Raw genomic sequence first — 288,358 nt, 5'->3', positions numbered from 1 at the left:
GCTAATTACATTTTCCCTCACATCTTTCTCACATCCACGAGGTTTTTTAGTTCTTAACACCTTTTCCTGTAATACCAACAATGTAGAAGAAATTACACGATTTTATAAAATTTTAAAATTTGTTTACCTTTTGTCTGGACGGAGAATCGAACCGCGGACCATGCACTTTGTAAGCCAACACACTAACCACTGAGCAATGTACCTGTCATGGTCATCAATAGATATAGCATAGCTTGCGGCGCCCACGAACCGAATAAACAAAGTTTATTTAACAGAAACAAACATTTAGTTTGGCACCGTGGAGCAGTAGTTGCTACGTCCGACTTGCATGACAAGGGTCGTTCGATCCCTGCTTCGAACAAAGTTTTTTTTACATATATTCCAGGTATGTTCGGAAGATTCCGAAAAAATGTTCAACATTATATTGTACTATATTAAATTTTGAACTGTAAAATGTGTCTTATTAAAGACCTAAAGTCAGAAAAGAACAGTGTTTGATATAAACGAAATGGACTGTGTTGTTGTTTCAAAAATAACTTTTTTTATTGAAAAAATAAAAATTTTGTAACAAACGAATTTTTTGGTGATAAAAGTTTAAAATTTTGGAAGCAATTCAAAAAACTCTAACAAAAGAAAAACGTTTTCGGTACACGTTTTCCAAACGTTTTTTTTTCTTTGCGTGTAGAAATAAAATTTTTGACACAATTGAAATTTTCTATAGAAATAAAATTTTCCAAAAATTTTCTGTAGAAATAAAATTTTGCAAAGAAATTTCTATAAAAATAAAATTATCTATAGAAATACAATATTTAACAAAACTATCTATAGAAATAAAAAGTTTAGTAAAATTTTCTATAGAAATAAAATATTGACAAAAGTTTCTTTAGAAATAAAATTTTGCAAAAATTTTCTATAAAAATAATATTTTGCAAAAAATTTATATAAAAATAAAATCTTGGCAAAATTTTCTATAGGAATAAAATTTTTACAAAATCTTCTATAAATTCTATATACAGCATTTCTTTCGAAAGAAATACAGTTTTTTTATTCTAACCATAAAATTTTTATCAACAACTTCAAAATAAGTTTTTTTTTTTAATTTGGTAGATTTTTTGGCACGAGTGATTACCGTGGTCACCAGTGTTGCCAGTATTGAGGATTCCCTAACCAAAGTGTGGATATGTTTTCGTGATGGGGACGGAACCTTTTGAGTTGAGGACTTGGGAATTTGGTTGAAAATGTAAACAAATTTTGAGATTTTTCAAAATCTGCTCAGTACAAAATATTCTTAGCAAAAGGGCCTAAAAAAGAGCACCAATTCCTCAAAAAATATAAGACTGCCATCCATAATGGAGTCTGTGTTAGAAAAAAAAAACGAATATGCCAAAGAGGTTAACTGAAATTTTATTCATTCAATATGCCATCAGAAATCAAGCGCCCCCGATGGTAATGGTGTGGGCCACCGTAACGGCCTATGGCGCTCTAATGGGATCAAAATAATTGCCGAATATTATAGTAGGCTAGGTTAGGACAAGGGACCTCCTTTTTATAGCCGAGTCCGAACGGCGTTCCACATTGCAGTGAAACCACTTAGAGAAGCTTTGAAAACTCTCAGAAATGTCACCAGCATTTCTGAGGAGGGATAATCCACCGCTGAAAAACTCTTTGGTGTTAGGTCGAAGCAGGAATCGAACCCACGACCTTGTGTATGCAAGGCGGGCATGCTATCCATTGCATCACGGTGGCTACCCGAATATTATAGTAAAAATCTCCTAAACACAAAATTGAAGTCCTTGGCTGACAAACATTTCGGCCACGGACATGCCAACAGATTTTAGCACACGTCAACCAAGAATGACTTAAACAGAAGGTTTCTCACTTCATTGCATTACATACCAGCCACCATGTAATGCTTCATGTTGATTTTTTTTTTACTTGCTCCATCCAATTTGGTTTTGGTTTGCTTTCAATTCCGATCACAAAACTTAACTTTTCATCTCGACTATAAAAAATTCCAAGCACATTCGTAAAAGAAAAAAAATACCAAATATTCATAATTGCCTATAATCATTGCAATTTGTTTAACAAAAAAAAACAGAAACGAAACCAGTGATCATTTGCCATAAAATTTTACACACTCTAACCAATTGAAGTCATAAAACAAATTGTTATGATACCAAATAGACTGACCAACAAAAACTGATGGAGTATGGTTTGGGACAAGACGAGGGTAAAAAGGATTGAAGTTAATAAAAATCCACAATAATATCACAAGAAAAAAAATGAAAATCTACCCCATATAGTGATACGCGACGAATTGGTCAAAAGCAAATATGCGGGGGGAAAAATATTGAAAATTTATTTTGCACTAAATGACCTAAATTGCTGAAAATCACATAAAAGTCCTTAAGACCTATCATAAAAATTTGAAAAATAAATGAAAAACACTTTGCACGCATATTGGCTACAAATTCACAAACAAAAAACCCAATTCCAAAGTGGTCATTCGTTTATGGATGATGGCATATGGACGTGTAGCAATGTTATCCTTGGTAATCCTTTTGGTGCTCTGTCAAGGATATTCTCTTGTTTGGTGTGTGTGTGTATGAGGTGGTGTATGAACGTTATAGGCAATTTTCTATGGTCCGTTTGAATAGTAATAGCAAAAGTCTAGTGTTGGTGATAACAACTGCTTGATTTTATTTGCAGGATTTTCTAAAGGCTTGATGATGCATAGACAACGAATAAGGACATATACTACAATAGTATTTTGCCCCATTACCAAGATCCAAAAACAGAAGTGTGGTTAGAAATGCAAGGAAAATGTTATTATACCCACCACCATAGAATGGTGACGGGGGTATAATAAGTTTGTCATTCCGTTTGTAACACATCGAAATATCGATTTCCGACTATATAAAGTATATATTCTTGATCAGGGAGAAATTCTAAGACGAAATAATGTCCGTCTGTCCGTCTGTCTGTTGTAATCACGCTACAGTCTTCAATAATGAAACAATCGTGCTGAAATTTTGCACAAACTCGTATTTTGTCTGCAGGCAGGTCAAGTTCGAAGATGGGCTATATCGGTTCAGGTTTTGATATAGTCCCCATATAAACAGACCTCCCGATTTGGGGTCTTGGGCTTATAGAAATCGTAGTTTTTATTCAATTTGCCTGAAATTTGAAATCTAGAGGTATTTTATGACCATAAAGAAATGTGCCAAAAATTGTGAGTATCGGTCCATGTTTTGGTATAGCCCCCATATAGGCCGATCTCTCGATTTTACTTCTTTACCTGAAATTGGAAATCTAGAGGTACTGTAGGACCACAAATACGTGTGCCAAAAATTGTGAGTATCGGTCCATGCTTTGGTATGATCCCCATATAAAACGACCTCCCGATTTGGGGTCTTGGGCTTATAGAAACCATAGTTTTTATCCAATTTGTCTGAAATTGGTATAGCCCCCATATAGGCCGATCTCCCGATTTTACTTCTTTACCTGAAATTGGAAATCTAGAGGTACTGTAGGACCACAAATACGTGTGCCAAAAATTGTGAGTATCGGTCCATGCTTTGGTATGATCCCCATATAAAACGACCTCCCGATTTGGGGTCTTGGGCTTATAGAAACCATAGTTTTTATCCAATTTGTCTGAAATTGGAACTCTAGAGGTATTTTAGGACCATAAAGAGGTGTGCCGAAAATGGTGAGCATCGGTCCATATTTTGGTATAGCCCCCATATAGAACGATTTCCCGATTTTACTTCTTGGGCTTCTAGAATCCGAAGTTTTTATCCTATTTGATATTTGAAATTGGAAATCAAGAGGTATTTTGGGGTCATAAAGAGATGTGCCGAGAACGGTGAGTATCGGTCCATATTTTAGTATAGCCCCCATAAGAACGATCTCCGGATTTAACTCCTTGCGTTTCTAGAAACCGTAGTATTTATCCGATTTGCCTGAAATTGTAAATATTCTGGTATTTTAGGCTCACAAAAACGTGTATCGGATTAAGTTTTTATCGGTCCATTTGGTAATGCCTCCATATAGACCGACTTTACTTCTTGAGGGTGTAGTAGGCGCACTGATCATGAAAATTGCTTGAAACTTAATGTAAAATTTCCAGATTTTACTTCTACAGATGTAAGATTTCAAATCAAAACGTTGTTTTATAATTTTCTTGCACACTTACAAGAGATGTTAATGATTCCTCTAAAACTCAAACAAAAATGGTTCTTATAAATCCAGAATCTGATATAGTCCTCATAGGTGAAATCTTTAAATTTATCTTCGGGAAGTGTCCTCAAGTCCTCAAGCCCTACTGAAATTTCAAAGGAAACCCTAATATTTGGTTCATGGTGGTGGGTATTTAAGATTCGGCCCGGTCAAACTTAGTGCAGTATATACTTGTTTTTTGGATCCGGTTACTTACATAATTTCGTTGGGAGCCACCGTGGTGCAATGGTTAGCATGCCCGCCTTGCATACACAAGGTTGTGGGTTCGATTCCTGCTACGACCGAACACCAAAAAGTTTTTCAGCGGTGGATTATGCCATCTCAGTAATGCTGGTGACATTTCTGAGGGTTTCAAAGCTTCTCTAAGTGGTTTCACTGCAATGTGGAACGTCTTTCGGACTCGGATATAAAAAGGAGGTCCGTTGTCATTGAGCTTAACATGGAATCGGGCAGCAGTGATAAGAGAAAAGTTCACCACTGTGGTATCACAATGGACTGAATAGTCTAAGTGAGCCTGATACATCGGGCTGCCACCTAACCTACTAATTTTCTAAATAAACGCCTATGCATCCGACTGTGCCTGTAGACATTTTCGCATATCCCCTTGTATAGGGTGCATGAAGCTCCCTCAGGCAAAAAAGGATTCATTGTTGATTGTGTGAAAATGTTGTTGGGCACTTTTTCAATAAATACTAATCATCATAAAATGTATATTCGATTTTGGCACTTTCAAGTCAATGACTATACCAGAAGGGCCGTGGAATAAACAAATACGTTTTTATTTGCTCTTTTGCCTTTTTTTTCGATTATAACCTATAATTTTCGATTTTGTTTGTGCATATTAACTGGTCCACATGAATTTTGTGGCAAAACGAAAATAGTTATAGAACAATAAACGAAAACAAGGACATTAAATTCGTTTTGGTTAATAAATGTGGGCTTATTGTTATGGTCAGTTATGATGATTAAGGGGAGGGATTATGATTATGGATATCACTATCAATTGCAGTAAATAATATGTGTAAAATAATTTCCAATACAAAAGGCTTAGATGTTGAAAATTTGATAATATTCATTTGACTTGGCCGTTTATGTTTATATTGTGAATGATAATATGCTAATCATTACTTTGGAAATAGGGGTTGAGAAAAGACTTTGGGTTTGGGTCTAACTCGGATAAAGGATACGTTGTAGTATCAAGAATCTAGGATATTTTAAGAATATGAAAATGATCCAATTGATAAAAGAACATTGAGAATCGCCAGAACAACTTTGTGTCAGGTAGCCACCGTGGTGCAATGGTTAGCATGCCCGCCTTGCATACACAAGGTCGTGGGTTCGATTCCTGCTACGACCGAACACCAAAAAGTTTTTCAGCGGTGGATTATCCCACCTCAGTAATGCTGGTGACATTTCTGAGGGTTTCAAAGCTTCTCTAAGTGGATTCACTGCAATGTGGAACGCCGTTCGGACTCGGCTATAAAAAGGAGGTCCCTTGTCATTGAGCTTAACATGGAATCGGGCAGCACTCAGTGATAAGAGAGAAGTTCACCACTGTGGTATCACAATGGACTGAATAGTCTAAGTGAGCTTGATACATCGGACTGCCACATAACCTAACCTAACCTAACCTCAGGTAGTATATTCTCGTGATAGACTGCTTCCGAAATTTCAAAGCGAAGATGTATCGCCCAACAAAATCATAGATCGACTGGCCCCAAGAACTCAAGACTAGGTTTTAAATACCCGCACATATTTTCAAAACCGGTGGACGGTATTTGTTGAAACAAATAACTGGCATAACCAGTTCAACCGGTTTGCCAATTTTTTTTAATTTTTAAAGGAAAATCTTATTTTAATGTCACACAAACATAAAAGTTGGACACAATTTCTTTAAATTCAAATGTACCTTGTATCTATTTAGAAATGTTTTCGTTGCAGTTTTTTAAAATACCCACATGCATTTGCCTAAATTTGGCATTTACTTGGCAATTTTACAAGGAAAATATAAAACAAGTATATACAGCACAAGTTCGGCCGGGCCGAATCTTAAATACCCACCACCATGAACCAAATATTAGGGTCTCCTTTGAAATTTCAGGAGGGTTTGAGGACACTTCCCGAAGATAAATTTAAAGATTTCACCTATGAGGACTATATCAGATTCTGGATTTGTAAGAACCATTTTTGTTTGAGTTTTAGAGGAATAATTAACATCTCTTGTAAGTTTGCAAGAAAATTATAAAATAACGTCTTGATTTGAAATCTTAAATCTGTAGAAGTAAAATCTGGAAATTTTACATTGAGTTTCAAGCAATTTTCATGATCAGTACGCTTTCTACACCCTCAAGAAGTAAAGTCGGTCTATATGGAGGCATTACCAAATGGACCGATAAAAACTTAATCCGATACACGTTTTTGTGAGCCTAAAATACCAGAATATTTACAATTTCAGGCAAATCAGATAAAAACTACGGTTTCTAGAAACCCAAGGAGTTAAATCGGGAGATCGTTCTTATGGGGGCTATACTAAAATATGGACCGATACTCACCGTTTTCGGCACACCTCTTTATGACCCGAAAATACCTCTAGATTTCAAATTTCAGGCAAATTGGATAAAAACTACGATTTCTATAAGCCCAAGACCCCAAATCGGGAGGTCGGTTTATATGGAGACTATATCAAAACCTGGACCGATATAGCCCATCTTCGAACTTGGCCTGTCTGCAGACAAAAGACGAGTTTGTGCAAAATTTCAGCACGATTGCTTCATTATTGAAGACTGTAGCGTGATTACAACAGGCAGACAGACAGACGGATGGACAGACGGACATCGTTATATCGTCTTAGAATTTCTCCCTGATCAAGAGTATATATACTTTATATAGTCGGAAATCGATATTTCGATGTGTTACAAACGGAATGACAAAGTTAACATACCCCCATCCTATGGTGGAGGGTATAAAAACCGTAAGCCGGTTGTTGAGGCATTAAAAACACCGGTCCACCGAAAATGGGATTTTCACTAAAACCGTCAACCGGTGTAGGAAGATAAACTGGTCCATCGGTTTTGATCACTCTACTCAAGAGGTAATGATGTGGCTCGCTGTATCGGGCGATAGTCGCACACCGCTTGTATTCGTCGACCGTGGGGTCAAAGAAATGCTGAATATTTTGGGACAAATGTGGTAAAGACAGTATTGAAGCCCTGGGGATCCAAACATTTCGTCCGAAGGTCATACACCCAAAGAACAAAATTGTTTCCTTCGGAACGAAATTTTAAACAAAGAAATCCTCTTTTCTATACAAAATTGTCGTTTAAACGCGAATTTATAATAAGAGATAATTTTTAAAGAAATTTTCTTACAACCATTTTCATGTAGCTCTATTTATTAGGATTTAAATGCCAATTAACAGAAAGTAAATTGCAAATATCTTCTCTCCGTTTAACTGAAATATTTTCAGCAGTTAAATTTCTATCTAGCACATGGAATATATATGGTCAAGATTATATGTCCATAATACGGTTTAAAAGTCTGTTAGCTAACGTAGCACTAACGGAGCTTCATGAAAATGGGGGTTAGGGTCAAATGAAAACTTTACTTGTTATGCCCTCCACAATAGGATGGGGGTATATTAACTTTGTCATTCCGTTTGTAACACATCGAAATATTGCTCTAGGACCCCATAAAGTATATATATTCTGGGTCGTGGCGAAATTCTGAGTCGATCTGAGCATGTCCGTCCGTCTGTTAAAATCACGCTAACTTCCGAACAAAACAAGCTATCGGCTTGAAACATGGCACAAGTAGTTGTTATTGATGTAAGTCGGATGGTATATAGGTCCACTTTTACGTATAGCCCCCATATAAACGGACCCCCAAACTTGGCTTGCCGATCCTCTAACAGTAGCAAATTTCATCCGATCCGGCTGAAATTTGGTACATGGTTTTGGTATATGGTCTCTAACAACCATGCAAAAATTGGTCCACATCGGTCAATAATTATATATAGCCCCCATATAAACCGATCCCCCGATTTGGCTTGCCGAGCCTCTAAGACAAGCAAATTTCATCCGATCCGGCTGAAATTTGGTACATAGTGTTAGTATATGGTCTCCAACAACCATGCAAAAATTGGTTCACATCGGTTCATAATTATATATAGCCCCCATATAAACCGATCCCCAGATTTGGCTTGCGGAGCCTCTAAGAGAAGCAAATTTCATCCGATCCGCTGAAATTTGGTACATGGTGTTAGTATATGGTCTCTAACAACCATGCAAAAACTGGTCCACATCGGCCCATAATTATATATAGCCCCCATATAAACCGATCCCCAGATTTGATCTCCGGAGCCCCTTGGAAGAGCAAAATTCCACTGATTCGGTTGAAATTTGGTATGAGGTGTTAATATATGGCCTCAAACACCCATGCAAAAATTGGTCGAAATCGGTCTATAATTATATATAGCCCCCGTATAAACCGATCCCCAGATTTGTCCTCCGGAGCCCCTTTGAAGAGCAAAATTCATCCGATTCGGTTGAAATTTGGTACGTGATGTTAGTACATGATATTTAAGAACCATGCCAAAAGTGGCCCATATCAGTCCATAATCATATATAGCGCCCATATAAACCGATCCCGAGATTTGGTTTTGGGGCCACTTGGAGGAGCAAATTTCATCCGAGTCAGTTGAAATTTGGTACATTGTGCTAGTATATGGCCGTTAACAACCATGCCTAACTAGGTCCATATTGGTCTATAGTTAAATATAGCCCTCAGAAAAATCGATCCCCAATAACACAAAAATTGGTCCATATCAAGTTCATAATTGTTTATAACCCCCATATTTCAATTCTGGCTCCCTACGTACCGTGCAAAAGTCCATATCGATTCGTAATTATTTGTAGACTTACCTATACATACCTTTTTTGTCTAATATATACCACGTATGGACTAACTCACAATTTAGAAAACGATGTTAAGAAGTTTTAAGATACCACAACCCAATTAATTCGATGGTGGATGACAGTCTTTCGTAGAAGTTTCTACGCAATCCATGGTGGAGGGTACATAAGATTCGGCCTGGCCGAACTTACGGCCTTGTCTAAAAATTCGTTCTTCGGAAAAGAAAACACTTCTTACAGTGTAGACATTCCAAGAGACCTCAGAACCATCGAACTCAGCACGTTTCAACAAAAAAGTGTTTAAAAAGCACACTGGCCACCAAAATCTCCTGATTTCAATCCGTTGGACTTTTAGACCTGGAACATTTTGGAGAGTAAGGTTGGCACTAAAAATACCAAAATGTCAATAATCTCAAGACGGAGCTTCGCCAAGATTGGTCCAAAACACAGTAGAGCCACATTTGTGCAGCGTGTGATGGCTTTGTCGTGCCAAAGGTAGGCAATTTCAAAAAATCTTAACTGACTCTAAAATTTTATGTTATTTTCGACACTTTTTGCTTTTGAACAATAAAATTAAATAAATATCGTGTTTTAATTTGTTGCATCACATATCAGCCACCCTTTATATGTTTTCTCATATGTGTTTAATTTCTATCAGTTGCAATTTTTCTAGTATATCATGCATTTAGGGTAAGCTAAAGCAGACTCCTCTAGTGGTTGTCTCTCTCTCTCTCTCTCTCAGAAATTCGGACAAATCTAATTTGCTTTTTGAACAATAAAATTAAATTATAGCTCTTTATTTTGTTGCATTACATATCAACCATCCTGTTCAGCCAGAAAAATCTGAACACACCGTGGTAAAAAATGTAGGTTTATTTTGGAAAATTTTAAGTAAAATATTTTACTAGTTGCAACATGATACAAATAAGTTAATACTCTTTTCAAATTGGAAAAAAGTTTATACATATTTTTCTGTTGTTTCAGAAAAATTGACAGACAGACATACACAATTTAAGTACATTTTTTAAAAAATAGGTAGACAATCTAAGTAGTGTTCACAATTTAGGAAAATTTTAATTATTTTATTTGAATTTCGAAGTCCAACGGTGTATTTCATTGAAAAAAATATAAAAAAAATAATTTACAATAAATAAAACAACATTTTCCACACTTGGAAGAGTTTAACTAAAATCAAGTAATTTTCATGAACTGAAATAAAGCTAAATTCGTTATAAAAATTCTTGTTGGCTTTTTTGTGAAGGTAGTTTTTTTTGCTGTCAACTCATGAAAAAGTAGAATTTTCAATAATTGCAAAAGTTGAACTTTGCCATTACATAAGTAGGTTAGGTTAGGTTAAAGTGGCAGCCCGATTAAATTTCAGGCTCACTTAGACTATTCAGTCCATTGTGATACCACATTTAACTAAAAGTACCTATTACATATGGGCACTTCTAGTCTTAACCACTGAACCTTCTCTATTATTTACTTTTGTGGAACCAACCAGATTGCTCCAAAAACATTAACAAACTGCTTAAGTTAACGTTTTCCAGGTCAGCCAGTAATCTAAAGCTATATGCTCCTAAAATTCGCTTACGCCTTACACAAAAAGCAGGACACTCACACAAGAGGTGTTTAATTGATTCCTTTTCCTCCACGTCATGACAGCTTATACAATAGTCATTACACTTCGCACCTATAGTTTTTGCAAATTCGCCGATCAGGCAGCGACCCGTTATAGCAGATATTAGGAGTGCTATCTGACGCCTTGAGAACACTAGCATATCTAGTGTGCGGTTTAAGTTTAAATGGGCCATATTTGCTTGGTGTCGTTACGACCCTTGCAATTTTCCCATCGAATATTGGCCATCATAACAGCCTTCTCACGCAGTAAGAGCTTGCAGGTGGCCATAGGCATACCAACAGATTCTAGTTCCCCTGGAATATGTAAGGTAGTTCCTAGCCTTGCTAACACATCTGCTTCACAGTTCCCCGGTATGTTCCTATGACCAGGCACCCATATTAGGTGAATATTGTACTGCTCAGCCATCTCGTTGAGAGATTTGCGGCAGTCTATGGCCGTTTTTGAATTAAGGAACACAGAGTCCAAGGATTTTATTGCAGGTTGACTGTCTGAGTATATATTAATGCCAATATTTGTTGGAACATTACTTCTCAGCCAATTCACCACCTCTCTTATTGCCAATATTTCTGCCAGAAAAACACTACAGTGATTAGGTAATATTTTCGCTATTCGAATTTCCAGATCTTTAGAATATACACACAAAAAAAATTTTCTCTGATTCAATCACCAAATTAATTGATCCAATTAATTTTTTAATTGAAATGTCTTCAATCACGAAAATGATAGTATCAATCACAGTTTTAATTGGGCATAGAAAAAATTCTTGATTAAAAAATTAATTGATTTTTTCAGCAAAATTCAATTAATTTTTTAATTGATTCAATTAAAAATTTAATTGATGTTGATTGCAAAACGCAATTAATTTATTAATTAAAAAAGGTAACTATTTTTAATTACTTAGTTAGATTGGCTTAGAGTTTTTATTTGGATTAACAAATGATTGTTTGAAATACATTTTTAATTAAAAAAGTAAAAAAAAAATCAGCACTTTTTTTAACTGAATTAGTCTTCCGAATTTGATTAAAAAGTTAATTGTATCAATTAATTTTTTAATTAAACATTTTAAAAATTTCAATTATTGACTTAATTAACTTAATGTTTCTATCATGATTAAAAAGTTAATTGTATCAATTAATTTATTAATTGAAAAAATTTTCAACTTCAATTAACTTTTTAATTGGAAATATTTTGGTGATATTTTTTTCTGTGTACTCCGAACCCCACTTGTCCATTCAATTTGGAGCCATCAGTATAGAAATCTATATATCTTTTATTCCCCGGGGTCTGTGTACACCACGCCTCACTGTTGGGAATTAGAGTTTCAAACTTTTTATCGAAAAGTGGTTTTGCCAGGGTGTAATCCACTACGTTAGGCACATCTGGCATTACTTTGAGGACCGAACTATGACCGTACATTTTTTCCGACCACAGCGATAGCTCGCGCAACCGCACAGCCGTTGTTGCAGCTGACTGTTTGGCCAAAATGTCTAAAGGCAATAGATGTAGCATGACATTAAGGGAGTCTGTTCCTGTCTTACTAAATGCGCCTGAGATACATAAGCTCGCCATACGCTGAACTTTATCTAAACAAGTCGGTTTCTGAAGTGCCGGCCACCAGACTACAACACCATATAGCATTATAGGTCTAACCACTGCCGTGTATAGCCAATGCACAATTTTTGGTCTTAGTCCCCACTTTTTCCCTATTGCCTTTTTGCACGAGTACAAAGCTACCGTGGCTTTTCTCGCCCTCTCTTCAATATTAAGCCTAAAATTCAGCTTCCTGTCCAAAATAACGCCAAGGTATTTTGCACACTCACCAAGGGGAATTTCAGTACCCCCTAAGGAAATGGGCCTAACCGTGGGAGTTTTGCGATCTTTGCGGTACATGACTATTTCTGTCTTTGCTGGATTTACACCAAGACCATTATCTTTCGCCCATTTCTCAGTCATCCGGAGAGCTCTCTGTATAATATCTCTGATTGTGGATGGGAATTTTCCCCTGACTGCTAGCGCCACATTATCTGCGTATGCCACCACTTTTATCCTTTCTTTTTCTAGAGAAACCAGAAGGTTGTTTATAGCAACATTCCAAAGAAGAGGTGATAGAACTCCTCCTTGGGGAGTGCCTCTGTTGACATACCTTTGTATGTTTGCTTGCCCTAGTGTGGCTGAAATACGTCTCTTTATTAGAAGTTCGTCTAACAGCCTAAGTATACCTGGATCAACATTCAGAGTTGTCAGTCCATTTAATATCGAGCTCGGATGGACATTATTGAACGCCCCTTCGATGTCTAGAAACGCCACGATTGTGTATTCTTTGACAGATAGTGAGCTTTCAATAAAGCTGACCAGTTCATGCAATGCGGTCTCAGTAGACCTGCCCTTCGAGTATGCATGCTGTCGTTTCGAGAGCAAACTTGAATCCACGCTAGTTCTAAGATACATGTCTATCATCCTCTCCAGGGTCTTAAGTAGGAATGAGGATAAGCTGATTGGTCGGAAATCCTTCGCACTCGAGTGAGAGGCTTTTCCTGCTTTAGGTATGAAGACGACTTTTGTTTCCCTCCACTTTTCTGGAATATATGCTAAGTTTACACATCGTTTATATATCACCGTCAACCAGGGGATAATTCTTTCAGCCACTGCCTGTAATTCCGCCGGAGTAATTCCATCAGGTCCGGGGGATTTCCTCGATAGGAAGTGATCTCCGAGCCTCTGTTACACCGCCGGAACATGGTTCAACCGTCTGATTTCCAGGGAAGTGTGTGTCCAAAAGTACCTCCAACGTCTCCTCACTGGACGTTGTCCAATTTCCCTCCGATGTTTTAATGAAACCTGGAGCGGTGTTAGTGGATGCTAGTACCTTCCGTAGTCTGGAAGCCTCTGACGTATTCTCAATTACATAAGTAAGTTTATTAAAAAATTGGAAAAGTCGATTTTTTCATTCTTATTACTTTTCCATATAAAATCTATAATTATATTTAGAACAGAGAATTTTTTAACAAGGAATCTTGAACTTACTCTCTATATAATTAATTTCAAATTTCGTGTTAAAGTTGCTTACTTTCCAAAGCGTTATGGAAATTATATCAACTGGACAAACGAAATTATATGGTAGTTTTTTTTTCATTCAAAAGCATGTCCTATAAACCTTCTATTTAAAACCACTATGCCAAAACCCCAAAACCTTTTTATGTATAATTATATTTGATTGGCACCAGTTCAGTTCACCTCCCCCAACCGACTATTTATAAGATAAACAAAGTGACAATTTATAGACAATTATGTGTGAAATTATCGATGGTAGGACGACAACCATTATGTCAACGCCATCGAAGCTAAGACATTGAGGTGGCCGAAGTATTTAAAATACTCTTAACCACAAGGAGGCATAGTTAAATGCACGAAATGTGGTTAGGTTTCGAGCGTGTGCCCAAAAATCCAAAACCACTAAGGAGCTGTTGTCCAATTGGTTAGAAGGCAATGAATTAAGCGTAACCCCTAAAACGAGAATCTCTACAATATCCTTCGTTTATATTTGTTATGCTTTAAGAATATTGGAGGGTCTAAGCGCATTACATAGTTTTTTTTTCGGAGGAGGGGTATTACGGCAGAATTGATTGTGCATACGTACTACACGCAATTTTGATACTTCAATCGAAATCAGTTGACATTCCCTAGGATTTCCAATTCTACGACACCCTATTATCTACCCCTATTTATTTGAAATATAATGCTGGAATTAATTTGCTATTGACTGCATAAGTAAGCATAATTGGATTGATAGATTTTCTCAAAATTTTTGTCAGAAGAAAATTTTGTCAAAATTTAATTTCTATAAAAAATTTTGTCAAAATTTTATTCCTATGGAAAATTTTGTCAAAATTTAATTTCTATAAAAAATGTTGTCAAAATTTTATTTCTATTTCTTTCGTTTTTGTTTTTTATTGTTGGTTTGTACTTCAATCATATTTGTTGTTTTGATCTCAGCTTTAAAACCATTGTGTTGACTAAACTACAAGAGTAGCTTAACCAACAGAGGAAAATAATGTTTGTCAAATTTATTTGGGCAAAGCCCTACAGACTGCAAGATGGTTGGATGGACGCACGTTTCGGAATTACCACATTCCTCATTGCAGCAAAAATATCAACCAATTATCAGTATAAATTCGGGTAGTTAACTAAATCCAGAGGCCAACTATCATAAACCTTTTTTCGGAAGGTTTGAGTGTGGTTCACTTTGGGTTTAGTGAACTACCCGAATTTATTCTAATAATTTGTTGATAGTTTTGCTGCAAATAGAGGATGCTGAAGACGAATGTGGTAATTCCGAAACTTGCGTCCATCGAACCATCTTGCAGTCTGTAGGGCTTTGTCCAAATAAATTTGACAAACATTCTTTTCCCCTGTTGGTTAAGCTACTCTTGTAGTTTAGTCAACGCAATGATTTTAAAGCTGAGATCAAAACAACAAAAATTTATTTCTATAGAAACTTTTGTTAAAATGTTATCTAAATTCTATTTCTATAGAAAATATTATCAACATTTTATTTCTATATAACATTTTAGTTCTAAAAAAAATTTGTCAAAATTTTATTTCTATAGGAAATTTTGTCAAAATTTTATTTCTATAGAAAATTTTGTAAAAATTTTATTTCTGTAGAAAATTTTGTCCAAAATTTTAATTCTTTAGAAAATTTTATTTCTATAGAAAATTTTGTCAAAATTTTATTTTTATAGAAAATTTTGTCAAAATTTTATTTCTATAGAAAATTTTGTCAGAATTTTATTTCTATAGAAAATTTTGTCAAAATGTTATTCCTATAGAAAATGTTATCAAAATTTTATTCCTATAGAAAATTTTTTCAAAATTTTATTTCTATCGAAACTTTTGTCAAAATTGTATTTCTATAGCAAAATTTTGTCAAATTTTTATTTCTATAGAAAATTTTGTTAAAATTTTAGTTCCATAATAAAATTTGTCAAAATATTATTTCTATAGAAAATTTTGTCAAAATTTTATTTCTATAGAAAATTTTGTCAAAATTTTATGTCTATGGAAAATTTTGTCAAAATTATGTTTCTTTAGAAAATTTTGTCACATTTTTATTTCTATAGAAAATGTTGTCAAAATTTTATTTCTATCGAAACTTTTGCCAAAATTTTCTTTCTATAGAAAATTTTGTCAAAATTTTATTTCTATAGAAAATTTTGTCAAAATTTTATTTCTATAGAAAATATTGTCAAAATTTAATTTCTATAGAAAATATTGTCAAAATTTTTTTTCTATAGAAAATTTTGTCAAAACTTTATTTCTATACAAAATTTTGTCAAAATTTTATTTCTATAGAAAATATTGTCAAAATCTTATTTCTTTAGAAAATTTTGTCAAAATTTTATTTCTATAGAAAATTTTGTCAAAATTTTATTTCTATAGAAACTTTTGTCAAAATTTTATTTCTATAGAAAAGTTCGTCAACATTTTATTTCTAGAGAAAATGTTGTCAAAAATTTTATTTTTATAAAAAATTTTTTCAGAGTTTTATTCCTATAGAAAATATTGTCAAAATTTTATTTCTATAGAAAATTTTGTCAAAATTTTTTTCTATAAAAAATTTTGTCAAAATTTTATTTCTATAGAAAATTTTGTTAAAATTTTATTTCTATAGAAAATATTGTCAAATTTTTATTTCTATAGAAGATTTTGTCAAAATTTTATTTCTATAGAAAATTTTGTCAAAATTTTATTTCTATAGAAAATTATGTCAAAATTATACTTCTATAAAAAAATTTGTCAAAATTTTATTTTTATAGAAAATTTTGTCAACATTTTATTTCTAGAGAAAATGTTGTCAAAATTTTATTTCTATAGAAAATTTTGTCAACATTTTATTTCTATTGAAAATTTTGTTAAAATTTTATTTCTATAGAAAATTTTGTCAAAATTTTATTTCTATAGAAAATTTTGTCAAAATTTTATTTCTAGAGAAAATTTTGTCAACATTTTATTTCTATAGAAAATTTTGTCAAAATTATATTTCTATAAAAAATTTTGTCAAAATTTTATTTCTAGAGAAAATTTTGTCAACATTTTATTTCTAGAGAAAATGTCAAAAATTTTATTTTTATAAAAAAATTTTTAAGAGTTTTATTTCTATAGAAAATATTGTCAAAATTTTATTTCTATAGAAAATGTTGTCAAAATTTTTTTCTATAAAAAATTTTGTCAAAATTTTATTTCTATAGAAAATTTTGTTAAAATTTTATTTCTATAGAAAATATTGTCAAATTTTTAGTTCTATAGAAGATTTTGTCAAAATTTTATTTCTATAGAAAATTTTGTCAAAATTTTATTTCTATAGAAAATTTTGTCAAAATTATATTTCTATAAAAAAATTTGTCAAAATTTTATTTCTATAGAAAATTTTGTCAACATTTTATTTCTAGAGAAAATGTTGTCAAAATTTTATTTTTATAAAAAATTTTGTCAAAGTTTTATTTCTATAGAAAATTTTATCAACATTTTATTTCTAGAGAAAATTTTGTCAAAATTTTATTTCTATAGAAAATTTTTATTTCTATAGAAAATTTTGTCAAAATTTTCTTTCTATAGAAAATTTTGTCAAAATTTTATTTCTATAGAAAATTTTGTCAAAATTTTATTTCTATAGAAAATTTTGTCAAAATTTTATTTCTATAGATAATATTGTCAAAATTTTATTTCTATAGAAAATTTTGTCAAAATTTTATTTCTATAGAAAATTTTGTCAAAATTTTATTTTTATAAAAAATTTTGTCAGATTTTTATTTCTATATAAAATCTTGTCAACATTTTATTTCTAGAGAAAATTTTGTCAAAATTTTATTTTTATAAAAAATTTTGTCCAAATTTTATTTCTATAGAAAATTGTGTCAAAATGTTATGTCTATAGAAATTTTTGTCAAAATTCTATTTCTATAGAAAATTTTGTCAAAATTGTTTTTCTATTGAAAATTTTGTCAAAATTTTATTTCTATAGAAAATTTTGTTAAAATTTTAGTTCTATAAAAAAATTTTGTCAAAATATTATTTCTATAGAAAATTTAGTGAAAATTATATTTCTATAGAAAATTTTGTCAAAATTTTATTTCAATAGAAAATTTTGTCACAATTAAATTAAATTAAGATTTTAGTTCTATAAAAAATTTTGTCAAAATATTATTTCTATAGAAAAATTTGTCAAAATCATGTTTGTATAGAAAATTTTGTCAAAATTTTATTTCTATAGAAACTTTTGTCGAAAGTTTATGTCTTTGAAAATTTTTTCAAAATTCTGTTTCTTTAAAAAATGTTGTCAAAATTTTATTTCTATAGAAAATTTTGTTAAAAACCCAACAATAACAAAACAAAACGAATAGAAAAAAGAGGAAGCACGCTCAAAAGGAAAAGAGATATGGTGGCAAAGGAAAAGAGATATGTTTGTTCGAATTTATTTCGACATAAGGCGGCTATCATGTAAAACCTTTTTTCGGAAGGTTCAAGTGTGGTTTACTTTTGGGTTTAGTGAACTACCTGAAGTTATTCTGATAATTGGTTGATAGTTTTGCTGCAAGTAGAGGATGATGATGAGGAATGTGGTAATTCCGAAACGTACGTCCATCCAACCATCTTGCAGTCTATAGGGCTTTGCCCAAATAAATTTGACAAACATTCTTTTCCTTTTTTTTCATTCCTAAGCTACACTTGTAGTTTAGTCAATGCATGGTTTTAAGCTGAAATCAAAAAAAACAACAACAATGATTAAAATATTATTTCTATAGGAAATGAAATTAAACGTTCGCGGTATAATATATTCATCCGCCCCGCCTGTCTCTAGACTTTTCTTCCTGGTTTAATTTAAAATAGGACAAGGACTAGATGTCCTTTATAGCGAATTTTTCATCGATTATAATTTCTCATAAAAGATTGAATATTCATAGACCTGAAGATAAACCTAATTTTCTATCAAACCAAATAAATAAAAATTCCCCCTTTCATTATTCTACATTTACTTTGGAATTACGAAAAAAAGCTGTTTAATAATGCATAACACTTAATCGATATATGTACGTATATGAAGCATAGGACTTTACAATAACACATTCAGACTGCGTGATGTTTATTTCCATTGTCTTTCGGTCAAGGTGTCTTCATTGAATATTCTGCGTGCTACCAATCACCAAGTTTTTTTCGACCACACTTTCCTTTTCGTATGGCAGTTTTTAGACCTATTTTTTGGGGGGAGAGGGAACTCCTACCATTTCTAACTTAGTTTCTTTGGAGGACCACCCACCTTACCGCTATCACTAGCTCCATACTGGTTACCACCTGCCTTTGTGGAGCCAATCATAATGGAGAAATGTACGAATAATGATGATAATTTGATGAATATTTAAGAAGTCCATTCGATTTGGGTTGGGGTCGTTTTTGTTTTTGGCTAAAATCTATAAAGCCGAGGGTTGTGAAGGTAGTTGAAAGTGCCAAGTGCCTTGAGTGGCACACGCACTTTGTTGCATAGTTAAAAAGATAGACCCTCCCATTTGTGGAGTAGTCATTGTATGGTTATAGACAACTGAGCTTATTTAAATGGAAATAGTTTGGGGTATATGCCACGAGCCGTCGATATATTGGAGTAGGGGTTCACAATGTAGTACATTTCATTGCAATTGATGCAAACACATCAAATAGAAGTTTGCCAGGAGCTCTGTTAGTTGTTTGAAGGTAATTTACTACACTGAAAATATTATTTTGCATTTCTCAGGAATGAAATTTTAAAATAAGAATTATAAAGTAAATTTTTTCTTTCTTGGTGTAACGCGTAGGCGAACTTTGTGAGTTTGTGGCACAATTGGGCCAGTGTTAGCGTTTTCCCATATTAGAGGCAAATTTGCCACTGTTTGGAAGCTTTGGCAATTTTGTGCCATTAAATGCCATACTTTTATACATTTTTTGTGCCACCTTATTGCCACCTTATTGCCATGTTGTGCCACTTTGTAATTAATTTCTGTTTAAGCGCGCTATTTCCTTCTCAAACCATAGAATTGATTTTCTATAAAATGAATACAAAATAAGTCTATTGGGCCTTATGTTAGGCCCGGCCGAATGTTACCAAATACCCACCACCATGAGTTAAATATAATTATTTCCTTTGAAAACTTTTCGCAGTAGCGGGTTATATATTGAATTTCAGGTGGATTTGATGACAGATACTCTCTTAAACATGGACCGATACACCATATTCGACACACCTATTTATGGATCTAAAAAACAAACAAAAAAGATTTTGATTTCCAGGCAAATCGGTAAAAAATTGAGGTGTCTAGACGCTGCTTAGGTAAAATTGAGAGATCGGGAGACTGAGCTATATGCGGGCTATACAGAAACATGGACAGATTTAATAAAATACCTCTAGATTTCCAATTTCAGACAAAAGGTGTAAAATTTACGGTGTCTCGAACCCCAAAAAGTCAAACCGGAAGATCGGTCTATATAGGAGCTATACCAAAATATGGACCGATACACGTCATATAAGGCACGCCTATATGTAGACCAAAAATACCTCTAGATTTCCAATTTCAGAGAAATCTGACAAAAACTATGGGAAGAAAACATATCGGGTGATCGGGGTATATGGGGGTCATACAAAAGCACGGGCCGATACACACCACCTAACCTAACCTTACCACAATGGACTGGATAGTCTAAGTGAGCCTGATACATCGGGCTGCCACCTAACCTACACACCATACGGTTTCTAGAAAACCAAGAAGTCAAATCTAGAAAACAGTCTTTATTGGGCAAAGCTGACTATGAACAAAAAAACTTTTTCGGGAGCTTCAAGTATAATTCACTTTGGGTTTAGTGAATTACCCGAATTTATTCTAATAATTGGTTGATAGTTTTGCTGAAAGTAGAGGATGCTGATGAGCAATGTGGTAATTCCGAAACGGCTGTCCATCCAACTATCTTGCAGTCTACAGGGATTTGCCGAAATAAATTTGACAAGCATACGTTTCCTCCTTTGGTTAAGCTAAGCTAAGTAGTTTAGTCAATGCATGGTATTAAGCTGAAATGAAAACAACAATAAATAAAATTTTCACAAAATTTTCTATAGAAAAAAAATTTGACAAAATTTTCTATAGAAATCAAATTATGTCAAAATTTTCTATAGCAATAATGAGGAATGTGGTAATTCGGAAATGGCCGTCCATCCAACCAGTCTATAGGGCTTTGCCCAAATAAATTTGACAAACATAATTTTCCTCTGTTGGTTAAGCTACTCTTGTAGTTTAGTCAATGCAACGGTTTTAAGCTGAAATAAAAACAATTTTGACAAAATTTTCAATAGAAACAGATTTTGACAAAATTTTCTATAGAAATAAAATAAAATATTGACAAAATATGCCTTAGAAATAAAATTTTGCCAACATTTTCTATAGAAATAAAATTTTGACAAGATTTTCTATAGAAATAAAATAAAATATTGACAAAATATGCCTTAGAAATAAAATTTTGCCAACATTTTCTATAGAAATAAAATTTTGACAACATTTTCTATAGAAATAAAATTTTCACAAAATTTTCTATACAAATAACATTTTGACATAATTTTCTATAGCAATAAAATTTTTTGACAAAATTTTCTATATAAATAGAAATAAAATAAAATATTGACAAATTATGCTATAGAAATAAAATTATGAAAAACATTTCTATAGAAATTAAATTTTGAGAAAATTTCCTATGGAAATAAACTTTTGACAAAATTTTCTATAAGAATAAAAAATTTTTACAAAATAAAATTGTTGAATCAATTGATTTGAAAGAATGTTCCATAAAAATAAAATGTTTGCAAAATTTTCTATAGAAATAAAATTTTAACACAATTTTCTTTAGAAATAAAATTTTGACAAAATTTTCTATAGAAATATAATTTTGAAAAAAATTTCTATAGAAATTATATTTTGAGAAAATTTCCTATGAAAATAAACTTTTGACAAAATTTTCTATAGAAATAAAAATTTTTGAGAAAATTTTCTATATAAATAATAATTTCCTATAGAAATATAATTTTGAAAAAAATTCTATAGAAATTAAATTTTGAGAAAATTTCCTATGGAAATAAACTTTTGACAAAATTTTCGATAGCAATAAAAATTGTTGACAAAATTTTCTATATAAGTAATAATTTTCTAATATAAATAAATACAATTTTGACAAGATTTTCTATAGAAATACAATTTTGACAAAATTACCTATAGACATAAAATTTTGAGAAAATTTTCTATGGAAATAAAATTTTGAGAAAATTTCCTATGGAAATAAACTTTTGACAAAAATTTCTATAGAAATCAAATTTTTGACAAAATTTTCTATTGAAATAAAATTTTGACAAAATTTCCTATAGACATACAATTTTTGACAAAATTTTCTATAAAAATATAGTTTTGACAAAATTTTCTATAGAAATAAAATATTGACCAGATTTTCTATAGAAATAAAATTTTGACAAACTTTTCTATAGAAATAACATATTGACCAAATATAGAAATAAAATTTTGACAAATTTTCCTATAGAAAAAAATGTTTGACAAAATTTTCTTTTGAAATAAAATTTTGGCAAATTTTTCTATAGAAATGAAATATTGACCAAATTTTCTATAGAAATAAAATTTTGACAAAATTTTCTATAGAAATAAAATTTTGACAAACTTTTCTTTAGGAATCAATACATTTTTTAAATTTTGCAAAATACATTTTTTTAGTTTATTGGTAAAATTTTCTCCAAATCTTAGTAGATTATTTATGGCGAGTGGCAACCCTGTTGGCAACACGATCCGATCTACATCAGTAATAGCTTCAAGACAATAGCTTCCCCATGGTACATTGGTGCAAATTGCCACTAATGGATCGCAGGATCGGTACTGATGCTCAAGTTTCTCGCAATTTTTAATTTCATTATATTTTATTAATTTCTAAATTATTTTAATATTAAAGTGTCATTGGATCTACGAACTTACTAAATTGTAATTATTTGAATAATCCTTTGTTCAACAATTCCAAAAGTTTCCACTTTCTTATGCGATTCGGATGCTTAAAATGACGCATGTTCTTAAGAGGTTCATAGCCATGGCTCGTTGGATGGTATGGTCCAACTAAACTGTTCCAGGATATGTCATTTGGAATGAGTCTAAAACGTGTCCTAAAGTCCAAATTTAACCCGCCAATAACAATTCCATGTTAAAGTGACCGGTGCCATCCATACCTTTTGACCAGAACTGAGACTGGTTCATACACACCAGAGTTTATTAAAAATGAGAAGGAAAATTCCAAGCAGTTAATAGTTTGTTGGTTTAATCTTCACAAGATTCGTGATGAAATGTAGGCATAAAATGTTTTATATAAATATGTGGTATACCGTTGTAAAAATGTGGCACAAATATGTAAAACTATGACAATTTGCCACTAAGTGATATAGTGGTATACACTATACACGATACTCCTGTAATAAATTAAGGAATTTAATTTGTCTAAAATTTAGCTTGAAGACAAAGTATTTTTTTCTTTGCGTGTATTGTAGTGGTTGGCTGAAGTTTTCTCTATATTTTATTTATGTACAAAATCATTTGCCTATTAACATAAATGCCGAAATAAGCTCAACTTCGAATTGATATCAGCACAAATAGATCAGAAATTTGTCTCTTATAATTTTTGTTTAGTTTGCCAAGTCATTTATTAAGGAATTTGAGTATGGGTAACATGACCATTCTAGTTGATCGATTATGTGAAATTAAACAAATGGTCGAACGATTAATTTTAGGTCTTCAAAATAATTAAAAATAAAATCTTTTTTTTTGTTTATAATTTATTTTATAATTTGATGGGCTAATTGTTTAAGATTATTTTTTTATACTGTTCTTTTCCTTCTTGTATTTACTATTTACATTTTGGAAATCACGCATTTAAACTTTCTAAGGTATTCATAAACTATTTTTAATTGCTATATATATTAATTAGAAATAATTGTAATTAGGAATAATGAAATAATTACAAAATTATAGTAACATTAAAATTTAAATAACATAAAATGTCATTGCAGCAATTATAGTCCTTTTAAAAATTTATTGATGTATAATGAAAATTTCTTGCAATCACAAATCATGGAAGCAGCAATAGTTTTTCATTCCAACATAATAAATAAATAGCCTATGTCAGGTGGTTTGTTTTTTTATTCCCCAGAAAAATAGTTAATCGTATTCTCCTGGGGAATTAAAAAAATATATTGAATATATAAAATATATTAAATAAAAATAAAAATATAAATTATAATTATAAATATAAATTATAAATATAAAAATATATTAACAGTATAATATTATATAATTTAATATATACAGTTAAACCCGATTTTTAATTTAAATCGATAAGCCAATTGCCGTGGTTGCTACCGTTTTAATTTTTTTGTTATAGTTTTTAAAATTGTTATTACAATAAAAATAATATATAAATAACAAATAAATAAAATAATTTAAATGGAATTTTTAATTTAAAATACATTGAATTTAACTGCATATATTAAATTTTATAATATTATAGTAGTAACAGATTTTAATTATACCCTCCACCATAGGATGGGGGTACATTAACTTTGTCATTCCGTATGTAACACATCAAAATATTGCTCAAAGGCCTCTTAAAACATATATTCTGGGTCGTGGTGAAATTCTGAGTCGATCTAAGCATGCATGTCCGTCCGTCTGTTCCGAGTCGGAACGGCGTTCCACATTGCAGTGAAAGCAGTTAGAGAAGCTTTGAAACCTTCAGAAATGTCACCAGCATTACTGAAGTGGGATAATCCACCGCTGAAAAACTTTTTGGTGTTCGGTCGAAGCAGGAATCGTGCCCACGACCTTGTGTATGCAAGGCGGGCATGCTAACCATTGCACCACGGTGGCTCCCGAACGAAACAAGCTATCGACTTGAAACTTGGCACAAGTAGTTGTTATTGATGTAGTTCGAATGGTATTGCAAATGAGCCATATCTGTCCACTTTTACGTATAGCCCCCATATAAATGGACCACCAAATTTGGTTTGCGGACCCTCTAAGAGAAGCAAATTTCATACGATCCGGCTGAAATTTGGTAAGTATATGGTCTCTAACAACCATGCAAAAATTGGTCCACATAGGTCCATAATTATATATAGCCCCCATATAAACCGAACCCCCATAGAGAAGCAAATTTCATCCGATCCGGCTAAAATTTGGTACATGGTGTTAGTATATGGTCTCTAAGGACCATGCAAAAATTGGTCCACATCGGTCCATATATATAGCCCCCATATAAACCGATCCCCAGATTTGGCTTGCGGAGCCTTTAAGAGAAGAACATTTCATCCGATCCGGCTGAAATTTGGTACATGGTGTTAGTATACGTTCTCTAACAATTATGCAAAAATTGGTCCACATCGGTGCATAATTATATATAGCCCCATATAAACCGATCACCAGATTTGACCTCCGGAGCCTCTTGGAACACCAAAATTCATCTGATTCAGTTGAAATTTGATACCTGGTGTTAATATATGGCCTCAAACACCCATGCTAAAATTGGTCGAAATCGGTCCATAATTATATACAGCCCCCATATAAATCGATCCCCAGATTTGACCTCCGGAGCCCCTTGGAAGAGCAAAATTCATCCGATTCAGTTGAAATTTGGTACGTAATGTTAGTATATGGTATCCAACACCCATGCAAAAATTGGTCGAAATCGGTCCATAATTATATACAGCCCCCATATAAACCGATCCCTCGATTTGGCTTGCGGAGCCTCTAAGAGAAGCAAATTTTATCCGATCCGGCTGAAATTTGGTACATGGTGTTAGTATATGTTCTCTAACAATTATGCAAAAATTGGTCCACATCGGTCAATAATTATATGTCGTCCCCGATTTGGCTTGCGGAGCCTCTAAGAGAAGCAAATTTCATCCGATCCGGCTGAAATTTTGTACATGGTGTTAGTATATGGTCCCTAATGACCGTGCAAAAATTTGTCCACATCGGTGCATAATTATATATAGCCCCCATGTATATATGTTAATATATGGCCTTAAACACCCATGCTAAAATTGGTCGAAATCGGTCCATAATTATATACAGCCCCCATATAAACTGATCCCCAGATTTGACCTCCGCAGCCCCTTGGAAGAGCAAAATTCATCTGATTTGGTTGAAATTAAGTACAAGGTGTTAGTATATGGTCTCTAACAACCACGCAGGAATTGGTCCATATCGGTCCATAATTATATATAGCCCCCATATAAACCGATCCCCAGATTTGACCTCCGGAGCCTTTTGGAGAAGCAAAATTCATGTGATCTGGTTGAAATTTGGTACGTTGTGGTAGTATATGATATTTAACAACCATGCCAAAAGTGGTCCATATCAGTCCATAATCATATATAGCCCCCATATAAACCTATCCCGAGATTTGATTTTGGATCCTCTTGGAGGAGCAAATTTCATCCGAGTCAGTTGAAATTTGGTACATTGTGCTACTATATGGCCGTAAACAACCATGTCCGTATCGGTCTATAGTTATATATAGCCCTCAGATAAATCGATCCCCAATCACACAAAAATTGGTCCATATCAAGTTCATAATTGTATATAGCCCCCATATAAGCGACCCCCATATTTCAATTCTGGCTCTCTACGTACCGTGCAAAAGTCCATTTCGATTCGTAATTATTTGTAGACTTACCTACACATACCTTTTTTGTCTAATATATACCACGTATGAACTAACTCACAATTTAGAAAACGATGTTAAGAAGTTTTAAGATACCACAACCCAAGTAATTCGATTGTGGATGACAGTCTTTCGTAGAAGTTTCTATGCAATCCATGGTGGAGGGTACATAAGATTGGGTCTGGGCGAACTTACGGTCGTATATACTTGTTAAAATTTTTATTACAATAATAACAGTACACACTGTTAGATAAATATGTTTTTCATATGTTCCGATATAAACAAAATGTGTTTCGGGCGCAATTTTAGAACACAATATATTTTAGTGCAAACATGTAATGTTCCTAAACTAATACTAAATGTTTGGGACATCTATGTTAATATGCTAGAATATATTATGTTTGGGGCATGAATGTTTCATAAAAATCATATGTGCGAATGCAAACATATATAAATTTACAAATTTCGACTAAACATACATATGTTGTGATATTTTATTCAAAGCGACAGAGAGAGTATAGCGAAAGAAATAGAGATGGAAACCGGGAGTGTTGACGAAATGTATCAACATAACACAGCGAAAGAATCAAAAGAGAACAATTTCTGTGAAACCGCTTGTATGTTGTTTCGAAAAACTGTTTTATGATAAGGCCAAAAATTTGATATGCTTAAGTCTAAATATTATTTAATTTGAATAAAGAGAATAGACATTCGGAACCAAGAGAATAGACATTTGAAAAACAAACAGCATATGTTTTCGCCTTGAGAGCAGCATTTTATGTATGTGTGGACATGTGTTTTGTTTATCATTTTGGCATTATGGGCACAATTTTTTTCTTGGTTCGTTAAAAGAAATCAGGGGTCTTCATAAAAATAACGAAAGGGCACTATACTCTTTTTAGAGTTGGGACAGTAAAATGAAATAAGGAGGAAATAGTGAAAAATTATACAGTAAAATGTGTAAAAACAAAGTTTAGTTCCTCTTTATTAATAAGTAGTCCACGAGGAGTTGACGGACAGCTTCAAATATAAAAGCGGGCATTAAGTTCGAGTTTTACAGCTAAAACAATTTAAAAAGTTTTTTTCTTTAAAATGAATTATTAAAGAAAAATAAAAGGCATTTTAGAGCGATGGTGTTAAATGCTAGTAAAAAACTGTTCACGCCTAAATAAATTAATGTTTATATTATAAACTTATTTATGTATGTTTATACTCGACTACACGTTCTTCTTTTGTTAGAGTTTTTGAATTCCTTCCAAATTTTAAAGTTTTGTACCAAAAACAGTTTTGTGTTACAAAATTGTTATTTTTGCAATAAAAAAATAATATTTTATCCAAAAATCAATCAATTTCGTTTATGTCAAGCACTGTTACTGAATATAAATCTTTAATAACCCACATTTCGAAGTTTCATTATAAAAATTTAATATAGTATAAATATAAATGTGTAAATTAAAAAAAAATGTTCGGTCGGAGCAGGGATTGAACCCACGACCCTTTGCATGCAAGGCAGACATGCTAACCACTGCTCCACGTGGCCAACAAATGTATGCTTGCATGGGCTCGTGGGCGCTGCAAACTATGCTATATAAATGTAACATATAACGATAATTTTCTACTGGTGTCTATAACAGCTACGTAGCCCAGTGGATAGTGTGTTAGCTTACAAACTGTACGGTTCGATTCTCCGATTCTATAAAATTGAATAATATCTTCAACATTATTTGTATTACAGAAAAACGTACCGAGAACTAAAAAATTTCGTGGAAGTGAAAATTATGTGAGGGAATGAGCACAATGTTCTTTGGGGAAAATTCTTCCAAGCATATAATATTTTTGGGTTCAAAACGCTTCCAAACATATAATATGTTCACATAAAACAAACATATTAATGTTTCGGCAGTATCCACTAATATATGTCCTTCCTGCAAAATATGTTTGGAACATATGTTAGAGAAGCAATTTTTTTTGAGGGTGTATAAATAACAAATAAATAATAATAGTTTAAATGGAAATAGTCATTCAATTAAATTGAATTTTGCTTCATATATTATTAACATTATTAACATATTAATATTATTAATATATTATTAACATATTTTAATTTAATATTGATTTGTTTTAAATTAATTTATATTTAAATTTATACCATTTTATTTAATATATAAGTTTATTTAGTTTAATTCGACTTTATTTAATTTATTAAATTATACAATTTTCGAATAAAATATAAAAATATATTCTAGATGAATGTGATTGGCATTTTCACATATTGAATCGTTTACACTGAACGTTCGAACATTTTTTTCATGTTTTGCCCAAAACCATTTTGGTTACAAAGATATGAGCATGTTCTTCATTTTTTTTCTAATGAGGCACTAAAATGTTGTCATCAACTTAACATAATTACCTTGATTGACAGACCAGTAGACTTGGGGTCATTAATTACATGGGTAAATATTTGAGAAGAATGTTCCAATAATTAGATAAAAAACACATTAGTTGTCCTTATTGTAGGTGAAAAATTGCAGAATAAAGGTAAAATATTGGAGTGACAGATTTTTAAACTAATGTACACTCAAAAAACAGTGATCACACCAGGAAGGAACATTTTGGTTAATTTAAAAAAAAATTAGGTTGATTTTAGAAAATTTTAACAAACTGTATTACAAACGCAGATTTTACGCCGATCTCACAAAAATAAGTAAATAATTTTCGATATATTCTAGAAATTTTATTAGACATAATTATTTTTTTATACCCTCCACCATAGGATGGGGGTATATTAACTTTGTCATTCCGTTTGTACGACATCGAAATATTGCTCTAAGACCCCATAGAGTATAAATATTCTGGGTCATGGTGAAATTTTGAGTCGATCTAAGCATGTCCGTCCGTCCATCTGTTGAAATCACGCTAACTTCCGAACGAAACAAGCTATCGACTTGAAACTTGGCACAAGTATATACCGCCGTAAGTTCGGCCAGACCGAATCTTATGTACCCTCAACCATAGATTGCATAGAAATTTGTACTAAAGACTGTCATCCCCAATCGAATTACTTGGGCTGCGGTAACACTTGCCGATGGCAAGGTATCTTAAAATTTCCAAACACCGTCTTCTCAATTGTAAATTAGTCCACACGGGGTATATATTAAACAAAAATAAAAAAGGCCTATTAAATACGTATATAGTTCAGTTTGACAAAATTTTCTATAGAAATAAAATTTTGACAAAATTTTCTATAGAAATAAAATTTTGACAAAATTTTCTACAGCTATAAAATTTTGACAAAATTTTCTATAGAAATAAATCCTTGACAAAATTTTGTATAGTAGTAACATTTTGATAAAATTTTCTATAGAAATAAAATGTTGATAAAATTATTTTTGGGGATCGGCTATATATAACTATAGACCGATATGAACCAATTTTGGCATGGTTGTTAGCAGCCATATACTAGCACAATGTATCAAATTTCCCCACGTACCAAATTTCAACCGGATCGGATGAATTTTGGTCCTCCAAGAGCTCCGAATGTCAAATCTGGGGATCGGTTTAAATGGGGGCTACATATAATTATGGACCGATATGGACCAATTTTTGCATGGTTGTTAGAGACCATATACTAATACCACGTACCAAATTTCTACCGGATCGGGTGAATTGTGGTCTTCCAAGGGGCTCCGGAGGTCAAATCTGGGGACCGGTTTATATGGGGGCTACATATAATTATGGACCAATGTGGACCAGTTCCTGCGTGGTTGTTAGAGACCATATACTAACACCATGTACCAAATTTCAGCCGGATCGGATGAAATGTGCTTCTCTTAGAGGATCCGCAAGACAAATCGGGGGATCGGTTTATATGGGGGCTATATATAATTATGGACCGATGTGGACCAATTTTTGCGTAGTTGTTAGAGACCATATACTAACACCATGTACCAAATTTCAGCCGGATCGGATGAAATTTGCTTCGCTTAGAGGGTCCGCAAGCTAAATTTGGGGGTCCGTTTATATGGGGGCTATATAAATTTATGGACCGATGAGGACAAATTTTTGCATGGTTGTTAAACACCATATACTAACACCATGTACCAAATTTTAGCCGGATCGAATGAAATTTTCTTCTCTTAGAGGCTCCGAAAGCCAAATCGGAGGATCGGTTTATATGGGGGCTATATATAATTATGGACCAATGTGGATCAATTTTTGAATGGTTGTTAGAGATCATATGCTAACACCATGTACCAAATTTCAACCGGATCGGATGAAATTCGCTTCCAGATCGGATGAAATTCGCTTCTGTTAGAGGCTCCGTAATCCAAATCTGGGGATCGGTTTATATGGGGGCTATATATAATTATGGACCGATATGGATCAATTTTTGCATGATTATTAGATCCATATACTAACACCATGTACCAAATTTCAACCGGATCGGATGAAATTCGCTTCTCTTAGAGGCTCCGTAATCCAAATCTGGGGATCGTTTTATATGGGGGCTATATATAATTATGGACCGATGTGGATCAATTTTTGCATGGTTGTTAGAGACCATATACTAACACCATGTACTAAATTTCAAACGGATCGGATGAATTTTGCTCCTTCAAGAGGCTCCGCAAGCCAAATCTGAGCGTCGGTTTATATGCGGGCTATACGTAAAAGTGGTCCGATATGGCCGATTTGCAATACCATCGGACCTACATCAATAATAGACATAATTATTTTTTTTCACTTGTTTTCACTTCTTAATGTGCCTTACGAAGTTGGCATTTTTAGTAAAATTTACAAATTTAAAGAAATAATGAACTATTTTGTGAGAAGTACGAACTTCGTAAATCGTTATGTTTTTTTGTGTATAATTTTTCCGTAGAAAAATTAATGAACATACAAATAAATTCAATGTAAACTATAGCAGAAGAAACTCTTCGTAAATTTTCTAAAAATATTAATAATGATCTACGGCCAGCCTTTTTTTGCCAGCCTTTTTTATTCAATTTTAATGTAGTTAATTTTTTTCTTTTATGAGAAGAAATATTTCCATAAGTGGTAGATAAATTTTCTGGTTTTAAGAATGCATTGTACAAGTCTTTCTAAATTTAACTCATTCGTTGTCAGGAATCCCTTTCCTCAAGTCTATATTCATTTGTATCTTTTTATAATGAATTGACATTAACAACAAAATTGATGGCGTTAATGGTTTCTTTTCTTATATAGGTTGTCTTGTGGACAAGCAATGCTAACAAAATTTACATGAAAAACAAAAAAGATGTCTGCCAATCATATGTAATGCATTCAATTCCAATTCCAATTCATATGTTTATTCCGTCATTTATTACCCCTATGATGAACCTGCGTGTGAAAGGGAAATGATTCTACTTACAGAACGGAAGGGTAAATAGAGCACGTGTTTACTTCCTAATTACAATCTTAAATTTATTAACAATTAATTGTTAGACTTAATAAAGAGGACATGCAAGAGACCAACACTAAAAGATTGGAGATTCACAAGGAATAAAGAAATAGGAAGTAGGAAATAATCCATATATGGCCATACATTTTTTTTTTCAAATTCACTGAAGTTAAACTATTTTAATTTAATTGCATGTGATTTATTTAAAAAAATATTTTATACAATTTGATAAAATAAATTTTTATATAATTTATTTAATTTCTTTTTAAAAAAGTTTGAAATGTTTTAATTAATAAAGTATTAATTAAAATAATTTTAAATTCAATGAAAGTAATGTGGTTTTATTGGACGTCCTTGACGCGAATTTTAAGCTGATCGTATGAAAACTAAGGGCGTTTTCGTTTCGCAAAAAATATGTTGCCTTGGTGTTACACTACTTTTTCCCTCATTGTATTTTCGCCCAAATGATAGTGTCATTCCAAACTTATTATTAATTCATAACATTTTGAGGGATACAGGATCCAAAATCTATGACAGTGTCCTTCATATGTGGCAATCAATTTCGAGAATGTTGCACCTTTTTTCCCAATCGAAATCGCCATAACACTCAAGAAATCATATCTGGGGAGAGATCTATAAGTGATGCCATATGTTACTATAGATCGAATTGAATCAAATTTATTTTCATTTTCTTTTTGAAGTAAAATCGACATCAGGTCCCGAATTCCTAGAGGATTGGATGAAAAATAAGCTTCAAAATAATCAAGAAGACAAATCTACACGCAAAAAAATAATTCTTTCCTCCCAAACGAAATTTTAGACAAACAATGTTCGTTTCTCATTTGCTTTTCGTTGAAAGGAAGCGTATTTGGAAGAAAAGTTTATACTTTTTGTGATAAACGTTTATTCTTTTCCAGGATGTAAAAACAATTTCATAAAGACTAACTCAAAAAAAAATTTTTTCTGGCTAATTGCATTTTCCCTCACATCTTTCTCACTTCCACGAAGTTTTTTAGTTCTTAGCACCTTTTCTGTAATTCAAACAATGTAGAAGAAATTATACGATTTTATAAATTTTTAAAATTTTTTTTTACCTTTCGCCTGGACGGAGAATCGAACCGCGGACCATGCAATTTGTAAGCCAACACACTATCCACTGAGCTATGTAGCCGTTATTGTCATCAATTGACAATTACCTATATAAGTTATATTTATATAGCATAGCTTGCGGCGCCCACGAGCCGATTAAACAAAGTTTATTTCACAGAAAAATACATTTAGTTGGGCACCATGGAGCAGTGGTTGCTACGTCTGACTTGCATGCCAAGGGTCGTGGGTTCGATCCCTGCTTCGACCAAAGTTTTTTTTTTTTTTTTTGTTTTTTTTTTTTTGTTTTTTTTTTTACATATATTCCAGATATGTTAGGAAGATTCCGAAAAAATGTTCAACATTACATTGTAGTATATTAAATTTTGAACTGTAAAATGTGTCTTATTAAAAACCTAAAGTAAGAAAAGAACAGTGTTTGATATAAACGAAATGGACTGTGTTGTTGGTTCAAAAATAATTTTTTTTATTAAAAAAAAATTAACACTTTGTAACAAACGAATTTTTTTGATGATAAAATTGTATACTTTTCGAAGCAATTCAAAAAACTCTAACAAAAGAAAAACGTTTTCGGTACACGTTTTCCAAACTTTTTTTTTCTTTGTGTGTAGGGATCGATCTATATGGCGGCTATATCTAATTATGGACAAATATGGACTATTTTGGGTGGTTTCTTAGGGATGAATACCGCCATCACGGACAGAATTTCAGGCGTAACGGATGCAAACTAAATCTACAGGACACACAAGAAGTGAAATGTGGGCTTTGGTTATTATGAGGGCTCTGTTAAATTATGGTCCGATTTGATTTGAAATTTTCTGGCTGATTGAGGGGAAAATAATCTCTCAGAATGCTTGAGAATCGAAACTGGGGATTGATCTATAGGGTGGCTGGTATTTATTGCAACCAATTTCAGGTTGCTATCATTTCTAGACCGCAGATTTATTCAGCGAAGATACAAACCACTAAAGTAATTTTGAAATTTTCATGTTTTGTTGTAATAACAAAAAAATGGGATGATAGATTTTTATTTTCATGGGACTTTTTTCGGGCATTTGCAAGGCAAGTTAAAATGCAAAAGTGGATGTTGGACATTAGCTCCAAAAATCCCCCGCAAAAACGGAGAGGCGTAGGTCATCTAGATAATGATATAAAGCGGGCCACACGTTTGGAAAAAGTGTAGAATTCTCTTCTGAAGATATCATGGACGTATCTGGGTTTTACGCCCTGGGGGATACGTAATATTTAAACCCTGTTGTAGGTCGATTTTCGGTCATTTCTAAGAAGAGTTAAAAGGCAAAAGTGGATAAAAAATAATAGCCTTAAGGTAAAATAATGCGCTCATAAAAACTCCAGAGGCGTCAGCCATTATACTGCCCAACAAATGACTGGAGGGGGCATTTCTAAACCACATTCATTTAAACATGAATACCCCTGCTTACTCCATCAACTAGATGACCAATGGCTCTAGCATTAAGAAAGGGGATAGACCCCCATTGTCAAAATTTACATTCTATAGAGTTTTTGCAAAATTTAATTTCTATAGAAAATAAAATATTTCTCTAGAAAAAATTTTTTCTATAGGAGATTTTGTCAAAACTTTATTTTTATAGAAAATCTTATCAAAATTTTATTTCTGTCAAAATTTTATTTCTATAGAAAATTTTGTCAAAATTTCATTTCTATAGGAAATTTTTACAAAATTTTATTTCTATAGAAAATTTTGTCAAAATTTTATTTCTATAGAAAATTTTGTCAAAATGTTATTTCTATAGAATATTTTGTCATCACTTTATTTCTATAGAAAATTTTGTCAAAATTTTATTTTTATTAAAATTTTTGTCAAAATTTTAGTTCTATAAAAAAAATTATCAAAATTTTATTTCTATAGAAAATTTTGTCAACATTTTATTTCTATAGAAAATGTTGGCAAAATTTTATTTCTATAGAAAATTTTGTCAAAATTTTATTTTTATTGAAAATTTTGTCAAAATTTTATTTTTATTGAACATTTTGTCAAATTTTGTTTCTATAGAATATTTTGCCAAATTTTATTTCTATAGAAAATGTTGTCAAAATTTTATTTCTTTATAAAATTTTTCCAAAAGTTTATTTCTATAGAAAATTTTGTCGCAAGTTTATTTCTATACAAAATTTTGTCAAAATTTTATTTTTATAGAAAATTTTGTCAAATTTTATTTCTATAGAAAATTTTGTTAAAATATTATTTCTATAGAAAATTTTGTCAAAATGTTATTTCTATAGAAAATTTTTACAAAATTTTAATTGTATAGAAAATTTTTACAAAATTTTCTTTCTATAGAAAATTTTGTCAAAATTTTATTACTATAGAAAATTTTGTCAAAATTTTATTTCTATAGAAAATTTTGTCAAAATTTTATTTCTATAGAAATTTTTGTCAAAATTTTATTTCTATAAAAAAAATTGTCAAAATTTTATTTCTATAGAAAATTTTGTCATAATTTTTTCTTTAGAAAATTTTGTCAAAATTTTACTTCTATAGACAATTTTGTCAAAATTTTGTTTCTATAGAAAATTTTGTCAAAATTTTACTTCTATAGACAATTTTGTTAAAATTTTGTTTCTATAGAAAATTTTGTCAAAATTTTATTTCTATAGAAAATTATGGCAAAATTTTATTTCTGTAGAAAATTTTGTCAAAATTTTATTTTTATTGAAAATTTAAAGTCTACCAATCTACCAAACATTAAAAAATCTACCTTTTTAGATAGAATTGTACCAGCTGTGGCAACCGTGATCACATACCGAATTTCAGGCAAATCGGATTACAAATACGCCTTTAAGACTCAAGTTCTTAAGAAGTATGCCCCATTTGACATACCCGAAGTCCCACAGCAATGCCAATTCTTTGTATCAAGCAGATATCTCAATTCGTTCAAATTTTGGTTATGGTTATTGTTATGACAAAGTTAGTATACCCCCATTCAATGGCAGAGTTGGTATAAACAAGTATATATAGCAGCAAATTCGGCCGGGCCGAATTTTAAATACCCACCACCATGAATCAAGTATAATAGTTTACTATGAAAACTCTTCGTCGTAGTGGGTTACTTGATAATATATAGAATTGTAGGGGGTTTGATGACAAATCTTCTCCCAAACGAGCCAGCTCCCGAAGACGAACTTTAAATATTCTACCTATGAAGACCAGATAAGATTCTGGATTTATGAGAACCAATTTTGTTAAGAGTTTTAGAGAAAATATAAACATATCGTGTATATGTTGAAATTACGCCTGGATTTAAAAGCTTAAATCTGTAGATTTTTCCGCATTTATTTAAATACGATGAGTAAAATCTGGAACTTTTACTTTCAGTTTGAAGCAATTGTCATGATCAGTGCGCCTGCTATACCCTGAAAGAAATGTTTTCTTTTTTGAGAAACGTAATTTTAGACAAGCAAAGTTTTCTTTTGACACAAATTTTAGATACAATCGTTGAATAAACGAAACCACTTTATAAGAAAAAGAAATTTCGTTTGTCTAAAACTTTATTATAGATTACTAATTTCCAGCAAATCGGATAAAAACTACGGATTCTAGAAGCCCAAGAAATAAAGCCGGGAGATCGGTGTATATGGGGGCTATACCAAAACATGGGCCGATAGGTACCATTTGCTACTCACATATTTGTGATCTTAAAATATCTCCAGATTTTCCATTTTAAACAAATCGACCAGAAAATATAGTCTCTAGACGCCCAAGAAGTAAAAATCGAGAGATCAGTCTATATGGGGGTTATACCAAAATATGGACCGATATACCTCAATTTCGACACTATTATTTGTAATCTAAAAATACCTCTAGATTTCGAATTTCAGGCAAATCATGTAATAAATACAGTTTATTATAGCTCAAGAATTCCAGGCAAAGCGGATGGTAAATATAGTTTCTAGAAGCCCAAGAAGCAAAATAGGGAAGTCAGTCTCTATGGGGGCTATATCAACACATGGACCGATGAGCACCATTTTCGGCACACCTTTTTATGGTCCTCAAATACCTCTAGATTTCCAATTTCAGGCAAATCGGATGGTAAATATAGTTTATAGAAGCCCTAAAAGCAAAATCGGGATATCGGTCTATATGGGGGCTATACCAAAACATGGACCGATGAGCACCATTTTCGGCACACCTTTTTATGGTCCTCAAATACCTTTATATTTCCAATTTCAGGCAAATTGGATAAAAACTACGGTTTTTATAGGCCCAAGACTCCAAATCGGGAGGTTGGTTTATATGGGGGCTATATCAAAACATGGACCGATGCGAACCATTTTCGACACACCTCTTTATGGTCCCAAAATACCTTTAGATTTTCAATTTTATACAAATCGGATAGAAAATACTGTTTCTAGACGCGTAAGAAGCAAAATCGGGAGATCGGTCTATATGGGGGCTATACCAAAACATGGACCGATATGGACCATTTTCGACACACCGCTTTATAGTCCCACAATACCTCTAGATTTCCAATTTCAGGCAAATCTGATAAAAACTACGGTTTTTATAGGCCCAAGACCCCAAATCGGGAGGTCGGTTTATATGGGGACTATATCAAAACTTGGACCGATATAGCCCATCTTCGAACTTGACCTGCCTGCAAACAAAAAACTAATCTGTGCCAAATTTCGGGACGATATCGCCATTATTGAAGGCTGTAGCGTGATTACAACAGACAGACAGATAGACAGACAGACAGACAGACGGACAGACGGACATGCTTATATCGTCTTAGAATTTCTCCCTGATCAAGAATATATATACTTTATATAGTCGGAAATCGATATTTCGATGTGTTACAAACGGAATGACAAACTTATTATACCCCCGTTACCATTTTATGGTGGTGGGTATAAAAATAGAGGAGATATCCCCTTATGCAAAAGTTATAATTTTTACACCGAATAATTCGGTTTGTAATACTTTGTTTTCAAAGTATCGGCAATAAAGACACGACTTTTTTCTTAAAAAATTTACATATATAAATTATTATAAAATAAATTTGTAATTTTATTTTGATTTTATTTTATTTGTTATTTTATTTGTTAGTTTTTTTATGAAAAAGTGTGTAATTTTTTTTTTTTTTTTTGGGTTTTTTTAAATTTTCGGCGGTAGGGATAAATACCGCCGAATATAATATAGTCGACTCCGCCGACTATATCTCTTTCATACTTGTTTTAATTAATTCAAATTTAATTTAATTGCATTTAATCTGATACAATTAAATTTATTTATTACTAAATTGTTCAATATTTACTTTCATGCTTATAATTTCACCCCACACATAATATTTTTGTATAACAGTTCAATCTTCTCCTTTTAATTCCAGATAATGTGGAAAATTCCAATATAGAGCATGCGCTCTCTTTAAGGGGTAAATGTTTGAGAATTTTTATTGACTCAGATAAGAGCGTTAAGAGTACCAAATATATTTATTTCTGTTTTCTATGCGAATCTCTGCCATCTCAAAAAGGTTTATCATTTTTGAGGGTTTGAGTTTGTTTACAAACAACCAAGCTATGAATTTAATTTTCCAGACTAATTACTAAAAACTTTACCCTCACAACACTTTAAAGAGTTGGGAAAGTTATTGGAGCACAAAACAAAAACACTTGTTGATCTCTGTGGTGATGAGATGAAGGCAAGGGTTTGTGCTATTATCACAATGTAGCAGGTGGACCAGTAAAATGGAATTTTTAAGGGCGAAAGAATTTTGAGGTTGTGATAGATGTATCTTCACTTATGTTGTTTTATGGACTACCAGAATAAGCGAGATTCTGCCTATACTCAAAAAAAGTGAAGCCATCAAGAATGAAAATGTAGGTTATTTTTTATTAAACTACACTGAGAACAAATATTGTTCTAATATGAAATTTAGGACACAAAAATTACCCAATAGTAAATAAAAATATATTGAAACTAAAGAAATTTTAATTGAAATAAAGCTCATGATCTTCGCTTTAAAATGTTTTCTTTTTAAAATTTAGGACAGAAATTTGCGACCCCCCCTTAAAGTCGTATGTCTTTGAAGTGTATTATAAAATCTATCTTGAGATTTTAGCATCTTTGTTTGAAAGTTTTTTTTTTTGCTAAATTAAGAAAATATTTATTACTTTGAAGCATTTTTCATAATTTGTTTTTTTTTATATCCTCCACCATAGGGGAGGATATAAAAAACTTTGTCATTCCGTTTGTAACACATCGAAATATTGATCTAAGACCCCATAAAGTATATATATTCTGCGTCGTGGTGACATTCTGAGTTGATGTAAACATGTCCGTCCGTCTGTTGAAATCACGCATGTCCGCCTTGCATATACAAGGTCGTGGGTTCGATTCCTGCTTCGACCGAACACCAAAAAGTTTTTCAGCGGTGGATTATCCCACCTCAGTAATGCTGCTGACATTTCTGAGGGTTTCAAAGCTTCTCTAAGTGGTTTCACTGCAATGTGGAACGCCGTTCGGACTCGGCTATAAAAAGGTCCCTTGTCATTGAGCTTAACATGGAATCGGGCAGCACTCAGGGATAAGAGAGAAGTTCACCAATGTGGTATCACAATAGACTGAATAGTCTAAGCGAGCCTGGTACATCGGGCTGCCACCTAACCTAAACCTGAACTTCCGAACGAAATAAGCTATCAACTTCAAACTTGGCACAGGTAGTTGCTAATGATGTAGATCGGATGGTATTGCAAATGGGCCATATCGGTCCACTTTTACGTATAGCCCCCATATAAACCGACCCCCAGATTTGGTTTGCGGCGCCTATAAAAATAGCATATTTCATCCGATCTGGCTGAAATTTGGTACGTATATGGTCTCTAACAACCATGCAAAAATAGGTCCATATCGCTCAATAATTATATATAGCCCCCATATAAACCGATCCCCAGATTTGACCTCCGGAGCCTCTTAGAGGAGCAATATTCATCCGATCCGGTTGAAATTTAGTGCGTGGTGTTAATATATGGTCTCTAACAACCATGCAAGAATTGGTCCATATCGGTCCATAATTATATATAAACCCCATATAAACCGATCCCCAGATTTGTCCTCCGGAGACTCTTGGAGGAGCAAAATTCATCCGATCGGGTTGAAATTTGGAACGTGGTGTTAGAATGTGGTCTCTAACAAACACGCAAGAATTGATCCATATCGGTCCATAGTTATATATAGCCCCCATATAAATCGATCCCCAGATTTGACCTCCGGAACGTTTTGGAAGAGCAAAATTCATCCGATCCGGTTGAAATTGGTTAAGTGGTGTTATATGGTATCTAACAACCATGCACTAAATGGTCCATATCGGTCCATAATTATATATAGCCCCCATATAAACCGTTCCCCAGATTTGATCTCCGGTGCCTCTTGGAGGAGCAAAATTCATCCGATCCGGTTGAAATTTGCAACGTGGTGTTAGTAATGGCCGCTAATAACCATGCAATATATGGTCTCTAACAACCATGCAAGAATTGGTCCATATCGGTCCATAATTATATATAGCCCCCATATAAACCGATCCCCAGATTTGTCCTCCGGAGCCACTTGGAGGAGCAAAATTCATCCGATCCGGTTAAAATTTGGAACGTGGTGTTAGAATGTGGGCTCTAACAAACACGCAAGAATTGGTCCATATCGGTCCATAATTATATATAGCCCCCATATAAATCGATCCCCAGATTTGACCTCCGAACATTTGCAACGTGGTGTTAGTACATGGCCGCTAATAACCATGCCATAATTGGTCCATATCGGTCTATAGTTATATATAGCCAATCCCCAATCATACAAAAATTGGTCCATATCGGTTCATAATCATGGTTGTCACTCGAGCCAAAAATAATCTACCAAAATTTTATTTCTATAGAAAATTTTGTCAAAATTTTATTTCTAGAGTAAATTTTGTCAAAATGTTATTTCTATAGAAAATTTTGTCAAAATTTTATTTCTATAGAAAATTTTGCTAAAATTTTAGTTCTGTAGAAAATTTTGTCCAAATTTTACTTCTATAGAAAATGTTGTCAAAATTTTACTTTTTCAAAATTTTATTTTGTCAAAATTTTATTTCTATAGAAAATTTTTGCCAAACTTAATTATATACCTATTTAATCGAATGGACTATGTGGTATATATTACGGTGTTAGGAAGTTTTAAGATACCTTGCCAATAGCAAGTGTTACCGCAACCCAAGTTATTCGATTATGGATGACAGTCTTCAGTAGAAGTTTCTACGCAATCCATGGTGGAGGGTACATAAGCATCGGCCTGGCCGCATTTACGGCCGTATATACTTGTTTTTTTTTTTTTTTTTTGACAGGCATTTATTAATACACGAATAAATTTTGTAATATATCGCAAACAGAAAATGAAAATTCGATAAATGAAATCGGTATGCTAATTTTAATATTATGGAGCCAATAATTAAAGTTAGAAAGCTCCCTAAAAAATGTCTTTATTTTAAAGAAGCATCATTGGCTCGCAATCAATGCCAAAATCCTTAATGGAATGTCAAAACGTTAGTTTCTAAGAATATTTGTTCTGAAAATATGTATTATAAACGCCATTATGACAAAAATATTTTTTTTTCAAGATAATTTGTTAGGCATAATAATTTTTTAATTTTTTTTTCAGTGTATATTAGCTTTATTCCATAAATTGCCTTTATTAAGTTTTAACCACAATTTTCGATTGCATGTGTGTCAAACATTCATGTTTATTGAAGAATAGTGGTCACCAAATTATAAATCTGCACAAAATTGCACAAACACGAAAGTGAAAACATGTCCTGATTCCGAAATATCCCAATAAAATGCCAAAGAATATTGTGCACCACAAACCAATGGTCATAAAGATGGACAGTAATATGACATACGAGGGATACCATTAAAATTTAATGCACTGTTATAAGTCGTGTCATAAATAACGAATCAAGGGAAATAAAAACCAAAAACGATTGTCACGGGAAGGTTATAATAAAAGAAGTACATATTGGTCATATAAGACAAATATAGTTTGTTAGTTGATAGAATAGTCTTTTCTCTTCGAGATCATAATATTTTTGGTAAAACAATGTTTTGCTATAAGTGAAAAAGAACTCTCTTCTCTCATCCAACTAAAACAAGTTCGAAGTGACATTTAAGCAGATTTATTTCAACATTCTATGAAGTTCTTTTCGACAATTGAATTGAATATCGCAAAACGAAAAAAGAATAGAAAATTAATAAAATAATAGACCTAAAGTGGTCTGACATGGTTCAATACCATCTGACCTACTTCAATAATAACTACTTGTGTCAAATTTCAAGTCAATAGCTTGTTTCGTTTGGAAATTAGCGTGATTTGAACAGAATGCAGAAAACTTGTAGATTTTATAAGATTTGCATGCCCCATTCCAATAAAATACTACAAATCCTTACATTATTCTCTATGTTTAGCAGGAATTCATTGACAATAGAAAACATAATTGTCCATTTATCTTTATCTACAGATAGAACAACAGACATTTCCCTACAACGACTTATGTTATATCAGAGCAAATGAAAATCTACACAGAGAATACAGATTGGTTGTGATAACCAAATTTATTGGCAGTCTCCCTTTGACAGTTGCACCAATTATCTGTTGTCAGTTGTGTCACCCGACAAATTCGGTGGACTCAATCGAATTATGGGAAATCCAACTAATACTATATATGGAATTGGTTGTATCAGACGATGAAATTGGTCGTTGCTCCCTTCTTCATTAGGTTGTGTCACCCAACTTAAATAGCACTATAACCGAATAAAAAAATTAATTTCATTTAAATTTTATTTTATTTTTATATTTGGTTTAAGTACATTTAAATATACGTATTAATGATGTATAGCTAAATACAATGTATGATAACAAATTGATGTCCTTAAAATGTTTTAGCGGTTGAAACTTAAAATTTAATACACTCCCCATTATGACCTTCAGTTGATAGTGATTTTTTTTATACCCTCCACCATTAACTTTGTCATTCCATTTTTAACACATCGAAATATTGCTCTAAGACCCCGTAAAGTATATATATTCTGGGTCGTGGTTAAATTCTGAGCCGATCTGAGCATGTCCGTCCATCCGTCCATCTGTTGAAATCACGCTAGCTTCCGAACGAAACAAGTTATCGACTTGAAACTTGGCACAGGTAGTTATTATTGATGTAGGTCTGATGATATTGCAAATGGGCCATATCGGTCCACTTTTACTTATAGCCCCCATATAAACGGACCCCCAAATTTGGCTTGCGGATCCTCTAAGAGAAGCAAATTTCATTCGATCCGGCTGAAATATGGTACGTGGTGTTGGTACATGGTCTCTAACAACCATGCAAAAATTGGCCCACATCGGTCCATAATTATATATAGCCGCCATATAAACCGATCCCCCGATTTGGCTTGCGGAGCCTCTAAGAGAAACAAATTTCATCCGATCCGACTGAAATTTGGTACATAGTGTTATGATATGGTCTCTAATGATCATGCAAAAATTGGTCCACATCGGTCAATAATTATATGTAACCCCCATATAAACCGATCACCAAATTTGACCTCCGTAGCCTCTTGGAAGACCAAAATTCATCTGATTCAGTTGAAATTTGGTACGTGGTGTTAATATATGGCCTCAAACACCCATGCAAGAATTGGTCAATAATTATATATAGGCCCCATATAAATCGATCCCCAGATTTGATCGCCGGAGCCCCTTGGAAGAGCAAAATTCATCCGATTTGGTTGATATTTGGTACGTAATGTTAGTATATGGTATCTAACAAACATGCAGGAATTGGTTCATATCAGTCCATAATTATATATAGCTCCCATATAAACCGATCCCCTGGTTTGACCTCCGGTGCCTTTTGGAGAAGCAAAATTCATCCGATCTGGTTAAAATTTGGTACGTGTTGGTAGTATATGATATTTAACAACCATGACAAAAGTGGTCCATATCAGTCAATAATCATATATAGCCCCCGTATAAACCGATCCGAGATTTGGTTTTGGAGCCTCTTGGCCTTGGAGCAAATTTCATACGAGTCAGTTGAAATTTGGTACATTGTGCTAGTATATGGACGTTAACAACCATGCCTAACTAGGTCCATATCGGTCTATAGTTATATATAGCCTTCAAATAAATCGATCCCCAATCACACAAAAATTGGCCCATATCAAGTTCATAATTGTATATAGCCCCCATATAAGCGACCCCCATATTTCAATTCTGGCTCTCTACGTATCGTGCAAAAAGTCCTGTCGATTCGTAACTATTTGTAGACTTACCTATACATAACGTTTTTGTCTAATATATACCACGTATGGACTAACTCACAATTTAGAAAACGATGTTAAGAAGTTTTAAGATACCACAACCCAAGTAATTCGATTGTGGATGACAGTCTTTCGTAGAAGTTTCTAGCAATCCATGGCGGAGGGTACATACGATTCGGCCTGGCGGAACTTACGGCCCTATATACTTGTTAAATATTAAAAGGCATAAAAATTGACCCGTATTACTAGTTAGTGCATATAAGTTATTTTTGGTCGCTATCTGTTCCTACAGACACGTTTAGACAAGCAAGCCAATTTTGAAACCACAAGTGATGAACTTCTTTTTATTGCTGAGTGCGTCCCGATAGTCCGCTGTACATCGTTGGCATATTGGATTATTGTTTAAAATAAAACAAATAAAATTAGTTAGATTTTGGTGCATTCATGTTTATAAAAACAGTTCAGAACCTACCACTTTACTAACTGCGACCTCTCTGTGAGGTTCCAAGTAGATTTAATGATATATCCTGGAGATATATCATTAAATCCGATTGGTTGCCCTATAATATACCCAAAATAAAAGATCGACTTCATTATCGTGACGTATCCTTTACTTACGTCTATTAGTTACAGTCGTTCATCATCAAAAGAACACCTTGGACTGCATTTTGGATGCCAATAAAACTGGCAGCGGCTTTAAAATCGTCCGTTGTGATGTTTAATTTGAAAGAAAAAAATATATTCTTTGAGCACCAAATAATTAACAAAAATTGAAGTGACATTTAGAAACAATTCAACTAGGATTCGGTTGTGAATACTGTATATCAGTGCTGATTACTAAATGGCAGTTACGAAATTTATTTAAAGTTGGTCGCGTCAACAGAATTTAAAAAAAAAAATCTTAAAAATCTATATATTTTGTTGCTTCAACCATTTGTCTTGTATCACAAACGAAATTCTATTGAAATGATTGCCAAATGATAGTAAGCATGAAAAAATGATTGCATTAAAGGAAATAGATTCACACAACTAATACATAATTCTAAATGTAGAATTTTCATTATCAGAACCGATTTCCAACCAAATAGTTCTCTGTGTGTACACTGCAAAAATATAAGTTGAATTCGAATACTTACATTTATATTCTCTGTAAAAAAGAACAGCCAAACAAAAGTGATTTGTGGACATAGGACAGTAAATTTATGCTTCAGTTATTCAAAATCTCATGAAATTTTATAGTCCTTTTTAATCGTGATGTGATTTTTCTTATTATTAAGGGAATATTTTCCACGTTATTATCATTTGTCTCAAAAAATTAAATTTTCCTTTTATTAACAAAACAACATCTCTTATTGGAAACTTCTTAATATAACAATTATATATTCCACCAAAATTATTTTCAGTGTAACTTAAAAGTACTTCTGTTTTTGTTTTTTTTTTTTTTTTATTTTGCCTTTTTCAAATGTCACACATAATTGCACGATTGCATAAACTTTTTTTGTATAAATTATTTGGCCATGCACTTTACTCTATTTTTTTTTTTTGCAAATTGGCATTCCATCATATATGGATTCAAAGGAAAATATTCGTGTAATTTCATTGAAAGCTAACAATTTGCATGAGTTACATGTGCGGTTTGCAATTTAATCGCAATTCGCTATATGGAAAAAAAAATAACGTAGGAAAGGATATTAGATATATTATAAGCAATTGGAACAGTGGTTCTTGATACATAACTTTGCACATTTAAATTCCAGTATTATATTTTCTTGAAAAATTTAATACCATCAACTTATTGGCAAAGCCGTCGAATAAGACATATTTGGAAATTCGAAATTTACCCAGCAACTGGGTAACTACTTGTGATCCCTCCAGAATATTGACAAAATTTCTTATTGAAATGAAATTTCAGAAAAAAATTTCTAGAGAAATTGGTAACATTTTCTGAAGAGCCGAAATGTTAAGAAAATTTCCTATAGAACTGAAATGTTTTCTATCGAAATAAAATGTTCAGATATTTGCTCTATGGAAATGAAATTATTGAAATGAAATTTTGAGAAAATTTCCTATAGATATGAAAATTTGAGATAATTTCCTACAGAAATTAAATTTTAACAAAATTTCTTATTGCATTGAAATTTTGACAAAAATTTCCTATAGAATTGAAATTTCCTATAGAAATGAAATATTAAAAAAATGAGATGTTGAGAAAACTTCCTATAGAAATTATTTTTGACAAAATTTCCTATAGAAATTAAATTTGAAAAAAATTTCTTTAGAAATGAAATTTGACAAAATTTCCTATAGAAATGAAACTTTGACAGAATTTCCAGTAGAAAAAAAATTTTAGAAAATTTCTTATTGAAATGAACATTTTTGGAAAATTTCCTATAGAAATTAAATTTTGAAAGATGTTCCTATAACATAGAAATTCTGGAAAAATTGCTTATGGAAATGAAATTTGTACAAAATTTTCTATAAGAAATGGAATTTTTAGAAAATTTCCTCGAGAAATGGAGTTTTGCCATAACTTTCTATAAAAATGATTTTTTCAGAATTTATAATTGAATTAAAAATTTCACAAAATTTCCTATAGAAATGAAATCTTGACAAAATTCCTGTAGGAATGAAATCTAGACAATATTTCCTTAGAAGTGCAATTTTGGCAAAATTTCTTATAGAAATTAAATTTTGACAAAATGAAGTGAAATTTTGACAAAAATTTCCTATACAAATGAAATCTTGGCAAAAATTCCTATAAAAATAAAATTTTGACAAAATTTTCTATAAAAATAGAAGTTTGATAAAAATTCCTATATAAACGAAACTTTGAGAAATTTTCCTATAGAAATGAAATCTTGAAAGTGAAATTTGGACAAAATTTCTTATAGAAATTTAATTTCGACAAAATTTCCTATAAAAATGAAAATTTGACAAAAATTCTTTAAAAATAAAAATTTCCTATAGAAATGAAATCTTGACAAAATTTGCCGTAGGAACAAAATCTTGACAATATTCCCTTGGAAGTGAAATTTTGATAAAAATTCTTATAGAAATGAAATTTTGACAAAATTTCTTATATAATCGAAATGTTGGCAAAATAAAAAAAAAATTGACAAAATTTCTTATAAAAATTAAATTTCGACAAAAATTCCTATAAAAATGAAATTTTGACAAAAATTTTTATAAAAATAAAAGTTTGACAAAACTTCCTATAGAAATTAAATTTTGACTAAATTTCCTATAGAAATGAAATTTTGACAAAACTTCCCATAGGAATGAAATCTTGACAAAAATCCCTATAAAAATAGAAGTTTGATAAAAATGCCTATAGAAATGAAATTTTGAGAAAATTTCCTATACAAATGAAATCTTGAAAAACTTTCACGTACACGGACGACTGTTTCTCATATGTTTGGGTGTAAAAATTATATGTTTGGAACTCAAATTTTGTTACACAATATTTTTCTATAGAAATGAAATGTTAATAAAGTTTCCTCTAAAAATAAAATTTTGACAAAATTCTCTATACAAATGAAATTTTGAAAAAAAATCTCTAAAAAAAGTTTGACAAAATTACCTATAGAAATGAAATCGTGACAAAATTTCCTATAGAAATGAAATTTTGACAAAACTTCTTACATAAATGAAATTTTGAGAAAATTTCATATAGAAATGAAATATTGACAACGTTTCGTCTAGAAATAAAATTTCGACAAAATATCCTATACAAATGGAACTTTGACAAAAATTCCTTTCAAAATGAAATTTTGACAAAAATTTCTATAAAAATAAAAGTTTGACAAAACTTCCTATAGGAATGAAATCTTGACAAAAATTCATATAAAAATAGAAGTTTGATAAAAATTCCTATAGAAATGAAATTTTGAGAAAATTTCCTATAGAAATGAAATCTTGAAAAACTTTCACGTACACGGACGAAAAAGACTGTTTCTCATATGATTCGGTGTAAAAATTATATGTTTGGAACTCAAATTTTTTTACACAATATTTTTCTATAGAAATGAAATGTTAACAAAAAGAAAATAAACTTTTTAAATTGTTTTAGCTACAAAACTCGAACTTAATGCCCGCTTTTATATTTGAAGGTGTCCGTCAACTCCTCGTGGACTACTTATTAATAAAGAGGAACTAAACTTTGTTTTTATACATTTTACTGTGTAATTTTTCACTATTTCCTCCTTATTTCATTTTACTGTCCCAACTCTAAAAAGAGTATAGTGCCCTTACGTTATTTTTATGAAGACCCCTGATTTATTTTAACGAACCAAGAAAAAAATTGTGTCTATAATGCCAAAATGATAAACAAAACACATGTCCACACATACATAAAATGCTTCTCTCAAGGCGAAAACATATGCTGTTTGTTTTTCAAATGTCTATTCTCTTGGTTCCGAATGTCTATTCTCTTTATTCAAATTAAATAATATTTAGACTTAAGCATATCAAATTTTTGGCCTTATCATAAAACAGTTTTCCAAAACAACATACAAGCGGTTTCACAGAAATTGTTCTCTTTTGATTCTTTCGCTGTGTTATGTTGATATCTTTCGTCAACTCTCCCGGTTTCCATCTCTATTTCTTTCTCTATACTCTCTCTGACGCTTTGAATAAAATATCACAACATATGTATGTTTAATTGAAATTTGTAAATTTATATATGTTTGCATTCACACATATGATTTTTATGAAACATTCATGCCCCAAACATAATATATTCTAACATATTAATATAGATGTCTCAAACATTTAGTGTTAGTTTAGGAACATTACATGTTTGCACTTAAATATATTGTGTTTTAAAATTGTGCGCGAAACACATTTTGTTTATATCGGAACATATGAAAAACATATTTTTCTAACAGTGTATAGAAAAGAAATTTTGAGCAAACTTCTTACATAAATGAAATTTTGAGAAAATTTCATATAGAAATGAAATATTGACAACGTTTCGTCTAGAAATAAAATTTCGACAAAATTTACTATACAAATGAAACATTGACAAAAATTCCTATAACAATGAAATTTTGACAAAATTTTCTATTAAAAATAAAAGCTTGTAGAATTGAAATTTTGATAAAATATCATATAGAAATAAAATTTTGACAAATCTTGAAATTTGAAATTTTGACAAAATTTCTTATAGAAATTAACTTTTGACAAAATTTTCTATAGAACTAAAATATTGGCAAAATTTTCTTTAAAAATAAAATTTTGACAAAATTTCTTAGAGAAATGAAATTTTGACTAAATTTCTTACAGAAATGAAATTTTGACAAAATTTCCTAGAGAAATGAAATTTTAAGAAAATTTCGTATTGAACTGAAATTTGTATTGAATTGAAATATTAACAAATTTTCCTATAGAAATAAAAATTTTTGCAAAATTGCCTGTTAAATAAAATTTTAGCAAAATTTCCTAGAGAAATAACATTTGACAAAAAGTCCTATAGAAATTTCATTTTTAAAAAATTTTCTATAGAAATGAAATTTTTGGAAACTTTCCTAAAGAAGTTTGTATTTAACAAAATTTCCTATAGAAATGAATTTTTGGGAAATACGTTTTTAAAAAAATTCCTATAAAATCAAATTTTTTAGAAAATTTGCTATAGAATTCAAATTGTGGAAAAATTTGTATAAAAATTTAATTTTTAATAAATTTCTTATAGAAATCGAATTTTGACAACCACTGTACCCTACAATTGCATGCAATTTACATGAATTGCACTTTTCTTAAAATGCAATACATTAACTGGCCTACCATGGTCGATTTGGATGGAATTTCATGATTGTCGTCCAGGGACACAAGTCATGCATGAATATCCTGTCGATAATGAAATAAGGAAAACATTGCAGAACTGCCAACTTGCATTATTTCATACAATGGGTGGATGGAGGTTAACAGGTAAAAGTTGTTGTTTAACTTCTGCTATAAGAGCAAAAAGGTATATTCATTTGATAGGAATCAAAAACACTTTTCGCTATAGCTTCTGTTGATTTGAAAATAGCCGTGGAGTTTGTATAAGAAGAAGAAAGCTAAAAATGTTGGAAATAACATCACATTTTTGAATCAGTTTAGATTTGTTGGAATTGAGTACATTTGTTACGATTTATGGCCTTCAAAGAACCGTCGAAACCATAACACTGTGCATGAAAGTGGCTATGCAATAAGTTAGTAGAGTCGCAAGGAAGCTTCTTGTCTTGAGATGATCGACAATTTGGTATTTTTTAGAGCCAACCTTACTCTCTAAAATAGCCGAAGCGTAAACGTCCAAAGGATTGAGAACCACAGATTTTGGTGGCCATAGTTCGGTAGAAATGAAGCGAAAATCTCCTATCTATGTTACGCCATTCGCGGTTGGCTCGTACAGAGTGCGATGGTGCTGAGTCCTGTTGGAATGTCCATGGTCTACGTCCGAAATGTTCGTATACCCAGGGACCCTGTCTTTAAGAGATTTTCCCGATGATATTCGGCATTTAATTTGAAAATTTTGTAAAAATGTTATTTCTATAGGAAATTTTGTCAAATTTTTATTTCTATAGAAAATTTTTTCAAAATTTTGTTTTTAGAAAATTTTGTCAACATTTTATTTTTATAGAAAATTTTGTCACAATTTTATTTCTATAGAATATTTGCCAAAATTATATTTCTATAGAAAATTTTGTCAACATTTTATTTCTATAGAAAATGTTGTCAAAATTTTATTTCTATAAAAAATGTTGTCAAAATTTTATTTCTATAGAACATTTTGGCAAAGTTATATTTCTATAGAAAATTTTGCCAAACTTTTATTTCTATAGAAAATTTTGTCAACATTTGAGTTTTATAGAAAACTTTGTTAAAATTTTATTTCTATAAAAAATTTTGTAAAAATTTTATTTCTATAAAAAATTTTGTAAAAATTTTATTTCTATAGAAAATGTTGCCAAAATTTTGTCAAAATTTTATTTCTATAGAAAATTTTGTCAAAATTATATTTCTATGGAAAAATTAGTCAACATTTTATTTCTATAGAAAATTTTGCCAAAATTTTATTTCTATAGAAAAGTTTGTCAAAATTTGAGTTTTATAGAAAACTTTGTTAAAATTTTATTTCTATAAAAAATTTTGTCAAAATTTGATTTTTATAGAAAATTTTGTTAAAATTTTATTTCTATAAAAATTTTTGTAAACATTTTATTTCTATAGAAAATTTTGTAAAAATTTTATTTCTATAGAAAATTTTGTAAAAATTTTATTTCTATAGAAAATTTTGTCAAAATTTTATTTCTATAGAAAATTTTCCCAAAATTTTATTTCTATAAAAAATTTTGTCAAAATTTTATTTCTATAGAAAATTTTGGCAAAATTGTATTTCTATAGAAAATTTTACCAAAATTTTATTTCTATAGAAAATTTTGTCAAAATGTTATTTCTATAAAAAAAAATTTTCAAAATTTTATTTCTATAGAAAATTTTGTCAAAATTATATCTATATAGAAAAATTTGTCAAGATTTCATTTCTATAGAAAATTTTGTCAAAATTATATCTATATAGAAAAATTTGTCAAGATTTCATTTCTATAGAAAATTTTGCCAAAATTATATTTCTATAGAAAATTTTGTCAAAACGTTATTTCTATAGAAAGTTTTGTCAAAATTTTATTTCTATAGAAAATTTTGTCAATTTCTATAAAAAATTTATAAAGTACCTTTTTTAGAGAGGAATATTTTACAAAAATCTACCAAAACATCAAGAATTTTAGCAATCTATTAAAGTGTACAAAATCGACCATTTTTAGTAGAAACCCGTAGTTTTGGTACCCTATCAGCTGACCTCTTTGGAAAGCAAACAAACACAGATTTTGGTGGCCATAGTTCGGTAGAAATGAAGCAAAAATATCCTATTTACGCCATTCGCGCGTCCTGCTGGAATGTCCATAGTCTGCGCCCGAAATGTACGTATACCCAGGGACCCTGTTTTTAAGAGATTTTCCGGATGATATTCGGCATTTATTTTGACCCCACGGACGAGAAGTACAAGCGGGAACAGGCGGCGCTGGACGTTGCCATCCGAACCGAAAATAATCTACCCAAATGTGGATAAAATAATACCAAAAACTACCAAACAAAATATACTTATTTTGTAAAAATTTTATTTCTATAAAAAATTTTGTCAAAATTGCATTTCTATAGAAAATGTTGCCAAAATTTTATTTCTACAGAAAAGTTTGTCGAAATTTGATTTGTATAGAAAATTTTGCCAAAATTATATTTCTATAGAAAACTTTGTCAAAATTTTATGTCTATAGAAAATTTTGTCAAAATTGTATTTCTATAGAAAATTTTGCCAAAATTTTATTTAAAAAAAAAATTTGTCAAAATTTTATGTCTATAGAAAATTTTGTCAAAATTTTATTTGTATAGAAAATTTTGCCAATTTTGTATTTTTACAGAAAAGTTTGTCAAAATTTGATTTTTATAGAAAATTTTGTTAAAATTTTATTTCTATAGAAAATTTTGCCAATATTATATTTCTATAGAAAATTTTGCCAAAATTTTATTTCTATAGAAAATTTTGTCAAAATTTTATTTCTATGGAAAATTTTGTCCAAAATGTATTTCTATAACAAATGTTGTCAAGTTTTTTTTTTTTTTTATAAAAAATTTTGTCAAAATTATATTTCTATAGAAAATTTTGCCAAAATTTTATTTCTATAAAAAATTTTGTAAAAATTTTATTCTTATAGAAAATTTTGTAAAAATTTTATTCCTATAAAAAATTTTGTCAAAATTTTATTCTTATAAAAAATTTTGTCAAAATTTTATTTCTATAGAAAATTTTGCCAAAATTTTATTTCTATAGAAAATTTTGTCAAAATTTTATTTCTATAGGAAATTTTGCCAAAAAGTTATTTATATATAAAATTTTGCCAAAAATTTTTCCCTATAGAAAATTTTGCCAAAATTTTATTTTTATAGAAAATTTTGCCAAATATTTTTTCCAATAGAAAATTTTGCCAACATTTTATTTCTATAGAGAATTTATAAAGAGAATTATTTTGCAAAAATCTATCAAAACATCAAGAATTCTACCACTCCAGCATGTAAACTGTATAAAATCTAAAATTTTTGGTGGAATTCTACCGACTGTGGCAACCGAAGTTCTGGTACCCGATCGCATTTTCAGCTGACCTCTTTGGCATGCAAACCAGATGATTTTGTTTGTTCACAAACTGCTCAGCTTCTTATCGGAGAAAACTAAATTTGGTAACTGACCACTTTCATTGAAGCGAAGCAACTCCTTTGCTCCTTGTAGTCAAACTTTTTTTTGTGCATCAGTAAGCTGTTGCACTTTTTGGAACATCAAGGGCTTTAGTCGAAGCAAAGTTTTTAATAAGAACCCATTTTATTCTCTTTTAAATGCTGGAAGGCTCTAACGATAGTCATTTGTGGTAGTCATGCAATAGATCCAAATGCTTTTGTAATTCTGTAAACAATAAAATGAACTGTCACTGGAATAAATCCGTCAGCGGTCAGATGAGCGATTTAGAAATGCGAGCAACCTGAATTCGATTGGAATACATATCAGCCACGCATATATAGCATAGCCTTGTTGACTTCGAGTGTCTTTAGCCCTTTAGCCCAATGGGTCTTCATGTGGCCTTCCCTTACTATGTCCACATTTTCTAATGCATTATAACTAAATGCATATCCTGTTGCTAGTTCAGAGGTAACATTTATTCAACTTGGCCAGTCACTATTATTAATTATTAAAAACGATGAACACTTTAGTTAATATGCCCTCTCATGTAAAGGACAATGTGGGGTGGGGGAGAAATAAAACCAAAAACCAGGACATTACACAATTTAGCCCAAACGGCACTTTGCAATAATTTTTGCTAATGGATGATACTTACAATAGTCGTACTATATATGCAAGTGTGACATATGCGGCATTCAGGGAATTAATGGACATGGCTGGAGAAGTCAGAGTAGTGCCGTTGGCATAATAACCATCAGCTGGACATTAATAGACCAGCCCAGAAAGAAGTTCAATGAAATCCTCTCATACAAAAAGTGAGACCCGATTTTACTTTCAGATTACTAATAAGTTTGGTTTACACAGAAAAGCTTATGAATTAAGAATGGAAATGTTTAATAGGTGATATACATAGATAGGTCCAGTTTTGAACCTTTTACTGTACTCGACAATGAATAGATTTTCCCCGTGGTATGAAAATGGGCCCCAGGAAAATGAGCCCCAAAACCTCAAATGAAGGTGGGCCCCAAAAGAAGGGCGTTGCTTCTTGAAAATAACCCCCAACAAAATGTAACTGAAGCATGAAAATAAGGCCCAAAGCCAAATTAGAGCTGATTTTAACTTTTGAATAAAACGATTGTGTGAAAATGAACCCCAAAAATATCACAAAATTTCCTAGAGTAATTAAGTTTTCAGAAAATTTCTTATTGAATTGAAATTGGCAAAAAAATGTACATTGAATTGAAATATTGACAAAATGAGACTTTGGGAAAACTTCCTATAGAATTGAAATTTTGGCAAAATTTTCTATAGAAATGGAATTTTGAGAAAAAAAATTTCCAATAGAAAGTAAATTTTGGCAAAATTTTATTCCTAAAGAAACGCAACTTTGACAAAATTTCCTATAGAAATAAAATTTTGACAAAATTTCCTATAGAAATAAAATTTTGACAAAATTTCCTATAGAAATAAAATTTTGACAAAATTTCCAATAGAAATAAAATTTTGACAAAATTTCCTATAGAAATGTAAGGTTGACTGTGCCCCAAAAGTATATATATATATATAAGCCCAATGAAAATAACCCCCAACAAAATGTAACTGAAGCATGAAAATCGGTCCCAAAGCAAAATTAGAGCTCATTTTAACTTTTGATTTAAACGATTGTGTGAAAATGAACCCAAGCTATTGGAAAAATATCACAAAATTTCCTAGAGTAATTATGTTTTCAGAAAATTTCTTACTGAATTGAAATTGGCAAAAAAAATCACATTGAATTGAAATATTGACATTTTCTAAAGAAATGAGATTTTGAGAAAACTTCCTATAGAATTGAAATTTTGACAAAATTTTCTATAGAAATGGAATTTTGAGAAAAAATCCTATAGAAATGAATTTGTGGCAAATTTTCCAATAGAAATTAAAATTTGGCAAAATTTCATTCCTAAAAAACGCAATTTTGACCAAATTTCTTATAGAAATGTAAGGTTGACTGTGCCCCAAAAGTAGGGCGTTGCTTCATAATGAATAGAAGCCACATGAAAATAATCCCAAAAAAAAAAAATGTAACTGAAGCATGAAATTCGGCCCCAAAGCAAAATTAGAGCTCATTTTAAGTTTTGATTTAAACGATTGTTTCAATATGAACCCGAACTATTGGAAAACTATCACAAAATTTCATAGAGTAATTAAATTTTCAGAAAATTTTTTATTGAATTGAAATTGACAGAAAATAATTCACATTGAATTGAAATATTGACAAAATTTTCTAAAGAAATGAGATTTTGAGAAAACTTCCTATAGAATTGAAATTTTGGCCAAATTTTCTATAGAAATAGAATTTTGAGAAAAAAATCCTATAGAAATGAAATTGTTGCAAAATTGCATTCCTATGGAAACGCAATTTTGGAGAAATTTCCTATAGAAATGAAATGTTGGCAGCGCCCCAAAAGTAGGGCGATGCTTCATAATGGTCCCATGAAAATAACCACCAACAAAATGTAACTGAAGCATGAAAATCGACCCCAAAGAAAATTATAGCTCATTTTAACTTTTGATTTTAAAAATTGTGTCAAAATGAACCGGAACTATCACTCGCGTTAGCCCACTTTGGAATCTGTCCATAGGTAATGTTTAAAAACCCACTTATGCTAGTTATAACTTGGGAGTCGGATTTGGGACTCTCTCCAAAGGGACTCTCTCCACTTATTTCACTTTGAACTCGCGTTAGCCCACTTTGGATTCTTTCCATAGGAGAAAGGCTTAAATACCGGTCTAAAGCCTGCCACTTATATCACTTTTGAATCGCTTGGGTCACTTTGGACCCAGTCCATAGCGAACAGCTTAAACTCTGCCACTTATTTCACTTTGGAATCGCGTTAACTCACTTTGGACTCTTTCTAAATGAGAGAGGCTTAACCCCGGCCGAAGGCAGCCATTTCTGACACTTTGGAATCTGACCATAGAGATTAAGTTATTCTCCTATGGTCAGATTCCAAAGTGTCAGAAATGGCTGCCTTCGGTCGACTCCGTTCTAAGAGAAAGGCTTAAATCCCTGTCTAAGGCCTGCGACATATATCATATCGCCCACTTTGGATCCTGTCCATATGAGAACAGCTTAAACCCTGCCCGAAGATTGGTCACTTATTTTACTTTGGAATCACTTCAACTCACTTTGGGCTCTGTCCTTAGGAGAGAGGCTTAACCCTGACCGAAGGCAGCCATTTATGTCACTTTAGTATCCGACCATAGGAGAATAGCTTAAATGCCGGTCGAAGGCCTGTCACTTATATCACTTATGAATTGCATAGCCCACTTTGGAATCGTGTTAGCCCACATAGGACTCTGTCCAGAGGAGAAAGGCCTAGGTTAGGTTAGGTTAGGTGGCAGCCCGTTGCATCAGACTCACTTAGACTATTCAGTCCATTGTGATACCACATTGGTGAACATCTCTCTTATCACTGAGTGCTGCCCGATTCAATGTTAAGCTCAATGACAAGGGACCTCCTTTTTATAGCCGAGTCCGAACGGCGTTGCACAGTGAGTGAAACCACTTAGAGAAGCTTTGAAACCCTCAGAAATGTCACCAGCATTACTGAGGTGGGATAATCCACCGCTGAAAAAACTTTTTTGGTGTTCGGTCGAAGCAGGAATCGAACCCACGACCTTGTGTATGCAAGGCGGGCATGCTAACCATTGCACCACGGTGGCTCCGAACAAGGTGTACAGTACAGCCACCATTGTCAATTCCCAGAAAGCGAATATAGGCTCCACTTAAAAACAAAGCAAACTTCCAAAAAAAGAAATTTGGGGTATATATTCACAATGCAAACCGACCCAAAAATAAAATAAAGTTACACTCCAAAAATGTAACAATTAGGTGTTGTTTTTTTTTCATAAAATTTTTTTTGGCACCTAATTCACGCATAGCGCGGTCCATAAAAGAATATCTGAATCCCTGACAGAAGGCCAGTCAAGCAATAAACTAGTCGGTTACAAAAAGGGGAAATAGGGCCCACTAGATCGATTCCCTGCCATCTGTCAAATCTCAGAAAGCGAAAATAGGCCCCACTTGAAAACTAAGCACCACTCCTAGAAAGAAATTCAGGCTCATGAAATATTGGTGTTTATTTTCATAATGCAAACGGGACCCAAAAATAAAATAAATTTCAAAAAATTTATTTAGGCTTTTAAGTTCATTCTCATGGGACCTATATTCATAGCGCCGATTTTCCTCATATAGACCGATCCTCCGATTTGATTTCTTGAACGTTCTAAAGGATTAAATTGTATCCGATCTATCTAAAACTCGGTAAATGATGTCGGTATGTCACCCCTTAGCACGGACGGATCAAAGATGGAAGAAGGAACGGTCAGCGGTATTTATTGCAGCAACTGAGAATAAGGGAGTCTTACACGCTGGATAGTGATTGCAGTATTTTTCAGGCTGAGATTTCTGCGATCACAAAAGCTGCTGGCCGTTATTCAGAAGCGATATAAGCTTCTTCATCGACAGTCAAGCAGCTATAAAAGCAGTGCTGATATAAGGTCTAAGTTAGTCAGCCGCTGTCGTAGAGAACTCAAGGTTCTCCATTCTGTGCTGGGTACCTGAGCATTGTGGGATAATAGAAAATTAGGAAGCGGATGTGGTTGCTAAAAAGGGCGCTCGTGGAACGAATAATGTCCTAGCGAACGTTTTTCCTCCACTAGCTTCTTATCATTACAGAATAGAGGTCAAATATGCGAAGACGCTGGGTCTCTTCGGATGGTTGCGAGCAAACCAAGTTGATATGGGACGAAAAGAACCGATGGAACTGCGAAATTTTAATGTCGATGAACAGAGAGGATTTGCGGCCTGTGATTTGCATCATAACAGGACATAACACACTTGGGAAACACATGGTAAGAATAGGCCTTACAGATGATGATATATGTAGATGGTGTCTGGACCCGGAAGTTACGGAAGACTCGTACCACTTCCTGTGTCAGTGTCCACCATTATCCTATAGAAGAAACCAGATACTGGGCTCCTTTTTCTTTCAGGCTCTCACTGATCTGCGGGAGTGCAGCTTAAGGAAAATACTTACCTTCATCAGGGTCTCTGGTTGGTTGTTCTAAAATTTCTTTTAAAGAAAACGGACATGTGGAAGTTCTGGGACTATTCCAAAGGTGACGGCGTCGGAAGGAAAAATATGGAAAGATCAAATCAAGGAATCACAATGAATCTATATTGGTCTAAGTAGACATCAATTCAACACAACATTGATGTCATTCTCTACAACCTAAGCACTCACACAAATTGGTCCATATCGGGCAAAAATTAGATGTATGTTAGCCTCCATATAGGCCATAGGCCAATCCTCAGATTTGACGTCTTGCTCGTTTTGAAGGCTTAATTTTCTCCCCATCAGCGTGAAATTCGATATGAAATGTAGCTATTCACTCCTAAGGATCGAAAAACGATCCATATCAGTCAAAAATTATGTAGATATCTCCATATAGACCGATCCTCAGATTTGACTTCTTGAACGACCTAAAAGTCTAATTTTCTCCCAATCATCAGACTAAAATTCTCTATCTAATGGCGGTATTCACCCTGGTCCATATCGGTCAAAAATAGATATAGGGGAGCTATATAGACCGATCATCAGATTTGATTTAATTTTCTCCCGATTAGCCTGAAGATCCCTACCTAAAACAATCCGGAAGCTATTTTTTTCTGAATGTACCTCAGGATGGATATCGACTCATCTTAATGAATGCCTAGAAAAAGTGCATTCCGAACCGTTTTATTTCTGCAGGATATGATTCTCGTTGAGGTACACGCAGATAAAAAGCGCCGGACCGTTTTATCTCTCGAGGAGGTGTTCAAAATTGTAGACCGAGATCTTGTTATTTAAAACCTTAGGACTTCGTGCTTTGCAGCCTCATTAAAAAGAGCTTACGCCAACAGCCTAACTTGGATTCAAGACCACAAATATAAAATGTCCAGTACATGCAATTTGAGTACATTTTTTAAACACCTAAAAAAAGTCCCTCTTATTGAAGAAACCAAAATTTCTTAAAATTTCAAAGAAAACAACTTTCGTAAGTGTCAAATTGAACTCTGAAAGCTTCATATACCATTGTAATGGTCATTTTAGTTAAGAACTTTCTATTTTTTGCTTCTATTTCTAGTTTCTAGTTTTTTGTTTCTCTATCGATGGCTAATGGAAATTGCACATTGCATGTTTGGAAAATATGGCCGTCTTTTTATGGTGGTTTTTGTTTTAGTTTTGAATTGTGACATCGACAACGTGCAATTTTAATGAAATGTTAATGCCATTGCAAATGGTGACGGTTTTATTGCGGTTATTGTCATGCATATTTCAAAAGTATTTGAAATTTTAATGCAAAAACAATGAACTTTTTTCCCATTGGGGTAGCCAAGACACATTTTTTTAATTTACACTTAAAGATAAGAAAATTTTATTTTATGGGTAAAGTTTTTCTCTCACCTCCATAGATTTTAGATTTTATTAGCATTTGCAAGTTGTAAAATTTCTTTGTAAATTATATAGTTTTTATACTCTCCACCCTAGGATAGGGGGTATATTAACTTTGTCATTCCGTTTGTAACACATCGAAATATTGCTCGTGTTGAAATTCTGAGTCGATCTGAGCATGTCCGTCCGTCCGTCCTTCCGTCTGTTGAAATCACGCTAACAAGCTATCGACTTGAAACTTGGCACAAGTAGTTGTTATTGATGTAGGTCGGATGGTATTGCAAATGGGCCATATCGGTCCACTTTTACGTATAGCCCCCATATAAACGGACCCCAAAATTTGGCTTGCGAGGCCCCTAAGAGAAGCAAATTTCATCCGATCCAGCTGAAATTTGGTACATGGTGTTAGTATATGGTCTCTAACAACCATGCAAAAATTGGTCCACATCGGTCCATAATTATATATAGCCCCCATATAAACCGATCCCCCGATTTGGCTTGCGAGGCCTCTAAGAGAAGCAAATTTCATCCGATCCGGCTGAAATTTGGTACATGGTGTTAGTATATGGTCTCTAACAACCATGCAAAATGGTCCACATCGGTCCATAATTATATATAGCCCCCATATAAACCGATCCCCCGATTTGGTATTGCGAGGCCTCTAAGAGAAGCAAATTTCATCCGATCCGGCTGAAATTTGGTACATGGTGTCAGTATATGGTATCTCACAACCATGCAAAAATTGGTCCACATCGGTCCATAATTATATATAGCCCCCATATAAACCGATCACCAGATTTGACCTCCGGAACCTCTTGGAAGACCAAAATTCATATAATTCAGTTTAAATTTGGTACGTGGTGTTAATATATGGCCTCAAACTCCCATGCAAAAATTGGTCGGTATCGGTCCATAATTATATATAGGCCCCATATAAACCGATCCACAGATTTGACCTACAGAGCAAGATTCTTCCCATTCGGTTGAAATTTGGTACGTGATTTTAGTATATGGTATCCAACAACCATGCAGGAATTGGTTCCTATCAGTCCATATTTATAAAGGGTGATTCTTTTGAGGTTAGGATTTTCATGCATTAGTATTTGACAGATCACGTGGGATTTCAGACATGGTGTCAAAGAGAAAGATGCTCAGTATGCTTTGACATTTCATCATGAATAGACTTACTAACGAGCAACGCTTGCAAATCATTGAATTTTATTACCAAAATCAGTGTTCGGTTCGAAATGTGTTTATCGACAAATTTTGTTCAGCGATGAGGCTCATTTCTGGTTGAATGGCTACGTAAATAAGCAAAATTGCCGCATTTGGAGTGAAGAGCAACCAGAAGCCGTTCAAGAACTGCCCATGCATCCCGAAAAATGCACTGTTTGGTGTGGTTTGTACGCTGGTGGAATCATTGGACCGTATTTTTTCAAAGATGCTGTTGGACGCAACGTTACGGTGAATGGCGATCGCTATCGTTCGATGCTAACAAACTTTTTGTTGCCAAAAATGGAAGAACTGAACTTGGTTGACATGTGGTTTCAACAAGATGGCGCTACATGCCACACAGCTCGCGATTCTATGGCCATTTTGAGGGAAAACTTCGGAGAACAATTCATCTCAAGAAATGGACCGGTAAGTTGGCCACCAAGATCATGCGATTTGACGCCTTTAGACTATTTTTTGTGGGGCTACGTCAAGTCTAAAGTCTACAGAAATAAGCCAGCAACTATTCCAGCTTTGGAAGACAACATTTCCGAAGAAATTCGGGCTATTCCGGCCGAAATGCTCGAAAAAGTTGCCCAAAATTGGACTTTCCGAATGGACCACCTAAGACGCAGCCGCGGTCAACATTTAAATGAAATTATCTTCAAAAAGTAAATGTCATGGACAAATCTAACGTTTCAAATAAAGAACCGATGAGATTTTGCAAATTTTATGCGTTTTTAAAAAAAAAAAAAGTTATCAAGCTCTTAACAAATCACCCTTTATATAGCTCCCATATAAACCAATGCCCAGATTTGACCTCCGGTGCCTTTTGGAGAAGCAAAATTCATCCGATCTGCTTGAAATTTGGTACGTGGTGATCGTATATGATATTTAACAACCATGCCAAAAGTGGTCCATATTAGTCCATAATCATATATAGCCCCATATAAACCGATCCCGAGATTTGGTTTTGGACCCTCTTGGAGGAGCAAAGTTCATCCGAGTGGGTTGAAATTTGGTACATTGTGCTAGTATATGGTCGTTAACAACCATGCGTAACTAGGTCCATATTGGTCTATAGTTATATATATCCCTCATATAAATCATAAAAATTTTGATAAAATTTTCTATAGTCCATATGAGGGTGAAAATCTGGGGTCTAGGACCACATGCTTTGATTACAAAAACGTGTTCACATACAATAGGTCAGAGGGACAAACGGACATCGCATCGAAATATCGATTTCCGACTGTATATGTCATCATTTTCACGGAACAATTCTAAGACGATCTAACGATGTCTGTTGGTCCGTCTGTCTATGACGTTGTAATTATTGTAAATGAAGTTATCGTGCTGAAACTTTACGTAGATTCGTTTTTTTTTTTGTCTTCGGGCAAACACGAAGATGAATTATATCGGTCCAAGTTTTAATATATACACCAATTCCCTGATTTCAAAATGTTTCAAATGGTTTCAGGTCCATGTTTCAATATATCGGGTATGAAAGCCTTGATTTTTATCCAGTGTGCTCGTAATCAAAAATCTGAAGCCATTTTAAATCAGTAAATAGCTGCTCTAAATTTTGTATATATCGGTCCATGTTTTGATATAACTCCCATATAGACCGATCTTCTGATTTGAATTCTTAAGGGTATAGAAGCCGTAACTTACTTGAAATTTAAAATATGGAGGTATTTTAGCTTCAAATGCTAAATGCAGTTTACTTCGGTCAATGGTTCGATATAACTCGAAATAGACCAATCTCACGATTTGTTTTCTGGGATCCATAGAAACAGAAATGTTCACCCGAAATGCCCGCAATTTATTTTGGGCACATAGGGATATCATAAAGACTAAAATAACCCATTTCAATCAATAACCGTTCACTATAAAGAATTTAGGTCTCAAATGGGAGCCACCGTGGTGCAATGGTTAGCATGCCCGACTTGCATGTGGGTTCGATTCCTGCTTCGACCGAACACCAAAAAGTTTTTCAGCGGTGGATTATCCCACCTCAGTAAAGCTGGTGACATTTCTGAGGGTTTCAAAGCTTCTCTAAGTGGTTTCACTCAGGGATCCGGAGTCCTTTTTTAGCCGGAGCGGGAGCGGAGCGGGAGCGGCATTTCTAAAATCCGGAGCGGAGCGGGAGCGGAGCGGTTTCCAAATGAAAAACCGCTCCGCTCCGAATAAAATATTACTTCAATGAAATGTGTAACTTTGAAATCAGACTGTGTAGGTAATTTCAAATTTAGCTAGTACTTAGCTAGTGTGAGCAAACGTTTAAAATGTACGATATGTATTTTTGTACGTACGTACATTGGGGAAAACACAACGTGTTTTTTTAGTAATTGTTTTCAAAAACGGCAAATGTCAAAATATATCTCTAGTATGTGTTGTAAAAGTAACAACAGTACTTTCGATCAATTTCATCCCCTATTACTACAAAGATGTTTGTAATGAACGTCAAATAAATGCAATTAAACGATCTTATTTATATTTAATTTTTTAGTTTTCTACACTGAAAAAAATATTGTCGTGAAGTCAAAGATTCCATGTCCTTAGAATAAGAATGCAAATTTTGCTTAACATGGAAGACGCATTTCTCTAAAATAAATTTTTTTCTTGTCCAAAAGGCAATAAACTTTTGAATGAAGTTGTACTGTCCTTATAATTAAGTAATTTTACTTAAAAATGTGTATCATAACATGAAAGATAAAATTTTTGAGGTAAGGTCAACGTGACTTTAATAATTAGGAAAAATTGTTTAAAATTAATAAAATTGTCTTTAAATTTGTTTCCTTTTTGCATCTTGCCTACAAAGCAAAAAATCGTTAAAAAATAAGACATGTTTTTCAACACTTTATTTTAAAGACGCTTTTTACTTGAAACATAGCATAATTTCTACTGGAAGTCGAGTCTTAATATGGAAAAAAATAACTCGTTAACTCGTTTTTAAAGGATTTTGATAACAACTGACGAAAAAAAATCTAAAAAAATGAAAAATTAACATTTGTTTCCTAGAAGCAAGTACATAACCCCCAAATTTAAAAGAGAATTACGTCTTTAAAGTATCCTTACTTGTATTCTCCGCTTCTTTGGCTCGGAATTAATACCCAAACTGTTAAAGTAAAGCCAAAATCTTTGGAACCGGGCATGCTTTTTTTCAGTGTAAGGACGTTCATATTTGCTTTACTATTGTACTATATCCTAGCATTCTCTTATTTCTGATATTAGTTCTCGAAAATTTAATTAAAATTATGGATAGTTTCAATTTTGGTTGAAAAATGTACGCATATACATTTATTATACTATAAAGGGAAAAAAGCGAAATTAGGTAACACTAGATCTGAGTAAGAATATTCGTGGGTATACCACGGACTGATGTCGATGGAGGTTGTTGCAAACATAAACATACACACACACATTACAAATATAACAAAACCTCTTCTCTACGTCTGTTGCAAAACAAAAAAAAAACTTTCGGAGAGTAGTTACTTCTACTCTGTGTATAGACTTTCAATTCCAATCAGCGTTGCCGTTTTGGTCCGATCGGACCAAAATTGGTCCAAAAGATTTCTAATTTTTAAATTTGGTCCGATGGTCAGACCAAACAGAATTTGGTCCATTTTCATAAATTTGGTTTCTATCACATATTAAATAGTAGATGGTGCACCGCAAAGAATATTGTCGGGAGGCCAAATACTTCACATGCTTCAAATACGAATTTTGCTTAGAATAGAAGACGTATTTATCTGAAAAAAAGTTTTTCCTTGTCTAAAAGTCTCTAAACTTTTCAATGAAGTCTGTTTATCCTTATAGCTAAATGATTCGACATAAAAATGTGTATCCTAACATGAATGCAAATTTCGCTTTAATGAAGTCAAAATGGATTTAATATTTCTGAAAAAATCTTCAAAATTAATAAAATGTTTCAACACATTGTTTTAAAGTCATTATACCCTAAACCATATAGTGGTTAGGGTATAATAAGTTTGATCTGCCAAAAAATGTGCCTACAAGAAATATTGATTTTAGACCCCATAAAAGCGATAGAAAAAAGATACGAAGAGAGAATGAGTAAAATAGAGAAATTACAAAGAATGAGTGACAAAAATATTGGAGAGATCACGAAACTAATTGGTAATGTGCAAGAAATGGAGAACAAAAATAAAGCAATGTGCGATACAATAGGTGAGAGCAATGAAAAGATGTGCAACGAAATTAAGAGAGCTTTAAAGGAGAGAAATGTCAAACGAAATGTGACATATGCACAAGCTATTAAAGATTCTGATACAATGATGCCAGATGTTTCAAAACCAATTGTGATAAAACCAAAGGAAAAGCAGAATATTTCTCAAACCAAAAATGACTTGAATTCTAATGTTGACCCAACAAATCTGAAAATTATAAATGTTGAAAATAGAAGAAATGGTACAGTGGTTATACAAACTGAGAATGAAACAGAAAGGGAAAAAATAAGACTAGCAGTACAAAATGGATTAAATGAAAACTACGAGGTTAAAGTCCCAAACCCAGCTGAGATGTCAATAAAAATTACAGGAATGACATTCAAATACACGGAAGAAGAATTAATTGCGAAGATAAAAGCACAGAATGAGAATTTAAGCTCAACTGAGATAAAAAATATAAAATTTTATGAGGTGAAGAGAAATAATATAACAACATATAACGCAAAAGTCAATCTTGATAATGAATCATACAAAATAGCAATGAATGCTGGGAAAATTAACATTGGATGGGAACGTTGTAGAATATTCGACGGCACAGATGTACTACAATGCTTCAAATGTAAAGGTTACAATCACAAAGCCAAGGATTGTAAGAATCAAGAAGTGTGTAACAAATGCCATGGAAATCATAAATCAAAGGATTGCCAAAGGGAACAGATGATGAAATGCATAAATTGTATTCACGTTAATAAAAATCTAAAACTTGATCTGGATGAGAACCATTTTACAAACAGCAAACAATGTCCGGTTTATATGAATAAATTATCAGCAAAAAAAAGAAGAAGGGGAATTAGCGCATAACAATTAAATAATATTAAGGGAATATATACAAATATACAAGGACTAACAAACAACTACGCACAATTGGAATATTTAATTGAAGATAAAACACCCGATTTTGTAATATTATCAGAAACCCATATGACCAAAGATATCCAAGAATGCGAAATAAAAGTTAAAGGATATAAAAATGAGCTAACTTTCTCAGATAGCAGAAGAACGGGAGGAGTTGCATTATATGTTAAAAATTGTTTCCAGGTACAAAATATTTTTGAGAGAGCTAATGGCGTAACACATTGGATAAATGTTTCAATGATAAAGAATAAAAATGAAAATCTAATTATTGCAGCTATATATAGATCCCCAAGTTATAATGAAAACGAATTCTATGAACATTTCGAAGACATGATGGAGACAATAATTGAATATAATACTGACGTTATAATAGCTGGAGATTTTAATATTGATTGGTGCAAAAATAGTACACAAAGGAGTAAAATACTTAGTATGATACAGGACAATGGAATGAAACAGATAGTCGGCGAATATACAAGAGTGACAATGACATCAAAGACAATTATTGACTATGTAATAACAAATTCAAAAAGAATTAAAGTTAAAATAAATGATCTGTACAAAATCTCTGACCATGAATGCATAGATATTATTGTAGAATGCCGACGTAAACAAAATGAGAACAATAAGATCGTTAAAGAATGTTTCAGATACAATAAAAACATGTTCAGAGAGGAATTACGCACAATAATGGAGTTGGAAATGCAAAACAATAGATATGAATATCCTAATATAATAGATATATGTCTTGAAAATACAATAAAGAAATTTATAAAACCTCTCCGAATAAACTCTACTAAACATCAAACTGCGTGGTACAACAAAGAACTGTTTGAAATGAAGATGCAGAAAATGGAGAAATATAGAAAAGCAAAGCTTGAAAATACAGTGTCCTCATGGAATATTTATAAAAGAACAAGAAATATGTATAAAGCGAAAGTAATAAATACCAGAAATAGTTACATAAACAACAAAATAAATGGAGCGAAAGATCAAAAACAAATGTGGAGGGAGATAAAAGACTTGGTACTAAGGAATGAGAAATGTGCAATAGAGACTGTGATATTTAACCAAATAGAATATAAGGACAGCAAAATAATAGCGAATAAATTCAACGAATATTTTGTAAATAGTATTAGAACGATAAGAGATGAAATAGATGATGTGCAATACCAAAACAGAATACATATGACTAGTACGAAATTCCAATTCAGAACCATAAATATAAACGAACTTTTGGCAATATGCAAACAGCTAAAAAATAAACCAGACTTTAACCATGTATCGACAACAATAATATTGGATAACTGGGATAAAATTGGAAATATGATATTAAAGACGATAAATGATTCACTTGAAAGGGGAATTTTTCCGGAAAATTGGAAAGAGGCTATGGTAATACCAATCGAAAAAGTTCAGAGAACAAAGAAATGTGAAGAATTTCGACCAATAAATACATTATTGACATGCGAAAAAATCCTAGAAAAAGTGGTTAAAGAGCAACTGGCGAAATATATTGAAATGAACGGATTATTATCAAAATACCAGTCTGGTTTCAGAAAAAATTATTCTTGTGAGACGTCAGTAAATTATGTGATAAATAGATGGAAAAACAAAAACAAAGATGACAAAACATTAGCTATGTTCATAGATTTCAAGAGAGCATTTGAAACGATTGACAGAGATATCCTAATACAAAAATTATATTTGTATGGAATACAAGACAAGGAATTAAAATGGTTCAAATCATACTTAAGCAATAGAACACAAAGAACTAGAGTAAATGACGTGATCTCGGAAGATATTAGAAATGAATACGGAGTTCCACAAGGGTCGATACTAGGTGCAGTACTTTTCATCATCTACATAAATGATATGGCAAATGTATTAGAAGAAAGTGAGGTAATACTATATGCAGATGACACATTGATTTTTACGGAAGCTGATACGCCAAATGAATGCTATATAAAAATGGAAAAAGACTTAAGTGCGCTTAATACATGGTTGAATATGAATAGACTAAAACTTAATGAAAGCAAGACTAAAATTATGGAAATAAACATGAACACTAATAGGAGTATTATAATAAAAGACAAAGAAATAGAAAAAGTAACAAACATAAAGTACCTTGGAATAATCATTGACAAAGATTTAAAATTTAAAGAACACCTGGAATATATATGCAAAAAGATAGGAAAAAAACTTGGATTTTTCAAAAGAATAAGAAATCAAATGTCAACGACAACAGCGATAAATATATATAATACGATGATAAAACCACATTTTGAATATGCTTCAACAGTGTTATATACATGTTGTACGCAGAACCAAATTGATAGGCTGCAGAAACTTCAAAATAAAGGTATGAGATGTATACTAAGGATGAATAGATATGCAAATATAAAATGGATGCTGGATACATTAAAATGGCTTAATATAAGACAACGTTTAGAAATGAATACTATGGTATTTATACAAAAAATGAAAATGGGAATTGCGCCGGAGTACTTAAGCGAGCAACTACAAATGGTAGGAGACGCTCAACCATATGGGCTAAGAAATGCAGAAAACTTCAGGATCAAACGATCAACAACGAGTGCTGGACAAATGAGTCTTTTCTACAAAGGGTTACAAACATACAACAGATTACCAAACTATATAAAATGTCAAGAAAATAATATTGTATTTAAAAAACTTATTGTTGATTTTATTAAAAATAGAGAATTATATTAAGATATAAGAATATTAAGAATATAACTGTTTGTATAACATAGTATAATAATACTTTAAATAAATGTCAAAAAAAAAAAAAAAAAAAAAAAAATATATATATACCGATCGACTCAGAATCACCTCCTGAGTCGATCTAGCGCTTGGTGTCCGTCTGTCCATCCGTCCGTCTGTCCATGTATTTGTTGTTCACAGGATTTCGGTCGCAATTATTAACCGATTTTGATGAAATTTGGTACAGGGAGTTTTTTGGGCACAAGGACGAACGTTATTGAATTTGGAAGAAATCGGATCAAATTTAGATATAGCTCCCATATATATGTATTGCCCGATTTCGACAAATGGGGTCACGTTGCACTTTTTTACTAACCGATCGTCGTCAAATTTAGCACAAAATAATCTTCTGTATCACCCTTTAAGTCTGATAATTTCATCGAAATCGGTTAAGATTTAGATATAGGTCCCATATATATGTATCGCCCGATTTTGCCAAATTAGGTCATAAACCCCTTATTTATCAACCGAGCTTACTCAAAGTTGGCGAAATGTAATCTTCTATAGCACTAACTATATGTGCAAAAATCATCGAAATCGGTTCAGATTTAGCTATAGCTCCCATATATGTACCGCCCGATTTTTCTAAATAAAATAAAACTCAATTGAACAAATAATACAATGTTTGTACTATAATTTTCTCGAAAAGGAGCGGAGCGGAACGTGGAGCGGAGCGGAGCGATTTTTGTTTCTCGGAGCGGAGCGTGGAGCGGAGCGGTTTTTTTTTCTCCGGAGCGGGAGCGGAGCGGAGCGAAAAAAATGGACCGCTCCGGATCCCTGGTTTCACTGCAATGTGGAACGCCGTTCGGACTCGGCTATAAAAAGGAGGTCCCTTGTCATTGAGCTTAACATGGAATCGGGCAGCACTCAGTGATAAGAGAGAAGTTCACCAATGTGGTATCACAATGGACTGAATAGTCTAAGTGAGCCTGATACATCGGGCTGCCACCTAACCTAACCTAACCTAGGTCTCAAATCATATCATTTTTATGTGATTTTCTTAAACACATATACAGACATTTAAGATTTCCTCTACACATTAAACAAAAAAATCTTCATAATCTAAAATCAAATTTCTTTAAGTCAACTTACCATAATTCCCAGTAAATCACAAATTTTTCGTAATTATTATTATCGCAATTTTTGTTAATAAATTTTATTAGTCATATTAGCATTTCAACTTAAATGTTTTGTTATTACAATTTTATTATTAATTTATTATATTAGGGTGGCAACACTGAAAATTGAAAAAAAAACATTTACAAATTTTTTAATTTCCATTTCACAAAAACACTATATTCAAATAGATATTTAAAATGTAAGAAGAAAGTTTTACGAGAAGAAAAAATGTTTTTGTACTTTTTTGTTCATATTTTAAGTTAAAAATCATTTTTTTGTTTTAATTTTATGCTATCACATCTAATAGAAATTTAATATGCGAACAATTCTAATAGATTGATAGGTCGTTTTTGGGTTAATATCGTTAAGTATTTGTTAGAGGAGGGGGTGTGGTGGGGGTTAATATCCTTCTATAAAAAATTCTTCTCGTTACAAAAAGAATTTAAAGGATATCATCTTATGAAGGAAAAAGTACAAAATCAAGTGAACATTTTTGAATAAATTTTAAATTTGAATATGTTGTGTTGGGTGGAAAAAAGGAAAGTATTTAAAATACACGTGGGATTGTTTTGAAATATTTGGGTTTATACCAAATTGTTTAATATAAAAGTGTTTTAATTTATTAGAGCTGCTTCTTAGCAAGATTTCAAGTTTTCAAGATTTTTAGGTTTTTGTTTTTTATAAATAAATAATTTTGCTTGTTATTTATATAAATAAAGTCCAAAATTTGAACACAATATGATCTTAGATGTGAACAAGCATTTTGTTACTTTGAGTAGCTTTTAAGAAATTTAAAAGCTTTTATTTCATTTGAGTTTAGATTTTTGGTTTAGTATGCAAGATCAGCTTACTTTAGATTTATCCATAATTTCAACATTCACATTTACTCACAAAATGGTGTATTATTATTGGTGTTAGTGGAAAATAGTATTAGTAATATAATTTGCTTTAGTTAAATGTCCTTGAAGAATAGGAATATGATCGCTACACTATATTTTTGAAGATTATTAATAAAATTTTCAGGGCTTAGACGTATCTAATTTTTGTTTCTCAGTACAATAAAAAGACTTCCTATAATATTTTTTTTTTCATTTCATTTTCATTTCAAGCTAGAGATCTTCCTATAGCTTTACTGTATTGAACTAAATTTAATTAAATTAAATTAAATTAAATTAAATTTGATAAAATAAAATAAAATAAAATAAAATAAAATAAAATAAAATAAAATAAAATAAAACAAAATAAAACAAAATAAAATAAAATAAAATAAAATAAAATAAAATAAAATAAAATAAAATAAAATAAAATAAAATTAAATAAAATAAATAAAATAAAATAAAACAAAATTAAATAAAATAAAATAAATAAACGAAAATAAAATAAAATAAAATAAAATAAAAAAATAATAAAACAAAATAAAATAAAATAAAATAAAATAAAATAAAATAAAATAAAATAAAATAAAATAAAATAAAACTAAATAAAATAAAATAAAATAAAATAAAATAAAATAAATAAACTAAAATAAAATAAAATAAAATAAAATAAAAAAATAATAAAACAAAATAAAATAAAATAAAATAAAATAAAATAAAATAAAATAAAATAAAATAAAATAAAATAAAATAAAATAAAATAAAATAAAACAAAACAAAACAAAATCAAATAAAATAAAATAAAATAAAATAAAATAAAATAAAATAAAATAAAATAAAATAAAATAAAACAAAATAAAATAAAATAAAATAAAACAAAAATAAATAAAAAAAATAATAAAATAAAATAAAATAAAAAAAATAATAAAATAAAATATAAATATAAAAAAAAATTAATTAATTTTAAATAAATTAACGTAATTCACACTACAATAAAATTAACATAAATAATTATATTGAATTAATCAAAAATGATATTATGATATTAAATTAAAAAAATTAACAAAAAAAATTAACAATAAAACAAAACTAAATTCGTAGAATTATTACATGAGCTTCTTAAACTCCTTGAAAATGTTATATTGACTTCTTCCAACATATTTTGCAGCGATCATAAACCTAATCTACATAAATGACACTAACGAGCAGAGAGGTTTCTATTTTAACAAGATTTTGTTAATTTCACATTTGCTTCCTTTATTATTTTGTTTTGTTTTTTCATTATTTTAACATCAAATATAAGGCTGGAATGTAATTAATTTTCTTGGATTATAATTTATCATCATCATTTTTGTTTTTAATCTAACAAGATAATTTATGTTTTAAAATGTTTAGATTTCATTTTAAATTCGCATATAATTTGATTGTTAATTTTGTTAATACATATTATATTTTATATGGAATGGAATGGATTTAATTAAAATTTAATTTCATGTTATGTTTCAGGCAGGTGGGAGGATCATTATATTTTTTTTTTTTGTGAGATTTTCTATTATTTGTTTTTTTTCTTCTATATATTTGTATTTTGTTTTCGTACCGTTTGATTTCACGATGATCTTTCTACTCATTGGTGTGACTACTTATATATGAAAAGTCTTTTTAATCTCTTAAATATTTTTTTCTTATAGTTCTTTTACCTGAGTCCTCCCTTTATGGTAAATTTTAATTTTGAACGATTATTTCACATTAAAATGAAAAATATATCGATGTAGTTATGAATAATAAAGTGAATATATGATTAAAACACATTGCAAGTTTTAAAAAATTTTGGAAATGAAATTTTGAAAAAATTTCCTATAGAAATAAATTTTTTACAAAGATTCCTAAAGATATCGAATTAAAAAAATATTGAAATGAATTATGACAAAATTTCCTATGGGAATTAAATTTTGACAAAATTTTCTAGAGAAATGAAATTCTAACAAACTTTCCCATTTATATAAAATTTTGAGAAAATTTCGATAGAAATAAAATTTTACCAAAATTTCCTATAAAATTGGAATTTTGACAAAATTTTCTACAGAAATTGGTTTTTTAAAAAAATCACGTATAAAATTAGAATTTTAACACATTTTCGAAGAAATTAAATTTGAATAAAATTTCCTATAAAATTTCCTATAGAAATTAAATTTTTATAAAATTTCCTTCCGACATTGAAATTTTGACATAATTTCTTATATATGAAATTTTTACAAAATTTCCGATACAAAACGAAATTTGACACAATTTTCTATAGAAGAGGAATTTTTACACAATTTCCTATGAAATGAAATTTTGACAAAATATCCTACAGAAATAAAATATTTGTCACCATTTCTATAGAAATTGGAACTTTGACACAATTTCCTATTGTAAGGAGACTTTGACAAAATTTCCTTAAAAAATTGGAATTTTGACAAAATAAATATAAATATAAATATTTCCTATAGAAATTAGAATTTTGAAAAATTTTACTATAGAAATTAAATTTTACCATAATTTTCTATAGAAATTTGAATTTTCACAAATGTTCCTATGGAAATTGTAATTTTGACAAAATTTCCTATGTAAATAAAAATTTTCAAAATTTCCTATTTATATAAAATTTTGAGAAAATTTCCTCCAGAAATAGGAATTTTGATAAAATTTCCTATCAAAATGAACTTTTCACAAAATTTCCTATGGAAGTTGGAATTTTTGGCACAATTTCCTATAGATATCAGAATTTGACAAAATTTTCAATATAATCTGGAATTTTGACAAAGTATTCCAAAAAAATTGAAATTTTGAAAAAATTTCCTATAGAAATTAGAATTTTGACAAATAAAAATTTTGGGAAAACTTTCTCCAGAAATTGGAATTTTGGCAACATTATCTATAGAAATTGGAATTTTGACAAAATTTCCTTTAGACATTAGAATTTTGACAAATGTGCCTATAGAAATTGGAATTTTGACAAAAATTCCTATAGAAATTAGAATTTTGACAAATGTTCGTGTACAAATTGGAATTTTGACAAAATTTCCTATCGATATTACATTTTGGCAAATTGGAACTTTGACACAATTTCCTATTGTAAAGAGACTTTGACAAAATTTCCTTAAAAAAATGGAATTTTGACAAAATTTCCTATAGAAATTAGAATTTTGACAAATTTTCCTATAGAAATTAAATTTTACCATAATTTTCTATAGAAATTGGAATTTTGACAAATGTTCCTATGGAAATTGTAATTTTGACAAAATTTCCTATGTAAATAAAAATTTTCAAAATTTCCTATTTATATAAAATTTTGAGAAAATTTCCTCCAGAAATTGAAATTTTGATAAAATTTCCTATAAAAATTAACTTTTCACAAAATTTCCTATGGAAGTTGAAATTTTGGCACAATTTCCTATAGATATCAGAATTTGACAAAATTTTCAATATAAACTGGAATTTTGACAAAGTATTCTAAAAAAATTTAATTTTGAAAAAATTTCCTATAGAAATTAGAATTTTGACAAAAAAAAATGTTGGGAAAACTTTCTCCAGAAATTGGAATTTTGGCAAAATTTTCTATAGAGATTGGAATTTTGACAAAATTTCCTTTAGACATTAGAATTTTGACAAATGTGCCTATAGAAATTGGAATTTTGACAAAAGTATCTACAGATATTAGAATTTTGACAAAATTTCCTATAGAAATTAGAATTTTAACAAATGTTCCTATACAAATTGGAATTTTGACAAAATTTCCTATCGATATTACATTTTGGCAAAATTTTCAATATAAACTGGAATTTTGACAAAGTATTCTAAAAAAATTTTAATTTTGATAAAATTTCCTATAGAAATTAGAATTTTGACAAACGTTCCTAAGGAAATTGGAATTTTGACAAAATTTCCTATAGAAATAAAAATATTCAAAATTTCCTATCTATATAAAATTATGAGAAATTTTTCTCCAGAAATTGGAATTTTGACAAAATTTTCTATATAAATTGGAATTTTGACAAAATTTCCTATATACATGGGATTTTGACAAAATTTACTATAGAAATAGGAATTTTTCACAAATTTTCCTATACAAATTTGAATTTTGACAAAATTTTCTACAGAAATTTTAATTTTGACAACTTTTCCTAGAGAAATTAAAATTATGACATGAATGATTAAAATTTTGAAAATTAACTGGAATTTTGACACAGTGCCCTAAGAAATTAAAATATTGACAAAATTTCCTATATAAATTAGGATTTTTAAAAATTTTCCTATAGAAATTTAATTTTACCAAAATTTCCTATAAAATTGGAACTTGACAAAATTTCCTATGGACTTAAAATTTTTCAAAATTTCCTGTTCATATAAAATTTTTAGAAAATTTTTGACGAAATTTTCCACAGAAATAAAATAGTGACACAATTTTTTATAGAAATTGGAATTTTGACAAAATTTCCTAAAGAATTGGAATTTTGACAAAATTTATTATTGAAATTGGAATTTTCAAAAATTTTACTATACAAATTGGAATTTTGACAAAGTATCATACAAAATTGAAAATTTGACAAAATTTCTTATAGAAATTAGAATTTTGCAAATGTTTCTATAGAAAAAAAATTTTAACAAAATTTTCTATAAAATTGGAATTTTGACAAAATTTTCTATAAAATTGGAATTTTGACCAAATTTTCTACAGAAATTGGATATTTGAGAAAATTTCGTATAAAATTAGAATTTTGACACATTTTCGCAGAAATTTAATTTGAATAAAATTTCCTATAAAATTGGAATTTTGACAAAATTTCCTATAGAAATTAAATTTTTATAAAATTTCCTATGGAAGTTAGAATCTTGACAAAATTTCCTATAGAAAAGGAATTTTGACACAATTGCCTATGTAAAAGGAATCGTGACACAATATCCCATAGAAATTGGAAGTTTGACAAAATTTCCTACAGAAATTAGAACTTTTGACAAATTTTCCCATAGAAATTAAATTTTACAAAAATTTCCTTTTGACAAAATTTAGTATGGAAATAAAATTTTTCAAAATTTCTTATTTATATAAAAGGAATTTTGACACAATTTCCTATGGAAAAGGAATCTTGACACAATATCCCATAGAAATTTGAATTTTGACAAAATTTCCTACAGAAATTAGAATTTTAACAAATTTTCCTATAGAAATTAAATTTTACAAAAATTTCCTTTTGACAAAATTTCCTATGGAAATAAATTTTTTCAAAATTTCCTATTTATATAAAATTTTGAGCAAATTGTCTCCAGAAATTGGAATTTTGACGAATTTCCCTACATCTTCCAACTTCTTATGGAAGTCGGAATTTTGACTGAATTTCCTATAGAAAAGGAATTTTGACGAAATTTCCTACAGAAATAAAAATTTTCTGTAGAAATTGGAATTTTAAGAAAATTTCCTATATACATGGTATTGTAACAAAATTTACTATAGAAATTGGAATTTTGGTAAATATTCCTATACAAGTTGGAATTTTGACAAAATTTTCTATAGAAATTGGAATTTTGAAAAAAATTCCCAAAGAAATTAAAATTTTGCCAAAATTTCCTAAATAAACTGGACAAGTACACTAAAAAATTAAATTAAAACAAAAATCCTATAGAAAACAGAATTTTGACAAATTTTCCTATAGAAATTAAATTTTACCAAAATTTCCTATAAAATTGGAATTTTGACAAAATTTCCAAAGGAAATAAAATTTTTCAAAATGTTCTATTTATATAAAATTTTGAGAATATTTTCTCCGGAAATTGGAATTTTGACGAAATTTCCTACTTCTCCAACTTGCTATTTTGACTAGTTTCCGATAGAAAAATAATTTTGGCACAATTTCCTATAGAAAGGGAATCTTGACACAATTTTCTATAGAAATTGGAATTTTGACAAAATTTCTTTTAGAAATGAAAATTTTACAAAAATTCCTACAGAAATAAAAATAAAATAGTCTATAGGAATTGGAATTGTGACAAAATTTTCGACATCAATTGGAATTCTGACAAAATTTCCTATAGCAATTAAAATGTAGACAAAATTTCATACACATAATCTGGAATTTTGACAGAGTATCCTAAGAAATTGGAATTTTGACCAAATTTCCTATAGAAATTGGAATTTTGACAAAAATTCCTATAAAAAATTAAATGGTGAAAAATTTTCTATAGAAATTGGAATTTTGGCAAAATTTCCTATAGAAATTAAATATATATATATAGAAAAGGAATAGAAATAAAATAAAATAAAAGTAAAATAAAATGATTATAAAATAGTCTATAGAAATTGGAATTGTGACAAAATGTTCGACAGCAATTGGAATTCTGACAAAATTTCCTATAGCAATTAAAATTTATATAAAATTTCAAATATAAACTGGTATTTTGACAGAGTATCCTAAGAAATTGGAATTTTTATCAAATTTCCTATAGAAATTGGAATTTTGACAAAATTTCCTATAGAAATTAAATATATATATAGAAAAGGAATGGAAATGAAATTCTGACAAAATTTCCTAAAGCAATTAAAATTTCGACGAAATTTCAAATATAAACTGGAATTTTGACCGAATATCCTAAGAAATTGGAATTTTGACAAAATTTCCTATAAAAAATTAAATGGTGACAAAATTTTCTATAGAAATTGGAATTTTGGCAAAATTCCCTATAGAAATTAAATTTATATATAGAAAAGGAATGGAAATGAAATTTTGGCAATATTTCCTGTAGAAATTGGTAATTGTACAACATTTACCTTGGAAATTAACAGAATACTTGTAGACATAAAATTTTGACTAAATTTCCTAAAGAAGTTGACAAAATTTCCTAAACCAAAAATAAATTTCTGGCAAAAGTTCCTATTGAAATAAAGTTTGACAAAATTTTCTATAGACATGAAATGATAAATAAAATTTTGACAACTTATAATGTTGACAAAATTTCTTATAGGTCAATTATTTTTCAAAATTTCCTATATTGAAAAACGTTGACCGTTTTTAATTGAATTTACTAATTAATTATACATCCAATTTATAATCCATAACTACATCACTTTCGCATTATATGTTTTTGTGTATTTTATTTTATTTATTATAAATTTTAAAGTAATATACAATAAAAATAATAATAAAACATTACAAAAAAATAAACAAAATATGACATAAAAAAAATATAGTTACAATCATTGCATAATCTTAAAGATTGTGGGAAACTCAAATATAATAAAAAAAATCATTTGTCATTGTTTTAAGGGGCGGAAGAGATAATTATTATAATAACATTTTAAATAAACGAAATATATTTAATATATAAAACTACAAAAAAAACTATGTACTGTGAATGTAATGGTAAAAAGACATTGCAAAAAATTATACTTTATATTTTATTTAAATATTCGGGTTGGTGTATATCAAGAAATTATACAGAAAATAATAAACAAACAATTAAATGAGAATATTTATAGCATTTTCACATAGAGAGAAGGGGGAGTAAAATTAAAAAATATATATATTAATAATAATTATAAACAACATTTAAATGTAATGAATTTCATATTTCATTTGATTTTGTATTATTTTAATATGTATAGATTGTTTCTGTTTTATTTTATTTCAACATTTATAAGCTTATATTTGTAGTTAAATTTTAATTTATCATATTTAAAAAAAAAAATCTTTATGTATAGATGTAAAAAAATTTTAAAATTATAATAAAAATTAAAAATAAAATTGTCATACATCAATCAAAAACACTTTTTTTGAATCGGTTCATCATATATGAATATGTATACGATTTTCTCTTTTACATAAAAAGATTTATAATATTTTTCTTTTATAATTATTAAATATATTTTTTGTTGTATTTAGGGTGTATTTGAAGGCGTGGTAGTGTGGGAGAAAATTGTTTAGCTTGGGCTTGCGGACTTCATCTTCCATAGCTGTAGCTATTTCTCTGTGCATTTCATTCTGCTGAGAGTGTAAGGTGCTGTTTCTTAAGGTTTAAGCCCCCAAAACAGAAAATTATTTCAATAATACGATAGTTGGTTGTACAACAGAGTTTAAGGTAAAAAAGCATTATTCTCTTTATCTATTCTACTTTATAAGGTATGGGGTTTATTGGGTTTGTTGCTGGATTTCAATTTTCTCCACTGTCATGTCGGGATTCATTGCTGTGGCCTCCTAAGAGTTTCATAGAAAAAAAATGGAAAATTAATAAATTTTGTTGTTGTTTTTTTTTTTTTTTTTTTATAAAAATAATTTTAATTACCTGTATTGCCTCGGCTAAGGCTCTGTCATGATCAATGGGATCTCCATCGGATTGTATGGTAATCTTTTGTTCTACACGGGTTTCAACAATGCCATCTCGTTCGGTTTTGTACTAAAAACGAAGACAGATAAAATAAAATTCAAATAAATATTGTTGAAAGGAAATACAAAACAATAAAAAAAATTTCATAAAATTTTATCAAATTGTAAAAAAAATCTATAGATTTTTTCCGAAATTCTAATTTCTATAGGAAATTTTGTCAAAATTTCAATTTCTGTGGGAAATTGTGTAAAAATTTCATTACTATAGCAAATTTTCTGAAAATTGATTTCTATAGGAAATTTTGTTAAAACTCCAATTTTTATAGAAAAATTTCTTTTCTGTAGCAATTTTTTCAACATTTCATTTCTATAGCAAATTTTGTCTAAATTTTATTTCTATAGAAATTTTGACAAATTTTCATTTCTATTGGAAATTCTATCAAAATTTTATATATCTATTATATATTCCCGTCGCACATGTTGCTAAATTTTCTTTCGAAGGTAAATTGTGTAAAAATTTCATTATTATAGGAAATTTTCTGAAAATTTCATTTCAATAGGAAATTTTCTGAAAATTTCATTTCAATAGGAAATTTTCTCAACATTTCATTTCAATAGGAAATTTTCTGAAAATTTCATTTCAATAGGAAATTTTCTCAACATTTCATTTCTATAGGAAAATTTTCATAATTTTGTCAAAATTCCAATTTCTGTAGGAAAATTTTCACAACTTTGTCAAAATTCCAATTTCTATAGGAAATTTTATCAAAATTCCAATTTTTATAGCAAATATTGCCAAAATTTCATTTCGATGGGAAATTTTGTCAAAATTATATTCCCATCGTACATTTTGTTAAAATTTCCTTTCGATGGAAAATTGTGTAAAAATTTCATTACTATAGGAAATGTTCTGAAAATTTCATTTCAATTGGAAATTTTCTCAACATTTCATTTCTACACCCTCAAAAAAAATCGCTTCTTTAACATATGTTCCAAACATATTTTGCAGGAAGCACATATATTATTGCATACTGCCGAAACATTAATATGTTTGTGTTATGTGAACATATTATATGTTTGGAAGCATTTTGAGCCAAAAATATTATATGCTTGGAAGAATTTTTCCCAAACACGATTGTGCTCATTCCCTAACATACTCGTAATTTTCACTTCCACGAAATTTTTTAGTTATTGGCACCTTTTTCTGTAATACAAATAATGTTGAAGAGATTATTCACTTTTATAAATTTTTTAAATTTTACCTTTCGCCTGCACGGAGAATCGAACCGAGGACCATACAGTTTGTAAGCCAACACACTATCCACTGGGCTACGTAGCTGTTATAGTCACCAGTAGATAATTATCGTTTTAAGTTACATTTATATAGCATAGTTTGCAGCGCCCACGAGCCCATGCAAACATAACATTATTTAACAGAAACATACATTTGTTTGCCACGTGGAGCAGTGGTTAGCATGTCTGCCTTGCATACAAAGGGTCGTGGGTTCAATCCCTGCTCCGACCGAACATTTTTTTTTTTTTTAATTAAAACATTTATATTTATACTATATTAAATTTTTTTAAATGAAACTTCGAAATGTGTGTTTTTAAAGATTTATAGTCAGTAACAGTGCTTGATATAAACGAAATTGACTGATTTTTGTATAAAATATTATTTTTTATTGCAAAAATAACAACTTAAAAAAAAAACTGTTTTTGTACAAAACTTTAAAATTTGGAAGGAAATCAAAAACTAACAAAAGAAGAACGTGGAGTCGAGTATAAACATACATACATAATTTTATAATATAAACATAAATATATTTAGGAGTGAACATTTTTTTACTAGCATTTAACACCATCGCTCTAAAATTCCTTTTATTTTTCTTTAATAATTCATTTTAAAGAAAATAAACTTTTTAAATTGTTTTAGCTGTAAAACTCGAACTTAATGCCCGCTTTTATATTTGATGGTGTCCGTCAACTCCTCGTGGACTACTTTTTAATAAAGAGGAACTAAAGTTTGTTTTTTACATTTTACTGTGTAATTTTTCACTATTTCCTCCTTATTTCATTTTACTGTCCCAACTCTAAAAAGAGTATAGTGCCCTTTCGTTATTTTTATGAAGATCCCTGATTTATTTTAACGAACAAAACACATGTTCACACATGCATAAAATGCTGCTCTCAAGGCGAAAACATATGCAGTTTGTTTTTCAAATGTCTATTCTCTTGGTTCCGAATGTCTATTCTCTATATTCAAATTAAATAATATTTAGACTTAAGCATATCAAATTTTTAGCCTTATCATAAAACAGTTTTCCGAAACAACATACAAGCGGTTTCACAGAAATTGTTCTTTTTTCATTCTCTCGCTTTGTTGTGTTGATATCTTTCGTCAACCCTCCCGGTTTCCATCTCTATTTCTTTCTCTATACTCTCTTTTTGTCGCTCTCTGAATAAAATATCACAACATATATATGTTTACTCGAAATTTGTTAATTTATATATGTTTACATTCACACATATTATTTTTATGAAACATTCATGCCCCAAACATAATATATTCTAACATATTAACATAGATGTCCCAAACATTTAGTGTTAGTTTAGGAACATTACATGTTCGCACTTAAATATATTGTGGTTTAAAATCGTGCCCGAAACACATTTTGTTTATATCGGAACATATGAAAAACATATTTTTCTAACAGTGTACAGGAAATGTTTTACAATTTTGTCAAAATTCCAATTTCTATAGGAAATTTTATAAAAATTCCAATTTCTATAGCAAATATTGCCAAAATTTCATTTCGATGGGAAATTTTGTCAAAAATCGAATTTCTATAGGCAATTTTGTCAAATTTTCATTTCTATTGGAAATTCTATCAAAATTTTATTTCTAAAGGAAATTTTGCCAAAATTACATTGCGATAGTAAATTTTGTCAAAATTATATTCCCATAATATATTTTGTTAAAATTTCCTTTCGATGGTAAATTGTGTACAAATTTCTTTACTATAGGAAATTTTCTGAAAATTTCATTTCAATAGGAAATTTTTCACAATTTTGTCAAAATTCCAATTTCTATATGAAATTTTGTCATAATTTAATTTCTATGGCAAATTTTGTCAAAATTTCATTTCAATGGGAAATTTTGTTAAAACTCCAATTTTTATAAGAAAATTCCTTTTCTATATGAAATTTTGGCAAAATTTAATTTCTATAGGAAATTTTGACATAATTGCATTTCGATTGGAAATTTTGTCAAAATTTGAATTTTTATAGGAAATTTTGTCAAAATTTCATTTCTATTGGAAATTCATCACAATTTCATCTATATAGGAAATTTTGTCAAAATTGCAATTTCTATAGGAAATTTTGACAAAATTTTATTTCTATAGGAAATTTTGACAAAATTTAATTTTATAGAAAAATTTGTCAAAATTTCATTCCTATAGAAAATTTTGACAAAATATTATTTTTATAGCAGATTTGGTTAAAATTACATTCCTGTAGTAGGGAGCCACCGTGGTGCAATGGTTAGCATGCCCGCCTTGCATACACAAGTTCGTGGGTTCGATTCCTGCTTCGACCGAACACCAAAAAGTTTTTCAGCGGTGGATTATCCCACCTTAGTAATGCTGGTGACATTTCTGAGGGTTTCAACGCTTCTCTAAGTGGTTTCACTGCAATGTGGAACACCGTTCGGACTCGGGCAGCACTCAGTGATAAGAGAGAAGTTCACCAATGTTATATCACAATGGACTGAATAGTCTAAGTGAGCCTGATACATCGGGCTGCCACCTAACCTAATCTAACCTAACCTAACCTATAGGAAATTTTGTTAAAACTCCCGTTTTTATAGGAAAATTCCTTTTCTATAGAAAATTTTATCAAAATTTAATTTCAATAGAAAATATTGTAAGAATTCCAATTTCTATACGATTTTTTTTCCAATTTCATTTCTATAGCAAATTTTGTCTAAAGTTTACTTCTAAAGGACATTTTAACAACATTTTATTTCTGTAGGAAATTTTGACAAAATTTAATTTTATCGAAAAATTTGTCAAAATTTCATTCCTATAGAAAATTTTGTAAGAATTCTAATTTCTATAGGAAACTTTGTCAAAATTCTTATTTCAGTAGATTTTTTTTTAATTTGAATTTCTGTAGGAAATTTTTCATAATTTAATTTCTATAGGTAATTTTGTCACAATTTCATTTTTATAACAAATTTTGTCAAAACTTAATTTGTATGGGAAATATAGTCAAAATCCCATTACCTATAGGAAATTTAGTCAAAATTCGAATTTCTATCCGAAATTTTTCAAAATGTAATTTCGATAGGAAATTTTTTCAGAAATCCATTTTCTGTAGGAAATTTAGTCAAAAATCCACTTTCTATGGGAAACTTTGACAAAATTCTAATTTGTATAAAAAATTACGTAAAAATTTCATTTGAGTAGGAAGTTTTTGCCAAAGGTACATTTCTATAGGAAATATTTTCAATATTGCATTTCTGTAACAAATTTTTTCAATATTCTCAGGATTTTTTTTTTTCAAAATTTTATTTCTATAGGAAATTGTGTTAAAATTTCATTTCTATACAAAATTTTGTCAAAACTTCATTTATTTAGGAAATTTTGTCAAAATTTAATTTTTATAAGATTTTTTTTTCTCACGAACACATCATAAAAAATCAGCAAACCCCCGCTTGTCAAAACTGTAATAACCCATTAAACATGAACCATCTACTATCCTGCTTCAACAACCATAACTACTCAAAATCGCTTACAGCATCTATTCAGGAAATTGATTACTCCCAACTAAAATCTCACCTACCAGCTAGCATTCTTAGAAATATATAATGATTTAAAATTTTTTCTTACAAGCAATAAACAATTATTAAATATTTTAGGTGAAGGTCCTGGCAACCAGTCCTAATGTTACTTTTTATATTTTTTGTAAATTAATTTACACTAAATAAATAAAAAAATAAATAAATAAGAATTTTTATGGGAAATTTTGTTAAAACTCCCGTTTTTATAGGAAAATTCCTTTTTTATACAAAATTTAGTCAAAATTTAATTTCAATAGAAAATGTTGTAAGAATTCCAATTTCTAAACGATTTTTTTTTTTTCAAAATTTCATTTCTATAGCAAATTTTGTCTAAAGTTTATTTCTAAAGGAAATTTTAACAAAATTTTATTTCTATAGGAAATTTTGACAACATTTAATTTTATAGAAAAATTTGTCAAAATTTCATTCCTATAGAAAATTTTGTAAGAATTCTAATTTCTATAGGAAATTTTGTCAAAATTCCAATTTCTTTAAATAATTTTGTTAAAATTCAATTTTTTTAATTCCTTAGACATTTGGAATAAAATATTATCAAAATTTCGTTTTCTATAGGAAATATTATAAAAAAGGCAAATTTCTATAGGAAAACGTGTTTGTGGTTGGTTATAAGCTATCAAACAACTCCCTCTATTGAATGAAGTGTCCCCAAGCGTATGACTATTCCGTGTATCATACGCTCTAGAGTACACCGAATTAATAATACTAATTCGCACTATAGTCCAAAATGTTGTAATGAATTTCCCCTTATGAAATAAATAAGTTTTAATTTTTGATGTAATCATCTACTGGTATGTACAATAACACTTAAAGTGGACAAAAATGATTTTATGGAAATGTACAATATATACAAAATATTAAAGACGACTAAAATACATATCCGAAACTTCAAAGACAAACACAAATAGAATTCTACCTATAACAAGACCTAATACAAATCTAACAAAAAAAAAATATTAATTATTAACATAATATTCTTCTTCATTCGTAATTATAATTTGCACTTACTATTTATATTTTTTTGGTTTTTTTTGTCTTTAATTATTTTTAAATTAACTTACGGTAATCGTTTCGACGGTACGCGTTTTGCTGCTCACAGTTTGACTGGATACAATTTCACCTTCACCGGTATAGCCGGGAGAGTTTTCACCTAAAATAACGCGGGTATGTTCAATATGAGGGCCGGTAGTAGTGCTGGCATTGGAATTGAAGGCAGATGTTTTAGTCATTGGAGATTCCTATAGGCACAATAAAAAAAGAACATCATTTCAAAATCATTTCTCATAAAATAAAGGAAAATATCAATTTTTGTTTGTAATTTTAATTTGTTATAAGGATTATTTATTTAAAACTACGATTATGTATTTTAGTTGCTATGAAAAAAAATATATATATTTTGTATATGATTAATGATGTTTTGGGTGAGCTGTGTTAACAAACCTTATATGATGTCGAACTATGATAAGCTGTGGATCCATCATAAGGACCATCGATGGGCGTACCCGAGTCGCCAGAACTTGTAGAGGATATACTATCACGTCTGGGATACTGATTTTAGTGGGATGCATCACAAAATCATAAAAAATAATGTATACGACAACAACAACAACGATAACGATAACAACAAAAAATCAGGCAATTTTTGTTTCGTTTGTTAAATAAAATGAAAGATAACAAAAAAAATATTTAACAATAAATTAAAATCCATGCTCTGGGTAAATATCATGCTTGGCATCTTCTTTATAGGATCTTCTTTTTTTTTGTATATGGATCTTGGGCCTGAATCACGTTATCTTACCTGATCTCCACTTGTCACTGTAGCCGTTGTCTTTACCTCCTGTGTGACCACACGTTGTTCTTGTTTATTTGGATCATGGGTACGTGTGGTGGCCACTGTCTTCTCTTCCAATTGTTCGGTTTTAGCTTTCTTGCCTAAATCTTCGTGTGTGGTGGCAGTACGTGTTGTTACCGCTGTGGCAGTAACATAAGCACCACTGGTCAAATCAACGGCTGGTGCATCAGCCTATGTGTTCGTGTTGATTGAATAGGGTGTTCCAATGATTGACGGGGTGTTTGAGTTCAAATTCAAAGTTGATGATGGTGTTGTTTTAAGTGTTTTGTGTTGTAATAGTTTTTTGGCCAATCGGTTGGTGGTTATCGAACAATAAAACAAAATTGGGAATTTTTGTTTAGGTAATATTAGTGCAACGTGCATCATTATCGGGAAATATAACATATTTTAGGAACGGGGTTTATGGCACAACATTAACAATTTAATGTAAATTTAAAATATTTGCACACCATAAAACAAGAATAAGGTAATGAAAGAAAAATAAAAATAAATAAAAAATGGGGTTATGAAAAAACGTTAGAGATGTATGATTATTACAATGGTTTATTTTTTTGGTTTTGGGAATCCAAAACCGCAAAAATAAAAATAAAGCTGCATTATAGTTTAGAATGATAACTTAATCTGGAAAAGCTTTTCATTAGAAGCTAAATAAGCTATGCGTTGAGGCTATTTATCTGCTCTTAGATGCATTTCCTATCTGCGCAAAATATAATTCCGAATAGTTTTAATACACATAATCCCGATGATATTTTCTCATTTCTTATAAAAGTTTTGAAATTAATGATAGTTATACGACCTATGGCACTATCATAGTATTGGTCATACGCTACGGGGGTCTTCATATTTATAATACTCATGCGACACATGGGACCAAAGAAGCCAAATTGACAAAGTTTATTTTAATTCTTATAAAAGTTTAATAAAGAACGAAATAAGTTTGTTAAGAAGCCAAAAGAAAAAAACAATATTGACTCATTTGGTTACACAATGCTACAAAGTAATGACTTTCATCTCTATTTATTTAATTTATTATCATATGTAACCCAAGCCTCACAAAGGCCTTATACAGTTACTTAAAACAACATTTAAAAAACTCTACTATAATGTGTGAAGATAAAATCATAGTATTATATCCTATCATACGAATAAAACCAATTTCTATGGGAAATTTTGTCAAAATTTCATTTCTATGTAAAATTTTGTCAAAATTTCATTTCCATAGGAAATTTTTATCTAATTTCTTTTCTTCCAATTTCTTAAAGAATTTTACCAATATTCCAATTTCTATACGAAATTTTGTTAAAATTTTAATTTTTGTATTTTTTTTATTAAAATTGCATTTCTATAAGAAATTTTGTCAAAATTCAATTTTTAAAAAAATTTTTGTTAAAATGCTAATGTCTAAAGGAAATTTTGTCAAAATGCCCATGTCTACAGGAAATTTTGTTACAATTCCAGTTTCTATGGGAAATTTTGTCAAAATTTCATTTCTATATGAAATCTAGTCAAAATTTCATTTCTATAGTAAATTTTGTCTAAATGTCATTGCTTTAGGAAATTTTGTCTAAATTTCATTTCTTAAAAAATTTGTCAAAATTCCAATTTCTATAAGAAATTTTGTTAAAATTTTAATTTTTGTATCTTTTGTATCAAAATTGCATTTCTATATTTCTAAAGGAAATTTTGTAAAAATTTCAATGTCTATATGAAATCTCAAAACTACAATTTCTACAAGAAATGTTGTCAAAATTCCAATTCCTATAGCAAATTTTGTCAATTTCCATATGAAATTTTGTCAAAATTTCATTTCTATAGGAAATTTTGTCAAAATTTCGTTTCAATATGAATTTTTGTCAAAATTTCATTTCCATAATAAATTTGTCAAAATTTCAATTTCTTAAGGAATATTATCAAAATCCAATTTCTATAATAAATTTTGTAAAAATTTTAATTTTTGTATTTTTTTTTATCAAAATTGCATTTCTATAAGAAATTTTGTCAAAATTTAATTATTAAAAGAAATTTTGTTAAAATGCGCATGTCTACAGGAAATGTTGTCAAAATTCCAGTTTCTATAGGAAATCTTGGCAAAATTTCATTTCTATATGAAATCTTATCAAAATTTCATTTCTATAGTACATTTTGTCAAAATGTCATTTCTTTAGGAAATCTTGTCTAAATTTCATTTCTTAAAGAATTTTGTCAAAATTCCAATTTCTATAAGAAATTTTGTTAAAATTTTCATTTTTGTATTTTTTCTATCAAAATTGCATTTCTATATTTCGTAAGAAAATTTTGTCAAAATTGCAATGTCTACAAGAAATATCAAAACTCAAATTTCTACAGGAAATGTTGTCAAAATTCCAATTTCTATAGGAAATTTTGTAAAAATTTCATTTCTATAGGAAATTTTGTCAAAATTTCATTTCTATAGGAAATTTTGTAAAAATTTCACTTCTATAGGCAATTTTGTCAAAATTTCATTCCTATAGGAAATTTTGTCAAAATTTCATTTCTATAGGAAATTTTGTCAAAATTTCGTGTTTATCGGAAATTTTGTCAAAATTTCATTTCTATAGGAAACTTTTTCAAAATTTCGTTTCAATATGAAATTTTGTCAAAATTTCATTTCTATATCATTTCTATAGGAAATTTTGTCAAAATTTTGTATCCATAAGAAATTTTGTTAAAATTTCATATATATTAGAAGTTTTGTCACAATTTCATATCTATAAGAAATTTTTGTAAAAATTTAACAGCTATAAGAAATTTTGCCAAAATTTAATTTCTATAGAAAATTTTGTCAAAATTTAATTTTTATAGGAAATTTTGTCAAAATTCCACCTTCTATACAAAATTTTTCAAAATTGCAATTTCGATTATAGGAACTTTTGTCACAATTTCATTTGTATAGGAAATTTTGTCAACATTTCGTTTCTATCGGAAATTTTGTCAAAAATTCATAGACAATTTTCTGAAAATTTCATTTCTATATGAAATTTTGTCAAAATTTCATTTCTATAGGAAATTTTGTAAAACTTCCATTTCTATAGGAAATTTTGTCAAAATTTCATTTCTATAGGAAATTTTGTCAAAATTTCATTTCTATAGGAAATTTTGTCAAAATTTCGTTTCTATCGGGAAAAAATGTCATTGCTATAGGAAATTTTGTCAAAATTGCATTTCCATAGGAACTTTTTCACAATTTCATTTCTATAGGAACTTTTATTACAATTTCATTTCTATAGGAAATTTTGTAAAAATTTCATTTCTATAGGAAATTTTGTAAAACTTTCATTTCTATAGGAAATTTTGTCAAAATTTCGTTTCTATCGGAAATTTTATCAAAATTTCATTTCTATAGGAAACTTTTTCAAAATTTCGATTCTATATGACATTTTGTCAAAATTTAATTTCTATATCATTTCTATAGGAAATTTTGTCAAAATTTTGTATCCATAAGAAATTTTGTTAAAATTTCATATCTATAAGAAGTTTTGTCAAAATTTCACACCTATAAGAAATTTTTGTAAAAATTTCACAGCTTTAAGAAATTTTGCCAAAATTTAATTTCTTTAGGAAATTTTGTCAAAATTTAATTTTTATAGGAAATTTTGTCAAAATTTAATTTCTATAGAAAATTTTATCAAAATTCCATTTCTATTGGAAATTTTGTCAAAATTCCAATATTTTTAAAAAGTTTTGTCAATATTTTAATTTTTTAAGAAATTTTGTCAAAATTCCAATTTCTATAGGAAATTTTCTCAAAATTGTATATCTATGGGAAATTTTGTCAAAATTTTATATCTAAATTTCATTTCAATAGGAATTATTTTAAAAATCCCCTTTCTATAAGAAATTTTGTCAAAATTTCAATTTCTATAGAAAATTTTGTAAAAATTCCAATTTTTTAAAAAATTTTGACAAAATTCGAATTTTTATAGAATATTTTGTGAAAATGCCATTTCTATAGGAATTCCCATTTCTATAAGAAATTTTGTCATAACTCCAATTTCTATAGGAAATTGTGTCACAATTCCAGTTTTATAAGAAATTTTGTCAAAAATTAAATTTCTATAGAGAATTTTATCAAAATTGTATCTATAGGAAATTTTATCAAAATTTCAATTCAATAGGAATTATTGTAAAAATCCCCATTCTATAAGAAATTTTGTCAAAATTTCAATTTCTATAGGCAATTTTGTAAAAATTCCAATTTTTTTTAAGAAATTTTGTCAAAATTCGAATTTTTATGGGATATTTTGTCAAAATACCATTTCTATAGGAATTCACATTTCTATAAGAAATTTTGGCAAAACTTCAATTTCTATAGGAAATTTCGTCAAAGTTCCAATTTCTATACGAAATTTTGTCAAAATTCCAATTTCCATAAGGAATCTTGTTAAAAGTTTATTTCTATAGGAAATTGTGTCAAACCTTCATTTCTATAGGAAATTTTTAAAAATTTTATTTCTGTAGGAAATTGTTTAAAACTAAAAACAGAATAAGTTAATTTTAAAATGAACCAGAAATGCATTCACTGAAATGCTATATCTAATACTACCCTATGGGAAATGTATCAACCACAGAACCGGTACAGGACTAGTCCCTGGTGTGTATGGACCAGTCTTGGACTCATCCCACAGGACACGTCCTGTGACAATTTAGCGGGAGCACTCCATAGACAGGTCCTCAGGAACCAGTCTCGGACAAACTCTTAGAAATCTGTTTCAATAAGTTATTCTGATAATTTTATTTCACTAAATGTGAAAATGCTTGATATAAAAATCTTAATAGATCTAAAATTTTAATATCAAGCGAGTACGGGAATAAATAAATTACAACTATATAAAAATTGCAACTAACTGGAGTACAGGTACCAGTTTTATGATAGGTCCGTCAGTGGCAATTTGCACCAATTTCCCATTTATTATTAATTTTAGCAAAAGTCTATTGGCATAACTTTCCTACAGCCTTGAAAACCTTAATGCAGAAATTCCCATTTAATCCACTACCAAAAATTTTTGAAATTGTGAATAATTTCCGTTCAAAGAGATCAATTAAAATCTTTATATGGATGAAAATCTACATGATATTTCTTAGCAATTGGAACATTTACAGTTAATACCAAAAAAAAGTCAAACCTTTTCTTCGACACATTTATCTTAGTTGTTGAGAAAAAAAGAAAGAGCTTAGAAATGAGTTTCCAAAAATGGTAAAACTTCTGACACACTCCTCATGGATGATCTATAATCAGAATGCTCGTCAATATAGCAAAGATCCTTAAAAATATTATTATAATATCAGATATTATTAAAAGGAAAAAGAGTCAATAAATAAATTTATTAAATAAATCAGATAATAATAAAATTAAAATCTTCTTATTGCTACACAGAAAAAAATTCATTTGTTTTCAATTATGAAATAAATTTTTCCGATTAATTTTAATTGAAATGACGTGAATCACAGAAATAATAGCACCAATCACAAATACCAATAAAAAAATTATCGAAACAATTAATATTTGTGTGTGATTTTTGTTTTGACTAAAAAAACTTTTGAATCAATTAAATTTATTTCAATAGGATTTTTTTCAAAATGTCATTTCTATCGGAAATTTTGTCAAAATTTCATTTCTATCGGAAATTTTGTCAAAATTTCATTTCTATCGGAAATTTTGTCAAAATTTCATCTCTATAGGTATTTTGTCAAAATTTTATATCAACAGGAAATTTTGTGAAAACTTCATTTGTATGGGAAATTTTTTCAAAATTCCATCCCAAAGGAAATTTAAAAAAATTTTATTTCTGTAGGAAATTTTGCCAAAATTTCATTCCTATAGGAAATGTTGTCAAAATTTCTTTTTTTGTAATTTCATGTTTGTAGAAAATTTTGTGAAAATTTCATTTCTATAGGAAATTTTGTCAAAATTCCATCCCAAGGGAAATTTTAAAAAATTTTATTTCTATAGAAAATTTTGTCAAAATTTAATTTCTATATCAAATTTTATTAAAATTTCATATCTATAGGAAATTTTGTGAAAATTTCATTTCTATAGGAAATTTTGTGAAAATTTCATTTCTATGGGAAATTTTGTGAAAATTTATTTTCTATGGGAAATTTTGTGAAAATTTCTTTTCTATGGGAAATTTTGCAAAAATTCCTTCCTAAAGGAAATTTTAAAAAATTTATTTCTATACAAAATTTTGCCAAAATTTAATCTCTACAGGAAATTTTATCAAAATTTAATTTTTATATGAAAGTTTGTCAAAATTTAATTTTTTTGGAAATTTTGTCCATATTTCATTTGTATAGGAATTTTGTCAAAATTTCATATCAATAAGAAATTTTGTGAAAATTTAATTTCTATGGGAAATTTTGTGAAAATTTCATTTGTATGGGAAATTTTGTCAAAATTCCATCCCAAAGGAAAATGTATTTCTATATAAAATTTTGCCAAAATTTAGTTTCTATAGGACATTTTATCAAAACTTAATTCTTATATAAAATTTTATTAAAATTTCATTTCTATAGGAAATTTTATTAAAATTTAATTTCTATACGAAATTTTATTAATATTTCATTTCTATAGAAAATTTTATTAACATTTCATTTCTATAGAAAATTTTTTAAAAATTTCATTCCTATACGAAATTTTGTCAAAATTTCATATCTATAGGAAATTTTGTCAAAATTTCATATCTATAGGAAATTTTGTCAAAATTTCATATCTATAGGAAATTTTGTCAAAACTTCATTTGTATGGGAAATTTTGTCAAAACTCCTTCCCAAAGGAAATTCTAAAAAATTTTATTTCTATAGAAAATTTTGCCAAAATTTAATTTCTATATGACATTTTATCAAAATTTAATTTTTATATGAAATTTTATCAAAACTTCATTTCTATAGGAAATTTTTTCAAAATTTAATTTCTATATGACATTTTATCAAAATTTAATTTTTATATGAAATTTTATCAAAACTTCATTCCTATAGGAAATTTTGTGAAAATTTCATATCTATATTTGTGAAAATTTCATTTGTATGGGAAATTTTGTGAAAATTTCATTTCTATGGGAAATTTTGTGAAAAAATCCATTCCAAAGGAAACTTAAAAAAAAATTATTTCTATACAAAATTTTGCCAAAATTTAATTTCTATAGGACATCTTATCAAAATTTAATTTTTATATGAAATTTTATTAAAATTTCATTTCTATAGGAAATTTTATTAAAATTTCATTTCTATATGAAATTTTATTAATATTTCATTTCTATAGAACATTTTTTAAAAATTTCATTCCAATTTGTCGAAATTTCATATCTATAGGAAATTTTGTGAAAATTTCATTTCAATGGGAAATTTTGTTAAAATTCCTTCCCAAAAGAAATTTTAAAAAATTTTATTTCTATAGAAAATTTCTGTGAAAATTTCATATCTATATTTGTGAAAATTTCATTTGTATGGGAAATTTTGTGAAAATTTCATTTCTATGGGAAATTTTGTGAAAAAATCCATTCCAAAGGAAACTTAAAAAAAAATTATTTCTATATAAAATTTTGCCAAAATTTAATTTCTATAGGACATCTTATCAAAATTTAATTTTTATATGAAATTTTATTAAAATTTCATTTCTATAGGAAATTTTATTAAAATTTCATTTCTATAGGAAATTTTATTAAAATTTCATTTCTATGAGAAATTTTATTAAAATTTCATTTCTATAGAAATTTTATTAAAATTTCATTTCTATAGAACATTTTTTAAAAATTTCATTCCAATTTGTCGAAATCTCATATCTATAGGAAATTTTGTGAAAATTTCATTTCAATGGGAAATTTTGTCAAAATTTCATTTCTATGGGAAATTTTGTCAAAATTCCTTCCCAAAGGAAATTTTAAAAAATTTTATTTCTATAGATAATTTTCCCAAAATTTAATTTCTATATGACATTTTATCAAAATTTAATTTTTATATGAAATTTTCTCAACATTTCATTTCTATCGGAAATTTTGCCAATATATGTATAGGAATTTTGTCAAAATTTAATATCTATAGGAAATTTTGAGAAAATTTCATATCTATAGGAAATTTTGTGAAAATTTCATTTCTATGGGAAATTTTGTCAAAATTCCATCCCAGAGGAAATTAAAAAAAATATTTCTATATAAAATTTTGCCAAAATTTTATTTCTATGTGAAATTTTCTCAAAGTTTTATTTTTATATGAAATTTTATAATAATTTTATTTCTATAGGAAATTTTTTCAAAATTTCATTTCTATAGGAAATTTTGTCAAATTTTCATACTAATAGGATTTTTTTCAAAATTTCATATCAACAGGAAATTTTGTGAAAATTTCATTTGTATGGGAATTTTCGTCAAAATTTCATTCCATAGGAATTTTTAATAAATTTTTTTTCATTATAGAAAATTTTGCTAAAATTTAATTTTTTATATTCCAATTTCAATTAATATTTGTAATTGATTTTTTTTTATTAAAAAATATTTGAATGAATTAAATTTTGGAAAAATTGGAAAAAATATTGGTAATATTTTTTTCTGTGTATCTACTTATTGTATACTATGTTTCTTTATCTTAAATGTTAAATAAAAACGCAAAAAAGAAATATTTTTTTTTAATATTATCAACTCTGCAGAATAAACATAGCAAGGAATTATTCTTTGACATCGATCTCTCTATAGGTTTAACAAATAAAAAACACATGCTTGGGTTAACCTTAAAGATGCTAAACAATGGAATTTGCATTCTCAAAAATGAAATTTCTAATCAACAAAAAAATATTTAAACAAAAACTTTAACAACATATCTTTATAAAAAACTGAATTTTTTAAAATTTTCTAAACTCTAAATAATTAAAATTTTAAATTTAAGAAAAGCATTTTGCTGATTAAGCTCGAAATACACCATATACATACATATCTGTTAATCTCTAATAGTGAGCATCAATAAATCTCTATACAAACCTTGTGTTCCTGTGTCGAATAGGTCACTTCGCCAGTGCCTAGATTACGCACTTCCTCCTCCACATTGTGGGTGACACCGCCATCATTCTTTGTCAATACTTGTTTGGTTGTTGTCTTTACCACTGTGGGTGTGCTCACATGTTTGCCCAAATTATAGGTTGCACTCTTCTTGGGACTACCCATGACAACATCTTTAACAATTTCCGATTCATATTTGCCTGTCATATCATCCTCTGAGCTGGCCTCCGAATCACGTCGCAAAGCATTCTTGCCCATGTGTTTAACACCATCGAAGAATTGTTCCCGGGTAATGGGTACAGTTTCTGTAGTTGTGCTCACCTGAGCCTGCTTACCGAAATGTGATGGATCAATTTGGGCATAATTCAAAATCAATTTTCCGGTCACTGGATCCTTAATAGCCGTGGCAGGATCAATATCTCCTGTATTGGGATCAATGTGGCCATATTCACTCTTAATGCGACCCGTCACGGGATCGATTTCTCCCGTCAATGTCATGGTATGGGTAACAGTTGTGCGAGCACCAGCAAATCTTGGATCATTGGGGTCCACCTGTACAATTTCACCAGTAATGGGATCAATCATATTATAAACATAAACGGTCTTGTTAAAGAATTTAAGAACACGACCCGAAACTGGATCAATTTCACAGGTTGTTGGATCAACTTCTTCGGGACGTCCTCGCTCATCGACCTTTGAGATAAGCAAAATTCGTACAATAACAATTTTGCCTGTCTTAGGATCAACACGAGCCAATTTGGTATAGACTTCACCGGATTCAGGATCAACTTGTGTGGCAGCATAGAGTGGTTCACCGGTGCTGGGATCAACTTCGCCAGTGGCTGTGTAAATCTTACCCGATGTGGGTTCAATCTTGGTGGTATTGGGATCAAGTTTGGTTTGCTTTTTGATTTCGTTTGTCTTGGGATTGAGATAACCATAGATGGTAATGACATAGCCGGTCTTGGGATCAACACTGCTGGAAACATATTGAGATTCCTTGGTATTGGGATCCACTGTGCCAGTGGGCATCCAAATTTGATTGGATTTGGGATCGATGATGATTTCCTTATCCTTGGCCGAGCTAACCTGGCTAATTGGTGTCTTGGTCTTGGGATCCACTCTTTGTTGGACAATACGCAAAGATATAATACGGGCATAGTCCTTGTCGGGTTTATTATTTTTGGGATTAATTTGATTCTTGAGAACAATTTGTCCTGTGGTAGGATCAATTTTAATGTCTCTGGTGACAGTCTTTCCCGATTTGGGATCGGTAAAGGTAATGGTGTGTTTAACCAAATCAATTTGTCCATATTTGGTATCGATCTTGCCAGCCTTGGGATCAAATTGACCACCTGAAGTTTCCACAAAAGCGGTCTTGGGATCAATGACATTCTTCTTGGAATCATATTTGCCAGCCAAGGAGGTAACTTCCACAATGGGATCGATTTGTTGGCCCACCTCAATAATACGTCCCTGGTTGGGATCCATTTTTCCTGTCTTGGGATCCATGACACCGAAAATGGTAATCTGTCCAGTACCAGGATCAACCTTAAGATTCTTCGAGACCATAATTTTACCAGATTTAGGATCAATAGCCTTCAATTCACCAGTTCTAGTATTAATTTCACCATATTTCGTATCCAAAATACCCGAATCCATATTCAATACGCCCAGAGAACGTTCAACTTCACCATTGACAGCATCCACTTTACCAGTGGCCGGATCAATGCGACTGGTGATAACAGTCAATTCTACAACAGGATCATCTTGAGGGGTAATAGCAATTATTTGACCCAAAGAATCATCCACACGTCCAGTATGGGGATCACAGACACCACTGGTCAAATGTAAATTGCCTGTCTTGGGATCTACCTCACCTTGATAAGTTTCATTTTTACCCGTCTTGGTATTCAAAGCTGCCAAAGTTCCCTTTTTGGGATCAATAACTCCATACTTGGTATCGATGAGGCCAGTGGCAGGATCCAGAATTCCTGTGGAGTGATCAACAATGCCAGTTTCGGCATCGATTCTTTTATTGGCGGGATCAAATTTGGAGGTAATAACCATGATCTTGACACGCTTCTTTTTGGGTTTACCAGCAGAACCAGCTGCTGAAGCTCCAGCCAAACCAGGTCCAGCTTTTGTGGGTGTGACAGGTGATGTGGCCGATTTTTTAGGTTCAGGTGAAGCGGTTGAAGCTCGGCCATCCTTGGTGGGACTACCCTTGCCAGCAGCTGCAGCAGCAGCACCAGCCAAAGCTCCTGCGCCAGGGCCAGCGCCATCTTTACCCGCTCCCGAACCTGATGCTGGCCCAGTATAACCCGGTTCTCTGTTATATCTTTCCGATTCCAAGAATGCTGCAGTGGGATCAACCAAAGGCTTGTAATTACCAGGAGCTCCCGAAGCATAACCCTGAGTGGGACTCTTTGATGGTGAATACGATCTCTTTTGAGCATCACTCAAAGGTTGGGCTGCTGCATCCACAGCACTTCCCTGTAATTTAGCCTTGGTGGTAGGCGACAAATTAGCTTCCTTCAACAATTTAGCCTTTGTGCGTGGCGACAATTGACCCTTATTCAATTTCTCTCGGGTACGTGGTGACAATTGTCCAGATTTCAATTTTTCCGCTTGTTTCTTCAAATCATCCTCATTGCCTGGGGCATAGTTAAAGGCCAAACCAATTTTTTTCTGTTGTGATGTTGGCGACAATTGGCCATCTTGACCATCTTGGGAACGACGAGCACCACTGGGATCTTGATCGTAACGGAAACCACCGGGAACATAAGATTTGCGTGTGGGACTGGTCTCACCATCACCATCAGTGTATTCATAAGGTTTAGTGTAACCACCAGTGGGAGATTTGGAACCACGCTGTTTGTCCTTATCTGAATGATCATTATCGCCACCCAAACCGGTAGCCATAACCAATTCCAATTGACCATGTTTTTTATCTTTGCCATCTTTGTCTTTGCCGTCCTTGTCTTTACCATCTTTGCCAGATTTATCTTTGCCCGACTTATCTTTACCCGACTTATCTTTGCCATCTTTGTCTTTGCCATCCTTATCCTTGCCATCTTTATCTTTACCAGATTTATCTTTGCCATCCTTGGATGGTGAACCACTCTTGCTCTTGCGACCCGAAGAGAAAAGACCACCTCCCTATATAGACAAGCCGTCAAGTGATGGTAGTGATGAAAATCATAATAACAAAAAAAGAAATGAAAAGAAAAGAAAAATAAAACAATAAATTAAAATAAAACAATTATTAAATTAAAACAAACAAAAAATCACATAATTTTATATTAAAGGAAATTTTAAAAATTAAATTAATTTAATATGTTATTTTTCTTTTCGTTGTGATGAAAAAATAACATTATAATTTTATTTACTTATGTATAATAAAATTATAATGTTAAGAAAAAAATTATACATAAAATATAAAGTTTAAACATTCAATAATCACAATAGAATTGGACTCCAAAAAATATTTTTTTCATCACAACGAAAAGAAAAATAACACAACAAAATATTGTAAAAAGTTATATTGAAGGAAATTTTTAAAATAAAGTTTTTATATTAAACTTTTAAATAAACTTCAAATTAATCAAATATAAAACCTAAAAATAAGACAAATTTTTAATTAAAGGAAATTATATAAATTAAATTATAAATTTCAAATTAAAATTTATTATTAACGAAATATATATATATATATATATATATATATATATATATATATATATATATATATATATATATATATATATATATATATATATATATATATATATATATATATATATATATATATATATATATATATATATATATATATATATATATATATATATATATATATATATATATATATATATATATATATATATATATATATATATATATATATATATATATAGAATATAAAATTTAAATTATCAAACAATTAAAATTATTTATTTATCAATACAAATAAATTTTATATAAATTAAAAAAAAATAAAAATATTTTCTTTTAATAAACATAAACTTTAAACTTCAATAATCACAATAGAATTCAACTACATTTAAAAATACATGTTGCCTCAAATATGATGAAAAGTATAAAAAACGAAACGAAAATAAAAATAAAATAATAAAAAAACATAAAATTTTAATAAAATATAAAAAAATATATTAAAGGAACTTTTTTGAATTAATTTAAAATTAACCAAATATAAAAATAAAACAAAAAATATAAATATTTGTAACAAAAGAATTTTTTTAAATTAAATACTAAATTTCAAATTAAAGTTTAAATTAACGAAATGCATACTTAAATGCTAAGAATAAAATTATATATAAAATATGAAATTTAAATTATCAAACAAAAAATAAAATTATTTATTTGTGTTGATATAAATATCATATAAACTGAGTGTCAATTTTTAAATAAAAATATTTGTCATTCAATATAAATAAAATTTAAATTGAATTTTAATAAGGAGTATATTTTTTTTTAATAAAAAAACTATAAAAATTTTAAGAAAAAATTGGGAATAATAAGAGGTAATTTTTAATTTAATAAATAAACATTGCAACTGATAATTATATTTAAAGTAACCGAATTTAAATATTAAATAAAAATAATTTTAAATAAAATAAGATTTTATTTAAATTAGTTTCATATCGCTAAGGTAGATTTATAATTCAAAGAAAAAATACGATAATAACATAATGTAATATGGAATTTTATAAATAAAATGTATACATACTATTAAACTAAATACGAGATTTTAAATTAAAATTTAACTTAACAAATAATATACTTGAATTTATAAAATTAAAATGTTAAGAATTTAATAATAAAATAAAAATAATTTAAAATAAAATAAGATTTTGTTTAAATTAGTTTATAATAATTACAAGAATGAATATGAGAGTAATTTGGAGTCTTTTAAATAAAATTTATATTTTTAAATTAAATTAAAATTTAAATCAACCAAATAAATATTTTAATATATAAAATTATATATATAAAGAATGAAATAAAATTATATAAAATTTAATATATAAAGAAAGAAATTAAATTATACGTAAAATATAAAATTTATTTGAAACAAAAAATAAAATAATATATTTATTTTGATATAAATACAAAATAACTTGAATCTCATTTTTAAAAATAAAAATATGTATATTTAAATAAAATTTTTAAATTAAATCTCAATACCAAATATAAATATTTTAATATAAATGAATATAAAATTATAGAATAAAAAAATGGGAAAATCAATATGTCATTTGAATTTTATAACTAAAATTAACAACTGTCATTTACATTTAAACCAATAGAACTGTGTTTAATAAAATAAAGTTTGCCAGAAATTCAGATTTACATTTAAATGTTAATAATTTAAAAATAAATAATATAAATAAAATTTAAATTTAAAAAATAAAATAACTTAAATAACAATAAAATAAACAACGACATAAGGGATGACATCTAGCATTGCCAGGGATTGTATAGCATGCTCATCACCTTTCTGTATGACAATGAGGGGTCTGGATATCACAACAATCAAGGGGTCTTTAAGTTATTCTTAGAGATACTAGTACCGGTGTTCTTAAAACTGTAACGATTTTTAATATAAAAAAATAAATAAATATTAACTTACCCTTTGCTTTCCAGATTTTTGAGAATCATCCAAATCATCATTGCCTATAATGTTAAAAAAATAAAAACATTTAATTTTATTTTCTTTTTTATTATATTTTTTGTGAACTTTTCTACCATTCATTCCAGCTCCTGCTGCAGCGGCAGCTGCTGCGGCCTTTTCAGCCTTCTCCTTGGCTGCTTTCTCCTTGGCTGCCTTTTCCTTAGCTTCCTTCTCTTTCTTTTCTCTTTCTTTGCGTTCTTTCTCTTCTTGTTCTTTAAGTTTCTTTTCTCTAAGTTTAGCTTCCTTTTCAGCTTCAGCAGCAGCCTTTATTATGATTTGAAAAAGTAGTAAATTATTTACAAAAATTCGTTAAAAATAAAACAATATTTGAAAAAAAGCTTGTAAGCCAACTAAACAAATATATCTTAAAGCTAAGACAGAAAATATAGCTTTGAGCATGCGAAAGCTTATGTTTATTTATGTTTTATGCAAAATAGACACAAAACATATTAATGGTATACTTGAGATAAATGAAAAGCTTAGATTTTGGCCATTCAGTTCAAGAGAAGAGTGAAGCTAGGCAAATGAAGAGAATAATAACTCTCTTTGAGCATAACATTTCTAATCTTTCCTAAAGAGTTATCCTCTTCTATTCGGACGTTATTCTGAGCCCCCTTTAAGAGAGCCTTTATGGGTTTTATTTAATCGCATTGTTATGTTTAGCTCCTCCAGAACATTTGTTTTCTCAATATCTGTTATTCCGGTTCAATTTTCTCTTTTATCAGAATATAACGCTCTTTCTTACTCACAAGCAGAGAACTAAAAATCGAATGATTGATTTTTTCCATAATAAACAATCGAGGCTACTGTTTTCCAAATTTAATTTTTACTCATGATAAAAATATTTCATAAATATTAATCGGTGTCCATGAGCTAATGGACATTAAAATTAATTTGAATTGAAAGTAATTTATAAGGCCCTCTCTTGACATGCATTAACTCTTCTCTTGTATTGTTAAATAATTTTTAAAAATATATTTATATAAAAATATTAATATTAATTAGAATAATGCAACTGGGATTTGTGTGTGCTTGAGTTTTATGGAAGATAGACAAAGAGACAGTGAGAGTATGTATATTGAGGGGTAGGAAAAGACAGAGACGTGTAGTGTATGTTCAGTCCTTTCTTTTAATTAGGCTGGAGTGTGTTTGTTTTGGTACAGTGAAATGAAAATGTAAGTTTTTTTTCTTTGTTATAAGAAAAATTTCGTTGGGACATTTAATCCATACATTTTTGTTAAGCCAATTTATTTTACAAGGGAATTTCACACAAATCCTAGAAGTGTGTATTAAGAAGTACTTAGATAGTAATTAATAAAAACAAATAGAAAAAAAAACTAAAAAACATATATAGCTTTTTAATATGAGTTACATGTTAACATTTTTCAGTTAAGTTATAGATAGAAACAATGAGATTAAATGAATTATTTTATGTACATTTATTTTTGGAGTCATTTTCAGGGTCATAAATGGAATATTAAGGAGGAGAAAATCATCATTTTCGACATCTGGTTTTCATCGGGGTAAAAAAGGAGCAGAAGGTGTCTTCGCGTGTCTACTGCACAAAAAAGGTTCGCAAAGTTTTAAAATTGCAACTTTGAACTTGAACTCTTCGAAGCGGACGACCTTCAGAATTTAACAAAGACCATCTGAAGGCACAACTCAGCAAAAAATTGTAGCCAAAAGACAATGAAAATATTTTTTCTGGATTCAGAATCGGTGCTAAATCGAATCAAAAGCAATGAGATTTACAGGGAAGCTGACAGATTTATTCCAGTGAAAGTTCATTTTATTATTTACAAGCTTACAAAAGCATTTTGATCTATTGCATTCAGAAATAAAGTTATTCGTAATGGAATTCGAGCGTGATATGTTATATATGGATACACAGCAAAAAAATTTCCGTAGTTAAACTAACGCTAAATTTAAGTAGTTAAATTTTATTATTTTTTGCGAAATTTTCCACAGACCAATGGAATTTTCGTTTTTTTAAGTATGTCTCAAATATTTTATGAACTAAACGTGAGTATAAAGTTCGATGACCGTACACATAAGTTCAATATGAACTAAAGCAAATGAAAAATTTCACACGATTCCCAAAAATAGTAAGAATGAACTACTGTATGGTTAAAATTGTCATGATTTGGCGCCAATGATTTTCTTCTTAAATTTTAGTTAATTTCTTCTTCTATAATTTCGTGAACTGCAGTTAAAAAGTACAACATGGCATTAAATTTTCCTGGTTTTAACAACGCTTTGGGGAAATCTCAAAATGTGAAGTAAAATTTAGTTTAATTTTCGTACGATTTAGTTTATTCTTCCTATAAAACAGTTTTTTTTTCGGTGTAGGTATAGTGGCAGGTCGATATTTCAGGCTCACTTAGACTATTCAGTCTATTGTGCTAGCACTTATCACGGATTGCTGGCCGATTATATTTCTAGCTCAATGACAAGGAGTCTCCTTTTTATAGCCGTGTCTGGATGGTATTCCACATTGCGATGAAACCACTTATAGAAGCTTGAAGCAATCAGAAATGTCACCAGCATTACTTAGAGGGTATAATCCTCCGCTGAAAAACTGTTGTTTGATCGAAACTAGGATTGAACCCATGACTCTGTGTATGCAACCATTTCACAACGGTGACTTCTAGGTGTGATAGTCCGATTACTTTATACTTGGCTGGAAAATCACATTTATTTCTCGTACCATTGCCGTTGCAGTGATACTGGCAATGTTGCATCCCATCCAAAATGTGGACGATATAATCAACACCAGAAATGATACGAACAGTGAAGGCCACACAGAAAAAAATGTGGACGATAAAATCAACACCAGAAATGATCCGAAATGTGAAGGCCACACAGAAAAAAAAATCACGAAAATTTTTCCAATTAAAGTCTTAATTGAGTTTTAAAAAATATTCAATTAAAAATTTAACTGATTCAAAAAAAATTTTAATTGAAACAAAAATCAATCACAAATAATATCAATTTATTTTTTAATTGGATTAATTAATTTTTTTTTATTTACCTTCAATTAATTTTTTAATTGATACTATCATGTCAATTAAAAAATTAATTGGATCAATTAATTTCGTGTTTGAATCGGAAAGTTTTTTTTCGTGTGGAGATTTGATCGAAATCCATGTGGTCGCCGAGGTCGAAAACTTGCTCGTGAGCTGAGTGTATCGCGAGACCGAATATAGCACATATTGAAAAACAAGATTGGTCTAAAATCATTGAAGTTCCAAAAATTACAAGAGCTCACCGATCCACAAACTGGATAGAGCCAAAGAGTCGCTTCACTTGCACGAAAGTAACAAGTTATCGACTTTGGGTTTCCCCCATTAAAAGCCATTACAAATTGGGCAGTTTGTGGAAAAAGAAAACGGACTTACATGCCACAAACGGCCAGGTGAAAATTTACACATTCGTGACGCCATCAGAACTCAAACACCGGGGATGTTCGCTCTCCACTCGTATTTATCGACCATGGGGTCAAAAAAAATCCGCAATATTATGTGGAAAATATCCTAAAGGCAGTAGGTTAGGTTAGGTATAGTGGCAGCCCGATATTTCAGGCTCCCTTAGACTATTCATTCTATTGTAATACCATAATGGTGAAGGTCTCTATAATCACTGAGTCCGATTCTACGTTAAGCTCAATGACAAGGGACCTCCTTTTTATAGCCGATTCCGAACGGCGTTCCACATTGCTGTGAGACCACTTAGAGAAGCTTTGAAACACTCAGAAATGTCACCAGCATTACTGAGGTGGGATAATCCACCGCCGAACAACTTTTTGGGATTTGGTCGAAACTGGGTTCGAATCCACGACCAAGGCGGACATGCTAACCATTGCTCCACGGTGGCTCCCTAAGGGCAGTATTGAAGCCCTGGACAGAAAAACATTCCGGCAGCAGCATCGCACTCAGCAAGTGTTAATCAAGAATGGTTTAAAAAGGAGGTTCCTCGAGGAAGGTGGTTCTGAAGACGGCGCTTCGCCGAGAATGAACCAAAATACCGCAGAGCCGCTTTCCGAATGTATCTAAACTGTTTGTAAAATTTGTTAATCAAGAATGGCTTAAAAAAGAGGTTCCTCGACGAAGTTGGTTCTGAAGACGGGGCTTCGCCGAGAATGAACCAAAATACCATAGAGCCGCTTTCCGAATGTATCTAAACTGATTGTAAAATTTGATGTTATTTTCAACAGATTTTGGTGTTGAATAATAAATTTAAAAAATACATATAACGCTTTACTTTGTTACATTATACATCAGCCACCCTGTAAACAAACTCGTATAATTTTTTTCAATGTGTTCCCAAAACTAATTGAGATCTCAAACTCCAGTTTGCCAAGCAGACATGCGTGGGCTATGGAGCATGCTACTGAAGTTGTATCACATCCATGGAAAAAGTCTTGGCCAACCAGAGTCAAGGTAAAGTTTTACTCGTACAACATATCTAGGTTCAATTCCTGGTTGGAGCGAACAATTTTTTTTTTTCATTGAAAAAAAAGTGCAATAAAAACTTCAGTTTGCCAAGCAGACATGCGTGGGCTCTGGAGCCTGGTACTGAGGTTTCATCGCATCCATGGAAAATTTTCTTGGCCAACCAGAGTCAAGATAAAGTTTTACTCGTACAACATATCCAGGTTCAATTCCTGGTTGGCACGAACAAATTTTTTTCATTGAAAAAAGTGCAATAAAAAATTGATCAAAATAAAAAGGGAATTTGGTGATTTTTTTCAATTTTTTTAATTCTTCATTTAGTTAAAATTCCTATTGTGACGGCAACCTACCCGACCTTATGTCCCTCGGCACTGCCTATCTCTTTTCAAACTTTATTCTTATCTTTTTGTTTTCAAAATACTTTTCTTTTTTTTTTTTGTTTTACTGCTCCATATCTATTTTTTTTCTATGGCCCCACGTTGGGCGCTATTTTATCTATGTAACGGGCGACCTATTCGGCCCTATGTTTTTCGGCACTGACTATCTCCTTTCATAATTTCATGATTTTTGTTTGTTGTTGTTTTCAAGATTTCGTTCTTTTTCTGCGAACTTCTCATTATCAAACTGTCTCCTTTGTTTTTCAACTGCTTGGTACACACAAAAAAAATTTTTTCTGATTCAGTCACGAAATTAATTGATCCAATTAATTTTTAATTGAAATGTCTTCAATCACAGAAATGATAGTATCAATTAAAAAATTAATTGAAGGTCAATTAAAAAGTTAATTGATCCAATTAAAAAATTAATTAATACTATTATTTTTGTGATTGATTTTTGTTTCAATTAAAAAATTTGTTGAATCAATTAAATTTTTATTTGAATATTTTTTAAAACTCAATTAAAATTTTAATTGGAAAAATGTTCGTGAAATTTTTTTGTGTGTACGAACATTTAATTCTAATTCCCAAATTTTTCTCTACCAAAAGCTTTTCAAAATTTTAAAAAGTAAGAATACTCGAAAAGTATGATTCAAAAATTTAAAAAACCTAACACAAACAAAATTTTTTTCTCAGTTTCAATCCCGAAATTAATTTATCCATTTAATTTTTAATTGAAATGTCTTCAATAACAGAAATGATAGTATCAATTAAAAAATTAATTGATCCAATTAAAAAATTAATTAATAGTATAAATTTTTGTGATTGATTTTTGTTTCAATTAAAAAAAATTGTTGAATCATTTAAAATTTTAATAGAATATTTTTTAAAACTCAATTAAGACTTTAATTGGAAAAAGTTTCTTGATTTTTTTCTGTGTACTCCTAAATTTCCACATTGCAATGGTTTTATTTAAGATTTTTTGTACGTAATAATTTCTTGAGCCATATCTTTTCACTTTGGAATGGCAAACTAAGTAATTTCAAATAAAACAAATTAACAGTTTTAAAAGCATTATTTTTTTATAAGCGTAAGCTCGACTTTTCGACTAATGGCAATGGCTTGACTAGAGATTTATTTCACATAATAATTTCTGAGGCCTTATCTATTTGCCTTGGAATGACAAATTAAAAAATACAAATAATGTAAGCTCGTTTTGTGAACAGTTTTAAAAGCATTCATCTTTTTTATATGCGCTATATTAAATTTGTTTATGGTTTCTAATATATACAGCGAAATGTGCCTATATTATGAACCCCATCTAATAGGTCTCATATAAATCGATTCCATAATTTTATCTAGGAATGGTGTATACACATAACAAAAATCACATAATTAACATTGGCTATTAAACTTCGTGTATAGGTTTAAAGGCATTGGTTCTCTAGGCTTAACTAGACACTAAGAAAGGGTCTTTGAAGATCAATAAATAACATGTACATATATAGAAAATAAAATGAAAAAATTATAATAGCCATAAATTTGGTAATAATCCATTTAAACAACGAATAGCCATGTATTATAAATTATTAACACATAATTGTTTGATTTATACTTTGTATAAATGCTTTTCTTTTTGCGATATTTTGACCAAAAAGCTTGATATGTACATTTTACACTTTTTTAGACTAAAAATCAGAGAACAGAAATAAAAATAAAAGAGGAAACCAAATAAGGGAACTAACTAAATAATATGAAAATGGAAAGAGATTAAGAGAAAACTTTGAGAGAATGAGAGAAAGGGAGTTTATTGAAATGGGTTTAATATACCACAGTCGTTTTAGAAAATGTACAAAAAAATCAAAACCAAATGTGAAACTATAATTAAGAATAAATTTTAAAATTTTTTCTTTAAATATGAGTCTTTGCCTACAAAAAAATCAAACGTCCTCAGAATAGAAAATTAATGATATTAGAATCCAAACCTCTAAGGCTATGTGAAGAGAAACATAAATGTTTCCATGTGAGACATTTCCCTCTCCAAAATTTGACCTTCACCAAAATATGGGTGATTAACGTTTATTTTTTTTCTCAAAGTTTTCTCTATTCTATAAACTACAAAACAAATCATACTTATACAGCAACTTAGTATAATTTTTAGATAAAATTAAAAATTAAAACTCAAACCCATACAAAATAATACTAAAATGTTTTTGAAGTCAATGTTCAAAGATCGAATACAGAGACAAGAGTAAGAGAAAATCAAACGAGAGAAAGGTACAATAGTCGAGAGAAAGACAGAGAAAAAGTGACAATATGAGTGAAATTGAGAGAGTGATTGAGGAAATATAATTTGTAGATTTCAAAAAAAAAAAAACAAAAATTCAAAATAGAACATAAGAGTTTAGGTATGATTGAATAAAGAACAAGAAACTTGGCATTAGTTAACCTGATCATGGCCCACAAAGGTGGCAGCTGCCGAAGCAGCATCGGCCGCAGCACCGGTATTGGTCTCGTAATCACCTTCAAGGGAACTCTGCGAAGAAGCCGAAGCTGTACCAGTGCTAGATTCACGTATCAACTAAGGATTATTGTTGTTTTTGTTTTTGTTTTCGTTTTTTTCATACAACACACAAAAAGTGGATTCGTTGGTATATGGGTGTTGTGAAGGGAGAGACATAGAGAGAGAGCGGAAGTGAAAGACATTTGTGATGTATGCGTGTTTTTTGATGTTGTTGTAGAGTATGTGTACAATCAATCACAAGGATGTTGGAGAGTTTTGTATTTCATATTTGTAGTTTTATGGAGAGCATTAGACGAGAGAGTAAAAAAAAAACAAGAATGCATTGTAAGGAGTATTGTGATATCGATCATGTAGTTAGTGAATGTGTAGGTGTTAGTGTTGTTAGAAATATTTCAATATATGATTGGAGGTGCAGTGTGGGGAATTGTATAGGAAAATGAGAATAGAGTGTATGTAGTAAGAGAAGGGACATATTTGTGTGTTCAAAGAGAGACAAAGTGTGGAGTGAATGAGATTTGGTATTTGGGAAAGAATTTTGGAGTTGCAAAACCAAAAATATATACAAAAAGTGATGAAATCATGAAGGATATAGAGGCAAAGGTTCAAGAGGTTAGTATTGTGGTAAATCAATCAAACCGTTTATCAAAAATTCAAAATTGTTTTTGTTATTTTGTTATTAGTTTTTTTTTGTAATTTCAACAAACCAAAAAAAAAACAGTATGGGAAAAAAGAAATCAAAGATTTCCATTTGTTAATTATTAAATATTTCTTTGTTACAACATAAAAAAAAATCACAAGAAGAAAGATCTAAGAACATTTCTATGATCTATCCCTAAGGGCTCGTGTCTAGACTAGATCAACTTACCTTATCCTTTTTATCTTTTTTCAAAGGACTACGGCTACGTGGTGAATCCAAATCGGGTATATGCTCTGGTGGATGACCCATGGTATGACGTTTTTGGGCATCCTTCTCTTTTTCGGCCAAAGCTAAAGCTATAATAAATAGATACAAAAAATTAATTAAAAAAATCAATTTTTCTTTTATTTAAATCATAAGTTTGTTTTATACCATCCATAGATCTGGAAGTCAAACGACGACCCGATAAACTCCTATCGAATTTTGGAGCATCACGATCAACAGGATTTTTACGACTCTCATACATGGTACGTCCCGAATAACGATATTTCGAACCAAATCTAGGGAATAGACTTGTCTTATTTGGTGGCTCTGGTGTCATTAAACGGAAGAAGGTATGATGTTCCACACAAGATTTCCATAATTTCTTGGCAGCCCGATGATTGGCCAATTTAAAACCAATGGTAACCTCATGTTGTTCAAATTCTCCAGGACGTATTTTAATATAGAAATGATGACGTTTATAGGAGATTTTCAAAATTTTAGGCCAGGCAAAACGATTGATGCGTAATCTGTGGGAGAGTTAATTTTTTATTTGTTTTTCTTTTTTATTTTTGTAATATTTGATTACTTACTTGTCTCTGTACACCAATAAGCCAGAGGCACAAACGCCCAACATAATGTCTACACCTTCAGAATCCTTAGCTGGATGCAAATCAACTCCATACATAGCCAATTTTTTAGCATTATCCAAATAATGGAGTTCAGCTTCAGCTGGAGGTTGACCTCTACGAATAGTAAAGAGAAGTAAAAAATAAATAAAACATTAAAACCGAAGAATAAATTCAAGTATTTATTTTCTACAGAAATACAATTTTGAAAAAATTTGCTATAGAAATAAAATCTTGACAAAATTTGCTATAGAAATAAAATTTTGAGAAAATTTTCTATAGAAATAAAATTTTGACAAAATTGTCTATAGAAATAAAATTTTGAGAAAATTTTCTATAGAAATAAAATTTTGACAAAAATTTCTATAGAAATAAAATTTTGACAAAATTTTCTAACAAATTTTGAGAAAAATTTATATAGATATAAAATTTTGAGAACATTTTCTATAGAAATAAAATTTGCTTAAATTTTCTATACAAATAAAATTTTGAGAAAATTTTCTATAGAAATAAAATTTTGAGAAAATTTTCTATAGATATAAAATTTTGAGAAAATTTTCTATAGATATAAAATTTTGAGAACATTTTCTATAGATAAAAAAATTTTGAGAACATTTTCTATAGAAATAAAATTTTTAACAAAATTTTTTATAGAAATAAAATGTTGACAAAATTTTCTAAAGCAATAAAATTTGACAAAATTTTCTATAAAATAAAATTTTGACAAAGTTTCCTATAGAAATAAAATTTTGACAAAATTTACTATAGAAATAAAATTTTGACAAAATTTTCTAAAGAAATGAAATTTGACTAAATTTTCTATAGAAATAAAATTTTGACAAAATTTACTATAGAAATAAAATTTTGACAAAATTTTCTATAGAAATAAAATTTTGACAAAATTTTTCTATAGAAATAAAATTTTTAGAAAAATTTCTATAGATATAAAATTTTGAGAACATTTTCTATAGAAATAAAATTTGCTAAAATTTTCTATACAAATAAAATTTTGACAAAAATTTCTATAGAAATAAAATTTTTAACAAAATTTTCCATAGAAATAAAATGTTGACAAAATTTTCTATAGAAATAAAATTTTGACAACAATTTCTATAAAAATAAAATTTCAATAAAATTTTCTAAAGCAATCAAATGTTGATAAAAATTTCTATAGGAATAAAATTTTGACAAAAATTTCTACAGAAATAAAATGTTGACATAAATTTCTATAGAAATAAAATTTTGACAACAATTTCTATAAAAATAAAATTTTGATAAAATTTTCTATTGAAATAAAATTTTGACAAAATTTTCTAAAGCAATAAAAATTGACAAAATTTTGCCAAAAATTTTATAAAAAAAAAAATTTTACAAAATCTATAGAAATAAAATGTTAACCATATTTTCTATAGAAATAAAATTTTGACCAAATTTTCTATAGAAATAAAATTTTTACAAATTGTTTTTTTTTTTTTTTTAATAATAAGAGTTTTATGTTTGGTAGGTTTTTGGTAAAAATTTTTCCAAATTTTGTTAGATTACTTTTGGCTCAAGTTGCAACTATGGATCGGGCGCCATCAAAGATGTAAATTCTGTAATTCAGTGGGAATTGGAATTCAATCCTTTATTTGTGTGACGCCCGAGCATAGACGTTTAAATATTAGGTTTTAATAATTTCCCATAATCAACTATTGTAGAAAATGGAATTCAGTCCATTACTTTTGTGGCGCCCGGGCATAAACGCTTTAATATTTTCCTATAGTCAACTATAATAGTGATTTCCTTTCTGTTTTCCTCGCACTTACCTGTGAGTTTTATGCAAATCCATTACTTTCTCCTCCAACTCAGGTGTCTGATTGGGAGCAATTTTGAAATCCTTCAAATAGCTACGATCTGGCATTTCCTTGGGATCATAATCACCCATTTCCGATTGCACCAAGTATGAGCCCAAGAGAGCATGAGTAACAAATGTACAGGGTAAACGACCCTCCAAAATATCATTGCGAACCTGCAAGCACAAATGATAGCGGGTAATATCCTCTTGAAGCTGTGATGGTTCTGGAGGATAGAATTTCACGGCAAATTGCAAAGGCCAAGGATCGGCACCAAAGAATTTCGAAACGGGTTTATCTAAATCCAACCAATTGCGAGAATCTGTAGGCGTCTCATAGGTTAAACCGAAGTAATCCTTTTCGAGAATATTCAGGCCAGCACAAATGGAATTGAGTAAATCACGGCCCTTGGCTTTACGCTAAAAATTGGGGAAAAAGAGAAATATGATTAATTTTCTTTTAGGGAGAAAGCAGGGAGTCCAAGAACTTACATCTATGGTCACATCTAAAATAGAACCATCCAACAAGGATACCCTAGCCAAAGCTGCTTTAGAGCTATTCGATGACTTTTTGGTCTTGGTGGGTGTATCCGCCTCGGCGGTATTTGCTGTCTTAGTATCCGCCGGCATTTTCGTTTAAATTGTGTGTATTAATCTGCTCTCCGTCTAAACGTTTTCACTAAAAAAGAAAGAAAAATAAAAAAAGTTAATTTATTTGTTTTTTTTTTTTTTTGGGTTTTATTACTTCGTTTAACTTAATAGCATTATTCGCCCGCCGCTTGGATTTCTATTCAATTATTCAATGTTAAATGAACAAAATTAAATTTATCTCAATTGCAATAACATTCTAATTTGTGGATAATAGTTCACCGCATACATGACACATACCAATGTGGCGAATGTGTCATCTTTGAGTGGTTATTGTGTCATTTAAAAATACATATCATTCCTTGCTCCCGTTTGGATATACTAACCGACCAAGCAATCAATTATGTGACCTCACTACTGACTGACCACCATACGAGAGTGATTGCAAAATTTAATCACTATAAGCTATGACTCAGTAAATTTGAACACAATTTGAATTTTTATTATTTCCCATAAAGTACTTGCATTTTTTTAATGATAAGGACGTGTTCTTTTGAAGATTTACCAAAGGTAAATGAAATCAAATTATCAAAGTGTTTAAGAGTGATGACGGCATGAAGAATATGAGATTAGAGCACATCTATGCACGGAAGCCATTTTTTAATTCCTCAGATAGAGGTAATCCCAATTGTTGATAAGGATAAATTAATTAAGGTTCGCATATTGTTTGAATAAAATCTTGGTATGAATAGTAAAATTTCAGCACGGCCTCTAAAATGAAGGAGATATTTTTTTATTTAGTGATCGGGCGCCATTAGGTTAGGTTAGGTGGCAGCCCGATGTGTCAGGCTCACTTAGACTATTCAGTCCATTGTGATGCCACATTGGTGAACTTCTCTCTTATCACTGAGTGCTGCCCGATTCCATGTTAAGCTCAATGACAAGGGACCTCCTTTTTATAGCCGAGTCCGAACGGCGTTCCACCTTGCAGTGAAACCTCTAAGATAAGCTTTGAAACCCTCAGAAATCCACCGCTGGAAAACTTTTTTTTTGTGTTCGGTCGAAGCAGGAATCGAACCCACGAACTTGTGTATGCAAGGCGGACATGCTAACCATTGCACCACGGTGGCTCTCGGGCGCCTTTAAATGATCGGGCGCCATTAAGTGATCGGCCGGAATTTAGCAAAGGTAAATGAATTTAATCATCAAAATATTCTAGAGACATGACGGCATGAAGAATGCAGGAGTTTAGAGCACACCTTTCAAAAATTTTCACTACAGCCCTCGTTCATGCATTTTGTTATCCATTACAATTTAGATTGCGGCATATTAGCTTTTTCAATTTTTTTCTCTTGAATGAACACAAAGTATTTTTAAATTTGTGATGTGTGAATAGCAAATACTATTGATGGTAATCCACTTAGCTGTACATTAAGCCAGCTATCATCGAAAGTGTCCATTTCAAAGAGATTATGATGATAAGATGATACTTTTAGAGGTGTCAGAAAACACAGATTGCAGCAAAAACGAATCTCACAAAGAATCTACATTGTAATAAGCAATCAAAAAAAAATGGAATGGTAACAAAAAAATGCAGCCAACTGTGAATTTCTTTATGTTATGGATATGTGATATTTAATACAGAATACATTTTGTTAAAAAAAATCAATATGTTATAAAAAGCATCTACGATCATTACAGTATAATATCAATTAATTTGTAACCACTGAATAAAATAGACAATTGTGGTGAAAGGATAAAAGTACACTGGGACGTAGAGCTCTATCCATTAGCGAAAGGAGGCGACGAAAACTCAGAGGGACAAATTCATTGAAAATACAATGAACAAGTCTACACGTTAAAGCATGTTGCAGGTAACAATGTTATGTGGCGCCCGAGCAAAATCAGAACCGATTGACTACAAAGAAAGTGAGGAAATAAAACAGACAATCAAATAAAGCTATAATAAGGAATAGTATCGTTCTAGGGGTGGAACCCAATGCAATGGTCCGAAGATCTCCACCCGTAAGTGGGATAATTCAACGAACTAGCCCACGAAGAAAGTAACTGCCTTATGTGGCGCCAGAGCATGAACATTTATTTTTTTATTTTACTTGTTCTTGTTATGGTTTTCATACTTCGTTTATGCTTAATTTCGCTATAAATACACTCTCAAGAGAATTAGAATTAATTATGCAGAAAATTTTGTAAAAATTTCATTTCTATAGAAAATTTTGCCAAACTTTGTTGTTTCTATAGAAAATTTTATCAAAATTTTATTTCATTAGAAATTTTGTCAAAATTTTTTGTGTCTATAGAAAATTTGGTCAAAAATTTATTTCCATAGAATTTTTTTTTTTCAAATTTTATGTCTATAGAAAATTTTGTCAAAATTTTATTTCTATAGAAAATTTTATCAAATTTTTATTTCTATAGAAAATTTGGTCAAAATTTTATTTCTATAGAAAATTTTATCAAATTTTTATTTCTATAGAAAATTTTGTAAAATTTTATTTTTGTAGAAAATACTGAACATTTTATTTGTATAGAAAATGTTCAGTATTTTATCAAAATTTTATCAAAATTTTTTGTTTTGTCAAAATTGTATTTCTATAGAAAATTTTATAAAATATTTCTTTTTATAGAAAATTTTATCAAAATTTCATTTCTACAGAAAAATTTCTCAATATTTTATTTCAGAAAAAATTGACAACATTATATTTCAATAGAAAATTTTTTCAACATTTTTTGTTTCTATAGAAAATTTTGTCAAATTTTGCTTCTATAGGAAATTTGATCAACATTTTATTTTTTATTTTATTTCTATAGTAAGTTTGGTCAAGATTTTATTTCTATAGAAAATTTTGTCAAATTTTGCTTCTATAGTAAGTTTGGTCAAGATTTTATTTCTATAGAAAATTTTGTCAAAATGGTATTTCTATAGAAAATTTTATCAAAATTTCATTTCTACAGAAAACTTTGACAACATTTTATTTCAATAGAAAATTTTTTCAACATTTTTTGTTTCTATAGAAAATTTTGTCAAAATTTTGCTTCTATAGGAAATTTGATCAACATTTTATTTCCATAGAAAATTTGATCAAAATTTTATTTCTATAGAAAATTGTTATCAAAATTTTATTTATCTATAGAAAATTTTGTCAAAATTTTATTTCTATAGAAAATTTTATTTCTATATAAAATTTTATAAAAATTTTATTTCTATAGAAAATTTGATCAAAGTTTTATTTCTATCGAAAATTTTGTCAAAATTTTATTTCTGTAGAAAATTTTGTCAAAATTTTATTTCTATAGAAATTTTTATCAAAATTTTATTTCTATAGAAAATGTTGTCAAAATTTTATTTCTATAGAACATTTTCCCAAAAATTTTATTTCTGTCAAAAATGTTGTCAACATTTTTTTTTCTGTAAAAAAATTTTGTCAAAATTTTATTTCTATAGGAAGTTTGGTCAAGATTTTATTTCTATAGAAAATTTTGTCACAAATGTATTTGTATAGAAAATTTTGTCAAAATTTTATTTCTACAAAATTATCAAAAAGAAAATTTTATCAAAATTTTATTTCAATAGAAATGTTTTCTTTGTCAAAAATGTATTTCTATAGAAAATTTTGTAAAATTTTTTTCATTTGTAGAAAATTTTGTCAAAAATTGATTTCTACAGAAAATTTTGTCAAATATTTATTTTTATAGAAAATTTTGTCAAAATTTTATTTCTATACAAAATGTTGTCACAATTTTATGTCTATAGAAAATTTTGGCAAAATTTTTTTTCTATAGGAAATTTTATCAAAATTTTTTTTCTATAGGAAATTTTATCAAAATTTTATTCATCTATAGAAAATGTTGTCAAAATTTTATTTCTATAGAAAATTTTGTAAAAATTTTATTTCTATAGAAAATTTGAACAAAATTTTATTTCTATAGAAAATGTTCTTAAAATGTTATTTCTATAGAACATTTTCTCAAAAATATTACTTCTGTAAAAAATTTTGTCAAAATTTTATTTCTGTAGAAAATTTTGTCAAAATTTTATTTCTATAGGAAGTTTGGTCAAGATTATATTTCTATAGAAAATTTTGTCAACAATGTATTTCTATAGCAAATTATGTCAAAATTTTATTTCTACAAAAAATTTTGTAAAATTTTTTTCATGTATAGAAAATTTTGTCAAAAATTGGTTTCTACAGAAAATTTTGTCAAATATTAATGTTTATTGAAAATTTGTCAACATTTTATTTCTATACAAAATGTTGTCAAATGTTTATATCTTTAAAAAATTTTGTCAAAATTTTTTGTTTCTATAGAAAATTTTGTCCAATTTTATTTCTATAGAAAATTTTGTCCAATTTTATTTCTATAGAAAATTTTGTCAAAATTTTATTTCTATAGAAAATTTTGTCAAATTTTTTTCGTTTATAGAAAATTTTATCAAAATTTTATTTCTATAGAAAATTTTATCAAGATTTTATTTATCTATAGAAAATTTTGTCAAAATTTTATTTCGTTAGAAAATTTTATCAAAATTTTATTTCTATAGAAAATTTTGTTAAAATTTTATTTCTATATCAAATTTTATCAAAATTTTATTTCTATAGAAAATTTTGTCAAAAATTTATTTCTATAGAAAATTTTGTCAAAAATTTATTTCTATAGAAAATGTTGTCAAAATTTTATTTCTATAGAACAGTTTTTCAAAAATTTGATTAAAATTTTATTTCTATACAAAATGTTTTCAAAATTTTATTTCTATAGAAAATTTAGTCAAAATTTTTTGTATCTATAGAACATTTTATCAAAATTTTATTTCTATAGAAAATTTGATCAAAATTTTATTTCTGTAGAAAAGTTTGTCAAAATTTTATTTCTATAGAAAATTTGATCAAAATTTTATTTTTATAGAAAAATTTCTTAAAATTTTATTTCTATAAAACATTTTCTCAAAAATTTTATTTCTATAAAAAATTTTGTCAAAATTTTATTTCTATAGGAAGTTTGGTCAAGATTTTCTGTCTATAGAAAATTTTGTCAAAAATTTATTTCTATATTTTCTTTGGGTCAGAATAGAACCCTATTGACTTTGGAAGAAATCAGTTTAGTTATAGAAATAAAATTTCTATAATTGTCTATAATCCCTACCTCTCCACTCTCTCTCTCTCTCTCTCTCTCTCTGTCTTCCTGTTCCCATAAGAATCCAATTGTCTTTGGTCATACTTTACATATGTAACCAACTCATATATCTGTCTGTCTGAAACATCCATCAAGTAAAATTCAATTAATCTTTTAATTAAATAAAATTGTCATTACTTCACATTTCATCATTGCAAAATCATTTGCACTTCATTTAATAGAGGCACACTCCCTAAATGACATCACTTGATTCTATGGGTAAGTGAATAAAGAAATTTAAAAGCCATGCAGCAACATGGAACTCTGTATGCTCGTAGTACCCCTTTCAAAGCGCATAAAGCGTAAAGAGAAGTTTGTTAATTTTATTTTGCCAAAGTAATTAAATGTGTTAAATGAACTAAATTGACCCCTTTTATGTTGTTCCCCTTCGTATGGAATGATGTTAATTGATATTGAATATATGTCCGCATAGTAAACAGTAAACTGTGAAATTTTGGTGTGCAAAGATGTTTCTTTCGATGTTTAGAGTATCTCGGCAAAAAGAGCTTCCAAAAAAGTAGTATGGATCCCCCAACTTGTGATCCGGAAGTTGGTCTACTTGATTAAACCCCAATGAATTTTTCATGGGTTGTTATAGGACGTAAATACTACTTTCTGGGATGGCTTGGAATCTATACCAAAATTCTTAAGAGGCCAAAATCTTTGATAAAATTTTTTACAACTTTGGGTAGAAAAAAAATCCCGTTTTTGTACACTTCTGGTATCTGGCAAATATCCAGTATGTAGGTAACGGTATTAAGATACTTCCGTATTCACAAAATTTTGTTATACTACATTACAAATTTAAAACCAAAAAATCCATCACTCTTTCGCTGTAACACCCTTTTCTACGTCATATATGTAATTGCCATTATTAATGTGACAAAAAATTCCTTAATTGGCGAAACAATGCAAGTGGATATTTTTAGACGAAATACCAAACACAGTACATCAATTTCATCCAACTTGTAAAGGCGTTGAAAACATAAGAAGATAATGATGATTAAGACGATGTAAAGCTCTTAAATAAAAAGCAAATGAAAGAACAAAAAAGAGAAACCCGCTCATGGCGAAACCGACACTGACATTTTTCCGGTTCTTGTAGAAAAGCAAGAAACATTTCTTTTTGATGTTTTTTTTTAAGTATTTACCATGTTAAGCCCCATTTCAAAGCTGAAGCTCTACATATGTGAGAATCAGAGGAAACGGATACCAATTTACCCAATCCATTAGCTAAACATTAGAAATTGGTTGGTTTGTTATGAATGCTACAATTTTCAAATGAAAACAATCCTGCCACCTTAAATTGTTTTCATATTAAAAAAGGAAATTTCGTGGCGGTAGTATTATCCGTTTCACGCCGGAAAAATATAATTTTGGTGTTAATGTATTGACATTGGGGAGGTTATGAGTTTACAGGAAAATTGTAATAAGCTTTGAAGATTGGTGTAAACAAATCTTTAAATATAGTGGGGGAAAATAAAATTAAATTCGATTCAATTTCGAAGATATAACGAAATTTCCTAGAGAAATGAAATTTTGGAAGATGTGTAATAGAAATTGTATTTTTGACAAAATTTCCTATAGAAATTGAAATTATGACAAAATTTGCTATACACTCAAAAAAAGTGAACTCTCTATTTCACTAAAGCCAATATAACTTTATTTTAGTTCATGGAATTATTATGTTTGGAGAAAGTTTCCTCTACTCTAATAATTTTTTGTGTACGTTAGTTAAATTAACTAAAACCGAGGAAAAAAATATACACAAATGAAGGATAAAGATTAACTAAATTCGTGTCTTCTACAAAATAGTTCAATATTTCTTTAAATTTGTAAATTTTACTACAAATGCGTTCATCATGAACTTCGTATGTCACTAAAGACATTCTTGCAATTTTGAACTCCAATTTTCAAACTACAAAATTTTCTTTAACAAGTGAAAAAACTTAATTATGTCTAATAAATTTTCTTGAATTTGTCGAAAAATATTTACTTATTTTTATGACATCGGCGTGATGCCAGCGTTTGTTATACTGTTTAGTTAAAATTTTCTAAAAATATTCAAAATTTTCTAAAATTAACCAAAATTTTTCTTCCTGGTGGGTTCACTGTTTTTTCAGTGTAGAAATTGAAATTTTGACAAAATTTCCTATACAAATGAATAGAATGAAATTTTGACAAAATTTCCTATAGAAATGAAAATTTGACGAAATTTCCTACAGAAATTAAAATTTGACAATATTTCCTATAAAAATTAAATTTTGACATAATTTCCTATAGAAACGAAATTATGACAAAATTTCCTATAGAAATGAAATTATGACAAAATCCCCTACAGAAGTTGGAATTTTAATAAAATGTTCACAAATTTTCCCATATTTTGTTAAAATTACTATAAAATTGAAATTTTGGTAAAATTTCCTATAGAGATGAGATTTTGCCAAAATTTCCTATAGAAATGAAATTTTGCCAAAATTTCCTATAGAAATGAAATTTTGATAAAATTTCATATAAAAATTGGAATTTTGACAAAATTTCCTATAGAAATGAAGTTTTGAAATTTGACAATATTTCCTATAAAAATTTGGAATTTTTACAAAATTTCCTACAGAAATTGCCGTTTTGGAAAAATTTCCTATAGAAGTTGGAACTTTGATAAAATTTTGTACAGAAATGAAATTTTGATAAAATTCCCTATAGCAATTGGAATTATGACAAAATTTCCTAAATAAATTTTGGTTATATTTCCTATGATGAAATTTTGACAAAATTTTCTACAGAAATGAAACTTATTCAAAAATTCTTAAAGAAGTTGGAATTTTGATAAAATTTCCTACGAAAGTTGGAATTTTTAATTTCCTATAAAAATGAAACTTTGTTCAAATTTCCTACTGAAATGAAATTTTGTTAAAATTTCATATAGAAATGAAATGTTGGGCACAAATTCATATAGAAGTGATGTTTTCTATAGAAGAGAAATTTGTCCAAAAATTTTCTATAGAAATTAGAATTTTGACAGAATTTGCTATAGATACACTGTTAGAAAAATATGTTTTTAATATGTTCCGATATAAACAAAATGTGTTTCGGGCACAATTTTTAAACACAATATATTTAAGTGCAAACATGTAATGTTCCTAAACTAACACAAAATGTTTGGGATACATATGTTAATATGTTAGAATATATTATGTTTGGGGCATGAATGTTTCATAAAAATAATATGTGTGAATGTAAACATATATAAATTTACAAATTTCGAGTAAACATATATATGTTGTGATACTTTATTCAAAGAGCGCCAGAGAGAGAGAGAGTTAGTATAGAGAAATAAATAGAGATGGAAACCGGGATGGTTGAATAAAAAGATATCAACATAACACAGCGATAGAATGAAATGAGAGCAATTTCTGTGAAACCGCTTGTATGTTGGTTCGGAAAACTGTTTCATGATAAGGCCATAAATTTTATATGCTTAAGTCTAATTACTATTTAATTTGAATATTAGAATGAGTATTCAGAATAAAGAGAATATACATTCGGAACCAAGAGAATAGACATTTGAAAGAAAAAACAGCATATTTGTATTACAGAAAAAGATGCGAAGAACTCAAAAATTTCGTGGTAGTGAAAATTATGTGAGGGAATGAGCACAATCTTCTTTGGGGAATTCTTCCAAACATATACTATTTTTGGACTCAAAATGCTTCCAAACATATAATACGCTCAGATAAAACAAACATATTAATGTTTCTGCAGTATCCAATAATATATGTGTTTCCTGCAAAATATGTTTGGAACATATGTTAGAGAAGCGATTTTTTTTGAGGGTGTAGATAGAATTTTGAAAATTTCCTAAAAATTTGAATTTTGACAAAATTTTTCATAGAAATAGGAATTTTGACAAAATTTCCTATAGAAATTGGAATTTTGACAAAATTTCCTATAAAAATTGGAATTATGAAAAAATTTTTTACAGACAAAATTTTTCATAGAAATATGAATTTTCACAAAATTTTTCATAGAAATAGGAATTTTGACAAAATTTTTTACAGAAATAGAAATTATGAGAAAATTTCTATAGAAATTGGAATTTTGTCAAAATTTTCTATAAAATTATTCCAATTTGACAAAATTTTTCATAGAAATAGGAATTTTGACAAAACTTCCTATAGAAATTGGAATTTTGACAAAATTTTCTATAGAAATTGGAATTATGACAAAATTTTTTACAGACAAAATTTTTCATAGAAATAGGAATTTTGACAAAATTTCCTATAGAAATTGGAATTTTGACAAAATTGTTTACAGAAATTGAAATTATGAGAAAATTTTTTTGAAATTGGAATTTTGTCAAAATTTTCTATAAAATTGAAGTTTTGACAAAATTTCCTAAAAAGAAAATGGAATTTTAACAAATTTCCCTAAAGAAATAATTTTTAAGAAAAATTTCCTATAGAATTTGGAATTGTGACAAATTTTCCTATAGAAGCTGGAAATTTTAACAAATTTTTCAATAGAACGTCGAATTTCGCCTAATTTCCTAATGAACTAAAATTTTGGCAAAATTTCCTATAGAAATTAAATTTTGATAAAATTTCCCATGGAAATGAAATTTTGACAAAATTTCCTATTTAAATTAAATTTTATGCAACATTTCCTATAGAAATTGGAATTTTGACCAAATTTCCTGTAGAAATTGGAATTTTGACACAATTTCCTACAGAAATTTCCTGTAGAAGATAGAATTTTAACAAAATTACCTATAGAAATGAAATTTTGAAAAAAAAATTCGATAGAAATTTTCCTATAGAAGCTGGAATTTTGACAAAATTTCCAATAGAAGTTGGAATTTTGACAAAATTTCCAATAAAGTTGGAATTTTGACAAAATTTTTTATTGAAATTGGAATTTTGACAACAGTTTCCGTTGAAATTTGAATTTTGACAAAATTTCCAATAGAAGATGGAATTTTGACAAAATTTTTTATTGAAATTGGAATTTTGACAAAAGTTTCCATAAAAATCGGAATTTTGACAACATTTTTTATTGAAATTGGAATTTTGACAAAAGTTTCTATAGAAATTAGAATTTTGACAAAATTTCTTATAAACATTGGTATTTTGACAAAATTTCCTATATAAATTGGAATTTTGACACCATTTCCTATAGACATTGGAATTTTCAAATAATTTTCTACAGAAATTGGAATTTTGACAAAATTTTCTATTGCAATAAAATTTTGACAAAATTTTCTATAGAAATGAAATTTTAACTACACGCAGAGAAGGAATATGATCACCTCAAACATGTTTCAAGAGCAAAATATTATTTTTGTATGGTGACCATGTAACATATTTGTCACTAAAATGTTATTTTCTCGTCAAATATAACCTGCTTGCCGAAATCAGATACATGATTTCCGAGAAAATAACATGGTTGCGAAAACCATGTTACATGGTCACCACTCAAAAATAACATTTTGCTCTTAAAACATGTTTGAGGTGATCATATTCCTTCTCTGGGTGTATAAAAATTGGGATTTTTGTAAAATTTCTTATAGAAATTGGAATTTGAACAAAATTTCCTATAAAAATCGGAATTTGGACAAAACATTTAATAGAAATGAAATTTCGACAAAATTTCCTATAGAAATGAAATATTGACAAAATTTCTTATAGAAATTGGAGTTTTGGCAAAATCTCCTGTAAAATTGGAATTTGAACAACATTTCCTAAACAAATAAATTTTGATTAAATTTCCAATAGATATTGGTATTTTTGGTAATTCATCGAAATCGGAATTTTGACAAAATTTCCTAACGAAATCGGAAAATTTCTATAGAAACGAAATTTTAACAAAATTTTCTATAGAAACTTGTCATAAAGAAGTGTCAATTTTTCCATTTCTTTAAACCGTTGTCTCTTATGTTGCACATTTTTGTTGTGCTACTAAATGCTACACTTTTTTACATTTTTGTGCAACTTTTGTGCCAGGTTGGTGGCACCTTTTAATTAATGCTTTATTTCATAATCCCCTATCCCGATTCGTTTGAGATTGAGACTCCGATTAGTATCTTAATCCTAGTGTTATCAAGACATGTGTGACGCCTGAAAATATACAAAGATGATATTCTCTATAAGGCAAATTTCAAGGATTGATATCCAATGAAATGGAGATAAAATGATTGTCGAATTTGTTTATATTTAATTAGAATTCATTTAATTCGTATTGCCACCATTTGTGCCACTTTTTTTAAAATTGTTTGCAAGTAACACTTTTTGTGCCACTTTTTTGCGACAATAAAGCTGATCAAAATAGTATAATTTGGAATGTTCAATGGTAGAAACTGTAAATGTCTATAAGGAATAGGGCCTTTAAGTAATGCACTATCACAGTGGGCTGAATTTTGTAAATGAGCCTGAAATAAATCGTACTGCAAATATAACCTAAATAAGGTATGATTTAGTTTTAATTCAAAATTGTTTAAATTTTAATTAGGCAAAAATAACCTTAAGCATAGAGAAAAAGCTATTGGAAAGAATATCTCCTTATAATTCCTGCTAATTAATTTAACGACTTTATTGTACGTATGCCCAGCCATGAAATCAACAAGTTGTAATATGTAAGTACTAGTATACACGCCTACCATACAAACCAATTTGCTATAGTCTACCATAAAATATCATTCCCATCTAAACGTGCCATTGAAATGAATATTAGAATGAATGCTAATTTGACTTCCCAAGTCTATCTATAACAAACATGCATCCCACTCGACCATTTCTTTTAGCCATTTTGCGTACTATACTAAATGCCACTTTACTATCACACTCCTTAAAATTGCGAACTTGTGTATCCTTGCTGTGGCTATTGTTAATTATACCTTGGGGTATTGTTGGCACTTCGTAGAGGTAGTATTTAGCATTAACAGTAGCCAGCTCCCTAAAGTCTAGACTTTTTTGTGTGTTTTATGTGACATTGTAATGTAATTGTGGTCTTCTCATGAAACACGAATAAGATAGGAAATGAGATCTCTTTTTGGAACATTTTATTCCTAACATAAGAATCATGTTTTGTGGAAATGTATAAAAAAAAATTGGCAACTTGGTATGCTGAAAACGTTTTTGTTAATGTTTACTGAGGGTCTATTTCATGGTAATTTACTGCTTAAGGTCCTTTAGAAGATGGGGATATTCTGTGGTTAAATCGAAATAAATTCACTTAAGGATAAATCAAATGGAATTCGTTGGCATTATTGCAACCTCATATCCATGAAAATTAAATGAATGCTTTTTCTACTAGACCGGAAAATTTTGTCAAAATTTTATTCCAATAGAAAATTTTATCAAAATTTTGTTTCTATAGAAAATTTTGTCAAAATTTTATTTCTATAGAAAATTTTGCGAAAATTTTATCTTTATAGAAAATTTTATTTTTATAGAAAATTTTGTAAAAATTTAATTTTTATAGAAAATTTTGTGAAAATTTTATTTCTATAGAAAACTTTGTCAAAATTTTATTTCTATAAAAATTTTGTCAAAATTTGGTTCCTATAGAAAATGTTGTCTAAATTTTTTGTTTCTATAGAAAATTTTGTCAAACTTTATTTTTATAGACAATTTTGTCAAAACTTTATTTCTATAGAAAATTTTGTAAAAACGTTATTTCTATAGAAAATTTTGCCAAAATTTTATTTCTATAGAAAATTTTGTCAAAATTCTATTTCTATAGAAAATTTTGTCAAAATTTTATTTCTATATAAAATTTTGTCAAAATTTTATTTCTTTTATTTCTATATAAAATTTTGTCAAAATTTTATTTCTATAGAAAATTTTTAAGAAAAAGAAAATTTTGTCAAAATTTTATTTCTATAGAAAATTTAGTCAAAATTTTATTTCTATGAACATTTTTGCACAATTTGGTTTCTATAGAAAATTTTGTCAAAATGTTATTTCTATAGAACATTTTCTCAAAATTTTATTTCTATAGAAAATTTTGTCAAAATTTTATTTCTATAGAAAAATTTGTCAAAGTTTTATTTCTATAGAAAATTTTATCAAAATTTTATTTCTATAAAAAATTTTGTGAAAATTTTATTTCTATAGAAAGTTTTGCGAAAATTTTATCTTTATAGAAAATTTTATTTTTATAGAAAATTTTGTAAAAATTTAATTTTTATAGAAAATTTTGTGAAAATCTTATTTCTATAGAAAACTGTCAAAATTGTATTTCTATAGAAAATTTGGTCAAAATTTTATTTTTATAGAAAATTTTGTCAATATTTTCTATTACCATAGACAATTTGTTCAAAATTGTACTTCTATAGAAAATTTTATTTCTATAGAAAATTTTGTCAATATTTTCTATTTCTATAGAAAATTTTGTCAAAATTGTATGTCTATAGAAAATTTTATCAACATTATATTTCTATAGAAAATTGTGTAAAAATTTTATTTCTATAGAAAATTTTGTCAATATTTTCTATTTCCATAGAAAATTTTGTTAATTTTTTTTCTTATAGAAAATTTTGTCAAAATTGTATGTCTATAGAAAACTTTGTAAACATCAAAATTTTATTTCTATAGAAAATTGTGTGCGAATTTTATTTCTATAGAAAATTTGGTCAAATTTTGATTTCTATAGAAAACTTTGTAAACATTTTATTTCTATAGAAAATTTGATCAAAATTTTATTTCTATAAAATTTTTGTCAAAATTTTGTCTAAATTTTTTGTTTCTATTGAAAATTTTGTCAAATTTTATTTTTATAGAAAATTTTGTCAAAACTTCATTTCTATAGAAAATTTTGTAAAAACGTTATTTCTATAGAAAATTTTGCCAAAATTTTATTCTATAGAAAAAAAAAATTGTCAAAATTCTATTTCTATAGAAAATTTTGTCAAAATTTTATTTCTATATAAAATTTTGTCAAAATTTTATTTCTATAGAAAATTTTTAAGAAAATTTTGTCAAAATTTATTTCTATGAACATTTTTGCAAAATTTGGTTTCTATAGAAAATTTTGTCAAAATGTTATTTCTATAGAACATTTTCTCAAAATTTTATTTCTATAGAAAATTTTGTCAAAATTTTATTTCTATAGAAAAATTTGTCAAAATTTTATTTCTATAGAAAAATGTGTCAAAATTTTATTTCTATAGAAAATTTTGTCAAAATTTTATTTCTATAGAAAATTTTGTCAAAATTTTATTATATAGAAAATTTTGTCACAATTTTATTTCTATAGAAAATTTTGTCAAAATTTTATTCTATAGAAAATTTTGTCAATATTTTATTTCTATAGAAAATTTTGTCAAAATTTTATTTCTATAAAAAATTTTTGTCAAAATTTTATTTCTATAAAAAAAAATTGTCAAAATTTTATTTCTATGAACATTTTTGCAAAATTTTATTTCTATAGAAAATTTTTCCAAAATTTGGTTTCTATAGAAAATTTTTGCAAAATGTTATTACTATAGAAAATTTTATCAACATTTTATTTCTATAGAAACTTTTGTCAAAATTTTATTTCGATAGAAAATTTTGTCAAAGTTTCATTTTTATAGAAAATGTTCTCAAAATTTTATTTCTATAGAAAATTTACTCAAAATTGTATTTCTATAGAAAATTTTGTCAAAATTTTATTCTATAGAAAATTTTGTCAATATTTTATTTCTATAGAAAATTTTGTGAAAATTTTATTTCTGTGGAAAATTTTGTGAAAATTTTATTTCAATAGAAAATTTTGTCAAAATTTTATTTCTATAAAAAAATTTTTCAAAATTTGGTTTCTTTAGAAAATTTTGTCAAAATTTTATTTCTATAGAAAATTTTGTCAAAATTTTCTATTTCTATGGAAAATTTTGTCAAAATTTTATTGCAATAGAAAATTTTGTCAAAATTTTATTTCTGTAGAAAATTTTGTCAAAATTTTATTTCTATAGAAAATTTTGTCAAAATTTTATTTCTATAGAAAATTTTTTCAAAATTTTATTTCTATAGAAAATTTTGTCAAAATTTTATTTCTATAGAAAATTTTGTCAAAATTTTTTTTCTAAGAAAATTTTGTCAAAATTTTATTTCTATAGAAAGTTTTGTCAAAATTTGATTTCTGTAGAAGATTTTGGCGCTGTGGACTGATTGGTACCACTGCGGTTCTTTTTTTGATTATCACGGAAAAATTGAAATGTCCTACCATCCCATTACGATATTTCTTACAGTTTTACTCTCTCGTAATATATCTTTCAACAGCAAATCTCAAAATTATCCTGTTTTCCATTATTAATTAAATTCAGCCACAAATGTGACAGATGTTTTGATAAATATCCCCTCATATAGGCCTTTAAACCACGAATGCCACTTACTAGCAACTGCTGTAAATGATGCCAATGATTTAATAAAGAAGAAAAAACTTTATGCCATGATTAATGTGTAAATACTAACTGGCTGGATGTGGATAATTTTTGTTTTGCATTTTTTTGTTAAGTTTTTCTTGTTTTCGTTTTCTATAATTGTGACATTAATGTTTATGATAATGTCTATTAAAATGTCCAAAGATAATTTAATGCCATTACAAAATGTACACCACACCAAAGATTGTATTACAGAAAAAATGTAGGCACACCACAAATAGGGATGTAGTCACGGTTGCCACTCGAACCTAGAATAATCTGAAAAAAGAGAAATTTTTTCTAAACAAAAAAATCTTAGTTTGGACAATTTTATTTCTATAGAAAATTTTGTCAAAATTTTATTTCTATAGGAAAATTTTGTCAACATTTTATTTCTATAGAAAAATTTTGTCCAAATTTTATTTCTATAGAAAATTTTGTCAAAATTTTATTTCTATAGAAATTTTTGTCAAAATTATATTTCTATAGAAAAATTTATCAAAATTTTATTTCCAAAAAAAATTGTCCAAATTATATTTCCAAACAAAATTGTCAAAATTTTACTTCCAAAAAAAATTGTCAAAATTTTATTTCTATAGAAAATTTTGTCAAAATTTTATTTCTATAGCAAATTATGGTAAAATATTATTTCTATAGAAAATTTTGATAACATTTTTTGAACAAATAGGGATGTAGTCACGGTTGCCACTCGAACCCAGAATAATCTAACAAAATTTGGAGAAAATTTTTCTAAACAAAAAATTTTAGTTTGGAAAATTTTATTTCTATAGAAAATTTTGTCAAAACTTTATTTCTATAGAAAATTATGGTAAAATATTATTTCTATAGAAAATTTTGTCAAAATTTTATTTCCATAGAAAATTTTTTCAACATTTCATTTCTTTAGAAAATTTTTTAATTTTTTTTCTATAGAAAATTTTGTCAAAATTGAACTTCTATAGAAAATTTTGTAAAAATTATATCTCTATAGAAAAGTTTATTCAAATTTTATTTTTATAGAAAAGTTTATTCAAATTTTATTTCTATAGAAAATGTTGTCCAAATTTTATTTCTGTAGAAATTTTGTCAAAATTTTATTTCTATAAAAAATTTTGTCAAAATTTTGTTTCCATAAAAAATTTTGTTAAAATTTTATTTCTATGAAAATTTTGTCAAAACTTTATTTCTATAGAATATTTTGTAATAATTTTATTTCTATAGAAAAATTGTGAAGTACCTCTTAGTTGGAGAAAAATATTTTGCAAAATCTACCAAAACATCAAGTATTCTTCCAATCTACAAAACAGCAAAAAATCTACAATTTTTGGTAGAATTCTACCAACTGTGGCAACCTGAAGATGTAATACGAAAGTGGGATTTTGGAAATAGGAAAATTTGTAAATAATTCTGCAGGTAGGTATTACAGGCAATAATCATAGGATATTTGCCAAAAACAAGATTAAATTTGTGGATCCTTATGTCCTTTAGAATTGTGTCTTGGCATGATTTAATCTTGAATCACAATCATTAGTCTTCGCCCAATTTCAAGACGTGAGAACTACTTCCAGTAAGATGGTTCCAATTTTTTGGTGAATTTCAATGCCATGTCATCGGCTGATCCCAGCAGGTCTATACTTTTTTTCTTTTAAGGAGAGGAAAAGGCTGTTTCCTATGCTTAGCCTTACCTTACCTTTGAAAATCTCTTGCTTTAGAGTGGCTTAACCCGAATTGTGCTATAATTATTTTCTTCGAATTTTGAAATGTCAGTGGTACGTTTATCAGCGATCAACACGAGAAGATTTAGTGACTGTCTAATGTGTGTGACCATATAGTCACGCTAGTATAGCCCGGGTTAAATACGTCTTTACGTTAGCAGATTGATCTATCATCCCTTCTATCCCATAATATAAAATTGGCAATGATTTTATTATTGAATGTATACTTTGTACACCAAAAAAATTCAGTAAAATTGAGCCAATGAAAATTGTTCATTGGTATAACGAAACAATATCATTGAGACAATGAAAACATTCGTTAATGGTACAAAACGTTTCGTTTTCGCGACTAAAAATTTCATTAAAAATACGAAAAATTTCGTTATATCAATGAATTTCTTCCATTGGCTCAATTTTAATGACACATTTCATAAATATAACAAAGAATAATCAGCTTAATCAAATAATCGAAATATGTAATTAAAATTTAGTCAATTCGTTGATATACGATATATTTTTCATTATTATAAATTTTTTTCTGTTAATCAATGAATAATTTCGTACTATTTACTGGAACTGTTTCGTTATTCCAGTGATAAAATTTTATTGACTTTAAAGAAATTTCCCTTCATTCCAGAGAAAACTATGTTTTTTTTTTTTTTGGAAAATTTTGGGGATTTCTAGGAACTGACATCTCTACAGAGGCAACACCAGGCAACACTCCAAACCTCAAAACATAAAAATGACATCAATTAATAGCCATATTAAATATTCTAAAGGTAACTCGTTGTTGGTGATAATGCCTAGGGAATAGGATGCATTGTTGGATACACAGCAAGGAGGACAAATTGTTGGCTTGTAAGAATTGAGCTGAATTATTCTTGTATGCCAACGCAAAGGTGTAATTGCCATTTGGAATGTTAGTCGAAATTTAAAATGACAAACAGCTTTTATGGACATTTGTAAACACGACTCATTGGCGCCTTTCGAAAGATATTTCAAAACAAAAAAGAATGTTTTTTTGACAAAATTTACTATAGAACTGAAATTTTGACAAAATTTACTATAGAAACTAAATTTTGACAAAATTTACTATAGAACTGAAATTTTGACAAAATTTACTATAGAAACTAAATTTTGACAAAATGTACTATAGAAACTAAATTTTGACAAAATTTACTATAGAAACTAAATTTTCTAATTATACAATTATTTTTCGAGCTTTATGGAGAGATATAGATTAAGGAACATGGTTAATCTCTTTCTTTTCAATGGCTCTATTAACCATGTTCCTTAATCTATATCTGTCCATAAAGCTCGAAAAATAATTGTATAATTAGATATAATGCATTTGGACGTCAATTGCCTGTTTCGGTATCAGGCTAACATGAAATATAAGAAACTAAATTTTGACAAAATTTACTATAGAAACTAAATTTTCACAAAATTTACTATAGAAACTAAATTTTGACAAAATTTACTATAGAAACTAAATTTTGACAAAATTTACTATAGCAACTAAATTTTTACAAAATTTACTAAAGAAACTAAATTTTGACAAAATTTACTATAGCAACTAAATTTTGACAAAATCTACTATAGGAACTAAATTTTGAAAAAAATTACTATAGAAATTTAATTTTGTAAAAATTTACTATAAAAATGAAATTTTGACAAAATTTACTATAGAAATTAAATTTTGACAAAATTTATTATAGAAACTAAATTTTGACAAAATTTACTATAGAGATGAAATTTTGACAAAATTTACTATAGAAACTAAATTTTGATAAAATTTACTATAGAGATGAAATTTTGACAAAATTTACTATAGAAACTAAATTTTGACAAAATTTACAATAGAAACTAAATTTTGACAAAATTTATTATAGAAACCAAATTTTGACAAAATTTATTATAGAAACTAAATTTTGACAAAATTTACTATAGAAATGAAATTTTGACAAAATTTACTATAGAAACTAAATTTTGACAAAATTTACTATAGAAACTAAATTTAGATACAATTTACTATAGAAATGAAATTTTGACAAAATTTACCATAGAAACTAAATTTTGACAAAATTTACTATAGAAACTAAATTTTGACAAAATTTATTATAGAAACTAAATTTTGACAAAATTTACTATAGAAATGAAATTTTGACAAAATTTACTATAGAAACTAAATTTTGACAAAATTTACCATAGAAACTAAATTTTGATACAATTTACTATAGAAACGAAATTTTGACAAAATTTACCATAGAAACTAAATTTTGATAAAATTTCCTATATAAATGAAATTTTGACAAAATTTACTATAGAAACTAAATTTTGACAAAATTTTCTATAGAAATGAAATTTTGACAAAATTTACTATAGAAACTAAATTTTTACAAAATTTACTATAGAAACTAAAATTTGACAAAATTTACTATAGAAACTAAATTTTGACAAAATTTACTATAGATAATAAATTTTGACACAATTTCCTATATAAATGAAATTTTGACAAAATTTACTATAGAAACTAAATTTTGACAAAATTTACTATAGAAATGAAATTTTGACAAAATTTACTATAGAAACTAAATTTTGACAAAATTTACTATAGAAATGAAATTTTAACGAAACTTTCTATAGAAAGTAAATTTTGACAAAATTTACTATAGAAACTAAATTTTGATACAATTTACTATAGAAATGAAATTTTGACAAAATTTACCATAGAAACTAAATTTTGACAAAATTTACTATAGAAAATAAATTTTGACAAAATTTACTATAGAAACTAAATTTTGAAAAAATTTACTATAGAAAACTAATTTTGACAAAATTTACTATAGAAACTAAATTTTGACAAAATTTACTATAGAAACTAAATTTTGACAAAATTTATTATAGAAACCAAATTTTGACAAAATTTATTATAGAAACTAAATTTTGACAAAATTTACTATAGAAACTAAATTTTGACAAAATTTATTATAGAAACCAAATTTTGACAAAATTTACTATAGAAACTAAATTTTGATACAATTTACTATAGAAATAAAATTTTGACAAAATTTACCATAGAAACTAAATTTTGACAAAATTTACTATAGAAAAAAAGAAAATTTTGATAAAATTTACTATAGAAACTAAATTTTGACACAATTTCCTATAGAAATGAAATTTTGACAAAATTTACTATAGAAATGAAATTTTGACTAAATTTACTATAGAAACTAAATTTTGATACAATTTACTATAGAAATGAAATTTTGACAAAATTTACTCTAGAAACTAAATTTTGAAAAAATTTACTATAGAAAAAAAGAAAATTTTGATAAAATTTACTATAGAAACTAAATTTTGACAAAATTTCCTATAGGAAAAAAGAATGAAATTTTGACAAAATTTACTATAGAAATTAAATTTTGACAAAATTTACTATAGAAACTAAATTTTGACAATATTTACTATAGAAATGAAATTTTGACAAAATTTCCTATCGAAATAATATTTTGATAAAAATTAAATTTAGAAATTAAATTTTGACAAACTTTCTTCCAGAAATGAAATTTTGAGAAGAAATGAAATTTTGACAAAATTCCTTAAAAAATTAAATTTTAACAAAGTTCCTTATGCAATAAAATTTTGACAAAACTTCCTATGCAATGAAATTTTTCCAAAATTTCCTATAGGAAAAAAAGTAACAAAATTTCCTATTAAAATGAAATTTAGACAAAATTTTCTATAAAAATGAAATTTTGGTAAAATTTACTGTAGAAATTAAGCTTTCACAAAATTTTCCCCTAGAAATTACATTTTGATAAAATTTCCTATCCAAATGAAATTTTGACAAAATATCTCATGCAAAAAAAAAATGTAACAAAATTCTCTATAGAAAAATTTGTACAAAATTTCCTATAAAAATGAAATTAAAAAAAAATCCTCTGGAAATGAAATTTTGAGGAGAATTCCTAAAAAAATGAAATTTTAAAATAAATTCATATAGAAATGAAATTTTGACAAAATTTCCTACCGAAATAATATTTTGATAAAATTTCCTCTAGAAATTAAATTTGGACAAACTTCCTTCCAGAAATGAAATTTTGAGAAGATTTCCTATAGCAAAGAAATTTTGCAAATATTTCCTATAAAAATGAAATTTTAACAAAATTTCTTATGCAATAAAATTTTTAAAAAAATTTCCACGAATCAATTAAACACCTCTTGTGTGTGTCCTGCATTTTGTGTAAGGCGTAAGCGAATTTTAGAAGCATATAGCTTTAAATTACTGGAGGACCTGGAAAATATTAACTTAAGCAGTCTGCTAATATTTTTGGAACAATCTGGTTGGTTTAGCAGAAGAAATTAATCGAGTAGGTTCAGTGGTTAAAACTAGAAGTGCCCATATGTGATAGGTACTTTTAGTTTAGTGGTATCACAATGGACTGAATAGCCTAAGTGAGCCTGAAAATACAACGGGCTGCCACTTTAATCTAACCTACGCCACGAAATTTTGATAAAATTTACTATAGAAGTTAAATTTGGACGAATTTTTAAATTTTGAGCAGATTTCCTACAACAAGAACATCCGTAATTGCAATGGAATCCAGTTTTAAAATTTACAAAAATTATAGCATCACACAAAAAATTTTTTTTCTGAATCAATCACGAAATTAATTGATCCAATTAATTTTTTAATTGAAATGTCTTCAATCACAGAAATGATAGTATCAATTAAAAAATTAATTGACAGTCAATTAAAAAATTAATTGATCCAATTAAAAAATTAATTGATACTATTAATTTGTGTGATTGATTTTTATTTCAATTAAAAAATTTGTTGATTCAATTAAATTTTTAATTGAATATTTTTTAAAACTCAATTAATATTTTAATTGGAAAAATTTTCGTGAAATTTTTTTCTGTGATTAAAAATATTAACTCAAAATTAATTAAAAAATGCCACAACATGACATAAAGGTGGCACAAAAATGTAAAAAGTATGTATTTTAGTGGCACAACAAAAAAGTGGTACAGGTTAGGTTAGGTGGCAGCCCGATGTATCAATCTCACTTAGACTATTCAGTCCATTGTGATACCACATTGGTGAACTTGGTACAAAAGTGACAACTTTTCAAAAAAAAAAAAACACACAAAGGCTCGATGATAACACTACTCTCGACATTGAGTGAGGGAGATATAACTCCTATTGGCCACCTAACTAAAGCATTACAAGAAATGAAGATGACCTCGTGTAATGACAATTTTTTTCAAAGGCTTAGAGGAAGAATAGAGAGAAGCATTTCATTCCCTGCATACACTAAGATTAGTTACTGAGTAAACATACAACGCCTACGTGCTTGGATTGTAAACAAAGATTTTGTAGATCTTTTGTGGTGACTGAAACAAACCTAGAATACAATATTTCCCCCCCCAAAAAAATAAACACACATTTATCCTTAAAACTATTGTTTTATTTTTTTTTTTGTGGATGTCATAGTTAGGAAAACTCAATGTCATCTGGTTCTTCTCTTATTTACCATCTCTTAATTAAGTCTTTGACATATTTATTTTAGTTGGCATAGAACAACTATGCCAACTAGCCAATGACGCCAGTCCGCCATATTGCGTAAACATTTCCCCACCACATAGACTAATGGAAATCTCCATCAAGCTGTAAAAGGGAATGACGCCACACGTTGGGCGCCACTTAGTTTCGAAAACAGTCTTCAACCACTAAACAACTACCCGCTACGCACTTACAGCCCTTGCAAGCAAGTTAGTAGTTGATAAGGAGATGATGAAATCCTTGTTCTTGGTAATGTTATATCCTGTAATCAACCTATTTTATTGAAGGATATTCTTCATAAAAAAGTTTATGTCCTGTGTTGTTTTTTGCTTTTTTTTTTTGTGAATGAAACAAGGAAACAGGAGAACATATACAAATGGTATCCAACGGAAATTAGATTTAAATTGCTTTTTCTGCAAATTATTGCAAGGACCTTACTATAGGGAAGAAAGGACACCAGTTTTTATGTCCCTATAGACATTCTTCAATCATATAAGATGATGATGATGATATACAACCTACTGATATTTATGTGTGTGGGAATGTATGTATGTAGTTTACAATGTATATGTCTGAACCTTCCCTACATATTTATACAGGATATGTATGAACTGTTTATGTCCTTTTATTTCTTGCATAGGAGTATTCAAAGCCATCACATTGGCGTCATATCGCAATTTGGTTTATTTCCTATGGCTGCCATTGACTTCGTCCTCCCACGCACACACGCATTTCAACAACATTTTACCAGGAAGACAACTTGTCTGGCTTTTTGAGTAATTTATGCCTTTTTCATTGCTTTGTCTCTTCATTTTAGGTTACCATAAAAAAAAATCAATCCTTAAACAAAATAAATTTCGCAATTCCAAGTTTGCTATCAGAAGTAAAAAGGAGAGGGAAACAGATAATTGAATTTATTTGGGGGTTGTTGAGTATCACAAGGAAATAATCGAAGTCATTTTTATGTTTTTGTCTTGTTTTTTATACGAAGAAAATTCCAACATTATGTTGTGATATTTATGTCATCGATGACGTTATTCAATTTTTGAAGACATTTCAACAATGCATAACAATGGAATTATATTGAATTTAAAATCATCTTTAGGGGTGTTATTGTTTATGCAAATGTTTTCGTTTTGTTGAATGTTCTGTAAAATAGGGAAACTGGCTTTTCATATGAGGCACACTGAAGAAAATAGTCTGTTAATGATTTGATATTAGCGCCGCTATATGGAAGCATAGTTCTGCCCTAAGAACGCGTTTAAGACGCAATTCTCTTTTAAATTGAAGTTTTGCGAACTTGATACCCGAGAAAAAAAAGGCAACGAAAAATGTTGATTAAATTTTTCTTTAGTTCATGAAAATGACTTGATTTTGTTTTATTTATTTATTCATTATTCATTGCAATTCTAAAAACTATAATAAACATTAAAGCACTAGCTACAAAGGCTATCGGTTTTGATTATACCCTAAACCACATAGTGGTCAGGGTATAATAAGTTTGATCGGCCAAAAAATGTGCCTACCAGAAATATTGATTTTAGACCCCATAAAATATATACCGATCGTCTCAGAATCACCTCCTGAGTCGATCTAGCGCTTGGTGTCCGTCCGTCCGTCCGTCTGTCCAAGTATTTTTTCTTCACAGGATTCCGATCGCAATTATTAACCGATTTTGATGAAATTTGGTACAGGGAGTTTTTTGGGCACAAGGATGAGCGCTATTGAATTTGGAAGAAATCGGATCAAATTTAGATATAGCTCCCATATATATGTATCGCCCGATTTCGACAAATGGAGCCACATTGCATTTTTTAAAAACCGATCGTCATCAAATTTTGCACATAGTAAACTTTTTCATCACCCTTTAAGTCTGCAAAATTTCATCGAAATCGGTTAAGATTTAGATATAGCTCCCATATATATGAATCGCCCGATTTTCCCAAATTTGGCCATAAAAACCTTATTTATAAAGCGATCTTACTCAAACTTGGCTTACTCTAATCTTTTATGGTACTGACAATATGTGCCAAAAATAATCGAAATCGGTTCAGATTTAGATATAGCTCCCATATATATGTATCGCCCGATTTTGCCAATTTTGGCCGTAAAACCCTTATTTATCAACCGATAGTACTCAAAGTTGGCTAAATATAATCTTCTATACCTCTAACTGTATGTGCGAAATTTCATCGAAATCGGTTAAGAATTAGATATAGTTCCCATATATATATGTATCGCCCGATTTTGCCAAATTTGGCCGTAAAAACCTTATTTATCAACCGATCGTAACCAAGGTTGGCTAAATTTAATCTTCTATATCACTAACTGTATGTGCAAAATTTCATCGAAATCGGTTCAAATTTAGATATAGCTCCCATATATGTGTATCGCCCGATTTTGAAAAATTTGCCCCTAAAGGGTGATACGGTCAAAATTTGGTCAAGGGAAAACGCGTGTAAATCGGTGAAATCGTTTATTTAAAAAATCAAATTAAATTTCTTTTTCAAGTTCAATTAGTATAAAATTCAGGAAAAATATTCAGTTAGGCGTTCGCTTTTCCAAATTCGAATTGCCGGGCCTCACGCTTGACACCTGCCATCAGATTTTGTACAGCCACCTTGTCCACCTTTTTCGCCGCAGAAAGCCAGTTTGCCTTGAACTGCTGCTCGTCCTTAGCAGTTTTTTGGTCTTTTTTAGGTTCCGCTTGACAATATCCCAGTATTTCTCAATTGGCGTGTTGGGAGGGTTCTTGTCCTTGGGTTCTTGTCCTTGTTGGCGGCGTACCACTCCATGGCCTTTTTACCGTAATGGCAAGATGCCAAATCCGGCCAAAACAGTACGGAACAACCGTGTTTCTTCAGGAAAGGCAGCAGACGTTTATTCAAACATTCTTTCACGTAAATTTCTTGGTTGACAGTCCCGGAAGCTATGAAAATGCTGCTTTTCAAGCCACAGGTACAGATGGCTTGCCAAACCAGATATTTCTTTGCGAACTTTGACAGTTTTATGTGTTTGAAAATATCTGCTACCTTTCTCCTTCCTTTTGCCGTATAAAACTCCTGTCCCGGAAGCTGCTTGTAGTCGGCTTTGACGCAGTCAAACTTCGTCAGCATCGTCGTGTGCAGCCTCCGGGATCGCGCTTTGGCCGTCGTATTTTGTTTATCACCGCGATTTGGAGTCACTACCTTCTTGTAAGTCGATAGTCCGGCTCGTTTTTTGGCTCGATGCACGGTTGTAGACGATACACCCAGATTATTTGCGGCATCTCGGAGAGAGAGGTTAGGGTTTCGCTTGAAACTACCGGCAACTCTCTTTGTCGTCTCAGCGGCTTCCGGTTTTCGATTTCTCCCCGATCCAGACTTCCTGGCTGTCGACAAACGTTCCCCAAACACTTTAATTACATTTGTAACGGTTGATTTGGCAACTTTTAGCGATTTTGCCAGCTTTGCGTGCGAGTAGCTCGGATTTTCGCGATGCGCGAGCAAAATTTTGATACGCTGCTCTTCTCGCGTGGACGGTATTTTGACAACTGAAGAGTGAATTCCAAAATCAAAATAGGAGCAATTTTCTACGCACACACACCTTCAAAATGAGGGGTGTTCAGGATTTTTAAATGCAAAATTGAAAGAAATACGTCAAGTTTATATTGACCAAATTTTGACCGTATCACCCTTTAATAACCTTATTTTTGACCATAGGGGCCTCATTTATTAACTGACTCAAATTTTACACAAAGTGACTTTCTGTGGTATCAATCATACCTGCAAAATATTATACAAATTGGTTCAGATTTAGATATAGGTTCCATATATATGCATCGCTCGATTTTGTCATATTTGGCCATAATACTCTTATTTATTAACCTATGTTATTCAAATTTCAAATTTTGATGTACTAGCTGATCGTATTTAGACTTCCATGTAGCTCTTACATAAATCTATTGCCCTATTTGCAGAAATTTGGATTTATTACCCACAACTAATTGACCGATTTCCTCTTTTTTAATAATGGACTCAATATTAGTGGCATACTAATTCTTTTGGTGCAAAATAAACTATAGCTCCTAATATTAGGAGCTATACAAGACACCCATAAAAATTTACCCCCCTTTATGTTCTCCAATGATAATGATACTCCAAAACCAATACCAATGATACCCCACAAATGCTTATGTTTACTAATTCAGTAGGGGTGGTTTAGGGTATGATATAGTCGGCCCTGCCCGACTTTCCTCTTTACTCCCTTGTTTTATTTAAACGTTGCCAAATATGAAAAATATTTTCTTTTTTTTATTATTTTTTGCTTACTTTAATGAATTGAACTAAAAATAAAATAGAAGCATATACGGCCGATAGTTCGGTCAGGCCGAATCTTTTATGCCCTCCACAATGGATTGCATAGAAACATCTACTATACTGAAAAAAATCTCATGTCCGGTTCCAAAGATTTTTGGCTATATTCATAATAATTTACCGACAGTTTATCGAAGGAATTTGTATGGTAATAATAGGTTTAAAGTTTACGTTAACTTTTATGAATATGGGGGTTTGTCTTTATACTAATGATTTTGTTATTGATTCCGAGCCAAATATTCCAAGCGGACATTTGGCTTGCGGAGCCTCTTAAAGAAGCAAATTTCATCCGATCCAGTAGAAATTTGGTACGTGGTGTTAGTATATGGTCTGGTCTCTAACAACCGTGCAAAAATTGGTCCATATCCGTCCACAATTATATACAGCCCCCATATAAACCGATCCCAAAATTTGACCTCCGGAGACTCATGGTGGAGCAAAATTCACCCGATCCGGTTGAAATTCGGTACGTCGTGTTATTATATGGTCTCTAATAATCATGCAAAAAATTGTTCCATATCGGACCATTGGAGGAGCAAAATTCATAGGATCCGGTTGAAATTTGGTACGTGGTGTTAGTATATAGTCTCTAACAACCGTGCAAAAATTGGTCCATATCGGTCTATAATTATATATAGCCCCCATATAAATCGATCCCCAGATTCGTTTTGTGGATCCTCTAAGAGAAGCAAATTTCATCCGATTCGGATGAAATTTGGTACATTGCTCTAGTATATGGCCGCTAACAACCATGGCAAAATTGGTCCATATCGGTCTATAGTTATATATAGTCGATCCCCAATCACACAAAAATTGGTCCATATCGCCAAATATAATCTACCAACATTTTATTACTGTCGATTTTGTCAAAGCTTTATTTCTATAGAAAATTTTGTCAAACTAAATTATATACGTATATAATCGGCCTTTTTTTTTTGTTTAATATATACCCCGTATGGACTAATTTACAATTTAGAAGACGGTGTTAAGAAGTTTTAAGATACCTTGCCATCGGCAAGAGTTACCGCGTCCCAAGTAATTCGATTGTGGATGACAGTCTTTAGTAGAAGTTTCTATGCAATCCTTAGTCAAACAATTTTTATACTGCGCCACACTGTGGAACAGGGTATTATAAGTTAGTGCGTATGTTTGCAATACCCAGAAGGAGACGCGATAGACACGTGGTGTCTTTGGCAAAAATGCTCTGGGTGGGCTCTTGATAGCCATGTCCATCTGTCCGTGAACACATTTTTGTAATCAAAGTCTAGGTCGCAGTTTTAGTCCAATCGACTTAAAATTTGGCACAAGTATGTGTTTTGGGTCAGAATGGAACCCTATTGATTTTGGAAGAAATCGGTTCAGATTTAGATATAGCTCCCATATATATATTTCGCCCGATATAGACTTATATGGCCCCAGAAGCCAGATTTTTACCCTAATTTACTTAAAATGTTGCACAAGAAGAACAATTAGTACTATAGTCAAGTGTGCAAAATTTTATTGAAATCGGTTCAGTTGTAGATATAGCTCCCATATATATCTTTCGCCCGATATGGACTAATACGGTCCCAGAAGCCAGAGTTTTACCCCAATTTGGTTGAAACTTTGCACAGGGAGTAGAATTAGCATTGTTGCTATGCGTGCCAAATTTGGTTGAAATCGGTTGAGATTTAGATATAGCTCCCATATATAGCTTTCGCCCGATATGGACTAATACGGTCCCAGAAGCCAGAGTTTTACCCCAATTTGGTTGAAATTTTGCACAGGGAGTAGAATTAGCATTATAGCTATGCGTGCCAAATTTGGTTGAAATCGGTTCAGATTTAGATACATCTCCCATATAGCTTTCGCCCGATTTACACTCATATGACCGATTTAGTTGAAATTTTGCACAGGGAGTAGAGTAGAGGGAGCACTGTATCTATGCGTGCCAAATTTGGTTGAAATCTGTTCAGATTTAGATATAGCTCCCATATATAGCTTTCGCCCGATTTACACTCATATGACCACAGAGGCCAATTTTTTGCTCCGATTTAGTTGAAATTTTGAGTCTATAGATTTTGTAGAAGTCTATCAAATTCTGTCCAGATCGAGTGATATTTAAATGTACGTATTTGGGACAAACCTTTATATATAGCCCCCAACACATTTGATGGATGTGATATGGTATCGAAAATTTAGATCTACAGGGTATACTATAGTCGGCCCCGCCCGACTTTAGACTTTCCATACTTGTTTTTATTAAAATTAGGACATGAATCATAGAAATTAGCGTCCCTCCTTTAAAGTCGTATGTCTTTGTACTAAGGAAAGTTTTTTTTTTCAATCCATAATTGCAGAAGAACAGGAATACTTCTACACCCATAGAAAAAATCATGAACGGCGTGGTCATTTTGAAACGATCCGTTCATGAAAGTGAATCAACACACATGTGTTGTCAAACTGAGAACAGATGGGGACAATCTGACAACGTAAAAATGACACCATAAGTTTTCAAAACAACAACCAGCGTTCATGATCTGAAAACGTAATGGTTACGAATTTATAAACAAAATTAAAAAAAGATTTCCCCTACCGTGACTCGAACCTGTGTTGCCTGCACGATACACGTTAACAGTCGCCTCAGCACATTGCACCAACGGCGGAGTTCACATAACAACGTCTAACGATTATTTTAAGACATTTTATGACCAAAGAAAAACGAATGCCGTTCATGAAATCGTGAACGCCCGTGGACGAAATCGTGAACATTCCGTTTTGATTTTTTGTGAACGTTTCCGTTTCATTTTGACAACGTCCGTACACGATTGTGAAACGCAATTTTTTCTATTAGTGTACAAAAAATATATAACATGCATTTTTGATTTAAAAAAATCGTCCTTAAATTAACTGAAATATTGAATCTTTAAAAAATATCTTAAAGAAGCCACATCTTTGGTTCGGAAACAATACCAACATTTTTAAGGGAATGTCAAATTCTTTGGATCCAAGTAAACATTTTTGAGTGTAGTCTACGAGAACCTAATTAAAAAAAGTTCGTAATCCTTGTCTTAATCTCTTTTTTCATTAAATTTAGGACAACGTTTGATGCATCCATTAAAGTCGCACGTCTTTGAAATAAGCAAATTCTCTTTAAAGTAAACATTCTTTCAATTAACTTTAAATATAGGATAATACTCACAGAAAAAAAAAAATCACGATTTTTTTTCCAATGTTTTTTTTTTTGTTTAAATATTTTTTTTTGTTTTTTTTATATTATTTCTTAATTGTTTAAAAGACAATATTTAATACTTACATTATTTCGTATTTCGAAAATACAATTAATGGCGCCGCAATTTCATACAAAATTGGACATATGTGTGAATAGAGGAGGGTAGTCGTTGGGTAAGAGGAATAAAAAAAAATTCACCCAGTTGTTCAGATTTGTTTCAGATAAATGCTGTAAATAGAAAAATAAACAAAATATAATTTAATTTAATTTAATTTAAAAAAAAACATGAAAGTTGATTCATTAAATATAGCATAAATTGACAATAATGTTTAGCCTTTCAAAGAGAAGCAATATATCTACAACACACTCAAGGGGTTCCTCCCTGATGGTGTAATCGAAAAAGGAAAAGTGATGCCATCATCAGCAAGAAACAAAAATTCTTAAAGAAATCTCATAAAATTGCAAAGTCTCTAAAAAACTAAAAACAAGACCAGATCAACATACCTCCTATAATCCAGAAATCTATCGTTTATATATGTTGTTTGTTTTTTTTTAAGATAATCTGTAGATATTTTGTAATTTGTAATATTTTTTTTTTTTTTTTGGATGTCGTTGCCTTTTTTGCCGTGCTTCATATCTATCAGAGATACCAAGCTACACTACTCACACAAAAGTTTTCTACAATATTGATGGTGGGCCACCAATGTAGACAAGTTTTTTTGTTTTTTCTTTTTTTTTTTTTTTGCATACACTTTCGTTTATTCATTTATGTCGCTGCCAGCTGACTCCATGGACGCGTGTGGCATGTGTCTTGAGGATAAATTACTGATGACGTGTTTGCTAGAAGTGATTGAGATATAAACACAAGTATATGAGGTCATATCACCATCGTCATCATCATCCAGTGTCAAGAATATTTGCTTATTACGAGTCTATAAAAGTGTGTTTGCCAATTCTTAGCATTATGAAGTAATAGAATATTTTTTATATATTTTTAATTTATTGTGGGCCATGGGATTCTTGGAAAATATTTTTACAATGTTTATTCAGTTTGCTATGATCACATATCGGAAATGCGTAATATGTCTGTCTGAACCGTCAAAATATGAGAATATATAAAGTCAAAGGGACTGGCGCTAAGTGCTAGGACACAAAGGGAAGAGGACTTTTAGAAAGCAAAGCTCAAAGAGCCGCCTTGGACAAATCGCCTCTAGAATACACAGTGCGGTGTAAAATTTTACAAACGTCGTCTGTCCTATGGGAGGCCCAAAAAAGAAAAATACTAAGAACACTCAAGACCGGGCACCAGAGTAGTTTAGAAATTAGCAGATGATATAGAGACCTTGGAGTACACTACTGTCCCTGGCCATGAATTGATTCAGAATTTGTCCTAGCTTCGAGTAAATATAATGTAACTATGACTCTATTAGGGATACTAAAGTCTAAAATCTACTTTTCGACTAATCAATTTTTTTGTCAAAAGAGTGGAAAAGTCGAAGTCGATTTTTTTTAGTATTCAAAATCTTCCATTTTTACATAACAACTAGCATAATATGGCCCGATTCGCTACGCTTCCCTGACTTTTTAAAACTGAGAGATCATTTGTTAAAAAAATCACATTTATTTCGAAGTAAATTTTTGAGACAAATTTTGCGTTAACTAAGTCAAACATATTCTTCACAGAACATTTGGAAGAAATCGGGCAGGACTTATCTTTAAGGATTTAAGGAGGACCATGTATTGTGTATTTAAATTTCTCTGACCGATATTCGATAAAATTTAAATAATATTTGATAAAATGTGAATTACGAAATTCGAAAAATATGCAAAATTACTAATTAATAATCAAATAAATTAATCAATTAATTAATTTTATTACTAAACTCTTTTTTGTAAAGAAGGGCCAGGGGCACTGTCACCGTTGCCACTTTTTTCAAGCGGTGATACTTTTGTGCCACTAAATGTGATACTATTCAGATATTTGTGCCACTTTTTTGTCATACTGCGCCACATTTTAATTAAGTTTACGTATACTGTACATTTGTGAACATTTTTCCTCTTGTGTTATAATGTTCTCAGCGGACAATTGTTCCGCCTAAAAGTATGCAAAGAAAATTAAATATTGCAGTTACCCTCCACCATAGGATTAACTTTGTCATTCCGTTTGTAACATATCGGAATATTGCTCTAAGATTACATAAAGTATATATGGGTCGTGGTAAAATTCTGATTAGATATAAGCATGTCCGTCCGTCCGCCTGTTGAAATCAAGCTAACTTCCGAACGAAACAAGCTATCGACTTGAAACTTGGCACAAGTAGTTGTTGTTGATATAGGTCGGATGGTATGGCAAATGGGCCATATCGGACGACTTTTACGCATAGCCCCCATATAAACCGGCCCTTAGATTTGGCTTGCGGAGCCACTAAGAGAAGCAAATTTCAACCGATCCGGAGCATCTTGAAGGACCAAAATTCATCCGATCCGGTTGAAATTGGGTACGTGGTGTTAGTATATGGTTTCTAACAACCATGCAAAAATTGGTCCATATCGGACCATAATTATATAGCCCCCATATAAATTGACCCCCATATTTGACCTCCGGAGACTCTTAGAGAAGCAAAATCCACCCGATCCCCAATCACTCAAAAAGTGGTCCATATCGCCAAAAATAATCTACCAAAATTTTATTTCCATACAAAATTTTGTCAAGATTATATTTCTATAGACAATTTTGTCAAAATTTTATTTCTATAGAAAATTTTGTCAAAATTTTATTTCTCTAGAAAATGTTGTCAAAATTTTATTTCTATAGAAAATTTTACCAAAATTTTATTTCTATAGAAAATTTTGTCAAAATTTTATTTCTCTAGGAAATGTTGTCAAAATTTTATTACTATAGAAAATTTTGTCAAACTGAATTATATACGTATTTAATCGGCCTTTTTTATATATACCCCGTATGGACTAACTTACAACTTATAATAAGACGGTGTTAAGAAGTTTCAAGATAACTTCCCATCGGCAAGTGTTACCGCAACCCAAGTAATTCGGTTGTGGATGACAGTCTTTAGTAGAAGTGTCTATGGAATCCAGGTGGAGGGTACATAAGATTCGTCCTAGCCGAACTTACAGCCGTATATACTTGTTTTACTTTAAGAAAAAAGTCTGGCAAGAGGGTTTGGGGACCATCTTCCCTCCAAATATAAAAAATCGGAATGCTTACTATTTTCAAAAACCTTCCCGATCAGATATTGAAAAATGAGTTCCCCTTCCCCGCCAACATATCGAGACATTGTGTATAGTGTATTAGTTTATTCTAGTTCTTCCAAGATCCCAATAAATTTCAAAAAAATCGGAGAATTCTAGATTTTGTTCTATTCTTTTCAAAAAAAAAAAAAAAAACAAAAAACAAAGGACGTCACCTTTTCCCATAACATATCGAAGAATAAAATAGCGGATTTTTGTCTAGGGACCAACCTCAACGCGCCTGAAAACTTCAAGAAAATCAGGGAACTTCTCTTCAAGCTTCAATATGTCGTGTGTGACAAAATCACAAACTCAGGTATTCCCCTCATAATCTCCTCACATGTCTTTTGTATATTTCTAGTTGAGTTTTTCCACTATACTTAAACGGGCAATGGGTCAGTATCGCTTTTCGACCAAATTTCGATAAATAAAATAGCTGATCTATGGCCAAAGGCCACCGCAAGCTTCCCTGAAAATTTCAAGCAAATAGGTTCAGTACTTTTGTAAAAAATCAGGTCAACCAACCAAATATCAAAAAAAAGCGGTAAAAAAAATTCAAAATTCAACTCAAATTAGTTGAAAGGGGAAACTTCAACTAAACACGAAAAATCGACATGCGACTTTTTCAAATATTGAAAAAAAAAAACAAGTATATACGGCCGTAAGTTCGGCCAGGCCGAATCTTATGTACCCTCCACCATGGATTGCGTAGGAACTTCTACTAAAGGCTGTCATCCACAATCGAATTACTTGGGTTGCGATAACACTTGCCGATGGCAAGGTATCGTAAAACTTTTTAACACTGTCTTCTAAATTGTAAGTTAGCCCATACGGGGTATATATTAAACAAAAAAAGGCCGATTAAATACGTATATAATCTAGTTTGACAAAATTTTCTATAGAAATGAAACCTTGACAAAATTTTCTATAGAAATAAAATTTTGACAAAATTTTCTATAGAAATAAAAATTTGACAAAATTTTCTATAGAAATAAAAACTTGACAAAATTTTCTATAGAAATAAAATGTTGACAAAATTTTCTATGGAAGTAAAATGTTGACAAAATTTTCTATAGCAATACAATTTTGACAAAAATTTCTATAGAAATAAAATGTTGACAAAATATTGTATAGAAATAAAATTTTGACAAAATTTTGTATAGAAATAAAATGTTGACAAAATTTTCTACAGAAATAAATTTTTTACAAAATTTTCTATAGAAATAAAATTTTGACAAACATTTCTATAGAAATAAACTTTTGACAAAACTTTCTATAGAAATGAAATTGTAACAAAACTTTCTATAGTAATAAAATTTGACAAAATTTTCTATGGAAATAAAGTTTAGGTAGATTACAAAATTTTCTATAGAAATAAAATTTTGACAAAATTTTCTATGGAAATAAAATTTTGACAAACATTTGTATAGAAATAAACTTTTGACAAAACTTTCTATAGAAATGAAATTTTGACAAAACTTTCTATAGTAATAAAATTTGACAAAATTTTCTATGGAAATAAAGTTTTGGTAGATTATTTTTGGCGATATGGACCAATTTTTGTGTAATAAGTCATCAGCTATATATAACTAAAGACCGATATGGACCAATTTTTACATGGCTGTTAGAGGCCATATATTGACAAAATGTACCAAATTTCAACCGTATCGGATGACTTTTGCTCCTCCAAGATTCCGGACGTCAAATCTGGGGACGGTTTATATGGGAACTATATATAATTATGGACCGATATGGACCAATTTTTGCATGGTTGTTAGAGACCATATACTAACACCATGTACCAAATTTCAACTGGATCGGATGAATTTTGCTCTTCCAAGAGGCTCCGGAGTTCAAATCTGGGGATCGGTTTATATGGGGGCTATATATAATTATGGACCGATATGGACCAATTTTTGCATGGTTATGAGAGGCCGTAAACTAACATCAGGTACCAAATTTCAACCGGATCGGATGAATTTTGCCCCTCCAAGAGGATCCGGAGGTCAAATCTGGGGATCGGTTTATATGGGGGCTATATATAATTATGGACCGATATGGACCAATTTTTGCATGGTTGTTAAAAACCGTATACTAAGACCACGTACTAAATTTCAACCGGATCGGATGAATTTTGCTCCTCCAAGAGGCTCCGGTGGTCAAATCTGGGGATCGGTTTATATGGGAGCTATATATAATTATGGACCGATATGGACCAATTTTTGCATGGTTGTTAGAGGCCGTATACTAACATCAGGTACCAAATTTCAACCGGATCGGATGAATTTTGCCCCTCCAAAAGTCTCCGGAGGTCAAATCTGGGGATCGGTTTATATGGGGGCTATATATAATTATGGACCGATATGGACCAATTTGTGCATGGTTGTTAGAGACCCTATACTAAAATCAGGTACCAAATATCAATCGGATCGGATGAATTTTGCCCCTCCAAGAAGCTCCGGAGGTCAAATCTGGGGATCGGTTTATATGGGGGCTATATATAATTATGGACCGATATGGACCAATTTTTGCATGGTTGTTAGAGACCGTATACTAAGACCACGTACCAAATTTCAACCGGATCGGATGAATTTTGCTGCTCCGGGAGGCTCCCCAAGCCAAATTTGGGGATCGGTTTATATGGGGGCTATACGTAAACGTGGTCCGATATGGCCCATTTTCAATACCATCCGACCTACATCAATAACAACTACTTGTGCCAAGTTTCAAGTCGATAGCTTGTTTCGTTCGGAAGTTAGCGTGATTTCCACAGACAGCCGGACAGACGGACAGACGGACGGACGGACGGACGGACATGCTTAGATCGACTCAGAATTTCACCACGACCCAGAATATATATACTTTATGGGGTCTTAGAGCAATATTTCGATGTGTTACAAACGGAATGACAAAGTTAATATACCCCCATCCTATGGTGGAGGGTATAAAAAATATTTAAGAGTCCTTTTTTGAATTTTGACAAAATTGAAAAGAGCGAATTTTGAAAAAATTGAAAAATCAACTTCTCTAAATTGTGAAAAAGTTGACTGTAAGACCTTTCCAAAATTATATTCCCTAGACTTTACTTAAAACAAACTAATTAATTCGTTTAAATTAAATTCAATTTATTGTAGTTTAATTTACAAAGTCATACTTAATTTATTTGACTTTAATAAATTAATTTTATTTTTATATAATTAATTTGATTTAATTAAATTCAGCCTGGTTTATTTTTATTATATAAATTTCAACTCAAATTCATTGCTTTTAATTTGTTTTAAAAACTTTTAATTTTATTTACTTAAGTTTATTTTTAGTTATTTTATTTTTTATTTATTAATTTTATTTTAATCGGTCCTCTGCCATAAAATTAAAGATATTTTCTGGACATTTTATATTTCAAATTTTCGGGTTGCGGTGGCCTATAGATATAGACATATTTTTGGAAATTTGGTCGAAGAGGTATACCGACCCATTGTCGGTTTAAGTATAGTAGAAAATTAAATTTATTGTATCGCAAAATAACTCAACTCAAATTCATTGTTTTTAATTTGTTTTAAAAACATTTAATTTTTTATTTTCCTCTGCCATAAAATTTAAGATATTTTCTGGACATTTTATATTCATTTTCAGCCTTCTAAAGGTTGGTTAAAACAAATTGTGTTTACTTTGTTTCTCCATCATGGACATTATTCAAATTTAATTTTCAACAACAAGAATTAATTATACACCCCCTTAAATTATAAACGGAAATTAGATGTAAATGTATTCCAACATCACCTGTGATCTGTACAATTTTAACAAATATTTATGAATGTAACAGAAACTAAAATAATTTCCGTTTGCGTAACACTAATTTTTTATCACAAAAAAAAACGACGGACAAAATCCCAAACAATTGAATTTTCATGTGTACAGTATATGATTAAATTACTTTCGACGCCATCTACACACTTCACATCGAATACTCAATGAAAATTCCATAAAATTTCATGAACAAAAAAAAAAGAAAATAATGAACAAAATAAATTTCTTTCCCATTATTATCGCATCGTTCATAATGCTGGTATATAAAATACGAGGAAAATTTTTCTTTACAACTAAATGTCTGGGGTACTATATGGTCATCCATTGCCGTCAGTAGTTCACAATAAAACAAGGCTATTATTGCAAAAGTTTAAATATGGAAGAAAACTACAAATATCCATTAAAGGCAATGATGTATTACTTCCAAATTTGAGTGAGGTTTGAAGATTAAGTAGGTTGTTGTAAAACACAGTGAGAACATAGACAAAAAAATGGTTAATATTTTTAAAATAAATTACACAACAACAAACTGGGTTAGTAGTTGGGATGAAAGAACGGCTTACAAAGAGCATTTGTGCTATATTCACAGCAATACTGTAGCTGAAGAATTGTGGTTTACCATCACCGATCTGTTTCGGTGAAATTGTCATGAGTAATTATCCCAAGCAAATAATTTTTTTGTTTTATTTTGACAAACTGTATTTTGGCAATGCTGTAGATAAGTACTTTCCCCGTACCATGGAGAGATACATAATCCAACAACGTGTTAAATGGTTCCAAGAAATGGCAACAGTGGATGATCAATTTTCGAAGAAAATCATCTTCAGTGATGAGGCACATTTTCACCTCAGTGGATTCGTCAATAAACAGAATCGCCGCATTTGGGCAAGAGTGATTGTCGAAAAACCAATGCGGTTTATGGGCTGGCGGCATGATCGGGCCGTATTTTTTCCAAAATGAGGCCGGTCAGGCAATTACTGTGAATGATGTTCGCTATCGTGAGATGATAACGATCTTTTTATGGCCCGAATTGGAAGATATGGATGTGGACGATATGTTGTTTCAGCAGGACGGTGCCACTTGCCACACAGCTAACGAAACAATGGTTCTTTTGCGCAACAAATTCAATGGCCGTGTTATTTCACGTAATGGCGATGTCAATTGGCCGCCAAGATCATGTGATTTGACACCGTTGGACTTTTTTCTTTGGAGTTATTTGAAAGAAAAGGTGTACGTCGATAAGCCAGCAACAATTCAAGAGCTAAAGGATGAGACAATTCGGCACATTAACGGCATAGAACCTCCATTATGTCTCAGCGTCATCGAAAATTTGGACCATCGGATGAAGGTATGCCACCGAGGTCGCGGCGCTCATTTGCCCGATATTTTGTTCCATACATAATTGAGTAATACCAATATATAATAATAAAATAAAATTACAATAATTTCCTAAATAGTTTGTGTTTTATTCAAAATCGACATCGGCCCTTAAAATTTTAATCACCCTTTATACATATATTCTGGGTCGTGGTGAAACTCTGAGTCGATCTAAGCATGCACGTCCGTCCGTCTGTTGAAATCACGCGAACGAAACAAGCTATCGACTTGAAACTTGGCACAAGTAGTTGTTATTGATATAGGTAGGTGATATAGGTTGCAAAAGGGGCATTACGGACCACTTTTACGTATAGCAACCATATAAACCGACGCTCAGATTTGACCTCCGGTGCCTTTTTGAGAAGCAAAATTCAGCCGATTCGGCTGAAATTTTGTACGTGGTGTTAGTATATGGTCTCTAACAACCATGCCAAAAATTGGACCACATCGGTCCATAATTATATATAGGCCCCATATAAACCGATTACCAGATTTGGCTTGCGTAGCCTCTAATAGAAGCAAATTTCATCCGATCCGGCTGAAATTTTGTACGTGGTGTTAGTATATGGTCTCTAACAACCATGCAGGAATTGGTCCATATCGGTCCATAATTATATATGGCCCCCATATAAACCGATCCCCCGATTTGGCTTGCGGAGCCTCTTGGAGGAGCAAAAATCATCTGACTCAGATGAAATTTGGTACGTGGTTTTAATATATATACTCAAATACCCATGCAAAAATTGGTCTACATCGGTCCATAATTATATATAGCTCCCATATAAACCGATCTCCAGATTTGACCTCCGGTGCCTTTTAGAGAAGCAAAATTCATCCGATCTATTTGAAATTTAGTAGGTGATGTTAGTATATGGTCTCTAACAACCATGCAGGAATTGCTCCATATCGGTCCATAATTATATATAGCCCCCATATAAACCGATCCCCCGATTTGGCTTGCAGAGCCTCTTGGAGGAGCAAAAATCATCTGATCCAGTTGAAATTTTGTACGTGGTGTTAGTATATTGTCTCTAACAACCATGCAGGAATTGGTCTATATCAGTCCATAATAATATATAGCCCCCATATAAACCGATCCCCAGATTTGACCTCCGGTGCCTTTTGGAGAAGCAAAATTCATCCGATCTGGTTGATATTTGGTACGTGGTGTTAGTATATGATATTTAACAACCATGCTAAAAGTGGTCCATATAAGTCCATAATTATATATAGCCCCCATATAAACCGATTACCAGATTTGGCTTGCGGAGCCTCTTGGAGGAGCAAAAATCATCTGATCCATTTGAAATTTGGTACATGATATTAGTATATAGTCTCTAAGAACCATTCAAAAATTGGTCCATTTCAGTCCATAATTATATATAGCCCCTATATAAACCGATCCCCAGATTTGAACTCCGGAGCCACTTGGACGAGCAAAATTCATCCGATCCGGTTGAAATTTGCAACGTGGTGTTAATATATGGCCGCTAATAACCATGCCAAAATTGGTCCATATCGGTCTATAGTTATATATAGCCGATCGCCCCAATCACACAAAAATATCGGTCCATAATCATGCTTGTCACTCGAGCAAAAATAATCTAGCAAAATTTGTCGAAATTTTATTCCTATAGAAAATTTTGTCAAATTTTATTTCTTGGCAAAATTTTATTTCTGTAGAAAATGTTGTCAAAATTTTAATTCTATAGAGAATGTTGTCAAAATTTTAAATCTTTTGAAAATTTAGTAAAAATTTTATTTCTATAGAAAATTTTTTCAAAATGTTATTTCTAAAGAAAATTTAGTTAGAATCGTATTTCTATAGAAAATTTTGTCCAAATTTTACTTATATAGAAAATGTTGTAAAAATTTTATTTCTATAGAAAATTTTGTCAAACTTAATTATATACGTATTCAATCGGCCATTTTAAGTTTAATATATACCACTTATGGACTACGTGGTATATATTACGGTATTAGGAAGTTTTAAGATACCTTGTCATCGGCAAAAGTTACCGCAACCCAAGTAAATCGATTGTGGATGGCAGTCTTCAGTAGAAGTTTCTACGCAATCCATGGTGGCGGGTACATAAGTATATACTTGTTTTATTTAATTTATTTTAATTTAATTGATTTGGATCACTCTAAACACGTTTAGAAGTGTTTCTGATTTTTATTGGAATTTATACAAATATTTTTTTTCTATAATTATTATAATTAGTTCAATTAAATTTAATGGGTGAAGAATATCTTACTATATCGGGAAAAAAATTCCAAACAGGCATATATTTTTAGGACAAAATATTGAAAACATAACTCAAAGCTAAGAAAGTAACCTAAAATTTCCATATTGATGCTTTAAATTTATTTATTATTTTACACTTTTTAAATTTTAGAAATTTTTTACAAGATTTCATTAATACCTTACAAGCACCAATCCTGAGAGACGAACGCAGAAGATGAAAATGAATGTCATTGGGATTTTCCTTCAAGTATACCAGTGACTCAAACACTTTCATATTCACAAAAAAAAAACTCAGTGACCTAAACCATGATTCGTAAAGCACGGTGAAAGTTAAATCACGCAAATAGAAATTAAATTTCCCGTGTATAGATTTTTTCACATTATTGTTTTTATTCTTTTGTTATTTGTCATTGTTTGTTGGTTACACGAACACATTTCATGTAATTTTGTTCTTTTGAATTTTTATTTGAAAATTGTTTTGTTTTTTTTTTCATTTTTTGTTCAATACTCTCTATTTATGGGGGCATTCATTGCCATCAAATGTATGTACTGAGAACAATATTTTTTTTTTTCAATTTAACTTAATTTATATTTTGTTTATTTTGATATGCACGATGATGACATAAGCGCTCTACAAGTACGACATTCAATTTGTGAATGGATATAGAAAATAAACAAGAAATAAATACAAAATAAACAGCATTAACGTAAAGAAGCTCAATAACAAAAACGATGATTGCAATAATCTTATGAAGTGACTAATAGGAATATAAAAGCCGGCCGGTTACTTGGAATTTCTATGAGATTTTTTATGAGAACTTGACGAAGTAAAATTAAATTTGATTTAATACCCTATTTCTGTATGTCGAACGAGAGTATTTCAAATGAAAAAAAATATATATTTGGGTTTCTCTATGTACTCTCATACAAACGATATGAACTTTCAAAAATAGAGAAACCCAAATTGATTCGAATTCGAGTGACTGCTTTTCAATCGACTGGGTTTTCGTACGACATACAGAAACAGGATATAAATTTCATTATATTATATTAAATTAAATAAAATTTAATATTAAAAATTAACATAAATAAAAATTACAAATAAAAAATAAAGCTATTTATGAAAAATTTTATTAATATTTAAATTAAAATTACATTTGAACTTTTTAAATAACCCGAGTAAAAATTGGTGGATATAATTAGATATTATGTTATTAGATCTCATAATTGGACACTCCAGATCTCGGCAGATACACACCAGATATGATATAGAATTAGATATAATTATAACTAACTAAATATAGGGATAGATATAATTATATCTAAGACATTAGATCTGGGCCAATTTTGAGATCTGATCAGATATATTTCCATAGTAATTAGATACGATTAGATCTTATCATTTTTCGGATCTGCTCATATTTAATCACCCAGCAAAAAAAGCGTCGCCAAAAAAGTTATGAAAATGTTCTTTTTGGATCCGGAAGTGGTGCAAAATTGACGCAGAAGCGATGAATTTAACATGGGCTTGTCATAGGACGGAAGTCCTCCATTTCAACAGCCGTTGCACTGAATTTGCTTCACTTCTTTAGGTGTTATCCGAATTCAATGTTTTGGATGTAAATTAAAAAAATCTGTGATATTTTGTCAAATAAATAATTTTTATAATTTTTTATAATTTTTAATGGATTCTAACGCTTGTCGGAAAGGATTGAAAGGATCCACCATAGGATGGGGGTATATTAACTTTGTCATTCCGTTTGTAACACATCGAAATATTGCTCTAAGACCCCATAAAGTATATATATTCTGGGTCGTGGTGAAATTCTGAGTCGATCTGAGCATGTCCGTCCGTCCCTCTGTTGAAATCACGCTAACTTCCGAACGAAACAAGGTATCGATTTGAAACTTGGCACAAGTAGTTGTTATTGATGTAGGTCGGATGGTATTGCAAATGAGCCATATCGGTCCACTTTTACGTATAGCCCCCATATAAACGGACCCACAAATTTGGCTTGCGATTGCTCTAAGAGAAGCAAATTTCATCCGATCCGGTCGAAATAAGATACATGGTGTTAGTATATGGTCTCTAACAACCATGCAAAAATTGGTCCATATCGGTCCACTTTTACGTATAGCCCCCATATAAACGGACCCCCAAATTTGGCTTGCGATTGCTCTAAGAGAAGCAAATTTCATCCGATCCGGCTGACATTTGGTACATGGTGTGAGTATATGGTATCTAATAACCATGCAAAAATTGGTCCATATCGGTCCGCTTTTACGTATAGCCCCATATAAACGGACCCCCAAATTTGGCTTGCGATTGCTCTAAGAGAAGCAAATTTCATCCGATCCGGCTGAAATTTAGTACATGGTGTTAGTATATGGTATCTAAAAACCATGCAAAAATTGGTCCATATCGGTCCACTTTTACGTATAGCCCCCATATAAACGGATCCCCAAATTTGGCTTGCGATTGCTCTAAGAGAAGCAAATTTCATCCGATCGGGCTGAAATTTGGTACATGGTGTTAGTATAAGGTCTCTACCAACCATGGAAAAATTGGTCCATATCGGTTCACTTTTACGTAATGCCCCCATATAAACAGATCCCCCGATTTGAAAATTTTGTCAAAACTTCTCTAAGTGGTTTCTCTGCAATGTGGAACGCCGTTCGGACTCGGCCATAAAAAGGAGATCCCTTGTCATTGAGCTTAACATGGAATCGGGCAGCACTCAGTGATAAGAGAGAAGTTCACCAATGTGGTATCACAATGGACTGAATAGTCTAAGTGAGCCTGATACATCGGGCTGCCACCTAAACTAACCTAACCTTTGTCAAAATTTTATTTCTATAGAAAAATTTGTCAAGATTTTATTTCTATAGAAAATTTTGTCAAACTGAAATATGTGAAATAAAAATTTACAAAAATTAAATTTTATTGAAAGGTAAATTTCAATTAAAACTTAAAATAAAGTTAAATTTCAATTTATATTAAGATTAAAATTTCTAATTTAAATTAAAATCATATAAAATAAATTTTATTTCCGTCTCAAAAATATTTTATTTATAGGTAAATTAAATTTGAATTAAAGGTAAATTTTAATTAAAATTTTAAGTAAAATTAAATTTTTGAAATAAAATTAAGATAATTTAAATTTAAAATAAAATAAAAATTTCAGATTTTAATTTTAATTAAGAATAAAATTTTAATTTAATTAAAAAATTTTTAATTTAAATTAAAAAAAATTTAATTTAAATTAAAATTATATAAATTAATTTTACTTCAGTCTCAAGAACACACAAAAATTTTTTTTTTTTTATTTAATCACGAAATTAATTGATCCAATTAATTTTTTAATTGAAATGTCTTCAATCACAGAAATGATAGTATCAATTAACAAATTAATTGACAGTCAATTAAAAAATTAATTGATCCAATTAAAAAATTAATTGATACTATTAATTTGTGTGATTGATTTTTGTTTCAATTAAAAAATTTGTTGAATCAATTAAATTTTTAATTGAATATTTTTTAAAACTCAATTAAGATTTTAATTGGAAAATTTTTTGTGAAATTTTTTTCTGTGAAAGCATAGTGTGGCTGATATGGAATGCAACAAAATAAAGCAAATAACAACCAATTTTAAAATCAATTTATATTTGATCGAATTGGCTACCATTTGCCCGATGACCGACAAAGCCATCACAGGGTGCACAAAAGTTGAATTAAATGTAAATTTTAAATAAGTTTTGATGTAAAATTAAATTTAATATAAAATTAAAATTTCAAATTTTAATTTTAATTAAGAAGAAAATTTAAATTTAATTTAAAAATTTTTAATTTAAATTAAAAATTTTTAAATTAAATTAAAATTATATAAATTAATTTTACTTCAGTCTCAAGAAAAGTGTGTGGCTGATGTGTAATGCAACAAAATAAAGCAAATATCAACAAATTTTAAAATCAATTTATATTTGATCGAATTGGCTACAATTTACACGATGACCGACAAAGCCATCACAGGATGCACAAAAGTGGCTCTGCCGTATTTTGGAGCATACCTGGCAAACAGCCGTCTTGAGATGATCCTTTCTCATTTAAGAAATTGGCAATGAAATCTATCCCTCAAGTTTCTTCACACACGATATCGAATTAAATCATAAATGTTTCAACATTCAAATCTAATAAACAACACATGAAGACAATCTAATAACTTTCAATGTTATGGACAACGGAATAAAAAATTATTTTAACACCCCCAACTTGTCAACCACCCCTCGACCTACATATGAAACAATGGCTATAAAATTCAAATTCCTGGCCAGTTAAGGAATTTAATGTCGGTATGTCTGTCAGCAGTTTTAGCTCTTTTTGTTTGCTGTCTAGCCAAACAATATTCATATTAAAATGTCTAAGTACTCGTTCATCCGCTTCATTCCATATCATAAAATTGCTGAAGAAGACAAAGAAGAAGAAGGCATTCCATTGAATGCCATAACATGCGGCAACAAGTGGTGGCAATAAACGTTAAATGGTTAAACAGCAAAGACATAATGGAGAAAGACAGTTTGGCTGTTTGCCTGATCAGACTTGGATTTGGAATAGTCTGGCACTATGAGCTACTCCACAAATAAATTGATTTGCAAAATTAATTTAATGGCATTTTTCATATGCAAAAATTTTTTTTATGAAAAAAGCCTTGAAAGCGTGGGCGTAGATACATGTGAGGATTGATTTTTATTGGAATTCTTTGAAATATATATATTTTTTTTCATTAAAAACTTTTTTAATTTTTATATTTTTTTGTCAGTTCAATTAAATTCAATGGGACAACAAAATGGTTGGATATCTGGAAATAATTCCAAACAAGCATATGTTTTTAGTGCAACTATTTAACACATAATTCAAAGCTAAGAAAATGATATAAAATGTCCATACACTGAAAAAAATATTGACCTAATATGGAAGATTATGCAACTTAAATTTTAGGACTCGAAATTTACGCAATCCTAAGGACAAAATTCTTTAAAATAATGACATTTTAATTAAAAGAAAGTTTATAATCCTTGCTTTAAAAATCTTATTCATTAAATTTAGGACACACATCTTGAAATTTTGCGTCTCTTTGTTGAATTTGTAGACCTTTCAAGTAAGGCAAATGTTCCTTAAAATAAAGAAAAACATTTTTAATAGCCAATTGTCATTGTATTGATCCTAGATTTAAAGCCTGGGAGGCCCGAAAAAAATGTCTTTATTTTAAAGAAGCCACATCTTTGGCTCGGAATCAATACCAAAATCCTTAAAGAAAGGTCAAAATCTTTGGATCCAAGTAATCTTTTTTTTTTTTGAGTGTATGTTATTTTTTTCTATAGTACTAAAATGTTAACAACATTTTTTTTGACTTGACTAAATTTTCGATAGAAATCAAATTTTGACAAAATTTTTTTAACAATAAAATTTTGACAAAATTTTCTATAGCAACAAAATTTTGAGAAAATTGTCTATAAAAATTAACTTTTGAGAAAAGCTTTTATAGAAATAAAATTTTTAGAAAATTTTTAGGAAATTATCTATAGATATAAAATGTTGACAAAATTTACTATAAAGATAAAATGTTGACAAAATTTTTTATAGAAATAAGGTTTTGATAAAGTTTTCTATAAAAATAAAATCTTGACAAAATTTTCTATAGAAATAAAATGTTGACAAAAATTTTTTTAGAAATAAAAAAATATTTTTATAGAAATAAAATTTTGTAAAAGTTTTCTATAGAAATACAATTTTGACAAAATTTTTCTATAGAAATAAAATTTAGACAAAATTTTCTTTAGTAATAAAATTTTGAAAAAAAAAATTCTATAGAAATAAATTTTTGACAAAATTTTCTATAGAAATAAAATTTTGAAAAAAAAATTCTATAGAAATAAAATTTTGAGAATTTTTTATATATATAAAATTTTTTATATATATAAAATTTTATATATATATACAATTTTGACAAAATGTTCTATAAAGATACAATTTTTGACAAAATTTTCTATAGCAATAACATTTAGACAAAATTTTCTATAGAAATAAAATTTTGAAAAAATTTTCTATAGAAAAAAAATTTTGACAAAATTTTCTATAGCAATAAAATTTAGACAAAATTTTCTATAGAAGTAAAATATTGACAAAATTTTCTATGGAAATAAAATTTTGACAAAATTTTTTATAGAAATAACATTTTGACAAAATTTTCTATAGAAATAAAATTTTAACAACATTTTTTATAGAAATAAAATTTTGAGAAAATTTTCTATAGAAATGAAATTTAGACAAAAATTTCTATAGAAATAAAATTTTGACAAAATTGTTTATAGAAATAAAATTTTTACAACATTTTCTATAGAAATAAAATTTTATATAGAAATAAAATTTTAACAAAATTTTTTATAGAAATAAAATTTTAACAAAATTTTTTATAGAAATAATATTTTCTATAGAATTAAAATTTTAATACAATTTTCTTAAAAATAAAATTTTGACTACATTTTATATAGAAATAAAATTTTGATAAAATTGTATATAGAAATATTTTTAAAAATTTTTCTATATAAATAAAATTTGACAAAATTTTCCATAAAGACACAATTTTTGACAATATTTTGAGAAAATTTTCTAGAGAAATGAAATTTTGAGAAAATTTTCTATAGAAATAAAATTTTGACAAAATTTTCTATAGAAATAAAATTTTGATAAAAATTTCTATAGGAATAAAATTTTGACAAAATATTCTATAGAAATAAAATTTTGACAAAATTTTTTATGAAATAAAATTTTGGCAAAATTTTATATGGAAATAAAATTTTAACAAAATTTTTTATAGAAATGAAATTTTGACAAAATTTTCTAAAGAAATAAAATTTTGACAAAATTTTCTATAGATATAAAATTATGGAAAAATGTTTTATAGAAATAAAATTTTAATACAATTTTTTTAGAAATAAAATTTTGACATTTTATATAGAAATAAAATTTTGACAAAATTGTATATAGAAATAATATTTTGAAAAAATTTTCTATAGAAATAAAATTTGACAAAATTTTCTATAAAGACACAATTTTTGACAATATTTTTTATAAAAAAAAAATTTGTCAAAGTTTTCTATAGAAATAAAATTTTGACAAAATTTTCTATAGAAATAAAATTTTGACAAAATTTTCTATAGTAATAAAATTTTGACAAACTTTTCTATAGAAATAAAATTTTGAAAAAACGATTCTATAGAAATAAAATTTTGACAAAATTTTCTCAAAATTTTTTATATATATAAAATTTTGACCAAATTTTCTATAAAGATACAATTTTTGACAAAATTTTCTATAGCAATAAATTTTCGACATAATTTTCTATCGTAATAAAATTTTGACAAAATTTTCAGAAAAGTTTCTATAGCAAAAACAAATTTTCACAAAATTTTCTATAGAAGTAAAATATTGACAAAATTTTCTATAGAAATAAAATTTTAACAAAATATTCTATAGAAATAAAATTTAAAAAAAAAAATTCTATAGAAATAAAATTTTGAAATAAAATTTTATTTCTATAGAATTCTATAGAAATAAAATTTTGACAAAATTTTTTATTGAAATAAAATTTTGACAAAAATTTTTATAGAAATAAAATTTTGACAAAATTTTTTATAGAAATAAAATTTTGACAAAATTTTCTATAGAAATAAAATTTTATTGCATTACATATCAACCACCCAATACATAGAAATTTACGTGACTCTCTGTCCTAGAAATATATATACCCCAAAAACTTTAAAATTTATTGCCAAGGAGGGAATTCGGGAAGAAAAGTATGACCCATTGTGATGGGAAGTTATGGTATTACTTTGAGAATCGCTTTATGCCTGTGCCCTTCTCCAAACCAATCATAGTGTTTGACTTTTTTAATTTTTAAGGTTTCATTAGAAATGATTTTTATGCGCTAAAATATCAAATAGATCCATGAGATCTATAACAAAAAAAAACACGAGAAGTCCATCATAAAATATAATATGGAATTAATTAACCAAGAAAACTGAAACAGCCAAACACATTTTGGACGGTCCTCTCACATCAGCAATTATTTAGTTTTTTTTTTTTGGACACAAAATTCGTACGCGTAAATTAATTTAATTTTGTTTTATTTAATTTTTTTATTGCCGTTTTTTAGACAAAACAGGCAACTTTTATTTTTACCCAATTTAGATCATCATGAAATACTTGAAACCAAAATAGGGAGGCTATGACAGATCAACTGCCAGACGGACAGGCAGAATGCCAAACGGAGAAACTACCAGACGGACGGATTTTGATGAAAGGTTATGATGAGCAATGAGATCGCGACTTCTGATCACTATGGGGCCGACGATAATAATGATGATCTTACAAACTAGAATGTTGATGATCATGAAGATCATGTTCAACAAAATCAGATTGAAGAATGATGACGCCATCCATTCAACCATCCCAAAAAAACACACCAAATTGCCGGTCGACAAAACAACAGATCGTAGAAAAAAACTGACCATTTTCTTAATTTAAAATTAAGACAAATCGTGCATTCTTCTATTTCTAGATGATTTTGTTTTTATCTTTTCAATTTTTTTTTTATATTTTTTGAAAAAAAAAAAGTATTTTGGGAAATATTCATGTGCGTGTTGTGAGGCTGATGGCCACATGAAATATAAAAAAGATAACATCCATATATTTAATGTTGTGTCCATTTTTTTGTGTGTCTTAAAAAGCCATAGAATTTTTAAAAAATGCTTGAAGAACATCGACCTTCAAATTTAGATACATTTTTTGTTTTCTGGGTTGATTTAATATTTTCTACATCTGTGGAATCCTAACAGATTTTTTAAGTGTTGTTGTTTGGTTCCTTATTGAGTTGAGTTTTTTAATAAATTGTACCTTGTCTTTATGGTAGACAGTACATATATCATTAGTGCAGTCATAATAAATGATAGAGATTTATATTCAAAATTGTAGTTTTTTCTCTAAGATTATAATTATAGGGCATGGACAGCTGGAAAATTACAAAACCAAAGCCAAAAAACTTAACAATTGTTTATGTAATAAACTAAAAAATTACATAATAATAATAGGTCATATGAGAATTATTAAGTTAAATTTGCAACACTGTACCGTTATTTTGAAAAAATGTTGATCTAATATGAACGATTTATGCGATCTAAATTTTTCTAAAGAAATAACATTTTGACAAAGTTTTCTATAGATATAAAATTTTGACAAAATTTTCTCTAAAAATAAAATTTTAACAAAATTTACTATAGAATAAAATTTTGAGAAAATTTTCCATTAAAAAAAAAAACAAATTGACAAAATTTTCTATAGAACTAAAATTTTGACAAAAATGTCTATAGAAATAAAATTTTAACAAAATTTTCCATTAAAAAAAAAAAAACAAATTAACAAAATTGTCTATAGAAATAAAATTTTGACAAACATTTTTATGGAAATGAAATGTTGGCAAATTTTTCTATAGAAATAAAATTTTGACAAAATTTTCTATCGAAATAAATTTTGGACAAAATTTTCTATAAAAATAAAATTTTTACAAAATTTTCTCTAAAACTAAAATTTTGACAAAATTTTCTATAGAAATAAAATTTTGACAAAATTTTCTATCGAAATAAAATTTTGACAAAATTTTCTATAGAAATAAAATGTTGACAAAATTCTCTATAGAAATAAAATTTTGACAAAATTGTCTATAAAAATAAAATTTTGACAAAATTTTCTATAAAAATAAAATTTTGCCAAAAATTTTCTATAGAAATACAATTTTGAGAAAATTTTCAGTTGAAGTAAAACTGGGACAACATTTTCTATAGAAATAAACCGTTCACAATTTTTTTTATAAAAATATAATTTTCACAAAATTTTCTATAGAACAAAATGTTGACAAAATTTTCTATAGAATAAAATTTTGAGAAAATTCTCCATTAAAAAAAAACAAATTGACAAAATTGTCTATAGAAATAAATTTTGGACAAAATTTTCTATAAAAATAAAATTTTGACAAAATTTTCTCTAAAATTTTCTCTCTAGAAATAAATTTTGGACAAAATTCTCTATAGAAATAAAATTTTAACAAAATTTTCCATTAAAAAAAAAAACAAATTAACAAAAGTGTCTATAGAAATAAAATTTTGTCAAAATTTTGTATGGAAATAAAACGGCAAATTTTTCTATAGAAATAAAATTTAGACAAAAATTTTTATTGAAATAAAATGTTGGCAAATTTTTCTATAGAAATAAAATTTTGACAAAATTTTCTATAAAAATATAATTTTGACAAAATTTTCTATAAAAAAAAATATTGACAAAATTTTCTCTAAAAATAAAATTTTGACAAAATTTTCTCTAAAAATAAAATTTTGACAAAATTTTCTATAGAAATAAAATTATGAAAAAATTTCCAAAGAAATAAAATGTTGAGAAAATTTTCTATAGAAATACAATTTTAAGAAAATTTTCAATAAAAATAAACTATTGCGAAAAATTTTCTATAGAAAAAAATTTTGAGAAAATTTTCTATAGAAATAAATATTTTCAAGTAGAGGATGCTGATGAGGAATGTGGTAACTCCGAAACAACTGTCTGTCCATCAATCTTGCAGTCTATAGGGCTTTCCCCAAATAAATTTGACAAATATACTTTTCCTCTGTTGGTTAAGCTACTCTTGTAGTTTAGTCAACGCATTGATTTTAAGCTAAAATCAAAATAACAAATATGATGGAAATAAAATTTTGACAAAATTTTGTATAGAAATAAAATTTTGACAAAATTTTCTGTACAAATAAAATTTTGACAAAATTTTGTAAAGAAATAAAATTTTGACAAAATTTTCTATAGTAATTAAAGTTTGACAAAATTATCTATAGTAATAAAAGTTTGACAAAATTTTCTATAGAAATAAAATTTTGTCGAAATTTTCTATAGAAATAAAATTTTGACAAAATTTTTTATAGAAATAAAATTTTGACAAAATTTGACAAAATGGTAGCTATATCTAAATTTACTTCGTAAATCGAAGTAAAACATTTGCCTCCGTGGTCATATGAGTGTAAATCAGGAGGGAGCTATATCTAAATCTGAAACGATTTATTCCAAAATCAGCTGTGTTCTATTCGGACTCAAAGCACATACTCGTGCCAAATTCTAAGTCGATTGCGATCTATACATTGATCACAAAAATGTGTTCACAGACAGACGGACGGACTGACGGACATGGCTAGATCTATTCGCGGGCCGGCCCTGAGCATTATTGCCAAAGACACTATGTGTCTATCTCATCTCCTTCTGGGTCTAAATGTCTGTCCGTCTGTCTATGTGTTCTTGTATCTTTTTGTTCTAAGTACAGCGCGATCGTCGCCAAATTTGGCATAGGGTTTCATTTCGACTAGGTTCCAAATGAGATATATCTGCCACATATATTTGTTACCGATCTGGTCATCATTGACGTATTTATCGACCGTTCTTCTTTAAATTTCGAACACCCGAATGTTTCGTGAGTCTCTTAAACATGCAATGTATCAGACAAATCGGTTCATATTTCAATATAGCTGCCATATATTTTATTTAAATTTTAAATATATTTTAAAACCAGTCCAGATTTATTCGAATTGTCTAACTTTGGTACGAATTATAAACTTCAAGCGCCCAACAAAGCCATCACATGGTGCACGAAAGTGACTCTGTGGTATTTGGGCCCATTCCCGCGAAGCACCGTCGTGAGATGATCGACATGTTGATATTTTGTAGTGCCAACATTACTCTCCAAAATACGCGAGGCGCAAATGTCCAACAAATTGAGATCCGGTGGCCATTGTGCAGTAGAAATGAAGCGAGGACCGTCCTTTTAAAGCCATTAGTTAAAAGTACTTTTTAGCTCGTGTGGGTACTAAGGCACTTTTGCATATTAAGAAGTACTATAGTTTAGAATTTTCCATCCCTGGTCTAGTCATTGATGTATTCATCGATCGTTATCTCGATTCTTAGGATATCTATATTCGTACGATATCTGTGTTCCTTCAAAATTTTGCTTGATCTAAGCCATATTATATCAGTTTCATTTCCGAATCAATACTCTCCATCCAAATCCAATCTCTTGTAAATTCAACTCCATCAAGTTACTATTATTTTGGGGGAAATTTTCATGACTTCATTGCATTTTTATTTTCGAGGCGTAATAAGAGAAATTTTAATTGAAATTCTTTAAAAAAAAAAAAAACAAAATACCTAATTACAACAATATTTAACATTCTCTCTCTATAACAATTTCCAATTATCGTAACAGGAAACACCCATAATGCCGTTTCGTTGATTGAAGTCTTAATGGGAGGCAATTGAATGTAAAAGCCGCGTAGGTAGTTTTTTGAAACTCCATAGAAGATGGGGGAAAACATTTAAGGCAAGGCTTTAACTCTCAAAACGATGACAACAAAAAATATAAATTGCCCATTTTACTGTAGTTAGTAGAAAGTAAAGAAGGAGTTTAAATTGAAAATTGATGATCGTGATGATTATCGTAAGAGTTTTGGGGTGTTGATATAAGAAACATTTAAACACAACATAATTTATTGACCCCAGATAGTGTCTTATATATGACTTAGGTTTTTTGTGTATTCTTATCCAATTTATCTTTGCCATTGAAGTTGATCACATTGAAGATTAAACTGAAGACTAGACTGCTTCATAGATTATTCTTCAATTAAAATCTCCCAGCAAACCATACTCCAAGAAAGTGTGTATGTGGTGTCTTTGGTATTACAAAGTTCTGGACATTGACGTTGTGTTTCCATTTGATAATAAGGAAGAAACACTTACACGAAATTCCTCAGATGATATTCATTGTGAGGAAGAAAATGGGGTCTATTGAAGATAGAGATTTTCTTATGTTACTTTTGCCTTTAGTAATACATGGAAGCTAAAGTGTCAGAAAAGAAGTAATAAATAGACCAAGTGATGATATGTCTAGTTCAGTGACCATTTTTTGCTTAACTCTGATATCAATCAAATGCTATTGAAATTTCTAAAGAAAATCTATATGAAAAATAGTTTTCCCCTAACGAACGATAATTGTTCCAATGGAATGCTACCTTTACATTTCTATTGTTGTCGGCCTCAATAGCATTGGTTGGCATTGCGTATTCCTTACGCATTTGTTTGGTTTCTATTGAATGTACACTTGATTCTTGGCTTGGCTACAATGTTGCATGTTCCCTTGATTGGGTTGGTCGTTCTATTAGTCTGTCCTTATTGGGTATTGTTCACTTTTTCTATCTCCTAGGATAATTGAACAAAACTATTGTTTTACACTACTTCATCAATGTATTAGTCACCGCTCACATTGTGTAGTCACATTGTGATGCGATAGAAGAAAAACGTTGGTGTTGATGTTGAAACAAATTGATGCGTCAATCAATCATTAAAGACCGAAAAGAGAAATTCTATTTTCTCAAAAAGGATTCAAAGAAATGAAGAATAAAAAGTTAACTTGTGAGATTGAAGATTGAATTTCCCTAGACTAGAAAATCAAACTAACTCTAGATTAGGTTAATAGAAATAAAACTTTGACAAAATTTTCTATAGAAATAAACCGTTTACAAAATATTTTATAAAAATATAATTTTGACAAAATTTTCTATAGAATAAAATTTTGACAAAATTTTTTATAGAAATAAAATTTTAACACAATTTTCCATTAAAAAAAAAACAAATTGACAAAATTGTCTATAGAAATAAAATTTTGACAAAATTTTTTATAGAAATAAACTGTTAACAAAATTTTTTATAGAAATATTCTTTTCCTCTGTTGGTTAAGCTATTCTTGTAGTTTAGTCAATGTATGGTTTTAAGCTGAAATAAAAAACAACAACAATGCTTAAAGAACAAAACCAACAATAACAAAACAAAACAAATGGAAATAAAATTTTAACAAAATTTTCCATTAAAAAACATAACTTAACAAAATTGTCTATAGAAATAAAATTTTTACAAACATTTTTATGGAAATAAAATGTTCGCAAATTTTTCTATAGAAATAAAATGTTGACAAAATTTTCTATACAAATAAAATTTTGACAAAATTTTCTGTAGAAATAAAACTTTGATAAAATTTTTTATAGGAATGAAATTTTGACAAAATTTTCTATAGAAATAAAATTTTCACAAAATTTTCTATAGAAATAAAATTTTAACAAAATTTTCTATAGAAATAAAAATTTTACAAGTTTTTCTATAGAAATAACATTTTGATAAAATTAATTATAGAAATAAAATTTTGACAAAATTTTCTATAGAAATAAAATTTTCACAAAATTTTCTATAGAAATAAAATTTTAACAAAATTTTCTATAGAAATAAAATTTTCACAAAATTTTCTACAGAAATAAAATTTTGACAAAATTTTCTACAGAAATAAAATTTTGACACAATTTTCTATGGAAATAATATTTTGACAAAATTTTCTATAGGCATAAAATTTTGACAAAGTTTTCTTTAAGAATAAAATTTTGACAAAATTTTCTAAAGGAATAAAATTTGACAAAATTTTCTATAGAAATAAATTTTTGACGAATTTCCTATAGAAATAAAATTTTGACAAAATTTTCTATAGGAATAAAATTTTAACAAAATTTTCTATTGAAATAAAATTTTCTACAGAAATAAAATTTGACAACATTTTCTATAGAAATAAAATTTTGGCGAATTTCCTATAGAAATAACATTTTGACAAAATTTTCGATAGGAATAAAATTTTAACAAAATTTTCTATTGAAATAAAATTTTGATTTCTATATCAATAACATTTTAACAAAATTTTCTTAGAAATAAAATTTTGACAAAATTTTCTATAGACATAAAATTTTGACAAATTTTTCTATAGAAATAAAATTTTGACAACATTTTCTATAGAGATAAAATTTTGACAAAATTTTATATAGGAATAAAATTTTGAGAAATTGTCTTTACGAATAAAATTTTGACAAAATTTTCTAAGGGAATAAAATTTTGGAAAATTTTCTATAGAAATAAAATTTTGACGAATTTCCCATAGAAACAAAATTTTGACAAAATGTTCTATTGAAGTCAAATTTTAACAAAATTTTCTATTGAAATAAAATTTTTATTTCTATATCAATAAAATTTTAACAAAATCTTGTTAGAAATAAAATTTTGACAAAATTTTCTATAGACATAAAATTCTGACAAAATTTTCTATAGAATTTGGCTAATTTTTCTATAGAAAAAATTGACAAAATTTTCTATAGAAAAGAATTTTGACCAAGTTTTCTACCGCAGTGGTAGAAAACTTGCTTGTGAAATGATCATCAACTGCAAGAGCTCAACCATGCACAAAAAAATATTAGAGTGGAAAGTGTCAAGGAGTTGTCTCGCTTGCAGTTATTGAATTTGGCTTTCTTCTCGATGGAAAGTCAGATCTAACAGGTTGGCTGATAAGTCCCCGGTCTGACACATAGATGGCGTCGCTAGTATTAAATGCATATTACTTTTATATAGTACCAACCTTCAAATGATTCGTGTCAAAAGTTGACGTCTGTAAGTCAATTAGTTTATGAGATAGAGCGTCTTTTGTGAAGCAACTTTTGTTATTGTGAAAAAAATGGAAAAAAAGGAATTTCGTGTTTTGATAAAATACTGTTTTTTGAAGGGAAAAATACGGTGGAAGCAAAAACTTGGCTTGATAATGAGTTTCCGGACTCTGCCCCAGGGAAATCAACAATAATTGATTGGTATGCAAAATTCAAGCGTGGTGAAATGAGCACGGAGGACGGTGAACGCAGCGGACGCCCGAAATAGGTGGTTACCGACGAAGACATCAAAAACAAGTATATACGGTCGTAAGTTCGGGCAGGCCGAATCTTATATAACCTCCACCATGGATTGCGTAGAAACTTCTACGAAAGACTGTCATCCACAATCGAATTACTTGGGTTGTGGTATCTTAAAACTTCTTAACATCGTTTTCTAAATTGTGAACGTGGTAGAGAGCCAGAATTGAAATATGGGGGTCGCTTAAGTGGGGCTATATACAATTATGAACTTGATATGGACCAATTTTTGTGTGTTTGGGGATCGATTTATCTGAGGGCTAATATAACTATAGACCGATATGGACCTAGTTAGGCATGGTTGTTAACGGCCATATACTAGCTTAATGTACAAAATTTCAACTGACTCGGATGAAATTTGCTCCTCCAAGAGGCTCCAAAACCAAATCTCGGGATCGGTTTATATGGGGGATATATATGATTTTGCGCTGATATGACCCAATTCCTGCATGGTTGTTGGATACCATATGCAAACATCACGTACCAAATTTCAACCGAATCGGATGAATTTTACTTCTCCAAAAGGCACCGGAGGTCAAATCTGCGGATCGGTTTATATGGGGGCTATATATAATTATGGACCGATGTGGACCAATTTTTGCATGATTGTTAGAGACCATATACTAACATCATGTACCAAATTTCAGCCGGATCGGATGAAATTTGCTTCTCTTAGAGCAATCGCAAGCCAAATTTGGGGATCCGTTTATATGGGGGCTATACGTTAAAGTTGACCGATATGGACCAATTTTTGCATGGTTGTTAGAGACCATATACTAACACCATGTACCAAATTTCAGCCAGATCGGATGAAATTTGCTTCTCTTAGAGCAATCGCAAGCCAAATTTGGGGGTCCGTTTATATGGGGGCTATACGTAAAAGTGGACCGATATGGCCCATTTGCAATACCATCCCACCTACATCAATAACAACTACTTGTGTCAAGTTTCAAGTCGATAGCTTGTTGCGTTCGGAAGTTAGCGTGATTTCAACAGACGGACGGACGGACATGCTCAGATCGACTCAGAATTTCACCACGACCCAGAATATATATACTTTATGGGGTCTTAGAGCAATATTTCGATGTGTTACAAACGGAATGACAAAGTTAATATACCCCCATCCTATGGTGGAGGGTATAAAAATCCACAAAATGATTTTGAATGACCGTAAAATGAAGTTGATCGAGATAGCAGAGGCCCTAAAGATATCAAAGGAACGTGTTGGTCATATCATTCATCAATTTTTGGATATGCGGAAGCTCTGTGCAAATGGGTGCCGCACAAGCTCACATTTGACCAAAAGCAACAACGTGTTGATGATTCTGAGCGGTGTTTGCAGCTGTTAACTCGTAATACACCCGAGTTTTTCCGTCGATATGTGACAATGGATGAAACATGGCTCCACCACTACACTCCTGAGTCCAATCGACAGTCGGCTGAGTGGACAGCAACCGGTGAACCGTCTCCGAAGCGTGGAAAGACTCAAAAGTCTGCTGGCAAAGTAATGGCCTCTGTTTTTTGGGATGCGCATGGAATAATTTTTATCGATTATCTTGAGAAGGGAAAACCCATCAACAGTGACTATTATATGGCGTTATTGGAGCGTTTGAAGGACGAAATCGCGGCAAAACGGCCCCATATGAGGAAGAAAAAAATGTTGTTCCACCAAGACAACGCACCGTGCCACAAGTCATTGAGAACGATGGCAAAAATTCATGAATTGGGCTTCGAATTGCTTCCCCACCCACCGTATTCTCCAGATCTGGCCCCCAGCGACTTTTTATTGTTCTCAGACCTCAAAAGTATGCTCAAAAGGAAGGATGAACAAATTTGGCTGCAATGAAGAGGTGATCGCCGAAACTGAGGCCTATTTTGAGGCAAACCCGAAGGAGTACTACCAAAATGGTATCAAAAAATTGGAAGGTCGTTATAATCGTTGTATCGCTCTTGAAGGGAACTATGTTGAATAATAAAAACTAATTTTGACAAAAAATGAGGTTTTCTTTGTTAGACCGGGGACTTATCAGCCAACCTGTTATTTTGTGCACAAACAAAATGATCAGGTATGCTTGCCAAAGAGGTCAACTAACATTTGAAAGATAATTTTAATTTTTTCGAATTATACTCTTAGTTATGTTGTTACAACTTCTCATTGGTGACGGTCCTTTTCTGATGAGATTTGGACTGTTTTCGATGTGGTGGGGTTTGAAAAAAATGTTGGCATGGTACACATGCTTAAGTCCACCTCAAAAATCATCTACAAAGGGTCCAAGAGATTCAAACAAAATTTTTATAACTGATGGAGAGTATCTAAAATTAAACGCGACCTAATTTTCGTCTTATTTACAAGTTTGAATGAATATTGGATGATAATTCTATGAGAATAAAAGCGGTAGTTACCTTTCAACTTATTCGAAATATTTTATTTTTGTAAAAAGTTTTTCAAGCCATACCTGTAAAGAAACCAAATATAGAATTATTAGTAATGATGTTTAAGCAACCATCAATATATTTTTAACTTTCGTTACATTTTTATGTTAAAAATAAAATAATATTTTTGAATCAATAATTCCTCAAATGTCAGCAATGTGACCCAATGTAAATTTATTATTTACTAGCGTAACCCGGCCCGCTTCGCTGCGCCTTCCGAAGCGTATTTGGAGGAACATTTTGCATTAACTTAGTCAACTATATCCTTCGTGCTGAAAACAAATTCGAAAAGATTTCAATTCTTTTAAACAAATCGGACTACTTGATTTTTCGTTTATAGGTACAAATACAGCGGGAGAGGGTGTACCCTTTCCTCCAAATTTTTTTAATAATGTTCTGTATTCAAATAGTTGGACAATCTTCTATATTTCTTGTGAATTTTAAGTGGGGTTTGTCAAGGAAAGGTATCCTTCTCCTCAACATATCTGAAAATTAAGCACTGTATTATAATAACATACAAAGAATTACTGTTTCCCATCCAATAAATCGGAAAAAGTAATAAAAAAATTTACCACATTAACATTTGCTAAAATGTTGGAAAATGATGCACCTTCTACGTTGGCTGCCAATTTCATTTAAATTTAAGTTCTTTACTAAAAAGAAGTCTGGCAGAGGCCTGTACAAAAATCATAAAATTATGTACCGAGTTCCCATTTACGGACAACCCTCTACTTTCAATTTAAGAAAAAGTAAAAAAACGGACAAAAGGGAACCCTCTCCCCACCTTCGCTCCACTCAGACCGGATATCGGACTATCACGTACCCTATATTAATTTCGCAACTACTCAATGGTCCCTATAAATTCTATCGAAGTAAATCGATAAAGTTTATTTCAATTTTCCCCTTCCCCAACCAGATATCGAAAAATCATATAGTAATTTAAAAATTATGTATAAATTTAATCACCTCCTGCCACGTCCCTTTAAATTTCAAGTAGATCGGAGATGTTTAAATTTTGCTCTATTGTTTTAAAGGGACGTCACTTTCCCCGATACAATATCGATACCCCTAACCTTCCCTGAAAATTCTTGAAACTTTCCTTCAAGTGTGGGGCAAGGAAGGTTGCCTCTTCGTTCATAACCTTCCCCCACTGCGTTTGTAAATTTCAAGAAAACTTAATTTTTTTTTGTAGTTTTACAGGTAGGACCTCCTCCCCGACCAAATGTCGAAAAGCGTATCTTTTGTAAACGTCCCAGAAAATGTCAAGCAAATTATAAGCCTAAAGGGGCGGCCTCTCTTCCGTCCAAATATCACAAAATCAGGTATCAACTATTACGGTTGACGGAGGTTACGATCTCTCCCCAGTCCTCTGTAAATTTCAAGTAACTCGGTAAAGTTTAATTGTTTCTCTGTATGTACTTAAGAGAAGCGGATGTCTCCCTATGCCCTTTTATTTTTATTAAAAAATCAGGAACCTGATATAAATTTCGTAACCCATTTTTTCTGTAAAATTTCAGTCGGGGGAGTTTAGTTTTGTTTGAACTTTCAAAAAAAAACAAAATTTGGGCAAAGTCGTGGTCCCCCTCCCCGACCAAATATCGAAAAATAATGTAGCTGATTTTTGTCTACATGCCAACCCCAACATTCAATGAAAATTTCAAGCAAATCGCATAATTTTGTTCCAAGTTTCAAAAAGTAGGGCAAGGGGGAGGTCCCCCTCCCCATCCACATATGAAATCATCGGGTACCCCATATTAATTCCATAACCTCACCACATGTTCTCTGTAAATCTCAGATAATTTAGAGAATTTTAGTTTTTTAACTGTACTTTAAAAAAAGTCGAACAAAGGAGAGGGCCCCCTCCGCCACCAAATATCGAAATAAAAAGTAGCGGATCTTTGTCTAGATGCCATCCCCAATCTTCAACGAAAATTTCAACCAAATCGGTCAACTTTGGTCCAATTTTCAAAAAGTCCGACAAAGGGGAGGTCCCCCTCCGCGACCAGGTGTCAAAAAATGAGGTACCCTATTTTCACCACATGAACGCCCCCTACGATCTCTGAAAGTTTCAAGTAAATCGGTTCAGCCGTTTCGGAACCAACTCGGTACATACAAACAAACAAACAAATAAACAAACATAAATTGAATTTTATATATATAGATTAAAGTTTTCAAAGCATGAGTTATAATGTCCGCTATCGCTTATAACGGGTTGTCAACTCATTAGGGAGTTTGGAGCTTAAAATGAGACAGAGGAGATCGAAACAATCCGACAAAGACCACAAATCGATTACCACATCTACGAAAGACAGACATAACATAGACTCACTATGATAGCCATAATAATTGGACCATTTGTATTTACTATAATATTTCATTTACTACTTAGGTACTCTAAAAAAAAGAACATTTTTTTGAAAGTACAAAATTCATAGTGAAATAATTAACATGAACATCGAGTTATTCCCTCTTACTTAGCCTTTGACTGACTGACATCATAGTAACACTTTAGGTTGTTAGATCACACTTCAAGATACGACAACTCAACCTCCTAAAAGAGCGAGTAAAATGTTCCCCCAAACTAGATTGCTACTTCATAATACAAAAAAAAAAACAAAAACTAAAGCCCTGAAACAAAACAGAATTTCATGTAAGCCCAGATTTTGTTGTGACTCCACTTAGAAAATGACATCATTTTCTATGGCCATAATTTATAATGATGACGATGATAATGATGATTAATTGTAAAACTTCAACACTTTGTTATGAAGAAATCATGTTCAGGCTTCAGTTTTCCATCGATATGACTAGACGTAGAAGGAATTGAGAAATAGTATGTCCAATTTGTGTCGGGATAAAATTGAAATAAAACACCAATAAATCACGTTTTTCCAATTTTCAGAAGGAAAAAACACAACGACGTAATTTCTCTAAGGTACGTTGGAGATATATTGAAAACTTCCACAAATTCATGTAATTTTTTACAAATGCTCATGAATTCAGGGAATTTGTAATATACAGAAATTTTAGTGTTGATCTAGTGCACTGGATTCGGTCCATTAAATTAGTATGCCAATAATGTGTTAACCAGTTTCCATGTCGAGAAACTCTGAGGCAATAATTCAAATTACAGACTGGGCAAATGTAGGGTTTGATATCCGAATTAAAAAGTGAGCTTTCGAAGTTTGCAATGGTTGCACCCTCAAAAAAAAATCGCTTCTTTAACATATGTTCCAAACATATTTTGCAGGAAGCACATATATTATTGGATACTGCCGAAATATTAATATATTTGTTTTATGTGAACATATTATATGTTTGGAAGCAGTTGGAGCCCAAAAATATTATATGCTTGGAAGAATTTTTTCCCAAAGACGATTGTGCTCATTGCCTAACATACTCGTAATTGTCACTTCCACGAAATATTTTAGTTCTTGGCACCTTTTTCTGTAATACAAATAATGTTGAAGAAATTATTCACTTTTATAAATTTTTTAAATTTTACCTTTCGCCTGCACGGAGAATCGAACCGAGGACCATAGAGTTTGTAAGTCAACACACTATCCACTGGACTACGTAGCTGTTATAGTCATCAGTAGATAATTAACGTTATAAGTTACATTTATATAGCATAGTTTGCAGCGCCCACGAGCCCATGCAAACATAACATTATTTAAGAGAAACATACATTTGTTTGCCACGTGGAGCAGTGGTTAGCATGTCTGCCTTGCATGCAAAGGGTCATGGGTTCAATCCCTGCTACGACCGAATTTTTTTTTTTTTTTGTTTTTACACTTTTATATTTATACTATATTAAATTTTTATAATGAAACTTCGAAATGTGGGTTATTAAAGATTTATAGCCAGTAACAGTGCTTGATATAAACGAAATAGACTGATTTTTGGATAAAAAATTATTTTTTTATTGCAAAAATAACAATTTTGTAACAAAAAACTGTTTTTGGTACAAAACTTTAAAATTTGGAAGGAATTCAAAAACTCTAACAAAAGAAGAACGTGGAGTCGAGTATAAACATACATAAATAATTTTATAATATGTTATAAACATAAATTTATTTAGGCGTGAACAGTTTTTTACTAGCATTTAACACCATCGCTCTAAATAAACTTTTTAAATTGTTTTAGCTGCAAAACTCGAACTTAATGCCCGCTTTTATATTTGAAGGTGTCCGTCCTCGTGGACTACTTATTAATAAAGAGGAACTAAACTTTGTTTTTATACATTTTACTGTGTAATTTTTCACTATTTCCTCCTTATTTCATTTTACTGTCCCAACTCTAAAAAGAGTATAGTGCCCTTTCGTTATTTTTATGAAGACCCCTGATTTCTTTTAACGAACCAAGAAAAAAATTGTACCATAATGCCAAAATGATAAACAAAACACATGTCCACACTTACATAAAATGCTGCTCTCAAGGCGAAAACATATGCTGTTTGTTTTTCAAATGTCTATTCTCTTGGTTCCGAATGTTATTCTCTTTATTCAAATTAAATAATATTTAGACTTAAGCATGTCAAATGTTTGGCCTTATCATAAAACAGTTTTCCGAAACAACATACAAGCGGTTTCAGAGAAATTGTTCTCTTTTGATTCTTTCGCTGTGTTATGTTGATATCTTTCGTCAACTCTCCCGGTTTCCATCTCTATTTCTTTCTCTATACTCTCTCTGTCGCTTTGAATAAAATATCACAACATATGTATGTTTAGTCGAAATTTGTAAATTTATATATGTTTGCATTCACACATATGATTTTTATGAAACATTCATGCCCCAAACATAATATATTCTAACATATTAACATAGATGTCCCAAACATTTAGTGTTAGTTTAGGAACATTACATGTTTGCACTTAAATATATTGTGTTTTAAAATTGTGCCCGAAACACATTTTGTTTATACCGGAACATATGAAAAACATATTTTTCTAATAGTGTGCCTATTCAAATTCTCTAAATTTGGAAAAGCTGACTTTTTTCAACATTTTTAAAGAGTCCTGATTATTTAAAAGTCGAATTTTGACATCAAAACTTTTGGACTGATATAAATTTTGAAAGAGTTGACTTTTTAAAATTAGTTTGTAGCTAAAAATCATTTAGAGGGACTAAATTTGGTTACTATCACAAGTCAAATTTCCAAAAAAGAAAAATGTACAAAAGCCCATTAGTCGAATTTGAAGATCACAAAAATGCGACGACGACTTTCGTGATTGGTGGTAACAAAAGTGGATTTTCGGTTATTCGATTTTCCACTGGTGTATCCCTAGAGACATGACAGTGTGTTATTGCCAATTCAAGGCATGTATTCATTAGACTCAATTAGTTGTTCAAAACCCTCGTACCTTTTCGTATCAATATCAGCTAATTTACCCAAAATGACTGATATGTTGTCATCTCATCACCGCTGAGCAATGGTTACCACTTTTATGCAAGCGAAACAACTCCCTGACTCTTTCCAGTCTAATATTTTTTTTTTGCATGGGTGAGCTCTTGCACTTGTTGGAAGCTCATTTTTGCATCTTTTCTCGTGCTCGTTCACTTCAAGAGTAAGTTTTCTAACAGCAAGTTTTCTGCGACATTTCTGGCTTTCAATTTTCGTATCAATTCCGGTGTTAATGCCGCTTGTTCTTCATATACTTTTTATAGACCAAAAATAAACTGCGAAAAATTTGGAGAAAATTTTACCAAAAAAATTCTATCTTGTAAAAATTTTATTTCTATAGAAAATTTTGTCAAAATTTTATTTCTATAGAAAATTCTGTCAAAATTTTATTTCTATAGAAAATTTTATCAAAATTTTATTTCTATAGAAAATTTTGTCAAAATTTTATTTCTATAGAAAATTTTGTCAAAATTTTATTTCTATAGAAAATTTTGTAAAAATTTTATTTCTAAAGAAAATTCTGCCAAAATTTTATTTCTATAGAAAATTTTGTCAAAATTTTATTTCTATAGAAAATTCTGTCAAAATTTTATTTCTATAGAAAATTCTGTCAAAATTTTATTTCTATAGAACATTTTGTCAAAATTTTATTTCTATAGAAAATTTTGTCAAAATTTTATTTCTATAGAAAATTCTGTCAAAATTTTATTTCTATAGAAAATTTTGTAAAATATTTGTTTCTAAAGAAAATATTATCAAAATTTTCTTTATATAGACAATTTTGTCAAAATTTTATTTCTATAGAAAATTTTTTTAAAATTTATTTTTATAGAAAATTTTGTCAAAATTATATTTTTATAAAAAATGTTTGTATAGAAAATTTTGTCAATATTTTATTTCTATAGAAAATTTTGTTTCTATAGAAAATTCTGTCAAAATTTTATTTCTATAGAAAATTTTGTCAAAATTTTATCTCTATAGAAAATTCTGTCAAAATTTTATTTCTATAGAAAATTTTGTCAAAATTTTATTTCTATAGAAAATTTTGTCAAAATTTTATTTCTATAGAAAATTTTGTCAAAATTTTATTTCTATAGAAAATATTATCAAAATATTCTTTATATAGACAATTTTGTCAAAATTTTATTTCTATAGAAAATTTTGTTAAAATTTATTTTTATAGAAAATTTTGTCAAAATTGTATTTCTATTTCTATAAATTTTATTGCTGTAGAAAATGTTGGCAAAATTTTATTTCTATAAAAAATTTTGTGAAAATTTTATTTCTATAAAAAATTTTGTGAAAATCTTACTTCTATAGCAAATTTTGTCAAAGTTTTATTTCTATACAAAATTTTGTTGCTATAGAAAATTTTGTCACAATTGTATTTTTATAAAAAATTTTTCAAAATTTTATTGCTATAGAAAATTTTGTCAAAATTTTGTTTATGTCGAAAATTTTGTCAAAATTTTATTTCTATAAAAAATTTTGTCAAAATTTTATTTCTATAAAAAATCTTGTCAAAATCTTACTTCTATAGCAAATTTTGTCAAAATTTTATTTCTATACAAAATTTTGTCAAAATTTTTTTGCTATAGAAAATTTGTTCAAAATTTTATTTCTGTAGAAAATTTTTCAAAAATTGTATTGCTATAGAAAATGTTCTGTAGAAAATTTTTTCCAAAATTGTATTTCTGTAGAAACTCTTTCCAAAGTTTTATTTTTATAGAAAATTTTTTCAAAATTTTATTTCTATAGAAAATTTTGTCAAAATTTTATTGCTATAGAAAATTTTGTTTCTGTCGAAAATTTTGTCAAAATTTTATTACTATAGAAAATTTAGTCAAAATTTTATTTCTATAGAAAATTTTATCAAACATTATTTTCTATAGAAAATTTTATCAACAATTTTTTTTTATAGAAAATTTATCAAAATTGTATTCCTATTGAAAGTTTTGTCAAAATTTTCTGGGACTTCCGAATGGAACCGTGTTATGATCAGAACCATAACGAATAGGTCCATAATGGTCACTGCGGATATTAAATAATGAATTACGATTGCATCATATGAATTTTCCCTGACATTATCAGATAATCATGCGTCGTGTTTCTGTTCATTTTCCAATCATCCTCATGATTTAACAACAGCCACATTTTTGAATTATATCTTTTTACATTCCAAAAATAGTTTACTTGAATTCAAAGATATTGACCTTTCCTTAAGGATTTTGGTATTGAATTGCGTGGCAAAGATTCTTCTTTAAAATGAAGACATTTTTAAGGAACTATGTAGGCTCTGTAGATTTACAAATATCATTTAACGATCTTTCATTCGTTCTCTTTTCATTTACAAATCCATGCCAATTTTAAAATCCAAATTATAACAGATTCTTCAAAGCAAAAAATGTTTCTCAATCTCAAAAAAAAAAACATATTTAAACAATGATGCAAAATCCTCAAAAAAGTATTTGCCTATTTTTGAAGCTTTTTTCATTTAATCCAAAGATTTAAAATGTCAGCTAAGATAATTTCTTTAAATCAAAAACGGAGGGACGCAACTTTCAAAGATTTGTGTCCTAAATTTAATAAAACCATCATTAAAGCAAAGATTAGGAACTTTATTTTAATTATTTCTTTAAAAAAATTTGTCCCTAATATTGTATTGTTTCCCAAATTACACATTAGGTCAATTTTTTTCAGTTTAGGTTCAATGTCCACAATACTTCCATAGTCTCATATGTACGGTCTCTCCACAAATGTTCATTAGACTATGGTTTAATTTGCAAATTCAATCAATCAATATCCTATCCATATTAGACTTAGCGAAAATTAGAATTTCGTACACCATTATTTATGAGTAATAAAGATCCATATGAATCATTATAGTCTCACATAAAGATAATTTAATGACGCATGTTGGTATTTAATTGTAACCATTATGAATGTCCATGAAGGGTTTAATTTAATTAAATAACAAAAAAAAATATTTATTTAATGAGTACAATTTATTATTTCAATTAAATTTATTTTATCATGATTATTGGCAAGGATACAATTATTTTTATTTTTTTTTTTGTCGAACAAACTCTTCTCATGGCGAAAAATAAAAGTTTTCCTAAATGCATTTTGACTCAGTCACTTTACTTTATTGGGAGATGGAGATGGTTGTCGTAAAAGCTTTGGAATTGTGGCTCCTTTTGTCTAGCCCAGCTTACTTAACACAAATATACTAGGTAGCCCATAGTCAAACCATTAAATACTCTCTAGAGGACAATGGTTTTCTAAAATCACAAAACTATCCATGCCAGAGAAGTGCAAATGAAACTTTACAAATAATAAATTATCACACTGAGTTTGAACAACTAGAACAGAAGCTCTATATAAAAAAATGTTTTTTTTTTTTTTTAATTTTACTAACTGAATATTTATATCTTTGAACAAAAAAAAACGAAAAATAAATATAAACCAAATCGTAACAATTATTTAATGTATACATAATAAATCTATGTATATTCATTAGCTAAGTGTTTGTTTTTTTCTGTTATCAGGCGCCAAATGTTTTCCATTTATATCCGGCGTTCTAAATTCAATGCGAATGCTAAAATATATCAACAATTATGGCAACGACACCAATTTTCCATGAATAAAAAAAGAAAATTGTAGACAAAACGGCACAAAAAAATTTAAATATATACAAGATATGGATACATATATATAACGTTTTTGTTTGTAATGACAGTGACACAAATGCAAAAAAACTTTATGAGGTATATTAATGACGTAGTCCACAATACTAATTTGTAATTGAAGTTGCAGAAGCTGAATTAATACAAATTAAATTAAATTAAAGTAAATTAAATTATACACAATTGAATGCAATTTAGTTTTTATCTAATTTTAATTTAAATGTATTTCTTTAAATAATATTAATTTAATTTAAAATGGATTAATTTAAATTAAATTGAACTAAATTATATTAAATTAAATTAATCAAATCAAGACTTTTGAAGGAAAAGAGATATCTACTCACACACAATTTTTTTTTTAATTCAATCACGAAATTAATTGATCCAATTAATGTTTAACTGAAATGTCCTCAAACACAGTATCAATCATCAAAGTCAAATAAATTTGATTCAATTAAAGAAATAATTAATTCTATCAATTTTTGTGATTGGTTTTTTGTTTTAATTAAAAAAAAAATTTTGAATTAATAAAATTTTAAATTGAAAATTCAATTAAAACTTTAATTGGAAATTTTTTGGGTGAAAATGTTTTCTGTGATTAAAAGCGTGCACAAAGACTTTTTATTTTTTCAGGTATTGAAATGAAATGAATCATTTTTTTCTTGCGTGTAGATATGGCCAATATATTATATTATTTTATTTGATCGATTTTATCATTATGTTTAATTTATTGTTATTTTGAATTTTATTTTATTTTGTTTCATTTTATTTAATTTTATTATATGTGTTTTGTTTCATTACATCTTATTATATTTTTTGTTTCTATTTAAGAATAGGACGAAAGCCTCTAGTTACCAGTGCCCGTATAAATAAGTTTATTACAATTTGTAATTGTAATAAATTACGTAATAAATAAATAAATTCTATTGTAGAAAAAATCTGTTATTTCAGTTTAGTTTGTTTTATATTACTATTTTATTATATTTTTGTTTTATTGTTTTTTTTTTTAGTTTTATTTTATTGCATTTTATTTAATTTTTATTTCACCTTCAATTTTATTTTTTCAATTTGTTATACCCTCCACCATAGGATGGGGGGTATATTAACTTTGTCATTCCGTTTGTAACACATCGAAATATTGCTCTAAGACCCCATAAAGTATATATATTATGGGTCGTGGTGAAATTCTGAGTCGATCTGAGCATGTCCGTCCGTCCGTCCGCCCGTCCGTCCGCCCGTCTGTTGAAATCACGCTAACTTCCGAACGAAACAAGCTATCGACTTGAAACTTGGCACAAGTAGTTGTTATCGATGTAGGTCGGATGGTATTGAAAATGGGCCATATCGGTCCATTGTTACGTATAGCCCCCATATAAAGGGACCCTCAGATTTGGCTTGTGGAGCCTCTAACAGAAGCATATTTCATCCGATCCGGCTGAAATTTGGTACATGGTGATGGTATATGGTCTCTAACAATCATGCAAAAATTGGTCCACATCGGTCCATAATTATATATAGACCCCATATAAACCGATCCCCAGATTTGGCTTGTGGAGCCTCTAAGAGAAGCATATTTCATCCGATCCGGCTGAAATTTGGTACATGGTGTTGGTATATGGTCTCTAACAATCATGAAAAAATTGGTCCACATCGGTCCATAATTATATATAGACCCCATATAAACCGATCCCCAGATTTGGCTTGTGGAGCCTCTAAGAGAAGCATATTTCATCCGATCCGGCTGAAATTTGGTACATGGTGTTGGTATATGGTCTCTAACAATCGTGCAAAAATTGGTCCACATCGGTCCATAATTATATATAGCCCCCATATAAACCGATCCACAGATTTGGCTTGCGGAGCCTCCAAGAGAAGCAAATTTCATCCGATCCGGCTGAAATTTGGTACATGGTGTTAGTATACGGTCTCTAACAACCATGCAAAAATTGGTACACATCGGTACATAATTATATATAGCCCCCATATAAACCGATCCCCCGATTTGGCTTGCAGAGCCTCTAAGAGAAACAAATTTCATCCGATCCGGTTCAAATTAGGAACGTGGTGTTAGTATATGGTCGCTAACAACCATACCAAAATTGGTCCATATCTGTTCATAATCATGGTAGCCACTAGAGCCAAAAATAATCTACCAAAATTTTATTTCTATACAAAATTTTGTCAAAATTTTATTTCTATAGAAAATTTTGTCAAAATTTTATTTCTAGAGAAAATTTTGTTAAAATTGTATTCGGTTCATAATAAAATTTGCATCGTTGTCAAAATTTTATTTCTATAGAAAATATTGTCAAAATTTTATTTCTATAGAAAATTTTGTTCAAATTTTATTCGGTTCATAATCATGGTTGCCACTCGAGCCAAAAATAATCTACCAAGATTTTATTTCTATAGAAAATTTTGTCAAAAGTTTATTTCTATAGAAAATTTTGTTAAAATTTTATTTCTGTAGAAATTTTTGTCAAAATTTTCTTTCTATAGAAAATTTTGTCAAAATTTGTATTTCTATAGAAAAATTTGTGAAAATTTTATTTCTATAGAAAATTTTGTTAAAATTTTATTTCTGTAGAAAATTTTGTCAAAATTTTATGTCTACTTTGTCAAACTGAATTATATACGTATTGGATCGATCTTTTTTGATTTAATATATACCACGTATGGACTTACATACAATTTAGAAGATGGTGTTAGGAGGTTTTAAGATACCTTGCCATCGACAAGCGTTACCGCAACTTAAGTAATTCGATTGTGGATGGCAGTGTTTAGATGAAGTTTCCACGCAATCCATGATGGAGGGTACGGCCTGGCCGAACTTACGGCCGTATATACACTGAAAAAACAGTGAACCCACCAGGAAAGAAAATTTTAGTTAATTGTTGAAAAATTTGATTATTTGTAGAAAATTTTAACTAAACAGTATTATAAACGCAGATGTCGCTCCGATTTCGCAAAAACAAGTAAAAAATTTTCGACAAATTTGAGAAGATTTATCAGACAATATTATTATTTTTCACTTATTAAAGGAAACTTCGTAGTTTGAAGGAAAAAATTGGAGTTCAAAATTGCAAAAATGTCTTTAGTGCCATACGAAGTTCATGATGGACTCATTATTGGTAAAATTTACAAATATTAAGGAATTCTGAACTATTTTGTGGGAGACACGAATTTAGTTCATCTTTATACTTCAATTGTGTATAATTTTTTCTTCTGCTTTAGTTAAGTTAACTTACGTACGCAAAAAATTGTTAATGGCATGGAAACTTTCTTAAAACGTAATAATTCCATGTACTAAAAGACAATTAAATCAGCTTTAGTGAAATATAGGGTTCACTTTTTTTTGAGTGTACTTGTTTAGTTTAATATATACCACGTATGGACTATGTGGCATGGCACGTATGGACGGTGTTAGGAAGTTTTAAGATACCTTGTCATCGGCAAAAGTTACCGCAACCCAAGTAATTCGATTGTGGATGACAGTCTTCAGTAGAAGTTTCTACGCAATCCATGGTGGAGGGTACATAAGCTTCGGCCTGGCCGAACTTACAGCCGTATATACTTGTTTATATTTAATTTATAGTAATTTTTATTTGTTCCTTAAGTGAATTCTTATTTTTATGTTCTAAAGTGAATTTTAAAAATTATGAATGCGACCATCATTTTTATTTTATCTTATTTTATTGAATTTTGAATTGAAACTTGAATTGTTATATTTATATGGCCTCAAACAACCATGCACAAATTGGTCCATATCGGTCCATAATTATATATAGCCCCCATATAAACCGATCCCCAGATTTGACCTCCGGAGCATCTTAGAGGAGCAAAGTTCATCCGATCCGGTTGAAATTTGGTACGTGGTGTTAGTATATGGTCTCTAAAACCATGCAAAATTTGGTCCATATCGGTCCATAATTATATATAGCCACCATATAAACTGATCCACAGATTTGACCTCCGGAGCCTCTTAGAGAAGCAAAATTCATCCGATCCGATTGAAATTTGGTACGTGGTGTTAGAATGTGGTCTCTACCAAACACGCAAAAATTGGTCCATATCGGTCCATAATTATATATAGCCCCCAGATTTGTCCTCCGGAACCTCTTGGAGGAGCAAAATTCATCCGATCCGGTTGAAATTTGGAACGTGGTGTTAGAATGTGGTCTCTACCAAACACGCAAAAATTGGTCCATATCGGTCCATAATTATATATAGCCCCCATATAAACCGTTCCCCAGATTTGATCTCCGGAACCTCTTGGTGGAGCAAAATTCATCCGATCCGGTTGAAATTTGGTTCGTGGTGTTAATATATGGTCTCTAACAACCATGCAAGAATTGGTCCATATCGGTCCATAATTATATATAGCCCCCATATAAACCGATACCCAGATTTGGTTTGCGGATCCTCTAAGAGAAGCAAATTTCATCCGATCCGGTTGAAATTTGGTACATGGTATTAGTATATGGTCTCTAACAACCATGCAAAATTTGGTCCATATCGGTCCATAATTATATATAGCCCCCAGATTTGTCCTCCGGAGCCTCTTGGAGGAGCAAAATTCTTCCGATCCGGTTGAAATTTGGAACGTGGTGTTAGAATTTGGTCTCTACCAAACACGCAAGAATTGATCTATATCGGTCCATATTTATATATTGCCCCCATATAAATCGATCCCCAGATTTGACCTCCGGAACGTCTTGGAGGAGCAAAATTCATCCGATTCGGTTGAAATTTGCAACGTGGTGTTAGTATATGGCCGCTAATAACCATGCCAAAATTGCTCCATATCGGTCTATAGTTATATATAGCCAATCCCCAATCATACAAAAATTGGTCCACATCGGTTCATAATCATGGTTGCCACTCGAGCCAAAAATAATCTAGCAAAATTTTATTTCTATAAAAAATTTTGTCAAAATGTTATTTCTATAGAAAATTTTGTCAACATTTTATTTCTATAGAAAATTTTGTTAAAATTTGAGTTCTATAGAAAATTTTGTCCAAATTTTACTTCGATAGAAAATGTTGTCAAAATTTTATTTCTATAGAAACTTTTGTCAAAATTTTATTTCTATAGAAAATTTTGCCAAACTTAATTATATATCGGCCTTTTTTAGTTTAATATATACCACGTATGGACTATGTGGTATATATTACGGTGTAAGAAAGTTTTAAGATACCCTAGCATCAGCAAGTGTTACCGCAACCCAAGTTATTCGATTGTGGATGACAGTCTTCAGTAGATGTTTCTACGCAAACCATGGTGGAGTGTACATAAGCTTCGGCCTGGCCGAACTTACGGCCGTATATTCTTGTTTCTTGTTATTTCCTAAAGTGATTTCTTAAAATTATTATCCTATTTCTCTTTTCAATATATACCGAAGGATTTGAGTAGAAATCCATACATACCTTTTCATGTTATCTTCATTTTATTTTATATTATATTATTTTATTTTATTTTATATTATTTTGTTTTTATTATAGTTTTCTTTTAGTTTATTCTTTATTTACCCTTTTTATTTTATTGTAATTTAAATTACACTTATTTTATTGTTATTTTAATTTTTGTTTTCTTTTATTTACTTTATTTATTTAAGTGATTCTTAAAATTACTAACAAGATTTAGCCCTAGACCATTCTCTTTCGCCTACTTCTCAGTCATCCGTAGGGCTCTTTATTTTATTTTAATTTTATTTTTATTTTATTTTATTTAATTTAATTTTATTTTATTTTTATTTAATTTAATTTTTCACTATAATATAGTTTTTAGTTTAATGTAACCTAATTTTTATTTTAATTTTCACAGTAATTTGCATTTTTCATTATTGTATTTTATTTCCTAAAATTATTTCTTAAAATTATTAATATATACCGAATGGATTTGAATAGAAATTCACTCGTTATAAATACTTGCTTTTCTTTTTCATATTATCTTTATTTATATTTTATTTTTTTTTTATTCTTAAAATTATGAATCCATCCCTCATTTTAATATATACTGAATGGATTTTAATACAAAATGCATATTCATAAAGTTGTGTATGAAAATCTTCAATGAATTATTTAAACGATTATTTAAATTTTTTTGTTTTCAGTGGGTTTTTGCTTCTTATTTTAATTTTGCTCTATTTTACCACACATACATGCATAGTAGTTCTGGAGGCTATTTCATATGAAAGGATAAGTTTTCTAAAGGCTTTACATTCACCACCATCACCTAAGCCACCAGAACAATGACAAGCTTTTAACGTCCCGTCGTCTGATGGTGTCATTGCTAATGCCTGCCGCCTGATGATGGTTGTCGTCGCAACGTCGCGTTTTTTTCCATTGTTGATGAAAAACAAAAACACAAAACTTTTCATTTGGAAAATATTTGCATGAGAAAATGTTATTTGATGCCACCGCTAGGCCCAAACACCCAAACACGTCGTCTCCCACTTGCATGTGGAAAATGATTTTATTTCCCAATGGAATTGCCTAAAGTGTAATGCAAATCGTTTTTTTGTGTTTTCCGTTTTTTTTTCAGAAGGCTGCCAGTGGTGCCAGTGGTTTGATGATGCATTTAGGCCATAATCACTATGGGGTCGTATTAATAACATGTTGCAGCACCACAGTCTAGTATAGTTCTTGTGTGGTTTTCCAGTTACTGCACTGCCCTCTTTTCGATTTTACTTTATTGCAACCAGCTCAGTTTACAAAAATACGCCACATTTTAATTTGGCAATAATTGAAATATTGCCATATTGACAATTATAGTAACTTTAACACGCAATTGCATCTGAGATTAAAAAGGGAGCCACAAAGACTGGCTATTCCAAAAATAATGCTTTGTGGCATATAATTTCCGGTTTATCACGAAAGAATGTCAAATGGCAAATTTGTTTTAATTATATTAAAACAAAAAAAAAAATTTAAAAGGTCTTCTCGGCATAAAAAATTCGATGGAATATGGAAACATTTTTATACCCTCCACCATAGGATGGGGGACATATTAACTTTGTCATTCCGTTTGTAACACATCAAACTATTGCTCTAAGACCCCATAAAGTATATATATTCTGGGTTGTGGTGAAATTCTGAATCGATCGAAGCATGTCCGTCCGTCCGTCTGTTGAAATCATGCTAACTTCCGAACGAAACAAGCTATCGATTTGAAACTTGGCACAAGTAGTTGTTATTGATGTAGGTCGGATGGTATTGCAACTGGGCCATATCGATTTGATTTGCGGAGCCTCTAAGAGAAGCATATTTCATCCGATCTGGCTGAAATTTGGTACGTGGTATTGGTATATGGTCCACAACAACCATGCAGAATTGGTCCACATCGGTCTATAAATATATATAGCTCCCATATGAACCGATCCCCAGATTTGGCCTGTGGAGCCTCAAAAAAAAGGAAATTTCATCCGATCCGGCTGAAATTTGGTACATGATGTTGGTATATGGTCTCTAACAACCATGCAAAAATTGGTCCATGTCGGTCCATAATCCTATATAGCCCCCATATAAACCGATCCCCAGATTTGGCTTGCGGAGCCTCTAAGAAAAGCAAATTTTATCTGATCCGGTTGAAATTTGGAACATGGTGTTGATATATAGTCTCTAACAACCATGCAAAAATTGGTCCATGGTCCAAGCGATCCCCATATTTGGCTTGTGGAACCTCTAAGAGAAGCAAATTTCATCTGATCCGGTTGCTATTTGGAACATGGTGTTGGTATATAGTCTCTAACAACCATGCAAAAATTGGTCCCCATTGGTCAATAATTATATATAGCCCCATATAAACCGATCCCCAGATTTGGCTTGTGGAGCCTCAAAGAGAAGCAAATTTCATCCGATCCGGCTAAAATTTGGTACATGGTGTTGATATATAGTCTCTAACAACCATGCAAAAATTGGTCCACATCGGTTCATAATTATATAGCCCCCGTATAAACCGACCCCAGATTTGACCTACGGAGCCTCTTGGAGGAGCAAATTTCATCCGATCTGGTTTAAATTTGGTAGGTGGTGTTGGTATATAGTCTCTAACAAGCATACACAAATTGGTCCATATCGGTCCATAAATATATATAGCCGATCCCCAGATTTGAACTCCGGAGCCCCTTGGAGGAGCAAAATTCATCCGATCTGGTTGAAATTTGGTACGTGGTGTTGGTATATAGTCTCTAAAAAGCATGCACATATTGGCCCATATCGGTCCAAAAATATATATAGCCGATCCCCAGATTTGAACTCCGGAGCCCCTTGGAGGAGCAAAATTCATCCGATCTGGTTGAAATTTGGTACGTGGTGTTAGCATATGGTCTTTAACAACCATGCAGAAACTGATCCACAGCGGTCCATAATTATATATAGCCCCCATATAAACCGATCCCCATATTTGAACTCCAGAGCCTCTTGGAAGAGCAAACATCATCCGATCCGGTTGAAAGTTGGTACGTCGAGTAAGTATATGGGCTCTAATAACCATGCAAAAATTGGTCCACATCGGTCCATAATTATTTATAGCCCCCATATAAACCGATCCCCAGATTTGACCTCCGGAGCTTCTTGGAAGAGCAAAATGCATCCGATCCAGTTCGTAGTTGGTACGAGGTGTAAGTATATGCTATCTAACAGTCATGCAAAAATTGGTTGATATCGGTCCATAATTATATATAACCCCCATATAAACCGACCCCAGATTTGAACTCCGGAGCCCCTTGGAGAAGCAAAATTCATCCGATCTGGTTGAAATTTGGTACGTGGTGTTAGCATATGGTATCTAACAGTCATGCAAAAATTGGTCCATGTCGGTCCATAATCCTATATAGCCCCCATATAAACCGATTCCCAGATTTGGTTTTGGAGCCTCTTGGAGGAGCAAATTACATTCGATTCAGTAACCCAAGTAATTCGATTGTGAATGACAGTCTTTCGTAGAAGTTTCTACGCAATTCATGGTGGAGGGTATATACTTGTTTATTTTTGTTTTTAATTTCTTGAAAATAATTTATAAATTTTGTGGAAATTGTTTCTCCCCCCTCCCCCCCCCCCCCCCAAAAAAAATAACATTAAATTTTTTGAGGGCCTGGCATTATTTAATTTTCAGTTTGTCGATTTAAGTCATTGTCAAAATATTGACTTTATTTACCACGTTGAGCTCGTAGGTGAATGTATAGATTTTTCTTCCAATTTAATTCATGTTTTCCTCTTTTTGTTTTTTATTCATTTTCAAAGGAAACGCTCCCGTTTCTACATCCGTTAGTTATACTTGTTTGTTTAATTTGTTTTGTTGTATTTTATGCATGTTTTTGTTGTTGATTTGTTTCCAATTTGCTTTTGATTCCTATTTTATTTCATAGATAATTTTGTTTGGCAAATGTGCAATATATTCGATTTTTCATCACCATATTGGCAGTTAATGTCCAATTTTATGCTTCATTTAGCAATAATTTCAAGATTATAGATAGCATTACACTGCGGTAGTGGTTAGTGCTAACAAGCATAGTCCAAAACAAAAAAATAAAAATGGAAAATAAAAGTTGATTGGTCCGAATTCAAGCATTGAAAAATTATTGCTTAAAAAAATAAATATATTTAACCCTTAAATGCGCACTTTATCTTTTAAGATACAACCAGAAGAAAATTTTTTAAGTTTTAAAATGAAGTTTTTTGCATCTATGTTAAGACATTATAACGAAGTTTATGAAAAATATGTTTTATTTTCGAAAAATCTGTAGTACTTCTCTGTAATCTGAAACCAAAATTGAAAACCAAATTTTGCCCGAAAATTCAAAAACCTACACGGACAGAAAAAACATTTTTGGATATGGTTGCCGCCTCCATCTGATGCTTATCTAGAGCATATAATTGTCGCGAAAACCATAAAATTTTATATTGTGACCATTGTCTGTTAATTCAAACAAAATTCTTTTTAACAATATAGAAATTATATTTTTCTTAGAATCATGTTCACTGAGCCAACATGGTTCCAGGTAAAAATGTTACATACAAAAAACTTAGTTTAATGAGAATTGTATTTTTTATTTTAGCAAACAAAAACACACATTTTTTATTTATTTATTTTTTTTTTGTTTTTTTGAAAAAAAAAAAAAACAATGTTCTATGCAGATGTTCTTTTTTCCATTTTACATATCATTGTTCTTGTGCACTTAAGGGTTAATATAAAGAAATTTTAATTTAAAAAAGTTAAATATTTATTGCAGATATTTTCATTTAAACTTCGAGCATTGAATTTAGACTTAAAAAAATTAAAATTAGGGTACATATTTCATTTATATCTGAAGCTATTTTTATACCCTCCAACATAGGATGGGGGTATATGTACTAACTTTGTCATTCCGTTTGTAACACATCGAAATATTGCTCCAAGACTACATAAAGTATATATATTCTGCGTTGTGGAAACTTGGAATAAGCAGTTGTTATTGATGTAGGTCGGATGGGCCATATCGAACCACTTTTAACAGGTTGGCTGATAAGTCCCCGGTCTTACACAAGATGGCGTCGCTAGTATTAAATGCATATTATTTTTATATAGTACCAACCTTCAAATGATTCGTGTCAAAATTTGACGTCTGTAAGTCAATTGGTTTGTGAGATAGAGCGTCTTTTGTGAAGCAACTTTTGTTATTGCGAAAAAATGGAAAAAAAGAAATTTCGTGTTTTGATAAAATACTGTTTTCTGAAGCGAAAAAATACGGTGGAAGCAAAAACTTGGCTTGATAATGAGTTTCCGGACTCTGCCCCAGGGAAATCAATAATAATTGATTGGTATGCAAAATTCAAGCGTGGTGAAATGAGCACGGAGGACGGCGAATGCAGTGGACGCCCGAAAGAGCTGGTTACCGACGTAAACATAAAAAAAATCCACAAAATGATTTTGAATGACCGTAAAATGAAGTTGATCGAGATAGCAGAGGCCTTAAAGATATCAAAGGAACATGTTGGTCATATCATTCATCAATATTTGGATATGCGGAAGCTCTGTGCAAAATGGGTTCCGCGCGAGCTCACATTTGACGAAAAACAACAACGTGTTGATGATTCTTAGCGGTGTTTGCAGCTGTTAACTCGTAATACACCCGAGTTTTTCCATCGATATGTGACAATGGATGAAACATGACTCCATCACTACACTCCTGAGTCCAATCGACAGTCGGCTGAGTGAACAGCGACCGGTGAACCATCTCCGAAGCGTGGAAAGACTCAAAAGTCCGCTGGCAAAGTAATGGCCTCTGTTTTTTAGGATGCGCATGGAATAATTTTTATCGATTATCTTGAGAAGGGAAAAACCATCAACAGTGACTATTATATGGCGTTATTGGAGCGTTTGAAGGTCGAAATCGCGGTAAAACGGCCCCATATGAAGAAGAAACAAGTGTTGTTCCTCCAAGACAACACACCGTGCCACAAGTCATTGAGAACAATGGCAAAAATTCATGAATTGGGCTTCGAATTGCTTCCCCACCCACCGTATTCTCAAGATCTGGCCCCAGCGACTTTTTCTTGTTGTCAGACCTCAAAAGGATGTTCGCAGGGAAAAAAATTGGCTGCAATGAAGAGGTGATCACCGAAACTGAGGCCGATTTTGTGGCAAAACCGAAGGAGTACTACCAAAATGGTATCAACAAATTGGAAGGTCGTTATAATCGTTGTATCGCTCTTGAAGGGAACTATATTGAATAATAAAAACGAATTTTGACAAAAAAATGTGTGTTTGTTTGTTAAACCGGGGACTTATCAGCTAACCTGTCAGATATAGCCCCCCTATAACCGACCCCCCAGATACGGCTTGCGGAGCTTCTTAGAGGAGCAAAATTTATCCGATCCGGTTGAAATTTGGTACGTGGTGTAAGTATATGGTTTCTACAACCGTACAAAAATTGCTTCATATCGGTCCATAACTATATAGCCCCCCTATAAACAGACCCCCAGATTTGACCTCCGGAGCCTCTTGAAGGAGCAAAATTCATCCGATCCGGTTGAAATTTGGTACGTGGTGTCAGTATATGTTCTCTAATAACCATGAATAAATTGGTCTAAATCGGCCAGTAATTATATATAGCTCCCATATAGACCGACCCCCAGATTTGGCTTGCGGAGCCTCTTAGAGAAGCAAAATTCATCCGATCCGGTTAAAATTTGGTACCTGGTGTTAGTATATAGTCTCTAACAACCATGCAAAAATTGTTCCATATCGGTCCATAACTATATATATAGCCTCATACCTCCAGAGCCTCTTGGAGGAGCCAAATTCTTCCAATCCGGTTGAAATTTGGTGCGTGGTGTTTATATATGACATCTAGCATCCATGCAAAAATTGGTCCATATCGGTCCATAATTATATATAGCCCCCATATAAACCGATCTCCAGATTTGACCTGCAGAGCCTCTTGGAGGAGCAAAATTCATCCGATCGGGTTGAAATTTGGTACGTGATGTCAGTATATGATCTGTAATAACCATGAATAAATTGGTCCAAATGGGTCAATAATTATATATAGCTCCCATATAAACCGATCCCCAGATTTGGCTTGCGGAGCCTCTAAGAGAAGCTAATTTCATCCGATGCGGCTGAAATTTGGTACATGGTGTTAGTATAGGGTCTCTAACAATCAAGCAAAAATGGTCCAAATCGGTCCATAATTATATATAGCCCTCATATAAACCAATCCCCAGTTTAACCTCCGAAGCCTCTAAGAGGAGCATAATTCATCCGAATCGGTTGAAATTTTGTATTTGTGCTAGTATATGGCCGCTAAAAACTATATTAAACATGGTTTATATCGGTGCATAGTTATATATAGCCCCCATATAAACCGATCCCCAATCACACAAAAATAGGTTCATATAATAATTGAATATAGCCCCCATATAATTACCGCGCAAAAGTTAATATCGGTACGTAATTATTTGTAGACTTCCCCAGAGAATGAAGCTGCCGAGTAGCGCCGCCAATTTTAGCCGCCGCCGACTAGTTTTTGTCAGTCGAAGCCGCTGCCGAATTTGTCGACTCATCTCGACTCAAAATTAGCCGCCATTCGATGGCCAAATAATCCTCTCAAAACTTTAGCTCAGAAGATTTGAATGAAATGTAAATTTGTTTGTATGATCGGTTCGGTCAGACCGAATCTTATGGAGGCTACATAAGATTCGGCCTGACCGAATTTACGCCAGATAATTATATTTAATTTTAGTCTTAAGATTTAATACTTTATCTTTAAAAAAAAAAAATCTTACTAAGAAATCTAGTCTACATAGAAAATTGTATAGAATATGGATTAATGTAGTATAATTTTTAATAAAAAAATTTGGAAATTTACTTCCTCAAAATAACTGAAATTTAATAATTTTACAAGAACCAAGCATTTATTTAGTTTTTTAATTTAATAATTTTATAAGAAATAAAAAACTTATTATATACCACAATCATGCTTTCTGTGTAACCATAGTTCTCTCATTGTATCCATTGCAGGTGAGACACCTCAATAGCAATCCACCCCCCAAACTTCGACGTTTGAAACTTGTCATAAAATCCCCATGGGATTAGAATTTAATATGCAAAGCATTAACATAAAATTTTAGTTTGATGTTTTAATTCAATTATATTTATTATAAACCCCAAAACTGAAGCTAATTTTATTTCTATGTTGACGTCATAGTTAATTAGATTCGAGGGGGTTGAAACCCCCCATATAAAAAACTAACACAAATATGATAAAAACAATTATAGCGAAAATTAGATACTAATTAATAATAATGCAAATTAGCAATGAATAAAATAGTTTTCCAAGTTCATGTAAATTAATTTAAATAATAAATAATCAATAATGTTTTTTTAGAAATTATGGAAATAGTATATAATTTGGAAATATTAGATATGTTTTTATTTCAAATTTTTTATTTAGACGAAACGTTAAAAAATTTTGGTTGCTTGAATCAACAAACAATTTCTCTTCATTAAATTACAATAAATTGCTATAATTTTCTTTTCAATTTACATTATTAATTAACACAAATAATTACAGCTAGAGGGCGCATGTTATGTTGAAGTAAACATCAATTAAACAATGACATATTGACGTTACATGTTTGTGGGTATTTTTAGCAAAAGTGATAAGAATTTCTCAAAACGGGTATGTGATGTCATTCGATTTATTTTTTTTTTGTTTTTTTTTGCATTGTCGTCCGTCCAATGATTTTCAATGTAAAAAATTCACACAATTCCAATGGTTGATTGAGAATTTTTTTTCTAACGATAAAATAGCGCTAGTTTTTAAAGTCATTGTGTGATTCTGTAGTGTGATGTTAACAAATGCTTGTTTGTTAATAAGTTTCAATAAATTGCCATTTTTTATTAATTGAATGAATAATGGTCGTTTTATTTACGGGCATTTGTTATCAAAGGGAGTAATCTCTATTGACACCAATTGTTATTGTGAATGAAATATAAAAACATCATCCATAGATGATATACAATTGCCAGCAAAATTTTTTAGAGGCGAAATAGTTAAGAACATTTCGGGTAAAAAATTAATCGATCATGAGAATGCAAGCATATTGAATTAAATTAATATTTAGGTTAAATTTAGAATTAAACAAGTAAGGAAAGTCTAAAGTCGGATGAGGCCGACTATATTAAAGCCTGCACCACTTTGTAGATCCACATTTTCGATAGCAAATCCGTGAAATATATTGGTTACTATATAAAGGTGTATGTTTCCATATACACTCAGCAAAAAAAAATTGGAAGTTCTACTTAAAAGAACTTCCAAAAATACTCTCCCAAAGATGTTCTTTATTTTAACTGCACAGGAAGTTCATTTGAGTCAATTTCTTTATAACTCGTTTTTTTCATATTTTGAATGGGAAATTTATTTATTTTTTTTTTATGTTTCAAATAGGTTAAAAACAGATTAAGAATTAATAAAATGGTACAAATTATTTAAATTTAGCCGAAAAACATGCTAAATCTTTTGAAAAAAATTTCGAATTTTTGAAAATATTTGATCACAAACGTAACAGATAAGCGTTATAATTAGAGGTGTGCACGTGAGTAATATTTTGCTCGCGCACACTCACGACAGAGAAATCTTATTCACGCACACTCACGCACGATATTTTTTTGATAGGACTAACGCTCACGAAGAGAAAATTTGCACTCACGCACGAACGAAAATCATTTTAATGTCGGGAATCACGAAAAATTCTTAATTCACATCAAAAACACTGAATTCGTCTCACACCTTAAGAAGTGATGCAAATTCAGTGCAACGGCTGTTGTTGTTGTTGTTGGACATCCGTCCTATGACAAGCCCATGTTAAATTCATCGCGTCTGCGTCAATTTGGCACCACTTCCGGATCCAAAAAGAACATTTTCACTACTTTTTTGGCGATGCTTTTTTTGCTGGGCATATATTTAAACCTGACCAGATTTGGAAAATTTGTACAATATGTTATTTATAGACTTTAAATTTAAGTCGGCTAATGCCCTGAGATGGAACACCATGTTAAGAAAAAATTATGGAAACATTTTAATTTGAACCAAATTTGAGGCAACTTCGCAAAAGTGTATTTATGATTTATCGGTCGATAAATGTGTATTAGAAATAAAGGAAAATTTGAGTCACTTTTAAAAATTTTCGACTTAGCAGTGGCGATTTTATAAGAAAAATGTGGGTATTTTGGTCATTTTTGCCCAAATCGGAAAGACATATAGAAGCCATATCGAAATCTAAACCGAAATTCGGCATGTGTAGGTAGAGAGCTTTATTTCCGATTTTTTTGGGAATTAAAAATACGAATTGAAACATTAATAACTTTTGAACTTATTGTAATATCATTAAGATTTTTGTTGATTTTTGCAGAAATATTTCTGAATATACCATTCCTAACATTGGTATCGAAAATCCCCAAAATCCCCAAAGTGGGGATATATATTGAAAAAAACTTTTTTTTTTGTAATTTGCATATTTCTCTGCTGTTTACTGGTAGGATGTTGAAACCTTTTACAGTTAGTTAGTGGACACATAGGGTTTTTTATACCCACCACCATAGAATGGTGACGGGGGTATAATAAGTTTGTCATTCCGTTTGTAACACATCGAAATATCGATTTCCGACTATATAAAGTATATATATTCTTGATCAGGGAGAAATTCTAAGACAATATAACGATGTCCGTCTGTCCGTCTCTCTGTCTGTCTGTCTGTTGTAATCACGCTACAGTCTTCAATAATGAAGCAATCGTGCTGAAATTTTGCAGAAACTCGTCTTTTGTCTGCAGTCAGGTCAAGTTCGAAGATGGGCTACATCGGTCCAGGTTTTGATATAGTCCCCATATAAACCGACCTCCCGATTTGGGGTCTTGGGCTTATAGAAATCGTAGTTTTTATCCAATTTGCCTGAAATTTGAAATCTAGAGGTATTTTATGACCATAAAGAGGTGTGCCAAAAATGGTGAATATCGGTCCATGTTTTGGTATAGCCCCCATATAGACCGATCTCCCGATTTTATTTCTTGGGCTATAGAAACCGCAGTTTTTATTCAATTTACTTGAAATTGGAAATCTAGAGGTATTGTAGGACCATAAATACGTGTGCCAAAAATAGTGAGTATCGGTCCATATTTTGCTATAGTCCCCGTATAGACCGATCTCCCGATTTTACTTCTTGGGCTTATAGAAACCGCAGTTTTTATTCAATTTATCTGAATTTGGAAATCTAGAGGTATTGTGGGACCACAAATACGTGTGCCAAAAATTGTGAGTATCGGCCCATGTTTTGGTATGGGCCCCATATAAAACGACCTCCCGATTTGGGGTCTTGGGCTTATAGAAATCGTAGTTTTTATTCAATTTGTCTGAAATTAGAAATCTAGAGGTATTTTAGGACCATAAAGAGGTGTGCCGAAAATGGTGAGTATCGGTCCATATTTTGGTATAGCGCCCATATAGACCAATTTCCCGATTTTACTTCTTGGGCTTCTAGAATCCGTAGTTTATATACAATTTGCCTGAAATTGGAAATTTATAGGTATTTTAGGACTATAAAGAGGTGTGCCACAAATGGTGAGTATCGGTCCATGTTTTGGTATAACCCCCATATAGACCGATATCCCGATTTTACTTCTTGGGCTTATAGAAATCGTAGTTTTTATTCAATTTGTCTGAAATTAGAAATCTAGAGGTATTTTAGGACCATAAAGAGGTGTGCCGAAAATGGTGAGTATCGGTCCATATTTTGGTATAGCCCCCATATAGACCGATTTCCCGATTTTACTTCTTGTGCTTCTAGAATCCGTAGTTTATATACAATTTGCCTGAAATTGGAAATTTATAGGTATTTTAGGACTATAAAGAGGTGTGCCACAAATGGTGAGTATCGGTCCATGTTTTGGTATAACCCCCATATAGACCGATATCCCGATTTTACTTCTTGGGCTTCTAGAATCTGAAGTTTTTATCCAATTTGCCTGAAATTGGAAATCTAGAGGTATTTTCGGGCCATAAAGAAGTATGCCGAAAACGGTGAGTATCGGTCCATATTTTGGTATAACCCCCATATAGACCGATATCCCGATTTTACTTCTTGGGCTTCTAGAATCTGAATTTTTTATCCAATTTGCCTGAAATTGGAAATCTAGAGGTATTTTCGGGCCATAAAGAAGTGTGCCGAAAACGGTGAGTATCGGTCCATATTTTAGTATAGCCCCCATAAGAAAGATCTCCCGATTTAACTCCTTGGGTTTCTAGAAACCGTAGTTTTTATCCAATTTGCCTGAAATTGTAAATATTCTGGTATTTTAGACTCACAAAAATGCGTATCGGATTAAGTTTTTATCGGTCCATTTGGTAATGCCCCCATATGTAATGCCCCCATAATGTGGACTTTACAACGTTTAATCTAAAGCACAAGGGTACACATTTTTTTCTTCTAGAATTCGTAGAATTTTGTGGGGAATGCAGTTAAGAAGAAAAATTACAAAAAACGGAACTTCTAGGAGCCACCGTAGTGCAATGGTTAGCATGCCCGCCTTGCATACACAAGGTCGTGGGTTCGATTCCTGCTTCGACCGAACACCGAAAAGTTTTTCAGCGGTGAATTATCCCACCTCAGTAATGCTGGTGACATTTCTGGGGGTTTCAAAGCTTCTCTAAATGGTTTCACTGCAATGTGGAACGCCGTTCGGACTCGGCTATAAAAAGGAGGTCCCTTGCCATTGAGCTTAACATAGAATCGGGCAGCACTCAGTGATAAGAGAGAAGTTCACCAATGTGGTATCACAATGGACTGAATAGTCTAAGTGAGCCTGATACATCGGGCTGCCACCTAACCTAACCTAACTTAACCTAACCTAACCTAACCTAACCTAACCTAACCTAACCTAACCTAACCTAACCTAGGTTCAACATACTGACTTCACTTTGTCCAAATTTTGCAAAAAAAAAAAATAAATTGGGGGGCCCTTATCTTGCGAACGGTAAAAGATAATTGCACACACACGCTTTTATAGAGCTTTACAAGTTCTACCCAGAAAAGAAAAAATCATGGAAATCGGTTTCAAAATTGCGGAATTGACAGCTAAAACAGAATTTCATACCCCCGAGGTGACCAACTTTCGCCTACAGGTCAGCCCGTGAACCCACTAGGGACCCACAAATTTGCAAACTTAGAGGAAAACGCTTCAGCTTTCACACACAGAAAATAATATGTTGATATCTTTATCCGTTCAAAAGTTGCAGAATTTTTTCCAAAAAAAAAAAAAACAATTTGGAACCACTGTGTGACGTCTCGTCTCCTTCTGGTTGTTGCAAACTACTTCACTAACTTATAATGCCCTGTTCCACAGTGTGGCGTAGGGTATAAAAATTAAATAAAGAAATTAAATAAAATTTGAATTTAAATTTATATCAAATAAACTAATTTTAAACAAAAATTATTAAATTTGTATTATTTTATTGGTTTAAATTAATTCAATAAATTTAATTTTCAAGTTAGTTTAAGTATAATATATATTTATTTTTTTTTTTTTAATTTCGATTTTCTCTGTCATTTATTTAATTTACAATTTTTTTAACTTATCCCCATAACCATGCGGTCTACCAACCACAAAGCTGTGGTAATCGTTACAAGTGCTAAAAATATATTAAACACATCCATAACAGCCTCTTAATAAAAGGCATAAAATAATATGAAATTTATTTAATTAAAATGTTTTTGTTTGAGATATATATTCACATGGAGTAAACAATGTCATTCATGGACCCAAGAATCTTTTTTTTTTTTTTGTAAATTCCCTACGATACATAAATGATGCAGATGTGAGTGTAAATATTTGCCACACCCAGATCCACCTATCATATTTATACAAAAAAAGCAATGTTTACACATTGAATCTGGTATTAATTGCATTCATGGATACACATACAATAGCCAGTGAGCTACACATGAAGGATTTTGTTTTTCAGGTCGCAAAATGGTTTATTGGAAAAATGTAAATTTTCATTTTATTAATTTAAGAACACTCACAAATACACATTCTCTAGCCAATATCAGAGTCATGTGGAAGAAAAAAAAGTATTTTTTTTATTTTATTTTACTCTCAATTAATTTGACCACAGGGGTATTTTTTATAAACACACATGGACAATGTCCGTGGTCTTTGCCATTCATTCATGGTTTCGATTAACCTCTTTTGTCACCTTTAATGATGAAACAATTTGAAGTGTTTTTCTTTTATTTCAGAGACAGTGGGAAATATCTAGGCGAGGTCATGGGGAATTATTACGTGTATTTTATAAAAACCAGAGTAGTGTCTGTAGGAAAATTGCAAAGACTTACCAAATGTGAAATAGCTTAGAGCCTTAAATTTACCATAGTTTTATCATTCCATCACAATATTTACCTGAAATTTGGAAAAAAAATAGTAAATTAATAATTTTCTCCAATATAATAATTTAAAAATTAATTAAATACATATTTTTAAAATAACCCAGTAAAAAAGCGACTCAAAGAACTACAGAAATAAAATTTTGACAAAATTTGCCATAGAAATAAAATCTTGACAATATTTTCTGTAGAAATAAAATCTTGACAAAATTTTCTGTTGATATAAAATTTTGACAAAATTTTCTACAGAAATAAAATTTTGACAACATTTTCTATAGAAATAAAATGTTAAACTTTTCTATAGAAATAAAATTTTGATAAAACTTTCCTATAGAAATAAATATTGACAAATTTTTCTATAGAAATAAAATTTTGACAAAATTTTCTATAGAAATATAATTTTAACAAAATTTTCTATAGAAATAAAAATTTTGAAAAAATTTTCTATAGAAATAAAAATTTGACGAAACTTTCTATAGAAATTAAATTTTGAAAAATTTTCTATAGAAATAAAATGTTGACTAAATCTTCTATAGAAAAATTTTGACAAAATTTTCTATAGAAATAAAATGTTGACTAAATCTTCTATAGAAACAATTTTGTCCAAATTTTTTTATAGAAGTAAAAATTTTGACAAAATTTTCTATAGAAATAAAGTTTTGACAAAATTTTCTATAGAAATAAAATATTGACAAAATTTTCTATAGGAATAAAATGTTGACCAAATCTTCTATAGAAATAACATTTTGACAAGATTTTCTATAGAAGAAAAAATTTAATTTTGACCATATTTCCTATAGAAATAAAATTTTGACAAAATTTTCTATAGAAATAAAATTTTGACAAAATTTTTTATAGAAATAAAAATTTGACAAAATTTTCTATAGAAATAAAAATTTGACAAAATTTTCTATAGAAATAAAATTTTAACAAAATTTTCTATAGAAATAAAAGTTTTGACAAAATTTTCTATCGAAATAAAGTTTTGACAAAATTTTCTATAGAAATAAAATCTACACGAAATTTTCTATATAAATAAAATTATGACAACAAATTTTCTATAGATATAACATTTTGACAAAATTATTTATAGGAATAAAATTTTGACAAAATTTTCTATAGAAATAAAATTTTGACAAAATTTTCTATAGAAATAAAATGTTGACAAAATTATCTATACAAATAAAATTTTGACAAAATATTCTATACAAATAAAATTTTGACAAAATTTTCTATAGAAATAAAATTTTGACAAAATTATCTATACAAATAAAATTTTGACAAAATATTCTATACAAATAAAATTTTGAAAAAAATTTCTATAGAAATAAAATTTTGACAAAATTATTTATAGGAATAAAATTTTGACAAAATTTTCTATAGAAATAAAATTTTGACAAAATTTTCTATAGAAATAAAATGTTGGCAAAATTATCTATACAAATACAATTTTGACAAAATATTCTATACAAATAAAATTTTGACAAAATTTTCTATAGAAATAAAATTTTGACAAAATTATCTATACACATAAAATTTTGACAAAATATTCTATACAAATAAAATTTTGAAAAAATAAAATTTTGAAAAAATTTTCTATAGAAATAAAATGTTGACAAAATTATCTATACAAATAAAATTTTGACAAAATATTCTATACAAATAAAATTTTTACAAAATTTCCTATAGAAATAAAATTATGACATATTTTTCTGTAGAAATAAATTTTTGACAAAATTTTCTATAGAAATACAATTCTGACAAAATTTTCTATAGAAATAAAATGTTGACAAAATGTTCTATACAAATAAAATTTTGAAAAAATTTTCTATAGAAATAAATTGTTGACAATATTATCTATACAAATAAAATTTTGACAAAATATTCTATACAAATAATATTTTTACAAAATTTTCTATAGAAATAAAATTATGACATATTTTTCTCTAGAAATAAAATTTTGACAAAATTTTCTATAGAAATACAATTCTGACAAAATTTTCTATAGAAATAAAATGTTGACAAAATATTCTATACAAATAAAATTTTGAAAAAATTTTCTATAGAAATAAAATGTTGACAAAATTATCTATACAAATAAAATTTTGACAAAATTTGACAAAATAAAATTTTGACAAAATTTTCTATAGAAATAAAATTTTGACAAAATCTTCTATAGAAATAAAATTTTGACAAAATCTTCTATTGAAATAAAATTTTGAAAAAATTTTCTATAGATTTGACATTTTCTATAGAAATAAAATTTTGACAAAATTTTCTATAGAAATAAAATTTTGACAAAATTTTCTATAGAAATAAAATTTTGATAAATGGTTCTTTAGAAATAAAATTTTGACAAAATTTTCTATAGAAAAGAAAATGTTGACATATATTCTATAGAAATAAAATTTTAACAAAATTATCAATAGAAATAAAATTTTGATAGAATTTTCTACAGAAATAAAATTTTTACAAAATTTTCTACAGAAATAAAATTTGGACACAATTTTCTATAGAAATACACTTTTAATAAAAATGTCTATAGAAATAAAATTTTGACAAAATTTTATATAGAAATAATATTTTTACAAAATTTTCTATAGAATTTAAATTATGACAAATTTTTCTATAGAAATAAACTGTTGACAAAATTATCTATAGAAATAAAACATTGACAAAATTTTCTATAGAAATAAAATTTTAACAAAATTTTCTATAGAAATAAAATTTAAAAAGAACTCATATCCTTAAATAAATAGAAATAGCATTTTTAACAAATTTTTCTATAGAAATAAAAATTTTACAAAATTTTCTATAGAAATACAATTTTAACAAAATTTTCTATAGAAATACAATTTTAACAAAATTTTCTATAGAAATAAAAATTTTGACAAAATTTGCTATAGAAATAAAATGTTGACAAAATTTTCTATAGAAATAAAATTTTGACATTTTATTTCTATAGAAATAAAATTTCGACAAAATTTTCTTTAGAAATAAAATTTTGACAAAATTTTCTATAGAAATAAAATTTTGACAAAATTTTCTATAGAAATAAAATTTTAACAAAATTTTCTATAGAAATAAAATTAAGCTACACTTGTAGTTTAGTCAATGCCTGGCTTTAAGCTGAGATCAAAAAAACAACAATAACGATTGAAGAGAAGCCAACAATAACAAACAAAACGAATGAAGATAGAGGAAGCACGCTCAAAAACAAACCCAGCAAAATACATTCAAATCGATGATTTGAGTTTGGCAAAGGAAAAGAGATATGCTGGCAAATTTGTTTAGGCAGTAGCCGACTATCAAACCCTTTTTCGGGAGGTTCAAGTGTAGTTCACGTTGGGTTGAGTGAATTACCCGAATTTATTCTGATAATTGGTTGATAGTTTTGCTGCAAGTAGAGGATGCTGATGAGGAATGTGGTATTTCCGAAACAGCTGTACATCCAACCATCTTGCAGTCTATAGGGCTTTGCCCAAATAAATTTGACAAGCATACTTTTCCTCTGTTGGTTAAGCTACACTTGTAGTTTAGTCAATGCATGGCTTTGAGCTGAGATCAAAAAAACAGCAATAACGATTGAAGAGAAGCCAACAATAACAAACAAAACGAATGAAATAAAATTTTGATAAAACTCTCCTATAGAAATAAAATGTTTGCAAAATTTTCTATTGAAATAAAATTTGGACAAAATTTTCTATAGAAATAAAATTTGGACAAAATTTTCTATAGAAATAAAATTTTGAAAAAATTTTCTATAGAAATAAAATTTTGACAAAATTTTCTATAGAAATAAAATTTGGACAAAATTTTCTATAGAAATAAAATTTTGACAAAATTTTCTATAGAAATAAAGTTTTGACAAAATTTTCTATAGAAATAAAATATTGGCAAAATTTTCTATAGGAATAAAATGTTGACCAAATTTTGTATAGAAATAAAATTTTGACAAAATTTCTTATAGAAATAAAACTATGACCAAATCTTCTATAGAAATAACATTTTGACAAGATTTTCTATAGAAGTAAAAAATTTTGACCATATTTCCTATAGAAATAAAATTTTGACAAAATTTTCTATAAATAAAATTTTGACAAAATTTTCAGTAGAAATAAAATTTTGACAAAATTTTCTATAGAAATAAAATTTTGACAAAGTTTCCTATAGAAATAAAATTTTGACAAAATTTTCTATAGAAATTAAATTTGGACAAAATTTTCTATAGAAATAAAATGTTGACTAAATCTTCTATAGAAATAAAGTTTTGACAAATTTTTCTATAGAAATAAAATTATGACAAAATGTCTACTTTCTATTGAAATAAAATTTTGATTTTTTTTAAGTTTTCTAAATGAACCAGAATTTTTTAAAATTAACCAACATTTCCCTTCCGTGTGGGTTATTGGTTCACCTGAAAATATGCAGAAAATATTCACATCAATAATCCCTATTCAAAGGCTTCCCAAACCGATAATTTTCTAGATTTCCAACTATGATCATCAAACATTATTAAATACCATTATACAAATTTGCATATATAATTGAACGAAAAATGTCAACTTTGCCTCTCATTGATGATTCAGTTTTGTTTGATACAAAATCCTAAATGAGTCATATTTCCACTTGATTAAATTTGTAATTCTAAAGCCACTACAATCTAAATAGAAAATAATCTCTGCATTTAGAAAAAATTGAATGAAATGTATAATAATAGAATCCAATAACACTTAATTTTAATTAGCACCAAGCTATTTGATGATAGCGATAGGTCGATGATGGTGAATTTATTCATTGGGTTGGTTAGTAAATGCTCTAGAGAAAAATGTTATCAAATTTCCTATGCGTAAATCCAGTGTTCTTTGGAACTTTATGAAGTGATCTCTTATTGCAAATGAATGCAAAAAAATATAGGAATAATGTTTCCATTTAGAATAAAAAAATCCACTTACTTTGGTTAATGCTTAAGGGCATATCTGGCTAAATGGCTAAGAGAAATTGCTAAAGATAAATTTAAATAAGATAATATATTAAAGTTTCTTTAATTCAACTCAAAGCCTTTGAATTAATTACATTTTAACTTAGCTGCTCTTAACTCTTATCCAAAGATTATATTCATAAAATAAAAGAAACCCTGGAGTGCCATATTAAAGTAAGCCATGTAATTATAATGGTAAATTATGTTAAGCTTTCTCTTTAATGTTATTTTTTTGTGGTTTCGAGTACTTTATACTTTTAAGTTTTGCATAAATTTTGTTTTTTTTTACCCAAAAGTTGACTCAAAATTATATGTTTTCCTAAAAAAAAAATTTTTGTTGCTTTTGAAAGTCTGTTATACTCTCAAACAAGAGCTATGTCAAAAAGTTTATTGACCATAACTTTTCTAAGATACCCCTGTACTAAATATCTACCCATCATAATTTTATTCACGATCATGATTATTAAAAAAATCTGTTTTTTCCTTTATTTTGAAAAGGTAGTTGAAATTGCAACTGGCCATAACGGATGTTTATATTTTATGGTTGTAATCGTTGATAACGAATTATTTGGTCAAAGAAAAAAATTAAACAAGTAGTACGGATACAAAAGTGCAAAAATCGACTTTACGATTTTTGTTGAAAACAAAAATTTGAAAAGTTGTAGTTAATTTTTCAATTTTTGAAATTGGAGTGAAATTGACTATTCGACTTTTAATGGTGGCCGTAATCAACTAAGCAACTACATAATTTTCGACTATGACGACATCAATTATCGCAAAATTCGAAAATGTTTAAAAATCTGAAAAATCGACATTTTCACATATTAAAAAAATCGAAAAGTTTACTTCTGCCAAAGTTAATAAGTGTAAGTCAATTTTTTTCCAATTTTGAAAAAAAAACAGAATGTCGACTTTTTATAGTGACCGAAATCGACTAATCGAACTTTAACGAAAAATCCGAATTTGTTGAATTGAATTTATGCTCAAATTTTTCGAATTTTTCGAAAATGAGGTGAAATTCACAATTCTACTATTGATGGTAGCCAAAATGGACTAATCGGTTACTAAAATCCACTAACTCTTCAAAATTGAAATTTGCTGAATATTAAGCAAAAAAATCGAAACTTGGGACGTAAAAGTCGAAATTCAACTTTTGCAATTTTTAAAAAGTTGTAAAATCGAAATTTGCAAATTTAAAAAAAGTCGCTTGGTCCACTTTTGTAAAATTCGATAAGTCGCAAGTCGAATTTCCCAATTTGGAAAAAACCACAAACTTGAAAAATCGACTTTTTATAGCGAACGAAATCAATTAATCGAACTTTAATGGAACAGTCGAAATTTACATATTTAAAAAAAAAAACAAGTTACTAGGTCCACTTTTGCAAAATTCGAGAAGCCGCAAGTCGAATTTCCCAATTTTGAAAAAATCACAAACTTGAAAAGTCGACTTTTTATAGCGAACGAAATCAACTAATCGAACTTTAACGGAAAAGTCGAATTTATGCTGAAAATTTAACTAAAAGTCAACGAAGTTGAAATTCATTTTTAAAATTTTAAAAAGTCGACAAATTCCAAATTTAAAAAAAAATTCACAAATCAGATAGTCGAACGGCGACTATTTCTAATTTTGAAAAAACTCAGAAACTTATAATTGAATTTATACGAAAACTGAAAGTTGTAACGTTAAAAATCGAGTTTTTAATTGTTGCGAAAGTCGAAAAATTTTTTTTAAAAAGTGGAATAATCGACATTTCCATATTTAAAAAGTATCAAAAAAATCGACTTTTGCAACAACTTGAAACAGCGACATTTTATAGTGGACGAAATCGATTAATCGCATTTTTACGACAAAATCGAATTTTCGATATTAAATATATGCTGAAATTTATAATCCATTATTTAATTATCGTAAAAGTCGAAATATGACCAATGTTGCCACACGAGTCAAAACAAATCTACCAAAATTTGGAGAAAATTTTACCAAACAAAACAAATTCATTTTTAATTTTTTTTTCTAAAATTATGTCAAAATATTATTTCTCTAGAAAATTTCGTCAAAATTTCATTTCAATAGAAAATTTCGTCAAAAAAATTTTTTTTTTTTCAATAGAAAATTTCGTCAAAATTTTATTTCTATAGAACATTTTATTGCTTTAAAAAATTTTGTCACAATTTTATTGCTATAGAAAATTTTGTCAAAATTTTCTTTCTATAGAAAAGTTGTTCAAAATTTTTGTTTTCAAATTTTTGTATTTCTATAGAAAATTTTGTCAAAATTTTATTCCCATAGAAAATTTTGTACAAATTTTACTTCTATAGGAATTTTATCAAAATTTTATTTCTACAGAAATTTTATAAAAATTTTATTTCTATAGAAAATTTGATCAAAATTTTATTTTTATAAAATTTTATTTCTGTAGAAAACTTTGTCAAAATTTTATTTCTATAAACAATTTTGTCAAAATTTTATTCCTTCAGATAATTTTATCAAAATTTTATTTCTATAGAAAATTTTGACAAAATTTTATTTCTATAGGAATTTTATCAAAATTTTATTTCTATAGGAATTTTTGTCAAACTTTTATTTCTATATAAAATTTTGTAAAAATTTTATTTCTATAGCAAATTTTGTCAAAATTTTATTTCTATAGAAAATTTTGCCCCAGTTTACTTCTATAGAAAATTTTGTCAAAATTTTATTTCTATAGGAATTTTATCAAAATTTTATTTCTATAGGAATTTTTGTCAAACTTTTATTTCTATATAAAATTTTGTAAAAACTTTATTTCTATAGCAAATTTTGTCAAAATTTTATTTCTATAGAAAATTTTGCCCCAGTTTACTTCTATAGAAAATTTTGTAAAAATTTTATTGCTATAGAAAATGTTGTCAAAATTTTATTTCTATAGAAAATTTCGTCAAAATTTTATTTCTATAGAAAATTTTGTGAAAATTTTATATCTACAGAAAATTTTGTGAACATTTTATTTTTATAGAACATTTTATGAAAATGTTGTCAAAATTTTATTTCTATAAAATTTTCTCAAAATTTTATTTCTATAGAAAACTTTGTCAAAGTTTTATTTCTTTGGTTTGTCAAAATTTTTTTCTTTGCTTTGTCAAAATTTTATTCTTAAGATAATTTTATCAAAATTTTATTTCTATAGAAAATTTTGTCAAAATTTTATTTCTATAGGAATTTTATCAAACTTTTATTTCTATAGAATTATTTTCCAAAATTTTATTTCTATAGAAAATTTTTAAATTTTTTTTTCTATAAAGTAGCTCTTAGAATTCTATCAATCTACCAAATAGTACAAAATTTACCACTTTTAGTAGAATTCTACGTGAATACGACTTTTCAAATTTTTAAAAATTTTAAAATCGACATTTTCAAAAGTCGATAGGTTGACTTTTTACAATTTCGAAAAAAAAAAGATTGGAGAATTTAAAAAGTCGAATTTTTACGGTAACCTAATTCGACCAATCGATTTCCCAATTCGTCTATATTTAAAAAATCTAAAAGTTCAAAAGTCGACTTTTTATAGTGACCGAAATTGACTACTCGAAAAATTGGAATTTGCTGAAATGGAATTATGATGAAAATTAAATTAAAACTCGAAAGTTAAAAAGTCGAAATTCGATTTGTTAACATTTTAAAAAGTTAAAAAATTTACATTTTTTATTTAAACAAATCGGAAGGCCGACTTTTGCAAAAGTATTTGCCAAGTCGAATCTAACGAGGGTTGCTCGTGAAGTACTTCCTAATGTAAGAATATAATATAATGTGTGAGCATTGTTGTCAATGTCGAAATTCCAGGCAAAAAGGATTTGTATTTTGGTTTTTAGCAAATGAAATTCGAAATTCCAGGTAAATTTGATTGTATTTTGGTTTTTAGCAAATGAGCTAAAAAAAAATATATATATATATATATATATATATATATATATATATATATATATATTATATATATATATATATATATATATATATATATATATATATATATATATATATATATATATATATATATATATATATATATATATATATATATATATATATATATATATATATATATATATATATATATATATATATATATATATATATATATATATATATATATATATATATATATATATATATATATATATATATATGATTAAATGGATTCTCTGGTTCTCTATGTTGGTTCTCGATTGGATTGACAAAGCATCGACGAATTATCACCTCGTTCGCGATAACGATATGAAATGGGAAGAAAGGTATTTCAGGCTTGACAAAAACCTCACCAGGTGGAATGGAGTGAAAAGCTTACCGAACAGTTTAAGTGTTAAATCCAAAGTGATCATTTATTTCATTTTTACTTAAAAGCTATTACATGGTTTCGTTAAAAAAATTAAGTGAGAGTAATATTTCGAATTAAGAAAATAGATATATGCGCCATCTGCTGATAGAAAATATACTTTAGTACAAGTAATCGGTCATATATATTGGAAGTACTTAAAGGGCTGTTACACGTTCTTAATATTAACATTCAGGCCCCCTTGATGGGTACCATCAAAATAGACTTAAACATAATTAAATTCATCAGGTATATCCATTATTTATACAAGAAAAAAAACAGGTTTATATGATACATAAGACATTTTTCCTTAATTTAATAAAAGATAGATATATGGCATATATATAGTAGATACATTTTTTCTAGACTGGGTATCTTCCAGATACGATCCAACCAAAGGTAGAATTTTGCGCTGTTGCAAGACCATCGGCATTTGGCATAATACCGTCGCACAGAATTTTTGAATATATGTCTGAACCAAAAATCATCGAGATAGAATCATTTTTAAAAAATAAAGGATCAGCCAGGACGAGATTATGAAATTTTTCTTGTATTGATTTGGGCAAGGTTTTACCAGGAGTTTTTAGGGAAATCCGATTGTCAACCCTCATTAGAGTGGTAAAGCTAACTTTTTTATCTGTGCGTGCAAATATCGTGACAGTACATACAATGGAGTCTTCCATACCTTTTGTTGGGATATCGTACTTTAAAACTATTGCCCTTGAAATCCGACTGACAGTGGATGCAGTATCTACTAAAATACGTATTGGATGCAATCGACCGTTGATCGACAATTTTGCTAATATAGTAGGAAGGACTGTTACCATTTGTTGAGACTCTACTTTCAGTGATTTTCGGGCCAATTCAATTGGAGCTATTTCTGAGCCACTATCTTCGTGCCGATGAAGAAGTGTATGATGTTTATGGTTACATTTGCGACATCCTGATTTGGAGAAGCACGTAAGTTTGGAATGCTTGTGAGCGAGACAATTTAGGCAATACCCGTGTCGCTCTACTTCTTGCCTACGCCTAGATGGATTCATTGCCAAAAATCGTTTACACAAGCGTAGAGGGTGGATATCATTACATACTCGACATTTGTAAACACGTTTGAATTTGGTAGATCGTGGATTCTTCAGCGATGGACGATTTTTTATTATTCTCGGCATTCTGGAAGTAAATTAAGTAAAAAGTAAAGTTATCTAATCGGTAGGTAAGCATACTAGCTTAACAATTGGACGCGTGATAGTTCCTCTCTGAGTAAAAACATCAGCAACTCGGACCCGGTTATCCTTTCCAGGATAAACTCTAACCACACGACCGATTCTCCATTCATTTGGAGAAAGATTATCTTCCCGAATGATGACAATTGAATTTACCTCTACGTTCATTTCAGGAAATTTCCATTTGTTTCTTTTATGAAGCTCACGTAGGTATTCAACCTTCCACCTTTGACAGAAATGGTGGTGGAGAGCCTTAACGCGCTGCCACCGGTTCGTTACGGTTTCTGGATGAGTGTCTATAGTTGGTTCTGGTGGCGTAAGAATTGGCCCACCGGTCAAGAAATGTCCAGGAGTAAGGGGATTAAGGTCTGTAGGATCTTCAGACATAATGGATATTGGTCTAGAATTAAGACACCCCTCTATTCGGGCTAGCAAAGTGCAAAATTCCTCAAATGTATATTTATGCGACCCAGATACTTTTTTAAAATGCGTTTTAAAGCTTCGGACTCCAGCTTCCCACAATCCTCCCATATGTGGAGCTCCAGGTGGGATGAAATGCCATGACAAGTTCTGGTGCACCATTTGGGAAATCAAATTAGAGCGAGAAGCAGAAAGAAAATCCCTTGCTATATCCTTGGATGCACCCACGAAATTAGTGCCATTATCAGAATATATATGCAAAGGGCAGCCTCTTCGAGATATAAATCGGTGAAAAGCGGCTAAGAATGTTGCAGTGGACAAGGAAGACGTGGCTTCGAGATGAATCGCCCTAGTCGCGAAACAGACAAAAATACAAGCATAGCTTTTCGATGATTTACAACCCCTTACAGAAGAACTTTTAACATCGAAGGGGCCTGCGAAATCAATGCCCGTGCAATGAAATGGACGACTAATCGTTGTTCTTTCCGGTGGAAGCGCAGCCATTATTTGGGATTTGGTTTTTCTTTTGTATATGGTACATACTTTGCATTTGTTGATAATAGTTTTCGCCAAGTTTTTCAACTTGGGAATCCAAAATTGTGATCGAATCAAACGAACTATTAGCTGGTTTCCACCGTGTAACGAAAGAACATGTGTAAAATGGATCAAGAGTCTACTAAACTGGCAGCTATAAGGTAGAACAATTGGAAATTTCTCATTATAGGTCAACGAAGAGCAAGCAAGTCTTCCATTGGCGCGAATTATGCCATCTTTGTCTAGGAATGGATTTAAGTTTAAAATATGCGAAGATCTTTTAATATCGTTATTATCTAGTAAAGCCTTGTACTCGTCGGGAAATGAAGCCCTTTGTGCTAAAATTATGAGTCGAATCTTAACAAAATTGACCTCCAATGAAGTTAAATCAAAACATATCTGCCACCCGAAATTGAAATTTAAACAGATATGTTTTAATTATTTAAAAAAATGAAACCAAAAATTATTCCCAAACTGAGACTTAGTTTATCTCAGGGTTTTTGTCTTCAAACCAAAAACTCAATATCTCAGTTACTTTAAAGGAAAAATCTGTTAAAGCCCTTAATCCGAAAATTGCTTGATAGCACACCAAAAACCACGTCCCTTACAAAAAAAAACCAAAACATGAAAACTGAATTAAATTTTCTCAAAGGTTGCCAATGATGGAAGAAATCTAGACGAGAGGGGGTGGTTTGGTGGCTAGAGTACAAATCAAGCTAATACACCCAACTAACGAAGGGTCTCATGATTATGTCATAATGCTGAATTATGTCATGTTGGCAATGTTACTACTTCTGTTTGTCATATCTGCAATATGATGATGACGACGACGACGATGTGACAAAAAACCATCATTATTTCATGATGTGGGACAAAACGAAAAAAAAACAAAAACTATGTCATATAATAGAATAGAAATTTCAGCAAAATTCAAACCAAAATACCCCCAAAAAGAGACCTTTTTTCAAGTAGCCAATTTGTTTTTTTTTTTTTGCTGACCTTAATCGAGTTATGAAAACGGCAACAATGTCTGTGTGTCATCATAATTTTCCACCCGCAGACTCAGCTTGAATATGAAATTCAAGTACCGATGCCACTACATCATACACTTGTGACTGTACTTGAAAATATCTTTTTTCTCAATTCATGTCTTCTTTAATATGTAATAACAATAAGTATAATTTAAAATACATTAACTATTAATTGAAGATAATATGAACAAAATAGTAAATTAATGGTTTAGATGTCAGAGGGACAGCAAAAAATTAAAAACAAGAGGAAACGGATATGTTGAAGGGTGAAAATGTGTAAATTATGATGCGAATGAAACTCATCCGGGTTAAATTAAAGTTTTCTTATAGAAAACCTAATTCAGCTAGGTTGAGTTAAAGTTTTTCTATAGAAAATTTAATTCAGCCAGGCTGAATAAAAAGTTTTCCTATAGAAAACCTAATTCAGCCGGGCTGAATTAATGTTTTCCTATTTAAAACCTAATTCATCTTTGCTGAATTAAAGTTTCTCCTATAGAAAACCTAATTGAACCAAGCTGAACTAAAGTTTTTTCCATAGAAAACCTAATTCAGCCAGACTGAATTAGATTTTTCCTTTAAAAATCCTAATTCAGCCAGGCCGAATAAAAGTTCTCCTATAGACAACCTAATTAAGCCAGGCTGAATAAAAGTTTTCCTATAGAAAACATAATTCAGGTAGGCTGAATTAAAATTTTCGTATAGAAAACCTTAACCATGCTTAATTACAGTTTTCCTATAGAAAACCTAATTCAGCCAGGCTGAATTAATGTTTTCCTATTTAAAACCTAATTCATCCAGGCTTAATTAAAGTATTCCTTTAGAAAACCTAATTCAGCCAGGCTGAATTAAAGTTTTCTTATAGAAAACGTAGGACACCCAGGCTGTATTGAAGTTTTCTTTTAGGAAACCGAATTCAGCCAGGCTGAGTTAAAGAATTCCTATAAATAACCTAGGTCAGCCAGGCTGAATTAAAGTATTCCTATAAAAAACCTAGGTCAGCCAGGCTGAAGTAAAATTTTCCAATAGAAATCCTAAGTAAGTAAGGCTGAATTACATTTTCCTACAGAAAACGTAATTCAGCCAAGCTGAATTAAAGTTTTCATATAGAAAACCTATTAGGAAACCGAATTCAGCCAGGCTGAATTAAAGTATTCCTATAAATAACCTAGGTCAGCCAGGCTGAATTAAAGTATTCCTATAAAAAACCTAGGTCAGCCAGGCTGAAGTAAAATTTTCCAATAGAAATCCTAAGTAAGTCAAGCTGAATTAAAGTTTTCATATAGAAAACCTATTAGGAAACCGAATTCAGCCAGGCTGAATTAAAGTATTCCTATAAATAACCTAGGTCAGCCAGGCTGAATTAAAGTATTCCTATAAAAAACCTAGGTCAGCCAGGCTGAAGTAAAATTTTCCAATAGAAATCCTAAGTAAGTCAGGCTGAATTACATTTTCCTATAGAAAACGTAATTCAGCCAAGCTGAATTAAAGTTTTCATATAGAAAACCTAATATATCCTAGCTGAATTAAAAACTTCCTATAGAAAACCTAATAGAGGCAGACTGAATTAAAGTTTTTCTACACAAAACTTAATTGATCGCACTTGAATTAAAGTTTTCACATAGAACCACCTAATTCAGCCAGGCTGAATTAAAGTTTTCATATAGAAAACGTAGGACAGTCATGCTGTATTGAAGATTTCCTTTAGGAAACAGAATTCACTCAGTCTGAATCAAGGCTTTCCTATAGGAAAGCTAATTCATCCTGGCTGAATTAAAGAATTCCTATAAGAAACCAAGGTCAGACAGGCTGAAGTAAAATTTTCCTATCGAAAACCAGGCTGAATTATATTTTTCCTCTAGAAAATGTAAGGCATCAAGGCTGCATTGAAGCTTTCCTATAGGAAAACCAATTCAGCCAGGTTGAATCGAAGTTTTCCCATAGAAAACCTAATTCAGCCTTGTTGAATTAAAGTTTTCTTATAGAAAATCTAATTCAGCCAGGCTGAATTGTAATATTCTTATAGAGAACCTAATTCAGCTAGGTTAACTTAAAGTTTTCCTATAGAAAACCTAAATCAGCCGGGATAAATTAAAGTTTTCCTATAGAGAACCTAATTCAGGCAGGCTGAATTAAAGTTTTTCTATACAAAACTTAATCCAGACAGGCTGAATTCAAGTTCTCCTATAGAAAACCTAATTCCGCCTGGCTGAATTAAAGTTTTCCTATAGCAAACCTAATTCAGCCTAGCTGAATTAAAGATTTCCTATAGAAAACCTAATTCAGTTAAAGTTTTCATATAGAAAATCTAATTTAACCTAGCTGAATAAAAAAATTCTCATAGAAAACCTAATTGAGGCAGGCTGAATTAAAATTTTCGTATAAAACACGTATATCAGCCAGGCTGAATTAAAGTTTTCCTATAGAAAACCTAAATCGGCCGGGCTAAATTAAAGTTTTCCTTTAGAGAACCTAATTCAGGCAGGCTGAATTAAAGTATTTCTATACAAAACTTAATTCATCTTAGTTGAATTAATGTTTTCCTATAGAAAACCTAATTCAGCCAGGCTGAATTAAAGTTTTCCTATAGAAAACCTAATTCAGCCGCTGAATTAAAGATTTCCTCTAGAAAACACAATTCAGGAAGGCTTAATTACATTTTCCTATAGAAAACCTAATTCAGCCTAGCTGAATTAAAGTTTTCATATAAAAAATCTAATTTAACCTAGCTGAATAAAAAATTTCTCATAGAAAACCTAAGTGAGGCAGGATGAATTAAAGTTCTCCTATAGAAAACCTGGCTGAATTATAGATTTCTTATAGAAAACTTAATTCACCCAAGCTGAATTAAAGTTTTCTTATAGTATTAAAGTTTGCGTATTAAAACAAAACTTAATTCCGCCAGACTGAATTAAAGTTATCCTATAGAACCCCGAATACAGCCAGTCTGATTTAAAGTTATCCTATAGAACCCCAAATACAGCCAGTCTGATTTAAAATTGTCCTATAGAAAACCTAATCCAGCCAGGCTGAATTATACTTTTCCTATAGAAAACCTAATCCAGTCAGGCTGAATTATAGTTTTTCTAGAGAAAACCTTATCCAGCGAGGCTGTATTAAAGTTTTCCAAGAATAAATCCCAATTCAGCCAAGCTGAATTAAAGTTTTCCTAAAGAAATTCCAATACAGCCAAGCTGAATTAATGTTTTCCTGTAGAAAAAGTAATTCACTCAGGCTGAATTAAAGTTTTCGTATAGAAAACCTAATTCAGCCAGGCTGAATTAAAGTTTTCCTATAGAAAACCCAATTCAGCAAGGGTGAATTAAAGTTTTCCTATAGAAAATCTAATTCAGCCAGCCGGATACAAAAATTTAACTCACTTCTCACTTAAACACCTGTCAATTATATACCGCGAGTACTAAATAATAGGCAGCATTATCAAATAAATTACATGTAAGTCTAATACAATCGACTATAATTAATCAAATTATTTGTAAACAGTTTGTTTGCAAAAATAACTACAACATAAAAAAAAAAAAAACAAATAACAAATCGTTTGAATGACAGGTCCATGGTTTATTTCAATCATTACACTTGAATATACGCCATTAAACTGGAGCATTATTTTGAAGGATGGTAGAGACAAAACACAAAAACTAGCTAATTACAATTTGCCATTGCCACATTGGGGCACACAAGTAAAGTAAGAAGTAGAGGAAGAAGAAGTGTTAAGTGAGACACCTCTGGCTGTGTGGCATCATGAAACTATTAAACTGTCTTGGAAATTGTGTGTCAATCAAATGGGTTGACAGAAGACAACACTAGGAGAAATTCGTAACGAATTCAATTATTTCCGTTGGCTTCAATTTACTGTTCTTTTCGATCTTCAGTCTATTGACAGCTAAGACAGCTCAAAGCCAACTTTCCCAAATCGTTGATAATCGATAAGATTTACATGATGATCACACCGATAGCTTTGCAAATAAGAGAAATTTGTTGGATGAATCTTAATCATAGAGTCGCGGTGGTGACGGCGGTATCACACACTTATCTATTGTGTTCATAAAGTTGTTGACTATTTAATTGAAACCACTTGTAATTTAGCGCCAAATAATTTGTACTTGTGACCGATTAAAACGAGTTCGATTGCAAATTCGCACACAGCGGCATAGACCGGCGTTATGATTTTCTCTTGTGGTTAGCAATTTGATTAGCATCACCTAATAGGCAATCGAATGGCTTAGCAATTAATATTTTAAAGCTAAATTTTGGAAAAGTTTTACTCTACAACAGGCAGTGAAGAACTGTAAGGTGGCAAATATATTTTCCGAAAAAAGAGATCAAACAAAGTCTTCAATATCTGCCTGTCAGATTTTTAAGAGTCGCTTATGGTAGTAAGAGGCAATTATGTTGGTAAAAAAAGTTTCTAAGAGCCGCTCTGGTTCGTCAGAGCCGTTCCAAACAGGTTTGCAAGAACCGTCGTTCAGGTTCGTAACCGCAGCTCATGTTCATAAGAGTTGATTAGATTCGTGAGAGTCGCTGAGGTTCGTAAGACCCATTCAGGTTCATAAGAGCTGCTCAGGTTCATAACAGGCTATCCTGTTCGTTAGAGCTTCTCATGTTCGTAAGAGGTTAGGTTCGTAAGAGCTGCTTAGGTTCCTAAGATCCGCTCAACTTCGTAAGAGCTTCTCAGGTTCATAAGAGCATTCGGGTTCGTTAAAGCCGCTCAAGTTCCTAGGAGCTTTTAAGGGTCGTAAGAGCTTATCAGATTCGTAAGAGCATCTCAAGTTCGTAAGAGCTTCGCATTTCGATAAGAGCCTTTCAGATTCGTAAGAGCATCTCAGGTTCGTAAGAGCCATTCACGTAGAGCGGCTCAATTTCCAAGGAGTCTCTTTGGTTCGTAAGAACCTATCTGGTTCATAAGAGCCTCTCACTTTCATAAGAGCCTGTTAGCCACCGTGGTACAATGGTTAGCATGCTCGCCTTGTATACACAAGGTCGTGGGTTCGATTCCTGCTTCGATAGAACGCCAAAAAGTTTTTCAGCGGTTGATTATCCCACCTCAGTAATGCTGGTGACATTTCTGAGGGTTTCAAAGCTTCTCTAAGTGGTTTCACTCCAATGTGGAACGCCGTTCGGACTCGGCTATAAAAAGGAGGTCCCTTGTCATTGAGCTTAACATGGAATCAGACAGCACTCAGTGATAAGAGAGAATTTCACCAAGTGGTATCACAATGGACTGAATAGTCTAAGTGAGCCTGATACATCGGGCTGCCACCTAACCTAAGCTAACCTTCATAAGAGCCTCTCACTTTTATAAGAGCCTCTCACTTTCATAAGAGCCTTTCACTTTCATAAGAGCCTCTCCGGTTCATAGGAGCCTTTCACGTTCATAAGAGCCATTCAGTTAGAGACGCTCAAATTCCTAGGAGCCTCAAAGGCTCGTAAGAGCCTCTCAGGTTCATAAGAGCCGTTCAGATTGTTAAGAGGCTTTCAGGTTCACAAGAACCATTCAGGTTCGTAAGAGCAGCTCAAGTTTCTTGAATCCTCTAAGGTTCGTAAGATCCTCTTAGGTTCATAAGTGCCTTTTAGGTTCTTAAGAGGCTCTCAGGTTTACAAGGGCCTTTCAGGTTCGTATGAACAGCTCAAGTTCCTAGGAGCATCTAAGGTTCATAACAGCCTCTCTGGTTCATAAGAGCCTCTCACTTTCCTAAGAGCCATTTAGGTTCGTTAGAGCCGCTCATGTTCCTGGGAGCCTCTATGGTACCTAGGTTAGGTTAGGTTAGGTTAGTTGGCAGCCCGATGTATCAGGCTCACTTAGACTATACAGTCCATTGAGATACCACATTGGTGAACTTCTCTCTTATCACTGAGTGCTGCCCGATTCCATGTTAAGCTCAATGACAAGGGACCTCCTTTTTATAGCCGAGTCCGAACGGCGTTCCACATTGCAGTGAAACCACTTAGAGAAGCTTTGAAACCCTCAGAAATGTCACCAGCATTACTGAGGTTGGATAATCCATCGCTGAAAAACTTTTTTGGAGTTCGGTCGAAGCAGGAATCGATCCCACGACCTTGTGTATGCAAGGCGGGCATGCTACCTACCTAAGATCCTCTCAGATTTGTTAGAGCCGTTCAAGGTTCTAAGAGCCTATAAGTTTCATGGTTCCCAAGAGTCTCTCAGGTTTAGGTTCCTAAGAGTCTCTCAAGTTCATAAGAGCCATTCAGGTTCATAAGAGTCTTTCAAGTTCGTAAGAGCCTCTCCGGTTCATAAGAGACTTTCAGGTTCATAAGAGATTATCAAGTTCTTAAAAGCCATTCAGGTTCATAAGAGCCATTCAGTTTCGTAAGAGCCATTCAGGTTCTTAAAGCGACTCACTTAAGTTCCGCTCAAATTACCAAGAGCCGCTGAAATTCGTAGAAAGATGTTGTCTTTGTAATCGCCCAGGACTGTTCAAGTTGTTACGGGGCGCTCAGGTTTGTAAGAACAGCTTACATTGGTAAGACCATTCAGGTTCATACGAACTTCTCATGTTCACAAGATCCGCTGTACCACTCAGGGCCACTCAGCTTCTTAAGAGCCGTCCAAGTTTGTAAGAATCGCCCAGGTTTGTAAGACCTGCCAGGGTTATGGTTAGGGTTATGATTCTCTAAGCCCCGCTTACATTTGAAAGATCAGGCTAAGTGCGAAAAAAAAACCGTTAAGGTTCGTAAATACCACTCAGGATCATATGGAGTTCTCGAGTTCATAACAGCTACTCACGTTCGTAAGAACCGCTCAGGTTTGTGTGAGCATCACAAATTTATAAGAGACGTTTATATGGGAAAGATTCGCTACGATGCCTATTAGAAATTTAGAATTCTCTGAGTTTGGTTCATTAAAAAATGTCTGGTTCATACCAAAATACCAAAGCACCCCTCAGAACAGTCAGCATTTCTGAGATAATCCACCGTTAACAAACTTTTTGGTGTTTAGTCGAAATTGCAATTGAACTCAAGACTTTTTTTATGCAATGTACCCTCACATCTTGTGTTCCATCAGAACTCGCATTAGCGTCATTAGCGTAGCTAGACAATTTTCCTAGGGGGGGGCTATAGCGCCCCTAGCTAAATATTTATATTTCATTTATTTATATTTCAATTAATGTTTTATTTCATAAAAATGAATAAAAAAAATTAGACATCAAAATAACTCGAAAACTAATTTATAATAAAGCAACTAAAAGTAGTTCCACACATTTCCCAGCAAAAAAATTTGGAAGTTCTTCCAAAGGCACAACTTTAAAAGCACTTCCAGAAGATGTACTCCCAATGATGTTCTTTATTTTAACTACTCAGGAAGTTCTTTAAATTCATTTTTTATAACTTGGTGTTTTCATACTTTTAATGGGAAATTTTAACTGTTTTGTTTCAAATACCTTAGAAACGAAGTAAGAACTCATAAAATGGTACAAATAATTTAAATTTTGTCGAAAAAAATTCTAAATCCAATCTGAAAAACTTGTGAATTTTTGAAAATATTTGAGTCAAACGTTTCCGACAAGCATTAGAATCCATTAAAAATTATAAAAATTATTTATTTGACAAAATATAACAGAATTTTTTAATTTACATTCAAAACATTGAATTTGGATCACAACTAAAGAAGTGATGAAAATTCAGTGCAACGGCTGTTGAAATGGAGGACTTCCGTCCTATGACAAGCCCATATTCATCGCTTCTTCGCCAATTTTGCACCACTTCCGGATCCAAAAAGATTGTTTTCATTACTTTTTTGGCGACTTTTTTGGCTGGGCTTGTTTATTTTTTATAAAAATGGAAAATCGTAAATAGGTTTTCAAATTCTGGGGGGGCTAAAATTTTTCTGGGGGGGTCTAAGCCCCCTCCCCAGAGGCCTTCCTATGCTTATGATTAGCGTACTGATCTCCAATAAATTTATCGGGTTGGTTCATACTAATCTGGTTTGATCATACTGCCCCAGTTTGATTACAACAAATTCACCAAGATTTAAATAAAATGTTCGATTCTCTTCTTTGGAACCTTCTTGAGAATAAGAATTGGGTGGAATTCAAAGATCCCATACTATTTCAGTTTGATCAAACCAAATTCGACAAGTTTAAAATGAGATTGATGAATCTCTGTTTTAAATCCCCTTTTCAAAATAAAAATTGATTGGAATTGAATGAATCTTCATCATAAAATAATCTCTTAAACGTATATAAGGTCAATCTTCGACGAATCTGTGCGATACGTATAAGGTCAATCTTCGAATCTCTGCGGTATGATCAAACCATTACAGTTCCATCAAACTATTGTGTACTTATCAAGTTTCGTTCCTCTCTTTTGCGACCTTATTGACAATGATTGTTTTTCTGTGATTTCTCTGGTTTGATCATACTAATCCAGTTTGATCAAACCAAATTCTTCACGTGTAAAATGAAATTGATGAATCTCTGTTTTAAGACCCTTTTCAAAATAAAAATTGCTTGGAATTGAACGATTCTTCATCATAAAATAATCGCTTATACCTACATAAGGCCAATCTTCGATGAATCTGTGCGATATAATGAAACCATTACAATTCGATCTAACGCTATTTCAGGAAATTAAACTCGATTATATAAATTATATTTCGGTATCAAACATGTAGCAAATACAATCCATTAGATATTTCTCCATGTAGAGTTTTCACCTACCATGCCATAACCATATATTTATTCAATATCAGCAAAATTAAATATATTTCACTTAAGATTAATGCCTAAAGCTTAGTTTTCCACTAAATCATTGGAAAACTAGAAAAACGACAACTATATGTGCAAAACAAAACAACAAGAAACTAAAAATTTCCTAGTAATTGGAACGGAACTGGGTCTTTTAAGTTGCACAGCATCTACTACTCATCGTTGCAACCTTATCAGTTCACATATAAAATTACAAAACAAGTGCATCTGCATTCATGGACAAACAAGAGAGTAAACATGCTGGATGCCAATATGGATAGGTTGCAAACGATTAATTTGCAATTTTATAAAAAAAAAACTGTAAAGCTAGACAACTCTTGAGCGTAGCTGCAGTTGCAATAGTGATCCTAGTTTTTAAAGATTTTCCCACGTTCCATAGAGATGCACACACACACTCCAAAAATAGAGGCTAAACTTGTTATTGAGAGACATGACACAGGATAAGATCAAAATGGAAAATTTTATTAAATGGATTTTCTTTTAGAAGATGGTGTGATGGATTTATAATTTGTTGAAAATATTGTTAGCAAGAAAAAAAAAACGGCAGATACAAGCAATTAATAAAAATTCTTATTGCAAAAAATGTTAATGGCCGTATTATGTTAAGAGCCTAGCCTTTTAGCTATTCATATTGATTTGACCTAGATTTTGCCTTAGCCATAACGGCAGACATAGAGAAATTAGTCAAATAATCAGATTTCTAATAAGCACGCATATCCATTCCACCTTCTCACAGTGTCTTAAAGGACTCAAATGGCTTCCTTATCCATTATGGTTTGAGAAGACATTAGGCAAATTCATAGTAAGGTAGTTAACTACTTCGATATACTTGAACCTTATAAGGATATAAAGGTATAAACTCAAATAGGAAATGGAAATTGTAGGTCAAGAAGGAGATTCCACAGGAAGGTTAACAATCTGATATACATTTGGGCTTTCCTTTTTGTTTTTCTTTAACCAATTGATTTATTTCTGTTGTCAGGGAAGTTCCAAGGGTGTTTCTTGGAAGTCTCCAACTAAAAGAATATGAAAAGAATTTCACTATGAAATTCAGGTTATGAATTGATAGAGGAATGTAAAATTTTAGATTTATTTTTAATCGATGACAGATGACATTTTTTATTTAATTTATTAAAAATTTATCAGTTGTTGAGATTTCTTTTACTTGAATAAAAAGGTTTCTTTTCTATGAGAAAATTGACAGGTGTATAACACCACAGTGACAGCAATTAAATAACATGAATTTTTTTTTATGAGTGCTGCTACTTTTCAAAATTTTCCTATACTACACATAGTAGTAAAGGGTGATACGGTCAAAATTTGGTCAATATAAACTTGACGAATTTCTTTCTATTTTGCATTTAAAAAACCTGAACACCCCTCATTTTGAAGGTGTGTGTGTGTGTGTAGAATGTTGCTCCTATTTTGATTTTGGAATTCACTCTTCAGTTGTCAAAATGCCGTCCAAGCAAGAAGAGCAGCGTATCAAAATTTTGCTCGCGCATCGCGAAAATTCGAGCTACTCGCACGCAAAGCTGGCAAAATCGCTAAAAGCTGTCAAATCAACCGTTGCAAATGTAATTAAAGTGTTTGGGGAACGTTTGTCGACAGCCAGGAAGTCTGGATCGGGGGGAAATCGAAAACCGGAAGCCGCTGAGACGACAAAGAGAGTTGCCGGTAGTTTCAAGCGAAACCCTAACCTCTCTCTCCGAGATGCCGCAAATAAGCTGGGTGAATCGTCTACAACCGTGCATGGAGCCAAAAAACGAGCCGACTATCGACTTACAAGAAGGTAGTGACTCCAAATCGCGATGATAAACAAAATACGACGGCCAAAGCGCGATCCCGGAGGCTGTACACGACGATGCTGACGAAGTTTGACTGCGTGGTAATGGACGACGAAACCTACGTCAAAGCCGACTAATAGCAGCTTCCGGGACAGGAGTTTTATACGGCAAAAGGAAGGGGAAAGGTAGCAGATATTTTCAAGCACATAAAACTGTCAAAGTTCGCAAAGAAATATCTGGTTTGGCAAGCCATCTGCAGCATTTTCATAGCTTCCGGGACTGTCAACCAAGAAATTTACGTGAAAGAGTGTTTGAATAAACGTCTGCTGCCTTTCCTGAAGAAACACGGTTGTTCCGTACTGTTTTGGCCGGATTTGGCATCTTGCCATTACGGTAAAAAGGCCATGGAGTGGTACGCCGCCAACAACGTGCAGGTGGTTCCCAAGGACAAGAACCCTCCCAACACGCCAGAGCTCCGCCCAATTGAGAAATATTGGGCTATTGTCAAGCGGAACCTAAATAAGACCAAAAACACTGCTAAGGACGAGCAGCAGTTCAAGGCAAACTGGCTTTCTGCGGCGAAGAAGGTGGACAAGGTGGCTGTACAAAATCTGATGCTGAAGCCCGGCAATTCGGAAGCGTGAAGCCCGGCAATTTTTGAAAAGCGAAAGCCTAACTGAATATTTTTCCTGAATTTTATACTAATTGAACTTGAAAAAGAAATTTAATTTGATTTTTTAAATAAACGATTTCACCGATTTACACGCGTTTTCCCTTGACCAAATTTTGACCGTATCACCCTTTAGGCCGTTTTATAAGTTTTTTTTTTTTAATTTTAATGCAGGTTGATGGTCGGATAATATATCAATGCCAACTGTCACGGCGTGGAAATGTAGACTAATATCGATTTCAACCACTGAAGTGTCCAGCTGTCCGAGGGTGTTAGTTCAACAGCTCACATCTGAGATCCACGAAGCGTAATTGTAGGTTGGGAGAGGCAGTTCTCCGCGTGAGGAACTTTTTAGGAGGGCTGAATCGGTGCTCTCAAGAGAACCAAACCGTCGAAAGTATGGTCGAAGGGTAAAGGAGCACACAATCAACAGACCACTTCCCGGAAGAGTATATTATGCCATCATAGTAGCAGGAGTTGGGCTAGCTGAGTGAAACTCTTGGGGTTCCCGTGATGGTCAAAGAGATTGTATCCTTCGACTACTTACCCCGTTCGACCCACATTCACAAAGAGGTCTTTACAGAAAACCCTACTTTCTTCTTACAACAGATGCCTAAAAAAGAACCAATTTTTAGTAGATGACACTATACACGACCGAAGAAGAATGGATGTAACCTCAAGTGCCGAACAATGCTCAATCCTTGGACCAGATCTCTGGGAAGCTACATACAACGATATAATGAACATAACCATGTCAGACTTCAAAATGCCGCCAAAAGCTTCAAGGTAAAGAAGCACCCGATCATGACGGCATCACACCACCCTACTTGCTATGTATTACAGCTGCCTAAAGGAAGGACTATCTTAAAGACCAAGTTTTGGTAGATGATACTATACAGGACCAAAGATGAGTGGAAGTAACCTTAGGTGCCGCACAAGGCTCAATCCTCAGACGAAATCCCGGAAATGCAACATACAACGATATAATGAAGATACCCATACCATACGACTCGCTCCTTGTTGAAAATGCTGATGATATAGGCGCTGTGATAATAGCCAGAAGCTCTGAAGGTGCTCAATGGAAACTACGCCAAACCAGGATATGAGCGAAAGACTGGTTAGACATGCATGGCTGAAAATTAGACATGCAAAAGACCGAACTGCTACTACTAACAAGACGACATTTGCATCTAGAGATAGAGATGCACATAGATGACATAGTAATGCTAATCCCTAGGCAATCAATCAAATACTTTCCTAGACAATCAATCAAATACCTAAGGCTGGACCTAACACAGCTAACGTACCCCAAGCAGAGAGAGAATGGGAAACGCTGCTACGATCACGACACTTCTGAGCAGGTTAATGACAAACATTGGTGGTCTTCTTCCAAGCCGAAGGAAGATCCTCATGAAGATGAGTAACATCATACTCCTCTATGAATGTGAGATCTAAGCGCCGACCCTAGAGCGAATAATCGACTCTCAGTCCACCATACAGGCCCAAAGAAGAATGGAAGTAACCTCAGAGGCCGCACAAAGCTCAATCCTCAGACCAAATCTCTAGGATGCAACGTACAATGAAATACCGAAGATATCCATGCCAGACGACATGTTACTTGTTGGGTATTCTGATGATATAGGCGCTGTAATAAAAGCGAGAAACTCTGAAGATGCTCAATGGAAACTACACCAAACCAGGATACGAGCGAAAGACTGGTTAGACATGCATGGCATGCAAAAGACCGAACTGCTACTACTAACAAGACGACTTTGCATCTAGAGATGCACATAGATGACATAGTAATACTAATCCCTAGGCAATAAATTTAATACTTGGGCCTAAGGCTGGACTCAACACAACTAACGTACCCAAGCAGAGAGAGAGAGAGAGTACGCAATGGGAAACGCTGCTACGATCATGACACTTCTGAGCAGGCTAATGGCTAATGGAGGTCTTCTTCCAAACCGAAGAAAGATACTCATGAAGATGAGTAACAGCATACTCCTCTACGGATGTGAGATCCAAGCGCCAACCCTAGAGCGAATAATCGACTCTCAGTCCACCATACAGGCCCAAAGAAGAATGGAGGCCCAAAGAAGAATGGAAGAGGCCGCACAAAGCTCAATCCTCAGACCAAATCTCTGGGATGCAACATACAATGAAATACCGAAGATATCCATGCCAGACGACAAGTTACTTGTTGGGTATACTGATGATATAGGCGCTGTAATAAAAGCGAGAAACTCTGAAGATGCTCAATGGAAACTACGCCAAACCAGGATACGAGCGAAAGACTGGTTAGACATGCATGGCTGACAATTAGGCATGCAAAAGACCGAACTGCTACTACTAGCAAGACGACATTTGCATTCAGTGATAGAGATGGTAATTCCAATCCCTAGGCAATCAAATACTTGGTACTGAGGCTGGACTTAACTCAAGTAATTACTCCAAGCAGAGAGAGAGAGAGAGAACAAGAGAGTATGCAATGGAAACAGCTGCTGTGATAACGACACGACTTAGCACGCTAATGACAAACATTGGAGGATCTCCAATGTCCAGGAAGAATATTAATGGAGATGAGTAACATCATATCATATCATACTGCTCTATGGATGTGAGATCTAGGCGTCGGCCCTACAGAGACGAACTGGAGCGATGACAAACATTGGAGGCCCTCTTCCAAGCCCAGTAATGATACTGATGGATATGAGTAACATCACACCCCTTTATGGATATGAGATCTAGGCATCGACCCTACATATACGAACTAGAGCGAATAATCGTCTCTCAGTCCAGGGAACATTAGCTCGGAGAATGACTTCAGCATACCGCACAGTATCAGGGAAAGCCACATTAGTAGTAGCAGGAGCGGATCCCAATAGATTTCCTAGCGATTGAGCGGAAAATGAATTCTAGACCAAACAAACAACAAGGCGCGACAAACTTGATACCGAACATCCAACAAGAGATCAGAAATAAATGACACGTCCTTCTCGGAAGTATGTTGTAAGTTATGTACAAACTCCCTTACATTGCTGCAGTTCATTATGTGGCTGATATGTATAAAAACAAAAGATGCAACTTGGCATTAAGGGAATTAATGTGAAATGCTGGAGGTCATCTTTCAAGCAGATGAAGGATACCCATGGAGATGAGTAACAGCATACTCCTTTATGGATGTGAGATCAGGGAGTCTATCCTAAAGGGATGAACCAGAGCGAACAAGCTGCTCTCACCGCAGAGAACAGTGGCTCTGAGAATCACGACAGCATACTGCACAGTATCAAGGGGAAGTCGCACTAGTAATAGCAGGATCGATCTCAAAAGACCTCCTAGCGATTGAGTGGTAAAAAGATTTCGAAGCCAACCAACAAGCCCAGAGATAAATGACAGGAGCAATGGAGGAATGAGATAAATGGGAATCTTATAATCCATAATTATGGCGAGAGAGAGAGAGAGAGAGAGAGAGAAGACATGGGAAAGTTACATACTACATACTCGCAATGCAGATTCTCACTGGCCACGGCTTTTCCAGCATTTGTACCGTATTCGGAAATGCAGCTCAGACAACTGCAATTACGAAGAGGAAGTGATCACGGATGGAGCCGAGCATACATTCTTTAGATTTGGGCAAAACGGCGGAGAGAACTTGAACATGAAATTGGGTATGCTCCGAGAAATGTAATCCTGAAGATGATACATAGTGAGAGGAACTGGGAGGTTGTAAATGGTTTTGTAGAACACGCTCTTCACAAGAAAAAGGTTGACTAATGCGAAATGCGGAAGCGGTTCGAAGATGGAAATCGTAAACCGAGAAGCATAATCCACAAATGTACAAAGTAACTGCCTGTTCGTGGAATTTTCGTTCGCCTCGAGACACACGATTCGTCAAAAATCACATATTGATATCTCGAAAACCAGAGTCTGTGAAATGCTAATTGTTTCGGTGTTCGATAGTAAATCATAAATAATGCGTTCATGACCAAATTCAGGATTTTCTAGAAAATATATCAAATGTTATTTTAGTTTCAATCTAGACAAACGATTCGTCTCGAGTCGATTTTGTGTTTCATGAACAGGCAGTAAGAGAAATTGGGAGGCTGTATGGTTGACTAATGCGAATTGCGAAAGCGGTACAAAGATGGAAATCATAAACCGAGAAATATAATCCACAAGTCCACAAATGTACAAAGTAAAAGATACTGGGAGACTGTAAGGCGATTTGTCGAAAACATGCTGCGCAAGGTAAAGATTGACGAATCCACCTCAAAATAATACGAAAGCCGTCCCGATAAAGAATTCATACCCCGAGGGAAGAGAGATGAGGTTTTAGCCGGTAGCGTCAATTCTGATACATTCCGACACGGGTGGGCGCACTGCCAGGTGCATAAAGTATTTCCCTACCCTTCCCCATAAAAAAAGGCCTACCTAAAGAAATAGGTTATAAAGAATTCTCACTTACCCAAAACTTATATACGTCTATAAACAAAGAAATATTTACCTGCAAATAAAAAAAAATATTATAGTCATTAAATAATGATATTATGTGTAATTTCATCAAACTGAATAATGACAAAATATTTACAAAAATGTTATTAACATTGAAATCAAAGAAAATTTTATCGATTCTCAGTATCATTAAATGTTATCATAGAAGGAATACCAGCCACTCCAGTTTGATCCTACCATCCTAGTCTGGTCAAACTAAATGTCACCTAACTTATGACTAAATACTTTAGAATATGACATTCACATTCAGATCTACGTAAGAACGTGTTGTAGTTCCATCGAAACAAATTTCATTAAATGTCATCGTCTAAGGTATACCATACCACTCGAGTTTGATCATACCACTCTTGTTTGATCAAACTACATTTCATCAAACTTCTCATATAAATAATGACAAAATATTTAGGAAAATGTCATTCACATTTAGAGCTAAGAAAACACAACTATCCATCCATTTTCCTCATTCTGCGAAATTCCCATTTTTATTTTAATTTCGATGAGTAATTTATTTCGACATTGCAATTACAGAATTTATTTGCATACCCAGAAACCCCAAAAAAATAGAAGAACAAAAGGAATTTGGGTCATGTTGCTCGTATATCCATCCATTCATGCCACATGCATGTATGTTGCCAATGTTCACAGTTTGCTGTGTTTGGCATTTGAACATTGTGCGTAAGCAATTGCCTCAAATTGATGCAACCAACCAACGTTCAATGCACTTTTACATTGGAACAAACCCCACCAGAAATAGAATTCAATTTCATTCTATCTAATGAGTTTTGCTAGCGTAGGGGTGGATCGCAAATAACAACAGACGGACGGACAGACGTGTGTAGACTTTATGGGCGGAAGGTGTATGTCACGCCTGAGTGACAATGTTTATTAGCATGCGTGTCAGTTCATTCCCCAAATCCGTATAACTCGTCAAGAAAAAAAATAAACGAAAATCCCTCTCGTTATGTTTTGAGGTGTGTTATAGTCTGTTTTACGTGATTCGTATTTATGAAAAAAAATTTTTTTCTCATTATTTTTTCCATTGTTTTTATACGCTTTGGGTTTTATTTTGTTTTTCATGTTGCCTTCGCCACCATACAATCATTTATACACCTTTTGTAGTGGTACATTTGTTTTTCTCCCACTGTGTCCCACTTAGAGAGCCTACACTGTTAGAAAAATATGTTTTTCATATGTTCCGATATAAACAAAATGTGTTTCGGGCACAATTTTTAAACACAATATATTTAAGTGCCAACATGTAATGTTCCTAAACTAACACTAAATGTTTGGGACACATATGTTAAAATGTTAAAATATATTATGTTTGGGATATGAATGTTTCATAAAAATAATATGTGTGAATGTAAACATATATAAATTTACAAATTTCGAGCAAACATATATATGTTTACAATTTCTGTGAAACGGTTGTATGTTGTTTCGGAAAACTGCTTTATGATAAGGCCAAATATTTTATATGCTTAAGTCTAAATATTATTTAATTTGAATATTAGAATGAGTATTCGGAGTAAAGAGAATAGACATTCGGAACCAAGAGCATAGAGATTTGAAAAAAAAACAGCATGTGTTTTCGCCTTGAGAGGAGAATTTTATGTATGTGGGGACTGTAAATTTTTAATAACCCACATTTCGAAGTTTCATTATAAAAATTTAATATAGTATAAATGTCTAAATTGCAAAAAAAATTGGTTCGGTCGGAGCAGGAATTGAACCCACGACCCTTTGCATGCAAGGCAGGCATGCTAACCACTGCTCCACGTGGCCAACAAATGTATGTTTCTTTTAAATAATGTTATGTTTGCATGGCCTCGTGGGCGCTGCAAAGTATGCTATATAAATGTAACTTGTAACGATAATTGTCTACTGGTGACTATAACTACTACGTAGCCCAGTGGATAGTGTGTTGGCTTAAAAACTGTATGGGCCTCGGTTCGATTCTCCGCCCAGGCGAAAGGTAAAATTAAAAAAAAAATTATAAAATTGAATAATTTCTTCAACATTATTTGTATTACAGAAAAAGGTGCCAAGAACTAAAAATTTCGGGGAAGTGAAAATTATGTGAGGGAATGATCACAATCTTCTTTGGGGAAAATTCTTCCAAGCATATAATATTTTTGGGCTCAAAATGCTTCCAAACATATAATATGTTCACAAAAAACAAACATATTAATATTTCGGCAGTATCCAATAATATATGTGCTTCCTGCAAAATATGTTTGGAACATATGTTAAAGAAGCGATTTTTTTTGAGGGTGTACTTGTGATGTGCAAAATTTACGATGTGAATAATTTTCTTGAAAGCTAACAATAAAACTTAGACAAATGTAATGTAATTTTTGATGAATTTTGTTTTGGCTTTTAAGTGTATTTATGATTCTCATAGGAACAAAACCAAGATTTTTATGAATTCAGTTTTTTCGCAAATTAATTAATAATAATAAATATTAAAAATTAAATATTAATATTAATATTAAAAATTAAATATTAAAATTAAAAATTTAAATTAAACAAGTATATACAGTAGTAAGTTCGGCTGGGACGAATCTTAAATACCCACCACCATGAATCAAATATAATAGTTTCCTTCGAATATTTCAGGGGGGTTTGATGACAGATATTTTCCCAAGCATATCATTTCAACCAGTACGCTTCCCACAGATAAATGTAAAGATTTTACCTATGAAGACTAGATCAGATTCTGAATTTACAAGAACCATTTTTTGTTTGAGTTTTCATAAACATCTCTTGTAAGTGTGCAAGAAAATGATGAAATAACGCCTTGATTTGAAATCTAAAATCTGTAGATGTTCATTCCAATTATTTAAATGATTACGAGAAGTAAAATCTGGAAATTCTGCATTCAGTTTCAAGCAATTTTCATGATCAGTGCGCCTTCTATACCCTCAGTAAGTGAAATCGGTCTATATGGAGGCCTTACCAAATGGACCGATAAAACTAAATCATATACACTTTGTTATGCCAATATATTTTCAATTTGTGGCAAATCGGATAAAAACTACTGATTCTAGAAGCCTAAGAAGTAAAATCGGGAGTTCGGTGTAACGGGGCTATACCAAAACATGGAAGGAAACACACAGTATTCAGCACATTTAATTGTAGTTCTAGAATCTAGACCCCGAGTCGGAGGCCCGGTTTATAAGGGGGCTATATCATAAACTGTACCGATACTCAATATATTCGGCACACCTCTTTATGGTCCTAGAATACCTCTAGATTTCCAATTTCAGGCAAATTGGATAAAAACTACGGATTCTAGAAGCCCAAGAATTAAATCTGGAGATAGGTCTATATAGAGGCTATATCGAAACATGGTCCGATAATCACCATTTTCGGCACATCACTTTATTTTCCTAGAATACCTCTAGATTTCCGATTTGAGGCAAATTGGGTAAAAATTACGGATTCTAGAAGACCAAGAAGTAAAATCGGGAGATCGGTCTATATGGGGGCTATATCAAACCATCGACCGATACTCACCATTTTCGACACACGTCTTTATGGTTCTGGAATACCTCTAGATTTCCGATTTGAGGAGAATTGGGTAAAAATTACGGATTCTAGAAGACCAAGAAGTAAAATCGGGAGATCGGTCTATATGGGGGCTATATCAAAACATGGACCGATACACCATGTACAATTTCAGTCAAATCGTATAGAAAATACACTTTCTAGAAGCCCAAGAAGCAAAATCGGGAAATCGGTTCAAAACATGGATAGGCACCGATAGGCACCATTTTCAGTATACTGTTTGATGGTGCTAAAATACCTCAAATTGTATAAAAACTACAGTTTTTGTAAGCCCAAGACTCCAAATCGGTCGGTTTATTTGGGGACTATATCAAAACTTGGACCGATATAGCCCATCTTCGAACTTGACCTGCCTGCAAACAAAAGACGAATCTGTGCTAAATTTCAGGACGATAGCGCCATTATTGAAGGCTGTAGCGTGATTACAACAGACAGACAGACGGACATGCTTATATCGTCTTAGAATTTCTCCCTGATCAAGAATATATATATACTTTATATAGTCGGAAATCGATATTTCGATGTGTTACAAACGGAATGACAAACTTATTATACCCCCGTCAACATTCTATGTGGTGGGCATAAAAAAATTAAAATTAAAACCTAAAACTTTAAAATTAAAATTAAAATTATAATTAAAATTAAAATTAAATTTAAAAATAACAAGTGAGTAAAGTAGAAAGTCGGGCGGGGCCGACTATACCATACCCTAAACTATCCCTACTAAATTAGTAAACACTGTTTGTGGGGTATGAGTGGTATAGATAACCACATTTCCACATGTAAGAACATTAAGGGGTACATTGTTATGGGAGCTTTATCACAATCTGGGGCAAAATTTTCAAAATCGGGCGATATATATATATATATATATATATATATATATATATATATATATATATATATATATATATATATATATATATATATATATATATATATATATATATATATATATATATATATATATATATATATATATATATATATATATATATATATATATATATATATATATATATATATATATATATATATATCGCCCGATTTTGAAAATTTTGCCCCAGATTGTGATAAAGCTCCCATTGTGATAAAGCTCCCATAACAGCTATATCTACATCTGAACCGATTCTATGAAATTTTGCACATACCGTTAGTACTATAGAGGAGGAGGTACTATCGGGAGGTACATATATATGGGAGCTATAGCTAAATCTGAACCGATTTCGATAATTTGCACATATAGTTAGTTCTGTATAATATTACATTTAGCAAACTTTGAGTAAGATCGGTTGATAAATAAGGGTTTTATGACCTAATTTGGCAAAATCGGGCGATACATATATATGAAAGCTATATCTAAATCTGAACCGATTTCGATGAAATTTTGCAGACTTAAAGGGTGATGTAGAAGATTATTTTTTGCTAAATTTGACGACGATCGGTTAGTAAAAAAGTGCAACGTGACCCCATTTGTCGAAATCGGGCGATACATATATATGGGAGCTATATCTAAATTTGATCCGATTTCTTCCAAATTCAATAGCGTTCGTCCTTGTGCCCAAAAAACACTCTGTACCAAATTACATCCAAATCGATTAATAATTGCGACCGGAATCCTGTGAACAACAAATACATGGACAGACGGACGGACGTCCAAGCGCTAGACCGACTCAGGAGGATTTTTGTTCCATCAAACTTCGATTTACGTCGCCATTCGATTTACGTCGTCGATTTTTGGGCCCACTTTATCAGAAACGCCTTCCATAAGTAAAATAAGTATCAACAATGATGACATCGAAATATTTTTTTCTGAAATTCTTACCGAAATTACTGAATTACCTTTATTTTTGAAGTTTTTTATTATGTACACGCACATACATACATAAATGGACTTAGTAGTAAGTATGAACAATTTTTAATTCGGTTTACGTCGTTTCGATTAACGTCGTCAAATTCCGGAACCAATCACGACGTAAATCGAGGGATTACTGTAATTAAAATTAAAACGAACTCTCAAAATTAAATGTATTAAACATAAATTAAATAAAAATTAAAATTAAAATAAAAAATTAAGCCAAGGCAAAGAAATCAATAAAACTGTTAAATACAATCATTTTGATTTTTCTTTTGGGAAAAATATTCATCGGCTTTCATCAAACGGATGTCGTACTGATGTTGCTTCCCAAAGAGCATTTTTTATTAAAAACAACTAAAATTAACATTAAACATTAAATATAAAAAATTAAATATTAAAAAATATATAATAAATATTAAATATTAAATGTTAAATATTAAATATTAAATATTAAATATAAATATTAAATATTAAATATTAAATATTAAATATTAAATATTAAATATTAAATATTAAATATTAAATATTAAATATTAAATATTAAATATTAAATATTAAATATTAAATATTAAATATTAAATATTAAATATTAAATATTAAATATTAAATATTAAATATTAAATATTAAATATTAAATATTAAATATTAAATATTAAATATTAAATATTAAATATTAAATATTAAATATTAAATATTAAATATTAAATATTAAATATTAAATATTAAATATTAAATATTAAATATTAAATATTAAATATTAAATATTAAATATTAAATATTAAATATTAAATATTAAATATTAAATATTAAATATTAAATATTAAATATTAAATATTAAATATTAAATATTAAATATTAAATATTAAATATTAAATATTAAATATTAAATATTAAATATTAAATATTAAATATTAAATATTAAATATTAAATATTAAATATTAAATATTAAGTATTAAATATTAAATATTAAATATTAAATATTAAATATTAAATATTAAATATTAAATATTAAATATTAAATATTAAATATTAAATATTAAATATTAAATATTAAATATTAAATATTAAATATTAAATATTAAATATTAAATATTAAATATTAAATATTAAATATTAAATATTAAATATTAAATATTAAATATTAAATATTAAATATTAAATATTAAATATTAAATATTAAATATTAAATATTAAATATTAAATATTAAATATTAAATATTAAATATTAAATATTAAATATTAAATATTAAATATTAAATATTAAATATTAAATATTAAATATTAAATATTAAATATTAAATATTAAATATTAAATATTAAATATTAAATATTAAATATTAAATATTAAATATTAAATATTAAATATTAAATATTAAATATTAAATATTAAATGTTAAATATTAAATATTAAATATTAAATATTAAATATTAAATATCAAATTTCAAATATCAAATATTAAATATTAAAATTAAAAACTAAAAATTAAAAATTAAAATTAAAACTTAAAAAAATTAAACATAATAAAATATTACGCCAACCCAAAGAAATCTATAAAAAAAAAATTTAAATATTATACATTTGAGTTTTCTTTACGAAAAATATTCGTCGGTTTTCATCAAATGGACATTGCGTTGTAGTTGCCGTCATTTTTTATATGGTCAATTCTATTGAATATGGATGATTGAGTGCAGTGATCTCATCTTGCCTTAATTTTAATTTTAAAAATAAAATTATATTTAAATTAAAAATTGCAGTTAATATTAAAATTAAAATAAAAAAATAAAAAAAAAATAATTAGATTAAATAAATCAAAATAAAATAAAAAATTAAGCCAACGCAAAAAAAATCAATAAAAAACTTTACAATGAAGTTAAATTTTCTTTGGGAAAAATATCCATCGGTCTTCATCAAATGGGCATCGCGTTGTAGTTGCTGCCAAAAAAAACGCTTTTTTATATAGGTCAGTTCCATTGAAAATGAATGATTGAGTGCAGTGATCTCATATTGCTTTTTTTTAATATTTCGCCACATGCACAAACCATCAACAACAAATCAAATCACTATGGCTAGAATTGGCAATTTTCCTTTAAATTCCATCATCTTCTTTTTTAAAAGTACTTTTCACTTGGTTAATGATTGTTTCAAAAAACACAAATTGGAACAAATACGATTTTCTTAAATTGGATTTCCATAGCATTTTCTATTATACAATTCGCATTTTCCATGCTTGAAATTTTCATTTTTTTGTTGTTTATACCCTGCTCCACACTGTGGAACAGGGTATTTATAAATCCATGCAATTTTCCAGATTTACAAATGAATGATTTATGACTTCCCCCCAATCAATGATAGAGAATCAATAGAATTGCATGTAAGCAAACGTATTACATATAGATTTGTAGAATTGCAAAATTTTATTTTCGAATTGTTGCAATCATTAATCTCTTTAAATTTCCGTAGAAATGTTGTTGAAAATTATATGAAAATTACCATAAAATAAGAAATGCATTATTTTCAGGAAGTAGCAGATATTTGGTAAGAACTTTCAAAGAACGATGTAGATTCATGGGTCATAAAGGCCAGATAAAGTATTACACAAATTAAGTATGGAAATTAAGTTTAAGGGATTGCAGATCATGAAAATACAAGAATTGTGTGTAAATCTTCTTCTGTGTAAATCTTCTTCTTCTTATGGTCCTTCGACTTGGTCATTCGCTATTCTAAGGAGTTTCTGTATGATAAAGACATACCAGAGAGTAATATACTCCATGGATAAAGCTTCTTCTCTGTAGAATACAATCAAAAAAGAATTTGGTCCTTCGACTTGGTAATTCGCTATCCTAAGGAGTTCACAATGTGATATAGACATACCAAGGGGTAATATATTCCCTTGATAAAGCTTCTTCTCTGTAGATTCGCTATCTTTAGGAACTTGCAGCATGCAAAAGACATACCAAAGGGTAATATATTCCCTGATAATATTTAATATATGACCTCCAGCATATAGTACTAAGATAAAAGTTCACTACTAGGCTATCAAAATGGACTAAATAGTCTATGTGAACCTGAAATAGAGGGCTGCTGCAATAACTAACCTAATCATGCCTGTAATGCAATGAAAATCTACAGCCACATCGTTGAGAGATTTACTGCTGTCCCTTAATGTCATGCTGTATCTATTACCTTCAGACAATTTGGACAAACAGTCAGCTGCAACAACGGCTGTGCGGTTGCGCGAGCTATCGCTGTGGTCGGAAAAAAATGTACGGTCACAAATCGGTCCTCAAAATAATGCCAGATGTGCCTAACGTAGTGGATTACACTCTAGCGAAACCACTTTTCGATAAAAATTTTGAAACTCTAATTCCCAACAGTGAGGCGCGGTGAACACAGGTCCCGGGGTATAAACGATATATAGACTTCTACACTTATGGCTCCAAATTGGATGGACAAGTGGGTTTCGGAGTATATTCTAAAGATCTGGAACTTCGAATAGCGAAAAGATTACCTAATCACTGAAGTGTTTTTTTTCAGGCTGAAATATTAGCAATAAGAGAGGTGGCGAATTGGCTGAGAAGTAATGTTCCAAAAAATGTTGGCATTAATATATACTCAGACAGTCAACCTGCAATAAAATCCTTGGACTCTGTGTTCCTTAACTCGAAAACGGCCATCGACTGCCGCAAATCTCTCAACGAGATGGCTGAGCAGTACAATATTCACCAAATATGAGTGCCTGGCCATAGGACATTGCGGGGAACTGCGAAGCAAATGAGTTAGCAAGGCTAGGAACTACCACGGGAACTAGAATTTGTTGGTATATCCCTGGCAACCTGCAAGATCTTACTGCGTGAGAAGGCTGTCATGATGGCAAATGTTCGATGGGAGAATTGCAAGGGTAGTAACGACACCAAGCAAATATGGCCCCATTTAAACTTGAACCGCACACTAGATATGCTAGTGTTCTCAAGACGTCAGATATCACTTCTGATATCTGCAATAACCGGTCGCTGCCTTGTAGGCGAATTTGCCAAAACTATTGGTGCGAAGAATAATGACTATTGTATAAGCTGTCATGATGCGGAGGAAAAGGAATCAATTAAACACCTCTTGTGTGAGTGTCCTGAATTTTGTGTAAGGCGTAAGCGAATTTTAGGGGCATATAGCTTTAGATTACTGGCGGACCTGGAAAACGTTATCTTAAGCAGTCTGTTAATGTTTTTGGAATAATCTGATTGCTTCAACAAAAGAAAATAATAGAGAAGGTTCAGTGGTTAAAACTAGAAGTGTCCATATGTAATAGGTACTTTTAGTTAAATGTGGTATCGCAATGGACTGAATAGTCTAAGTGAGCCTGAAACTTAATCGGGCTGCCACTTTAACCTAACCTAACCTACAGCTGTCTAGAATCGTTTTCTTGAGGAAACCGGAATATTTGTTGGAATATAGTCCAGTTCACCCAATATGTCACTTATTCAATTTCTATAGTGATGAGATAATCTTTTGATCGGTGCTAATCTCTTGCAATGGTTAGCATCACCGCTTTGCATACACAGGGTCGTGGGTTCAAACCCAGTTTCGACCAAAAACCAAAAAGTTTTTCAGCGATGGATTATCCCCTCTCAGTAATGCTGGTAACATTTCTGAGTGTTTCAAAGCTTCTCTAAGTGTTTTAACTGCCATTTTCGTCCGCCATTCGGACTTGGCTATAAAGAGGAGGTCCTTTGTCAATGAGCTAAACATAGAAAGGGGCAGCACTAAGTGATAAGAGAGAAGTTCACCACTCTGGTATTACAAAGGACTGAATAGTCTAAGTCAGTCTGAAATATCGAGCTGCTCCTATAACTAACCTAACCTAAACTAGTTCCCAGAGGTTTTAGTAGACAATAAAATCGATTTGCCGCAGTGGTGACAGACTGAAATATGGCTAAATACGGTAGATGTAACATGACGTTAAGAGCATCTATATGTAACAGTTTTCCTAAATCCAAATGAGGCTTTCGAATTCGTCATTTTTGGTCAACTTGTTCTAAAATAGCTCAGAGATTCGATAGCTCAAATTTTGGCGTATAGCATTAAAGGTCGAATTACTACTCTGTGGTGGGGCTGAGATCAGGCTACCATTATCGTAGCCGGCCTCTAAGGTCAGCTGCAAAAAATAAGTAGCCCCCAACCATAAGCAGCAAAGATTGCAGACAATCCGCAGACATTTTCGCACAAGGATGCCGTAAGGGGATTCACGCCCCTGTGGACAAACAACAGAAAATAGAACAAGGAGAAAATAAAAATGCTATTAACCTGGAATCACGAATGATGGACTAGGATTTTAACTATGGATCGGAATGGAAGCACAATACCGACAGTTGTGAGTATCTGGGAGTCACATTAATTGGAAATGGCTTTCAGGTTAGTGTCGCAACTGCATACGTCTCATAAAACCCTGGCAGGCCTTAGAGAACAACCTGTTTCACATAACCATTAAGCTGGTAACGCATGTTCTGTTGATACGACATCCGGATTAGTACCCGGTCTAACTCTGAACACAAGTACCCGTAAAGTCTTTGAACTATGGATCGGAATAGAAACACCTATCTAGACAATTGTGAACACCTGAGAGAGACATGTCAGCGGAATAGCTTCCAGATTAATGTCACAACTGCTCCCGTCCTGTTAACCTCGGGCAAGCCTTTGAGAAAGCGCTTCTGTGTAAATCTTCTTCTTCTTATGGTCCTTCGACTTGGTCATTCGCTATTCTAAGGAGTTTCTGTATGAGAAAGAAATGGCTTTCAGGTTAGTGTCGCAACTGCATCCGTCTCGTAAAACACTGACAGGCCTTGGAGAACACTCTGTTTCACGTAACCATTAAGCTGGTAACGCATGTTCTGTTGATACGACATCCAGATTAGTACCCGGTCTAACTCTGAACACAAGTACCCGTAAGGTCTTCGAACTATGGATCGGAATAGAAACACCTGAGAGTGGCATGTCTGCGGAATAGCTTCCAGATTAATGTCACAACTGCTCCCGTCCCGTTAACCTCGGGCAGGCCTTTGGGAAAGCTCTTCTGTGTAAATCTTCTTCTTTTTATGGTCCTTCGACTTGGTCATTCGCTATTCTAAGGAGTTTCTGTATGATAAAGAAATGGCTTTCAGGTTAGTGTCGCAACTGCATCCGTCTCGTAAAACACTGACAGGCCTTGGAGAACACTCTGTTTCACGTAACCATTAAGCTGGTAACGCATGTTCTGTTGATACGAAATCCAGATTAGTACCCGATCTAACTCTGAACACAAGTACCCGTAAGGTCTTCTAACTATGGATCGGAATAGAAACACCTCTCCAGACAGTTGTGAGCACCTGAGAGTGGCATGTCTGCGGAATAGCTTCCAGATTAATGTCACAACTGCACCCGTCCCGTTAACCTCCGGCAGGCCTTTGGGAAAACTCTTTTTAACGTAACCATTGAGTTGGCTATATAGGTTCTATTGATACGACACTCGGAACACAAGTTCCCGTAAGGTCTTTGAACTATGGATCGGAATAGAAGCAAAGATACATTTGTGAGTAACTGGGAGTGCCATTTCAGAGAAATGGCTTTAAGGTTAATTTCACAACTATGCCCGTAACGTTAAGCCCTGGCAGAGCTTTGGAAACACTCTGTGTAATATCACCATTAAGTTGGGAATATAGAGTCTGTTAATACGACAGCGAGATTAGTGCCAGAGCTAGCTCCGAACAAAAGCACCCGTAAGGTTTTTGAACTATGGATCGGAATAGAAACAAAAAGCAGACAGATGTAAGCACCTGGGAGTGACATCTGAGGGAAATGGCTTTCAGGTTAATGTCACAACTGTCCCCGTCCCGTTAACCCCTACTCTGATCACAAGTACTCATAAGAACTTTTGGCAACCCTCGCAACTAGGATTAGTTTAGATTAGGTTAGGTGGCAGCCCGATGTATCGGGCTCACTTAGACTATTCAGTCCATTGTGATACCACATTGGTGAACTTCTCTCTTATCACTGAGTGCTGCCCGATTCCATGTTAAGCTCAATGACAAGGGACCTCCTTTTTATAGCCGAGTCCGAACGGCGTTCCACATTGCAGTGAAACCACTTAGAGAAGCTTTGAAACCCTCAGAAATGTCACCAGCATTACTGAGGTGGGATAATCCACCGCTGAAAAACTTTTTGGTGTTCGGTCGAAGCAGGAATCGAACCCACGACCTTGTGTATGCAAGGCGGGCATGCTTGTGTATGCAAGGCGGGCACGACCTTGTGTATGCAAGGCGGGCTATTGATGGTGAACGAGGTTTTGATTGGGCTGACCAGTAAGGGCATCAAGGTGTTGGCATACGCGGATGACATTGTGATAATGGTATCGGGAAAATTACTGGAGCGGGTCTTTGCAGTACCTTTCGGCGTGGACACGGGGATGTGGATTAGGGGTGAACCCTGGAAAGACAGAGCTACATTATCGGGCACAGATAACAGCTCCAAGTTGGCACACATACCGAATGAAATACTCCCACAGCTGATGGGAGAGTTGGATATAGGGAGCTAGCCTCAATCTTAAGAAAAAGCTCTAAAATAATGCGATCGTTGGTGAAAACGACGAGCCCCGCCGGAACGGTACCTGCTAATGAAGAAGAGTCAGGTGTAGATACATCACGCAGGTTTGTTGTAGATCCAGATGCCAAGAGATGCAACAACTCAAAGGACAACGGAGAAAATCCCCAATCGGTGAGAGTTTTTTCAAATTACAGCACGCCAAAACAGGAGTCCCTAATCAAAATGAACATAGGAAGGGGAAACCTTGGCTAAGGGCCAGTTAGCGTTGCTCAAGATGAAGTTAGCAATAAGTAGACAAAATATCATTTATCATGGATAGTCAAAACGGAGTCTCCGAGATAGACGAATACATAATCCGTAACTAACGGAAAAGTTGGAAGACAGCAGAGAACTATATAAGGTAGCCAGTATACCGATGGGGATACATACAGGTTCTTGAGACAGATACTCCAAAACTTTAGACCCCCAAGAACAAGCGAAACCATCATCAGTCCAGAACTGATACATTTAGAACGATTGTCTGCTCTTCTCCTCCAAAAAGGACCTTTTAGCATAAATCCAAACCTTCCACTTTCTTCAATAGATTCTCAGACATTAGCTATCTTTCATATATTATTTATCAATAAATATCGCAATATATGAATAAAAATTCATTGAAGAGTAAAGAAATAAGCTACACAAAAACTTAAACAAACAATTTGTATTCGTTTACTAAAAGTTTTCCTTTTTGCCATAGATTAACCACAATAACCACTATTCAAGTATGAACTAAAAGTAAAATAAAACAAAAGTTAATGAACTTGTACTACGGTTATGCTCTTATGCCCACCCTCATCATCAGATAAAAATGTATTAAGTTAAGGTTTTTGTTTAACTAACCCCAGCCCCCACCACCTCCTGATCAAACTTCTCTTTGGATAAGTAGAAAGTATTAAAGCCACACGATGAAACAATAGCCTGGCACCTGCAATAAGTTTTTTTTATGAAAATCATGTTGCATAAACTCACGTAGAACTTAAGTTAGTTGCCAGCCTTTAAGGTTAGGGATGCCAAAGTAGAAATTATATAGGGTAGGCCGTATTGTCATAATTTACAGAAAGAGGTAACTAAAATGATATTTTTTCAATTTTGGTATTTATAAAAGGCTATTGAATTAAAACGCGGCATTTTCATCGAATGCACTGATCTCTATAAGAAAAACATTACGCTATTGGCTCCAGGTAATCAGTAAAATCAATACTTATTAACCTTTCGCCATAGAATAGTACATTAAAATACCTTCTCATGGTTTGCATTCGTCTCTATTCTTGTTATTTCAGCTTGCTTAAGAATTCAATTGCACTATATTACCTTACTGTATCCATGTAATCAGTACATTCAACTATTATAAATCTTAATAAAAAGGGAGTCACCGTGATGCAATGGTTTCGACTTTTGCGTTTAATTGAGAGTCGGCTTTTGAATTTCATCGCTTGGAAAAAAATTTCAACCCATTACCAAAATAGTTTCATGTAATGTGTAGATTCACCACTATGAATTTTCGTCATAATTCGTCTTGATAAAAAAATTGCCCCAGTATTGTAAAATAACATTGTCTCTAGGGATTGTAATAAGAAACAAAAGTCAACTTTTTTAGATTTTTGGAAATTTTTACAAATCCATATTTCAATTATTCGACTTAGGTTAGGTTAGGTGGCATTCCACCTAACGATTCCATGTTAAGCTCAATAACAAGGGACCTCCTTTTTATAGCCGAGTCCGAACGGCGTCCCACCTTGCAGTGAAACCACTTAGAGAAGCTTTGAAACCCTCAGAAATGAGGTGGGATAATCCACCGCTGGATAACTTTTTTGGTGTTCGGTCGAAGCAGGAATCGAACCCACGACCTTGTGTATGCAAGGCGGGCATGCTAACCATTGCACCACGGTGGCTCCCATTATTCGACTTATTGAAAAGTCGGCTTTCCGAAGAATCGATTTTTTGAATTTTTAAACATTTAAAATGTCGACTTTTGACTTTTGTGTTTAATTTAAAAGTCGATGAAACATATTTTCAATACATTACCCTAATGGTTTCATGTAATGAATAGATTCACCATTAGGACTTTTCGTCATTTTTCGTCTCCATAAGTTGGCTTTGTTACAACAAGGATCACTCTGTGAATCGTAATGAGAATCAAAAAGTACACTTTTAGATTTTTTCGTTTGATAAAAGTCGATTAGTCATCGATAGCGATGAGAATCAAAAGTTCACTTTTCGATTTTTTCAAAATTTAAAAAAAATCGATTCTTCAAAAATTCGATACTCGATTGTAATGATTTTTTTCGATTTTTTCAACTATTCCACTTTTGCAAAATGTCATCTTTCCATTTTTTTTTTAATTTTTAAAATGTTGATTTTGGTAACTATAAAATGCCAATTAGTCGATTTTGGCCAACATAAATGGTCGATATGGCCTGATTTTCAAAACATTTCGAATTCGAGATTAAAGGCGACTTTTTTATTTTTTTTTTCAGAAAAAATTAGTCATCGATTGTATTAAACATCAAAAAATTCATCTTTTGAATTTTCGATTTTTTAAAATCTGATTTTTTAAAATCGACTTTCATCTATTTGACTTTTTTGCAAAAGTCGACTTTACGAAAAGCCGATTTTTTACCTATTTAAAAATGTAAATACATAGACTTTCGACTTTTGCGATTATTGAACAGTCGACTTTTGACATTGCAACTTTAAATTCAAATTTCACTTTTCGATTTTTCCGCTGAAGTTCGATTATTCGATTCGACTAAAGTTCGATTATTCGATTTTGGGGACTACAAAAAGTTGATTAGCCGATTTTGATCAAAATCAAAAGCCATTTCGACTCGATTTTCAGAAAATTTAAAATCGATTTCGAAGATTTCAAAAAAAAGTCTTGGATTTTTCGATTACTTTGAAAGGAAGTCAATTAGTCATCGATATAAAAAGTTCACTTTTCAAATTTTCGATGTTTACAAAATTTAAAAAAGTAGACTTTCAACTACTCGACTTAAAAAAAATTGCATTTTGTGAATATTGAAAAGTCGACATAGGACATCGCAATTTCGGCCTTTTTGGTAAATTTTCAACTTCAAAAGGCAAGGTCGATTTATTCACAATTAAAAACAAAAATTTCAAATTTTGTAATTTTCGACTTTGGAAATCGCGACTAGCGCCTTTTTGGTACATTTTCAGCATAAAAAGAGCTTCGTCAAATTCCACTTTCAATTAAAATTTGACATTTCAACTTTTTCCCAAATGTTCGATAATGTAGTTTTGGGTGACTATAAAAAGCCGATTAGTAATTATCGATTATCGGAAATCGCGACTTTCGACTTTTTGATGCATTTTCAGCATAATAAGGGCTTCGTCAAATTCCACTTTCAATTAAAATTTGGCATTTCAACTTTTTCACAAAAGTTCGATAATGTAGTTTTGGGTGACTATAAAAAGCCGATTAATTATCGATTGTAATGAGAATCATAAAGTCCACTTTTCGTATTTTCGATACTTTTTTTTTCAAACTGAAAAAAGTAGACTTTTCAAATTTTCGATTTTTGAAAAATTTTAAAATTCAAGATATTGCGATTATTGAAAAATCTACTTTTGACTTTGCAACTTTCGCCGTTTTAGTGATATTGCAGCATAATCGTCTTTTAATTCAAATTTGATTTTTCGCCATTTTCGCTAAAGTTCGATTATTCATTTTGGGTGACTAGAAAAAGTCGGTTAACCGATTTTAACTCGCATCAAAAGTCGATTTAACTCGTTTTTCAAAAAGTCAATTTTGAAGATTACAAAAAAGGCATCGACATCGAGTTGTTTATACAAAAAAAATCGATTAGTCGAAGGGTCATTTAGTCCAGAAATCGATTTTCTACTTTTATATCCCTAGATCACTGAAATTGCTCATTGCACAACATTGCATACAAACGGGTTACTTTGGTTTACCATAAAAGTGCATCCGACGACTGGTGTTTTGCTTGAAAATGCTACTAAGGCAGACATTGGAAATCATTGAGCACAAAGTAGGCTTTTGATGTAGTCACCATATGCCGATTATGGATTGACCCATAGCAAATGCGTATGACCGACAGCCTGTTAGTTTTTCAAAATGTCCGTCCTAGAATTTTATTCCATACCATTACCGCTACTCAAAGAACAACCATAACCATAGAATTCAAAGTGGAGTTTACATGGAAACGATGGGCAATACGGCAAAGCGGCAAGTAAGTAAACACGATTCATAGTTGTCAAGTTTCTATAGAAAGAACTGCATAGGCATTATTAGAATACCAAAGTTGCATGCACCATGCAATGCAATATGCATTGTAGAATGAAGTAGCTTTTTATGCGGGGATTTTTTTTCGTTTTTTTTTTAGTTTTCAGTAATTGTGGTCAATTTATGTATTTGCTCTGTGACCATAGCGATTGAGATGGTCGGCCTATGGCTGATGGACGGACGGACGGACACAGTGGAAAACTATAAGCGTGAATAGAATGATGGTGGTTGTTTTAGATGGATTTTATTTTTCATCCTCTTCGTTACTTAACACACTTTGAGAATGAGGGAGATTTTTGTAAATATTTTCCTACAAAATTTAGTGCGTGACTTGATTTACCACAAATGGTTATATGATGGTGGCCAAAACCATTTTTCAAATACTAATGTTGGCTATACACTACCATATATAGTAGTGGTGGGTTTTAACAACTTCATAAAATTAGATATTTGGCGTTAGGCAACAGGAGCTAGTTAATTTCAAAGTTACATATGGGAGTATACACAAAAAATCGACGATGTGGAACTCCGAACTGAGCTTCATTAATTAGCTGCCTTCGAAATTGAAAAATGAAAAGTTTAATGAAAATTAAATGAATTTATAGGAATTATATTAACTACCAGCATCAACAAAACTGCTACAGTTTTCGATGTAACAACTTGGCTGATTACTATTATAGGCATACTTTAGGGATCATTAGTTTTGCAATTGTACTGCATACTTTAAGGGATTGTTGTTTTATTTTATTATTTTTTTTTTTAATTGTTATTACAATTTATACGGGACTATATGTCATTCTATGAAAATAAGGCAGTATGCCTCATTTTCATTAGCGGTTCAGACTTAAATGTCAATGATCTGCTTAATTTCCATTTACTTAAAATAAAATAAAAATATTGCAAACAATACGGAAATAAAATTTTGACAAAATTTTCTATAGAAATAAACTTTTGATAAAATATTCTATAGAAATAAAATTTTGACACAAATTTCTATAGAAATAAAATTTTTACAAAATTGTCTATAATATTAAAATTTCGACAAAAATTTCTATAGAAATAAAATATTGGCAACATTTTCTATAGAAATAAAATATTGGCAACATTTTCTATAGAAATAAAATTTTGACAAAATTTTCTATTAGAATAAAATTTTGACAAAATTTTCTATAGAAATAAAATTTTGGCAAACTTTTCTATAGAAATAAAATCTTGACAAAATTTTCTATAGGAATAAAATTTTGGCAAAATTTTCAATGGAAATGAAATATTGACACAATTTTCTATAGAAATAAAATTTTGGCAAAATTTTCTATGGAAATAAAATTTTGACAAAATTTTCTACAGAAATAAAATTTTGATAAAACTTTTCATAGAAATAAAATTTTGACAAAATTTTCTATAGTAATAAAATTTTGGCAAAATTTTCTATAGAAATAAAATTTTGACAAAATTGTCTATAAAAATAAAATTTTGACAAACTTTTCTATAGAAATAAAATTTTGACAAAATTTTTTATAGAAATAAAATTTTGACAACATTTTCTATAGTAATAAAATTTTGACAAAATTTTCCATAGAAATAAAATTTTTACAAAATTTTCTATCAAAAAAATTTACAAATTTTTCTATAGAAATAAAATTTTGGCAAAATTTTCTATAGAAATAACATTTTGACAATCTTTTCTATAGAAATAAAATTTTGAAAAAATTGTCTATAGAAATAAAATTTTGAAAAAATTGTCTATAGAAATAAAATTTTGACAAAATTTTCTATACAAATAAAATTTTGGCAATATTTTCTATAGAAATAAAATTTTTGAAATAAAATTTTGACAAAATTGACGATAGAAATAAAATTTTGACAAAATTGACGATAGAAATAAAATTTTGACAAAATTTTTTATAGAAATAAAATTTTGACAAACTTTTCTATACAAATAAAATTTTGACAAAATTGTCTATAAAAATAAAATTTTGACAAACTTTTCTATAGAAATAAAATTTTGACAAAATGTACTATAGAAATAAAAATTTGACAAACTTTTCTATGGAAATAAAACTTTGACAAAATTTTCTACAGAAATAAAATTTTGACAAAATTTTCTATAGAGATAAAATTTTGACAATCTTTTCTATAGAAATAAAATTTTTACAAACTTTTCTATAGAAATAACATTTTGACAAAATTGACGATAGAAATAAAATTTTGACAAAATTTTCTATAGAAATAAAATTGTGACAAATTTTTTTATAGAAATAAAATTTTGACAAAATTTTTTATAGAAATAAAACGTTGACAAAATTTTCTATAGAAATAAAATTTTGACAAAATTTTTAATAGAAATAACATTTTGACAAAATTGACGATAGAAATAAAATTTTGACAAAATTTTCTATAGAAATAAAATTTTGACAACATTTTCTATAGAAATAAAATTTTGACAAAATTTTTTATAGAAATAAAATTTTGACAAAATTTTTTATAGAAATAAAGTTTTGACAAAATTGTCTATAAAAATAAAATTTTGACAAACTTTTCTATAGAAATAAAATTTTGACAAAATTGACGATTGAAATAAAATTTTGACAAAAATTTTTATAGAAATAAAATGTTGACAAAATTTTTTATAGAAATACAATTTTGACAAAATTTTCTACAGAAATAAAATTTTGACAAAATTTTCTATAGAAATAAAATTTTGACAAAATTTTCTATAGAAATAAAATTTTGACAAAATTGACGATAGAAATAAAATTTTGACAAAATTGACGATAGAAATTTAAAAATTTCTAAAAAAAAATTAATATAGAAATAAAATTTTGACAAAATTTTTTTATAGAAATAAAATTTTAACAAAATTTTCTATACAAATAAATTTTTGGCAAAATTTTCAATAGAAATAAAATTTTGGCAAAATGTTGTATAGAAATAAAATTTTGACAAAATGTTCTATAGAAATAACATTTTGACAAACTTTTCTATGGAAATAAAATTTTGACAAAATTTTCTACAGAAATAAAAATTTGACAAATTTTTTTATACCTCATTCACATTACACTTCCAAAATCTACGTTAGCTAGATTTCAACTGTCATTTGCCTTATAAAAAAGGGATTTCAAATCTACTTTTAGTAGATTTCGAGACTAATGTGAATGAGCTATTATAGAAATAAAATTTTGACAAAATTTTCAATAGAAATAAAATTTTGGCAAACTTTTCTATAGAAATAAAATTTTGACAAACTTTTCTATAGAAATAACACTTTGACAAAATTGACCATAGAAATAAAATTTTGACAAAATTTTCTATAGAAATAACACTTTGGCAAAATTTCCTATGGAAATAAAATTTTGACAACATTGTCTATAGAAATAAAATTTTGACAAAGTTTTCTATGGAAATAACATTTTGACAAAATTGACGATAGAAATAAAGTTTTGAAAATTTTTCTATAGAAATAAAATTTTGGCAAAATTTTCTGTAGAAATGAAATTTTGGAAAAATTTTCTATAGAAGTAAAATTTTGACAAACTTTTCTACTGAAATAAAATTTTAACAAAATTTTCTATAGAAATAAAATATTGACAAAATTTTCTTTAGAAATAAAATATTGACAAAATTATTATAGAAATAAAATTTTGTCAAAATTTCCTTTATAAATAAAATTTTGATAAAATTTTCTTTAGAAATAAAATTTTGACAAAATTTTCTTTAGAAATAAAATTTTGACAAAATTTTCTTTAGAAATAAAATTTTGACAAAATGTTCGATAGAAATAACATGTTGACAAAATTTTCTATATAAATAACATTCTGACAAAGTTTTCTATAGGAATAAAATATTGGCAAATTTTTCTATAGAAATAAAATTTTGGTAAAATTTTCTATAGAAATAAAATTTTGGCAAAATTTTCTATAGAAATAAAATTTTGGCAAAATTTTCTATAGAATTAAAATTTTGACAAAATTTTCTATAAAAATAAAATTTTGACAAACTTTTCTACTGAAATAAAATTTTAACAAAATTTTCTATAGAAATAAAATATTGACAAAATTTTCTATAGAAATAAAATTTTGGCAAAATTTTCTATAGAAATAAAATTTTGACCAAATTTTCTATACAAATAAAATTTTGACAAAATTTTTTATACAAATAAAACGTTGACCAAATTTTGTATAGAAATAAAATTTTGGCAAAATATTCTATAGAAATAACATTTTGACAAAGTTTTCTATAGAAATAAAACGTTGACCAAATTTTCTATAGAAATAAAATTTTGGCAAATTTTTCTATAGAAATCAAATATTGAAAAAATTTTCGATAGAAATAACATGTTGACAAAATTTTCTATAGAAATAACATTCTGACAAAATTTTCTATAGAAATAAAATTTTGACAAAATTTTCTATAAAAATAAAATTTTGACAAACTTTTCTACTGAAACAAAATTTTAACAAAATTTTCTATAGAAATAAAATATTGACAAAATTTTCTTTAGAGATAAAATATTGACAAAATTTTCTTTAGAAATAAAATTTTGACAACATTTTCTATAGGAAGAAAATTTTGACAAAGTTTTCTATAGAAATAAAATTTTAACAAAATTTTCTTTAGAAATAAAATTTTGTTAAAATTTCCTATAGAAATAACATTTTGGCAAAATTTTCTATAGAAATAAAATGTTGACCAAATTTTCTATAGAAATAACATTTTGACAAAGTTTTCTATAGAAATAAAATTTTGGCCAAAATTTCTATAGAAATAAAATTTTGGCAAAATTTTCTATAGAAATAACATATTGGCAAAATTTTCTATAGAAATAAAATTTTGACAAAATTTTCTATAAAAATAAAATTTTGACAAACTTTTCTATTGAAATAAAATTTTAACAAAATTTTCTATAGAAATAAAATATTGATAAAAATTTTTAGAAATAAAATATTGACAAAATTTTCTTTAGAAAAAAAATTTTAATAAAATTCTCTATAGAAATAAAATTTTGTTAAAATTTCCGATAGAAATAAAACGTTGACCAAATTTTCTATACAAATAAAATTTTAACAAAATTTTCTATAGAAATTAAATTTTGATAAAATTTTCTATAATAATAAAATTTTGAAGAAATTTTCTATAGAAATAAAATTTTGACATTTGTTTTTTATTTTTTTTCAGTGTTTATACATTTCAACCTTTTTTGCGCTTATTATATTTTTTTTAGATTTTCTATACAAGTAATTTTAGATCCCTTTTTTCTGACTTCTGAATTCCATGTTTTTGTTTCTGGGTTACATTCCATGCAATTCCATAGCCTAACTGGCAACTCACTCTAGTAATGATTTTCAATGAAAGCAAGTTGAATGATCTATGGAATAATAATGAGGCAGTACTGGCATTTTGTATTCTTTCAATGTTGATTGTTCTTATTGTTTTTTGCTTTTTTTATATGAAGAAAAATCGAGCTGATTTTTTTGGTTTGTTATTCTTTGAAATTAGGTCATATTTGTAATGCATCAGCGACAAAGAAGAAAAAATCGCAATTATTTTTCTTTTATGGGTTTATGATTTTGTAGATTTGTAAAAGAAGATTTTTTTAATATAGCGATTATTGTTAATAATAATAATGAGTCACTTTAATGCGACATGATGTTTGTGGACATAGTAATTATCAGACTACTTTTCTATAAAATCCCCCATATTCATCCAAACATTTTCTATCAAAACAATCGAGTAATCCTTTAAACTTCTCAGAAATTTAAAGCTATTAGGATTTGTTATCAATTGCCTTGCTTCGAATACTGTCATCCTAATAAATCGTTCAACACTTCCTCATATGGAATCCATACTTTTCCTTTGAACAACATACTTTTCCTATTCTCCCCCAAAATAAAACAAAAAATAGAAGCATTCGCATACACGTGCTCCTGTAGGTAATTTGGCTAAAAGCCAACTAAAAATACTCCCGAAAAAATCCACATTCTCCTCGTTCACATACCACAAATCATCCCCCATAAAAATCCCTACCAAAAAAAAAAAGTTGAAAGAAATTTAGCTCAGTGTTACAAATGGAAAAACAAAAACCTGAAGGGAAACTGATAGGCCTAGGGAAGGGAAAGAGAATAGGAAGGCCATATTAAATGAAACACCTGTGTTACGAATAATTTTTCTTTTCACGTTTCACGTTTTTTGTTTTTTTTTTTTTCTAATTTGTATATAAAAATGGAATGGAATCTAAGTTGATCTGTCAAAAAAAATCAACAAAAACAAAACAAAAATTTCACAGGGAATAGTAAGAGTAGGAGGGTGGGGGTGGGGGTGAAAAGCATGGTATCACAATTTTCAAAGCTTACTAGCTTTAGCCAACAATGTGGAAATGGCCTATGGTAATGGGTCTATGCCTATTGTTTATGTATTCCATATAAATATTTTAGGAAAATGATTTTTTTGTTCGTTTTCGGTTTATTTAAGGAATTTGGAGGTAGCTTTAATTGTTATTCAATACCTTGATTCGTTCACTATGGCAGCATGATGAACGCATGAACAAGCTATTCAAATTAGTTGACGTTTGAGGAATTTCAAATATATTTTACCTGAAAATAGAGAAGAGGGAAAACAAAATGTTAAAAACTTTTTATAAAAAACAAATATTATTTTAATATTAAAAATATTAATAATAAAAAATATTTAAAATTTTGTAAGCGGAATATATTAATACAGCAGCAATCAATCATTAGTAATTTTGAGTGAATGTACACTAATTCATTTTAAAGTTTACGACTCACAATTAACAAAATAAATAAAAAAAACAATTAACAAAATAAAAAAAATAAATACATTTTAATTAAAATAGGCGTCATAATATTTGCTTTATTAAAAATCGACTATATGACGGTTGTCACTCCTGCCAAAAATAATCTACCAAAATTTTAAAAACATTTTACCAAATATCTAAAAAAATTAAAAAACTTTATGTTGAAGTTTTTGATCAAAATTTTGCCAAATTTTATTTCTCTAGAAAATTTTGTTAAAATTTTATTGCTTTAGAAAACTTTGTTAAAATTTTATTTCCATAGAAAATTTTGTTAAAATTTAATTGCTATAGAAAATTTTGTTAAAATTTTATTTCTATAGAAAATTTTTTCAAAATTTTATTTCTATAGAAAAATTTTTCAAAATTTTATTTCTATAGAAAATTTTTGATAAAATCTTATTTCTATAGAAAATTTTGTCAACATTTTATTTCTATAGAAAATTTTGTCAAAATTTTATTTCAATAGAAAATTTTGTCAAAATTTTATTTCAATAGAAAATTTTATAAAAATTTTATTTTTGTAGAAAATTTTACCAACATTTTATTTTTATAGAAAATTTTGTCAACATTTTATTTCTATAGAAAATTTTTTCAAAATTTAATTTCTATAGATTTTTTTTGCAAACTTTGTCAAAATTTTATTTCAATACAAAATTTTTCTAAATTTTATTTCTGTAGAAAATTTTGTTAAAATTTTATTTCTATAGAAATTTTTTTTTAACATTTTATTTCTATACACAATTTTGGCAAAATTTTATTTCTATAAACAATTTTGTCAAAATTTTATTTCTATAGAAAATTTTGTCAAAGTTTTATTTATATAGAAAATTCTGTCAAAATTTTATTTTATAGACAATTTTGACACAATTTTATTTCTATAGAAAATTTTGTCAACATTTTATTTATATAGAAAATGTTGTCAAAATTTTATTTCAATAGAAAATTTTGTCAAAATTTTATTTCAATAGAAAATTTTATCAAAATTTTATTTTTGTAGAAAATTTTACCAACATTTTATTTTTATAGAAAATTTTGTCAACATTTTATTTCTATAGAAAATTTTGTCAAAATTTAATTTCTATAGATTTTTTTTCAAATTTTGTCAAAATTTTATTTCTATAGAAAATTTATCAAAAATTATATTTCTATAGACAATTTTGTCAAAAATTATATTTCTATAGAAAATTTTGTCAAAAATTATGTTTCTATAGAAAATTTTGTCAAAATTTTATTTCCATAGAAAATTTTGTCAAAATTTTATTTCTATAGAAAATTGTGTCAAATTTTTATTTCTATAGAAAATTGTGTCAAAAATTATGTTTCTATAGAAAATTTTGTCAAAATTTTATTTCCATAGAAAGTTTTGTCAAAATTTTATTTCTATAGAAATTTTGTCAAAATGTTGTCAACATTTTAACTCTATAGAAAGATTTGTCAAAATTTTATTTCTATAGAAAATTTTGTCAAAATTTTATTTCTATAGAAAACTTTGGTAAAATTTTATTACTATAGAAAATTTGGTCAAAAATTTTATTTCTATAGATTTTTTTTCAAATTTTGTCAAAATTTTATTTCAATACAAAATTTTTCTAAATTTTATTTCTATAGAAAATTTTGTTAAAATTTTATTTCTATAGAAATTTTTGTTAAAATTTTATTTCTATACACAATTTTGGCAAAATTTTATTTCAATAAACAATTTTGTCAAAATTTTATTTCTATAGAAAATTTTGGTAAAAGTTTATTTCTATAGAAAATTTTATCAAACTTTTATTTCTATAGAAAAATCTGTCAAAATTGTATTTTATAGACAATTTTGTCACAATTTTCTTCTACAGACAAGTATGTCAAAATTTTATTTCTAGAGAATTATTTGTAAAAATATTTCTTTAGAAAATATTGTCCAAAGTTTTATGTGTATAGAAAATTTTGGTAAAATTTTATTTCTAATGAAAATTTTATCAAAATTTTATTTCTATAGAAAAAGTTTGCAAAATTATATTTCTATAGAAAATTTTGTTAAAATTTTATTTCTATACACAATTTTGGCAAAGTTTTATTTCTATAAACAATTTTGTCAAAATTTTATTTCTATAGAAAATTTTGTCAAAGTTTTATTTATATAGAAAATTCTGTCAAAATTTTATTTTATAGACAATTTTGACACAATTTTATTTCTATAGAAAATTTTGTCTACATTTTATTTCTATAGAAAATTTTGTCAAAATTTTATTTCAATAGAAAATTTTGTCAAAATTTTATTTCAATAGAAAATTTTATAAAAATTTTATTTTTGTAGAAAATTTTACCAACATTTTATTTTTATAGAAAATTTTGTCAACATTTTATTTCTATAGAAAATTTTGTCAAAATTTTATTTCTATAGACAATTTTGTCAAAATTTTATTTCTATAGAAAATTGGGACAAAATTTTATTTCTTTGGAAAGTTTGTAAAAATTTTATTTCTATAGAAAATTTTGTAAAAATTTTATTTCTATAGAAATTTTTTTCAAATTTTGTCAAAATTTTATTTCTATAGAAAATTTATCAAAAATTATATTTCTATAGAAAAATTTGTCAAAAATTGATTTCTATAGAAAATTTTGCCAAAAATTTATTTCTATAGACAATTATGTCAAAATTTTATTTCTATAGACAATTTTGTCAAAGTTTTATTTCTATAGAAAATTCAATCAAAATTTTATTTTACAGACAATTTTATCACAATTTTTTTTTTGTTTCTATAGAAAATTTTGTCAAAAATTTATTTCTATAGAAAACTTTTTCAAAATTTTATTTCTATAGAAAACTTTGTCAAAATTTCTATTTCTGTAAAAATTGTACTGTGGTCTGGTAATCGGAATAGGATCTCGGTCTCTGGATGCACTCAGTTCCTCCTCTCACCCATTTTCGATCAATGGGTGTAGTAGTTATTTCCCTCTGCTATATGTTCTGGGGTCCCAATCCCCCAGTACCATTTTACTGACGTCATAATGTTACCCTCGGCAGCCTCTATTATTCTTTGATGGTTTGTCATCTTTTGTGTTTCTGTCTATTCTTCCAACATTTTCTTGAGATTTTATATCCCAGGTTTTTGCTCGAGAACATGATGTTTTAAGTGAATTTTTGAAACTCATATAAAATTTCTCATATATATCTCCATCATTAGTCATGGCACATCATTGAATATAGACTAAATAATTGTCTGCAGTTATTTTCCGATTCGATTACACTTCATCTGAGTAGGCCATTTGGCCAATTTGCTTGTTGTATGACTCATTTTGAGTTCATTTGCAGTCATTCATTGATTGGTCTTATGTTATTTTGTGATAAGATAATGAAACTATTTTCGTTTGTATTTTGCGGAACTATTCAATACAGAAAGAACAATGAGTGGTATTACAGGAAATAATTAACAAACAAAACATCTAAGAGGAATCCCATTAGAGCTAGGGGAAATTCGTCACTGAAATACAAAAATTGCATTTCTCCGATGCATTTTTGCCATTTTCCAAAAACAATATAATTTTCCTTATAGACATTGTAAACTGAGGTCACCTTGGCTTTAATAAATCAGACCCACCAAGTCTTGTAGCCTAAAGATTTTTGCCCTAATCAATTTGATATACATACTCGTAGTTTTGCTCTGTTGGTGAACATAATCTTGTAGTTAGTTCCCAAGCACATTATTGTTTAATAATGTGCAACTTGAATTTCTTTAAAATTTCCCTTATCCCAACAAAAAAATACCCAAAACCCCTCTAAACATTTTTGCTAGTAGCCCTAATAGCATATTTATTTTACTTGTCACGAAAGACAGTGACAAATAACTAAAGAACAAATAAACTTGTTACCACGCTATATCCAAATACAAGTGAAAACCCCAATAACAATCAAATGTTCAAATAAAAATAGATTGTTTTCAGTATACAGAAGTTAACTAACCAAATTAATATTTGAAATGGTGAATGAAACCTCAAACATTTAACTAAGGTGTGGTTGCTACACCACATAAAATGATACCAAAACAAAAATTAATCCTAGACTATTTGTAAAAGTGATAGTTTTTTTTTGGATTTTACTGTAGAGAAACATTTATTTAGTGTTCTTTTTTGAAAAGGAGAAGAAAAAAGATGGTAACATCAAATTTGCAAGAGAGGCACGAATTTTGTTGTTGTACTCTGATATCAAAACTAATGTATCTCTCCTACGAGAGTGAAGTACTCCCTTGTCGATAAAGGGTGATACGGTCAAAATTTGGTCAATATAAACTTGACGTATTTCTTTCAATTTTGCATTTAATAAACACCCCTCATTTTGAAGGTGTGAACACCCCTCATTTTGAAGGTGTGAACACCCCTCATTTTGAAGGTGTGAACACCCCTCATTTTGAAGGTGTGTGTGTGTAGAATGTTGCTCCTATTTTGATTTTGGAATTCACCCTTCAGTTGTCAAAATGCCGTCCAAGCAAGAAGAGCAGCGTATCAAAATTTTGCTCGCGCATCGCGAAAATCCGAGAACTCGCACGCAAAGCTGGAAAAATCGCTAAAAGCTGCCAAATCAACCGTTACAAATGTAATTAAAGTGTTTGGGGAACGTTTGTCGACAGCCAGGAAGTCTGGATCGGAGGGAAATCGAAAACCGGAAGCCGCTGAGGCGACAAAGAGAGTTGCCGGTAGTTTCAAGCGAAACCCTAACCTCTCTCTCCGAGATGCTGCAAATAAGCTGGGTGTATCGTCTACAACCGTGCATCGAGCCGCACTATCGACTTACAAGAAGGTAGTGACTCCAAATCGCGATGATAAACAAAATACGACGGCCAAAGCGCGATCCCGGAGTCTGTACACGACGATACTGACGAAGTTTGACTGCGTGGTAATGGACGACGAAACCTACGTCAAAGCCGACTACAAGCAGGAGTTTTATACGGCAAAAGGAAGGGGAAAGGTAGCAGATATTTTCAAGCACATAAAACTGTCAAAGTCCGCAAAGAAATATCTGGTTTGGCAAGCCATCTGTACCTGTGGCTTGAACAGTAGCATTTTCATAGCTTCCGGGACTGTCAACCAAGAATTTTACGTGAAAGAGTGTTTGAATAAACGTCTGCTGCCTTTCCTGAAGAAACACGGTTGTTCCGTTCTGTTTTGGCCGGATTTGGCATCTTGCCATTACGGTAAAAAGGCCATGGAGTGGTACGCCGCCAACAACTTGCAGGTGGTTCCCAAGGACAAGAACCCTCCCAACACGCCAGAGCTCCGCCCAATTGAGAAATACTGGGCTAATGTCAAGCGGAACCTAAAGAAGACCAAAAAAAATTCTAAGGACGAGCAGCAGTTCAAGGCAAACTGGCTTTCTGTGGCGAAGAAGGTGGACAAGGTGGCTGTACAAAATCTGATGGCGGGTGTCAATCGTGAGGCCCGGCAATTCGGATTTGGAAAAGCGAAAGCCTAACTGAATATTTTTCCTGAATTTTATACAAATTGAACTTGAAAAAGAAATTTAATTTGATGTTTTAAATAAACGATTTCACCGATTTACACGCGTTTTCCCTTGACCAAATTTTGACCGTATCACCCTTTAGTATTTTGGGCTCGCCCTACAGAAGCTTTCACGTATGCGGTTGATATTGTCATAATGGTATCAGGAAAATTTTTGGACACGATCTCGGCTATAATGACAGTTTAGTGGTTAAAAAACACCGGGTATAAGGACACGGTTGCCACAGTGGGCAGAATTCTAATAAAAAATGGTAGATTTTTTACTGTTTGGTAGATTGGTAGAATTCTTGATGTTTTGCAAGTTATTCCTCTCCAACTAAGATAAAAATAAAATTTTGACAAAATTTTCTATTGCAATAAAATTTTGACAAAATTTTCTATAAAAATAAAATTTCGACAAAATTTTCTATAGAAATAAAATTTCGACAAAATTTTCTATAGAAATAAACTTTTGACAAAATTTTCTATAGAAATAAAATCTTACTAAATTTTTCTATAGAAATAAAATTTTGACAAAATTTTCTATAGAAATAAATTTTTTACGTATTTACCAATTTTGTTACCTCTAAGATTCTTTGGTGATGAGAGTTTTTGCTGATATATTCTTATTACTACACACAAAAAAATAATACGTTTATTTTATGAATAGTGTTCACAAAAATTTTCCAAACACGGGTTTCATAAATTATATGAAAACAATTCATAAAATAAAAAATACAGGTTTTCATTGACTATGAATGTGTACATAATATGAATGGAATTTTTAATATTATAAATGAAGTATACGCGGCTCTCTCACGCTAAGAGAAAACCAGAATTTTTTTGATATATTAAGTAAAATTTCATTAATTTTATGAAACCGTCTCTATGTATTATTAAAAAAATTCATAATTTCGTAACAAGTATTTATAATAACAATACCTTATGTAAGTGTACACATTTTTTATAGAACAGTCCATAAATTTATAAAAATGTACAAATTTATGTACAAATTCATATTTTATTTTTTTTTTTTTTTGTGTGTAGGTAATCACAGAAAACTTATGTTGAGATGCTAGTTTTTCCCTATAAAAACCAAAGTACCCAGCAAAAGCTCTCAATACTAAATAATATTAGTGGTAAGTGTTTAGTAAGTATTTACAAATTTTGAAATAAGTCTCCTTCAAGATTATTTGGTAATGAGTGGTTTTTTTGATACATTCTTTATGAAATCTTCATCACTTTGGAGAAACAATTGGCCACACATTTGATATCAATTGGAACAGATGACATTCAATTGAGAATTGTTCAATTCAATTAACTGATAGTAAAGAAGATTCTAAGTTTCCCAACCATAATCACATTATTATTTCCAAAGTTTACAATGGGCCGAAGAGAAAAACCACATTTTGAAAACGAGTTTGATTTTTCTTTTCACACAAAACTCAAGTCATTATAAACTGAAGAGCAGATCAATTGAATAGACATACAGATAGACAGACAGACGGACCAAACGAATGAAAAACTGAAATGTAAGAAAAATGTGATGATTTAAAGCAAAAAAAAAATTGGTTACGATTTTGAAAACCAGTTTTACAAAACCAGCACGTTTCATGGTTATTGGTTTCATTACATTGATGATTGGTTGGATGCTTACTTGTAAGCTCCAAGTTTATATAACCCAATGTTTATATACAGTAGAAGATAGTTTTGTTTTTGTCTTAAGACAATAATAAATGGGACCAACAAACACCATAGAATCTTGACAAATTCAACAAAAACAACAATCACGAAGATGTTTCCTTCTCCTATAGAGTACAGCTTCTTACAGCATTGAATACATTTGAAGTTTGAAGAAGAAAAAGCTCAACTTGTAACAAGTTCTAACTATTCAAGCGTAACCACACAGCACAAACAGCTAGTTAACCATGGAAATGTAAGTTGAAATGTGTGGGTAGATCACTAAAGGGCTTTGCCATTCGAAGATGACGATGTATTTATCTCACAAAAACCTTGAAAGGTTTCCCAAAACATTAACAAGAAAGAACTTCAACGATTAAAGAGGAAGTGAAATAGCGTTTCTGACTTGAAGAATAAATGGGAAAGTGTTTAATATTAGATAAAATATTCATGTTTTATGTTGACTAATAAATTTGAATGCGATGGATGTCTGTCTATCAGTCGGAATGACGCTACAGTCTTCAATGATGGATGATTAGGATCGATAAGAAATACTTCAATATTCTCCAGAGAATATTATGAAACCTCTGGACTATGAGATGATGTAGCGGTACCATAAAATGAACCTGCAGGAGAGTAACTTTATTTTGTATTGCTTGGATTGGGTAGTTCATCGACTACCGCAGATCTCTCTACAAGATAGCTGGATAACTTTCAAATTCGCTAGAGAAAGTTTAGTTGTTGTGCACCACCAAGGTGATGGCGTACGCGGATGACTTCGGGGAAATTCCTGCATACGATTTCATATGGTGTTGATTGAGACTTGACAGTAACTTTCAGACTGGACCAGAGAATATGGATTGGATGTGAACCCAGAGCTGGTACTCTTCACTAGAAGAATAAAGAATGAAGAATTGGCCCTGAATTTCAAGGGACGAAGTTGAGTCTCTCGAAATCAGCAAGATACTTTGGATTTTTCCTAAACTCTAAACAGAACTGGTTGGAAAATACCGCAGACCGTACAAAGAAAGTCTATGCGTCATTGTACTCTTGTCAAAAATTTATCGGGGAATGATGGGGAATGTGACCTTCCCTTTTTAATTGGCTTTACCATATACTGCAATTATAAGACCGGTGACTAAACATGGCTGTCACGTTTGGTGGACAATCGCGAACCACCAAAACCAAATACACTAGCTATGAGGACCACAGCCATTTCCCGGATGACTTCGGGAAAATTCCTGCATACGATCTCATATGGTGTTGATTGACGCTTTACAGTAACTTTCAGACTGACCCAGAGAATGTGGATTGGATGTGAACCCTGGAAAAACAGAGCTGGTAATCATCACTAGAAGAATAAAGATCAGTGGCTACATTGCCCCTGAATTCCAAGGGAAGAAGTTGAGTCTCTCGAAATCAGCAAGATACTTGGGAGTTTTCTTCGACTCTAAAAAGAACTGAATGGAAAATACAGCAGTCCGCATAAAGAAGGTCTCTGCGTCGTTGTACTCTTGTCAAAAATTTGTCGGGAAACGATGGGAAATGTGACCTTCCCTTTTTAATTGGTTTTACCATATAATGCAGTTATAAGACCGGTGGCTACGTATGGCTGCCACGTTTGGTGGACAATCAGATACAAGAGCTATGAGGACCACAGCCATTTCCCGAATGACTTCGGGAAAATTCCTACATACGATCTCATATGGTGTTTATTGAGGCTTGACAGTAACTTTCAGACTAGACCAGAGAATATGGATTGGATGTGAACCCTGGAAAAAACAGAGATGGTACTCTTCACTAGAAGAATAAAGATCATTGGATACATTGCCCCTGAATTTCAAGGGACGATGGTGTTGATTGAGGCTTGACAGTAACTTTCAGACTGGACCAGAGAATATGGATTGGATGTGAACCCTGGAAAAACAGAGCTGGTACTCTTCACTAGAAGAATAAAGATCATTGGATACCTTGCCCCTGAATTTCAAGGAACGAAGTTGAGTCTCTCGAAATCAGCAAGATACTTGGGAGTTTTCTTACAATGAATGGAAAATACCGCAGTCCGCATAAAGAAGGCCCCTGCGTCATTGTACTCTTGTCAAAAATTTGTCGGGAAACGATGTGAAATGCAACATTCTCTTTTTAATTGGCTTTACCACATACTGCAGTTATAAGACCGGTGGCTACATATGGCTGTCACGTTTGGTGGACAATCGCGAACCACAAAAATCAAATACAAGAGCTATGAGGACCACTGCCATTTCCCGGATGATTTCGGGAAAATTCCTGCATACGATCTCATATGGTGTTGATTGACGCTTTACAGTAACTTTCAGACTGGCCCAGAGAATATGGATTGGATGTGAACCCTGGAAAAACAGAGCTGGTAATCATCACTAGAAGAATAAAGATCAGTGGCTACATTGCCCCTGAATTCCAAGGGAAGAAGTTGAGTCTTTCGAAATCAGCAAGATACTTGGGAGTTTTCTTGGACTCTAAAAAGAACTGAATGGAAAATACCGCAGTCCGCATAAAGAAGGCCTCTGCGTCGTTGTACTCTTGTCAAAAATTTGTCGGGAAACGATGTGAAATGCAACATTCTCTTTTTAATTGGCTTTACCACATACTGCAGTTATAAGACCGGTGGCTACATATGGCTGTCACGTTTGGTGGACAATCGCGAACCACAAAAATCAAATACAAGAGCTATGAGGACCACAGCCATTTCCCGGATGATTTCGGGAAAATTCCTGCATACGATCTCATATGGTGTTGATTGACGCTTTACAGTAACTTTCAGACTGGCCCAGAGAATATGGATTGGATGTGAACCATGGAAAAACAGAGCTGGTACTCTTCACTAGAAGAATAAAGATCATTGGCTACATTGCCCCTGAATTCCAAGGGACGAAGTTGAGTCTCTCGAAATCAGCAAGATACTTGGGAGTTTTCTTGGACTCTAAACAGAACTGTAGGGAAAATACCGCAGTCCGCATAAAGAAGGCCTACGCGTCATTGTACTCTTATCAAAAATTTGTCGGGGAATGATGAGGAATGGTTAGGTTAGGTTAGGTGGCAGCCCGATGTATCAGGCTCACTTAGACTATTCAGTCCATTGTGATACCACATTGGTGAACTTCTCACTTATCACGGAGTGCTGCCCGATTCCATGTTAAGCTCAATGATGAGGAATGCGACCTTCCCTTTTTAATTGGTTTTACCACATACTGCAGTTATAAGACCGGTGGCTAAATATGGCTGTCACGTTTGGTGGACAATCGCGAACCACCAAAATCAGATACAAGAGCTATGAGGACCACAGCCATTTCCCGGATGACTTCGGGAAAATTCCTGCATACGATCTCATATGGTGTTGATTGACGCTTTACAGTAACTTTTAGACTGGCCCAGAGAATATGAATTGGATGTGAACCCTGGAAAAACAGAGCTGGTACTCTTCTCTAGAAGAATAAAGACCATTGGATACATTGCCCCTAAATTCCAAGGGACGAAGTTGAGTCTCTCGAAATCAGCAAGATACTTGGGAGTTTTCTTGGACTCTAAAAAGATTTGAATGGAAAATACCGCAGACCGCATAAAGAAGGCCTCTGCGTCGTTGTACTCTTGTCAAAAATTTGTCGGAGAATGATGGGGAATGCGACCTCCCCTTTTTAATTGGCTTTACCATATACTGCAGTTATAAGACCGGTGGCTACGTATGGCTGCCACGTTTGGTGAACAATCAGATACAAGAGCTATGAGGACCACAGCCATTTCCCGGATGACTTCGGGAAAATTCCTACATACGATCTCATATGGTGTTGATTGACGCTTTACAGTAACTTTCAGACAGGACCTGGAAAAACAGAGTTGGTACTCTTCACTAGAGAAGAAAGGTCATTGGATACATTGCCCCTGAATTTCAAGGGACGAAGTTGATTCTCTCGAAATCAGCAAAATACTTTGGAGTTTTCTTAGAATGGATGGAAAAAGAAGGCCATTGTACTCTTGTCCCTAATTGGCTTTACTACATACTGCAGTTATAAGACCGGTGGCTACATATGGCTGTCACGTTTGGTGGACAATCGCGAACCACCAAAATCAGATATAAGAGCTATGAGGACCACAGCCACAACCGCTTTAGAGATATGTACTGATTGGAGTCTGCCCACTCGATATGCACATCAAGAAAACAGCAGATGTGAGACGTAAAAGCTTGGATACGCTGGAAAGCACTGTTTACAGGCATACAGAACTTCTTGCCGAGTGTTACAGAGAGACGAACATGTTTATCACGATAAACCGAAATATAGTATACCAAGCATGGAAGCGTGGGAGGAAAGAAGGCTACCTTTTGGAATTATGAATATCCATACAAATAGATCTAAAATGCATGAAGAAACTGATATCGGCATTTATTGCAGTGAACTAGGAATACGATAGTCCTATACGCTAGAAAACGATTGAAGTGTCAATTAGGCAAAAATTTCTGCAATCACAAAAGCTGCTGAGTCGTTGTTGATGAAGCCATTATTCAGAAGCGATATCAGGTTCTTCACCGACAGTCAAGCAGCTATAAAGGTCTTGGGCAGTGGAGACTTAAGGTCTAAGGTAGTAAGCCGCTCCCGTAGAGAACTTAGCGTTCTCATTGAACATCATAATTTGCCCCTGTGCTGGGTACCTGGGAACTGTGGAATAGTGGGATATGAAGAAGCATATGTGCTGGCTAAGAAACGCGCTTGTGGAAAGAATTCACAAGCGATATCAGCTTCTTCATCGACAGTAAAGCAGCTATTAAAGCCTCGGGCAATGCAAACTTGAGGTCTAACGTAGCCAGCCGCTGTCGTAGAGAGCTTAGGGTTCTCACCAACACGGCATGATTTACCTCTGTACTGGACACTGTGAAATAATGGGAAATGAAGAGGCAGACATGCTGGCCTAGGAGGTCGCTGGGGGTACGTTTTTCCTGCGCTGTCTTTATATCATTACAAGATTCCTGTCAAATATGATGAACTATGGCGAGGATGTTGGATTTCTTCGGAAGATTGCGAGCAAACCAAGTTGATATAGGATGAAAAGAACCGTAGGAATTGCGAAAATCTGATGGTGATGAATACACAGGAATTGAGACATAGCATACTTGGGAAACTTATGCTACGAATAGGTCATAAAGATGATGACATTTGCATATGGTGTCTGGACCCGAAAGATACGGAAGACTCGTACCACTCTACATTAGCCTCTGGGCTCCTTTACCGATCTTCGGGAGTGTAGCTTAAGGAAGATACTCGTTCCTCATCAGAGCCTCTGATTGGATGTTTTAAACCACTGTAAGGAAGACGGATAAAGGGAAGTTCTTGAGCGACTTTCAAGGAGGCTAGCTCACGAAAACGAACTTAGGAAAATTACCTCGAGGAATCGCAATGGATCTATGGTGGACATCAGTTTGATTCAAAAAGTGTTGTCATCCTTTACCACATAATCTAAACTGACAACGAGACATATTCATATCAATTTCTTATTCCGAAAAGTTTAGTCTCAGTTTCTTTTAGAGAAAGATTTTCAAAGCATTGGTGATTATCCACTCTATTCAGTATCTATCTTAGATTGTGCCTCCCATAAGTTTTTGTGACAGAGGATATCTTTATACTAAATTGTCCCATTTCTCATGATCGATTATTATCTTTATTCATTCCTTGCTTATTTAATTTAATTTTTTTGTTTTTATTTAAGATTTCTGGTCAATAAAAGCTTTCTTCTTTTAAACACTCATGGTGTTGGCCATTCCAAAAAAATAAGTAGGTCAACCAGGTGTGACCTGGCATTTACCTTAGCTCTTTGTCAGTTAGCCTAGAAGGTGAGTCCATATGCTTGTCTATCGCTCTTCTCTTCCCAAATGGGTTTATTAAACTTTTTATTAAATTTTTTGTGTGTTGCTTTTGCTTCTTTTCCAGGCTTTCAAGCTTGACTATTTGTCTATACCCGGAACACTCCCCACTGGTGTTTTCATTTGGGTTGTTTTTTTTTATATAGCCACGTTTGTGTTAGTTCTTATCCACACCATTATTTATGAAGTGTTAGCTGCATGGGCAGCTTTTGGCAGCCAAGACATGGATGGACAAGATGTATATTCCTCGTCTGACCATACTCAGTTTGGCCAGACTCAAAATAGCCATGGTAGGTAAGTTAGCCACCCCATCATTGTAGCCATCCACCCAGCCATCTATAGACAATCAGTGTCATCATGGTTTGCAAGTTTTATGTCTTCCAACATCGTAGCCACTTCTTATAGCCACTTAATCATCCATTTTGATTGGAAAGGTGGGCCATCCCACCACCATGGAGAAAATCGAAAAGGAGGAGTACACAATATAAACGTTGTATAGCTACCAAAACCATTTTCATATTTAGGTCAAAGTGTCATATTCTTTACTATGGAATAGTAGACAATGTGTTTTGTAGTCTAACGTCTGGTTGGAAATCTTCATCGGCACATGTAAGGTTTTCACTTAGTTTTCTTTATAGTTTTGTTTGTTTTTTTGTTTTTCCTTCGTCGCTCAAGCACAATTCTCTCAACCACCTTTGGGATACACCACGTATTTGATTAGCACCATGGACTTGGCCTTTCTAGGAAGGCTGTCGTCATTTGTTTGGTATGTTCGATAGTTTTTGGTGTCTGTTTATCACTGATAACTTCATAGGAGGCAAACCATATTGTCATGGAAGGTTGCCAGGAGGAAAGTTTCATGAAATTTTCCCAAGAGTTTTCTTTTTTTTTTAATAAGGGACCAATCGTATACTTGGCATGGTACCCATTAGATGAAATCTTAGATTGTAGATGGCATATAAATCAAAAACAAATCATCTTCACATTGGAAGTTAAGGCCGATGGGGGAAAAAAACTGCAGAATTTCTATATATGGCGTCACCCAAAGTCCTGTCAAAACGGAACATGTCAAGTTCTGCAAAGGAAACAAGACTCTCTACATGTTGACCACGGAATACAGAGGCTAATAATCGATATTCTAGTGAAAAAAACGAATAATCGATAACCAAACGAAGTATTTTAGCCACTCTAGGGTGGGAAATCATCCCGAGATTTATGAAAAGTGGTGCTGCAGTTGAGACCCTAGCGAGAAGGCGCATTTTAGCCACTCTAGAGATGTATGAAAAAGGGGTGTTGCAGTAGATATCCCCACGGGAAGACGTATTGTGATCACTCTAGGGGAGACGTATTTTATTCACTGTAGTGAAGACAATTATTCGAAAGGGAAGCGATCTCTCCCAAGTCGATATCCTGAGGCAAAGACGATGTAACATATTTTAGCTACTCTGAGGAAGACAAAGGGGTGCTGCGGGAAAGACGTATTTTAGTAACTTTAGCGAAGATTCGCTAAAGTCACTTTAAGGGTATATCTTCCCTAAGGCAATACCACGACGAAAAGTCGTATTTTAGCATCTCTAGGGTGGACAAAAATTCTAAAATGTGTAGAAAAGAGCGATACACGGATTTTTAGTCGATATCTAAACAGAAAGACGTATTTTTGGGAAATATGTGAAGAGGGTCACCCCCAAAAATAGTTGGGTAACATCTACATTGGAATCTTGCTATAAACAGTATGAGGACCACAGCTTGGATTCCCTGAAAGCACTGTTTGCAGGCGTACGAAACTTCTTGCTAAGCGTTTCGTATAGAGAGACGTAAAATATGGCGACTGAGCACGTTTATCACGATAAGCCGAAATATATTAAGCCACGTATGGAAGAGTGTGTGGAAAGGAGGACACCTTTCGGAACCCAGAATATGTACAAATATGGATCTAAAATAGAGGAAGGAACTGATAGCGATATTTAATGCAGTGAACTAGGAATACAAGAGTCTTTCGCGTTAGATACCGATTGCGAAGCCTTTCATGCAATCGCAGAAGCTGCTGAGTAGCTCTTGATGAGGCTGTTATTCCGAATTGATATCAGCTTCTTCATCGACAGTCAAGCAGCTATAAAGGCCTTAACAGCATATTATAACTCTGTGCTGGGTACCTGGGCACTGTGGAATAATGGGAAATGAAAAAGCAGATGCACTGGCTAAGAAGGGCGCTGGTGGAACGAACAATGTCCTTGTCAGCGTTTATTTTCCGCTGTCTTCATATTAGAATTCATGTCAGAAATGTGGAACTATGGCGAGGACGTTGAGTCTAGCGTAGGAATTGCAAAATTCTGATAGCGATAAACAGACAGGAGTTGAGTCCATTCATTGGCATTATAACTGGATATAACGCACTTGGGAAACATATGGCAAGAATAGGCCTCAAAGATGAAAACCTGTGCAGATAACGTATGGACCTGGAAGACACTTCTTTTGCCAGTGTCCAGCATTACCCGATATCAGTTTTCTCATAGACAGTCAATCAACTATAAAGGCCTTGGGCAAGGCAGACATAAGGTCTAAGGTAGTCAGCCACTGTCGTATGGACCTGGAAGACACTTCTTTTGCCATTGTCCAGCATTACCCGATATCTGTTTCTTCATAGACACTCAATCAACTATAAAGGCCTTGGGCAAGGCAGACATAAGGTCTAAGGTAGTCAGCCACTGTCGTAGAGAGCGTAAAGTTCTGAACTGAACAGTATAATGTAACTTTGTGCTGGGTACCTGGGCACTATGGAATAATGGGAAATGAAGAAGCAGATGTACTGGCTGAGAAGGGCGCCCGTGGAACGAATGATGTTCTTGTGTACATTTTTCCTCCGATGTCTTCATATCTTTACAGAATTCATGTCAAATATGATGAACTATGGCAAAGACGTTGGGTCTCTTCGCAAGGCTGCGAGCAAACACAATTGAGTCCTCATTTCATTGACATTATAACTGGACATACACCCTTGGAATACATATGCTAAGAATAGGCCTCAAAGATGATAACATGTGCAGATGGTGTATGGACCCGGAAGGCACTTCATGTGCTAGTATCCAGGATAGAAGAAACAAGATACTGGGCTTCTTTTTCTTTCACACTCTCACCGATCTGCGGTAGTGTAGCTTAGGTTAGGTTAGGTTAGGTGGCAGCCCGATGTATCAGGCTCACTTAGACTATTCAGTCCATTGTGATACCACATTGGTGAACTTCTCTCTTATCACTGTGTGCTGCCCGATTCCATGTTAAGCTCAATGACAGCACCTCCTTTTTATAGCCGAGTCCGAACGGCGTTCCCCATTGCAGTGAAACCACTTAGAGAAGCTTTGAAACCCTCAGAAATGTCACCAGCATTACTGAGGTGGGATACTCCACCGCTGAAAAACTTTTTGGTGTTCGGTGGAAGCAGGAATCGAACCCACGACCTTGTGTATGCAAGGCGGGCATGCTAACCATTGCACCACGGTGGCTCCCTGTGTAGCTTAAAGGACATACTCGCCTTCATCACGGCCTCTAGTTGAATGTTTTAAGCAGCTTTAAGGATGACGGATAAATTGGAAGTTTTTGAGCACCTTTAAAGGAGACCATCTCAGGAAGAAGAAATTGAGAAGATTACCTTGAGGTATCACAATGGACCTGTAGTGGTCTAAGTGGACATCAATTCGATACAAGAACTGTTGTCGTCCTCAACATCCTAACCTAACCTAAACATTGTCCAGAGAATGAAAGTGATACAATACGCAGATGATGTCTCGGAAATGGGAAAGGAAAATAGACTGAGAGTAACTTCTGCAAATAGATATGGAGACTACATCGCATTTTCGATTTATGACAACAATGTATGTTTAGGTTTTGGAGGAACCTTAAACTTCTCGTCTAAGAGTACAAGAAAATCAGATGAAATAACGACTTTCGAAACGGTTTAAAATTTCTGAATTAGAGCTGCTTTGTGGAAGGCTGTAGCGTGATTACAACAGACATACCGACGGACAGACAGACATCCTTAGATTGTCTTAGAATTTCCCCTTGATCCAGACATATTTTGTGAATCAAAAAAAAAATTCAGGGGTGGTTAATCTGCTCTCAGTAGTAGTGGTGATATTTCTGACGAGATCCCTTATGCGCTTTACACAATATATCCCATATATTGTGCACATTATAAGTTAAGTCCGAAGGCATAATCGGTACTGCTGCATGTTTATGGGATCGATAACACATTTACCGATTATTTAGTCATCGCCGACAAGTCGTATCGATTCGACACACTGTAAGATTCCTTACAAACACCGACATTCCGTCCGGAATAACTGATAGTCTGTAAGGTGCATAACATTCAGCTTAGCATGGAATGGAGCCACACTCATTGAGAAAGCAATTCACCATCAATTGACTTAGCGTCAAAGTAAGCCTGGAATAATAGTCTGCCACTACAATAACGTAAGCTTTAGTTACTAGTGCTTAATTTATTGTATTTTTATACCCTCCACCATAGGATGGGGGGTATATTAACTTTGTCATTCCGTTTGTAACACATCGAAATATTGCTCTAAGACCCCATAAAGTATATATATTCCGGGTCGTGGTGAAATTCTGAGTCGATCTGAACATGTCCGTAAGTCCGTCCGTCTATTGAAATCACGCTAACTTCCGAACGAAACAAGCTATCGACTTGAAACTTGGCACAAGTAGTTGTTATTGATGTAGGTCGGATGGTATTGCAAATAGGCCATCGGTCCACTTTTACGTATAGCCCCCATATAAACGGACCCCCAAATTTGGCTTGCGAGGCCTCTACGAGAAGCAAATTTCTTCCGATCCGGCTGGAATTTAATACATGGTGTTAGTATATGGTCCCAAACAACCATGCAAAAATTGGTCCACATCAGCCCATAATTATATATAGCCCCCATATAAACCGATCACCAGATTTGACCTCCGGAGCCTCTTGGAAGACCAAAATTCATCTGATTCAGTTGAAATTTGGTACGTGGTGTTAATATATGGCCTCAAACTCCCATGCAAAAATTGGTCGAAATCGGTCCATAATTATATGTAGCCCCCATATAAACCGATCCCCAGATTTGACCTCCGGAGCCCCTTGGAAGAGCAAAATTCATCCGATTCGGTTGAAATTTGGTACGTGATGTTAGTATATGGTATCTAACAACCATGCAAAAATTGGTCCACATCGGTCCATAATTATATATAGCCCCCATATAAACCGATCCCCCGATTTGGTTTGCGAGGCCTCTAAGTGAAGCAAATTTCATCCGATTCGGTTGAAATTTGGTACGTGATGTTAGTATATGGTATCCAACAACCATGCAAAAATTGGTCCACATCGGTCCATAATTATATATAGCCCCCATATAAACCGATCCCCCGATTTGGCTTGCGAGGCCTCTAAGTGAAGCAAATTTCATCCGATCCGGCTGAAATTTGGTAGATGGTGTTAGTATATGGTCTCTAACAACCATGCAAAAATTGGTCCACATCGGTCCATAATTATATATAGCCCCCATATAAACCGATCCCCCGATTTGGCTTGCGAGGCCTCTAAGAGAAGCAAATTTCATCCGATCCGGCTGGAATTTGGTACGTGATGTTAGTATATGGTATCTAACAACCATGCAAAAATTGGTCCACATCGGCCCATAATTATATATAGCCCCCATATAAACCGATCACCAGATTTGACCTCCGGAGCCTCTTGGAAGATCAAAATTCATTTGATTCAGTTGAAATTTGGTACGTGGTGTTAATATATGGCCTCAAACTCCCATGCAAAAATTGGTCGAAATCGGTCCATATTTATATGTAGCCCCCATATAAACCGATCCCCCGATTTGGTTTGCGAGGCCTCTAAGTGAAGCAAATTTCATCCGATTCGGTTGAAATTTGGTACGTGATGTTAGTATATGGTATCTAACAACCATGCCAAAATTGGTCCACATCGGTCCATAATTATATAGCCCCCATATAAACCGATCCCCCGATTTGGCTTGCGAGGCCTCTAAGTGAAGCAAATTTCATCCGATCCGGCTGGAATTTAATACATGGTGTTAGTATATGGTCCCAAACAACCATGCAAAAATTGGTCCACATCAGCCCATAATTATATATAGCCCCCATATAAACCGATCACCAGATTTGACCTCCGGAGCCTCTTGGAAGACCAAAATTCATTTGATTCAGTTGAAATTTGGTACGTGGTGTTAATATATGGCCTCAAACTCCCATGCAAAAATTGGTCGAAATCGGTCCATATTTATATGTAGCCCCCATATAAACCGATCCCCAGATTTGACCTCCGGTGCCTTTTGGAAAAGCAAAATTTATCCGATCTGCTTGAAATTTTTTACGTGGTGGTAGTGTATGATATTTAACAACCATGCCAAAAGTGGTCCATATCAGTCCATAATCACATATAGCCCCATATAAACCGATCCTGAGATTTGGTTTTGGAGCCTCTTGGAGGAGCAAATTTCATCCGAGTCAGTTGAAATTTGGTACATTGTGCTAGTATATGGCCGTTAACAACCATGCCTAACTAGGTCCATATCGGTCTATAGTTATATATAGCCCTCAGATCCATATCAATAATTGTATATAGCCCCCATATAAGCGACCCCCATATTTCAATTCTGGCTCCCTACGTACCGTGCAAAAGTCCATATCGATTCGTAATTATTTGTAGACTTACCTACACATACTTTTTTTGTCTAATGTATACCACGTATGGACTAACTCACAATTTAGAAAACGATTTAAGATACCACAACCCAAGTAAGTCGATTGTGGATGACAGTCTTTCGTAGAAGTTTCGACGCAATCCATGGTTTAGGGTACATAAGATTCGGCCTGGCCGAACTTACGGCCGTTTATACTTGTTTAATTATAATAAATCTGTAGATCAAATAAAATAAAAAAATAATAACTAACTTAACATATTCTGAAGAAAAATTATTTGTTGGTTTAATTGTAATTACATTTTTTTTCTTCCTTTAAAAACAACACATTCAAATATATTTAATTTTCTAATTGTTCTTAATTAACTTGTTATAGTATATATAAAAAAAATATTTATTTAGCTTGAAAAATACATATGTTAAACGTACCATATACGTACGTGGTATGTTCATGTCATAGTGGTCGTCTTTTCGCCTGACAAAAATGGGCGATAAATTCTTATTGACAAAAACTATATAAAAATCTACATACAAACATTATATGCTTGTATTTATATATATTGATATTAAGGCGTGTCATTTTTCTTTTAACGAAAAACCCGAAAAATATAAGTTTTAATTGCCAGAAGTATTCATTAACATTTTAGGAGAGAATTGATTTTCAAAAGATTATAAAATAATCAGGAATTATACCCCTAACCCTATCTTCATCGTTCCACCTTAATATATGCCTACATATATTATATATGTATGCGTAAGATGTTTGATGCCAATGTTTTTTTTTTTTTTGTCAGATTGCTCCACAAACTTTTACTACAATCACCAATATCTGATATTGGCCATGAATTTTTTGTGACGATCTGACGTCATGCTTTTGCTTGGAACAAATTCTAATACTCGCTGAATCGATTTAAAATAGAATTGAAATTTTCAAAACCACAGCAATTTTTTTTTTGGTCAAATGAGATGAGATGTGAAAACATGTATTTCTAGTTTCACAGCGTTGTAGAATATAAAATAGCTCTATTAGAAATTGTTTTTATTATTATTGGAGTAAAATCCCATAAAAGAGAAGAGGCACACGGAATCCCAAAGTTAATATGCTAATTTACTAGTCACAAAATCACCTTTTTCACTATCCAGAGTGTGAGGTGCAGTATTAACATAGAAGATAATTCATCTAGATCTGGTACACTGTCTCACAGTTTTCAAGAGAATTAATGAGGATATTTAAGTGGAAGAGGTGAAGAGATTAGTCTTGGTCTCCGAGTTGCGCCCAGTACGCGGGAGGAACTTAAATTCCCAAGGCAGACCTGGGAAGTTTCAGGGTAGACTAACTAAAATCAGTCTAATGCAGCTGCCTTCGCTTACTTTGGCATAGATAGTCAAGGCTGAGCTTATTCTTCTCACTATCAAATCAGTCTGAAACACGGTAGCCACTCTACCAAAATTTGGAGAAAATTTTACAAAAAAAAACTACAAAAAACCTATTTCGCAAAATTTTATTTCTATAGAAAATTATGGCAAAATTTTATTTCTATAGAAAATTTATTCAAAAACCAAAAAAAAAATTATTTTGACTAAGTTATATAATTTTATTTATATTTTGCGAAAATTTTATTTCTATAGAAATTTTTGACAAAATTGTATTTCTTTAGAAAATTTTGGCAAAATTGTATTTCTTTAGAAAATTTTGGCAAAATTTTATTTCTTTAGAAAATTTTGTGAAAATTTTATTACTGTAGAAAATTTTGTGAAAATTTTTGTGAAAATTTTTGTATGTAGAAAATTTTGTGAAAATTTTATTTCTATAGAAAATTTTGGCAAAATTTTATTACTGTATTTTGTGAAAATTTTATTACTGTAGAAAATTCTGTGAAAATTTTTTAATGTAGAAAATTTTGTCAAAATTTTTTAATTCTGTAGGAAAATTAGTCACAATTTTATTTCTATAGAAAATTTTGTCAAAATTTTAATTCTGTAGGAAGTTTAATCAAAATTTTATTTTGACTAGATTATATAATTTTATTAATTTTATTTAGATTTTGTGAAAATTTTATTTCGATAGAAAATTTTGGCAAATATGTGTGTCTTGGAAAATATTGGTAAAATTTTATTTCTTTAGAGAATTTTTTGAGAATTTTATTTCTGTAGAAAACTTTGTTAAAATTTTATTTCTATAGAAAATTATATCAAAATTTTATTCCTATAGATAATTTTGTCAAAATTTTATTTCTATAGAAAAATTTGTCTAAATTTTATTTCTATAGACAATTTATGAAGTACCTATTAGTAAGAGGTAAAATGGTAGATTTTTTACTGTTTGGTAGATTGTTAGAAATAAGATATATACTTCAATTTTTATAGAAATACGATTTTGACAAAATTTTATATAGAAATAAAATTTTGACAAAATTTTTTAAAGAAAAAAATGTTGACAAAACTTTCTATAGGGATAAAATTTCGACAAAACTTTCTAAAGAAATAAAATTTTGACAAAATTTTCTAAAGAAATAAAATTTTGACAAAATTTTCTATAGAAATAAAATTTTTACAAAATTTTCTGTAGAGATAAAATTTTGACAAAATTTTATTACTGTAGAAAATTTTGTGAAATTTTTTTGATGTAGAAAATTTTGTGAATTTTTTTTTTATGTAGAAAATTTTGTGAAAATTGTTTCTGTAGAAAACTTTGTCAAAGTTTTATTTCTATAGAAAATTTTGTCAAAATTTTAATTCTGTAGGGATATTAGTCAAAATTTTATTTTTTTTCTATTAGTCAAACATTTCAACATTGCAATAGCATAATAACACCAATTCATTAATCTTCATGTCCAATTAGCTCGCATTTAAAATTGTAATTAATGTAAAGTAATTGATTTGGACGAAAAACCAGCCTGCGTTGATATCAGGCTAACATAAAAAAAAATATTTTTAGTCAAAAATTTATTTTGACTAAATTATATAATTTTATTTATATTTTGTGAAAATTTTATTTCTGTAGAAAATTTTGGCAAAATTGTATGTTTTTGGAAAATATTGGCAAAATTTTATTTCTTTAGAGAATTTTTTGAAAATTTTATTTCTGTGGAAAACTTTGTCAAAATTTTATTTCTATAGAAAATTATGTCAAAATTTAATTCCTATAGAAAATTTTGTCAAAATTTTATTTCTATAGAAAATTTTGTCTAAATTTTATTTCTATAGAAAATTTATGAAGTACCTATTAGTTAGAGGCAAAATGGTAGATTTTTTACTGTTTGGTAGATTGTTAGAAATAAGATATACTTCAATTTTTATAGAAATACGATTTTGACAAAATTTTCTATAGAAAAAAAATGTTGACAAAATTTTCTATAGGAATAAAATTTCGAAAAAACTTTCTAAAGAAATAAAATTTCGAAAAAACTTTCTAAAGAAATAAAATTTTGACAAAATTTTCTATAGAAATAAAATTTTGACAAAATTTTCTATAGAAATAAAATTTTGACAAAATTTTCTATAGAAATAAAATTTTGACAAAATTTCTATAGAAATAAAATTTTAACAAAATTTTCTATAGAAATAAAATTTTGACAAAATTTTCTATAGAAATAAAATTTTAACAAAATTTTCTATATAGACAAAATTTTGAAAAAATCTTCTATAGAAATAACCTTTTGATAAAATTTTCTATAGTAATAAAATTTTGACAAAATTTTCTATAGAACTAAATTTTATCAAAATTTTCTATAGAAATAAAATTTTGACAAAATCTTCTATAGAAATAACCTTTTGATAAAATTTTCTATAGTAATAAAGTTTTGTCAAAATTTTCTATAAAAATAAAATTTTGACAACATTTTCTATAGAAATAAAATTTTGACAAAATTTTCTATAGAAATAAAATTTTGGCAAAATTATCTATAGAAATAAAATTTTGGCAAAATTTTCTATAGAAATAAAATTTTGACAAAATTTTCTAGAGAAATAAAATGTTGACAAAATTTTCTATAGAAATAAAATTTTATCAAAATTTTGTATAGAAATAAAATTTTGACAAAATCTTCTATAGAAATAAAATTTTGACAAAATTTTCTATAGAAATAACATTTTGACAAAATTTTCTATAGAAATAAAATTTTGACAAAATCTTCTATAGAAATAAAATTTTGACAAAATTTTCTACTGAAATAAAATGTTGACAAAACTTTCTAGAGTAAAAATGCAAAATTTTGATCAAAAACTTCAAAACAAAATTTTTAAATTTGGTAGATTTTTGGTAAAATGTTCTTCAAATCTTGGTAGATAACTTTTAGCACGAGTGTCAACCATGCTTGGCAGGTCAGAAGAAGTGTGACATAGTGGGTAAACAATTTCCAACTTTCGTCGATATAACGAAAGGTAATGCCCATATAAAAATTGTTTCCAAAATTGAAGTGAAATGCCACGATTGTTGCAATTTCAAGATTGTAAATTTCGGAAAGTTTGGATTTTTCTGAATTACTTAAAAAGAGGTTCAATACATTTCCGAAATTATTATTTTTTATTTTTTAAAATTAAGCGATTATTATTTTCTTTTATTTCCTCACGTCGAGTTTATTCAATACTAAATGGAAACAATCCTCTTGATTACTCTCACTCTATATAACTTCATTTTAAATAAAAAATTACAGGATTTACTTGTCTCCTTAACAAAAATCTGTCACATTTTATCAACGGATTAACTTTCAAACCAAAATCTCTATGTCTTTATCACACTTCCTTTGTGGAACATCAGCAAACAACCCTCTTGGCAAAGAATGTACTTCCTCTTTTAGAATGCTTGAAGCCAGATAAGTTACACTGAAATTGATTTTGACAGTGAAATCCACAGAGACTAAAAATAAAAACAACAACGACAAAAGAAATTTGCGCGCTAATATCCCAGCTATTGTCCTCTTCTCTGGTGGACCAAAAATACAAAAACGCAAAGGAGTTTTATTTCTGATAACAGAAAACCAAAACAACAACAAAACGAAGACAAAGACAAAGCAAAATTGACAGCTGGAGCCAGACGGTAGCAAACGTACGGAGATGAAATAAACAAAAACATATCAAATGATAAAAAGAATGTAGAGCTCGGGAAGAAGAATTTCTTAAAGAGATGCAATAAGGACAAGAAATATTGGAAAGCAAAAGAAAAATAATAAATGAAAGCTAAAAATTCTTACAAAAATACTGGAAAAACTTTATCCTACTACATTCACCGTTTGCCGCCCGACGCTAACCGCATGTATATCGGAATATGACGAACGTAAACTCTTTGTGTTTACCCGGTAAATTGGTGAAATCATCAACATGTTAGCATAAAAGTTACCGTTGCATGTGTATATGTGTAAGTTCTAATTTGATACTATCACTTTGTTGTTAGTATTACTGTCATCATCATCATCATTGATATCCATAACGTTGTTATTGTTAATAGCAACAGCCAACTTAGCATAAAATAAAATTATTACTTTGATGACAAAACACACATGGAAGTTTGGATAAATTGTGGAATGGATTTGTAGAGGAAAAAGCCCAAAGCCCCATTTCTACTAGAACACACAATATGGCTCAAAACATGTCTCTATGGCTATGCTTTCAAAAGAGAGCTTGTCTCTCTCTGGCACACACATCCATACACTCTCTTATAAATATGGCAATGTTAACGTATGCTTAAAAGATAAAAGAATCAGAGAAAAAGAGTTATTTTTGTATGAAGGTAGCTCTATGTGGTAAAGGCCCTTAAAAGATATAAAATAAATACAGAAGAAAAAAAAACAACTCAATACCAAAATAGATTGAAGTGGAATGAAGGATAACAAAAACAAGTAAGTGTAAGGCAAAATACATGAAAAACAATGATAACATGCCTGTATACTTCAATAGCATATACTTCATAGGATATGCCATTATAAAAGAAGTTATCAGTGTTGCCAACATCTTTTTATCAGAATATCCTCAGAAAAAACCTCAACGAAAATTGCAATAGCCGTTTTAACTTTATTTTATTTCATTAAAATTGATACATAGTTTACATAGTTCAATTTTGCCAAATGCAAGAACATTTTCCTAATTTTAATAAGATTTTTCTTACTTTGATGACATAAACTAAAAATGAGGAAAAAATGTTATACAAATGAAGTACACAATTTTATTAAATTCAAAATTCGCACAAATTATTTCACATATATATTTTTTTTAATGTGTTAATTTTAGTAGTAGCCTATGTTTTAAGCTTTTTAATCTTTAATCGAACTATTCAATACCTCAGTTAATTTGAAAATTATTTCTTTAAATCAAAAATTTGTTTTACTTTAAGGAAAATTTTCCTTAGTTCAAAGAAATATGACTTTAACGGGGTGAAGCAAATGTTAAAGATTAGTGTCCCAATTTTAAAGAATGAATTTTTTCAAAAGCCAAAATTATACATTTTTTTTAAAGAAATTAGTCTTTAACAATATTAAATTTATCCTAAAATTTAAATTTCATTATCTTTCATTTTGGGTGAATATTATTTTCTCTGAAAGTATAACATTCAATATCCAATGTAAACTAACGCATTAAGAATAAACTACTGCGCGGTAAGTTTGGCCATGATTTGGCGACAATGCATTTTTTCTTTACTTTTAGTTCATATTTTATATTAGAAGGTGTGATTCCAGTAGCTAAAAAACATATCGGGTTATTAAATTTTCTTTGTTTTAAGAACGCATTGTAAAAATCTCAAAAAGTGTAGTGCAGTTTAGTGCATTTTTGTACGAGGTACACTAAAACAAAAGTTTACTTGAATTCAAAGAAATTTTGTTTATCTCTTTATTAATGCATTCTATCTTATTAGCGATATTTTCATTATTTAATTGATTATTAATACAGTTATGCTAATGGTACCCACCCAGTGGTGAGCCCATTTTATATTAAATATATTTAATTAAAATTATTATATTTTCAATATTTGTTTTCCTCAATCTTCGTGTTTATGGGTTTTTAATGATTACAATAGTAAATCTTGCGGAGCTTTTCTATTTCTTCTATTTTCAAAGAAATTGAATTTGTGTCTCTTCCTACAACTTTAACGGACGGACACACATTTTTGTCCTAAATTTAATGAAACAATTTTTGAAACAAAGATTATAGGCTTTCTTTCTTGTTATTAAAATGTCATTATTTTAAAGAAATTTGTCCTTATTATTATGTAAACGGTGTGTGTCCTAAATTTAATCTTCCATATTCTATGTTCCAATTCAATATTTGTTTTTCAGTATAGTTGATTTTTCCCAAGTTATATCCTTTACTACTGTATAGTCATACACAAAAAATATATCACCTAAATATTTCCAATTGAAAAGATAATTGAATTAAAGATAAATTAAAAAATTAATTGATACAATTAACTTTTTAATCAAACTCAAAACATTAAGTCAATTAGGTCAATAATTGAAAATTTTTATTTTTTAATTAAAAAATTAACGAATACAATCAACTTTTTAATCAAATTAGAAACGTTAAGTCAATTAGGTCAATAATTGAAAATTTTTATATTTTTAACTAAAAAATTAATTGATACAATCAACTTTTTAATCTAACTCGAAAGGCTAAGTCAGATAAAAACAGCTTGAATTTTTTCAATTTTTAATAAAAAAAATTAAATGAATTTAATAAAAAAGAATGTAATTTAAAATAGTTACGTCTTTCTTTAAAAAATTAATTGATGCAATATTTTTTTATTTAATCAAACTAAGAACACAAAATGAGCGAACATTTTCGCGATTTTTACTTAAACAATTAATTGAAAAATGTAATCGATGTCAATAGCAAAACTCAATTAATTGTTTCACTGATTGAATTAAAAATTTAATTGGAATTTGGATTGAAGTTTAAATAAATAATTAATTGTATGAATTAATACTTAATTGATTTTTGCAATCAACATCAATTACATTTTTAATTGAGTCAATTAAAAAATTGTTTTTCGCATTTTATAAATCAATTAAAAATTTAATTAAAATTGTCAAAACAAATCAAATAATTTTTAGTCGTCTTGGAGTTTACTTCAAAAAGAAAGATTAATAGTTTCTTACAAATGACATTTGTCAATTAAATGAGTTGGAGAGTCCATGTAACATAGGACCATTAGTGGGAATTCAAAAAACTAAATTTTAGTTGACCACTGAACATTGTGATTGTACTATAATTTTCGTGATTGAAGATATTTCTATTTAAAAAAAATAATTGGATCTATTAATTTCGTGATTGCATCATATTTTTTTTGTGTTTTTTTAATGATCTGCTTGAAATTTCCTAGGTAAATATTTAACAGGATTCAAAAAAAGGATTCGTCGCCACAGCCACCTATTTAGCCCATATTGGATATATTACATCACGATAAGGATATTTTCTAAAAATGATATCCAACTATTTCGAAAATGCTCTTGAAAAAAACTTTGATACTCATTTTAGTCAAATATTTGCCTAGTGTGACCATGTCCTTAGAAATACTGGTTTCAGACCAAAATATCGAGTCAGAATTACTTCCTGAGTGTATATGGCCCTGGCTGTCCATTGGGAAAAGCGAAGTTTCTTCACAGATTTAATTCCATCACTAGGCTCTTTCTAAACGTCAACAAATCAGCCATATCGTCTTTAGTAATTTCTTATTTGTTATGCTCTCATATTAAACGCGACTGTAATCTAAGGAAAAACAAAAATATCGACAGATTACGATATAAGCCATGATAAAAATTGTTCTAACAAAAGCTCTAAATGGTAAAAAAAAACAACAACAGATTGACATTCAAAACAATCAAATTCGGTAGCCAAAGCACTTACACACCTATTCACAATGAATTTTCTCAAGAACAACAACAAAAACTAGACTACATTTATGGTTTGCCAAAAAGAAAGAGAACGTTGAGTATTTTTACTGAGAATATCCGATTGACTATCTTTACCAATTTTTTTTATGTCTAATATACTTGGTTGATGTTGTTATTTCTATTGGGTTTCCTTCCCATTAGAAAAATAAAATACAAAATGTCATAGCCACGTTTGTTAGCGTCTATCATATGCTATTGTGTTTATATGTAGCATTGTTGTTGTTGTTGTTGCTATTCTTTTGACAGGCTATTTGTGAATTGAGAGAGCGACAAACAGTGTCTGCTGGTAGCAAAGAATATGGGTTAGTATACATGTGTGTGTGGTGGTGTATGTGGCCGAATTGCCCCATTGTATCTGTGAATTTTTTAGACTATGAAGTCATACTCGGCGTGTTTTTTTGAATTTGATTTTCTTCGTCTTTTTGCCCTTTTTTCTTATTCTTCTTTCTACTACTTGTTATGTTGTTCTTGTCTTTGCTGTGCTTGTTCTTCTATATCTTCTTTCACAATGTTGCCGTGAGTTTTTTATATGGCATTTATGAGAGAGGTTTGTTTGAGACCCACCGATTACCTATTGTTGTTGGTGTTGTTTGTAACCACTCTACGTAAGCTTTTTCACTTTCCCATGCCCGCTCCCCCTACAAGCCTAGTCTAGTCATACAATATATGTTTGCGGGTGTGTGTTTTGAGCCTCTTTTAAGTTTACTTAATGACTGACTTGACTTGTTGGTGATGTTATCGTTGTTGTTGTTTTTGTTGCTGTCGAGTTTGATCATAAAGTTGGCTGGCTGACGATCAGAGCTTATGATGACGATGGTTGTTTTTCATTAACGGCCACAGCCCAAAAATTTAATTTAATACACCGATATGGTTTGGTATTTGTTTTTGAGTTTTATTTTTTGAATTCTAGTTTTTTTTTGTGAAAAGCCTTATTTTACCTTTTTTCAAAATTGTTAAGAAATTTTGTAGATTTTCTGCTTCTGCTATTTAATTTTGTAGTTTGTCGATTTCCGAATATTTTTCCAAGTGCTATTTTTCTGCGAAGTTTCCCTCAATTTTTTTTGTGCGGTGTTGGTTTCTTGAATTTCCTTGTTTTGTACAATGCTCTGGGATACACAAACTTGATTTTACCACTCACACACTACGCGTTTTTGTTATTAGAGAATTTTCTTGTTATTTCGCCACAAACGAAATGAACACACAGAATTTTTTTTCGGGAAAAAAATATTCTTCACTTTAATTTGGGTGAATTTTGTTTTCAAATTTTGGTTATTGAATTTTTTTCGTATTTGTGTTTTTGTTGTGCTGTGAATTTTTTCCTTAGTATGTTCACCACAAACAATAATATATCTTAGATTTGTTGAATGCTTTCCTTTCTTTTATTTCTTTTCTTATTCTGTTTTCACAATTCTACGCTCTGAATGGCATACGCACGGCACGAACAAGATACTCGAACTGAATTGTATTCAAACAGAATGTTACTACTCGCATGATGGATAAAAGCCATAGTTGTTTGAATTTGCTTGCATGCTCTCTGTGTCTCTCTTTTCTTATATTGTTCTCATTTTAACTACACCCTAATTTTATTGCCCATCAAGCCACTACCAATCAGACTCATTGGAATGTTTACAAAAATCGCAACCATTCTTATTAGTAATATTGTGGTCTCTTTACTCTCCATATAACTCAATTTTCTCTCTCTCTCTTCTTCAATTGTATCTACGAGATACATTCTCATTGAAATGGTTGAGAATACCATACCTACGTGCCTAACATTTGTTGATTTCCGTTTGGTGTATGTCGATTTGTGTGAGGGTGTGTGTGTGTGTGCGCGAGAGAGTATGAAAAGGCATTTACGCCATATCAATTGTACCATATTTTAGTACAGTTATCGTATTTGTTGTAATAATCAAAGTGGTTGTTTCATTATTTTCATTGTTGAGAGAAATTAGAGAGAAATTCATTAAGTGTTGTCAACTTCCGGCGTTATAAAAACGTTATATAGATTCGAAAATGTTATCAATATAGTACGGGGCATTTTAGCAAATGATAACACCAAACAAGCCAAAATCTGCAAATGGTACGACTTCCAGCGTTAAATTTTAATTTGTAATTTTAAGATATTTGCAATTTCTAGGGGGGATCTAACATTTCAGTGTAAGCGTTCCAAAAATCGTATGCAACTATTGCCTTTCAAGATTCGATACATAAATTCTGTAAATTCTTACAGTAGGCGGTTCATAATCGAAATGGAGAATTTAAATCAGCCTACGTATCATATCAAAATACACACTATTATTAATGACATATAGCGGCCTTCATGTTTCCAAACTAAATTTGCGGGCATATCAGATGAAAATTGCTGTTTCTATGGGCCCAAGAAGTCAAATAGGGAGATTGCTCTTTAAGGGAGTATACTACTCCGTTACGATCTAAAATACCCCCAGATTCTAAATGTTAAGCAAATGGGATAAAAATTGCCGCTTCCATGCCTTCAAGAAATCAAATCGGTCTATATGGGGGCTATGTCAGAATATGGATTGATATACTATATACCTTATTAAGCATAGCTCTTTGCTGATTTCAGATCAAAATCTTAAATTTCAAGCAAATCGGAGGAAAATTGCGGTTTCCATGTCTTCAAGAAGTCAAATTGGGATATCGATCTGTATGGGAGCTATACCAACACATGGACCAAATTTGGATTTCTCTTTATGGGCCTTAACACCTCTAGATTTCCATTTTCAAGCAAAATGGATAAAAGTGAAGGCGTCTATATATTCAAGAAATCGAGAATAGGTTTATATGGGGCTTTATCTAAACATGGACCAATATAACCCATCTTCGAACTTCGCCTGCTTGCAGACAAAATAGTTTTTGTACGATTACAACAGACAAACAGACTTCGTTAGGTAGACCAAGAATATATACTTCATATACTCGGTAATCGATATTTCGATTTGTTACAAACGGACTGGCAAACTTATTGTACTCCCATCTACATAACGTATAGCCTTTAAATCTGAAAAGTATCAGGCCAATTTGTATACCCTCCACCATAGGATGGGAAGGTATATTAACATTGTCATTCCGTTTGTAACACACCGAAATATATAGCGGTGTCCGTCAGTCTGATGAAATCAAGCTAGCTTCCGAACGAAACAAGCTATCGACTTGAAGCTTAGCGCAGAGTTGTTATTGATGTACACACAAAAAAAAATTTCTGATTCAATCACGAAATAATTGATCCAATTAATTGTTTAGTTGAAATGTTTTCATTCACAGGAATGATAGTATCAATTAAAAAATTAAGTGAAAGTCAATTAAAAAATTAATTGATACTATTAATATTTGTGATTGATTTTAGTTTCAATTAAAAAATCGTTGAATCAATTAAATTTTTAATTGAATATTTTTAAAAACTCAATTAAGACTTTATTTGGAAAAATTATCGTGAAATGTTTTTCTGTGTAGGTCAGATGGTATTGCAAATGGGCCATATCGAACCACCCCCATATAAACGGACCCCAATATTTGACTTCCGGAGCCTCTAGGAGGGGCAAATTTCATCAGATCCGGTTGAAATTTCATACGTGATGTTACTATATGGCTTCCAACACCCTTGCAAAAATTAGTCCATATCGGTCCATAATTATATGAAGCCCCCACATAAATCTATCCCCAGATTTAACTTCCGAAGCCCCTAGGAAGGACGAATTTCATCCGATGCTGCTGAAATTTAGTCCGTGGTGTCACTATACCATAATTATATATAGCCCCTTATATAAACCGGAGCCTCTAGGAGAAGAAAATTTCAAACGGTCCGGTTGATATTTAATTAGTGATGTTACTATATGGCTTCCAACAACCTTGCAAACAATGGTCCATATCGGATCATAATTATATATAGAGGCCATATAAGCCGATCCCCAGATTTGACTCTCAGAACATCTAGGAGGTACGAATTTCATCCGATCCGTCTAAAATTTAATAAAATTTAATCCATGGCCTCTTACCACCACGTAAAAATTGATCCATATCGGTTTATAATTATACATAGCCCCCGTATAAACCGATGCCCAGATTTTACGTCTGGAGCTTCCTGGAGAAGCGAATTTTATCCGATCAGGTTGAAATTGGATATGTAATGTCAGTTTATACTTGCTACTAATTCTGCAAAAATTGGTCCATAATTATATATAGCCCCAATATGAATCGATTTGACTTCCGAAGCTTCCTGAAGGCGCAAATTTCGTCCGATCCGGTTGAAATTAAGTACGTGGCCTTAATTCTATTCGCTTGTGGATGACAGTTTTTAGTAGAACTTTCTACGCAATCCATGGCGGAGGGTGCATAAGATTCAGCCTGGGCGAGCTTACGGCCGTACATACCAAAGACAATAAACTTGAGGAAGATAGGAAATTGGCTTGCGTCATACCAAATGTTGCATTTAACATGTTAGTTCAATACATGTTTGTAATGTTTTAGTTGTTTTTCGTTTTTATTTTTTAAATGAATAATTTAATTTTCTTAATATATTTATTTATATATTTTTTTTAGTTTAAAAGAAAAACGCCAAAGTGGCATTACTTCAACATAAGATACATTTTTCGATTACGATGCTATGTGGTTTATCGATTAATGCAGTGTGAAAGCTTTGATACTGCCTTATCGACACTACAACAATAGCTTTCATTTGAATTTCAAATTGAGGAGTTAAGTAAAAAAAATCAAATATGTATATTTATGAATCTTACCTTGTCTGACACTTTTCATTACATAAATACGTAATTTGCTTTCATTAATGAATACGAACTGGCATATTTTAGCTCTCTAAAATGGCCCAATTAGAAAAACAATTTTTTTATTTTGTCTTTAACAATTATTCCACATTTTGGGTTTATTTATCAAGCTTTCTTTTTCACAACATTTCACATTCTTAGATCTTACTTATTATGTTAAAATTGTTTTCAATATATTTTTCAATATAAACATCTCAGACATTTCACAGATACACAAAAACTTTTCATAAACATGCAGTCATAATATTTTTGTATTATTATTATTATTATTATTTTTTAATTATTAAGAATGCTCCATTAAATGTCTTCCTTTTTCGAACAGTTTTGTTTTTCCTAATTCTTTGTGATATTGTTGTGTATTTAATAATACTGGACACTTTTTTTGTATAAACCAAAGTCTCGAGGAGTATAATGATATAATTAATCAATAACATAGTTGTAAATGCAAGTACTATATAAAAAAATATTATTTTTTTTTATTAAATGCTACAGGGCAACCAAAATTTGCATATAAATATATTTATTTTCATGTAAATATGTCCCAATACAAATACAATATGTTTTTGGAAGTCAGAGTATGAAAGCGTATTGATTGTATTTACTGGAATAAGTGAGAATGGTAGCTTTTCTAAATTTAACCGACACTCAAAAAAGGGAGCACTAAATCCAATTTAACTTTATTTTGGTTCATGGAAATTATTATGAGAAATAAAGGTTAACTTTAATAAAATTTTGTGGACATTACTTAAATGAACTACAAAGGGGAAAAGTTATACACAAATGAAGCAAATAAAAATAGTTCAGAATTTACTTTAATTTGCAAAAATATGTCGGTCATGAACTTCGTATGTCGCTATAGACTATTTCTAACTCCACTGAATGGGAGGGGCGTATATATGGAGGACCCAGGCACCGAGATTGTATTCCGAGTAACGGACCACAGTCCAATCCTGCAGGCAGAAGGGCTTGTCATAACGGAATGTGTTAATTGGGTCGGAAATAACACGAGGCCACAAAACGTGAACATTTTCAGAGGGCAATGAAGGCAATAGCAGACATTACGGTTCTATCGCAAACTATATTAGAATGAAAAAGTATGATCAACCAATGCACGGAATATGAGAGGATCCGCATCATATGGGTGCCGGGACATGCTTCAGTAAGAGGCAACGTAAAGATAAATAAACTGGCGATAAAAAGCTAGGGCACATATGGAAATGAACTTACAGAACGGAAGTCTATAGAGGCAATAAGGGCCGTGTTGGATGCATGGACACGGAAGACACAGAAAGCAATGTGGAACAATGCAATGCAATGAAAAAATTTGAACTACTCAAGGCGAGTGGGACTACAGTCAAGAGGGTCGCCGGAATAATGAACGGGTACCTAGAATCGAGAGCACATATGTGCAGAGGTTTGATGCATGTAGAGCGTGGTTTGACGCAGATGAGACCATCCCTGCCAGCATTTCAAAGTTCCATTTCATCCTCATCGCTACCACAGACTCGTAAGTGACACTGCAACAATCGCCAACTGTGATAGTATTTTGCCATCACTATTGTTACAAGAGCCATTTTATATTTTGTGAAACACCAAGCACAACTAACTTCTTATAATTTATTTAAATAAAAACAAGTAAGGAAAGTCTAAAGTCGGGCGGGGCCGACTATATTATACCCTGCACCACTTTGTAGATCTAAATTTTCGATACCATATCACATCCGTC

General features: G+C 30.6%; 4 protein-coding genes across 6 annotated transcripts; 2 read left to right on the top strand and 2 right to left on the bottom strand.

Moving 5' to 3' along the window:
• Window positions 1-65,460: 65,460 nt before the first annotated feature.
• LOC142239631 (uncharacterized) lies at window positions 65,461-66,491 on the top strand. The gene has a single exon (XM_075311424.1). The coding sequence runs from the start codon at window positions 65,461-65,463 to the stop codon at window positions 66,436-66,438; it is 978 nt and encodes a 325-aa protein (XP_075167539.1). The 3' UTR covers window positions 66,439-66,491.
• A 67-nt stretch (window positions 66,492-66,558) lies between these two features.
• LOC142239630 (uncharacterized) lies at window positions 66,559-79,194 on the top strand. The gene is made up of 3 exons (XM_075311423.1): window positions 66,559-68,527; window positions 72,959-72,985; window positions 79,184-79,194. Exons 1-3 carry the CDS (start codon window positions 66,559-66,561, stop codon window positions 79,192-79,194), a joined length of 2,007 nt encoding a protein of 668 aa, XP_075167538.1.
• On the bottom strand, window positions 78,370-283,284 carry cora (erythrocyte membrane protein band 4.1 like coracle). Of its 3 annotated transcripts, XM_075312951.1 has the most exons (15): window positions 282,769-283,284; window positions 142,859-143,002; window positions 112,243-112,429; window positions 111,725-112,170; window positions 109,884-110,036; window positions 109,462-109,820; window positions 109,258-109,385; window positions 101,115-101,304; window positions 100,999-101,042; window positions 95,325-98,504; window positions 86,284-86,508; window positions 85,926-86,033; window positions 85,547-85,723; window positions 79,584-79,694; window positions 78,370-79,495 (listed from the first exon to the last, which is right to left on the bottom strand). In XM_075312951.1, the coding sequence occupies exons 3-15, from the start codon at window positions 112,378-112,380 to the stop codon at window positions 79,430-79,432; spliced, it is 5,325 nt and encodes a 1,774-aa protein (XP_075169066.1). In that variant the 5' UTR covers window positions 112,381-112,429; window positions 142,859-143,002; window positions 282,769-283,284; the 3' UTR covers window positions 78,370-79,429. The 3 variants fall into 3 exon arrangements, with proteins under 3 accessions (XP_075169066.1, XP_075169067.1, XP_075169068.1); XM_075312952.1 differs by lacking the exon at window positions 85,926-86,033; XM_075312953.1 differs by lacking the exons at window positions 85,926-86,033; window positions 86,284-86,508.
• Window positions 211,356-222,037, bottom strand: LOC142239629 (uncharacterized). The gene is made up of 4 exons (XM_075311422.1): window positions 222,003-222,037; window positions 221,757-221,912; window positions 217,281-217,332; window positions 211,356-212,729 (listed from the first exon to the last, which is right to left on the bottom strand). Exons 1-4 carry the CDS (start codon window positions 222,035-222,037, stop codon window positions 211,356-211,358), a joined length of 1,617 nt encoding a protein of 538 aa, XP_075167537.1.
• Window positions 283,285-288,358: the final 5,074 nt, after the last annotated feature.

The sequence above is a fragment of the Haematobia irritans genome, chromosome 5 (genome assembly GCF_050003625.1).
Source record: "Haematobia irritans isolate KBUSLIRL chromosome 5, ASM5000362v1, whole genome shotgun sequence".
NCBI classification, from domain to species: domain Eukaryota; kingdom Metazoa; phylum Arthropoda; class Insecta; order Diptera; family Muscidae; genus Haematobia; species Haematobia irritans.
The sequence above is the reverse complement of the archived record's forward strand: the minus strand, read 5'-3'. Positions and strand labels throughout refer to the sequence as shown.

Excerpts from the sequence above, each read along its gene's own strand:
- cora (XM_075312951.1), bottom strand. The coding sequence starts at position 112,380 with ATGCCGGCGGATACTAAGACAGCAAATACCGCCGAGGCGGATACACCC. Across the intron at positions 79,695-85,546 it reads GTACCGTCGAAACGATTACC|TACAAAACCGAACGAGATGG; the intron begins GTAAGTTAATTT and ends CTTCGTTTTTAG. Across the intron at positions 79,496-79,583 it reads CCTTAGCCGAGGCAATACAG|GAGGCCACAGCAATGAATCC; the intron begins GTAATTAAAATT and ends TGAAACTCTTAG.
- LOC142239631 (XM_075311424.1), top strand. The coding sequence starts at position 65,461 with ATGAGTAAAATAGAGAAATTACAAAGAATGAGTGACAAAAATATTGGA.
- LOC142239630 (XM_075311423.1), top strand. The coding sequence starts at position 66,559 with ATGACCAAAGATATCCAAGAATGCGAAATAAAAGTTAAAGGATATAAA. Across the intron at positions 68,528-72,958 it reads TAGACTAAAACTTAATGAAA|TTCTTTTACCTGAGTCCTCC; the intron begins GCAAGACTAAAA and ends TTTTTCTTATAG.
- LOC142239629 (XM_075311422.1), bottom strand. The coding sequence starts at position 222,037 with ATGGAGAAATATCTAATGGATTGTATTTGCTACAT. Across the intron at positions 217,333-221,756 it reads GGTTTGATCAAACTGGATTA|CTATCGGTGTGATCATCATG; the intron begins GTATGATCAAAC and ends TTATTTGCAAAG. Across the intron at positions 212,730-217,280 it reads ATTATCAACGATTTGGGAAA|ATATGTTTTGATTTAACTTC; the intron begins GTTGGCTTTGAG and ends TTCGGGTGGCAG.